The sequence below is a fragment of the Salmo trutta genome, chromosome 16, assembly GCF_901001165.1.
Source record: "Salmo trutta chromosome 16, fSalTru1.1, whole genome shotgun sequence".
Taxonomy (NCBI): domain Eukaryota; kingdom Metazoa; phylum Chordata; class Actinopteri; order Salmoniformes; family Salmonidae; genus Salmo; species Salmo trutta.
In genome coordinates this window covers 53,628,172-53,865,102 of record NC_042972.1, presented here as the reverse complement: position 1 = coordinate 53,865,102, position 236,931 = coordinate 53,628,172, and the positions used below count along the sequence as shown (strand labels likewise).

The 236,931-nt window shown below is 42.4% G+C and overlaps 5 protein-coding genes and 1 long non-coding RNA gene across 16 annotated transcripts; 3 read left to right on the top strand and 3 right to left on the bottom strand.

The window, feature by feature from the left end:
• Nucleotides 1–2,893: 2,893 nt before the first annotated feature.
• LOC115151034 (protein ILRUN) lies at nt 2,894–17,908 on the top strand. The gene is made up of 5 exons (XM_029694951.1): nt 2,894–3,480; nt 4,734–4,888; nt 5,130–5,327; nt 5,657–5,964; nt 17,495–17,908. The coding sequence occupies exons 1-5, from the start codon at nt 3,236–3,238 to the stop codon at nt 17,528–17,530; spliced, it is 942 nt and encodes a 313-aa protein (XP_029550811.1). The 5' UTR covers nt 2,894–3,235; the 3' UTR covers nt 17,531–17,908.
• A 13,352-nt stretch (nt 17,909–31,260) lies between these two features.
• On the bottom strand, nt 31,261–33,854 carry LOC115151033 (uncharacterized). Of its 3 annotated transcripts, XR_003867195.1 has the most exons (6): nt 33,644–33,854; nt 33,392–33,468; nt 33,053–33,250; nt 32,752–32,908; nt 32,461–32,572; nt 31,261–31,914 (listed from the first exon to the last, which is right to left on the bottom strand). It is a non-coding gene; the product is annotated as an uncharacterized LOC115151033 (long non-coding RNA). The 3 variants fall into 3 exon arrangements; XR_003867194.1 differs by having other exon boundaries at nt 33,392–33,854; XR_003867196.1 differs by lacking the exon at nt 32,752–32,908 and having other exon boundaries at nt 33,392–33,854.
• Nucleotides 33,855–58,854: 25,000 nt separating this feature from the next.
• LOC115151032 (SAM pointed domain-containing Ets transcription factor) lies at nt 58,855–77,112 on the top strand. Of its 2 annotated transcripts, none has more exons than XM_029694950.1 (6): nt 58,855–59,188; nt 72,490–72,967; nt 74,375–74,572; nt 74,958–75,005; nt 75,244–75,378; nt 75,513–77,112. In XM_029694950.1, the coding sequence occupies exons 2-6, from the start codon at nt 72,502–72,504 to the stop codon at nt 75,689–75,691; spliced, it is 1,026 nt and encodes a 341-aa protein (XP_029550810.1). In that variant the 5' UTR covers nt 58,855–59,188; nt 72,490–72,501; the 3' UTR covers nt 75,692–77,112. The 2 variants fall into 2 exon arrangements, with proteins under 2 accessions (XP_029550810.1, XP_029550809.1); XM_029694949.1 differs by having other exon boundaries at nt 58,890–59,301.
• A 7,086-nt stretch (nt 77,113–84,198) lies between these two features.
• Nucleotides 84,199–154,964, bottom strand: LOC115151029 (protein kinase C and casein kinase substrate in neurons protein 1-like). Of its 6 annotated transcripts, XM_029694940.1 has the most exons (11): nt 113,390–113,569; nt 112,250–112,368; nt 101,164–101,320; nt 89,234–89,469; nt 88,893–89,048; nt 87,671–87,846; nt 87,429–87,549; nt 87,128–87,258; nt 86,014–86,222; nt 85,604–85,663; nt 84,199–85,349 (listed from the first exon to the last, which is right to left on the bottom strand). In XM_029694940.1, the coding sequence occupies exons 1-10, from the start codon at nt 113,487–113,489 to the stop codon at nt 85,650–85,652; spliced, it is 1,419 nt and encodes a 472-aa protein (XP_029550800.1). In that variant the 5' UTR covers nt 113,490–113,569; the 3' UTR covers nt 84,199–85,349; nt 85,604–85,649. The 6 variants fall into 6 exon arrangements, with proteins under 6 accessions (XP_029550800.1, XP_029550799.1, XP_029550804.1 ...); XM_029694939.1 differs by lacking the exon at nt 85,604–85,663 and having other exon boundaries at nt 113,390–113,572; XM_029694944.1 differs by lacking the exons at nt 85,604–85,663; nt 113,390–113,569 and adding an exon at nt 154,918–154,964 and having other exon boundaries at nt 85,240–85,349.
• Nucleotides 154,485–159,544, top strand: LOC115151031 (40S ribosomal protein S10). Its single transcript, XM_029694948.1, has 6 exons — nt 154,485–154,584; nt 155,147–155,296; nt 157,479–157,653; nt 158,646–158,732; nt 158,991–159,046; nt 159,454–159,544. Exons 2-6 carry the CDS (start codon nt 155,147–155,149, stop codon nt 159,499–159,501), a joined length of 516 nt encoding a protein of 171 aa, XP_029550808.1. The 5' UTR covers nt 154,485–154,584; the 3' UTR covers nt 159,502–159,544.
• Nucleotides 159,545–159,786: 242 nt separating this feature from the next.
• LOC115151030 (diphosphoinositol polyphosphate phosphohydrolase 1) lies at nt 159,787–191,642 on the bottom strand. 3 transcript variants are annotated; one of them, XR_003867193.1, is made up of 6 exons: nt 191,358–191,639; nt 179,031–179,141; nt 164,175–164,219; nt 163,980–164,064; nt 161,082–163,859; nt 159,787–160,352 (listed from the first exon to the last, which is right to left on the bottom strand). XR_003867193.1 is itself a non-coding variant. In XM_029694946.1 (5 exons), exons 1-5 carry the CDS (start codon nt 191,454–191,456, stop codon nt 163,663–163,665), a joined length of 537 nt encoding a protein of 178 aa, XP_029550806.1. In that variant the 5' UTR covers nt 191,457–191,639; the 3' UTR covers nt 159,787–163,662. The 3 variants fall into 3 exon arrangements, 2 of the variants coding, with proteins under 2 accessions (XP_029550806.1, XP_029550807.1); XM_029694946.1 differs by having other exon boundaries at nt 159,787–163,859; XM_029694947.1 differs by lacking the exon at nt 164,175–164,219 and having other exon boundaries at nt 159,787–163,859; nt 191,358–191,642.
• Between the last annotated feature and the right edge of the window lie 45,289 nt (nt 191,643–236,931).

The following is a 236,931-nucleotide window of genomic DNA, read 5'->3' as shown; positions in this document are numbered from 1 at the left end:
TAATATATTTTATGGAAAAGGGGTTGGAAATAGGTGGCTCCATAATGACCAATCGAAGTAGACCACCTACAACTGGCAAAAAGATGTCACAAGTGCGCGTGTGGTGCTCTGTCCGTGACTCAGCTGCCTGCTGCAGCGCTCTCTCAACCAGTGCTCTCAACACACACATACACACCCCTCCGGCCCTCCCCATCATTCATTCACTTACTCACTCACAGCCTGATAGTCAGCATCAGCAGGTCACAGTGAGATTTTTTTAAATAAGAGAAATGCCATGGCGGCGGCGATGCAATTTAGAAATAGCCCAAACCTCGCAACCAATACATTTTAACCGGTGACATCGTTTTCAAAGTAACCAAATATTAGGAAAATGTGGACATGGCAACCCTGCCTGTGTTCCCACTCTCAATTGTTCGAAAATTCAAAGGTTGACAATACAAAGTTCCGCCTAATGATTTACATACTTTTTCTCATCACTAATTATGATTTCCCTGTGGAGAGTAGTTGATTAGTCTAATTAATTAATGCAATAAAGGACCTCTGATTATTTAATTGTGTTTTTCCTTAGAACGACCCAGATTATTGTTTTGAAACAATCATTAGCTAAAGAAAAGCCAATAAAAATAAGAATAAGAATAGCAACAGATGACCTAAGCAAAAGTCCACACCAAAGACAGTTTTAGAATTCATTTTAAGATTCTTCTATTGGTTTTAAATCAATCCACGATTGTGCACCCCAAAACATGTCTGACATGCTTCAAAGGCGCTAGCCTTTTAACACTAGCCTTTTAACTATCCCAAAGCCTAGGACCAAGAGGCACGGAGAGGCAGCCTTCAGTTAGTAATACCCAGCCTCTGGAATAGCCTGCCAGCAGAGTATGTGAGCAGAGCTGAGAGTGCCCAATTTGACTGGAGCGTTGGGCGAGATTCCCAAAGACTGGAGCATCGGCCTTCTCATCTAGTCCAGTAGAGCTCACTTGACGAGCTCAGGGCATGCATTTGTAGTCTACTTGTGTGCTGCTATAGCCCCTTGCTTTAGCTACTGTCATGGAGTTCCCTAAATATTTTCATAAAGAAGTTAGTAAAACACACAGGGGCCAAATACAAAGATGAGGACCAAGAGCAAGAAAGGCAGTGCGGTGATGTAGTGTCCACAACTAAAGAATCATTGTGGAATCTGAAAATACACTTGATGGTGTACTTACTATGTGCACATGCTATAAGAAAGGAAGTAGGTGGGTATATAACTGTGTCATTGTAACAAAGTACTTATAAATAAAAAGTCAGATCTCTTAAACGTTTAGTTCATTTTCCTTCTATTATCTATACAATAGGCCATACTTGATTTTGTCTCAATAGGCCTGGCATATTCCAACGTTCAAGGAGCTTTACGTTTTTATTGGGTTGTTTTGCCTAAAAACCTTTAAGCCTATCTATATAAATAAATAAAACAACTCTGCATCTCTGCCCAGCCTGGCAAGAGTGGCAAAAAGGGTGTTTACCATCCCCAGTGCCTCTGCAAGTGTGGAAAAGATATTTTCCGCTGCTGGCCGGCTCGCAGGCAGCATCGCATGAGCCTGTAGCCACACACTGGCCAAACTCATGTTTCTAAAAATGAATTCAAATTCACTAATAAGTATTTTTTCGTTGACTTTGTATTTAATTCAAATTAAGTCACAGCCTATACGCCACCTAATAAACCCCAGCTTACAATTGGCTCATTCATCCCCCTCCTCTCCCCTGTAACTATTCCCCAGGTTGTTGCTGTAAATGAGAATGTGTTCTCAGTCAACTTACCTGGTAAAATAACGGTAAAATAAAATAAATATGCACAATATATAGACTATAATGATATAATACAAGGAAATGTTATTTAAATGCTGAGCACTATATGTCCCTACCAGCCTATTGTGTCACATTTGCAAATGCTTCACAATGTATTTATTTGTATGCCAGCCTTGAAATAATATAGCCTATGTAGTAAATATTGCAGTTTTTATTTTCATTGTGTTGCATTCCATGTCTGAAATGTGCTGTATAAATAAAGCTTGATTTGACAGAAGAGTATGAAGATAGGCTAAAACCAAATATGTTTATAACTAAACCAAGAGACCACAGCCTGTCGTTTCTAATGGGAACACATTACTCATAATGGGCAGAACAAGCAAGGAGGTGGGCAGAGACAAACACGAGCCAGCGAGATCCTATTAGCCCGTTCTAGCACATATCTGCATATTTCCGCGTGTGCAATAACTCAATTCGCCTTTGCACTCCTTATAAACAACGCCATTTTCCACAACTTTGGCAAAGGAACAAATGAGCCTTTGCCCTCCTAAACAACGCAATTGTTTTTTTACAACTTTGGCAAAGGAACAAATGAGTCATAATGGGCAGAACAAGCAAGGAGGTGGGCAGAGCCAAACACGAGCCAGCGAGATCCTATTAGTCTGTTGTAGCATATATCTGCATATTTCCGCGTGTGCAATAACTCAATTAGCATTTGCACTCCTAAACATCGCAATTTTTTACAACTTTGGCAAAGGTTAAAGTCTACAAAACGTAGTCCACTTTGTTCATAACAGATTCTAGCTTGGGGAACAGAAAACTGTATTGCGATCCAATGTTTCATCGATTAGAAAATTTGCTGAATTTCAGCCAAAATCCATCTCCTTCCATCTTCTCCCACTGCCGGCCATATTTGGTAGTGAGTGGAAACGCCAAGCGGATGCTTCACATTTTATACATCTGGTGAAATATCTGTCTCGTTGTTCTATCTGTGCTAAAACACTTCTCCAATAGAAATCCCCGATCACGCTTGAAGGCGATGTCATGGCGACGTTGGCTAGCTAAACGCATGCGCAAAAAAACGTCATCGGTATAACGGTGGTCTCGCGACGAACTGCGCATGTGCAGGCCGTTAACTCAAAAGGCACCGCTTTCGATATAGTGTTTTTTGACGTATTTCGAGTAATAACACGTTAAACTACTTAAGACATTGTCTCGAATCTATGTTTTGCCTTTAGAAAATGAACAAATAAGGAATATTTTTTCACTTCTTTCATTTACTTCTCCATCCCCAAACCCCGGCCTGGTCTACTTAGTCTGCTTCGAACGCTTGCGCTTTTGCGTCTCTGGGTTTAGAAACTCTGTGTCCACACCTTGGCCCACACACCGCGACGCAAGGTGACGTTAAATTGCACCGACGTCAAACGTTGCCCCCCGCCATGCGTATTAAATGTATTGTTGGAGTGGTTGTTATGACTGGACAAGGCCTCGGTTTAAATTAGGAGACCCCGCCGTCGCTGCCACGGTAGACCTGCCGATGGAGGGCATGGACATAGACCTGGACCCGGAGCTCATGCAGAAATTCAACTGTATGGGCACCACTGACAAGGATGTCCTCATCTCAGAGTTCCAAAGACTGCTGGGGTTCCAACTCAACCCGGCAGGATGCGCCTTCTTCCTTGACATGACCAACTGGTGAGTTCGTGGATGTGGGGCCTAACTTGGGTAGTAGCTAGCTAAATTTTGACTAGTGCCAAATACGCGAGCTAGCTGTCATTTATTGTGGTTGTGTGTCTCTCTCATGTAGTTATAGCTATATCTAACTTGTGCCGATACTTTGCATTTGGCTATGACATTGCTGGGAATTATGCCGTGTTCATGTGCTAGTTGGAACTCGGAAATTTCTGATTGGCTGATTCGATGAACGCTACACATGTATAACTAAGCAGTTAACAAGTCAGACTTTTCCGAGTTTCCTAGTTTCGATTAGTATATGAACGCGGCAATAGCTACGTTAGTTATGTGAAACTGTAGCTAACGCTAGATATATTGGGCGGATTCGATTATGCTGTGGGGCACCGTTCTATGGACCGCGACGTGAACGGGCAAAAGCGGTGAGGGGAGGAGCGCCTTTCTCAAATGAAACAGTAATATAGGCTGCTCGGTCATGTTGTCAACAAGGCAGCATGGTGCATACAACATATCTTGTCCATTTTGTGTGTATTGGAATTTATTTCAAAACGAGTTTTCATTGGGAAGGCAGATACAGCGTTATTGTCAAAAGCAATCACTTGCATGTGTAAACACAGAATCCTACTCGAGACAACTGGGAACTCTGAAAAATACGAGGTCAAGTCATGACGTCAGTGCTCTTCAGGTCAGAAAGTCAGAACTCTAGAAAGAGGCCCGAGTTCCTGAGTTGGTATTCCGAGTTAGATGGCAGTTAAAATCGATTTTTTTGTGTGTTCAAAACAACTGGGAACTCTGAACTCTCTGACGTCATTGCGTTTAAGACAACTGGGAACTTGTGAAAAAATGAGCTCCAACTGGGAAAAATCGATTTTAACTGTTAAACTTGCTGTCGCATTTAACTTGTGTATTTTTTTATGGTCCAGCTAAACAACCATGTGCAAGCTCTAGGAGTACATTTTTGAACACCTAGCTAGCAAGTGTTTGTGATATGATGACGTAATTTGATTGGTAGTGAGCTAAGGTAGGCTAGTGATCACGACTTTATCACTGAACAGAATAAAACAACCCTGAAATTACCTTGACTCATATTTTTGCCAGGGAAAATCATTATCAGCCAGATAGTTATTTAAAAATGATATATTTTTTAAATGGTTGTTGTGAAGTAGTTTCAGGAACTAGATCATGTTGAATACTTGCTCATTTAAACATGGCATTGACTCACCCACTCTCCTCAATGTCTTTTGCCATTAAAACAGGAATCTACAGGCAGCCATCGGTGCATATTATGACGTTGAGAGTCCCAGCACCAACACACCATCCATGTCCTTTTTGGAGGATGTGACGATTGGTGAGGGAGAGTCTGTTCCCCCCGACACACCGTTCACAAAGACCTGGAGGATACAGAACACAGGTGGGGGTTACCTTTTATTCATCCAGTTCATATCACCATACGTATGATTCAGTCACAAAAGAAGAAAAACCTTCACTGCAATGTAAGACCAGGATACCACTGGCCTGTAAACGTGTGTGTGTGTGTGTGTGTGTGTGTGTGGTGCAGGTAAGGTATGAGTAACTGACTGCATGGTTGGAAAGGGAGCTTTCTGTCTTAAAAATGTGTATCAAATATCTTTGTCTGTCTGTGTGTTTCACAGGTGCAGAGTCCTGGCCACCCGGGGTATGTCTGAAGTACATCGGAGGGGACCAGTTTGGCCACATCAACATGGTGATGGTGCGCTGTCTAGACCCCCAGGAGATCTCAGACGTCAGTGTGCAGATGCACAGCCCTGCGTCACCTGGCATGTACCAGGGCCAATGGAGGATGTGCACAGCCACAGGACTGTTTTACGGAGGTAGGTCCCAAACAGCGCAGATGCACTGTTTTGTGGACCCATTTTTTTCCGTAAGGGTGTAATTCATTCCAGAAATTATCCAGACACGTTAACCTCTGCAGTGTTTTTTTTCTTCTTTTAAACCTTTTATACATTTGTGTGCAACCGTTTAGCTGTGAAGTCCTTTTTCAAGATTTTTAAGTGGTCAATCAAAGTCTTGAAATTGGTCAACTGGACTTTTTATCCTTGATTTACTGAGCATTGGGGTATTTAACTCACAGCACTCTGTCTCCTGGACAGAACACGTCACCCCTAACGCCTGGTGTGTGTCACTCTCTCTGTCCACACAGACGTGATCTGGGTGATCCTCAGTGTAGAGGTGGGGGGCCTTTTGGGCGTGACACAGCAGCTGTCCTCCTTTGAGACAGAGTTCAACACGCAGCCGCACCGCAACGTGGAGGGAGACTTCAACCCCTTCGCCTCCCCACAGAAGAGCAAACACAACGCCGGAGACCACAACAACTTGAAAGACCCTGGAGGAGCCTGGGAGGGCACGCAGGACGCCATCCAGCAAGATCAAAACGGACTGTCTCACAATGCTGTAAATAGAGCATCAAATGGGCTCCAAAGCAATCTATCAGTAGTGACTTACAGTCAGGTATGTATGAATTGATGAACCAAGTTTGGCTTGACTCGAAACAAGGTGACGTCCACTCCTTATTGTTTTCTGCTTAAACATCGGGCCTCTTGTGTGAGAAGTGAGTAGATATTACAATATTTGTATATATTTATATTTTATATAAAGGTTTTTATATATTTTTGTTTTCAGTGCCATGTTTGGATGTGGATAAAAACATCTCTCTTCATGGCTGACTTTGAAACCTCTAATTCAATATAGTGTTTTTGTCACAAAAGTACAGTGGTAGGGAAGTTTGCCGATTTTCAATGTGTTGCAACTACTGTACAGATACAGAATGTGTGTTTGGTAGTGTGGAAAACACAATCGAGCGCTGCTCTGAATTGTAGCAGACTGATTGTTCGGGAAAGCATGCAGTTTATTAGGCTACCGCCCGTTGGCTGAAAGTGGATGTTTCTGGTTTTCAGGGGTACAGTATTTAACAACCTAACATAGCATGTGTATGAAACTGAAGTTATTAGGCTACAGATGAAGTAAGTTATGATGAACTTCACAGGGTGGTGAAAGTGCACGGTGATGAGCTTGATGCTCCTTTCCAATAATTATCGAGGGTCTTCACCTGGTGACACGGCGATCGACGCTTGGCTGCCGTTTGACAAATACAAATCATTTCACTCTTTTGTCCATAATAATCTCATTATGTAGTCTATACCCGCACTGTATCTGCGAGATGTTGGCTAGAGCGCAACTAATTTTCAGTTTCCCTCTTCAGAGCACTCCCAGACAGTCCTAGCAAAATTCTTGCTTGAGAAATTGCCCTTTGCTATGAAGCTATTCTGTTTCTTTTTGACCATTTTAATGGCAAAGGTGCATAAAGATGTCAGAATTCAGAAAAATTATTTTTTAGCACTATCCACAGAGTTTTGAAACTACAGCGCACGACATGATTCAGTGCACGAATAAATCGGCACAATCAAATTCAGTTTTTTCAAATTGCCGGCGTCTTGGAGCAAAAATGTAGATAATGTATACTGTGCTAATGACGATACATCAGAAGAGTAACTGAGAGGAATTTACAATACCGCTAACTTAGCAAACAAGGTATTTGTGGTAAGTGCATGGGGGGGGCGCAATATTTATGCTTCTCTGCTATTAAAAACAATCACGGTAAGGTACACTACATTAACAAAAGTATGTGGACACCTGCTCAGCGAACATATCATAAAAAAAAATAATGTACATTAAAATGGAGTTGGTCCCCCTTTGCTGCTATATCAGCCTCCACTCTTCTGAGAAGGCTTTCCACTAGATGTTGGAACATTTTTGCGGGGACTTGCTTCCATTCAGCACAAGGGCATTGGTGAGGTCAGGCACTGATGTTGGGCGATAAGGCCTGGCTCGCAGTCGGCGTTCCAATTCATCCCAAAGGTGTTTGATGGGGTTGAGGGCAGGGCTTTGTGCAGGCCAGTCAGTTTCTTCCACACTGATCTCAACAAACTATTTCTGTATGGACCTCGCTTTGTGTATGGAGGCATTGTCATGCTGAAACAGGAAAGGGCCAAATCTGCCAAACTCAGATTAGTCCGTCGGCCTTCCAGATGGTGAAACGTGATTCATCACTCTAGAGAACGCATTTCTATTGCTCTAGAGTCCAATGGGGGAGCGCTTTACACCACTCCAGCCAAAGCTTGGCATTGCGCATGGTGATCTTAGGCTTGTGTGCGGCTGCTCGGCCATGGAAACCCATTTCACGAAGCTCCTGACAAACAGTTATTGTGCTGGTGTTGCTTCCAGAGGCAGTTTGGAACTCGGTAGTGAGTGTTGTAACTCAGGACATACTATTGTTGGAAAGGTGGCAACCTATGACAGTGCCGCGTTGAAAGTCACTGATCTCCATTCTTCTGCCAATGTTTGTCTTTAGAGATTGCATGGCTGTGTGCTCAATTTATTTTTTTATTATACACCCATCAGCAACGGGTGTGGCTGAAATATTCTAATCCACTAATTTGAAGGGGTGTCAACATACTTTTGTGTGTGTGTGTGTATATACACTACCGTTCAAAAGTTTTGGGTCACTTAGAAATGTGCTTGTTTTTGAAAGAAAAGCACACTTTTTTTCATTTTTTTCCCCCATTAAAATAACATCAACTTGATCAGAAATAGTGTAGACATTGTTAATGTTGGAAATGACTATTGTAGCTGGAAATGACTTAAAATTAAAAAAAATATAATAATATGTATAGAATATGTACAGAGGCCCATTATCAGCAACCATCACTCCTGTGTTCCAATGGCATGTTTTAGGTACCGTAAATTCCGAACTATAAGCCGCAACTTTTTTCCCAGGCTTTGAACGTCGCGGCTTAAACAATGACGCGGCTAATATATGGATTTTTCCCGCTTTCACTTAAAAAAAAAAACCACATTCTGTGACGTGCTCAGTTTTTTGGCGGCATGAAGCGTTCTTTAGACCAATGAAATTGCCGAACGGGTTAAGGTCAAACAACTCTTTTTGTTTACTGTTTAGATTAAATTGAGCGCTCTCAAACTTCCCATCATTCTGATTACGGTAGTCATTTTGTCACCCTGATTCCTGGGGGCACAACAAAGTATTTGCAGTCACTCGACATCAGTGTAAATCGTGCATTTAAGGTGGCGCTCTGTGTTCAGCGGGAGGCTTGGATGACAAGTGGGGAGAAATCCTTCACTAAAACGGGCCGCATGCGAAGAGCAACTTATGGTCAATTCTGCCAGTGGGTCCTGACAGCGTGGAGCATTGTCAAAAAATCCACTATCATCAACGGGTTTCGAAAGGCTGGACTGCTGCGTGTTGAAGAGGGCTCAGCGGGGGATTTGCCTCCGGATGAAAGTGACGAGAGCGACAATGAAAACGATCCAATATCGGATGAAGCAATTCTGAGGCTATTCAACTCCGACACTGAAGGAGATGGTTTCAGTGCACAGGAGAAGGAAGATGGTGAGCAATGACTTTCTTGGTAGGCTACTGTTTACTGCTAATTTTGTATTTTTTGTTACAAGCCGTGTTTCGTTAAAGCCTGTATAAAGTTCATTTGTTTCAATGTACCGGTCGGCACCTGCGGCTTATAGACATGTGCGGCTTATTTATGTTCAAAATAATATTTATTTTTAAATTCAGTGGGTGCGGCTTATATTCAGGTGCGCTTAATAGTCCGGAAATTACGGTAATCAAAGTTTATAATTTTAAGTCTAATTGATCATTAGAAAACCCTTTTGCAATTATGTTAGCACAACTGAAAACTGTTATGCTGATTTTAAAGAAGCAATAAAACTGTCCTTTAGACTAGTTAAGTATCTGGAGCATCAGCATTTGTGGGTTTGATTACAGGCTCAAAATGGCCAGAAACAAGGGACTTCTGAAACTCATCAGTCTGTTCTTGTTCTGAGAAATGAAGGCTATTCCATGCGAGAAATTGCCAAGAAACTGAAGATCTCGTACAACGCTGTGTACTACTCCCTTCACAGAACAGAGAAAGCTGTCTCTAACCAGAATAGAAAGAGGACAACTGAGCAAGAGGACAAGTACATTAGTGTCTAGTTTGAGAAACAGACGCCTTACAAGTCCTCAACTGGCAGCCTCATTAAATAAACTCAGCAAAAAAAGAAATGTCCTCTCACTGTCAACTGCGTTTATTTTCAACAAACTTAACATGCGTAAATATTTGTATGAACATAACAAGATTCAACAACTGAGACATGAACTGAAGAAGTTCCACAGACATGTGACTAACAGATATTGAGTAATGTGTCCCTGAACAAAGGGGGTCAAAATCAAAAGTAACAGTCAGTATCTGGTGTGGCCACCAGCTGCATTAAGTACTGCAGTGCATCTCCTCATGGACTGCACCAGATTTGCCAGTTCTTGCTGTGAGATGTTACCCCACTCTTCCACCAAGGCACCTGCAAGTTCCCAGACATTTCTAGGGGGAATGGCCCTAGCTCTCACCCTCTAATCCAACAGTCCCAGACGTGCTGAATGGGATTTGAGATCCGGGCTCTTCACTGGCCATGGCAGAACACTGACATTTCTGTCTTGCAGGAAATCATGCACAGAACGAGCGGTATGGCTGGTGGCATTGTCATACTGGAGGGTCATGTCAGGATGAGCCTGCAGGAAGGGTACCACATGAGGGAGGAGGATGTCTTCCCTGTAACGCACAGTGTTGATTACCTGCATGCAATAACAAGCTCAGTCCGATGATGCTGTGACACACCGCCCCAGACCATGACGGTCCCTCCACCTCCAAATCCATCCAGCTCCAGAGTACAGGCCTCGGTGTAATGCTCATTCCATCGACGATAAACGCGAATCCGACCGTCACCCCTGGTGAGACAAAACCGCAACTCGTCAGTGAAGAGCCCTTTTTGCCAGTCCTGTCTGGTCCAGCGACGGTGGGTTTGTGCCCGTAGGCGACGTTGTTGCTGGTGATGTCTGGTGAGGACCTGCCTTACAACAGGCCTACAAGCCCTCAGTCCAGCCTCTCTCAGCCTATTGCGGACAGTCTGAGCACTGATGGAGGGATTGTGCGTTCCTGGTGTAACTCGGGTAGTTGTTGTTGCCATCCTGTACCTGTTCCGCAGGTGTGATGTTCGGATGTACCGATCCTGTGCAGGTGTTGTTACACGTGGTCTGCCACTGCGAGGATGATCAGCTGTCTGTCCTGTCTCCCTGTTGTGCTGTCTTAGGCGTCTCACAGTACAGACATTGCTATTTATTGCCCTGGCCACATCTGCAGTTCTCATGCCTCCTTGTAGCATGCCTAAGGCACGTTCATTCAGATGAGCAGGGACCCAGGGCATCTTTCTTTTGGTGTTTTTCAGAGTCAGTAGAAAGGCCTCTTTTTAGTGTCCTTAGTTGCCTACCGTCTGTAAGCTGTTAGTGTCTTAACGTCCGTTCCACAGGTGCATGTTCATGAATTGTTTATTGAATAAGCATGGGAAACAGTGTTTATACCCTTTTACAATGAAGATCTGTTTAGTTATTTGGATTTTTAAGAATTATCTTTGAAAGACAGGGTCCTGAAAAAGGGACGTTTCTTTTTTTGCTGAGTGTAGTACCCGTGAAACACCAGTCTCAACGTCAACAGTGAAGAGGTGACTCCGGGATGCTGGCCTTCTGGGCAGAGTTCCTCTGTCCAGTGTCTGTGTTCTTTTGCCCATCTTAATTTTTTATTTTATTGGCCAGTCTGAGATATGGCTTTTTCTTTGCAACTCTGCCTAGAAGGCCAGCGTACCGGAGCCGCCTCTTTACTGTTGACGTTGAGACTGGTGTTTTGCGGGTACTATTTAATGAAGCTGCCAGTTGAGGACTTGTGAGGCGTCTGTTTCTCAAACTAGACACTCTAATGTACTTGTCCTGTTGCTCAGTTGTGCACCGGGGCCTCCCACGCCTCTTTCTATTCTGGTTAGAGCCAGGTTGCGTTCTGTGAAGGAGGTAGTACACAGCGTTGTACAAGATCTTCAGTTTCTTGTCAACTTCTCGCATTGAATAGCCTTCATTTATCAGAACAAGAATGGACTGACGAGTTTCAGAAGAAAGTTCTTTGTTTCTGGCCATTTTGAGCCTGTTATCGAACCCACAAATGCTGATTCTCTAGATACTCAACTAGTCTAAAGAAGGCCCGTTTTATTGCTTCTTTAATCAGGACAACAGTTTTCAGCTGTGCTAACATAATTGCAAAAGGGTTTTCTAATGATCAATTAGCCTTTTTAAACACAACATGCCATTGGAACACAGGAGTGGTGGTTGCTGATAATAGGTGTACAGAGGCCCATGTAAATGACTATTGTAGCTGGAAACAGTTGATTTCTTTTTATTTTTATGGAATATCTACAACTTTAACAATGTCTATACTGTATTTCTATACTGTATTTCAAGTTGATGTTATTTTGATGGACAAAAAATGCGCTTTTCTTTAAAAAACAAGGACATTTCTAAGTGACCCAACTTTTGAATGGTTATGTGTGTGTGTGTGTGTACTTAATAGGTATTAACACCAGTAACCTGGATCTCATAACCACTCTTCACATTTCCTGAATTATTATTATTTTTTTAAATGATGACAAGACCTGGGAAATTACAACATTTCCCCCCCAATGTGGCACTAATGCAATTCCACAAAATACACAACATGCGCCGCAGCAGATTGGCAAAAAATGTAGTGGCACATTATCTAAACAGGTTGTCACATGGAAGCCTTTAGCCTAGCGGATTTACTTCACACAAAGTCGCCATAAATTCAAAGCACATGCATAATTGAAACTGCCGGACTGCACACAAGACCCAAATGCAGTTTAGAGTTCTAATTAGAACTGATAATTTGATTCTGATCCAAGCCCGGTGAGCAGAAGCCCGAGCCCAGGCCTGTTCGGCCATCACAGAAATTAAATGAGTACGAAAAAAAAAAAGAAAAAGCCAGACATCTAGTAAACAGTAGGCTATATTGATTTAAACTAGTGTTGAGAACAACACGGTGGAGGCGGCCGGCAATGGAGTGAGGAAACGGCCATTGGGCCTAGAAAAAGCACAGAGAAAGGAAAACTCACCTTAGATATGAGCAACTGAATGATGAAAATATTGGAATAAAGTAGACTAGTGCAATTGAAGGCATGTATCAAATTCTTGCTTATACTGAAACTCCTAAAGTTGTATCCAACCGTTATACTAATTTAAAGCAATCGTGTGTGTGTGTGTGTGTGTGTGTGTGTGTGTGTGTGTGTGTGTGTGTGTGTGTGTGTGTGTGGTCACCTAGATTATAATTTTAGCAATGTTTTGATTGGGAAAGTGCTGATTTGATAAGCGTGGGGGACTTATCTAGATAGATTTTTCACTGAATCTCTGTTTGGATATTTGGTAACAATTTAGGCTGGGGAAATATTAGTTAAGTACTAATGATCATATTTTATTCTTGTTTGCTCATACAGTGGCAAGGAAAAAGTATGTGAACCCTTTGGAAATACCTGGATTTCTGCATAAGTTGGTCATAAAATGTTCTGATCTTCATCTAGGTCACAATAATAGACAAACAGTCTGCTTAAACTAATAACACGCAAACAATTATACGTTTCTTTATTGAAAACACCGCGTAAACATTCACAGTGCAGGGTGGATAGAGTATGTGAACCCTTGCATTCAATAACGGGTTGATCCTCCTTTGGCAGCAATAACCTCAACCAAATGTTTTCTGTAGTTGCGGATCAGACCTGCACAAGTCACAACATTCCTCTTTACGAAACTGTTTCAGTTCAGCAATATTCTTGGGTTGTCTGGTGTGAGCTGCTCTCTTGAGCTCATGCCACAGCATCTCAATTGGGTTGAGGTCAGGACTGGGCCACTCCAGAAGGCCTATTTTATTCTTTTGAAGCCATTCTGTTGTTGATTTTACTTCTGTGTTTTGGGTCGTTGTCCTGTTGCGTCACCCAACTTCTGTTGAGCTTCAATTGGCAGACAGACAGCCTAACGTTCTCCTGCAAAATGTCTTGATAAACTTGAATAGATTTTTCCGTTGACGATTAGCAAGCTGTCCAGGCCCTGAGGCAGCAAAGCAGCTCCAAACCATGATGCTCACTCCACCATACTTTACAGTTGGGATGAGGTTTTGATGTTGGTGTGCTGTGCCTTTTTTTCTCCTTTTTTTTTGTCTCCACACAGTGTTTGTGTGTGTGTGTGTGTGCCTTCCAAACAACTCAATTGTAGTGTCATCTGTCCACAGAATATTTTGCCAGTAGCGCTGTGGAACATCCAGGTGCACTTTTGCAAACTTCAGACGTGCAGCAATGTTTTTTTTGGACAGCAGTGGCTTCTTCTGTGCTGTCCTCCCATGAACACCATTCTTGTTTAGTGTTTTCCATGTCGTAGACTCGTCAACAGAGATGTTAGCATGTTCCAGAGATGTCTGTAAGTCTTTAGCTGACACTCTAGGATTCTTCTTAACCTCATTGAGCATTCTGCGCTGTGCTCTTGCAGTCATCTTTGCAGGACGGCCACTCCTAGGGAGAGTAGCAATAGTGCTGAACTTTCTCCATTTCTAGACAATTTGTGGAATGATGAACATCAAGGCTTTAAGAGATACTTTTGTAATCCTTTCCAGCTTTATGCAAGTCAACAATTCTTAGGTCTTCTGAGATCTCTTTTGTTCGATGCATGGTTCACATCAGGCAATGCTTGTGAATAGCAAACTCCCCAAAAAATAAAAAGATAGATAGATAGATATCTTTCTATCTTTCTATCTTTCTATCTTTCTATCTTTCTATCTTTCTATCTTTCTATCTTTCTTTCTTTCTTTCTTTCTTTCTTTCTTTCTTTCTTTCTTTCTTTCTTTCTTTCTTTCTTTCTTTCTTTCTTTCTTTCTTTCTTTCTTTCTTTCTTTCTTTCTCTTTCTTTCTTTCTTTCTTTCTTTCTTTCTTTCTTTCTTTCTTTCTTTCTTTCTTTCTTTCTTTCTTTCTTTCTTTCTTTCTTTCTTTCTTTCTTTCTTTCTTTCTTTCTTTCTTTCTTTCTTTCTTTCTTTCTTTCTTTCTTTCTTTCTTTCTTTCTTTCTTTCTTTCTTTCTTTCTTTCTTTCTTTCTTTCTTTCTTTCTTTCTTTCTTTCTTTCTTTCTTTCTTTCTTTCTTTCTTTCTTTCTTTCTTTCTTTCTTTCTTTCTTTCTTTCTTTCTTTCTTTCTTTCTTTCTTTCTTTCTTTCTTTCTTTCTTTCTTTCTTTCTTTCTTTCTTTCTTCTTTCTTTCTTTCTTTCTTTCTTTCTTTCTTTCTTTCTTTCTTTCTTTCTTTCTTTCTTTCTTTCTTTCTTTCTTTCTTTCTTTCTTTCTTTCTTTCTTTCTTTCTTTCTTTCTTTCTTTCTTTCTTTCTTTCTTTCTTTCTTTCTTTCTTTCTTTCTTTCTTTCTTTCTTTCTTTCTTTCTTTCTTTCTTTCTTTCTTTCTTTTTTTCTTTCTTTCTTTCTTTCTTTCTTTCTTTCTTTCTTTCTTTCTTTCTTACTTATAGGGCAAGGCAGCTCTAACCAACATCTCCAATCTCATCTCATTGATTGGACTCCAGGTTAGCTGACTCCTGACTCCAATTAGCTTTTGGAGAAGTCTTTAGCCTAGGGGTTCACATACGTTTTCCAACCTACACTGTGAATTTTTAAATGATGTATTCAATATAGACAATGAGAAATTCATTAATTTGTGTGTTATTACTTTATGCACACTATGTTTGTCTAATTGTTGTGACTTAGATAAAGATCAGATCGAATTTGATGACCAATTTAAACAGAAATCCAGGTAATTCCAAAGGGTTCACATACTTTTTCTTGCCACTGTATATTAGCTGATAACATTTTGAACAAGTCTGCTTGATCTTCGCTTGTGTAGTAGCCTGTCCTACTTCCAACCAAAAGCCTTTGACTTGTCTGATAATCAATCAATGTGATTTTGTGTCACTGAATCTCTATTTGTTTGGTTATTTGATCTCTGGCAGGACATGTGGTGGATGAGCAAAAAAAAAAAAAGAGCCATCACTGATCAGAAACATTTAGTGTACAATAATGTAGCCTAAATCCAGTGTATATTTATATATTGACTACGTTGTAGTCTTTTTATTTTTTATATGGAGCCTAGGCTATTTTCCTATTGTGCCAATCCCAGTGAAACCCAAAATCCTGACTCCTGTCTCGCATTAAAATTCCTAACTTTATTCTGTAATCCATAGGTTGCATTATTAAAGCACGTCTCGCCTATGCATGTCAAAATACCGCTGTAACATTTATCCTGCTTCTCTGCGCTCTCTCATTGCTGCCCATATGAGCGCTTAGGTCGATTTTAGTTATTTATTTTTTTAAGCAGAGTTGGTGCCTGTTAAAATACCTTGATATTTAAACAATTACCTCTCTTCGTCTCCCTGTTATTCATGAGCTGATTTGTATTATAATAATAATATCGATTTTTGCCAAATAGGAGATATTCTGTCAACTTTGATCATTTTGACTTTTGTTTGACCGCCGTTACAAAGTTTGTATGATTCGACAACGCTATAGCCTATTCGGGGTTTATGAACGCCCTCTTTCGCAATTCACAACAATGTCACTGGCGATCAAAGTTACTGTATCATTACTAAATATCAGTTTTACTTTCGGTGAAATCTTTATATATTTTGGGAGAACCCTGGCATAGTAACCATATCTTATTTTTTTTTTTTATTATTTTTTAAAGATTTCTGTGGTATTTCCTGGGACTCTCTGTCACGTATACTCCCTCTCCGGCCTCTAGGTCATCAGGCTGCTGATTATCCCGCTCACCTGTCACCATCGTCTCGCGCACCTGCGCCTCATGACACTCACCTGAACTCCATCACCTCCTTGATTATCTTCCCTGTATCTCTCACTCCCCTTGGTTCCTTCCTCGGGTGTTATTGACTCTGTTTTCATGTCGGTGCGTTGTTTGTGTTTCGTGTTCATTGTTTCTTTTATTTATAAAAACACTCACTCCCTGAACTTGCTTGCCGACTCTCAGCGCACACTTGTTACGCTCTCGGTATAAATGTGAATTATTCTTGGTATTGAAATACATTTTTGGGGAAAATATTCATCCATAGTACTTAATTGTTACCGAGAAATGATTTGATATTGAGATAAACACGGCTGCATTGGACCTTTTTTTTAAAGTCTTGGACTAAAGCATTCTCAACGGAGGTTCTTCTTGTAGTCATAATCAGTATCTGGAAAACCAGCCCTATATGTCAGTTCGTGGTTACAATATCGCAAGTTATTTTATTGTTTTTATGGATTTACCTGTATATATGATAACTCTCGTCAGTTTGCCACCATATAGCCCTCAGAGATGCTTGGATATGTGTGTGTCCGTGCCTGCTCTAAATCACTTCATACTTCTGTTTTATAGCTAGCCTTTTTTTATTCCAGACTGTAAATGTACTGCCACTCCTGGCTGGGTACACCTGACTGTTTAGAAACCCATGCCTCTGTTGCTCATTCACAGTGTTTATTGACTCAATAATGGACTACGGTACTGCTGAACTTATCTTTCTGAGGGATACAGATGTGCTTTATGTAAGGGCCTGCCCTGTTCAGGAGGGTGCTGCTACCTTACTGGCCTGCGACACCGGACACGTAACTTTTGCAAACTTTGAGAAACTCCTATGAAATTCAATGAAAACCTGGGCGTAAGCACGCCGACTCCGCAAGAGGCATGCGCCGTTCAGCGTAGACTTGTGCACTGGTTCTAATTTCAAGATTGCCACACTCCGCTCCCACCCGAGAACAACGGGATGGAGCGGCCCACGCTCTGCTCATGCCGGGAAAAAGTTACACGTCCAGTGTAGCAGTACTGTTGTCTCAATGCCCCAGTGTAAGAGAATTTTCTGATCGAAATGTAATGAACGGCGCTTATACGATTCCCTATTCTAAGCGACAGGCAATCTCATATTTGTTCTACACAATGCATTTCTATCTACCACGTTCTTAGCATTTCCCTTTACTGATCTCATACCATGCATTTGACTGTGTTCTGTGTCTCTCCCCAGGGTATTCATGGCCCCTATCCGTTTGGCCAGAGTTAGAAAGATGGAGATCCAGGCGGTGCTGAACTGACCTGGGTATGTTGAGGCAGGGGCACCGGAGAGGGGAGTGACATATTTCATACAGACTCCAAACAACCCTCTTCCTTGCCCCAATCCACCAAAACACAAGCTACAGAGAGAACAAGGACGCACCTACCCCAGCGAATAACCCCCTACCAACATCATCAGCACCCTCCTGAGATCTGCATGTGTAAATGCTACATAATGAGTGCTATAAATCCTAAAAAAGAAATCATACTACTACACAGCTGTTTTTAGTTTTCTTTCTTATTTTTAGCTGTCAACAAACCTCAGTGAGTAAGGACTGCTGGATGAGTTTAGCTTGAGCAAATGACATGTGTGAGTGACTGAAAAAAACCCATCAAGCTATTTTGCCTGTTGAGCAATTGTACAGTTGAAGTCGGAAGTTTACATACACGTTGGTTGGAGTCATTAAAACTCGTTTTTCAACCACTCCACAAATTTCTTGTTAACTAACTATAGTTTTGGCAAGTCAGTTAGGACATCTACTTTGCATGACACAAGTCATTATTCCAAAAATGGTTTACTGAAAGATTATTTCACTTACAATTCACTGTATCACAATTCCAGTGGGTCAGAAGTTTACATACACAAAGTTGACTGCGTTTAAACAGCTTGGAAAATTCCAGAAAATGATGTCATGGCTTTAGAAGTTTCTGATTGCTAATTGACATAATTTGAGTCAATTGGAGGTGTATCTCTGGATGTATTTCAAGGCCTACCTTCAAACTCAGTGCCTCTTTGCTGGACATCATTGAAAAATCAAAAGAAATCAGCCAAGACCTGGTTCATCCTTGGGAGCAATTTCCAAACGCCTGAAGGTACCACGTTCATCTATACAAAGAAGAGTACGCAAGTATAAACACCATGGGACCACGCAGCTGTCATACTGCTCAGGAAGGAGACGCGTTTTGTCTCCTCGAGATTAATGTACTTTGGTGCGAAAAGTGCAAATCAATCCCAGAACAACAGCAAAGGACCTTGGTAAGATGCTGGAGGAAACGGGTACAAAAGTATCTATATCCACAGGAAACGAGTCCTATGTCGACATAACCTGAAAGGCCGCTCAGCAAGGAAGAAGCCACTGCTCAAAAAACGGCATTAAAAAAAGCCAGACTGTTTGCAACTGCACATGGGGACAAAGATCGTACTTTTTGGAGAAATGTACTCTGGTCTGATGAGACAAAAATAGAACTGTTTGGCCATAATGACCATTGTTATGTTTGGAGGAAAAAGGGGAAGGCTTGCAAGCTGAAGAACACCATCCCAACCGTGACGCACGGGGGTGGCAGCATCATGTTGTGGGGGTGCTTTGCTGCAGGAGGGACTGGTGCACTTCACAAAATAGATGGCATCTTGAGGAAGGAAAATGTATGTGGATATATTGAAGCGACAACTCAAGACATCAATCAGGAAGTTAAAGCTTGGTCGCAAATGGGTCTTCCAAATGGACAATGACCCCAAGCATACTTCCAAAGTTGTGGCAAAATGGCTTAAGGACAACAAAGTCAAGGTATTGGAGTGGCCATCACAAAGCCTTGACTTCAATCCTATAGAAAATCTGTGGGCAGAACTGAAAAAGCGTGTGCAAGTAAGGAGGCCTACAATCCTGACTCAGTTACACCAGCTCTGTCGGGAGGAATGGTCCAAAATTCACCCAACTTATTGTGGGAAGCTTGTGAAAGGCTACATGAAACATTTGACCCAAGTTAAACAATTTAAAGGCAAGGCTACCAAATACTAATTGAGTGTATGTAAACTTCTGACCCACTGGGAATGTGATGAAAGAAATAAAAGCTGAAATCATTCTCTCTACTATTATTCTGACATTTCACATTCTTAAAATTAAAGTGGTGATCCTAACTGACCTAAAACAGGGAATTTGTACTAGGATTAAGTGTCTGGAATTGAGAAATGTAGGTTAAATGCATTTGGCTAAGGTGTATGTAAACTTCCGACTTCCAACTGTAGGTTTTAAATCAATGTCTGCATATGTACAGTATCAGTCAAAAGTTCCAATGTTTTTCTTAATTTTTTCCTATTCTCTACATTGTAGAATAATCGTAAAGACATCAAAACTATGAAATAACACATGGAAGGAATCATGTACTAACCAAAAAAGTGTTAAACAAATCAAAATATATTTTAGATTATTCAATGTAGCCACCCTTTACCTTGACAACAGCTTTGCACACTCTTGGCATTCTCTCAACCAGCTTAATGGGGTAGTCACCTGGAATACATTTCAATTAACAGGTGTGCCTTGTTAATTTGTGGAATTTCTGTACTCAATGCATATGAGCCAATCAGTTGTGTAGACAAGGTAGGGTTGGTATACAGAAGATGGTATTTTACCAAATAGATCTAAGTCCATATTATGGCAAGAACAGCTCAAATACGAAAAGAGAAACGACAGTCCATTACTTTAAGACAATCTGGAAAATGTAAAGAACTTTGAAAGTTTATTCAAGTGCAGTCGTGAAAACTAAGCGCTATGATGAAACTGGCTCTCATGAGGACCGCCACAGGAAAGGAAGACCCAGAGTTACCTCTGCTGTTCATTAGGGTTACCAGCCTCAGAAATTGCAGCCCAAATAAATTATTTACCAAGTTCAAGTAACAGACACATCTCAACATCAACTTTTCAGAGGAGACTGCATGAATCAGACCTTCGTGGTCAAATTGCTCCAAAGAAACCACTACTAAAGGACACCAATAAGAAGAGACTTGCTTGGGCCAAGAAACACGAGCAATGGACATTAGACCGGTGGAAATCTGTCCATTGGTCTGATGAGTCCAAATTTGAGATTTTTGGTTCTTTTGTGAGACGCAGAGTAGGTGAACGGATGATCTCCGCATGTGTGGCTCCCACCGTGAAGCATGGAGGTGTGATGGTGTGGGGGTGCTTTGCTGGTGACCTTGTCTGTGATTTATTTTGAATTCAAGGCACACTTAACCTGCTTGGCTACCACAGTATTCTACAGCGATACCCCATCCCATCTGGTTTGCACTTAGTCCCACTATCATTTGTTTTTCAACAGGACAATGACCCAAAGCACACCTCCAGGCTGTGTAAGGGCTATTTGACCAAGGAGATTTATTGAGTAATGCATCAGATGACCTGGCCTCCACAATCACACGACCTCATCCCAATTGAGATGGTTTGGGATGAGTTGGTCCGCAGAGTGAAGGCGAAGCAGCCATCAAGCTCAGCATTTCAAATTGTATTTGTCACATGCGCTGAATACAACAGGTGTAGACCTTACCGTGAAATGCTTACTTACAAGCCCTTAACCAACAATGCAGTTCAAGAAATGGTGTTAATGAAATATTTACCAAATGAACAAGTAAAAAAATGGAATCAATCAAAAAGTAACACAATAACGAGGCTATTTGCAGGGGGTACCAGTACCGAGTCAATTTGTGGGGGTACATGTTAATCGAGGTCATTTGTAAAGTGACTATGCATAGATAATAAACAGCGAGTAGCAGCAGTGTAAAGACAAAGGGAGGGGGAGGTGGACCCATGCCAAATCTTTTCAGTCTCCTGAGGGGGAAAATGTGTTGCTGTGCCCTCTTCACAACTGCCTTGGTGTGTTTGGACCATGATAGTTTGATGTGGACACCAAGGAACTTAACTCTCGACCCGCTCCACTTCAGTCCCGTCGATGTTAATGGGGGCCTGTTTGGCCTTCCTATAGTCCACGATCAGCTCCTTTGTCTTGCTCACATTGAAAGGTTGTTGTCCTGGCACCAAACTGCCAGGTCTCTGACCACCTCCCTATAGGCTGTCTCATCATTGTTGGTGATCAGGCCTACCACTGTTGTCATCAGCAAACTTAATGATGGTGTTGGAGTCGTGCTGGCCACGCAGTCGGGGGTGAACAGGGAGTACAAGAGGGGACTAAGCACGCACCCTTGAGGGGCCCCAGTGTTGAGGATCAGCGTGGCAGATGTGTTGTTGCCTACCCTTACCACCTGGGGGCGGCCTACCCTTACCACATGTGGGAACTCCTTCAAGACTGTTGAAGAAGCATTCTACGCAAAGATGGTTGAGAGAATGCCAAGAGTGTGCAAAGCTGTCATCAAAACAAAGGTTGGCTACTTTGACGATTCTCAAATATAAAATATATTTTGATTTGTTTAACACTTTCTTGGTTGCTACATGATTCCATATGTGTTATTTCATAGTTTGGATTTCTTCACTATTATTCTACAATGTAGGAAATAGTACAAATAGAGAACCTTGAATGAGTAAGTGTGTCCAAACGTTGGACTGTTACTATATGTGTAGGGTTTCCTTTTGGATTTTACTAAGCATGAAATGGTGGTTACTACTTCGTTAAGGAAGTGGTGACCTATGTACACACAAATATAATACATTCTAAAACAATTCCACCACTGATGTTTCAGAATTTAGGATACAGGCCTGTGAATGAGTAGCCCAGTAAATAAGGCTTTGCTGTACTGTTCTAACACAGAGATGCATAGTTCAGTGGTAAAGCTTGTTCTTTAGAGCAAGCAGATGGTGCTATTAATTAAACTACCAAACCAAATTGGCTCTGACACGTCACGACAGACAACATCATAGAAAATAGACTTCTGGGTTTGTGACTTCTCAAGCCAGCAGCGATATCAACACCATTGTGTTGATATTGTTTCAGCAGTTTGCACGATGCCACTTCAGATGTTTGCAAGTGATGATTCGATTTACTATCTGGATCTAGAGCGTATTTTGTTTTTATATATATATACTCCCTTGTTTTATATTTTTCTTCCAAACTTGTACACAACATTGAGTCCCATTTTGATTGTCAAATTAAGTAAATTTGGTACTACTTATATTCAAAAAAGGTTCAACCCTGGAATTCATTGTACTCTGCATAAAGTGCTGTATGAGATTTAGTTATGTTAATCATTGTTTACAAATATCAACCAAACTAAGTTAACATCATGTTCTGCAATTTGTTTACCATTTGGAATGTTGTCGTTTTTAACTCTTTCTATCGCACCCTTGAAGCAATCCGGATTTGTCTGCTTCCCATGTTCCACCAGGTTGAGTAAAAAAAAAAAAAAGAAGGAAATTAGTGACAATTGTTATTCATCGACTAAAGCTGTTGTAGATGCCCGTACAATAGTATTTTATGGTTTATTCTGATGGACGGTATCTGTTTTGTTGTGGGCATGGTGTTTTCACACAAGCCTTTCATATTTCTGTGTTTCTCAAGGTCGTACTGTTAGTCCTCCCAAACGTTTTTTTTTAATTATTTTTTTATCATCGAAGTCCCTTTTGTCTGCTTTGCTTGTTTTTGTGTGTTCGATGGGGAGAGTTTTTAATTATTTGCTTCTTTGTTTTTAAGCAGTGTGGCGTGGATGAGTGGAGAGTTTGCATAGTCTTATGATAGAACATTTATGAGAAGAGAAAATGTACATTTCAAGCATTTTTCCTGTATGTATAAATTAAGATTTGTATGATTAAATTAACACTGACACAAATAATGTGGCACCATGGTTGTTAGTTGTTTTCGTTGATTGACTCACTGACTCATGTAATACACTGTGTTGGCAGGGAGACCACAGCACAGTTTTATGTCCTATTTTGCCAGGATGAGGCTGTGGTCCCCAAATGACAAAAATAGGCATTGAGTCCAAGAGAAACTGCAAGTCTATTTGTGAGAGGTAAGCGGTACTTGAGACAGAGGTGCTGCTTCCCACATTAATGGTGTGGATGTTGGTTTATGGTACAAGCTATAAGGTATGATGTTTCCTCACAGTGGGCTCTTCAGTCCAGGGTAACGGTTTAGTTATAGGAAATCTCACTTCATCTTACTGTACACTGACTTACTGTAAGTGGTGTCATCATGATTAAAGTTAAGACATGCTGAAAAGCAATTAAAAAGGAAAAAGTATAATCCAACGGCACGTTTTACAGTAGGAAAACGGTTTTAAATGTTTCATTCTCATTAAACAACCCATCTCTTGTTGCAGACTGACAATATAATGTACATTTCATCATTATTATTATTATTAAGCGTTATTCATAATTCAAGATGTAGTACCTCAAAAGGAGACTACTTATTTATTCTTAAATAATCCCAATTCATGTTGGAGAGTATGGATGATGAAAAAAAAACAACAACTAAAGATTATTCTAAAATGACCATACCTGAGTGTGTAGGAAAGGAGTGAACTCTGTCCTCATTGACACCTGGATAGGTGATGCCTTTGAGATTATGGATCCAGTAGCACAGCAGTGTTTTCTAGAAAGATAATCTATTATATTGACAAAGTAGCCGAGTGACCACTCTAACAATGGAAATACATGTCCTCAAAGATTGAAGGCAGATGAGATCCGGTGGGGCCTTTCTAGCCAATGAGAGGGCATATGTGTGTGAACAACCAAGTAGTTCTTCTCAATATTGCTGGAATGATACGTGCGTTCACATATACTACCGTTCAAAAGTTTGGGGTCACTTAGAAATGTCCTTGTTTTTGAAAGAAAAGCAACTTTTATGTCCATTATAAAAACATAAAATTGATCAGAAATATAGTGTAGACATTGATCATGTAAATGACTATTGTAGCTGGAAACGGCTGATTATTAATGGAATATCTATATACAGTTGAAGTCGGAAGTTTACATACACCTTCGCCAAATCCATTTAAACTCTGTTTTTCACAAGTCCTGACATTTAATCCTAGTAAAAAACTGTTTTAGGTCAGTTAGGATCACCACTTTATTTTAAGAATGTGAAATGTCAGAATAATAGTAGAGAGAATTATTTATTTCAGCTTTTATTTCTTTCATCACATTCCCAGTGGGTCAGAAGTTTGCTCACAAATTTTCTATAGGATTGAGGTCAGGGCTTTGTGATGGCCACTCCAATACCTTGACTTTGTTGTCCTTAAGCCATTTTGCCATAACTTTGGAAGTATGCTTGGGGTCATTGTCCATTTGGAAGACCCATTTGCGACCAAGCTTTAACTTCCTGACTGATGTCTTGAGATGTTGCTTCAATATTTCCACATAGTTTTCCTTCTATTGATGCCATCTATTTTGTGAAGTGCACCTGTCCCTCCTGCAGCAAAGCACCCCCACAACATGATTCTGCCACCCCCGTGCTTCACGGTTGAGATGGTGTTCCCTACAGCTTCCCTGTAGCTCAGTTGGTAGAGCATGGTGTTTGCAACACCAGGGTTGTGGGTTCGATTCCCACGGGGGGCCAGCACAGGAAAAAAAAAAAAAAAAATGTATGAAATGTATGCATTCACTACTGTAAGTCGCTCTGGATAAGAGCGTCTGCTAAATGACTAAAATGTAAAAATGTAAATGTGTTCTTCGGCTTGCAAGCGTCCCCCTTTTTCCTCCAAACATAACGATGGTCATTATGGCCAAGCAGTTCTATTTTTGTTTCATCAGACCAGAGGACATTTCTCCAAAAAGTACGATCTTTGTCGCCATGTGCAGGTTCAAACTGTAGTCTGGCTTTTTTTATGGCGGTTTTGGAGCAGTGGCTTCTTCCTTGCTGAGCGGCCTTTCAGGTTATGTCAATATAGGACTCGTTTCCTGTGGATATAGATACTTTTGTACCTGTTTCCTCCAGCATCTTCACAAGGTCCTTTGCTGTTGTTCTGGGATTGATTTGCACTTTTTGCACTAAAGTTCGTTCATCTCTAGGAGACAGAATGCGTCTCCTTCCTGAACGGTATGATGGCTGCGTGGTTCAATGGTGTTTATACTTGCGTACTATTGTTTGTACAGATGAACGTGGTACCTTCAGGCATTTTGAAATTGCTCCCAAGGATGAACCAGACTTGTGGAGGCCTACAATTTTTTCTGAGGTCTTGGCTGATTTCTTTTGACTTTCCCATGATGTCAAGCAAAGAGGCACTGAGTTTGAAGGTAGGCCTTAAAATACATCCACAGGTACACCTCCAATTGACTCAAATTATGTCAATTAGTCTATCAGAAGCTTCTAAAGCCATGACATTATTTTCTGGAATTTTCCAAGCTGTTTAAAGGCACAGTCAATTTATTGTATGTAAACCTCTGTCCCACTGGAATTGTGATACAGTGAATTATGAGTGAAATAATCTGTCTGTAAACAATTGTTGGAAATATTATGTCATGCACAAAGTAGATGTCCTAACCGACTTGCCAAAACTATAGTTTGTTAACAAGAAATGTGTGGAGTGGTTGAAAAACGGGTTTTAATGACTCCCAACATAAGTGTATGTAAACTTCCAACTTCAACTGTAGGCGTACAGAGGCCCATTATCAGCAAACGTCACTCCTGTGTTCCAATGGCACGTTGTGTTAGCTAATCCAAGTTTGTCATTTTAAAAGGCTTATTGATCATTAGGAAAGCCTTTTTCAATTATGTTAGCACAGCTGAAAACTGTCGTGCTGATAAAGAAACAATAAAACTGGCCTTTAGACTTGAGGATCTGGAGCATCAGCATTTGTGGGTTCAATTACAGGCTCAAAATGGCCAGAAACAAAGAACTTTCTTCTGAAACTCATCAGTCTGTTCATGGTCTGAGAAAGGAAGGCTATTCCATGCGAGAAATTGCCAAGAAACTGAAGATCTCGTACAACGATGTGTACTACTTCCTTCATAGAACAGTGCAAACTGGCTCTAACCAGAATAGAAAGAGGAGTGGGAGGCCCCGGTGCACAACTGAGTAAGAGGACATTAGTGTCTAGTTTGAGAAACAGATGCCTCAAGCCCTCAACTGGCAGCTTCATTAAATAGTACCTGCAAAACACCAGTCTGAACGTCAACAGTAAAGAGGTGACTCCGGGATGCTGGCCTTCTAGGCAGAGTTGCAAAGAAAATGCCATATCTCAGACTGCCCAATAAAAAGAAAAGATTAAGATGAGCAAAAGAACACAGACACTGGACAGAGGAACTCTGCCTAGAAGGCTAGCATCCCGGAGTCGCCTCTTCCCTGTTGACGTTGAGACGGGTGTTTTGCGGGTATTATTTAATGAAGCTTCTCCAGATACCCATCTAGTCTAAAGAGGGCCAGTTTTATTGCTTCTTTAATCAGAACAACAGATTTCAGCTTTGATAACATAATTGCAAAAGGGTTTTCTAATAATCAATTAGCCTTTTAAAATGATAAACTTGGATTAGCTAACACAACGTGCCATTGGAACACAGGAGTGATGGTTGCTGATAATGGACCTCTGTATGCCTGTGTAGATAGTCGTTTCCAGCTACAGTAGTCATTTACAATATTAACAATGTCTATACTGTATTTCTGATCAATTTGATGATATTTTAATGGACAAAAAATGTGGTTTTCTTTCAAAAACACTGACATTTCTAAGTGACTCCAAACTTTTGAATTGTAGTGTATATCAGTACATTGGTAATAGCCAAAACATGACCAAACTTGTATTTGATCAAATAAGCCTCCTGCAATTCGACACTCTCTCATAGACCTCCGTACAAAAAGGACTTATCTCACGTGGACAGATTTTGGGTGGAGTAAATCCTCTCGCTTCACATTTTCCTCTCCGATAACTTCTTCTGTGTGACATTTTGACATTTTAGTCATTTGGCAGACGCTCTTATCCAGTGCGACGTACAGTTAGTGCATTTATCTTCAGATAGCTAGGTGGGAGAACCACATGTCACAGGCATAGTAAGTACACTTTTCCTAAATAAAGTAGCAATCAGCAAAGTCGGAGCTAGAAGGGGGGGGGGGGGGGGGGGGTTAAGTGCCAGTGTTGGTTTAGGATGTGTGGGGGGTCTAGGTGAGGTGAGGAGGGGGATTATTTCATATGCTCTTTTAAGAGGTAGGGTTTCAGGTGCTTTCGGAAGATGGGCAGTGACTCTGCTGTCCTAGCCTCAGGGGAAAGCTGGTTCCACCATTGGGGTGCCAGGACAGAAAAAGCTTGGACTGGGCTAAGCGGGAGCTGCCCTCCCATAGGGGTGGGAGGGCCAAGAGATGAGTGGTGGCAGAACGGAGTGCTCGGGTTGGGGTGTAGGGTTTGAGCATAGTCTGAAGGTAGGAAAAGGTAGTTCCTCTTGCTGCTCCGTAGGCAAGTACCATGGTCTTGTAGTGGATGCGAGCTTCAACTGGAAACCCGTGGAGTGTGTGGAGGAGCGGGGTGACATGGGAGAACTTGGAACTTGACAACTAGGCAAGCTGCAGCGTTCTGGATAAGTTGCAGGTGTTTGATGGCACAACCGTGAAGCCGAGCCAAGAGCAAGTTTCAGTAGTCCAGACGGGAGATGACAAGTGTCTGGATTAGGACCTGCGCCACTTCCTGTGTGAGGTAGGGCCATACTCTACGTATGTTGTAGAGTCACTGCTTTGATGTTTGCAGAGAACAACAGGGTGTTGTCCAGGGTCACACCATGGTTCTTTACACTCTGGTAGGGTGGCACTGTGGAGTTGTCAACCGTAATGGAGACCGTAATGGAGCGGGCAGGCCTTCACCAGGAGGAAGAGCAGCTCCATCTTGTCGAGGTTGAGCTTGAGGTGGTGGGCCGACATCCAAGCTTATATATTTGCCAGGCACGCAGAGAAGCGTGCCGCTAGTTGGGTGTTAAAAGGCGGGAAGGAGAAAAGTATTTGAGTGTAATCCACATAGCAATGATAGGAGAGACCATGTGAGGATATGACGGAGCCGAGTGACTTGGTGTATATAGAGAAGAGGGCCTAGAACCGAGCCCTGGGGGACACCAGTAGTGAGAGTATGTGGTGCAGACACAGATCCTCTCCTCACCACCTGATAGGAACGGGTTGCCAGGTAGGATGCAATCCAAGAGTGTGCAGAGCCTGAGACTCCAAGCCCTGAGAGGGAGGAGAGGAGTATCTGATGGTTCACTGTGTCGAAGGCAGCTGAAAGATCTAGGAGGATGAGAACAGAGGAGAGAGACAGCCAACTTTGGCAGTGCGGAGAGGCTCCCTGACACAGGGTAAAGCAGTCTCGGTTGAGTGACACGTATTGAAGCCAGACTGGTTAGGGTCAAGAAGGTTGTTCTGAGAGAAATAACGAGAAAGTGGATCAGAGACCTGTATCCCTTTTTTATTTTCTTTCCAAAACATGTGAGCGTGCTGTCTCTGATCAACTTTCTCATTATCTCTCAGGACAATCTTCTTGACCCTAACCATACTAGTAGTTCCTCTGGATTGACTGACCTTCATGTCTTACAGTAAGAATGGACTGTCATTTCTCTTTGCTTGTTTGGTTACTACATGATTCCATATGTGCTATTTCATAGTTTTGATGTCTTCACTATTATTCTACAATATAGAAATTAATAAAAATAAAGAAAAACCCTTGAATGAGTAGGTGTGTCCAAACTTTTGACTGGTACTGTACATAAAACAACTTATTTTTAGATGTTTAATGTAAAAAGTTAGAGGTACAATTTATTAATAATGATATATAAAATATGATATACAATAACACAGACCTTACTACACAAAATAATTGAAAGGGTCTCTCTGACTACATGATGGACAGGTGCCATAATAATATGTAATAATTATTAAATAAATAATATGTGATTATTTGAGTGGGACTGTGCAGATATGGTGTGAACAGAACAAATGAGGACAAATATTGACTTTAACTCTGCTGTACATTGAGCAACTTGAATAAGAAAGACACGGCAAACTGCTTATCATATCTGGGATCTGCAAGTACATTTAAGTCAACAGAATGATTGATTAGATATGAAGGAAAATACATTGTGTGGTTATGGCGGAATAGAAAAATACCCACCACGGTCGCCAGAGGGAGTTTTTTGAGATGCGTTTATGGCCCCAAACTGTATTTTTTAAAATCTTTTTACATTTTTATTTCACCTTTATTTAACCAGGTAGGCTAGTTGAGAACACGTTCTCATTTGCAACTGCGACCTGGCCAAGATAAAGCATAGCAGTTTGACTCATACAACAACATAGTTACACGTGGAATAAACAAAACATACAATAATACAGTAGAAAAAAAGAAAACAAAGATGGAAAGTGATATTAAAATATATACAAAAAAAACAAGGAAAAACTATGTTTACAAGGGACAGGAAGGAACAAGACAAAAACACATCTGACTACTACGCCATTTTGGAACACTGATAAGTGTACCAAGTTTTATGCTTTTATGAAAACGTGAACATTATTTTCACATATCTTGCTTACCTTGACTTAAGACCTTGGCTCCAATAAGGAGCACATTAATGAATGTCCTACATTTTCACATATTGCCTGGACTATATTATTTTGTTTGACTTAAATATGTCCATCATTTTCATTTGATGTAAAGGTCCAGCACGAGAACACTGAATATGAACTTGATTGATCTGGAAAAAACAACCATGTTGCCGGTCCTGGTCGTTCTGCCGCCCTAATCGAGACAGAAAAATTGCTGCCCTCCTCCCCTGCAAAACTACAATAGTGTAGCCTACAGTTTCGGCTCGCAATTACATTTTATAAATGTTCATCCATGTGGTAGGCCTAACGTTTGTAAAACAGCCAGTTGCATTGGCTTCTTTAGTCCTGATTCCTATGACTAATCATTTTGGATATTTAATCTCTAAATATCAGCTACCCAATTTAATCAGGAGTAATCTTGAGCCTATTTGCAGTGAGAATCCATGTGTACATAACAGGAAATGCAGAAGTATTTTCTTTTTCACTATGATGCAGCTCATCAAAAATGTACTAATACAAACTTTAAATCACTGATTATGATAATTTAGCCCACAGGGTTAAACTCCTAGACAGAAGTTATAACTAGCCAGATTTCCCCTTCTAGATATTGTCCATTTTACTTTGACCTGTCCTGTTTTTAGCACAGCATTGTTGAATACTCATTTCTGATTGGTTAGAAGAGAATTTTAGAATGGAAATTAAAACCAGATGGGTCAGTTGGAAGAGATATCAGGGCAGTTGCAAAAGATATTTGGACACCTTGCAATCATGACGCAATATGCGCCTACACATACTGACCGAAGTTACAGAAAGCTAAACCAAAATTGGATACATTGGAAATGCAGGTCCAACGAGGAAAAACTTAGCTAGCTAACTATCTGATTGGTTTTTGCAGAAACATATTTTTTTTGAGCATCTGATGACCTAATGTGGTGAGTGATGAACATGAATTTCTCTGGTCCCTATGTTGCAGTCACGACCCAGCACTATGATGTCAAATCCTCCCACATGTTTCTACCCAGGTAGCAAAAATAAGTTTTATAAACCTTTTTAGGTGTTGGATTGGTTGTCTAAACACTCTGAATGCATTCAGATAAATGTTCGGTGTTGGTTAAAGTGTAGGGGACAGATTAAATTTTGTAAACATTTGTCAACATTTGTAAACGTTGGTATTAGTGTAATTTACGTTGGTCATTAGTTCCTTTTTAAACGTTAATGAACATCCAACAACGTTTAACAAAATGTTGGCAAACGTTGGTAATAGGTGTATTTTACAACATTGGTTTGGTTTCAAACGTCCATCCAAGTTCGCCAATGTTTAACAAATGTTGGTAATAGGTGTTATATGTGATGATGGCTTCAACTAATAAAGACAGGAAATTCCAACTATATATTTAGATTTTTTTAAACCAAGGAAATACAATATAAAACTGTTACTTACTAACGCTTGATTAATTATAATTGGATTAGCTGTAATGGTCGTCGTAGGATAGGGACCAAAATGCAGCGGGTTGAGTGCTCATCTTAACTTTTATTTGTGAACACTTAATTCAACAAAACAATAACCGATCGAAACAGTCTTGTATGCTCACAAAGCAGTACAAAGAACCAACCTCCCAGAATTCCCAAAACAAACACACTCCTAAATAAAGGACCTTCAATCAGAGGCAACGATAGACAGCTGCCTCCAATTGAAGGCCCCAATCCCCATCAACTAAACATAGGAATACAATACCCTAGCACAGACATAGAACTAACAACATAGAACTAACCAAAAAAAAACCCGGACTAATAAATCAAATACCCCTCTACATGAACACATACTCAAAACCATACAAAACAAATACCCCCTGCCACGTCCTGACCAAACTATAATAACAAATAACCCCTTTACTGGTCAGGACGTGACATTAGCAACTAATTACTAACTAATTATTTCCCTAGTATTTCCTTTTTTTTTTTACAACTGGACATATTTAATAAAACACTGGAGTTACAAAATGTCCTCTTTAGTCAAAAAGCTTTAGAGTCGACTCTGTGCTTGTGCTCCTCCTCTCTCTTGGGCTTCTGTCTCTTGGGCTTCTGTCTCTTGGGCTTCTGTCTCTTGGGCTTCTGTCTCTTGGTCTCGTGCTTCCGTCACTCTCCATTATTTCAAGTGTTGTAGTCTGAAACAAAGTAACTGAGTGTTAAAACTCATCATTGGACTAGCATTTATTTGAGGGGCACAGTCAGCTCGTGCTCTCTCACACCATTTGGGCACACAGAGCTCTTTCTGTTAATCTGCGACTCTCTTCTCTGGAGACAGATGTGTCAATTTTGACAAGTAACGTTACAGAATAAGAACGTTACCTAGCATTATGGGATAGTGGTGAATTACAAACATGGCTGTACCCATGAAGTAGACCTGTCGACAGCTTAATATATTGTATAGTTACTAATGTATAGTTAGGCATAACTTGCATGTGGTAAGTCGTAGCTACTGCTGTTACTTCGCTAATGTTTTGCTTCGTGGATTACTACGGTATTTAGCTAGACTAGGCTAAACATCCAGCTATTGTGTTAGCGAGCTACGAGGTAGTCGATCATACAACTGAATTATTCAGATAAATTACAATGAAGAACAACAGTTTCATGTAAGTAAAACACTTGTGCTGATGTTGCGTACTGTTAATGAACACAAAATATCTGATGTGGAACTCCACCTGTCCTACCTTCAATCTGTATTGTTGCCCCCCTCCTTAAATGGCGCATGCTTCAGGTATTCACCTATTTCGGTCTCACACTCAGTGATTTTGGCCTCTTTGTGGCATCTGCTGCAGGCCTCTGAATGAGATTGAAACACATCATAATTAATTTTAATTAGTAGTAACGCAGCTCAATATGGGATTTTATTGTAGATCTAGGACAAGGCCAATGGATTCTAGGTAAATAGATGCTGGTTGTCTTCTGAGCTATAAATAATAAAGGTTCTACTAGGGTATCCGGTATAAATGTGCACCTACTTGTCATTACTCTTAAAAGAGGCAGGTCTTCGAATGCCAACTTTTTTCTCCCTTTCATACTGAACTGGGACCACAGTCTGTTGGTCCCAATGCGCCCTATCATCCTTCTCACAGTCTTCCCTACTGTGTTGGACCCATGCATACTGAGATAGGATGTCTAGTCGAGTAATTGAGAATTTGATTACTAGTATGTCTGACAGAAACAGTGAAAAAGATGTGACCTACAGTAGTAGCCCTATAATACTTTATTGGCCGGTGTTTATCTTTCTGTGTTGAAGAAGTACTTGCAGTGAGAACATACCAATTGTTTGTGAAAATTCTCCTCTGTTGAGATCCGCTTAAACAGTAGCTTCAGGTCAGCCACAGAGTCTTAACGGTGATGGCAGAATGTCGAGGTCCTCAGCTGTGGTCGATGGCCTTGTAGCAATAAGGAGCCTCAGTTGCTCTTGCTGGTTCTCAATTATAATGTCTAGCTTCATCAGTACCTTTGTCTGGAAGGCTTAACAAGACAACATCATTGATTAGAACGGAGACATATAATTGAGTCCTAGACAAGCTGTTTTAGCAGAAAGGATTTAAGGGGAGTTGCTATTTTGACCAAAGCACTGTTAAATCACAGATGAACAAATACAGTACTAACCAGACATCATTGCAATTATCCCCTTAGACTGCACAGCACTTGTGAATGCAGATTCTTTTTGTTGGAGACCTATGAGGCTGGGTAGGAGGTTTAGCGTAAAGCAATTCATTCATTCTTAACAGTGCATTGTGACATTTCAGAAAAACACAACGGTTTTGGTTGAGGGGAAAAATAGAGAGGGATATGTTGATACTGTTGGGCACTACTAAGGGAGGTCGACTATGTACTGTAACAGATATGCACAATTCTTACTGGATGCTGCAGGTAGCGCTATTCCGCCAGTTGTTGTTTTGGCTGGTAGGCCTGTAGGAAGTTCAGATTAAACTCAGGTATGTGAATTCAATAGGCTATTACAGTCAACATCAAAGATAAATGGACAGTAACACAGCATTGGGCACTTTGGAGGCCTTTCCTTTTTGCGGGATATCTTTGGGTAATTACAAATCATAAGAAGCATGATTGATTTGGCATTGCATTGGGCCAAAATTCTGTTAGTTGTGAAATCACAAATCATATCTCCATATAAGACACCTTCATTTGTGTCCTGAAAAAAGAAAAAGATGGCGCTGAAGAACATGGCTGACGTTTTACATTCTCCCAACCAATTGTGCTATTTTGTACATTTTTTGGGCATTTTGTGTAATTACTTTTTTTACTTATTGTGTACATAATGTTGCTGCTACTGTCTCTTATGACCGAAAATAACTTCTGGACATCAGAAAAGCGATTACTCACCGTGGACTGGAAGAAACTTTATTAAGGATATCCTGCTTTCACTGGAACAGGCCCAGATCCACGCCTTTTGTGTGAAGAAAAGGGGTCGGAAAAGGGGCCGCAGATCGGGCAGCCTTCTGAGAATCCGTAGGCGAGCGAGTAATCTCCCACTGCCATCCGTTCTTCTTGCTAACGTGCAATCATTGGAAAAGAAAATGTTTGACCTACTATTAAGATTATCCTACCAACGGGACATTAAAGACTGTAACCTCTTATGTTTCACCGAGATGTGGCTGAACGACGATACGGACAATATAGAGCTAGCGGGATTATCCATACACCGGCAGAACAGAGACGCTACCTCTGGTAAGACGAGGGGCGGGGGTGTGTGTCTATTTGTCAATAACAGCTGGTGCGCGATGTCTAATATTAAAATAAGTCTCGAGGTATTGCTCACCTGAGGTAGAGTACCTTATGATAAGCTGTAGACCACACTATCTACCAAGAGAGTTCTCATCTATATTATTCGTAGCCGTCTATTTACCACCACAGAATGAACCTGGCACTAAGACCGCTCTCAACCAACTCTATAAGGCCATAAGCAAAGAAGAAAATGCTCACCCAGAAGTGGCGCTCCTAGTGGCCGGGGACTTTAATGCAGGCAAACTTAAATCAGTTTTACCAAATTTTTACCAGCATGTCAAATGTGCACCCAAAGACAGAACAATCCTAGACCACCTTTACTCCACACACAGAGATGCATACAAAGCTCTCCCCCACCCTCCATTTGGCAAATCTGACCATAATTCTATCCTCCTGATTCCTGCTAACAAGCAAAAACTAAAGCAGGAAGTACCAGTGACTCGCTCAATACGGAGGTGGTCAGATGATGCGGATGCTACACTACAGGACTGTTTTGCTAGCACAGACTGGAATATGTTCCGGGATTCATCCAATGACATTGAGGAGTATACCACCTCAGTCATCGGCTTCATCAATAAGTGCATTGACGACGTCATCACCACAGTGACTGTACGAACACATCCCGACAAGAAGCCATGGATTACAGGCAACATCCACATCGAGCTAAAGGCTAGAGCTGCCGCTTTAAAGGAGCGGGACACTAATCCGGACAATTATAAAAAATCCCGCTATGCCCTCTGATGAACAATCAAACAAGAAAAGCGTCAATACAGGATTAAGATTGAATCCTACTATACCGGTTCTGACGCTCGTCATTGTGGCTGGGCTTGAAAACTATTACGGACTACAAAGGGAAACCCAGACGCGAGCTGCCCAGTGACGCGAGCCTACCAGACGAGCTAAATGCCTTTTATGCTCACTTCGAGGCAAGCAACACTGAAGCATGTACGAGAGCACCAGCTGTTCTGGATGACTGTGTGATAACCTTTAAGCAGGTCAACATTCACAAAGCCGCTGGACCAGATGGATTACCAAGACGTGTACACCCCCCCCCCCCCCCCCCCCCCACCCTTTTGTATACTGCTGCTTCTCGCTGTTTGTTATCTATGCATAGTCACTTCGACCCCACCTACATGTACAGATTACCTCAACTAGACTGTATCCCCGCACACTGACTCGGTACTGGTGCCCCCTGTATATAGCCTCGTTATTGTTATTCTTTTTGTGTTACTTTTTATTTTAGTCTACTTGGTAAATATTTTCTTAACTCTTCTTGAACTGCACTGTTGGTTAAGGGCTTATAAGTAAGCATTTCACGGTAAAGTCTAAACTTGTTGTATTCGGTGCATGTGACAAATAAAGTTTGATTTGATTTGATATCTGGGCGGTAGAGGTAAACGTAAAGTTTTCTCTGGAAAGCAGGGTTCCATAAAAAACTCATCTATATCAGTTGCTAGATACAAAAACTAAACAGAAGACGTCTCAGAGAGACGTTTGACAATCTGGGCCAAGGGATGGTGTCCAGAGCGAACCATCTTCTTTCATTTCTGATTGTAGTTTTCAAATGGAAAGCCAGAACAGTTGTCCTCTCCACGAAATTGCATTGCATCATCTGCAATGTGGAGCATGCTATGCACATTGTAACAGCAAACTCTGGGCCGTACAGCTCCCTGGCCTTCTTGACAAAATAGGCCAGCAGTTCTTTTGCATAGTCATAGTGCTGCTCAATGAGGTCTGGACAGACAAGTATACACATAGCCACTGAGAAGCAATTTTTTTTATATATAGGTTGTAGGATACCCTTAAGTACAAGTTTACCCATGTACAGCATGAATTGGTGGAATTCAGTGGCTTTCCACCTTTCAATTTCATCTAGACTCCTAGGCTTACGAGCTAAGATATTGGGCACTGCCGGTTTCAGCTCCAACATGCGGGCACTGATATTTGCAATATGACTCCTAGACATTCTTGTTTCCCTCTTTCCATGCATCCAAGTCAGAATCAACTTCGTTGTGACACCCAGACAAGCCTGATGCATATAGTCTACTGGAAAGGCCTTCACCATGTCAATGTCAAACTCTATGAATAGAGACATCTGTTGGTGATGTTCTTGTTGAGTGTGCTGTCAGTGCATGCCTTTAGGTCTTATACAGCCTGATATGTAACTCGCCCAAGCCAGACTCCCTTCTGGGTGCATCTCTCACATCTGTAGTATCCTGAGAATTGTTTGAACCCTCCTTCTGACATGATCACATGTCAGAAGTATTTTTACTTGCCTGCCTCTATACACCATTCCCTCATCTTGGAGCTTCTTCATCTCTTGTATGGTATCATTAAGAAAGTTGAGGTCATTCGGTTTAGAATTTCCACATGACAGTGCAACTGGGAAAACTATCGGTGGGGTGTTGAGACCACACAACACAGACCAGGTAACGTTTTTTGAGCTTTTGAATAGGGGTAGTCCATCAACATTCAGACACATTCAAATACTCAGTCTCATCTGTGAAGCAACTGGGAGACTTGTCTAAGATCTTCTTCAGCATGTTCTCTATTCCCAAAAACACATAGTCAATGCCAGACTTCATTTCGACCTGCACATGTTTATCAGTTTTTAACAGTGTACGTGCACTACATGGCAGATCATGAACTCCATGTTTTTTCAGTATCTTGAGATACTTCGGTGTGCTTTATATTATTTACAACAAGCCAAGAGGCTAAGTCTTCTCTTAGAGTGGATTCCATCACTGTGTCATTGTCTGAGTCCCCATAAATATCCCTTTGACTGATTTCCCCATCATCATCATCATCGGCTCCATGAATGTCCCCTTCACTGATTTCCCCATCATCATCATCATTGTTGGCTCCATGATTGTCAATTTCTCTGATTTCGTTTGATGTGTCTAAGTCATAAGGACTTGGTGTGCATTCCATAGCAATTTCTGACTCCGCAGGATCAATATGCCTTTCTTGGCCTGGCCTATTTAAGCTACAGTCCTTTAGTAGTTTTCTCCTTGAGGCAATCCATTTCCTGTAATAGCAGCATTCTCTCGCTCTATCCATTATATCCTGAAATAAATGTATTGATCGTGTCATTGAGATATATACACAGTGGCTAGTGGGGTGCTTAGTTGAGTAATTGGGTGGGTTAATTAATTTCAATAATTCAGATAATCACCTTATGTTAGGTGGCTGGAGGAGGAAGACTCTTACAAAGAGTAAGTTACCAAGGGCTGCAGCTGGTTCGTTGACTGACTTGTTGGCAGGCTGTAGCTGTAAACAGAAAACAGCAGTAACTTACTTGGCAAAAGGAGAATGATGATCCGAAGAACTCAAGGCAAGGGGGTAACGTAACGTTACGGCTGGTCAGCTGGCTGGTTAACTAGCAGAACGGTTAAGTTAGAGAGTGTTAATAAGCCTAGTTTCCTCTAACGTTAGTCAACTTAGCGAACGTTAACGTTAAGTGAGTCAACTGAGTTAGGTAAGCTAACATTATCTAACGTCACCTTGTACTAAAACGTTAACTTACTTAACTTAGCTTCCTAACTCCAGGCATTCAGTTGTTTAATAATCTAACATCAACACTGATTACATAATTAAAAGCTAATGTTACCGCATATAAAAATGACAAAGTGAACCGACGATGTTACTGCAGTAATTCACTTAAGTGACAGAAAAGAGGGTCTTGTCTGCACTCAAGTGGTCGCGCATTCCGCAAACAAGTTGATGGAACTGTGCGTTTCTATGCGTTTCGTTCTTTGAAACCTAGTGACAACGTTTATAAACGTTGGCAAAGAGTTCCCTTTTGTACATGTGAAACAGTAACACCTATTGACTACGTTGGAATAAGTTTCAAATACATTTATTTTGAAACCTACTGATAATGTTTATAAATGTTGGCCAATAGTTCCTTCCCGTACGTGTCAAACAGTACCAAATCCCAAACTATTGGCTACGTTGGAATAGGTTTCAAAAACATTTATTTTTAAACGTTTATTCATGAATGTTAAGAGAACGTTGTTACAACATTTGTTTTTGCAACACCAATATACAACCTTTCCCATCCTAAGTCCAACGCTGGTTTAGGTTCCAGAAACGTTTTGTGCTACCTGGGTAGTTTGACCAGCTGTTTTCAGAAACAGGTATTTTTCAATTCAGTTGTCATATTGGCAGGTTTGCTAGCAACAGACTTTTTAGCTAGCTTCTAGCGTAGTGTGTTTGATATGCAATGCAATCTTCTCGTAATTAACAGTGTTGCGCGTCCTGACGAGAAGGCAAACTGTTCTAGCTATGTCAGGCAAAATCAGGCATAATCAGTTCATTATTATGGATGTATCAAGACCGTTGCCAGGGAGCGAGCTATGGAACATATACAACAAACAACTGGGTCGCGTCCATAAATATCAAAGTAATCAAACAAACGACTGTTTTGCGTCTCTACCAACCAAAAGATGATAAAGGATGAATTCTCTTATAAAATTGAAAATATCAACGATTTTATACTTTTTTTCGACCGGTATATGTGTGCTTTAGTATTGTTTTCTTTGGCAACTGTGGTATAAACCGAATAAATGCTTACGTTCTGTACATTACCATAGAAAAATGTACTCTGCCTCGTCCCACTGCGTCGTCCATTATTTCCAAGGTAATGTACAGAACATCGGCGTGTATCCCTTATGTCATATTCACATCGAAGCATATTTTTCTATTTGATTGGGTGCCATTTAGGTTAGGCTATTTGATCGGAGTAACTTGCATGGTGTAAAAAGTGTCTGTCTCATGACACTAGCTGGGTTTCCATCCAATTTGCGACAGATTTTCATGCAAATATTCAAAAATCTGCATAAAAGCACATTTTCCCACCAGCAATGTTTCCATCAAATTGATAAAAGGCTGTGCGTGATGACATAGTACACATAAAATTAACGTTTGCGGTAAATTCAATTCTACTGATGATTTTGTCACAAAAATGTGTTATATAGCAAATGTGCCCATTCAAGGTATTAGCATGTGCTCTCTAGCCAACAGCTCGCAGACACAGTGGGGCTTGCCTACATGATGAGATTATTATGGACAAAAGACAAGATCATTTTTATTTGTCAAACAGCAGCCAAGCATCAATCATCATATCACCAGAATAAGACCCTCAATATTTATAGGAAAGGAGCATCAAACTCATCACCGTGCACTTTCACCACATTGTGAAGTTCATCATAATTTATTTCTTATGTAGCCTAATAAACTGCTTACTTTTCTGAGTCATAGTGGGAGGACCACACAACATATCACCGAGCGACTCCAAGTTTACTTCAATGTGATGGCTATTATATAAATATTTGTGCATAAATGTGTTTCCACCGAATTTTCTCACATAATTACTTTTACAGACACAAAAAGATCCCACCTTGTCTAGCATATTTTGTTTCGTCCACATTTGGAAAGTTTACCGACTTATTTTTTGTTTTACATAAGGCCTGTCACGACATCTTTATCCAACGTACTTTACTTGCATATAAAAGTTGAATGGAAATCTGGTTACTGTCATACATTTGATCTCCAGCCAGTAGGATACAGAAAACGACACTCGTTTTACCTTAGGCTATTAGGCTACATGATTTATGTAATTTCTTTTTGACGGAACATTGGGGGAGTGCCGCTATTTTGCGCCCCTGCCTTGGACAAAATGGGTGCTACTTATCATGGGGCGGCATCAGTGCTCACCTAAATGTCCAATATGCCACTGAGTGAGAGAAATTGTCTTTGGGAAGAATTATGTAAGGTATATAGTGCATTCGAAAGTATTCAGACACCTTTACTTTTTCTACATTTTGTTACCTTACAGCCTTATTCTAAAATTGATTAAATCGTTTTTCCCCCTCATAAATGTACACACAATACCCCATAATGACAGCAAAAACAGGTTTTCACATTTACATAAGCATTTAGACCCTTTACTCAGTACTTTGTTGAATCACCTTTGGCAGCGACTACAGCCTTGAGTCTTCTTGGGTATGACGCTACAAGCTTGGCATACCTGTATTTGGGGACTTTCTCCAATTCTTCTCTTCAGATCCTCTCAAGAACTATCAGGTTGGATGTGGAGCGTTGCTGCACAGCTATTTTCAGGTCTCTCCAGAAATGTTCGATCGGGTTCAAGTCCGGGCTCTGGCTGGGCCACTCAAGGACATTCAGAGACTTGTCCCGAAGCCACTCCTGCGTTGTCTTGGCTGTGTGCTTAGGGTCGTTGTCCTGGACAGTGAACCTTCACCCCAGTCTGAGGTCCTGAGCTCTCTGGAGAAGGTTTTCATCAAGGATCTCTGTACTTTGCACCGTTTATCTTGCCCTCAATCCTGACTAGTCTCCCAGTCCCTGCTGATGAACCCCCCCTCCCCCAAGCATGATGCTGCCACCACCATGCTTCAACGTAGGGACGGTAGCAAGTTTCCTCCAGACGTGATGCTTGGCATTCAGGCTAAAGAGTTCAATCTTGGTTTCATCAGACCAGAGAATCTTGTTTCTGATGGTCTGGGAATCTTTTAGGTGCCTTTTGCCAAACTCCAAGCGGGCTGTAATTAGGGTTGCACATTTTGGGGAATATTCAGAGATGGAAACTTTCCGTTGGAATTAACGGGAATATATGGGAATTAACGAGAATATATGGCAATTAACAGAAATATATGCAAATTAATATTAATACCATTTAAATGTCGTTGTTTTTTTGCATTGGATATATTTACCATATCATATGGAGACAGAAACATAAACCTTTTACCTTATCATAAGTAGACATAATTGCAAATTATTAAATCCTTCCAATAGAAAAAATATATATAATTTAGTTACGAATTTAACTTTAATTAAATGAGTTGACTCTTCACATGGGATGATTTCACTGAACAACAAAATAAAGGAATATTGAATGATCCCCAATGATCCATCGCATCTCCCAAAAACGTTTTCAACATTCATCTGTAAAATTATCGTCTAGAAACTAAAGCTTTGGTTGTCTTCCTCTCAGGCTTCCATGTCTTCTCCCTGGACCTCCTCAATGTCCACATCTTGAACATCAGTCTCTGAGGCCTCATCTTCACTGTCACTTTCCAACCTTGTTGAGGATGGCTCGTTGTCAGGCTCAAAAAGCATCAATTTTTCAACTCTTGTATTGGTCAGCCTGTTGCGTGCTTTGGTGTGTGTGTTCGCAAACAAGGACCAGTTGCGCTCTGAGGTGGCTGATGTTGGTGGGATTTGGAGGATGATGGAGGCAACAGGAGAAAGAGCCTTAGATCCACAAAGTCCCTTCCACCAGGTGGCTGATGAGATATGTTGGCACGACTGCCATATTGCAACTCCATCCCAAAGCCCTTGCTTGGAAGTGTACTTTGTCAGACTGCCAAGAACCTTGCCCTCATCCAGGCCAAGGTGGAGAGATGGTAGTGATGACACCATAGGCCTTGTTGATTTCTGCACTAGACAGGATGCTCTTGCCATCATACTTGAGGTCCAACATGTACGCTGCGGCGTGTATGGGCTTCAGGCAGAAGTCTCTACGCTTTTTGATGTATTTCAGAACTGCAGTTTCCTTTGCTTGGAGCAACAGTGAAGTGGGCAGTGCAGTGCGGATTTATTCACTTGCATCTACAAGCAGAGTCTGAACATCAGACAGGATGGCATTGTCTCCATCAATCCGTGCAATGTCTACTGCTATAGGTTTCAGGAGTTTCAGGCTGCTTACCACTCTCTCCCAAAATACATCATCGAGGAGGATCCTCTTGATGGGGCTGTCCGTAGCGGCAGACTGTGATATGGTCATTTTTTGGAGACTCCTCCCCCTCCAGGAGACTGTCAAACATGATGACAACACTACCCCAATGGGTTTTGCAAGGGCAGCTTCAATGTGGTGCTCTTATTCTTCTCCCTTTGCTTGGTGAAGTAGATTGCTGCTATAACTTGATGACCCTTCACATACCTAACCATTTCCTTGGCTCTCTTGTAGAGTGTATCCATTGTTTTCAGTGCCATGATATCCTTGAGGAGAAGATTCAATGCATGAGCAGCACAGCCAATGGGTGTGATGTGAGGGTAGGACTTCTTCACTTTAGACCAAGCAGCCTTCATGTTCGCAGCATTGTCTGTCACCAGTGCAAATACCTTATGTGGTCCAAGGTCTTTGATGACTACATTCAGCTCATCTGCAATGTCGAGACCGGTGTGTCTGTTGTCCCTTTTGTCTGTGCTCTTGTAGAATACTGGTTGAGGGGTGGAGATGATGTAGTTAATTATTCCTTGCCCACAAACATTCGACCACCCATCAGAGATGATTGCAATACAGTCTGCTTTCTCTATGATTTGCTAAACCTTCACTTGAACTCTGTATCCAGCAAATGAGTAGATAAAGCATGTCTGGTTGGAGGGGTCTATGCTGCGTGAAGAACATTCAGAAATCTCATCCAATACACATTGCCTGTGAGCATCAGAGGTGAACTAGTTCAATACACAGCTCAAGAAAGTCATTTATCAGCATTTCCCTGACTACATTCCTCTATTGAGTAAAAAAAAAACAGGATTCCAGGAGCACCATGAGCTGTTGCTATCGATAAGGTGTCTGATTAATCATTTTCACCTCGAATAGAAGTAGAGGGACTTTTGTCAGAGGTTGCTTGTGTGAGCTCTGAGGGAGCTTTATGCATTTGGCCAGATGATTCTGCATCCTTGTAGCATTTACATTTACATTTGACTCATTTAGCAGACGCTCTTATCCAGAGCGACTTACAGTAGTAAATGCATACATTTCATGCATATTTATTTATTTATTTATTTGTACATATGATTTGGCACAGTATTTGCAAATGTACACAGCTTTTCCTTCTACATTAGCTGCAGTGAAATGTCTCCACACATCAGATAGTGCCTGTGGCATTTTGCTGTAAAGATGAGAAGAAAATGAGTACATTTTTTTTTTTTACATGTACAGATAAATAGTTAAAAGCAGTTAGATTAAACAACTCCTTTGTAAGATAAATGTTTTAAAATGAAATATGTATGGAAACAGGTGAATTAACACTTCTCAGTTAGCAGGCTCAAACAAGCTAAAACCCACATGGTAGCAAAAACTAACTAGCAGAAATTGTTGGCAAGTTAGAAATTATTTAAACACACTTTGCTGTAGGCTACTATTTACTAGTTAACAAAAAATCATGCATGTCATATAAAATATATTCACGTCACCAAGTATTGTAATCAAAACTTTCCAGAAATCATGTAGTCCTTGGCTCAGACAGTGTAGTAGTGTGGGCTCAATAGCATCTCATTAGTGTGCAAGATCTTGAGAATCAGCTGTACATGTGATGGAAGAGTACACTGCACATGTGATGAAAGAATGCACTGTGCATGCAGAGGGTTGCAATTCCATTGAATTGGGGATAGTTTAACCAAAATATGCCACAAGACCTAGAATTGCCTTTTGTGTATTCCACATAAAAGGTTCACTGTTATAAGCTATATTTATTAATGAATTTAAGCAACATTTCCAAAAATCCCGGGCTTAACTTCCCATGGAAAATGTACATAAAATGTACGGAAATTTACCGGTAAGTTTCCGAACCTTTGCAACCTTAGCTGTAATGTGCCTTTTACTGAGGAGTGGCTTCCGTCTGGCCACTCTACCATAAAGGCCTGCCGAGGTGGTTGTCCTTCTGGAAGGTTCTCCCACCCCGATTGCTCAGTTTGGCCGGTTGGCCAGCTCTAGGAGGAGTCTTGGTGGTTCCAAACTTGTTCCATTTAAGAATGATCAAGGCCACTGTGTTCTTGGGGACCTTCAATGCTGCACAATTGTTTGTTTTGGTACCCTTCCCCAGATCTGTGCCTCGACACAATCCTGTCTCGGAGCTCTACAGACAATTCCTTCGACCTCATGGCTTGGTTTTTGCTCTGACATGCACTGTCAACTGTGGGACCTTATATAGACACATGTGTGCCTTGCCAAGTCATGTCCAAATAATTTAATTAGTAAAAATTTCTACAAACCCGTTTTCGCTTGGTCATTATGGGGTATTGTCTGTAGAATGATGAGGATTTTTTATTTATTGAATCCATTTTAGAATAATGCTGTTACGTAACAAAATAAGACACTGTATGTGTTGTTGGAGGAGCATTTTGGTCAGTTTAGCTCGGGAAATTCCGCCCTTGTCAATCTGTTGCCCTAGGCGGCTGCCTATTCCTGCCTAAAGGGTGGGCTGGCCCCGCATGTTGCAACATGGTCTTTGTGTGTGTGGGAATGATAGGACCTCCCGAGTGGTTCAGTGGTCTAAGGCACTGCATAGCATTGCTAGAGTCTTTATTACAGACCCGGGTTCATTCCTGGGCTGTGCCACAACCGGCTGGGAGACCCATAGGACGACGCACAACTGACCCAGCGTCGTCCTGGTTACGTGAGGGTTTGGCCGGGGAGGGGGGCTTTACTTGGCTCATCGTTCTCTAGCAACTCCTTGTGTCGGACCGGGTGCCTCCTTGTGGTGGACTGGGTCGGCAGTTGAACGGTGTTTCCCCCGAGACATTGGTGCGGCTGGCTGCCGGGTTAAGGTGCAATGTTAGATGGGTCATGATTCAGAGGACGGATGACTCCACCTTCATCTCTCCCGAGCCCGTTGGGGAGTTGCAGCAATGAGACAAGATCAAAATTGGGGAGAAAAAGGGGGGTGAAAAATAAGAGGAGAACGATTAAATTGTTTCACCAAAAACAATAGTTCAGCTCGGGAAATTCCGCCCTTGTCAATCTGTTGCCCTAGGTGGCTATTGCTGCCTAAAGGGTGGGCTGGCCCTGCATGTTGCAACTTGGTCTTTTTATTTATTTATCTCAAGTCAGTTAAGAACAAATTCTTATTTTCACAGCCTAGGAACAGGGGCAGAACAACAGATTTTACCTTGTCAGCTCGGGGATTCGAACTTGCAACCTTTCGGTTACTAGCCCAACGCTCTAACAACTAGGCTACCCTGCTGCCCCAATGTGTGTGTATATGTGTGTGTGTTAAAGTAAAGGTATTCTTTCTAAATCATCTATAAAGAGGTGAATGATTATGTCACAGTTCACCTAAAACAAAAGCAATATGAATTGAAATCTCAGAAAAGCCTTGATTTTGTTTATGACCCTGAAGCCCTATAGTCCTGTGAAAAGTGGTGCCAGTCAGTTAGTGTCTGTTCTGGGTTCTGCATACCGAACGCCGATGTAGGCCTACAGGTCCCTCATTGACACAACAGGGACACGATGAAACAAGGCAGCGGGCATGTATTACCATATAGCATATGGTTGGTAGAGAGCTCAGTAAGCCTCAGTGATAACAGCTCAAGAGGCAACATCATTCTGGGCGTGGGTCCCACTGAAGACCTCATAAAGGACAAGCTAACAACTTGCACTGAATTTCATTCAACTTATCACCAACCACTCTTAGTGTATTTACACTTCAGTAAATTTATTGGCCTCCGTGCTTCTGAATTGCTACGTCATGTCTAAACAACTGGTTGATGGCCTTGCTTCCGTCCGCAAGTGCGTGCACACTTTGGTCGTATGTTTGCAGGATAGGGCTTGTCCATGTAATGCAATGTCCATTTCCAGGCTGACGGCTTGACACACTTCACAGCTGCTGTTCCAAAACTTAGGAAATGGCTCAAGAGCAAATATCAGATCAAAGATATAGGCAGTGGTTCAACAAGGAGGTCAAGGCAGTGAAGTGGGTGGTTGCTTTTATTATTTGGAAGAAAGTGCATTGTGTTGTATGGAAGTCAGAGGTTAAACATGGATGATGTTTGGCCTTGAAGAAAGCATGCTTGTACAATGTAAAACAATATATTTTTTTTACTTTAACACAAAGATAAACACATGTTCTTTGTGGTCATTTCATCTTGCGTCCTCTGTGTACAGAAACCCGAAAAATAATATTTCATAAGAAAAACATTTCTTGGGAGTGTTTTTCCACCTTTATGCCTTCAGAGCTGCCAACTCTCACACATTGGCTGTGAGACATGCGCATATGACCCACTTCCCACAGTACACCTCTTATATCTCACACATTGAAAAGTACTGCTTTTATTTTTCTAATTAGCCCATTGTGTAGTCAGCGCGTTCACTTTTCAACTGTGCTACAAATTGTTTTTGAATCGAAGTATCTGCACCTGCAATTTAACATCACGAGCGGAACCTCTATCATTGTCCTGTCAAGCAGCACGTTAACGCAGTTTTATGTACAATGTTGTCAACAAAATTAGGTTGCTGTTACTCCCATCCAAACTTCAGAATGCAGTCTTTTGACAACATATACTAAAATGTATTTTCATTAGTCCCCTTGTTTGGTTTTTGTAATTTCTGCTGTGACAACGAAAAGGCAGCAGACAGACTTACAGTATGTCTTAGCAGGGAAGTTTGGTAGGGTGACCTGATTTGTAACTGTGAAAATGATTTTGTCAAACAGATTGTGAACCAAAAAGTGTACATTTGATTCTAGAGATGGGACAATGCATATACTTTTTTTGTATATATTTGATTGTATATTTACTTTATTTAGTCTGATCAGTGGGACACTTATCATTCTTAACAATGGGATAAAATATAGGGTAATTACTGTGTTTGTTAGCAAGAACACTACTGTTTTTCCCCACTCTTATTTTATTATTAGTGTAATCACAAATTTGAAAATCTGATATGTCTTTTGAAAATGAACTGTATGAGGTTATGAGTTTTTGCAGCCATTCATGGACAGTTTTGAAAAAGTCATACAAATATACATTTTTAAATGTTTATATTGTGCACATGCTAGGCAGAAGTCATAGGGGGACTTACTCATAAACCCATAATCACATCCTATTTTGTCTACATTACCAATCAAAAGTTTGGACACATCGACTCATTCAAGGGTTTTTCTCGATTTTTACTATGTTCTACATTGTAGAATAATAGTGAAGACATCAAAACTATGAAATAACACATATGGAATCATGTAGTAACTAAATTAGTGTTAAACAAATTTAAATATATTTATTATTTTCTATTTTCGATCCTTCAAAGTAGAAACCCTTTGCCTTGATGACAGCTTTGCACACTCTTGGCATTCTCTCAACCAGCTTCACCTGGAATGCTTTTCCAACAGTCTTGAAGGAGTTCCCAGATATGCTGAGCACGTGTTGGCTGCATTTCCTTCACTCTGTGGTACAACTCATCCCAAACCATCTCAATTGGGTTGAGGTTGGGTGATTCTGGAGGCCAGGTCATCCGATGCAGCACTCCATCACTCTCCATCACTCTCCTTCTTGGTCAAATAGCTCTTACACAGCCTGGAGGTGTTTTTTGGCCATTGTCCTGTTGAAAAACAAATGATAGTCCCACTAAGCGCAACCCGATGGGATGGCGTATTGCTGCAGAATGCTGTGGTAGCCATGCTGGTTTAGTGTGCCTTGAATTCAAAATCAATCACTGACAGTGTTACCAGCAACGGCATCCCCACACCATCACACCTCCTCCTCCATGCTTCATGGTGGGAGCCACACATGCAGAGATTATCCGTTCACCTACTCTGTGTCTCACAAAGACACAGCAGTTGGAACCAAAAATCTCACATTTGGACTCATCAGACAAAAGGACAGATTTCCACAGGTCTAATGTCCATTGCTCGTGTTACTTGGCCCAAGTAAGTCTCTTCTTCTTATTGGTGTCCTTTAGTAGTGTTTTTTGTTGTTGCAGCAATTCGATCACGACGGCCTGATTCACACAGCCTCCTCTGAACAGTTGATGTTGAGATGTGTCTGTTACTTGAACTCTGTGAAGCATTTATTTGGGCTGCAATTTCTGAGGCTGGTAACTCTAATGAACATGTATCCTCTGCAGCATAGGTAACTCTGGGTCTTCCTTTCCTGTGGCTGTCCTCATGAGAGCCAGTTTCATCATAGCGCTTGATGGTTTTTGCGACTGCCCTTGAAGAAATGTTCAAAATTCTTGAAATGTTCTGGATTGACTGACCTTCATGTCTTAAAGTAATGATGGACTGTTGTTTCTCTTTGCTTATTTGAGCTGTTCTTTCCATATTATGGACTTGGTCTTTTACCAAAGTAGGGCTATCTTCTGTATACCACCCCTTCCTTGTCACAACACAACTGATTGGCTCAAACTTATAAAGAAGGAAAGAAATTCTACAAATTACTTTTAACAAGGCACACCTGTTAATTGAAATGCATTCCAGATGACAGATGAAAGAATGCCAAGAGTGTGTAAAGCTGTCATCAAGGCAAAGGTTGGCTACTTTGAAGAATCTCAAATATAAAATATATTTTGATTTGTTTAAAACTTTTGGTTACTACTGTACATGATTCCACATGTGTTATTTCATAGTTTTGATGTCTTGACTATTATTCTACAACATAGAAAATAGTAAAAAATAAAGAAAAACCCTTGAATGAGTAGGTGTGTCCAAACGTTGGACTGGTACTGTATGTAGAGTAAAATTATGGCAAGGATCTTCAACTAGTAGGCATAAACTACCTGCATTTTAATATTCTTTACATATTTTGGGAAGTTCGGTTGATTTTACGAAATTAGCCCTATTTTAAAGTGACAGTTCACCCAAAATACAACATGTTTGGGTTCTTATCTTGAAAGCAGTCTATGGACAAGGAGACTGCAATCTATGATTTTGTTGCCCACTGTCATCAACCATTAATATTAAATTGTGAAATTGAGCTTGAGGTGGTGGGTTGACATCCAAGCTGAGATATCTGCCAGGCATGCAAAGATGCGTGTCCTGACTTGGGTGTCAAAATGGGGGAAGGAGAAAAGTATTTGAGTGTCATCCGCATAGCAATAATAGGTGAGACCATGTGAGGATATGACGGAGCCGAGTCACTTGGTGTATAGAGAGAAGAGGAGAGGGCCTAGAACCGAGCCCTGGGGGACACCAGTAATGAGAGTACTGTTGCAGACACAGACAATTTGACAGGAGGGAGAAGGATTTAGAAGAAGGGAAAGTTGATAGGATAGAAGATGAGAGAGTAGTGGGAGAGAGAGAGTGAAGATTGCAATGGTGCATGACTATCTGGGTAGGGCTAGGGTGGCTAGGGTTGGAGGAAAGGGAGACTAAAATGGAAGCAAAGTAATAACCAGAAACCTGGATGGGGTTGCAGTGAGATTAGTAGGCAAACAGCCTCTAGTAAAGATGAGGTCAAGTGTATTGCCTGCCTTGTGAGTTGGAGGGGATTTGGAATGGGTGAGGTACAATTTATTAATAATGATATATACAAATATGATATACAATAACACAGACCTGACTGTACACAGAAAAACAGAAAGGGTCTCTCTGACTTTATGATGGACAGGTACCATAATGGTTTGTGAATAAAATAATATGTGATTATTTGAGTGGGACTGTGCAGACATGGTGTGAACAGAACAAATGAGGACAAATATTGACTTTAACTCTCTACTGTACATTGAGCAACTTAAATAAGAAAGACACGGCAAACTGCTGCTTATCATATCTGGGATCTGCAAGTGCATATAAGTCAACAGAATTATTAGATATGAAGGAAAATACATTGTCTGGTTATGGCGGAATAGAAAAATGCCCACCACAGCCGCCAGAGGGCGTTTTTGCGATGTGTCCATCTCTAAACATGTTCATGGCCCCAAACTGTATAAGTATACCAAGTTTCATGGTTTTATGAAAGTGTGAACATTATTTTTACCTATCTTACTTGACTTACTTGACTTAAGACCTGGGCTCCCATTAATGAATGTCCTCCATTTTCACATATTGCCTAGACTATATTATTTTGTTTGACTTTAATATGTCCATCATTTTCATTTGATGTAAATGTCTAACAGATGAGAACATTGATCATGAACTTGATTGATCTGGAAAAACAACCATGTTGCCAGGCACGCTCCTGGCTGTTCTGCCATCCTAGTAGAGACAAAGAAATTGCTACCCTCCTCACCTGCAAAACTACAATAGTGTATTGCATCACAGTCCCGTGTGGCTCAGTTGGTAGAGCATGGTGTTTGCAACACCAGGGTTATGGGTTCGATTCCCACGGGGGACCAGTACGGGAAAAAAATAATGTATGAAATGTATGCGTTCACTACTGTAAGTCGCTCTGGATGAGAGTGTCTGCTAAATGACTAAAATGTAAAATGTGTAGCCTACAGTGTCGGCTCGCAATGGATGCTTATCCACGTGGTAGGCCTACCTATTTGCAATGAGAATCCATATGTGTACACAGCAGGAAATGCAGAAGTCTTTTATTTTTTGCTATGATGCAGCTCATCAAAAAAGTACGAATACAAACTTGAAATCACTGATTATTATGACAATTTAGCCCACAGGGTGAAACTCCCATACAGAATTTGTGAGTAGCCTGATTTTCCATATTGTCCATTTCACTTTGACCTGTCCTGTTTTTAGTATTATTGTTTGTTATTCAATAGCATTGTTGAATCCTCATTTCTGATTGGTTACAAGGGTATTCTAGAATGAAAATTGAAACCAGATAATGGGGCAGTTGAAAAAAATATCGGGACACCTTGCAATCATGATGCAATACAGTATGTGCCTACACATGCTGACCGAAGTTACAGAAAGCTAAACCAACAACCACACAAACAGAAATTGGATACATTGTAAATACAGGTCCAATGAGGAAAAACATAGCTAGCTAACTACCTGATTTGCTTTTACAGACACATATTTGTTTGGAGCATCTGATGACCTAATGCGGGGATTGATGAACATGAATGTCTTCGGCCCCTATGTTGCAGTCATGACACAAGTGGCAGTATGATGTCAAATCCTCCCACGTGTTTCTAGTTTGACCAGCTGTTTTCAGCAACTGGTATTTTTGAATTCAGTTGCCATATTGGCAGGTTTGCTAGCAACAAACTATTTAGCTAGCTTCTAGCGTAGTGTGTTTGATATGCAATGCAATCTCCTGTGTTGAGTGTCTTGATGAGAAGGCAAACTTTTCTAGCTATGCCAGGCAAAACTAATGCAAATGCAACTTCTTTGCTGTTATTTTGGCTGCAGAGATCATGTGTTAGCCGTAGCTAACTAGCAAGAAGGGACAAGAACGTTACCAGCGAGCAAGGCTATGGAACATATAGGACGAACAACAAGGTCGCATCCATAAATATCGAACTAATCAAACAAATGACTGGGTTGCGTCTCTAGCAATCAAAAGATGATAAAGTATGAATTCTCTTATATATAAATGAAAATATCAAAGATTATCTGTCGAAAATTATACTGGTAAATATGTGCTTTAGTGTTGTTTTCTTTAGCATCTGTGGTATAAGTGGAATAAACGCCTCTGTTCTGTACATTACCTTCGAAAAATGTACTCTGTCCTCATCCCGCTGCATCGCACATTATTTCCAAGGTAATGTTCGGAATGTCGACGGTTATTCCTTACTGAACATGTCATATTCACATCGAAGCTCATTTTTTTATTTGATTGGGCGCCATTTAGGTTAGGCTATTTGATCAGGGAAAGGTTTATGGTGTAAAAAGTGTCTGTCTCATGACACCAGCTGGGTTTCCTTCCCATTGACGACAGATTTTCATGCAAATATTCTAAAATCCACATAGAAACAATATGCACATTTTCCCACCAGCAATGTGTTTCCATGTTGCGGATTAAAGGCTGTGCGTGATGACGTAGTGCACAAACAAATAACCTTTGAGGTTAAATCCAACTCTACTGATGTTTTCTTTCACAAACAAATGTGGTGTTATATAGCGAATGTGCTCATTCTGGTTTTAGCAAGTGCTCTGTAGCCAACAGCTCGCAGACACAGTGGGGTTTGCCTACATGAGATTATTATGGACAAAAGTGAGAAAATGTTTATTTGTCAAACGGCAGTCAAGCATCGATCTTCATGTCTCCCGAATAAGACCTTCAATATTTATTGGAAAGGAGCATCAAGCTCATCGGTGTGCACTTTCAACACCTTGTGAAGTTCATCATAGCTTATTTCATCTGTAGCCTAATAAACTGCTTGCTTTTCTGAGGCTACAGAAAACGCCACTATTTCTACCGTAGGCTATAGGCTACATGATTTAAGTTAGGTAATGTTTTGACGGAACATTGGTGGAGCGCCGCAGCAGTTCGTCTCTCCAACAGGACCGTGGAGAGGTGCGCTGGGCATGGACCTTATTTTGCACCCCGCCTTTAACAAAGTGGGTGCTACTTATCACGGGGCAGCATCAGTGCTCACCTAAATAGCCCATATGCCACTGAGTGAGAGTGAAATTGTCTTTGGGCAGAATTATGTAAGGTATATGTGTTATTGGAGGAGCGTTGTGGTCAGTTTAGCTCGGGAAATTCCATCCTTGTCAATCTGTTGCCCTAGGCGGCTGCCTATTCCTGCCTAAAGGGTGGGCTGGCCCTGCATGTTGCAACATGGTCTTTGTGTGTGTGTGTGTGTGTGTGTGTGTGTGTGTGTGTGTGTGTGTGTGTTAAAGTAAAGGTATTCTTTCTAAATCATCTATAAAGAGGTGAATGATTATATCACAGTTCACCTAAAACAAAAGCAATATGAATTGAAATCTCAGAAAAGCCTTGATTTTGTTTATGACCCTGAAGCCCTATAGTCCTGTTATAAGTGGTGCCAGTCAGTCAGTGTGTGTTCTGGGTTCTGCATACTAGATGCCGATGTAGTCCTACAGGTCCCTCATTGACACAACAGGGACACAATGAAACAAGGCAGCGGGCATGTATTACCATATAGCATATGGTTGGTAGAGAGCTCAGTAAGCCTCAGTGATAACAGCTCAAGAGACAACATCAGTCTGGGCGTGGGTCCCACTGAAGACCTCATAAAGGACAAGCTAACAACTTGCATTGAATTTCATTCTACTTATCACCAACCACTCTTAGTGTATTTACACTTCAGTAAATTTATTGGCCTCCGTGCTTCTGAATTGCTACATCATGATATTTCCTCTTGTCTAACAACTGGTTGATGACCTTGCATCCGCCAGCGCGCGCACGCTTGGGTCGTATGTTGGCAGGATAGGGCTTGTCTATGCAATGCAATGTCCATTTCCAGGCTAACACCTTAACACATTTCACAGCTATTGTTCCAAAACTTAGGAAATGGCTCAAGAGCAAATATCAGATCAAAGAGATAGGCAGTGGTTCAACAAGGAGGTCACGGCAGTGAAGTGGGTGGTTGCTTTTATTATTTGGAAGAAAGTGCATTGTGTTGTATGGAAGTCAGAGGATAAACATGGATGATGTTTGTCCTTGCGTACTGGCGGCAGAGAAGTCAGACACAGGAGAGCAAAAACTGTGTTTCCAACAGCGCAGTTTATTAATAAAAACCCATCGGAAAACAGAACAATCAATAAATGTGTACAAAACCCGACGCACACCAGACATAACATGCACAAGCACTTACAATAAACAATACCGGAGAAGGACATGGGGGGAACAGAGGGTTAAATACACAACATGTAATTGATGGAATTATAACCAGGTGTGTGGGAAGACAAAACAAAACAAATGGAAAATTAAAGGTGCATCGGCGATGGCTAGAAGACCGGTGACGTCGACCGCCGAACGTCACCCGAACAAGGAGAGGGACCGACTTCGGAAGAAGTCGTGACACTTTCTACCTGAGAACAAGGATCAATCCCTCCTTCCAACTGTTTCTAACATCTAACATCTCCTGTGTGTCAAAATCACCTAAAAAAAAAAATTCTTTACATACTTTAAATTAACAAAGTCATCTAATTTAGAGTGTTCATTTAATGTTCAAAGCATATACACCTGAAATGTTTTACTTTCCACCCTGGTCAATGGCTTAAGCCGTTCCAAAATATGTAGAATTGCAGGAAATTCGATTTAAAACAGTAAAATGTTCCTGGAGGAGGACCCCTAATCCTCCGTCCAGCGGTTGTGCCAGGGGGCAATGAAATTCACATATCAAATCTCACTCCAAGCTTTCTTCAAAAGTTGGCAGCCGTGTGCCTGACTGACAACCACATCAATTAAAGATGGATTACATGGATTTACTGGTAGGGTTTTATCCATAACATAGCAGTATATATTGTTGAAATGTTATTAAGTCCTCTGGGAAATGTGGGACGCTAGCGTCACCAACAGCCAGTGAAATAGCAGAGCTCCAAATTCAAAACAACAAAAATCTCATTATTCAAATTTCTCACACATACAAGTATTATACAACATTTTAAAGATAGACTTCTCATTAATCCAACCACAGTGTCCGATTTCAAAAAGGCTTCACGGCGAAAGCATAGCATTAGATTATGTTAGGACAGCACCTAGACAAGATAAACCACACAGCCATTTTCCAAGCAAGGAGAGGCGTCACAAAAACCAGAAATACAGCTAAAATTAATCACTAACCTTTGATGATCTTCATCAGATGGCACTCATAGGACTTCATGTTACACAATACATTTATGTTTTGCTCGATAAAGTTCATATTTATATCCAAAAACCCCATTTTACATTGGCGTGTAATGTTCAGAAATGTTTTGCCTCCAAAACTTTCGGTGAATGAGCACATCAATTTACAAAAATACTCATCATAAACTTTGATGAAAGATACAAGTGCAGAAGTATAGAAAAACTTCTCCTTAATGCAACCGCTGTGTCAGATTTCAAAAAAGCTTTGCGGCGATAGCAAACTTTGCAATAATCTGAGTACAGCGCTCAGACACCAAAACAAGCCATACAGATACCCGCCATGTTGTGGAGTCAACAGAAGTCAGAAATAGCATTATAAATATTCACTTACCTTTGATGATCTTCATCGGAATGCACTCCCAGGAATCCCAGTTCATTCAAACAGTTTTAGAAACTTCAGTGTTTTCTATCCCAATCTACTGATTATATGCATATTCTAGCTTTTGGGCCTGAGTAGCAGGCATTTTACTTTGGGCACGCTTTTCATCCAAGCTACTCAATACTGCCCCCTTTTCTAGAGAAGATAATAACCCCAACAATGTATTTACCATAAACATTCCCCAAATTATGTTTTCATTCTTGTCAACACAGTTTAGTTGGCTAATTTGTTGCACCACATTTAGTCAAAGTGATTTGAGGACATAATCCCATTAATTTCACTCTATCAACTGATAGAAGATTGCCAATACCTATGCATATAAAAAAAGTCAAGGAGCCAGAACAGTCCATTAACCCATAACTGAATGTATTATTCATGCCAAAAACACCTGCTCCAACCCTGAAAGTCACAGAGGGAGGTTACAGTGTGGTAAATAACATCATGGTACACGTTTGTCAATTGGAACTGTGACAACTTGATAAATTCTTATCTCTCCAAAATACTTGCCTCAACCATGAGAATGTTATTCTAAAGCAAAGTTTTCTAAATGCTTTAAGAGCAACATCTTTTCTTCCCATGGTTCAAGTAACTGCCATGCAAATTTTTTCATATGGGATGTCGGCAAATCCAAAAACAAACAGAAGAGAGTGAGGCCTGTGCCACTCAGCTTAACTGAGATTCTTTTTTTTTATGGCATTTGACTCATTGTGGTAACGTTGAATGAATGTGGTTAGGATTATTTGCCAATTTAAAGTGTAGCTCCAAAGCATTATATTTCATAATTTTTGCAGGCAAGTTCAGTCTGGAAATAATGTATCGTATTCCAATACTATTCATTCACACACTTAACTGCTTCATGATTCAATAAGCCACACACACACACACACACACACACACGCACACACACGCGCACACACACACACACACTCACACTCACCAGCCTTGGGTCCATTATAACAGGTCCAGAGAGAGGAGGCCGTCTTTCATGATTCCTGTGATTATTGCAGATGTAAAATAGCAGGGTTAGTGTGGGTTTGTATTGGTGTGTCTGTTTAACAGTAAACACACGCCAGGATCAGTTTCTTTAAAGTCCCTGTGTCTATCCTGTGACTCAGCTAGCAGCACTCCCTCTCCCAATCGCACAATTACTCCATTCAAACACTGCATGCGTAATGATATCTAACTCACGCTCTTGTTATTTCAAAAACTGAAAATGAACTCTTACGGATTAAAAGGCCCAGTTGATTAGAGATCAATCACTAGATTTTTTTCTTTTGAGCTGTTTATCATCTGTGTCGATATGCGTAGTGTATATAGAATGGATGCAAGCTTCATATACCAAACCCTTTCCCACAGGTTTTTTTCACACATGAAACCAAATTATGTCCGGTTACCTTATTGTTCCTTAAACACAAAACCCCCCATAGCTAAGGGAGCAGCATTGTGGCATTTTTTAACGTCCGGTAATCCTGATAACTATTAATTAATGGCTTACAGCGCAAATACAACATTATGAATGGGGGAAAAAGCTATACTCTACTGTCATTTGGGGGGAGCATGCATCATTTATTGCCAAAACTGAAAACGTCTACATTAGTCCACCTGTCGTCATTCACTTTCTTTAAATTATAATTGGCGGGATTAGGGCCACCTCTTTTTTTCTGATCAGGCACCGTATTCATAAAGCGTCTCAGAGTAGGAGTGATGTTCTAGAATCAGGTCGCCCCTTGTCCTTGTTATCTTATTAATTATGATTTAAAAGGTGAAACCAATACTAGAGCAGCACTCCTACTCTGAGACACTTTATGAATACGGGTCCAGGTCCCAAGAGAAGAAGAAGAAAAAGCAGAAGAAGAATTTGTCTTTTGCTTTTTTCCCCCAACACCTCCAATATACACAGTAGGCAGTAGGTGGCACTTAAGATGTTGATGCCAGCAAGTGAAGTGAAGGGAAGTAATAATTCATGTAGTGAAAATGACACACTGTCACACATTCCTCAGTGGTTTTGTAAGTGAAAGGAAACAGGATGCTTCCTCAGTATCAGCACAAACAGCTTAATCCATTGAAGATTGAACAGTCATTAGTGATGCTCCAGAACTTTTGTATAATTTCAGACAGTGGTTTTGAAAGTGGTGCTCACGAGCCAAAACGGTTCCCCGTTTTTTGTGTATTACGTCATCCAATTGTGTACTACGTCATCCATTTTGTATGATATGTTACTACCTACTTTTTTTGTTGCAATTCGTATGATATGATACTAATCCAATTCATTCAATATGTTACACATTTTTTGTGCTTAAGATCCCAGACTGCATCTTTAAGGTATAGTGTTGCCTTTTCTCAGCGACACAGATCATTGCAACATGGAGCCGTGCATTATCATGCTGAAACATGGTGGCGGATGAATGGCACGACAATGGGCCTCAGGATCTCATCAAGGTATCTTCGTGCATTTAAATTGCCAATGATAAAAGCCAATTGTGTTCGTTGTCCGTAGTTATGCCTGCCCATACCATAACTCATGTCACGATGGGCGTACTGCCAAATTCTCTAAAATGACTTTGGACGCGGCTTATGGTAGAGAAATTTACATTCAATTCTCTGGCAACAGCTCTGTTGGACATTCCTGCAGTCAGCTTGCCAATTGCACACTCCCTCAAAACTTGAGACATCTGTGGCATTTGTGTTGTGTGACAAAACTGCACATTTTAGAGTGGACTTTTATTGTCACAGCCCAAGGTGCACCTGTGTAATGATCATGCTGTTTAATCAGCTTCTTGATATGCCACACCTGTCAGGTGGATGGATTATCTTGGCAAAGGAGAAATGCTCACTAACAGGGGTAAAACACATATTAAAAGATCCCAGAAATGTTCCATACTCACAAAAACTTTATTTCTCCCAAAACAATTGCACACATTTTATTGTGTGAAATTTTTGGCACAGATGTTGTTGTGTTACAAAGTGGGATAAAACATTTTTGAACAAATGTTGCGGCAATTTTTTTGGGAGAAATAAGCTTTTTGTAAGTTTGGAAAATTTCTGGGATATTTTATTTTGGCTAATGAAACATGGGCCTTTACATGTTGCGTTTATAGTTTTGTTCAGTGTAATATCTATGTTGAATTCATTTCCTAAGATGGTTGGACATGTGAAGTAGAGTAAAGTACTAACTACATTCAAGATTTTTTTTACATCAGAATAACTATTTTCAAGTGTCCTTTTCTAACCACCTGAATAATTTTTCAAACTGACGTACAGTCTATTTCCCCATGAAATTTCACTTAATCTGTACAGAATCTTCCAGATTAAACAGGAAGCTGTCATGGACACTCAGACACCCATATACATTGAACTAAGATCAGATGCCGTTGTACTAACAGGGTTGAGAAATTACTTTGTGTTATGTGTGTTACACACACACACACATACACACAGAATGTGTGTGCTTAGGTAAACAAGGCTGCCCTAGTATAAATATGACCTGCAGTCAATGGAACTGGAATTCCTTCACACACTCTCACTCTCCCTCTGTCACACCCACAGCAGGTACATTGTCACTGATAGCATTAGTTAGCCTTAGTGTGCTTTTGGGCTGCGCCTTTTAAGTCTGCTGAGTGATCCAGCAGAGTCTAGTAGGCAGCCTCAGGCCCCCAGGTAGAGGATTCTTCATCAGTCTTCTGGGTTACTTATAGGCCTGCTTTTCCTACCTGCTGTCTGCCTGCTTGCCTGCCTGGCGCATCTCCTGGCCCATCATAAAACACCAGACACCTGCAGACTGACAGAAGAGACTGGAATCTGAGCTAACTGGACTAGAGGTAATCATCACCACTAGTCTACCTTACACCTGTTGGGGTCCTGTATTGTCTACACTCAGCACCAGTCTCAGCCCTGCCTGAGACCACCCAGAGGCCAGCACACCTTGGCCCAGGTAAGGAGTCGGACAGGTAGTCAGGATGTACTTTTTGTGGAGTCTGTGTGTATGGGCAAAAAAGCCACAGAATTGTCTCCAAGTTGTGTTCTTATCAGTAATTTATCAGGTGCTGTTCGCTCTGCATTGGTCTTAATTGAACGTTTCTGAAAGAAAATTACATTGAAGTTATCTTATGGGGTAAAGGTATATGGGGTTACATCTTATGCAGATGCAGCTCTTATGCTGATAAAATATTCCAATTTCCTGTCATACAGCACGATGTGGTATTTCATTTTATTGTATTTTATTCAACATCAAGGTATTAGAGAATCTGTATGCCCCAACTGTGCAACTTTGCACCTGTCTGAGGACTTCTGATGTTTGTCAATCAATTTCAAATCAAATCAAATTGTATTAGTCACATGCCCCGAATACAACAGGTATTCGGGTAATTTCACCTTACAGTGAAATGCTTACTTACGAAAAAAATTCAGATATAAGAATAAGAAATAAAAGTAACAAGTAATTAAAGAGCAGCAGTAAAATAACAATAGCGAGACTATATACAGGCGGGTACAGGTACAGAGTCAATGTGCGGGGGCACCGGTTAGTTGAGGTAATATGTACATATAGGTAGAGTTATTAAAGTGACTATGCATAGATGATAACAACAGAGAGTAGCAGCGGTGTAAAAGAGGGCGGGGGGGGGGGGCAATGCAAATAGTCTGGGTAGCCATTTGATTAGGTGTCCAGGAGTCTTATGGCTTGGGGGTAGAAGCTGTTTAGAAGCCTCTTGGACCTAGACTTGGCGCTCCGGTACCGCTTGCCGTGCGGTAGCAGAGAGGACAGTCTATGACTAGGGTGGCTGGTGTCTTTGACAATTTTTAGGGCCTTCCTCTGACACCGCCTGGTATAGAGGTCCTGGGTGGCAGGAATCTTGGCCCCAGTGATGTACTGGGCCGTTCGCACTACCCTCTGTAGTGCCTTGCGGTCGGAGGCCGTGCAGTTGCCATAGAGGTTGTTGTCCTGGCACCACATGGCCAGGTCTCTGACCTCCTCCATACAGGCTATCTCGTCGTTGTCGGTGATCAGGCCTACCACTGTTGTGTCATCGGCAAATTTAATGATGGTGTTGGAGTCGTGCCTGGCCGTGCAGTCATGAGTGAACAGGGAGTACAGGGAATAAAGGAGGGGACTGATCACAAATGTGACCACAGACCAATTTATCTGCCATTACATGAAAGGTATCTTGCCAATTATAGATAGTGAAGGAATCCCTGAGGTAATAAAAACGAGAAATATGGCATTATCCAAAATTCTCCCCTGGTGGATGACCAGAATGGCATAGGTGCCTGATGGATTTACAGTGCCTTCAGAATGTATTCACACCCCTTGACTCTTTCCACATTTTGTTGTGTTACAAAGTGGGATTAAAATTGATTATATTTTGATTTTTTTGTCAACGATCTACACAAAATACTTTAACTTCCAAGTGGAAGAAACATTCTAACATTTATAAAAAATACAGGAAAAATAAAACACCAGTGTATCTTGATTAGATAAGTATTCAACCCCCTGAGTCAATACATGTTAGAGTCACCTTTGGCAGCGATGACAGCTGTGAGTCTTTCTGGGTAAATCTAAGAGCTTTCCACACCTGGAATGCGCAATATTTGCCCGTTATTCTTTTCAAAATTCTTTAAGCTCTGTCAAATTGGTTGTTGATCATTACTAGACAACCATTTTCAGGTCTTGCCATAGAGTTTCAAGCAGATTTAAGTCCAAACTGTAACTCGGCCACCCAGGAACAATCACTGTCTCCAGTGTAGATTTGGCCTTGTGTTTTAGGCTATTGTCCTGCTGAAAGGTGAATTAATCTACCAGCAGACTGAACCAGGTTTTCCTCTGGGATTTTGCCTGTGCTTAGCTCCATTCCGTTTATTTTTTATCTTGAGAAACTCCCCAGTCCTTAACGATTTCAAGCATCCCCATAACATGATGCAGCCACCACTATGCTTGAAGATATGGAGAGTGGTACTCAGTAATCTGTTGTATTGGATTTGCACCAAATTTAAGACTTTGTATTCAGGACAAAAAGTGAATTGCTTTACCACATTGTTTGCAGTACTACTTTAGTGCCTTGTTGCAAACAGGTATGGGAATATTTTGATTCTGTACAGACTTCCTTCTTTTCACTCTGTCAATTAGGTTAGTATTGTGAAGTAACTACATCCTCAGTTTTCCCCTATCACAGCCATTACACCCTGCAACTGTTTTAAAGTCACAATTTGCGTCTTGGTGAAATCCCTGAGCAGTTTCCTTCCTCTCCGGCAACTGAGTTAGGAAGGACGCTTGAATCTTTGACGTGACTGGGTGTATTGATACACGAACCAAAGTGTAGTTAATGACTTCACTATGCTCAAAGGGATATTCAATGTTTGTTTTTTTTTACCCATTTTTTACCCATCTTCTTTGCGAGGTATTGAAAAAAACCTCCCTGGTATTTGTGGTTGAATCTGTGTTTGAAATTCACTGCTCGACCGAGGGACCTTACAGATAATTGTATGTGTGGGGTACAGAGATGGGGTAATCATTAAAAAATCATGTTAAACACCATTATTGCACACAGAGTGAGTCCATGCCACTTATTATGTGACTTCTTAGAACTTCTTCGGGATCAGTGTCCCTTCCACGGGACGGTTGAGCTAACGTAGGCTAATGCGATTAGCATGAGGTTGTAAGTAATACTTATTGACTCAAGATATTTCAGATTAAATATTTTTATAAACTTGTAAAAAATGTAGACAAAAGCATAATTCCACTTTGATATTATGTGGTAGTGTGTGTAGGCCAGTGACAAAAAAAATCTCAATTTAATCCATTTTAAATTCAGGCTGTAACACAACAAAATGTGGAAATGGTCAAGGGGTGTGAATACTTTCTGAAGGCACTGTACATTTTACAGAAAAGTAACAATGGTTTGGTTTGGCTGCTACCCAAACCATAACACCACAGCACTTGAGTATGTAGCAACGGCCTCTTCATAGATAGGAAATATTAAGGGTACAGGTGTTCAATAGCACTAGACACTCAAAATGTGCGTGTGTAGTGCTGTAAGGATAATATTCTGTCAAGATTGAGTGTTATGTGAGCATTTGGAAAAGGTAAAAAGTATGGTGTGCCGAGTAGCCTAATCGGACAAAACAAGTATCTTAACAGATATGGGCAATGATCTGAGTATTTTTTGTTATTAGCCTATCCGTGATCGGAAAAAGTAAGTTTCGGTTGCCAGACCCGGCGCGGATCTTTCAATGAAATGCAAGGTGCTACGTGGTCTAAATAACTCAACTGGTTAGTTTGGCTGTCTGTAAATAGAAGGGCGGGCTGTATGTTGATTTAGCTGCTCTGATTGGATAGAGCAAAGCTGTATTTCTAAATCCACTCGATTCGCTTCATATTTTCACCTAACCACTTCTCCTTGCATGTTTCGGTCAGATAATTTCTTGACGCTTCCTGCTACTATGATAAATCAAATGGGTAGGACGTTTGCTCAAGCTATCAATGTGCATTGTACTGTATCTAACGAAAGCGGGGCGAGGGTACGGAGAAAAGATTAAACGTGGATGCGCATTCTGAATGAGTGACATCAAACTGCTTGCTGAAAATTGAGGACACAAATACACACACCCCTCCACGCGCTGCTCATAATCTGCAGTTTATTTCGCAGAGAGATTGGTATTTTGCCAACATATATTTTAGGCATATTAAAACACTTTTGTTTTCTGATCACAAGTATCATCCGATCTGACTATTAACTGTCAATTACTAATAGTCCTACGATTATGAATACCAGTATTTTCAGGTTATCACACCCCTATAGGTAACTGTAGTCACCCACTCAAAAGGGTGTTCCTCTCTGAAGAACCTGGCCTGATGCCAATGCACCTGCATTACAGGTGAAAATGGTCCCATGTTACAACAACTGCAAAATAGCGTGGCACACAAAGAAACCGTTCACTAAGGTCATGTCTACACTTGACACTTACACACGGCTTCCGCTATCAGAATACAAAGAACGCATTGAAAAGACGGGTCTAGACGCACAAAAGTCACTTTGTGGTCTGATTGTGTTCAGAGCTGGCTGACCACTTCATGAGGCTGTCAGGTATGCATTGTGTGCGTTTTTCTTCTCAGTCTGGACACAATCGGGAAGCACATACAGTGGATGACGTCATCAGCACTCTTCCCACTAGGCTGCAGAAAACGGTGTTTTGGGACCGAAAGGCACCTTTTTCATTACAACAATGGAGGAAATACGTTCCTAGAATTGTTTGGCTAGAGTTATGCTAACCCGTTTGCAATCCCTTTAGCATTGCTTGTTAGCTTGCTACAGAGGTCAGCTGGCTAGTTTACATGTTTTAAATGTTTTTATTTAACCTTTAACTAGGCAAGTCAGTTAAGAACAAATTCTTACTTATAATGACAGCCTACACCGGCCAAACCCTACATGGCTCTGACCTCTATTGGACTTCCTGGTTAAATAACAAATGAGAGGTCTGAGAGTTTAAAGGGGCTGTAATATTTTTCTCAGTAAGGCTACATCCTTGTGAGAACAGTAGGCGTTGCTGGGTATTATTGATCTTCCCAGCACTCTCATATTAAGCTAGTATCCTCATCCTCTTTTCTTCCACTTGTTGATTCCAGGGACATTACCAAGACCTGTCTTTCGGGGCTTTAGCCCAAATGATTTTTGTGTCAGCCACTAATCTTTTGCACTGCTGCGATGGTGTAAAGTTGTGGTTATGTGAAACTCCCAAAGTCATATAACTGTTATAGTGCTGTCGGTAAACCGCAGAGGGATGTTCCACCACTTCTCAGAATGGTGTGATGTCTCACAAGATCACTTAATGATTACTTACATTTAAATTTTAGTCATTTAGCAGACACTCTTATCCAGAGCAACTTACAGTAGTGAATGCATACATTTTTTTCTCCGTACTGGTCACCCGTGGGAATTGAACCCACGACCCTGGCGTTGCAAACACCATGCTCTAGCAACTGAGCCACACGGGAGTCACCCATGAATGCTTAGTATTCTAAATCACGAACCGAATGTAATAGCATAGATAATGTTAGGCCACAGTTAGACCAAAAACACCACATAATTTCTCGTGACAATTTAGGACGATTGTGCTGAAATGTCTGAAAAATAAAACGACGTGAACTCAACAGCACCCACCATAGGCTTAATACGCCTTGATTGAAACCAAATACAGGTGTCTGTGTTTAACTCCATGTGATCTAAAATTATATTAAACAGTAGTTAGACCACTTAGCCTACGTCATTCATTACAACAATGGAGGAAATACTGTTCCTAGAATTGTTTGACTAGAGTTACGCTAACCTAACTGTGGCTCAGTTGCTAGAGCATGGTGTTTGCAACACCAGGGTTGTGGGTTCGATTCCCACGGGGGACCAGTACACAGATGAAATGTATGCATTCACTTTTGTAAGTTGCTCTGGATAAGAGCGTCTGCTAAGTGACTAAAATGTAATTCAAGAAGATCGAAATGCATATTCCCATAAGACTGATTGGGATCAAATGGTTGGCATGCATGCAGAATGGACGTTTCACCCGTAAAACATGAATAACTATCGTTCACGATTGACAGTGATTTAATAAGACATTTTTATTTCAAATGAATTGAGCCGCTTATGTGTATGCATAGGCAATCTTAGAATTTGGATGATATGCAATAGGCTACATGTTCCTACAAACTTTCATTCAGAAATGATGGCGAAATATTAATAGAAAATTGAGCTATGGCACTACACCACTGGTTATAATAAATGTAAAGCAATTGCCATGTGTGGTCAACTGATCATTTCAGCGCTGTTTTGATTGGGACAGCGTCATTGCTCAACTTTGAGACAAGCATGGGAACTGGTCTTGATAAATCAATCATTGTCCAATTTTCTTTTTTTCACTGAATTTGACATCTTTCTTATTAGCCTTATGGACATTGAAACTGTGCTACAGTGGTCAAACAAGTCATAAGGTCTACATCATTTCTATAACAATATAGCTGAAACTACTATAAGCTTCATTGACTTAGCCTACTGAATTTATTATCTTGTAATTGTAGGCTCCTCGCTGATCAGATTATTTTAATATTATTGTAACAGTAGGCCTACCTATGCAATAACCTCACATGGGGTTACTGGCCACCATCCATGGAAGAACACATAGCTGCAGGAAGAGGTGCTGGAAGTGCTGCAGATCCATTGAAATACATTTGCCAATTTATATAATTACTCCTGTCTGTACAGAAATACATGAAATCATTCAAAATATTACACCAGAGAGCATAATTTATCCACAGAGGATCAATAGCTTATTTTAAAAAATTGCTGTGAATTGTATTTTGTCACATCATGAGCTCATAGGCCTACAGTCAGGAATCCGGCAATTAGACAGTCCATGTGACAAATATCAGCTGATTGTTGAGTTGTGGCTGCCAATATGGCTGTCAATGAACAGCAGGCAGCAGCTAGAATGTATTTTGCAATATTTCGTAATACAATTGCGGGGAAAATCTACTTGGATAAGATAGTGCCACTGGAAAGTTGGTGGACTGTAATTTCTACCGCATATTGTAGGCCTACAATCTGTGTATCCATTATTTTCATTGGCCTATGCTATTGGTTGCAATTAAGACATGGGTTGTTCATTTTATTTATCTCAGTATGTCAATGTCAGAGTTTCTTGTCATTTTGGTCAATTGTGTGGTATACAAAAAATATACCTGTAATGTCTCCAGTCATGTAAAATGGCGTAGAATTGCAGGAAATGTAAGCCCCTGGTCTTCAGGGCTGTGCCCCGAATGTTATGAAACTCTGGTGTATTACCTGGATGGTTCTAAGTTTCCCATGAAAAATAATAACTAAGAATCCCTGAGGCTTGTCTAAGGCATAGATTCTATCAGATCATGTGTTAACCGGCGATAGCTGACACCCGCATAGTTGATGTTTTGTAGATGTAACTACATTGGAGCTGTCAAATCGGTGTCACCAGTCGCACCTGTGTTTGAAGTTCAGAACGAGAAAGTGTAGGCTATATAGAAATAATTACACTCAGGGCCTCCCGAGTGGTGGAGCGATCCAAGGCACTGCATCACAGTGTTGCAGCGTCACTACAGCCTGGGGTTCGATCCCAGGCTCTGTTACAACCGGCTGTGACCCAGAGTCCCATAGGGTGGTGCACAATTGGCCCAGCGTCGTCTGGGTTTGGGGAGGGTTTGGTCGGGGGGGGCTTTATTTGGCTCATTGTGCTCTAGTGACTCCTTGTGGCAGGCTGGGAGCCTGCAGGCTGACAGCGGTCGTCAGTTGAATGGTGTTTCCTCCGACACATTGGTGCAGCTGGTTTCCGGCTCAAGCGGGCGGGCGTTAAGAAGCGCGGCTTGGCGGGTCATGTTTTGGAGGATGCATTACTCGACCTTCGCCATCTCCCGAGCCCGTTGGGGAGTTGCAGCGATGAGACAAGATCGCAATTGGATATCACGAAAAAGGGGATACAAAAGAAATATTTCCAACAGCCTAATGGAGGTGTAGATAATCCTACATCTCAGTTTAGTGTCGTGTTCAAACTTTGAACTTGTAAACAAGGCTGCATGGGATTTCTCATAATGCGAGTCCTTGCAGCCAATGGCAATGCCCACTTTAGGTTTAATGCCAGGAGCCTCTTGTGGATTTGACAGCTGTCGCATCCGCATTGCGGATGTCGACTAAAGCGGATCTGATTGAATAGAGCCCCAAAATCTCTCTTTAAACCATACACACACAGCAAACAGTCACACCTGACTATATACACTTCTTTAACTCCAAAATCAAACAAGGGAGCCCTTTCTTTGGAAGTGCACAGGGAGAGGACTCAACAAGTGAAATCTGGTGACTGTTGTGTCTCCCTATATCCATTACTGATGCACTCTTTTGTTTCAAGAGTTGTTTTAAAGAAGATATAGCAGTCAGGGTATTCAACTCCTGTTCCTGAAAAATTCTGTAGCACCTATGTTACCCCTTGGCAGTGTTATCAGAAAGCACAGCATTGATTTTCACTGCTACGCAGACGATACACAACTTTCCATTTCTTTGTCACCATAGGATTTTAGCTCCACGGATCAATTATTAGACTGTATTAGTGATTTAAATACGTGGATGGCTCACAACTTCCTCCAGCTAAATCAAGACAAGACCGATGTACTTATTGTTGGAGCCAAAGCACAGAGAGGGAATATAGCCGCACATTTCAATTCACGGGCAATAAAAATAAAAGACCAGGTAAAAAAACCTAGGTGTTATTTTAGATTCTGACCACAAATTTGAATCACACATTAGGAATGTGACCAAAAAAGCATTTTACCACCTGAGGAACATTGGCATGGTGCTGCCGTTTCATTTCTCAGTCTGATACAGAGAGACTCATCCATGCTTTTATTACAAGCAGGCTTGATACAGAGAATGTCAAAAAATATAAGAAAGTGGTTAAATGTTTACCAGGGAGGATGGCTGCCTTCATGGCTATAGTTCATCTGACTGTGTGTCTATGTCAAGTGTGTGCGTACTGGTAGCGAAGTCAGGTGCAGGAGAACAGAGATTTGTGAACAGGCGCACACTTTATTGAGGCAAAAGAAAGAGCCAGAGCCAGACTTTCCACCATGGTAGCACCAACAGAAACCCCACCACACCTCCCCGAGCACTCTCGCGACCACCCCGTGAGAGCCCTCTGTTGCCAGGAAATGGTGGGGTTATGACGAGCCAACCAGGGAAGGCCTAGTACCACGGGAAATGCAGGAGAGTCAATGAGAAAGAGACTGATTCTCTCCTCGTGACCCTTCTGCGTCTCCATGGCCAGGGAGATGGTGGCTTCCCTGATTAGCCCGGACCCTAATGGTCGACTATTCAGAGCGTGAACCGGGAAAGGTCTATCCACAGGAAGAATGGGGATCCCTAAACTAAGAGCTAACGCTCTGTTGATAAAATTCCCAGCTGCGTCTGAATCGACTTGCGCCTTATGCTGGGAATGCGGGGAGAACTCAGGGAAACAAACAGGTACAAACAGGTGGACAACAGAGGACTCTGGATGAGAGTGGTGCAGACTCACCTGGGGTGACGTCAGAGTGCCCTGCCTGCTGCCTCGACTCCCAGAGGGACCAACCCGGCACCAACCGGCAGTGTGTCCTCTGCGGCCACAGATGGTGCACGTGAAGGCCCCTCCTCTAGCCTCCCTATGCGCAGCCACTCCCAACTCCATGGGCACCAGAGCAGGAGTGCTGGGAGATGGAACTGACAGAGCCCCCTCAGGACGTCCACGGATGACCAGCAGCTTATCCAACCGGATGGACAGATCCACCAGTTGGTCAAAGGTGATGGTGGCATCCCTGCAGGCCAACTCCCATCGGACGTCCTCACGCAGGCTGCATCGATAGTGGTCGATGAGGGCCCTGTCATTCCATCCTGCTCCGGCGGCCAAGGTCCGGAACTCCAGCGCGAAATCCTATGTGCTCCTCGTCCCCTCCCTCAAATGGAATAGTCGTTCCCCCTGAACTCCTCGAAGTGGTCCAACGCCGCGTCTTCCTCTTCTCCCCACACGGCGTTTGCACACTCCAGAGCTTTCCCCGAGAGGCATGAGACAAGGGCGGATACTCTCTCCCTTCCTGAGGGAGCTGGGTGAACGGTGGTCAGGTATAGGTCCAGTTGTAAAAGGAACTCCTGGCACTGTGCGGCCGTCCCATCATTCTCCCTGGGAAGGGAGAGACGCATCCCACTGGCGCTGGATCCGGGCGGAACGGGTAGAGGTAACCCCGGTTGCACTGGTCGAGGCGCTGGAGAGACTTCCTGTCTCTCCCAGCGGTCCATGGTCTGGACAACGCAATCCATCATGGCACCGAGATGATGTAGCATTGCCGCGTGTAGCTGGACGCGCTCCTCGACTCCTCTGACCGGGGTACCTGCTCCTGCTGACTCCATGGTAGGCGAAAGATTCTGTCAAGTGTGTGCGTACTGGTAGCGAAGTTAGGTGCAGGAGAGCAGAGATTTGTGAACAGGCGCACACTTTATTGAGGCAAAAGTGCAAAACGCGCAAAACAGTCACAAGAATTATGTTTAACAATAAACATCTTCGTGAAATACCACGGAAAAAACAAACCAGTCTGGCGCGTCAACAAATAACACGTAACACAAACAATCTTTCACAAAGACATGATGGGGAACAGAGGAATAAATATATGGAGATTGATTGGGGAATGAAAAGCAGGTGTGCATGGAACAAGACAAAACAAATGGATACATGAAAAATGGAGCGGAGATGGCTAGAAAGCCAGTGACATCGACTGACGAACGCCGCCCGAACAAGGAGAGGAGCCGACTTCGGCGGAAGTCGTGACAGTCTAAGGCCTGGCTAGCAAATGGAGCGAAGCCTAATTCTCCTGAAACGAATATCACCGTCTTGACCAAACTCATTTAGAGATCAGTCAGGCCCTTAATCCTTCCCCTGGGGAGCATGTTTGTGCCTCTTTCTCCCGTCCCCTCCGCTTTTGGAAAAAGCTAATATGGCTAAATTTGCCGGGCTAATGGGCTTAGCGCAAGCTGTTACAGAGGAGAGTGGACACACAGCAGGCTGGCCGGTACACCGCCTGGCGCTTTTTAATCTGACTCCTGATGAAGAGAAGAGACATTGGGTTATCCCCAGACCCTTAGCGGGAAATTGAGAGATAAAAGGAGGAATGGGGAGGGGGATAGACTGGGGGTTTGGAGACGTGGAGAATAGAGAGAGAGAGAGAGAGGAGAGCTCTTTTGGAGAGGATAACTTAATTTCCTTTAGGGTTAATAGGACTGGTACAGTCTGTCAACTGTGTTCCCGCAAGGATCATTGTGGTAATGCTAAAGTAGCCTTATCCTCACCCCAAGGAATATTCAATGTCTGATCAGTTCAATCAGTTTCTTAGTTTCTTTGAAAAACAACCATATAACAAGTGGAACAATTGATCAACATAAATATAGATGGTTTGGATTGCGGTTGCTGGGTGTGGTACAATAGTGTTATAGCTGTTTTATGAATACAGTGGCTTACAGTCTCTCTGGGCAAACAAACCATGTCTCTCCTTGAACATGTGCTGTGCGAAAGCAGGCGTCTTTTACCACGGCACAACTACTGATAACCCCTGTCTCTATGACAGCTAAGTTTCTTCCCATCTACCACCTGTGGCAGCAGGTAGCCAGGTACACTGTGAGCCATAAGTGAGGTCATCCTGAGATTACACCGGTCAGTGGTACAGCTGACAACCTCTGATGTTGACTTAGGATGCCACTCTGATGCCAGTTGTATTGCAGCTGTGTGGAAAGTTTCTAAGGCAAGGCGTTTTTCCTGTTCAGGTCACATGGTGAGGAATAACTTTGGGCTGCTTTACATGAGGCAGGACAAAACCATTGAAACCAGAGCGTACGTAAACAGAGTGATGTGACACAAGAAGTACAACTTCCTCCAAATTCTTATGGAACTGTTCCTTAGCAGACAACAACACTGGCCCACCGTCATACTACATTTGAGGTGTCTTCTCCTCCACATGAACTTTCTTTCATTTGATTAAAAATTCCAGCTGACAGTGGAGCCAGAGGGCTGCGGAGACGGCACCTTGAAAGGAAAAGGCAGGCGGTCGTACCGCTTTAGGCCTCAATACAAGTCACCTACCCCCAAGTCACCACCCATTCTGGGCCACTGACCCACAAGTAAGAGACTCAGTGCAATCCATTTTGCCCCATGCCTGCCCTGCTGGTTCTGTGCACTCTCTAAAGGGTCATTCCCCCTGTATCTTCACTTGACTCGGGACACATTTAAAGAGCCTCTGCAAACATGCTCTCACCTCAGTTTCTGTTCTGTTCACCGTGCATCACTCTGGAGGAGTCACACCCGCAGTCCCTCTGATGGACTTTCTTAACATTCTGAAACTGTTGCACGTTTAGCAGCCGGAGCTTTGGGCGCGAAGGTATAGTTTCTTGAAGGTACTGTGATTTTGATTTACTGCAAGAACATAATCTACTGTATAATCATTTTTTTTAAAATAATACTTCAAAGTCGAATTTCAGTAATTCCAAGAGGTTATTACGATTTGGCTATCTGGATGTTCATGTAGGTCACTGGTTACACTTTCTTTACAGGGTTTTCAGTGAAATAATGATTCATGTTTTCCAGTCTTACATCAAACTGAATTGGATGTGAAAGAGAACTAGAGCGTGATTCTGCTCGTTCCCACACAAATGAAGAAACACTTGTTTACTCTGGGTCAACAAGTTGGCTATGGGAAGTTGTCAGATGATTATCCACATAGCACACAGGTGTTGCAGGATCATACCAAGTTTGATGACAAACTGATGGTTTTCATTATTCCGTCATGAACTGTATGAATGTGGTCAATGCCCTGTGTCTGCACTAGTGGTGGAAAAAGTACTCAATTGTCATACTTGAGTATAGGTAAAGATAACTTGATATAAAATGACTCAAGTAAAAGTGAAAGTCATCCAGTAAAATACTACTTGAGTAAAAGTAAAGAAGTATTTGGTTTAAATATATTTAAGTATCAACAGTAAATGGAATTGCTAAAATGTACTTAAGTATCAAAAGTAAAAGTACAAATAATTACAAGTTCCTTATATTAAGCAAACCAGACGGCACAATTTTTTACAATTATTTTTATTGACGGATAGCCAGGGGCACACTCTATCACTCAGACATAATTTACAAACAAAGCATTTGTGTTTACCTAGTCTGCCAGATCAGAGGCAGTAGAGATTACCAGGGATGTTCTCTTGATAAGTGTGTGAATTGGACCATTTCCTGTCAAAATGTAACGAGTACTTTTGGGTGTATCGGAAAATGTATGGACTAAAAAGTCATTTTCTTTAGGAATGTAGTGAAGTAAAAGTAAAAGTTGCTAAAAATATGAATAGTAAAGTGAAGTACAGATACCCCAAAACACTACTTAAGTAGTACTTTAAAGTATTTTTACTTAAGTACTTTACACCACTGATCTCCACACACACAATATATTAACATATCAAATAGGAGATACTGTTGGTACTATCACATTCTTGACATTGGTAAATCTTTATGACTATTGTAAACTAAATATCCATTCTTCTTCCCTCACAAGGAGGCATCAGCCATGTCGAGTCCAGGGGAGAGTCTATCATCAGAGGGCAGCAGCCCATTGTTTCCGTCCCGCCTAGGTCTGCCTGAAAGCCCCTTGGGAGACAGGACAGTTGCAGAGGCTGATATGGCCTGGGAGATGGAGGACACCAAGCCCTGCATGGAGGCTCTTGAGCATCGCGGTCTTCCGGGCCTCCACTTGTCCTGCTTCGACATGCTCTTCACCGAGGACTCCACCTGGCTGGTGAAGGTGACCGAGGCCTCCTCGGGTCAGACTTGTCCCGTGCCTCTCCCCATAACCAAGACCGAGCACCGTGAGGAGCCTGAGCAGTGCCCCGTCATCGACAGCCAGGCCCTGGGGCTCTCCCCGGGGCTGGATGGCCAGGAGGAGGAGCGGTCCCTGGAACAGGTCCAAAGCATGGTGGTCGGGGAGGTGCTGAAGGACATCGAGACGGCCTGCAAGCTGCTCAACATCATCCCAGGTAGGTACTGTTACAGTAGTAAATGGCCACTCTCGTGCTAGAATTAGTAGTTAGTAGAATAGACATTCCTGTTTAAAGATATGTTTTGTGGTGGGTACCGATTCCATGTAGGATTAATTGATCCTTGTCACATCAGCGTTCTGTGCCTTTCATATTTTGGAAAGGGAAAGGGGGATACCTAGTCAACTGAATGCGTTCAACTGAAACGTGTCTTCCTCTGAATCAGATAGGTGCGGGGGGGGGGGGGGGGCTGCCGTAATTGGCATCCATGTCTTCGTCGCCCGGGGAACAGTGGGTTAACTGCCTTGCTCAGGGGCAGAACGACAGATTTTTACCTTGTCACCTTTCGGTTACTGGCCCAATGCTCTAACCACTAGGCTTGATGAGCCATAGTCAGTGGACTGAGGAACTTTACACTTTTTCCTAATTCTTCATCTATGGCTGCCACTACTGCGTGATCCTGTCTCCCTTCCACGAGCATGAAAAACACCAGAGCCATTCATTCTAGCCTATTCATGCATACTGTCCAATCAGGTGTTGACACAAGGTATTGATATACTGATTCAGAGCAGACACATCTGCAGAATCCGCCTGCCGCTAGACGATAATGAGATGGATGACAGCTCTTAATGATGAACTATGTCTCGCTGACGCAAGTCATGCTTGTTTGCTCCAGGATCTGTATAATCCCAACCTTTGCATGTGTTTAACAAATACCCAACAGGACTTAGTGGGAACAACGGTACTGCTTGCCTGCCAACAGCCGTGTACACAGTGCATGGGTGAGGTCTGTTCAACTGGCAAAGCAAACAGCAGGTCAAGGGCATACAGTACTGTGTGTACTGTAAGATGTCTTCTGTCAGTCACACCCTTTCATCACAGAGACCCTACTTCTTCTCCTCTTGCTGCTACCGCTGTATCCAAAATGTGGTCTCGTGGTGCGTTTCAACTGATGAAAATGATTGTAGAGTACACAACAGAACAGTACACCACCTTAGGCAAACCACCATTTCGCCCTAGGCCACGCCTGCGATTAGAGTTCACCCAGAGCGAAGCTCGCAGAGAAAAGACTAGGCAAATAAACACTTTATGGTGAAGACAGTAATTGGCCTCTGATTGACAGCATTTGATTGCACTCTATGTGTGTGTGTGTGTGTGAGACCAGAGATAAACTGATTCTGCAGTATGGGGACCACACATATCTAGGGTCTCCACTGTGTTCATGGTTGTTTTGGTAACCCTCTATCCTGAATAGATCCCTCCCTATTGCAGGCCAACAGACATGCAGTAGACATTTACCGTAAATGTTACTGCTAGTTTGCTAATAATTTGTTCAACATCAATAGATGTATAGGGGACTATCCAAAATAAAGTGTTATTGCTACCATTCTTATCTGTTATCCCCAGACCCCATAGAGTGGAGCTCGGGGAACGTCCAGAAGTGGTTGCTGTGGACAGAGCACCTGTATAGACTGCCTCAGGCCGGCAAGGCCTTCCAGGAGCTCACTGGGAAAGACCTGTGTGCCATGAGTGAAGAGGACTTCAGGCAAAGGTCCCCTCAGTGTGGAGACACCCTGCACGCCCACCTGGACATCTGGAAGTCAGGTGTGTTATAATAGCTGTATGACTGGCAGGGCCCTAGCCTTTTGGGGGCCCTAAGGTTATACCCATGTTAATATGATATATGAGTGAGAATGACTAACAAAATCAATTGGGGACCCCTGAAGGTCAGGTCCCCTAAACACATGCTCTGCGTTCCTGGTCGGTATTCAGCCATGATTATTACAAATGTTTTTTGCGGGGTCCCTAAGCGACCACTTTTGTTGCTTATGCCTGGGGCTGGCCCTGATGACAGGTTTAGACAGACATTCTGCACATACTGTAGTTTACTACTGTTTTCTCCTCAGGATAATGAAGCTTTTATCATTCCGTTCAAACAATACAACAATACATCTTTCTCTCTTTCTCTCCCTTCTTTCCCTCTCTACAGCTGCCTGGATGAAAGAGAGGTGTTCCGTGGGAGACAGCAAAATCACAGGTACGTTTAGCCTCCTCTTTATTAGCTTTGTTAGGAAAGAAAGTGACATGAATCTCATTTCTCGAGGGCCAGAGTGCTCTTGGCCCTTGTGAAGGAGTAGTGGCAGTTGTGTGGGTAATAGCTCCTAAGAAGAAGACCAGAGGGTCATGTATAGTGCAGCTTTGTTAGAAAATATGTGTGTGTGGGGGGGGGGCAGTGTGCGCGCACGCGCGTGTTCATAGCTCATCCCTCTGTGCAGGCGGAGAGGAGCTGTGGTTGGAGGCAGACTCGTCATGCTCAGGCCAGCCCATCCACCTGTGGCAGTTCCTCAGAGAGCTGCTCCTCAAACCCCACAACTACGGACGCTGTATCCGCTGGCTCAACAAGGAGAAAGGTGAGCAGGACAGGCTGTGTGACTTCTAAGAACTGATGGGTTGAGTTCAGAAGCATTTAAAAAAAAGACAGAGAATGACAATTTAATGCAGTGATAAAGTAATCCATATCTAATCTCACTCTGCTGTCTGTCAGGTATTTTCAAAATCGAGGACTCTGCTCACGTGGCGAGACTCTGGGGACTGAGGAAGAACCGTCCAGCGATGAACTACGACAAGCTGAGCCGCTCCATACGGCAGTACTACAAGAAGGGCATCATCCGCAAGCCTGATGTCTCCCAGAGACTGGTCTATCAGTTTGTCCACCCAGTATGAGGGGACGGAGGAGGACAGAGGTCTCCAAAGAAAGGGCCACACGATCACACCTTGCACTTGTACATTACACCAACACCAAGCTGAAAAGGGGTGAAACTAACAAGCATGCACTGACCAACCCCTGTAAGTACACATAGCCTTTGCCAGCCTTTGCCAGTAAGTGTCAGCAGTCAAAGCTGGCAAAATAATTTTTCGCTTTTTTTAATGCAGAGAAGAAACTTGAGACTAAAATGAAAGTGCTTTTTCTCTGGGCTGATTCCTCTTAAAAACCACAAAACAACAAAGAAAGAAAAAAAAACCTTTGAACTGCCTTTTTCATTTGCACGATCTGCCTGTCCTTTTTTCCTATTATATCATTTAATCAATAACCCGTATCTTAAAAGACAGCATTTGATTGGCGTCAAACATAAGGAAGAGAAATTCCCATTGCCCACAGTTATACCTTTAACATTATGTACCTGCTGTGTCCCTGTGTGTAGGACGAAGAACAGTCTGCGTGTGCTTGATTATCAGAGCCTGTTCTACTCATTCCTCTGGGAATGTGGTTAGGAGTTTTGCTTCAGCTAGGGCTCAGCTCTGGCTCTGGCTGTCATCCAGAGAGGAAAACAGCTCACTCTTTTTTTTAATTATTCACATGGCACACTTCGGAACTCTCCCGAAAGGCTTTTACAATAGAGCATTTCGCTGAACCTGAATGGGAGTGCAGCAACAACCCCCTCATAATAAACTCATATAGTTAAAGTCTGTAACTGCCTGGTAAAAGCCGTTGGTTTTCCACCCTGCCATAGAAAACATCTAGAAAGCACCAGACCACTGTATATTACCATGTTATGTGTCATATGTTCTGCACCTTTTGCTTGCGTCTAATTGTAATATCTATATCAAAAACTGTATCCTCCACCATCTTCCCTATTGCAATACAGGTTCAATTCTTGAAAACAAGCAGCATTACTAATTACTAACTAATTGATCATTACCAATTCTGTTGAATTCTATGAAGTATACAATAAAAAAATGAGGGTTCCTCGAGGGGTTTTTGGTAAGGGTCCTGGTTCTATGTGGAACCATAATGACCCAAAGAACCCATTGAGCCCTTCAATGGTTCTTTGAGGTTCAAAACATTTAAATGTAGCAGCAGCAGCTCATTCAAAAATGTTGGGACTTGGCTTGCTCACAGCTCCTTCTGTGCAACCGTGAGTGAGTGTCCTTCCAGTTGATCTAATCTGTTGTGTTACGCTATTACATGTTATGTATGACTATGGCCAGTGACAGTGTCTTGTGAAAGACTCACGTATGGTCTTGTGTCAATTGAGAACGGTTGACTAAGTCAATAGGTCTCAATTCTCTCCTCAGGGACCCCCAGCTGTTCCAGAGCTACCACACCTGATTTAACTTGTTAATAAACACAATAATAAAAACGATTGCATTTTAACAGTATATTATGGCTTTTAAACCAGAATAAAAACCCATGAATGGTTCTACAAAGAACCATTGAGATTGAGAAAGGTTCTTTATAGAACCAGTCTCCATGAAGGTTCTATATCGAAACCATAAAAAAGGGTTCTATATTGCCCAAAAAAGGGATGTGACCATAGCGTAACCCTTTTTTGGTGCTATATAGAACCTTTTTTTTATGCTTCTTTATAAAACATTAGGAACGGGTTATTTATAGCACCAGACAGGCTCCATTTAGAACCTTATGAGCATGGTTCTTTATAAAAAAAAGTTCCAGATAAATGGGTTGGCTGACAACTTCACGAAAATGATGAGCACGCATCGATGAGGTCAGCTACCAGCAATGACAAGAAGCTGCCATGTGGGGAATCGTAGTTGGCTGACTTCAGCTCGTGTCTTGTTGACCCCATGCATTATTACGATCCCAAGTGAACTCTTATCAAGTTACAGTATCTGCTTTACCTTGGTGCCTTGTATAGTTCCAGCTAACTGGATATATTCGTCTGAGCATACAATCCAGTCTAAACTAAAGCCTCATTCACACCTTGTGCTATCTAACATGAGGCCTTCATAATCTGATCAAGATGATTCAATCACTATCTGATTAAGGTCTGTTAAGTCTGCAAATGGTAATACAATGTATCTCTTATACAGGGGCACAACTTTGGTTTTAGAAGTGGGGGGGACATAACCTGGTGGGGGGTCTGGAGGTCCTCCCTCAGAATTTATGGGCATCTAAAGCTCATTTCCTGCATTTCCACAAAATCTAATGTGACCCTTTTGGGGTCACTTATATTGAAAATAAGAATAGAATATGTTTCTAAATACTTCTACATGAATGTGGATACTACCATGATTATGGATAATCCTGAATAAATAGTGAATAAAGTTATAGAAACACAACCAAAACAAACAGAAAATGTATCCAACAAATGTGTAGAGTAACAACCTTGATGTAGTCATTGTGTGCTATAAATGTGGGACCAAATACTTAACTTTTTACTACTTTACAAGCAAATTTGTCACTAATACTGGGATAAAAATAACATTTAGCCAGCCTTCACAAGAGCATAACATATTGAAGTATGTCCCCTTTTATGTTTTACACCTCCAGCAGAGGAAAGACATTTCTGAGTGCATGTTATTTAGTTACACTGGCATAGGGTACGTTCTATGTAGTGTCAGTAGTGTCTCCCAGGTCTTCCTCACATTTTTGTTTGACATGTTTTGTGTCATCGGGAAAAGCCTCTATCAACCCTTGATGCAGTTTGGAAATCAACTTTAGAGGTTTGTCGGACTGCCTTAAAATAGTTTCCATCTGTGAAGCTTCTGGCTTGTCCGGTGTTTGTTGCACAGAGACAATAAAGTGTTGCATCTGCAAAAGTTCACCTCAGCGCCGTTACAGACTGGTCTCCCCTGGTTGCCTGACCCTGCTGAGAGCCATGTCACCATCTGATCCTGCACAGATAAGGCATGACAAATATTTATCTAGGCCTACCCATCAACTCAAGATGGAACCTTGTATCCATTCACTGATTGTTATAATACACTGCAAAATTCACCTGAGCTCTGTAGGCTGGTCTTCCCTGGCTGTCTGACCCTGATCCGACAGCTGTCACCATCTAATCCTGCTAAGAGATGATGAGCATAGTGTTGTGTGCTGACCGTGCACCATCACTGTGAAGCCTGTAGAGCTGTTTATACCGTGTCAGTGTGAAAAGTAGGGAGTCAGCTAGGGAAACTGACAGATCAATAAGGCTACATTGCTATACTGACTGTGATTGGGGCCAAAATTATATCTAACTTTAGCCAACTTTTGACTAGCTCCAATGGTACATCAACTGGCATAAATGAACCAAGTCAATTAACTTCTGTTGACAAAACAAAGGCTACAAAACATGTCCATACACACAACATCTGTTAGATACTGCTACCTGACAGATAGCTAGAGGCTAGAGCTGAACTGACTGTGGTACACTAGCTAGCTAGCTAGTTCATTCATTTCAAACAGAACTAGATGGGATGAAACATTATCTAACATTGCATGTCAGTTGCACTACTAGCTCAGCACTGGGAATATTTTTTTCTTCTGTTGAGTCAAACAGCTATATCAGTCAAATAAAGAGAAGCCAGTTTCTGCTGTGCTTGCTTTTGCAACTTGAAGAAAAAGCACAGTACATACAGGCAACAGCTACCTCAGTTCACACTCTCTGTGGTGTTTGCACGGTCCTAAATCCTGAAACCACTGAAACCACCTACCCGACCGCACTGAGGCATCCGCATGGTCCTAAAGCACACCTATGCTGCTTTTTGTAGCACAATGCAGTGATAAAACTGGGGAAGGGGGGCAAAAATGCAATTTCAGAATGTGGGAGGGGTCATGTCCGTCCGTCCGTCCAGTGAAAGTTGCACCCCTGCTCTTATCTGTCAACCTAATCTAAACTGTCATCAGATTTTCTGGTCCCTCCCTGTATGCAAATTATTTGGCAGATATAAGACAGTTATTGATGCCATTAGTCAATGGTGTTACCTGTTCATGATTTTACAGGGCAGAATAATTATGATTTAAATCCAGGTCTGTTTACAGAGACAATGGGTCCCTGACTACCTCTGGAGATGGTCAGGAAGATTGGATCACAATCAGAACACAGTGTCTTAGTAATCTACACCTGTCTAAAAATGTGGGCACAATCAGAACGTGGACAAGATCAGAACACAGGACACATTTTAGCACCAGGTATAAACAGGACTTATAAATGTGAAACATTAAAACACTGATTGCGACCAAAGATTCACTTTGCACATAATATTTGTAAGATGATGTAAAGTGCCTTCAGAAAGTATTCATACAACTTGACTTACTCCAAAAATCTATTTAACATTGACAATACCCCATATTTACAAAGTGAAAACATGTTTTCAGAATTTCTTGCAAATTTCTTGAGAATGAAATACAGAAATATCTCATTTACGTAAGTATTCACACCTTTGAGTCAATACAGTGCCTTCGGAAAAGTAGTCAGACCCTTTGACATTTTCCACATTTTGTTACTTTACAGCCTCATTCTATAATGGACTGAATAGTTTTCCGCTCATCAACCTACACACAATAATAATGATAAAGCAAAAACAGTTTTTTAGCATTTTTTTAAATGTATAAAAACAATTAACTGAAATATCACATTTACATAAGTATTTAGACCCTTTACTCAGTACTTTGTTGAATCACCTTTGGCGGCGATTACAGCAGAGTCTTCTGGGTATGACGCTACAAGCCTGGCACACCTGCATTTGGGGAGTTTCTCCCATTCGTCTCCGCAGATCCTCTCAAGCTCTGTAAGGTTGGATGGGGAGCGTCGCTGCACAGCTATCTTCAGGTCTCTCCAGAGATGTTCGATCGGGTTCAAGTCCGGGCTCTGGCTGGGCCACTCAAGGACATTCAGAGACTTGTCCCGAAGTCACTTCTGCGTTGTCTTGGCTGGGCCAGAGCCCAATCAAGTTGTAGAAACATCTCAAGGATGATCAATGGAAACAGGATGCACCTCGGCTTAATTTCGAGTCTCATAACAAAGGGTATGAATACATTTAAATAAGCTATCTGTTTTTTATTTTTAATAAATGTGCAAAAACTTCTAAAAATCAGTTTTCCTTTTGTCCTTATATTGATGAGAAAAAATGTATAATTGAATCCATTTTAGAATAAGGCTGTCACGTAACAAAATGTAGAAAAAGTCAAGGGTTCTGAATATTTTCCAAATGCACTGTGCATATTAGAATCCCCTTTACTGCTGTGAGTATTTCTGGGTAAGTCCCTAAGAGCTTTGCATACTTGGATTGTGCAGTATTTGCACATTATTCTTTTAAAAATTCTTCAAGCTCTATCAAGTTGGTTGTTGAGCATCGCTAGACAGCCATTTTCAATTCTTGCCATAGATTCTCAATCCGATTTAAGTCAAAACTGAAACTAGGCCACTCAGGAACATTCAATGTCATCTTGGTAAGCAACCACAGTGTATATTTGGCCTTGTGTCTTAGGTTATTGTCCTGCTGAAAGGTGAATTTATCTCCCAGTGTGTTGGAAAGCAGATCTTCTAGGATTTTGACTCTGCTTAGCTGAGTTATGAAGGATGTCTGTGTCTTTGTAGTGACTGGGTGTATTGATACATCATCCAAAGTGTAATCAATAACTTCACCATGCTCAAACGGATATTCAGTGTCTGCTTCTTGTTATTTTTACCCATCTACCAATTGGTGGCCTTCTTTGTGAGGCATTGAAAAACCTCCCTGGTCTTTGTGGTTGAATCTGTGTTTGAAATTCACTGCTAAACTGTGGGACCGTACAGATTATTGTATGTGTAGGGTACAGAGATGAGGTAGTCATTAAGAAATCATGTTAAACACTAGTCCATGCAACTTAATATGTGACTTGTTAAGCACACTTACTCCTGAAGGCTTGTCATAACAAAGGTGTTGAATACTTACTGACGCAAGACATTTCAGGTTTTCATTTTTAATTAATTTCAAAAAAATTCTAAAAACATAATTCCACTTATGGGGAACTGTGTGAAGGCCAGTGACACAAAATCTAAATTGAATCCATTTTAAAATCAGGCTGTAACACAACAAAATGTGGAAAAGTCAAGGGATGTGATACTTTCTGAGATCACTGTATGGTGATGTCAGATTTCACCAGTCAGTCAGGGCCTGGACAAGGGTCATCTCTTCACAAATATTCCACTTCCAGCCTCTATACTGGTGTCTACCCTGCCTGTTCATACCTATTTTATCATGCTATCCTCAAATATTTTATCTTTATGTTAAACATGCACTGGTGTATTGTTTGTTACATTTTATTTGTTGGCTTTAGTTGGTCTTTTATTACCATGAACTGTAAAAACATAATATTTTTTATATTTTCTACACGATTCATCATTGGTCTTTGTTATGAATGCAGCTGCCAAAAAAAGTTCCTGTAAAAAAAGACACCGTAAGATCTACACTATTTAAATACTGGTTGAAATGATATTCATCTACAAGGTCATAACAAGTTCAACATATATCACCTCAAGGTGAATATGGCGGCTTGATAAAAAGGTCAGAGGGAATGTCTCGCTCAGGGAATAAATAAAAAAAAGTAACAGTGCCATAAAATATAATATTTACTTTTTATCTGCAACCATAATTTCATTCATACATAAAAAGTCATAGCACTGTATTTGTAGATGTCCCTCCCCCATTAGATGTCAACCCAAATAGTGATTGTTAGGGGCATTTGATTCAGAAAGAGTAGGAGCTGAAGATCTTTGTGTTTACTGATGACCTCTAGTGGTGTGTTAGGTAAGGCTTTATTTACAGCTTGCAGGTTAATTCATTATTATAAGACTTGCCAAAATACATTATAAAGTCTCATACATGCTTATGACCAACGTTTTTGGTCATCAGGAATTTAGCGGCAACAAAAAAAGTGATCGTGCCTCAATGTAATCAAATGGTCAATTTGCAGTGTACAAAAAAAACATATATATATTTTTTTATGGACGTGTGTATATCACCCCTCTATCCACAGAATGCACATACCTATCATCACAATAGTCGTTCCAATGTTCTGATAAAGCCTTTTATTTTGTTGTATGCAGATGAACAGGCACCACAGTTTGAAGATTCCAGAACTATTACTCTAAACAGACAGACTTCTGGACCACTAGGGCTTTCTCACAACCACCGGTTCCCCTACATACTGTATGCAAAACAAGGTCAAATAAAAGGTTAAAACATCTTTACATATTCACCATCCTTTCACGGCTTCACGTGAATTTCTGTGTGAACACCATAGTCATTATGTAAATGACTGTACTTTACGTCATAATCATATACAAATTAGATTACATGTGTACAACAGTATTGTAAACAATCTCATTCTGATTTAGATACAATGCATTGTGTTTGCTGGGTACATGGACAGTAGTGTACTATCTGCACTTTATTGGTGTGTTGAACTGGCTAAAGGAGTCTACAATAGTTTAAAAGAGCATGTACACTAGTTGTGTCTTTTCATGGTGGTAATTGAACTGGGTCTTTCCAGATGCACTGAGCCAGTGTCTGGATCTCCAAAATGAACTTCTAGCAGCAGAAAATACAGTTTCCACGTCAATATTTGACACTTTCTGCCTTTCTTTACAGTGTACTTTGTACTGTAGCTTTCTCTCCCCATGTCATTGTCATTAAGAGTACATCACTGGTATTTAAAGGGTTAACACTGTTTCATATATACATACACACACATATATATACACATATATGTGTGTGTATGTATATATGAAACAGTATATATATATATATATATATATATATATATATATATATATATATATATAAAAAAAATAACAGTCACACATTTTATAGGTATTATCTCCGCTGCAGATTCTCTTTGATTCACTAGTTCAGTAGACAAGGATTAAGGATTGTGTGTTGTATAGATTCAAGTTATCCCCATTATTTGGATAAGTCTCAATTTTGCCAGTTAAGAGACATAAATCATTGGCATCAGTTTCTAAAATGATGTTAAGGATTCAACTGACAGGATAAAAACATAAACTAAAAAGAAGGAATAATTTGGTCAACATGTACAGGAAGCTCACTTTCAGTAGTATTTAACAGCTTATTGTGATCTAGTATGCAATGACCGTTAGATCAGGAACAGCAAGGTGGAGCGAGACAGAGACTGAGCTGGGATACAGTTAGGGTGACTCCTTTTCATTCATAAAAAAATGCATGTGTTTTATATCTATGGATAGAATCTAGTATCTCGCATGGGGCAGTGGGGCTCTCGTTAGTTTGTTACTATAAATGTGTCATCGATACAGTGAATTCCCAGGATTCTCTCATATTCCTAAATGTCTTTGTCTCCTTTAATTTGGTCGGCGACAGTTCATTTCTGATGACAAACCGTTGAACCCATTAGTGGAGTTGGGTCAATGTTATAATTGCGCTGAACACTTGTGGAGGCTCACATAGGCTGAGGAATGCACTACCTAAACCCAATACATGCTAAATAAAAAAAAAGACAAAATAAGTCAAAACAATAAAGCATAATTTTCATATTTCTCAATGAACACAGCTTGCACTTTAAGACAAAAGAAAATAACATAAAGTGATGAGTGCAGAAAGCAGTGGGGTCAGGAAATTACAACACATGATCAACATGGTATGATCGGAGGTACTACAAGTACATTAACTCAATGCTGCTTTAGGGAAAGAATATGTCCAGTGTTTCTTCAACCCTCGGTCCATGGTCTGGCACCGGCCCCTGAGACGTTACTGAGTGGTCCCTCATCTGTCTGACACCAACATCGTCTGATCTTGAGAGAAGCTTTTCAACTAAACAGTCATCCAAAGAGGAGAACCATAGCTTGCCAGTCTCTGGTACAACGAGGGTAGAGAAACACTGTTCTATGCCATTACACTGAACAAAGCTCAACAGCGTAGTACTGCTGTGCTCTGCTCAACAGTGATTTGTCAGTGTTCCTGCAGCTAAATGTCATTAACGTCATACAGTAGTACATGCTGCTGCTGCTGCTATTTCACAGGGGGACTTTTAGAACCTTACATGGAATGACAGACCCGTCAGCACATATTTACAATGCACAGCGCGTAGCTCATTCTGGCTATGCAAGCATTATGGACTAAACCATATCCTATGTTATGAGGGAACGTACTTTCTGCCATGTAAATGTCATCATAACCACTGCACAACATTGGAATAGAACACAGCTACACAAAAATGCTGAATTATTTTCCTGCACTTCTCGGTTGTGGTGTTTGTTGTTGGTACACATATACTGACATGGTTTGACCGTGGTCCCAAGCCCAGTGTTGTGGTTGATATGTGTTGGTCGTGTTGGTACTGTCTTTGTCTGATGTGGGTCCCAGGGGAGTGTTTAAATAAAGACTGCTCAGTCTGTGTGTTGGTTGCTCAGGTAGAGAGGAGGGATGGGGAAGCATTGCTTTGAAGTCTCTGGTAATGTGCAGTATGATCAGACGGTTCAGTCTGGGTGACTAACCAATGGGGCAGTGTCCTCCACGTACACAAGCAGCTAGACAGGCTCCACGTAATTAGCAGGATACAAGCCCAGCTGGCCACTGTCCAACCGGCCTTTACACCAACCCTGCTCATCCTCGTCTTCTAGTTTAGTCAGCTCATCTCCTGTGAGACAGGAAAGAGAGAGAGAGAGAAAGAGAGAGAGAGAAGGAAGGAGAGGAAGGGAAGGTAGAAAAATACATCATATTGACATACTGTACAATTTTGGATTGATATTTGATTGAGTTATCAACAAAAACATGAATTCAATTACAATTCTATTTGAAATCAACCAAACCTTGAAACTCTGTTGTTGATTTTTGGTTGAAATCTGGGTTAAATCTGAGATGTGTATGTTGATGACTTTTTGCAAACTGTACCTCAAACTGGTGCCAGTTCATATGCATGCCAGGGCCGTGGGTGTTGCTATTGTTTGTTGTCTTTTTGGGATGAAAAAATGTAATGAGACAAAAAAATAACGTCCTTTTTATCTCTGGAAACCTTGTACCTGTGTGTTAGTTAGATTATTTGGTTTATGTCATATATAAAATAAATAACAAAACAAATATAATATTGAAATGTTCAGGGCACAATTTAGTGTCTTTCTTACAGTAACCACCCAACAGACTCTGTTTCTAAAATGTAGTCGTAGTAGTAACTTTACTGTCCCAAATGGGAAATTGGTTTGTGGCGTCACATTTGAAAAAGATAGACATGACAACATCACAATAAACACAGAATTACAACCAAACAACCAAATAGAGTTGTTAGTTCTCGTTGGGATTCTCACCTGCTTCAAAGGTGAGTTCGTCCTGTTCCTGCCCGTCGTAGTCGTACAGCGCCCTCACCCGCACACCCTTCGCTGACTCCTCCTCAAAGGGGTTGGCCCCACCCCCGTTGGTGTCTGAGCCGGAGTTTGGCGCGGCCTGCTCATCGTCTGACCACTCTGCCGACTGGTCCTGGGAAGAGTAGGCCTGGTTCTTATCGGAGCTGCTCACACTGTGGAGGAGGAGACGTTTCAACGTCATGGGCCATCATCATCATCATCGTCTAGTTGCAGAACCGTTGACCACAAGTTTCCACAAGTTTCCTCCAGTAACTAGGATCACTATCCATCATCATGGTCATCATGCGACCAGCACAGAGGAGAAAGGGCTGTTGCTACCTTCCAGTCGAACCAAAGTGAGTGAACTGGAGACACAAACTGGATGTTTCACTTCCATTGTCCTTTAAGAGCTGACCTCTCGTACGTTCATGTTGACCCAGCACGAGAAAACATGCAACAGAATACACCCCCGCTTCTCTGTTCTGCTATGATCACACTGACAATGCAAAAACAACTGGGGTGACATCATCTTCTGGCCACTAAACAGCCCTCGTGGGAGATATTACCAAACTCAACTGTGACATTTCACATCGAGTTAATGATACTATAGCTTGCGATGACATTGCGTGCTTTGTATTTATGAACCGTTAACTTTACATCCACATGAATCATTGCTGCTATCGCAAGGACATCCGATAAGACAAGACAAGATAAATGTTATAGCCCCCATCCAATACGTGGGGAAATGGTCTTGAGCAAACAACAGATATAACATCTCATTCACAGAATTCATACATTGCCTATTGCACAATTCCCTATTGCACCTATGGGCCATTCTGGCTCGGACAAAGCTTACTTGTCCAAGACTTACTTGCTTGCTATTGCAAAGTGCCAATTACATCACTGACATACTACACATTGTAAAAAGAGATGTTTTGAGATATATTCTGCAGTTAGTATTGGTAAAGAATTAAAATGGTCTCTGTGATGACACTCACAGTTATTCTACATGTTAGAGAGGCATGTCTGTTCTACTACAGAAGGTAACCGTGGTGGTGGAGGTGTCTGTGAGATCTACCTGCCCCTGTCTCTAGCCGGTGCAGCCACATAGTCCGGTGCCGCTGTCACGTTGGTCAGCATGATACCGTCTGCCCCTTTCTTTGACTTCTCTCGTTTGTTGATCACATGAGTGATCTCTGGGTTGTACTCCTGGAAGGAAGGACGGAAGACAGGGAGCAAGCCATAGTTACCAGTCAAAGCCTGGTTGTTCCTATTCAGTCAATGGGGGAAGTGAATTCAAATGAATTCATACCATGAGTTAAAAACGATCAATTAAACACATGTATTGTGAGGCTAACTGGGAAGCGGTGGTTGTGCACCTCAAACTGGGGCCAGTTCATATGCATGCCAGGGCCGTGGTTGTTGCTGAACCATTTCAGGTCCTCCTGTGCGTTGGCAGAGGTGATGGTGCGCTCCAGGTCCCTGTACACTGTGGCGTAGCTGAAGACAGACAGAGATAGACAGCGGTTACACCTCTGTTCTGACACATTCATCTTGACTCAGTGTACTATTATGGTGGTGCCCAGGTGGTGGGCCAAGGTGTGTGTAAGTATGGCCCTACCTTTGGTTCTCGGTGAGGTTGAGGTGTCGTTTGATGTCCAACAGCACCTCCTTGAGGAACCGCAGTCTCTTATCCTCAAACTGCTGACACGTGTCAAACACTGTCTCCATGTTCTCCATGTACTGGGGCGTACAGTTCCTCAGCTCATCCAGAGTCTTCTCATACTTCTCCTTAGCCTGCATGGGGAAGATCACACAGTATGCTAATAACGTGTAAGGGATAAACAACTACACTGGCTGTACAGTTCAGAGCTGAGGGGCCGTTGACCCATACAAAGTGGGCTTAATATTTGTTGTATTTTAATGTGCCAGGGACCTTTCATAAGGGGCATTTTAATGTCAATATTCTACACATCGCAGTGCCTTTTTTTTCTATTCAGTTAGATCGTTCTAGCCTCTGCATAGCAAGGTCTTTAGAGGCTTGAGGTTACTGAGAAGTGGTGGTGATTGATGTTGACCAAGGTTGAATGAAAGTTAGTGGTCCTCTAGTTCTAAGACAGTATTATTGAACATGTGTAATGGTTTGAGTGGGTCAAGGGGTAGCAAGGCTGTGACATCATCACAGTGGCCTCAGCAGAGTAAAGTCCACTATACTACTAAATAGGTCCTCTCTGGGCTGTAGATCTTTAACTGGTCAAGAAATACTCCTGGAACTAGTCATGGCAATGAGATGAGAGGCCTCACTAACATTGACTGTACTTTTGTTTATCCCATGTGTTGTTGTTTTTTGTCACACTGCTTTGCTTTATCTTGGTCCAGGTCGCAGTTGTAAATGAGAACTTGTTCTCAACTGGCCTACCTGGTTATATAAAGGTGAAATAAAAATACAAAAATGAATAAAAAATAAGGAGGAGGGAGAGGAGGATTGAGCAGTGGAGGGTGGCAACTGCAGGAATAAGCTCTGCGGTATGTGACCCAGATGAGTCAATTTGTAAGTCGCTCTGGATAAGAGCGTCTGCTAAACGACTTAAATGTAAATGTTATAAAAGCTGGAGTTGATTTGATTCACTCTCTCCTCTCCACTCGCCTTGATTGCAGCTCTCAGTGTGAATACTGATTAGCAGAAAGGACTCTTCACTGTGATGATAGCTGATGTGTGGTAATCAGTGTTCCGGCATAAAATGGCTGTCGTGTCTCAGCCAGGTGGGTGCTACTGCTATGCCTTGGTGATGGATGTAAGCTCTTACGCCCTGATCTGGGTAGTAGGGGTCTGGGTAGCTCACCTTCTGAGAATCCTGCTTGCACCTGTCCACCTTGTCCAGGAGCTTCTTCTGCTGGTCGGCCGTGACTGAGGCGTCTGCCTTGCTGTTGGCCTCTCTGATCGATGCCACCTTCTCCTCCTTACAAGCCAGGTGGTACGTCTTCTTGGCAGTCTCAAGCTGAGGAGAGAAGAAATTGTATATTTTAGAAGGACATGAACCCTTTGGGGACATCATTTCAATGCAAACGACTTCAAGGTTACAGCAGAGCGTGGTGCGTGTTCTGATCCGGTACTCGACGTCAAAACTAAATTTGGGGAAAACGTTGTATCATTCTAAGTGTAGTTCAGGTGGTTGCCCCTCACCTCCTTGAGCTTCTTGGCCCATGGTTTCTGGGCCTTCTTGAAGCCCTCCTCTGCCTCTTTGGTTTCCTTGAAGCCTCCCATCATCTGCTTGTGGTAAGAGTCCTTCTGCCAGTTCTTCACCTTCTCAAAGTCATTGTTGACCAGGCTGTTCTTCACATCCTGGTGCAGTTCACTCACCTTCTCAGCCTCTGTCATCACTGCCACCCAGGCCCTCTCCACACTGCCGTACTGGGGTCCTGAGGGAGAGGGAGAATGGGGAGGTCCATTAACAATTTTTGAAACAGATTACTCCAGTATTACTTCATGACTAATAGCAGTTTTATTCCATGGCAAAACTGTCTAGAGAAAAGAAGATCCCGCACATTGCGTTTACGGTACTGACAAAATTAGAAAGAGTTTATTATGAATTCTAAAATGGGTGGTTCGAGCGTTGAATGCTGATTGGCTGATAGCCGTGGTACAGTATATCAGATCGTATACCCCGGGTATGACACAACATTTATTTGTTTTTACTGCTCTAATTACGATTGGTAACCAGTTTATAATAGCAATAAGGCACCTCGGAGGTTTGTGACATATGTGCCTAAGAACAGCCCTTATCTGTGTTATATTGGCCATATACCACACTCCCCCAGACCTTATTGCTTAAAAATAGTCTGCACCCACTAAGCACAGACTAATGCCGACGTTGTTTCGATGTCTTTTTTTTGGTCCTGTCCGGACATCTTTTTTTGGTCTGTTTTTGTTGTGGTCCGGACCGGCCTTGATTTCTGAACCAATCATAGACATCTTTGTTTGGTCCAGATTTGGTCCGGTCTGGAGTGGCCTTGATTTCAACATCCACAGACGTCCGGTCTGGACTGGCCTATATTTAGCCCAAACATAGACGTCTATGATTGGTTCAGCTTTGGTCGGTCCGGACCAAATCTGAACCAATCATAGAAATCTATGTTTCCCAAGTTTGGAAAGCACAGTACAGCACACTACAGTACAGTAGAGGAGAGAGGAGTATGTGGCTGATAGTGTCATGTGACAGTGGGTGATGGTGTTGGTAGGTAAAGTTAAATTCATGGAAGATGGGTGTGGTATATTGCATATCTTTAATGTATGCCTACATTCAGATATAGATCCCTCTTTTCAATATTAATTACCCTTCGATTTGCCAATTCGTAGGCAAGTTCTCTGCATTTGAAGCTACTAAGCCCATGAAAACTGGTCTGCGGGGTTCTTGATATGTTTAGCAAGCTCAGACTCCATGTCATCAGCTAAGACCTTGTGTGCCTCCGCTACTCTATCATGCATTCTTCAAAGAAAAGTGTTCCAAAACGGTACTCCGGCAGTTACGAGTCAAGACCCCTTGAGGTTCTTGAAAGAACAGCCAAGGAAGTGAGAGAAGGGAATAAGTCAATTTAAGCAGCAGCAAGGGATGAAAAATAGACTGAATGACACTGAAGAGGTACACTGACAAAAACAAAGAAAACAAACATGTTCCTGTGAGAAAGAGAAGCTACAACAAGGTGCTATCTAGAACCTAAAATGGTTCTTCAGCTGTCCCCATAGGAGAACATTTTGAATAACCCTTTTTTGGTTCCACATAGAACACTTTTGGGTTCCATGTAGAGCCTTCTGTCTCTCACTTCCTTGGCTGCTCTCTTAAGAACCTTTAGTCGGGCTAGACCTCTGCTTGTTTTACGTTTGCATACACTGGACATGATGTCTGCTCTGTAACAATAAAAATACACTATCTTGAGATCATATGCATGACACATTGCAAAAACATGATGCATGTGAATAAAACTGACAAAATATAATAATATTTGTATGGAGTATGGTGGCCATTGGCTCATCTTACCCCAAGGTTAACATTTTGATTATATTAGCCCACACAAATACAAGGACGCACGTCCATTGTTGGTTCTAAACCTAGCACAAAACAATCTTAAAACGATCTACTTTGGTTTAGATACAAGCATCGTAAAACCTATAACATAATACATTAATTCGACTTTGTGAAAATACTTTTTGTGGACCTAACTTGCTTACCACTTGTTTCTTCCTTCACAGACTCCATGAAGTGATGACCTCTTCCTAAACATTTGGGCACATTATTCATTTTGTGTATGGTTTCCGAGAAACAAGGGGTGGCTCAATTAACCTTTTGGCTCAACTTACCCCACTTTCCCCCTACAGTAAAACATATAGTATAGTACAATACAGTACAGCACAGCAGAGTACAGTAAACAAAGAAAAGTAAAGTAAAGTTCAGTACAGCTCAGTACAGAAGAGCATAGTACAGTATAATGTACTGTATTGTACTATACTTTAAAGTACTGTATTGTACTCGACTGTACACTACTGTACTCTACTGAAATACACTGTACTGTACCGTACTCTACTGAAATACACTGTACTGTGCCGTACTGTACTCTATCGAATTAAACTCTACTGTACCGTACTGTACTCAACTGAATAAAATGTACCGTACCATGCTGTACTCTACTGTGCTCTACTGTACTGAACTGTGCCATGCTGTACTGTGCTGTTCAAACTTGTGAAACATAGCGTAGACGTCTGTGTCTCGTTCAGATTTGGTCTGGTCCGGGCTGACCAGATTTGTACTTGTTTGGGGGCGGAGCTCATTAATTAATAATAATAGTTAGTACAGTCAGTGCATTCAATTACAGAAGATGAACAACAACATTAACAGTCATAGTAAGACAAATATATGTCTGTAGCCGTTACTGAGAATGTTACTGCAGTTGAAGTGGGCTGTTGGTTTATTCTGTAGGTTGGACCAGTAAAAGCCGATTTTAGCCTACTGTAGATGATTCGGGAAGGAGTGGGTAAAGAGGCGGTAGGACTGCTGACAGCAGGGTATGAAAAGTCACAATACCCCGCCTCAACACACATTCTCAGCAGCCTTCATTTATCCCATAGAGCTCACCAAGAAAAAAAGACTAACAAATAACCTTTGGTATTCACCTCTGAACTCATTGGCCTGTATCGTAGCCCTAACCTGGATAGAAGAGAGTAGATCACCAAGCACACTCATCTGTACAGACTCTACCTCAGGCCTACAAACGCTGGACGAAGGTCACATTTTATTTTGTCACGTGACGAATACAACAGGTGTAGACTTTACCGTGAAAGGCTTGCTTACGTGCCTGTCCCAGTGAGTCAGAGTTAACAAGTAATAATACAAAGAAAAATAGTAACATAAGATGAATAAAATACCCAAGAATGGAGCTATATACAGGAAGTACCAGTACCAGATCAATGTGGAGCTATATACAGGGAGTATCAGTACCAGATCAATGTGGAGCTATATACAGGGAGTACCAGTACCAGATCAATGTGAAGCTATATACAGGGAGTACCAGTACCAGATCAATGTGGAGCTATATACAGGGAGTACCAGTACCAGATCAATGTGGAGCTATATACAGGGAGTACCAGTACCAGATCAATGTGGAGATATATACAGGAAGTACCAGATCAATGTGGAGCTATATACAGGGAGTACCAGTACCAGATCAATGTGAAGCTATATACAGGGAGTACCAGTACCAGATCAATGTGGAGCTATATACAGGGAGTACCAGTACCAGATCAATGTGGAGATATATACAGGAAGTACCAGTACCAGATCAATGTGGAGCTATATACAGGGAGTATCAGTACCAGATCAATGTGGAGCTATATACAGGGAGTACCAGTACCAGATCAATGTGGAGCTATATACAGGGAGTACCAGTACCAGATCAATGTGGAGCTATATACAGGGAGTACCAGTACCAGATCAATGTGGAGCTATATACAGGGAGTATCAGTACCAGATCAATGTGGAGCTATATGTAGGGAGTATCAGTACCAGATCAATGTGGAGCTATATACAGGGAGTATCAGTACCAGATCAATGTGGAGCTATATACAGGGAGTACCAGTACCAGATCAATGTGGAGCTATATACAGGGAGTACCAGTACCAGATCAATGTGGAGCTATATACAGGGAGTATCAGTACCAGATCAATGTGGAGCTATATACAGAGAGTATCAGTACCACATCAATGTGGAGCTATATACAGGGAGTACCAGTACCAGATCAATGTGGAGCTATATACAGGGAGTATCAGTACCAGATCAATGTGGAGCTATATACAGGGAGTACCAGTACCAGATCAATGTGCAGCTATATACAGAGAGTATCAGTACCACATCAATGTGGAGCTATATACAGGGAGTACCAGTACCAGATCAATGTGCAAGGGAATGAGGTATTTGAGGTAGATACTGTATGTACATGAAGGCAAGGTAAAGTGACGAGGCATCAGGATAGATAATAATAAGAGTAAAATAAAGAACAGAGTAGCAGCAGCATATTATGAGTGTAAACGTGTGGGCGCGTGTAGTTGTCTCTGTTCGTTTGTGTTGTGTCGGTATCCGTGTGTGTGTTTGTGGTGTGTTGGTATGAGAGTTTGTGTTATGTGTGTGTGTGTGTGTACACATGTAGTGTATGTGAATGTGTGTGGGTTTTGCATGAGAGTGTTTTATTAGTCGTATGTATGGGATACACATGGTACTCCCGTTCAACAAAGTGATTATTTACAGGTTCCTTCTCGACAAAGCAACAACAATAACAAATAATAAAATATAAGAATACAAACATAAAGTAAATGTACATTTCTCAGTAGAATAAAATAAACATGTTAACATAAGCATAATACAGGACGGCACAATTTATAGTCCATTATTTACACGTTTTGGGGAAGGGAGGATTGGGGGACAAGTCTGGTAGCAGCAGTTGTGATGTGTGTGTAGTGTGTGTGTGTGTGTGTCTGTGTGTGTCTGTGTGTGTCTGTGTGTGTCTGTGTGTGTCTGTGTGTGTCTGTGTGTGTCTGTGTGTGTCTGTGTGTGTCTGTGTGTGTCTGTGTGTGTCTGTGTGTGTCTGTGTGTCTGTGTGTCTGTGTGTCTGTGTGTCTGTGTGTCTGTGTGTCTGTGTGTCTGTGTGTCTGTGTGTCTGTGTGTCTGTGTGGGTATGTGCTAAAGTGTGGAGATTCAGAGCAGGTGGTCAGTCCAGTTCAAGTGTTCAGCAGTCTCATGGCTTGTAGATAAAAACTGTCTCTGAGTCTGTTGGCATCAGAACTCATGCTCCGATACAATTTCCCTGACGGTAAGGAATTGAACAGCTTGTGGCTGGGGTGTGTGGGGTCCTTGATGATGCTGCGGGCCTTCCTCAGGCACTGTTTCGAGTAGATGTCCTGGATGGGTGGGAACATGGTTCCAGTGATGTACTGGGCCATCTTCACCAGCCACTGGAGGGCCTTGAGGTCGTGGACAGAGCAATTCCTGTACCAGGCCGTGAGGCAACCTACCAGGATGCTCTCGGTGGTGCAGCTGTAGTATTTGGAGGACCCGGGGTGGCATGGCCAATTTCTTCAACTGCCTTAGGAGTTAGAGATGCTGTTGCGCCCTCTTGACAAGAGTGGTGGTGTTGTTGGTCCATGTCAAGTTCTCGGTGATGTGCCGAGGAACTTATGAAAACTGCTGACTCTCTCTACTACAGTCCCATTGATGCGGAGCTGGGAATGTTCTATCCTCTGCGTCTTGAATTCAAGAATTAACTCCTTTGCTTAATTTGATGTTGAGGGAGAAGTTGTTGACCTAGCACCACATTGCCAGTTCACTTACTTCCTTCCTATTGGCTGACTCGTTGTTGTTGGTTATCTGGCCTTCAACCGTGGTGTCGTCAGCAAACTTGATGATGGAGTTGGTGTTGTGCAAAGCCATGCAGTCATGGGTGAACAGAGAGTACAGTAGAGGGCTGAGGACACCACTGGGGGTCCATGTGTTAAGAGTCAGTGTGGAGGAGGTGCTGTTGCCAATCCTCACAGCCTGTGGTCTGCCGTTCAGGAAGTCCAGGTTCCAGTTGCAGAGGGTGGTGTCCAGACCCAGGGCTGTGAGCTTGGTGTCGAGCTTGGAGGAAATGCTGAAAGGTGGTCAATGAACAGCATTCTCACATAGGTGTTAATTTTGTCCAGATGTGTTATGGCTGTGTAAATAGTGTTGGAAATGTCATGTTCCATGGATCTGTTGGAGCGGTAGGCAAATTGGAGTGGGTCCAGTGTGTGGACTATGACCAGCCTCTCAAAGCACTTCATGTTGACCGGGGTGAGTGTGACAGGGGGATAGTCATTTGGGCATGTCATCTTTTCTTGGGCTCTGGGATGGTGTTCTCCTTGAAGGCCGGTTGGGGATTTCAGCCTGGGACAGGTTGAAGATGTCAGAGAAGATGCCCGCCAGCTGGTCAGCACACACTGGACGCGGCCAGTATTCACTCTTTTGAGAGTTTTCCTCACATCAGCCTCAGAGCGAAAGCACTTGATAGCTCGGAGCAGAGACAGTCTTCCAACATGCCTCTGTATTGTCTGCCTCGAAATGAGCATAGATGTGTTAAGCTCATTTGGGAGGGAGGCTTCGGTGGGCACCACAAAACTGGATTTACCTTTGTAGTCTGTGATAGTCTGTGGTCCTTGCCACATGCATCGCGAGTCTGAGTTGTCGAACATCAATTCAAGTTTGAGTCTGTATTGTCTTTTTGTGTCCCTAATGGATTTACCTGCTTGCCTTGTACACGTTGCGCACCACAGAGTCATCGGGGTTCATTCTGCTGACATTGAATGCTGCAGTACGGGCTCTCAGCATGGAATGGATATCGCCGTTTGTCCAGGGTTTTTGGTTGGGGTATGTCTGGACTGTTATTGTGGGTACAACATCATCAACACATTTCCTAATGAAGCCTGTGACTGAAAATGTATAGTCCTGAATGTTGATGGATGAGTCCTGGGTGGAGGAATCTTTGAACATATTCCAAACAGTATTCTCAAAACAGTCCTGCAACATTGAGTCTGCATCCTTTGTCCAGCGCCATACTATTCTCTGTGTTGGTGGCTCCCTCTTGAGTTGCTGCTTGTAGGAGGAGAGTAGGGACAGAGAGACGTGATCTGATTGGCCGAAGTTGGGGCGGGGGATGGCTTTGTACGTGTCACAGATGTTTGCATATACAGTACGTGGTCCAGCACGTTTTTTTTTCTTGTGGGGCAGAATAAGTGTTGATATATTGGAGAATTCTTTTTTTAACGGTGCTTGGTTAAAGTCACCCACGACAATAAAGACTGCTTCCAGGTGAGAGGATTCTTGCTGACTAATGATCTTGTACAATTTGCCAAGTGCTGTGTTTGCTTGTGGCAGTATGTACACAGCTGTGATAATAGCACATGTGAATTCCTTTGGCATATGGTGGGGTCTGCATTTTAGCATCAGAAACTCCAGGTCGGGTGAACAGGAGCTTGAGATGTTTTCAACTTCAGCACACCAGGAATTGTTGATGACGAAACATACACCTCCCCCTAGTTTATTATATATTTTAAATTGTCTAGTAATTTTTAACATTTCTATTATTGTTTTGCCTTTACTTAACTAGTCAGTTAAGAACAAATTCTTATTTACAATGACGGCCTACACCGGCCAAACCCGGACGACACTGGGCCAATTGTGCGCCGCCCTATGGGACTCCCAATCACGGCCGGTTGTGATACAGCCTGGATTCGAACCAGGGTGTCTGTAGGGACGCCTCTAGCACTGAGATGCAGTGCCTTAGGCCGCTGCGCCACTCGGGAGCCCTTACCTGAAGCTGCCGTTTGATCCATATGGAAAATGGAAACGGCGTCTGGTTGATTAGCAGAGTCAAGTGTATCGTCTATAACCCATGTCTCTGTAAAAACAAGCATTCCCTGATGTCCCTCTGCGATTGAAGCCTTGCTCTGAGTTCACAACTTTTATTTTCCAGTGATTGGACATTGGCCATCAGGATACTAGGAAGAGGAGACCGTGTAGCACGTCTTTTACACTGGCCCCTGAGTGTATAGCCTTGTTAGTGTGCAAAGAGTCACTACAGATAGTCCGGGTAGCCATTAAATTAATAATTTTGGCATATAGCTTGGGGGTAGAAGCTGTTGCTTCTATGCTCTGCTACTGTTTTCCGGACAGGAGCAGAGTGAACAGTCTATGGCTTGGGTGGCAGGAGTTGGGCCTTCCTCAGACACCGCCTGACATAGAGGTCTTGGATGGCAGGGAGCTCGGCCCCAGGGATGTACAGGGCTCTCCGCACCACCCTCTGTACAGTTTTGCAGTTAACTGAGGTGCATTTGCCATACCAAGCGGTGATGCAGCCACTCAAGATGCTCTCGATGGTGCAGCTGTAGACATTTTTGAGGATCCGAGGGCCCATGCCAAATCTTTTCAGCCTCCTGAGGGGGAAGAGCCGCTGCCGTGCCCTCTTCCTGACTGTGTGGACCATGTTAATTTAAGTCCTTAGTGATGTGGACGTCAAGGAACTTGTAGTTCTCTACCCACTCCACTGCAGGCCCATCAATGTGGATGGGGGCATGATCTCACACACCCGCAGCAGGCCACCTGCAGTAGGCCAGACCTATTATTCGACTAACGGCAAAAGGAATGGACAGCAGGGGAAAAGGAAGACATTTACACTCCTTTCACCTGCTGGTTTCAATCAGCAATAACTACAAATTCATTTCAAGATGATCAGAAACCATCATCACCCATCTGTGAATAGGTCACAACGGCCTCAACCACTGTCTCCATAAGACAGGAAAAAACAAAACAGGTTCATGTCTCAACTGTCCTGCAGCAGAAACTACAGACCACGTCCTCTTTCGCTGTCAAACCTACCAACATCAGAGGCAAACAATCAGAAGAACGATCACATCCCTGGGCATAAGTTTCACCCTCCCCAACTTACTAAAAACATGTCCAGAATAAGGCTGTTACGGTGACCGTATTACCGCCAAACTGGCGGTCACAAGTCATGAAGGCAGTCAAATTCCATGTAACCATTTAGTCATACTAATTAGGCTTCTTCAAGCTATGATGCTGCTGATGGTTAGTAGCCTACCAAACTAACTGCCTGGTACTCAGCACTTTATTGTCCCTCTAATCACCCTGACATCAATGCAAATGTGATCGAAAATATAATCAAACACTTCATGAGATCCCATGAGCTCATGTTGTGCAACATTTCTATAGGCTATGCAATTGCGGGAGAAAACAGAGTGATGGCCTCTATTAAAAAGAGGAAGATCCCATGAGCTTTCTATAGGCTCGGCCTACTATATTTATTTCTCAACATTCCTAATATTAAGTACTTTGCTTATTTTTACAACAGGAATACAGCCTACCTGGCTGTCATGAAAATGAATCACGGGAAAAGCATCCTCCTTTCGCTATTTAAGTGCATAGATGTCATGTATTTTTTTCCGCTGCCCCTGTTTTGAGACAGGTCCATGATAATGGTGCATTCTAAATCAAAACAAATTTCACACATATATTATTTAGTATATGTAAAGACAAGATTAAATCGAGAATAGTTTGATGGGCGACAATATTAGCTTGTGAATTATATATCATCACTTGTGAATTATGCCCAGCATAAGGCAAGAAACAATGCCTTTCTTTGTTGACTTTTTCTAATCATAATCGCACACCTCAAGTAGTCTAGCCCATAGGCCTATATGTTCTGATGAGATTTGTATCACAACTAAAGTGGCCAAATAACTTCTTAAAATTAAGCACATTAATCCGCTTTACAAGGAGTGTAGAGCCTAACTGGCATATATAAGCAGTGCACGAGTTTCAAGTTTGGGGAAGATCTTTTTCACATAAAAAATGCACCTTTATAATAAAAGCATAATGGTGTTGATAATGGTGTTTTCCCACTAATGGAACATTAATATAGCATACTGCCGTGTGTGCATTGCTGCGTTTATAATGTGAAGAAATAGCCTAATACTTTATCAACATTTTAGGCTAAACATTCTGATCTGTTGTGTCAGCCTCATTGCATACATTTTTATTTGTTATTCTAGTGGTTGTATTAATTTGGGATCTATCATATCCCACAACTGTCCCAGACTATGTTTGGAATATTTACTTCATGCACAGAATAGGTCAACTTTTGTACTATGGGGGATAGTAGATTGACATAGGCTAGAGCTTTTTGTTCATTAGGTCTACTCATCTTGTTGGCTGACAAAAAGTAAATGTGGACAGTTCTTCCAATATCTTCAATATGCACCTCGGAATTGGATAAGTACTCGTGCAGTTGTGTCCCCGATGTGTCTGTCTTCCCTTGTAGCCTGTGAGAAAGACCCGATCATGTGAGGGAGAGCCATGTGAGTGAGAGGTGATTCAGAGCAAGCAGCACTCAGGGAGAAGGGCACAATGGCTACTGGCAGCAAAAGGCATGGATTTTTTTAGGGGGCCACACAAAGGGGATGCCTCCGGGAAAATTGAGGCCTTATCAAGTGCTTGTCAAATTGTAAATGAGAGACTGATGAAGTGTGTACAGCCTGCGCAAAAAACAAAGCTGAGCTCATGCATATCATGCAACTTTTTTCAAATCATCATTAGTGTCGCATCATGCAGCCTTACAACGTATTAAAAATCGAAACATATAGCCCAACGTTTGTAGAACAACTGAAGTTACATTAATAACTCTTAATTAAGAATATAGGAGTACCTATTTCTTTGTTAACCGCTCAACACAGAAGAGCCGCATGTGCACACTCCCTTAAATTGTTTGGACAAAATATCCTTTGTATTTTATTCAGCTTTGTTCAATTGTATTCTTCATACTATAAAATAATGCCATGGAATTCTAAGCAAATATTGTCTGCTAAATGAACTAGTGTAGCCCATAGCCATATGGCATAGCCAGATGAGGACTTAACATCAGGACAACTCAGAGTATGCTATTCTGTCCTTCTGAAATAGACTACTTTTTCCTCATATCATGCTTTTTTAGACCTGTCTAAAAAGAATTAATGGATTTATTGTGAAGGTGTAGGCTATATTACATGGATTTATTATACTTTTTAAAATGTAGATGTTCCAAAGGTCTGCATCAGTGGCTTGTAGGCTATGTGTGAAAGCCAGGAGATGCTAAGTGTGTTTATGTTAATTAACGGTCAATTACCTTGAGACCAGCAGTTATTTGCTTGACAGTCACCAGCTGCTGAAATTTTGTGACCGCCATAGCCCTAGTCCAGAACAAACTGTAATTCACTCAGCAATCATTTCCTTCCTCCATTCCCATAGGGCGGCACACATTTGGCCCAGCGTCGTCCGGGTTAGGGGAGGGTTTGGCCAGGGTAGGCCGTCATTGTAAAATAAGAATTTGTTCTTAATTAACTGACTTGCCTAGTTAAATAAAGGTTAAATCAAGCATTTTTAGATTACAGTGCAAAGTGTAGAACACCTACATAGTCTCCATCATACGCCAGCCCAGTAGGTGGCGGTACTGCACCTAATATTGGTACACACCACCATAAAATCCCAACGAAGAAGAAAGGTAGGTTGGACTACTTTAAACATCATTGCTGCCAGTTTGAAAACTTTTAAAAAAGCTAACATAAGTGCATGTGACAGAAGGGAGCAATAATAAATATTATATGTTGCAATCTTTGGTTGGCTCCTCTTTCCAAGATTAAATGGATTAGAAAATTCTTATTGTGATATAATGCTTACTTCATTGAGCATGTACAATATGTGCAGTTGAAATTTGACATAGAACCAATGACCAAAAAATATGTATTTTCAATGTGTGTAAATTATGTTTTTTCAACTTTCATTCAGAACTGAAAATTTCAACGTCCGGAAAATAAGTATTTTCAACATCCAGAAAATGTGTCTTTTTTTTACCTTTTATTCTGAACCTAAAATGAACATAACTTCAACGTCTGGAAAATACGCCTTTTAGACATCTTTTTTTTGCTAACTGGGCACCAACAGGTGGCAGTAACTCTCCAAAGCACTGTGAGCTGCTGGGTTTGTGTCTCCCCTCCTCCCCTCGTACCTTTATCCACCAGCTGTCTCCATCTCTTGGACCAGTCGGTCAGCTGCTGGCTGTAGGCCTTCTCAATTTTGGCACGCTCTTGTATACAGTTCATCAGGTCATTGCAGAGCCTGTGTCCGTCATCAATCCGCTTCACAGCACGCTTGTAGTTCCCCACCTTTCATAGGCACCAGAATGAGAGGCATTTCAATTACATTCAACACATTCCACCTTAAAAGCCGATTTATGGTAATTCCGGTATCTACATTGGCTGTGCAGTATTTACTGTGATGCGGCCTCTGCAGAAGTTAGGGCATTCATACTTGCACTTCGCGGAACAGAGCTGTTTTGATGGAAGCCTCCGGATGTTCTGAAATTGCGGCACACCCTCCGTACTGAGCGCATTGCCGAATCAAGCATAAATCGTCTTTAAGAATGTGGCGTGCCACCTTAAAGCTAGAATCCTTATTCCAGTGGGCATACAATATGTTAAATATGTATTTTTCTGGTTGGAATCTGGTCGGGACGTCTTATAACCAGATCACAAACAGATTAAGATGTCTTTTACATGATGCCTTTTTTTTGTATCTGTTTTTTGGTTTAAATCCGATTGAACTACTGACCAGTTATCTAAATACTACTAAATATAATCGACTCCAATCTATATAAACATGTGCTTAGTGTTTGTGGGCCATGCACCCATTGGATATAAGATACTAGAACCATTACAATGATTAAAATTGGAGTAATGTTCTTTTTCTGTAGGGTTTGCGTTATTCAGCTTAGCACAGTTAGCAAACAACAGCTGTCAGAGCGCACCAAAGTGGGTTAAGGTCTCGCGGCAACATGCTGGGCTCGGGCCTATTCCATTTGAGACTCGGGGTACTTGGCATGGACTCGGACTCGGAGGGCTTCATGCGGGCAGAGCTCTTCCCGAGTCCGGCAGAATCATATTACTCTGGGCTCTGGCTAATGGTACTCGGGCCGAGTGCACTTCAGCTCATCCGGCCCGATTAACTTTTTCAGGGTTAGGGCCATTTCAGTTTTTTATTCAGCAGGTGATGAAATACAAATAAAAAAAACTAAGAAATGTGATATATTTAACCTCTATCGAATTTGCTAGGTCATTAAAAGCTAAACTGTGTGACAGTCTCAGCGATCCTAAAGCTATCAGAGATGGTCCCTAATTTAGAGAATCTCTGATGGTATGAATGCTTTTGCTTTTATTACAGGCCATTGTAGGGTTTTTCGTAGTTGCTGTCCACCTAATTGAAAAGTGCACATTCAATTCCATAACGTTTGTTCTAGGCTACCAGCATGTAAGATAAAAATGAACAATAATACAGGATACCCTTACAAAAATGCACTGCCATTAAAATGCAGTAAAACTGTGGTACAATGAAATAATGGTTGTTTTATTAATGGCATCTGGTAGCTTACTGTGTTGTGTTGGCTTCTAATGGTAAGATTTTGTCTGTGTTAGCCAATTACACTGTTTATTGTGCTGCACATTTTCTTCTGTTCAACTGAATGCAATTTTGATGTTCAATTATGACTAACTACATTTCTTTTCAGAATTTAACAAAATAACACATAGGCATATGTATTTTATTTCAATATCCTACTACAATTTACAAGGGTTTACAAAACCCTTTTTTTTATCAATAATTAGTCAAATATTATTGCACCTGAATTTGATCTTGAAAATATGACTATTATATTTTCCCTTAAAGCTTTTAAGCAATTAACATAATGTGTGCAGTAACTGTATTTTCATTTTAGTAGCTAAATAAGAAGGTAGGCATATTTCAGTAGCTAAATAAGGAGGTAGGCATAAAACTTGGATTGGAATCTGTGCCTTGCGTGCAGCAATAGATCTCTAATCTGCTAAATGGTAGTCCCTGTTCTCCTGCATTCTTGTTTTACTTTTGTAAGTAAAGCAGTGGTTTGTTGGGGAGAAGAACATCAAGGAAACTGCTGACAGATTGAATAGCTAGCAAACGTTAACTAACTAAGCTGGCCAATTTTAGCTAGCTAACATTAGCTTCTCTGGCTAATCCTGATGTCTACCTGTTTTGGCCATTGGTTGTACCTAGCTAGCTTTTTGATATCTGTTTAGTTAGTGACAGTAATTGTATGTGTGTGTGTGAATATTGTCATGTTAACATCTTGTCATGCTAGCTGTGTGTGTGTGGGAGAGAGATGGTTAATGAATACACATAAAGGAAACATTGATTGTGTGTGTGAGACATTGTAAGCTGACCTAATTCTTGAAACGTATACCCCCAATGTGGATGTGAAGCTTTTCTTGATTCATCAGGTATTTTTGTGAATTTTGCATTTGTATTTGACAATACATTTTGCCTATCCCTGATCCCCCTCAACACTAATTCTAACAATACACCTCTCAACTGCCTACTTCAATTCCTGATACAATCTTTTAAACAGGAATCTTCTAGCTTGGAAGGAAGGATGGAGGAGGGAACAAAGGAAGGAGTACATTAGTTATCCAGCCTGCTGACTGAGAAATGTAAACAGTCTATGTTTTCCTGTCTATCTCTCTACGTCTGTCTGTCTGACTGCAAGATTGCTGAGGGGCAACATAGTCAATGTACTTGCTATTCTAAGTCTAACTTAGTGAAGACCTTGGGTAATGGTTAATTATGATTAGTCTCAGTCTTTATAGCTCCTGAAACATGTCAATGACCTGATGCGAGGGGAGAATCTCAATTGCATACACCTCGCGCCTCTGTCCTCTCTCCTCGCCTCATTCTCAAAACCCTTTGGAGGAAAATGTCTGAGGGGAGGAACCTCTGGCTTTCTCATCCAATGGGTTTTGAGAAGGAAGTGAGGAGAGAGGACACAAAGAGTATGAAATTGAGATTCTCCCATGGCCTCTACAGCAGTGCTTGGCCACCCACTCAGTTAGTAGTGACCTATTCTGCCACATCCCATGGAAAGGAGTGAGCAGAACCACCCCTCCTTACATCCATTTTTTCTTTGCATCAGGTCTCACTGAGACTGGATTCCCCAAGAGACATGCTATTCAGCTGATGAAGCGCAAGAAGAATGTTATGGCGGGTGTAGCGAAATGCTTGTGTTCCTAGCTCCAACAGTACAGTAATATCTAACAATACACACATCTAAAAGTAAAATAATGGAATTAAGAAATATATAAATATTAGGATGAGCGATGTCGGAGTGGCATTGACTAAAACACTGTAGAATAGAATACAGTATATACATATGAAATTAATAAAGCAATTCGCAAACAAGTGTGCAGAATGCAGATAAGAGGAATAGCTTTGCCAATTACACCCATTTCTAACAATGTTTGTGGCAGGAATGATATGAAAAACACAGCTTTTGAAATATATAGTATTGGATTGTCTCTTTATTGTCTCTTTACAAATACTTCAATTTTTTGCATTTACCTTTCTTTTTTTAAGACTGCCAAGCTGTTCTCAAATGGGGGAACCTCTGTCTGGGACAATGTCCACAGGATTATGGGACGGTGTGTTTATAAAAAGTTATTTTATCAAGCATAACTTTACCATTTTGAGATGAGTAAAATACTGTCATAATCCAACTACTGTCTAATTTTGATATTCTCTTTTATAAAATGTTTCAGATTGATGACCAATGAATTAATGTCCCACTTCAATATGAAGGGACAGAGGAGCAAACATGCCTTTGTTACCACTCATGTGTGTTCCATTGTAGTTGGTAAGTAAATGTGAGCTGTTAAAACATTTGACACAGACAATTACATTTTTTTGTAGATTCTTTTAAAGATATTTTACTGTGCGTTCCTGTTCTGTTGTGTCGTGTACTGCATGCCCACATTATGCCAATCGTTAATTTATTTTTTCTCTTTTTATGCTTAGAGAAAGTGTCATGAAAAGCCAGAAAACTCAGGAGCTTGATGTGTTGCAGGCCCTCTGGAAAGTCCTAAAATATGCCCCTGATCGCCATGTTGGAGGAAGATGCAAAGTATGTGTATGAGCAAATTGCTCTTTTTTGAAGCCATCTCTAACCTATAACTGCCACAAACTTTTTCAACTAGTACCATGGAAATATACTGCCCAAAACAATAAAGGGAACACTTAAACAACACATCCTAGATCTGAATGAAAGAAATAATGTTATTAAATACTTTTTTCTTTACATAGTTGAATGTGCTGACAACAAAATCACACAAAAATAATCAATGGAAATCCAATTTATCAACCCATGGAGGTCTGGATTTGGAGTCACACTCAAAATTAAAGTGGAAAACCACACTACAGGCTGATCCAACTTTGATGTAATGTCCTTAAAACAAGTCAAAATGAGGCTCAGTAGTGTGTGTGGCCTCCACGTGTCTGTATGACCTCCCTACAATGCCTGGGCATGCTCCTGATGAGGTGGCGGATTGTCTCCTGAGGGATCTCCTCCCAGACCTGGACGAAAGCACCCGCCAACTCCTGGACAGTCTGTGGTGCAACGTGGCGTTGGTGGATGGAGCGAGACATGATGTCCCAGATGTGCTCAATTGGATTCAGGTCTGGGGAACGGGCGGGCCAGTCCATAGCATCAATGCTTTCCTCTTGCAAGAACTGCTGACACACTCCAGCCACATGAGGTCTAGCATTGTCTTGCATTAGGAGGAACCCAGGGCCAACCGCACCAGCATATGGTCTCACAAGGGGTCTGAGGATCTCATCTCGGTACCTAATGGCAGTCAGGCTACCTCTGGCGAGCACATGGAGGGCTGTGCGACCCCCCCAAAGAAATGCCACCCCACACCATGACTGACCCACCGCCAAACCGGTCATGCTGGAGGATGTTGCAGGCAGCAGAACGTTGTCCACGGCGTCTCCAGACTCTGTCACGTCTGTCACGTGCTCAGTGTGAACCTGCTTTCATCTGTGAAGAGCACAGGGCGCCAGTGGCGAATTTGCCAATCTTGGTGTTCTCTGGCAAATGCCAAACGTCCTGCACGGTGTTGGGCTGTAAGCACAACCCCCACCTTTGGACGTCGGGCCCTCATACCACCCTCATGGAGTCTGTTTCTGACCGTTTGAGCAGACACATGCACATTTGTGGCCTGCTGGAGGTCATTTTGCAGGGCTCTGGCAGTGCTTCTCCTGCTCCTCCTTGCACAAAGGCGGAGGTAGCGGTCCTGCTGCTGGGTTGTTGCCCTCCTACGGCCTCCTCCACGTCTCCTGATGTACTGGCCTGGACACTACGCTGACAGACACAGCAAACCTTCTTGCCACAGCTCGCATTGATGTGCCATCCTGGATGAACTGCACTACCTGAGCCACTTGTGTGGGTTGTAGACTCCGTCTCATGCTACCACTAGAGTGAAAGCACCGCCAGCATTCAAAAGTGACCAAAACATCAGCCAGGAAGCATAGGAACTGGTGGTCTGTGGTCCCCACCTGCAGAACCACTCCTTTATTGGGGGTGTCTTGCTAATTGCCTATAATTTCCACCTGTTGTCTATTCTATTTGCACAACAGCATGTGAAATTTATTGTCAATCAGTGTTGCTTCCTAAGTGGACAGTTTGATTTCACAGAAGTGTGATTGACTTGGAGTTACATTGTGTTGTTTAAGTGTTCCCTTTATTTTTTTGAGCAGTGTACTTTAAGCCAGCTGAGTCCACAAAGTTTCTTCAAGTTTCTTCAAAATTCTTCAAATTTCAAATTGATAAAGTTTTAATGCACCGATTCTCTTTACCATGACCCATCACACCACTCTTCAAGAGGGCCACTACGCTCCAGATCACCTTCTATGCTCAGAGGTCTTTGATGAGGATCTACCCCATCACACTGCTTTTATTAATCATTAATACAATAAAAAAATGTGTCTTCATATAGTCTTTCTATGCATGTGCTTTCTTTGGGTGAAATTTGAAACAATTTGGGACAGATCAAAATGTATTGGGGGGAGGGTTGATCCAAAATAGGGGAGGGTTGTGTGGTTTAGGGGTAGGGTTCTGTGATTTTTTTCTTTTTTGGGGGGGGGTCGTTTTTTTCCCCTGGTTGACATCTTCTCTTCTGTTCATATTTTCCCTATAAACAATGGCTTGACTTACTTTTGACATCAACTTTTGTGAAGGTTTGGTATGGTGTCGCTATAATTAAGCTTTAGCTACTGCCGGCGTATGATATGAAGGCAGTGCACCCCAGTGCTCCAGCTGACTCCAACAGTTGAACTTGAGGTGAGGAATAATGTTTCAAGCCTATCAGAGTTACTCCTATAATCTAACATTGTAGTGCTTATCTTTATACAAATTATTTGGATCGAAAATTAACAAATGACCCTCCTTCTGTACGTCTATATCTGTATAGCAGACGCAGTAGCCATCTGGCAAAAATAAATGAATGTCGGTGTCATAGCATGCCACCGGTATATCTCTCTCTATGGGGTTATGCCTAAACTTCTCTTCCTTTATATAGGTTATATGTATTTATTAAAATATGAATATCATACAGTGGCCTTTGCATGCAATGCCCTGATACATGACAGGGAAGATTTTAATTGACCGGACATTTGAGAAATGCGTGATTTGCCTCCCTGTGGCTCAGTTGGTAGAGCATGGTGTTTGCAATGGTGTTTGCAACGCCAGGGTTGTGGGTTCGATTCCCACGGGGGGCCAGTACGGGGAGAAAAGAAAATGTATGAATTGAAATGTATGTAATGTATGCATTCACTACTGTAAGTCGCTCTGGATAAGATCGTCTGCTAAATGACTAAAATGTAATGTAAACATTTAGTGCTCAAATCTTTGACAGCTGAACTCTGAGGTGGACAATTATTGTTTTAGGAAAGTACCCTAAAACTCCCCCCAAAAAATGTGGTTATTAAGTTTTGCGTATGCTACACATCGAAACACAAGGAATAGTGTTTTTGTAATTTGTTATAAGGTGTTTTTAAGGACACGTATATGTGATTCATTTGGCCAACATCCCTCGTTTATTGATGGCGCTGGCAGGTTGGATCAAATCAAATCAAATCACGCATTTCTCAAATGTCCGGTCAATTAAAATCTTCCCTGTCATGTTGTCCAGCGCAAAATTTTCCTGAAGGAAACTGAAATGGCATATTGTTTTTCTGAAGATTTTAGAATCTTCACATGAAAATCTGTCGCCAATTGGATGGAAACCTAGCTATAGACACCCTAAAGACTCTAGTATGTTGTCACGTCCTGACCAGCAGAGGGAGCAATTGTAGTAGTTTTGGTCAGGACGTGGCAGAGATTTTTATGTTACGTGTGAGTTGGGTGTTGGACTCCCAATTGAAGGCAGGTGTGTTGAGTTGCCTTTGATTGGGAGTCCTATATAGTAGTGTGTGTTTTTCCTTGTGGTTGTGGGTAATTGTTTCTGTTCAGTGTGTTATGCTGTCAGTACTGTTGAGCTGTCGGTGTTTTCTTGTTTTGTAGTGTTCCAGTGTTCTTTTTTTGAATTAAATCATGAACACTAACTCCGCTGCATTTTGGTCTTCTCTCAATGACGACAGCCCTTACAGAATTACCCACCACAACAGGACCAAGCAGCGGAGGAATTCTGGCGAGGACTGGGGAACACAGCGGGTAAGGGAACCCGAGAGACAGCCCCAAGAACATTTTGGGGGGGGGCACAAGGGCTGTTTGACGGGGCGAGGATGGAGCCCCAGGCCAGCTCCCCGTACCCTGTTTAGGCTGAAACAGACTGAACAGGTCCCGTGCTTTGGGGTTGGGGCTGTGGTGAGGCCTGGGATTTTCAGGCCGGTAGGCACAGTACCAGTGCCCCGCATGTGCCAGGGCGAAGTGAGCATCGAGCCTGAAGGGGTGATGCCAACCCTGCGCTCAAGACCGCCAGTGCGCCTCTACGGTCCGGTGTTTCCTGCTATACGCACTAGCATGGAGGTGCGTGTCTCCAGGCTGGCACGTCCAGTACCAGCCCCACGCATCAGGCATCTAATGCGTCAGCCCAGCCTCGCCAGTCAGGAGCTGCCAGAGCTGCCCGCCAGTCAAGAGTCGCCAGAGCTGCCCACCAGTCAAGAGTCGCCAGAGCTGCCCACCAGTCAAGAGTCGCCAAAGCTGCCCGCCAGTCAAGAGTCGCCAGAGCTGCCCGCCAGTCAAGAGTCGCCAGAGCTGCCCGCCAGTCAAGAGTCGCCAGAGCTGCCCGCCAGTCAAGAGTAGCCAGAGCTGCCCGCCAGTCAAGAGTCGCCAGAGCTGCCCGCCAGTCAGGAGTCGCCAGAGCTGTCCGCCAGTCAGGAGTCGCCAGAGCTGTCCGCCAGTCAGGAGTCGCCAGAGCTGCCCGCCAGTCAGGAGTCGCCAGAGCTGCCCGCCAGTCAGGAGTCGCCAGAGCTGCCCGCCAGTCAGGAGTCGCCAGAGCTGCCCGCCAGTCAGGAGTCGCCAGAGCTGCCCGCCAGTCAGGAGTCGCCAGAGCTGCCCGCCAGTCAGGAGTCGCCAGAGCCGCCCGCCAGTCAGGAGTCGCCAGAGCCGCCCGCCAGTCAGGAGTCGCCAGAGCCGCCCGCCAGTCAGGAGTCGCCAGAGCCGCCCGCCAGTCAGGAGTCGCCAGAGCCGCCCGCCAGTCAGGAGCTGCCAGAGCCGCCCGCCAGTCAGGAGCTGCCAGAGCCGCCCGCTAGTCAGGAGCTGCCAGAGCGGCCCGACTGCCCGGAGCTGCCAGAGCGGCCCGACTGCCCGGAGCTGCCAGGGTGCCCCGACTGCCCGGAGCTGCCAGAGTGGCCCGACTGCCCGGAGCTGCCAGATTGTCCCGCCTGCCCGGATCTGCCAGGGTGCCCCGACTGCCCGGAGCTGCCAGAGTGGCCCGACTGCCCGGAGCTGCCAGAGTGGCCCGACTGCCCGGAGCTGCCAGAGTGGCCCGACTGCCCGGAGCTGCCAGAGTGGCCGACTGCCCGGAGCTGCCAGAGTGGCCCGACTGTCCTCCGGCCCAGCCCGAGTGGCCCTCCTCTCCTCCGGCCCAGCCCGAGTGGCCCGCCTGTCCTCCGGCCCAGCCCGAGTGGCCCGCCTGTCCTCCGGCCCAGCCCGAGTGGCCCGCCTGTCCTCCGGCCCAGCCCGAGTGGTCCGTCTGCCAGGGTCAGCCCGAGTGGCCCGTCTGCCGGCGCAGCTATCGGCGCCACCGAAGTGGACGACGCCGAAGGTGGAGCGAGGTTCACGTCCCGCACCTGAGCCACCTCCAGGATAGGTGGGTTGGGGAGGGAGGGTGTAGCACAGTGCCGTTGTTGACGGCAGCCACCCTCCCTTCCATCCCTTATTGTTTAGGGGGTATTGTTTATTGGTTTTCTTGGGGTATTGGGGATTTTTTTGTGTTTTCTTTTTTAAAGGTGCATTCCGGGGTCTGCACCTTGAGGGGGGGGGGGTACTGTCACGTCCTGACCAGCAGAGGGAGCAATTGTAGTAGTTTTGGTCAGGACGTGGCAGAGATTTTTATGTTACGTGTGAGTTGGGTGTTGGACTCCCAATTGAAGGCAGGTGTGTTGAGTTGCCTTTGATTGGGAGTCCTATATAGTAGTGTGTGTTTTTCCTTGTGGTTGTGGGTAATTGTTTCTGTTCAGTGTGTTATGCTGTCAGTACTGTTGAGCTGTCGGTGTTTTCTTGTTTTGTAGTGTTCCAGTGTTCTTTTTTTGAATTAAATCATGAACACTAACTCCGCTGCATTTTGGTCTTCTCTCCATGACGACAGCCCTTACATACGTACGCTAGTTTAGTGTCGCTTTGATTATGCCTGCACATCATGGTTCACCAGCAGCCCTAAACATCTAAAGAATAAGCTACCAGCCAAACAAGTTTATAAGAATTGTACTTAAACTCCACCCTCAGATGAGTATCTGGAGGTGGAACATTTTTTCATCTCTATCTATGTAATGTGTCTGTATCTATGTAATTGGGACCACAACGGAAATAAGTCCCAGACTTTATTGTGCAATCCCGGTGACTTAAAAAAATCTTTATGTATATATGTATTTATTAACTGACAAATAAAATCAATCAATCAATCAATTCAAATTGCGCAGCGGCCAATTGATGAATGGAAAGAGACATCTGTAGAAAACATTTAATGACATTCGGAAAATATGGCATCAAAATGTTGACAATCCAATTTCCCCCTAGCTGATCATTGTCTGCAGCCGGCTCTGATCATAGTGTAACGAAACAGGCAGGAAGAGTGAGCTTGTCTGTGGTGGTCGGCGAACCCTCAACCTTCTGGCCTGTAGCCCTGCGTAGCATCGACTGTGCCACAAAAGCATGCTGAAGTGACAAAGTTGATATCCACGTTTATAAACACAGGGTCACTACAGTTATTGTTATTTGTGGTCGTAAACATTATTTTGAATGAATTCTATGAAGGGGAGGGTGTTACAATCATGTGAAAATATTTGTAACTTTGAGGAGGGGGGTGCATTTTTTTTAATGACACCTTGAGTTGGACCAGCCCCTCCCCAACAGTAGATTCTGATCTGTCCCTTAAAAAAATTGTTGTAGATTTGTTTTTGCCATTGTTTGAACGATTTTAAAAGTAAGAATATGTTGTAGATTTAAACTTTATTGGTGCCTATGGAAACAAATATAAATGTAATGAACAATGTTTTCAATATCCACATTTATGATTTATGACCAGCTAGTCAGATAGAGATTACAATTATGACCAACTGGTTGCATGGCGGTCAAAAAAATATGTAATTCTGGTCAGTAAAAATACTTCCTTTTTCAACTAGTTTGCTACCAGAATAAGACGTCATATAAAGACGTCATACAGACGTTCCTGTCACCTGTCAAACGTGTAATCTACAGCAGCAGTAGCCCCTAGAGTGGGATACTGTATCATATATACACACACACACACACACACACACACACACACACACACACACACACACACACACACACACACACACACACACAAAGACACACAATCCCTCTACAACCGCAGCCCTAGTCAGCGGCCTGTCACGCTGCCAGCTCTGCCGCAAAGCCATAGGAGGGTGATGCAGTGATTGCAGAGTGTGGACACCTTGGTTACTGGTTCAAATCCCAGTTCCACTTAAAGGGATGCCTGTTTGACTTTAAATGAATGTATCTCTGTAGGCAAACAGTTGTGGTCTGTTCTCACCTCCCAGAAGCTGTCTGTGCCATCCTCCTGGCTGGCCGACTCATCGTAGACGCCCGACATGATCCTAGAGGGCTTGAGGAGGTTGCGGGAGTCTGCAGCAGAGTCACGGTCGTCATGCACTGAGGGGAGGAGAGAGAGGATCGTCAATAATAGCAATACAATGTGATCAGTTGCTTTTATCCAAACTACAAAAAATATGCAAAGAGGCCATTTCAGAGACTGCGTGTGGGAATTGAAAACCAACTATTTAAGTGGTCCATGTGAATATAATGTTCCCTTTGTTTCATAATATCATGAAATGTTATTCAGATGTAGAAGATGTGAAAGAACTAATGACAGAAGAGCAACAGAAAACTTGTAAGTTTTATTCAGTTACTGTCCTCCCTCAGTCCCTTCAAATTCAGATATACAGTAGGCAAGCTACCAGTTTCAAATACAGGAGGTAGTATTAAGTAAGTGATCAAGTTGCTCATCCTGAGAATGGACACAGACACTGTGCCAAGACAAGGTTGAGTTATCTATTAATAAAGCACTGTTTCTCTGTTAACTAAAGGAATCACTGATGTAGCGCTTTGCATTATGGAGGAGTCGACTCTACGCAGCTAGCACATTTAGTTCCTTGGAAGTTGTGGGAACATATGTTTTTGGTTTCCCATTGGTTCAGGAAACGAAGCCATACGTTTCCTGACAGGTGAAACTGAATTTTTTTTAAATGTTCTGAAAACGGAAGTGAAAATGTTGCCTGTTCTGGGAACTAAAATGTTTAGGTTGCAGGGAGGTTCTGAGAACATTTTACTATGGTTCCTTGAAAGTTTTCCTGTGAGGTGTTATTAACGTTCTGAAAAAGAAAATGATAGGTTATCTGAAGGTATTAAATAAGGTTCTGAGAACATTTCCTAAGTGTTATGATTGTTTTAAGCAGAATTTAAAGGTCATTTGGAGGTTTTTGAATAACTTCCTTGAAACTTGGCGCCGGAGAGGAAGGCAGACGTTTTACGTGCCCCCAACCGATAGTGTTTTTTTATTCGTTTATTTGCATTGTTTGTAAGTCATTTTTGTACTTATTTTGTACATAATGTTGCCGCTTCCGTCTCTTATGACTGAAAATAACTTCTGGACATAAGGACTGCGATTACTCACCAGGACCTGGCAGAATCCTTTTCCTGAACGAGTCAGAAGAGCCCGACGCGAACGATATACTGCTTCCTCGGGAACATGCCCAGATTCCCGGAATTTGCATGAAGAAGAGTCAGAGAAAATGGGGCCGGAGGGCGGGCTTCCTTCTGAGAATTTGTAGGCGATCGAATAAAACCCACTCCTTTCCATTCTGCTAGCTAACTTGCAATGTTTGGAGAATAAAATAGATGACCTACGCGGAAGATTAAACTACCAACAGGACATTCAAAACTGTAATATCTTATGCTTCACAGAGTCGTGGATGAACGACGACACTGTCAACATACAGTTAGCTGGTTATAGGTCTCACACTATTGCTCGCCTGAGGTAGAGTATCTCATGATAAGCTAAAGACCACACTATCTACCTAAAGAATTTTCATCTGTATTTTTAGTAGCTGTTTACATACAACCACAGTAAGAGGCTGGCACTGAGACAGCTTTGAATGAGCTGTATTCCGCCATAAGCAAACAAGAAAATGCTCACCCAGAGGCAGTGGTCCTAGTAGCTGAGGACTTTAATGCAGGGAAACTTAAATCCATTTTACCAAATTTCTATCAGCATGTTAAATGTGCAACCAGAGGAAAAATAACTCTGGACCACCTATACTCCACACACAGAGATGCATACAAATCTGACCATAATTATATCCTCCTGATTCCTGCATACAAGCAAAAATTCAAGCAGGAAGCACCAGTGACTCGATTAATAAAAAAGTGGTCAGATGAAACAGATGCTAAGCTAAAGGACTGTTTTGCTAGCACAGACTGGAATATATTCCGGGATTCCTCCGAAGGCATTGAGGAGTACATCCCATCAGTCATTGGCTTCATCAATAAGTGCATTGATGACGTTGACGTCGTCCCCACTGTGACCGTACGTACATACCCCAACCAGAAGCCATGGATTACAGGCAATATCTGCACTGAGCTAAAGGCTAGAGCTGCTGCTTTCAAGGAGCGGGACTCTAACCCGGAAGCTTATAAGAAATCCCACTATGCCCTTCGACGAACAATCAAACAGGCAAGCGTCAATACAGGACTAAGATCGAATTGTACTACACTGGCTCTGAAGCTCGTCGGATGTTGCAGGGCTTGCAAACCATTACAGACTACAAAGGGAAGCACAGCCGAGAGCTGACGGTGACACGAGCCTACAAGACGAGCTAAACTACTTCTATGCTCACTTCAAGGCAAATAACACTGAAACATGCATGAGAGCATAAACTATTCCAGAAGAATGTGTGATCAAGCTCTCTGCAGCGAATGTGAGTAAGACCTTTAAACAGGTCAACATTCACAAGGCCGCTGGGCCAGATGGATTACCAGGACGTGTACTGCGACCATGCGCTGACCAACTGGCATGTGTCTTCACTGACATTTTCAACCTCTCCCTGCCCGAGTCTGTAATACCAACCTGTTTTAAGCAGACCACCATAATGCCTGTGCCCAACAACACTAAGATAACCTGCCTAAATGACTATCGACCCATAGAACTCACGTCTGTAGCCATGAAGTGCTTTGAAAGGCTGGTCATGGCTCACATCAACACCATCATCCCAGAAACCCTAGACCCACTCCAATTTGTATACCACCCCAACAGATTCACAGATGATGAAATCTCTATTGCACTCCACACTGCCCTTTCCCACCTGGACAAAAGGAACACCTATGTGAGAATGCTATTCATTGACTACAGCTCAGCGTTCAACACCATAGTGACCTCAAAGCTCATCAATAAGCTAAGGACCATGGGACTAAACACCTCCCTCCGCAACTGGATCCTGGACTTCCTGACGGGCCGCCCCCAGGTGGTAAGGGTAGGTAACAACACATTCGCCACGCTGATCCTCAACACAGAGGCCCCTCAGGGGTGCGTGCTCAGTCCCCTCCTGTACTCCCTGTTCACTCATGACTCACGGCCAAGCACGACTCCAGCACCATCATTAAGTTTGCCGATGACACATCAGTGGTAGGCCTGATCACCGAAAATGACGGGACAGCCTATAGGGAGGAGGTCAGAGACCTGGCCGTGTGGTGCCAGGACAACAACCTCTCCCACAACGTGATCAAAACGAAGGAGAGGATTCTGGACTACAGAAAAAAGAGGACCGAGCACGCCCCCATTCTCATCGACGGGGCTGCAGTGGAGCAGGTTGAGAGCTTCAAGTTCCTTGGTGTCCACATCACCAACAAACTAACATGGTCCAAGCACACCAAGACAGTCGTGAAAAGAGCACAACAAAACCTATTCCCCCTCAGGAGACTGAAAAGATTTGGCATGGGTCCTCAGATCCTCAAAAGTTTCTACATCTACAATATTGAGAGCATCACCGCCTGGTATGGCAACTGCTCGGCCACCGACTGCAAGGCACTACAGAGGGTAGTGTGTACGGCCCAGTACATCACTGGGGCCAAGCTTCCTGCCATCCAGGACCTCTATACCAGGCGGTGACAGAGGAAGGCCCTAAAAATTGTCAAGGACTCCAGCCACCCTACTCATAGACTGTTCTCTCTGCTACCGCACGGCAAGCGGTACCGGAGCGCCAAGTCTAGGTCCAAGAGACTTCTAAACAGCTTCTTCCCCCAAGCCATAAGACTCCTAGACACCTATCCAAATGGCTACCCAGATTATTTGCATTGCTTCCCCCCCCCCACACACACTCTTTTACATCGCTGCTACTCTCTGTTGTTATCAGCTATGCATTGACACTTTAATAACTCTACCTACATGTGCATTTTACCTCAACTAACCGGTACCCCCGCACATTGACTCTGTAATGGTACCCCCCTGTATATAGTCTCGCTATTGTTATTTTACTGCTGCTCTTTAATTACTTCTTACTTTTATTTCTTATTCTAATCTGTATTTTTTTAAACTGCATTGTTGGTTAGGGGAGCGTAAGTAAGTATTTCACTGTAAGGTCTACACCTGTTGTATTTGGCGCATGTGACTAATACAATTTGATTTGATTTTAATGTTTCAATAACACTTTTAATAATACTGCCAGCTTAGTTTGGGTTAACTGTTTAAATGAATTTAAATAGAACCATGGGGAAACTTTACGCTGAAGTATTGAAATTCCCACAGAAGAACATCTAACATCTTAAAATTCTCGTTAATATTAGAGAACATTTCCAATGTCAAATCAGTTAGAGAACATTCCTGCAACATGATCAACATTTTAATTAAATGTAACCATGTTTGAACTTTTAGGAAACGTTCTTTTAAAGTAATGAAATACCATGAAAATAACATTGTCAAGTTCCTTAAATGTGCTAAGATTGTTCCAAATCTAAGCAACTATCCTGCACCATTCCCAGACAGTTGTGGGAAGGTGTAACGGTCGTCGTAGTGGATGGACCAAGGCGCAGCGGGTTGAGTGCTCATATTAACTTTATTAGAACACCTATAAACAAAACAAGAAAAACAAACAGACAACAACCAGTCTTGCATGCAACACACATCTATGCTAAGAACAACCTCCCACAAATCCCATGACAAACACATTCCTATTTATAGGACCTTCAATCAGAGGCAATGAAAGACAGCTGCTTCCAATTGAAGGCCCCAACTACCTACACATAGAAATAGAAATGACTAGACAGAACATAGAAATACACTAACATAGAACAATGACAAAAACCCCGGAATACATAAACCAAACACCCCTCTACATACACACACACCCCGAACCATATAAAACAAATACCCCCTGCCACATCCTGACCAAACTATAATAAAAAATAACCCCTTTACTGGTCAGGACGTGACAGAAGGTTGTATGTAAAATAACCATAGGACAACCACGCTCCCACCAAGCTATAAGAAACCTATCGTTCTCAGAACATTATGTGCTAACTCGGTAATTAATAACATAATTGCATGCTGTCCGCTCAATTTTTATCAGATAAAGGAGTCTGTTACTTAGAAACTGTATGTCTGTCTGTATCCCTCTCTGTCTGTCTGCCTGCCTGCCTGTCTGTGTCCGTCCGTCTGTCTCCCTGCCTATCTGTCCACCAGCCGCGTCGTCAGAGTTTTATGGGTCGCTGTCTGTCTGTCTGCATGTCTGATTTTAAACACTCTCATTCTGTCTGCCAGGCAGATAGCCTAGTGGTTAAGAGTGTTGGGCCAGTAACCAAAAGGTTGCTGGTTCAAAGCCAGCTAGATATGGTTCCTGTTTCTCAAAACCTTAATAAAACACCTCAGAACAAAATAGTTATTATTGAACAGCTGTGTCTCTACTATTAACTTAGTGGAAAGGCTAACGTGCTAGTAGGGAAAATGTTTTCCACTATTGAGAGACATTGCTGTTGAGGTCTAGAGGCCACAGGGTTGCTGGTTGGTTCAAGTCCTTAATCAAGGCAAAGCTCATGTTCTGTAATGTCTATGGCAGCAGAGCCTACAATTTACAGATTGTACTCCAAGAGCAACTGGATGTTTCTTTCACAACCGATACTGCAACCCCCCATCAGCCCTGCAATCTCACCGGGGAAGGCCTTGTGTGCGCACACACGCACACACACACCCCTAGTCTCGTTCCCAGTCGTGTGTCTTCACTACTATCGCAGTGTAACCCTTGCAGGCGAGGTTAATACACAACAGAATCTGTTCAGTCCCACCGGAGAGCGCTGAGACTTGGTTGAGTTAGACAGACAGTGCGCGACAAGCGCCTACTTCTGTTCTGTGGAAAACAGAGCTGCCTGCCATACGGCATCACATTAGATGGGAAACAAGCCCACGCTCAAGGGAGAAGGGAGCACACTGAGAGTGAGTTGAGAGTCAGAGGGTCTATGAAGTGGGGTTGGAGACAAGACGGTGAGTCACTGTGGATTGGAACAAAGATCTGTAGCTCCGTATGGCTTCCAACACTTAATAGTTTCATGCTGTCACACCCTGATCTGTTTCACCTGTCTTGTGATTGTCTCCAACCCCCACCAGGTGTCTCCCATTACCTCATGTGTATTTCTACCTGCGTTTTCTGTTTGTCTGTTGCCAGTTTGTCTTGTCCCGTCAAGTCCTACCAGCGTGTTTCCGTGTTACCTGTGCTCGAGTTTGTGCTTTTCCTAGTCTTTCCATTTCTGGCCTTTCTGCCTGTCCTGATCCTGCCTGCCGTCCTGTACCTGCCTGACTCTGATTTGGATTTGGACTCTTTGCCTGCCTTGACCTACCTTTTGCCTGCCCCTTGTACTGTAATAAACTCTGAGACTCGTACTATCTGCCTCCTCTGTCTGCATCTGGTCTTAGCCTGAGCTGTGATACATACCTCCATCAGACTTCACAAGCCTTCCTTTCTGTCAATGGATCTTTGTTGATTTCTGATACATTGGATTAGACCGTTATCTTTCTCAGGCAGGTCCCTCCTATCCAAGAGCCTCACAGCGCTAACACCAATCCTAGCTAGGAGAGTGTCCATGAGAGACAGTCAGGCGTACAGTAAAGCAGCCACAGCATTGTCTCTCTATTGTCTGGCAGTGGGCAATAACACATCTTCAGCCCTGTATATATAGAAACTATTCCATTCCTGAGGACTGAGGCCCAGCAACGCTGAGAGAGACATGTTGAAAACAATAGAGGGCTCCACTTTTGTGTGGGGGTCAGGGGAAGGAGGAGGAGAGGGCACTGCATGTGTATTTGGGTCACTCAGCAGTCCTAAACCAATGGGTAGAAGAATACTTTTGGTAATGGGACAAGGAAAGAAGGAAAATGAGTGAGAGAAAGAGAGCGATAAATACTCCAAAAATCTGTTTCTCCCCAGACAAAACATGAGCAGAATGGCTTTGTTTGAAAAAGGGGCTTTGACTGCATGGGAAAGTGTGAGAGCTGGATGTGCACTACAGTTGGTTAATCCATCAAACCACAAGAGGAGGATTTTGTTCTAATGTAGGAACAAGGCTAGATGGTAGGATATATACACACACACCTAGCTTTTTAACAGACATATTTCTAAATTCTGTCTGTCATAAACCATTGTAATATGTACAGAAATCAATATTTGAAATCGACTAATATTTGTAACGTTCGTCGTGAGGAATGGACCAAGGCGCAGCGGGTTGAGTGCTCATAATTAACTTTTAATGTGAACACTTATTAACAAACAAAAACAACAAAACGATGACCGACGAAAAAACTGTCTTGAAGGCAACATACAGCAAAACAAGAACAACCTCCCACAAACTACAACCACAAACACATACCTATTTATAGGACTCTCAATCAGAGGCAACTAGAAAACACCTGCCTCCAATTGAGAGTCCACACACCAATTACCTACACATAGAAATAGACTAAACTAGATAGAACATAGAAATACATAAACATAGAACAGTGACCAAAAACCCCGGAACACATAAATCAACTACCCCTCTACATAGACACACACCAAATACCCCCTGCCACGTCCTGACCAAACTACAATAACAAATAACCCCTATACTGGTCAGGACGTGACAATATTGAAATACATTAGGGCCTACTAGTCTTTGGCACAAAATAACACGTAGTCCACCTATTCTGTTACGCACAAAAAGAAAAGCAGTAAAAACCCATTCATTCTGATTCATCAAATTCACCATCGAAAGGAACATGAAGTGCTCTCCTTCTCCTCTACATCCCCCTGCAACACTATGAAGAAGATCACAACACATATTTCATTAATACTCGTAAACTAAGCACACCATGCACCTCCATCTCTCCATCTCCACACACACACAACCAAATATACACACACGGACATCTCAACCTCAAACACACGAGCACATCAACCGACTGCATTAACCAGTGAGAAACCAATCTAGGCTGTAGCCAAGACAAATTAATGCACCCAAAAAGATGGAGAATGCAGGCAGCCTCCCTCCCTCCACTTCGTCATAGCAACAAAAGCCTTACCCCCATTCCTCCATTAGCAAGGTGAGATGCGACGGCTAGCTACAGATACAGCTCTGAGGCACGTGGGCTCCACTCCTCTCTCTCCTCTCTCCTCCCGCCCCTTTGTTTTTGTTCAGCTCAGAGCCCCATTTTTTCAGAGAGCTGAGCAAGCATCATCACATCACAAACAGGCAACCGATGTAGACACTGTCTTATCCAAGAGCACAGACACTTCTGGCCAGGCAATGTGTTGAGTGGAAGTGTGTGAGTGTTTCAGGGTATGGTTGTATGAATGTGTGTGAGTGATAATCAGCAGCCAGGAATAGCTATCAGGACATTCCAGAAAGAAAGAAAGGGTTCCATGACGATGCTGTTATAACAGCTGATAGGCCTGTGTAATATGTCATTCCTGTGAATGTGACCAGTTGTGCTTTCCTGTGTAGACCCAGTGGCCAGAGAGTAGAAGAGGAGAGGGGATCATGAGACTCACCCTGGCATGATGCTTGATCATCACTGGGTAGAGCGCCAGACAGAGTGATGCTGAGCAGGGCGGGGCAGGATAGGGGAAGGAGTGTGAAGAAAGGGGGACGGAGGAAGAGGGTAAGGACATCGGAGGATAGAGGAGAGAGGGGGAAGAAGAGGGGGAGGATGGGGGAGAACGAGGGCAGTGTGGGAATATCAGGGGTCCACAGCAACAGCTCCCAGCCAGCCACAGTAAAATCCCACTGCAGGACAGGTCCTTTGCACCTCAGAACCCACAGCAGAGCAGCAGCTATTCCTCATAAACACTTAATGTGCTGCCTAAACATCTCTCTGACTGCAGCGCTGAGACACCAGAGGACAGGTAGAGGAAATATTCAGGAAACAACACTTCCCAATACTGATAACTGCAAATTGATATCAATAAAGGTATCTTGGGGGTTTTGAAAGTCAAAATGTTATCCTATTCTGTTCAAAAAGCTATTTTCCAAACAACAAGCAGGATCAACACTACTCAGATTCTTCAGGCCAGTGGTTAGTGCGTTGTATCTCACCTCCTGAAGAGCTTCTCTGAATGGCTGTAAGCTGTCATCTGTAGAAAAGGCTTTAGTCCATTCCTGACACATTGGACTAGTTCATATAGCGACTGCATTAACCAGTTCATATAGCGTTATAACAACTTATGACATAACATTAACAGCTATACATTCCAAGGTAATGGAAAAACAAAAAGGCATCATAATATAAAACGTTTCTCCTCAGGGTAAGAAATGAGAGAGACACATGCCCTCATTCATTTATGTCACTCTGTCAACAAAATCGAAAGACAAAACCCCCTAAAAAAAATCCACTGTGCTAGCTTTGTCAGTACCTGATGACTTCGTCCAAATCTGTAACAGGACACAGTACTCAAAGACCAAAGCATATGTGTGAAAGGTTGCTGCCAGCTTCTAAAACAGTGTTCAGCGAAGCGGCACTACAAGGGAAGTCTGACACATAGAATATTATTACACTGACAACCACAATAGGTTTTCAGTCTGACAGAGGAGGCAAGGAAGCTATTGCAAATAGGCCTACCTAATGCACCCAATGGGAGAGCAAGTGTAGGTCTAGTGGGCTCAATTACCCTCAGCCAAAGAAAAGGCATGCACACACACACTTTCCTCACTTTTTGTGTGTTCCTCAAGTCCCCAACTATTGCTGCCCATGTTGCATTGCAAATCCCACTACACTAGGATCTTGGCAATGTTGGTCATATGCAGGAAATAAAAAGTTTACGTTTTAAAGCAGATTTTTTGCAGTTCTACACATTTTGCAATGGGACGGAGAGAAAATGTTGCAATTTTATAACAAATGTCATGCAATTCTACTAATTTTGCCATTGGGCAAAAGTCTTTTTTCTCCAGTTTTACAGCAAATGTCGTGCAATTCTATACATTTTGTCAAGGGGTTGAGAGACAATTTTTTTCAATTTTGAAGCTAACTTTCTGAAATTGTACATATTTTTCCATGACTTAGGCCATGTTAATGATATCTGAATGAGAGTGACTAACAAAATCAATGGGGGCCCCCTGGAGGTCAGGGCCCCTTGGCACGTGCCCTTTGTGACCGGTTAGTATTTGGCCATGATGACTCCTAGTTTAGATAACTGGCTAGACTAATTTATCAAACAAAACATTGTGAGCTGACATGGCTAATTGAGTGACTGTTAGTGACTGTCATAACAAGAGAAAAATTGCTGATGCCCAACCAGATGTCTAACTTGCACCTTGTATATTCTACTATTCTAACTCTCCATAATAAGTTGAGACTGAGTTCCTGGGGCCCTAAGCGACCACTTATGTCGCTTATACCTGGAGCCGGCCCTGCAGGAGACGCTGCGTCCTGCTGCTCTCATCAGATTCCTGCTAATTATATAGAGACAGAAGATATCATCAATTATTCAGCCATACTGTGTAAACAGATAGGAGCGATGACCAACCCTACGTACCTGGAGGCCTCAGCCAGGGCCTTTCAATTCCAACTCATCCCATATAATTTACCATACAGTACACACACACTGACAGACTGAATAATTACCCATAGGCTACACACACTGAATCATTACCCATAGGCTGCACACACTGCCAGACTGAATCATTACCCATAGGCTACACACACTGAATCATTACCTATAGGCTCCACACACTGCCAGACTCAATCATTACCCATAGGCTGCACACACTGCCAGACTGAATCATTACCTATAGGCTCCACACACTGCCACACTGAATCATTACCCATAGGCTACACACACTGCCAGACTCAATCATTACCCATAGGCTACACACACTGCCAGACTGAATCATTACCCATAGGCTGCACACACTGCCACACTGAATCATTACCCATAGGCTACACACACTGCCACACTGAATCATTACCCATAGGCTACACATACTGCCAGACTCAATCATTACCCATAGGCTACACACACTGCCAGACTGAATCATTACCTATAGGCTACACACACTGCCAGACTGAATCATTACCTATAGGCTACACACACTGCCAGACTGAATCATTACCCATAGGCTACACACACTGCCAGACTGAATCATTACCCATAGGCTACACACACTGCCAGACTCAATCATTACCCATAGGCTACACACACTGCCAGACTCAATCAGGAGGGATGCTATCTATTCAAATCATTTCTAGGGTTCTGAGGATATTCTAAACCGACATATTTGCTCGCAGATGGCCCTACCCATGATACTAGACTATAAACACAGATAGAATGGTAAAGTCTATCACTATGAGCCAGCTGAGTATATGGGCTAGTCTTTATCAGCTTGAGTTCCATTGTTCCACTCACTTTTCTATGCAACGTCTTCCACTCTGAAGACTGTAGCAGAGAGACATCCAAGGAGACAACAAAACTTCTGATGCAGTGTGTGAAGACAATACCCAGCATATTTCACTACCTCTAAAAACCTAAACACTTAATCTACACTGAGTATACCAAACATTAGGAACACCTTCCTAACACCGAGTTGCCTACTCACCCTCTGAATCTATGTCTCAATTGTCTCAAGGCTTAAAAATCATTATTTAGCCTGTCTCCTCCCCTAAAACTACACTGAATGAAGTGGATTTAACAAGTTATATCAATAAGGGATCATAGGTTTCACTTAGATTCACCTGGTCTGTCTATGTCATGGAAAGGCACAGGTGTTCTTAATGTTTTGTATACCCAATGTATAATCATCATCTTACCTCTGACTCCTCCTTGTGGCATACACCGCCTCCCTCTCTCTCTGTATCTTAATATCAAGTCCAGCCTGCCCTCAGAAACCGATCAGACACTAACTAACCGGACCACACCTTCTTACAACAAAACACGGCCATTAAAATGTCTCTACCAACAATGACAGGATACCCTAACCCGTCCCTCCCTGGGAGACTATGGTGATGCTCTGCACACCCCACTTCACTCCCCAGCTGAACAGAGCTGAAGGGAGCTGTAATGGCCTAGCTCTCTCTGGCCACACAATCAATGTCCAATAGAGGTGCATGAAGATGGCGGCCCCCATGCACTTAACACAAATTCTTTGTTGTGCTAATTTCGCCTTCCGTTACTCTTTTTTTCTATGGTCATTAGCAGGGTATACATTATCCGGTGACTCCGGGATGCTGGCCTTCTTGGCAGAGTTGCAAAGAAAAAGCCATATCTCAGACTGGCCAATAAAAATTAAAGATTAAGATGGGCAAAAGAACACAGACACTGGACAGAGGAACTCCGCCTAGAAGGCCAGCATCCCAGAGTCTGGTGTTTTGCAGGTTGAGACTGGTGTTTGTGGGTACTATTTAATGAAGCTGCCAGTTGAGGACTTGTGAGGCGTCTGTGTCTCAAACTAGACACTCTAATGTACTTGTCCTCTTGCTCAGTTGTGCACCGGGGCCTCCCACTCCTCTTTCGTTTCTGGTGAGAGACAGTTTGCGCTGTTCTGTGAAGGGAGTAGTACACAGCGTTGTACGAGATCTTCAGTTTCTTGGCAATTTCTCGCATGGAAAAGCTTTAATTTCTCAGAACAAGAATGAACTAATGAGTTTCAGAAGAAATGTCTTTGTTTCTGGCCATTTTGAGCCTGTAATCGAACCCACAAATGCTGATGCTCCAGATACTCAACTAGTCTAAAGAAGGCCAGTTTTATTGCTTCTTTAATCAGCACGACAGTTTTCAAGTGTGCTAACATAATTGCAAAAGGGTTTACTAATGATCAATTAGCCTTTTAAAATGATAAACTTGGATTAGCTAACACAACGTGCCATTGGAACACAGGAGTGATGGTTGCTGATAATGGGCCTCTGTACGCCTATGTAGATATTCCATTAAAAATCTGCCATTTCCAGCTGCAATAGTCATTTACAACATTAACAATGTCTACACTATTTCTGATCAATTTTATGTTATTTTAATGGACAAAAAAATCGCTTTTCTTTCAAAAACAAGGACATTTCTCAGTGACCCCAAACTTTTGAACGGTAGTGTACGTGGTAGTTAGACTATTAACATAATGCAAGAGAACAATGTAGATTGTAGAAAGAGAAGAGAGCACCAAAAAAGCACAAAATGTCAGATAGGTCCTAATGTGTTTTTTTTCCCTCCAATGTCGGTTGATCATGGGCCTTTTGCAGCGGACACTCCGTTGTCTGTCTTATTGTTTTAAAATCTTAATTTCCTTTTTTTCTCCCCAATCCCCATTCCATTTGAATGTGACTTCTTGGCCTAGCTATAGCCTACTCTTTCATGATCATCCATCGAATGAATCTATAGGCCTAACGGATTTCTATCTCAGAAAGTTGTTTGAATCTAAATCTATATTTCAGTAAACTTCTGCAATAAAGCAGATCACATTCTTAATTTCACCTGTCACATTATTTTACATTAGGAAGCTTACCTTAGTTTCACAGAAAAGTTGAGCCAGTCAAGTGTTTGTTTGTAAATAGCTCAATGGAAGAAAGTAGGTAGGTCAATGGAAGAGAGGTGAGTCCAGCTGTGTATTGACAAGGGTCGCATTTTTCATTGAAAGTCAACCGTGTTTTTTTGCTTCAATAGAGTGATCAAGGGTGTGCAACTATAGTTTTCCTTCACAGAAAAAAATATTAGTGCAACACATTCGGCAGAAAATTGCTTAATTTTCATCAGATGACAAAAGAAAAGCAATGCTATTTGGCTGGCAGCCACACAAGTAAATGAAAAAGCAAGTCTTTTTTGCAAAAAAGATGCATGGCCATTCTATTTATAATGTTTATTATAGAAAGAATATAGACAGCTACATTTCCTAATGTTTTGCTTAACATGAATCTTGCATTTTACCGGAGGAAAGTAGGCTGGCTACACCAAGAAAAGGATTGGAGAAAAGTAGCTACACATCAGTCAGAGCGCTGTCTGTTGATAGAATGCCCGTTCGTGAATTTTCATCTGATTGGAATGCAATTGAAGCAAAAAATGTGTCTGATGCCGAGCAGAAATTACAATAAGATGCATTTTAGATCTGAGTTTACAAAATGCAACAAGATATTTCTTATGCGTTTTATCTTTTTTTCCTGCGTGAAAAATGCAGAATTCTGTGTTTACGCGACCCCTAAGTTTAACTGGCTAGTTAACTAAGTAAGAGGTTGAATTACAATGGTGACAGCTCATCATATTGTGTGAGCTTTCTGCCATGTTTGAGAAGTCAAAGCCCATTGGATGAGTTATCTGTACAGCTTCCACTGATATCTTGATTTCCTTGCGTTTTTTCCTCTTCTCTTCTCTGTTCTCGTTGTCTGCTCCTCCCCCCTCTTCTCCGAGCAGAGCAGGCAGGCACGTTGCCTTGGCCACTCCAGACTCCACACAGACACATCATGTATACATGCTGCTTCAGAGCCAGTTCTGTTCTTTCTTCAGACAAGCATGCATCAAAATTTTGTTCATTTGCACAATGTCTCTCATTCTCATTCCCTTGTAAATGTCCAAACTCACCAAAAATGACATTCGGTAGCTCCTACCAACATATGTATAACTTTATGAGCATGATTTCCTTCCTTTGTAATTCTTTAAAAAAAATGGTTTTGCGCTCGTTAGCATATTTAGCTAGCAGCCACCATGATGGATTTGTAAATGTTGACGGACATTTGTAGTCTGTCTGTCCTTTGCCCTGATATTTACAAATATATTTTCTGCAAGTGTACTTCAAGATAACGTTTTCTACAGGTTTCCTTATGGTTCTAGTTAAAGTAATGTTCTCAGAACATTTAGAGAATGTTAAGAAACAATGTTCTTCTATGGGAATTGCAGTACTTCAGCATAACGTTTTCTGCAGGTTTCCTCATGGTTCTATTCAAAATCATGTTCTCAGAATATAAGATGGAGCCGATAGACATGGTCACCCTGTTCATGGCTCCTAAGAAACTTTGCAGTATTTAATTTCTTTGTGTGTTATTTCTCACATTATTAGCTCAGAACGTCTTTTGCATTATTACATAGAGCCAGTAAGAACTTTTGGATGTTAGAGCGGCGGTAAATCCCCAGCATTTCAACCAGAAATACAACTTTCCTGAATTGAATCCTTCGTTCGTACCCCCCAAGGCAATTCTACTTATTCCAGAGACTGCTCCAAGACACCGCCAGTGGAGAAGAGGGATTCGGAGTGGACTTTTAATCTGACTCAGGAGGCGTGCATACCATCTACCACTTCTGAGTATATTACTTGCTAATGTTCAGTATCTGGACAATAAAGTAGAAGAGCTCAGTGTGAGGATCTCCTTCCAGAGAGACATCAGGGACTGTGATATACTCTCTTTCATGGAATCATGACTTGTCCATACAGCCAGCTGGGTTCTCTGGGAAAAAGAAAGGCTCAGGTGAATGTTTCATGATTAACTACTCATGGTGTGATTGTGGTAATGTACAGGAACTCAAATCCTTTTGTTCAACTGACCTAGAATATCTCACAATCAGATGCTGACGGCATTATCTCCTAAGAGAATTATCTTCGGTCATCGTGACAGCGTCTCAGGGATCTACACTGTACTTTGTGCTAACTGGAAATCGCACATCCTGAGGCCGCATTTATTTTAGCTGGGGACTTTAATTAGTCAAATCTGAGGAAAACACTACCAAAGTTTTATTAACACATTTCCTGCGCCACGTGCGCATCAAAAACTATCAACCATTGCAACTCTCCCTTCCGGGACGGCTACAAGGCCCTCCCTCTCCCTCCCTCCCTTTGGCAAATCAGATCATACCTTCATCCTGTTCGCGCTTTCCTGTACTCCATGTTCACCCATGACTGCGTGGCCATGCACATCTCCAACTCAATCATCAAGTTTGCAGATGACACAACAGTGGTAGGCCTGATTACCAACGATGATGAGACAGCCTACAGGAAGGAGGTGAGGGCTCTGGTGTAGTGGTGCAATGGAAATAACCTCTCCTTCAATGTCAACAAAACAAAGGAGCTGATCGTGGACTTCACGAGACAGCAGAGGGAGCACACCCCCATTCACATCAACGGGGCCGCAGCGGAAAAGGTGAAGAGCTTCAAGTTCCTTGGCATACACATCACTGACAAACTGAAACAGTCCACCCACCCAGACAGTAAGGTGAAGAAGGTGCAACAGTGCCTCCTCAACCTCAGGAGGCTGAAGAAATGTATCTTGGCCCCTAAGACCATCACAAACTTTTACAGATGCACCATTGAGAGCATCCTGTCGGGTTGTATCACCACCTGGTATGGCAACATCACTGTCTGTAACCGCATGCCTATCCAGAGAGTGGTGCGGTCTGCCCAAAGCATCACCTGGGGGAAAAACACTGCCTGCCCTCCAGGACATCTACAGCCCCCGGTGTCACAGAAAGGCCAAGAAGATCATCAAGGACCTCAGCCACAGCCTGTTCACCCCACTACCATCTAGAAGATGAGGTCAAGGTGTATGTAAACTTCTGACAACAATATTTATGCTCTGAACTTCGACATTGCTCGTCCTAATATTTCTATATTTCTTAATTACATTATTTAACTTTTTAGATTTGTATGTATTGTTGTATATTGTTAGATATTACTGCACTGTTGGAGCTTGGAACACAAGCATTTCGCTACACCCACAATAACATCTGCCAAAAATGTGTATGTAACCAATCAAATTGTATTTGATTTGAGAACATTAAGAAAACTTTCCAGAAAAACCACAAGAAAACATTAGTAACGTATAAAGAATGCCCGTGCGTGTCACGTCCTGACCAGTAGAGGGAGTATTTGTATTGTAGTTCGGTCAGGACGTGGCAGAAGGGTATTTGTTTCATATGGTTCGGGTTGTGTGTGTAGTATTAAAGGGGTGTTTGGTTTATGTATTCCGGGGTTTTAGTGTATGTTCTGGTTTTGGTTTTCTAGGGTTTTCTGGTTTGTCTATTTCTTTGTTGTTTGTGTGGCTCTCGAACAGGAACAGCTGTACGTCGTTGTTCCTGATTGGGAGTCATATATTAGGAGCTTGTTTTCACCTGGGGTTTTTGTGGGTAGTTGTCTTTTGCACTGCTGTTAATTTAGCCTGCGAAACTGTCATCTGTCGTTCTTTGTTTTGTTATTTTTTCCGCGTTCTCTTTAATTATTAAATACAAGATGAGCATCCATATTCCCGCTGCGTTTTGGTCATCAATACACAACGACACCCGTGACAGTGCTCAATCGTATACCATATACAATCGTATATCAGCGATGGGACGATGAGTCATTCCAGACATCGCCCAATCCTCGTGGATAGTGCTAAAACAACGACGTCATATCAGAATTTTGCCATCTTTATGCACGTTCACCATTGACCAGTCACACTCCAGGTGACTTCACAGGTGACTAACAGGGAAGGAAACCACAAACAGAGCTGCTCCTAACAGTTCCTCCTCGGGATGGGTATGCTTTAGCCTCGTACCAACCATCCTGATCTCGCAGGCTTACATTCTGTTTTGCTACATAGATACAGTCTGGCCACGACCAGATTCGATCACTGAGGTGTAATATTAACTGGAGACTGCGTCCGATATGTCCGACCGTTGTTTTCAAGGTTATCTACTCACATTTGCATACGCCGATTAATGGACCGTCTATATCCGGGTTGCATCCGGTTTAAATGGATCAACATCACATGCGCACTAGCCCTCAGTGCACACAGGGAGCAGCGTGAGCAGCGACGACGTCATGACATCATCCAAAAACATGGCAGACTTTGGATGAATATAAAATGTTAATATTTTCTGCTGTGATTGATGGAAAAACAATCAGCCTCAGCGACAATTATTTGAATAATTCAATGGATGTTTTGTGCACAAAGGTGATGACTAAAGTGTCTATTAGGATTTTTTTTATCTGACTTCTCTATGTGGCCGTCTACGGAAATTGTCGTTCTGGGCCGGGTGTCAGTTAAACTGCAGTACCGAAGCAAAACAATGGGAGCCGTGCTTCTAGACTGGATCCCTGGTCCCTTGGATTCAAACCATTTGAGCCACTCCCTTTGAAACAGAATGTAAGCAAAACAGATTGTGAGATCAGGATGTTTAGTACGAGGCTAGTGCTTGGCCAACACCCAAAAACTAAAGATGGGCACTGTAAGTAATACTGGAAATAATGAAAGAGAGAGAGAGAGAGAGAGAGAGAGAGAGAGGAGACAGCTGGTGTCATGAAAGGGCAGAGGGGCTCAATGATTCAATAAGGCCATGAGAGAAAAGGATGAGAGCATAACAAAGTGCAGTAAATCCATAAAACAACCATACACACTTCGCTATTGTGGTGACATCATAGGTACATAAATTACGACATCTATTTGCTTAGCAACAGGTGTATATCCAAGGTATCAGAGAACAACACCCTCTACCACCCATACATTCATGAGGATTTCAAGAGCGCGAGCAGTTCAAGTTAAACAAGTGTACCCTTTTTAGAGAAAATAAAACATTTTTGATAGAAGGATTGATAAATCAACATGTTATCCAAAGGCCCAACGTCCTGTTTGAATGTCTGCAGTGATCTTAATACATAATTCAGTGGAGGAGTAGATGCAAGCTAGCTAATCAGGTTCGAGAAAAACTAAACAACATTGTTCACATTATCAACAAATCATAACACAGGAGGTTGGTGGCACCTTAATTGGGGTGGACAGGCTTGTGGTAACGGCTAGAGTGGAATCAGTGGAAAGGTATGAAATACATCAAACGCATGGTTCCAGTCATTATTATGAGCCGTTCTCCCCTCAGCAGCCCCCACTGAATCATAAGTACAGGAGTTCTCTAAAGAACCCAGATTTTTCTAACATTCTACATGATGTGTATGTAGACTAGGTTATTAAAACTGTAAATATTTCAGAAAGTATATATTGATTTGCATTGTGTATTTTAAAGTAACATAACAACAGTACTGTACCTGGTCGCTCTTGTCTGTGTGTGCTGGCTAAGTCCTTGTGAGCAACACTCGGAACGATCTGTGTCCAAACTTGCGAGATGTGTCACTCGAGACGGACAGTGTTAGAGGCTCGAGGCAACTAGCGCGGCTACGCACCTGAAGGAGACGACACACCCTGTTGTCTAAGCACCCCCGCCACACACACACACACACACACACACACACACACACACACACACACACACACACACACACACACTGAACTTTGACACATCCTCATGAAGACCGGCAAGGCCATCAATAATTAGCCAGATGCCAGTGAGGGCACTCCCTCCCTGTCTGTCTGACACATTCCTAGGGAGTCTCAAGGAGAACCGTTGTCATGGAGAGGAAAAAGACAGGAGAGAAAATGGACAGGAGAAAAAGAGGCAGGAGGGAGAAAGGGGCAGCAGAGAAAAAGGGAGGCAGGAATGTAAGGAAGGTCATAGAGAGAGAGGATGGCAGGAGAGAGGGGCCAGGAGAGAGAGGGGGGCAAGGGAGAGAGGTAGGCTGGAGAGATTGAGGGCATGAGAGAAAGAGGTAAACAGAAAAGAGAGGAAGGAAATAAGGGGCTGAAGGAAGGAAATAGGCAATAAACCTTTTTTAAGACAAAATCCGGATGTGCGTGTAGGTACAGAAGAGTCCTATTAGGTGTGTTGTCTGGCAGGAAACAGCAGCGGATCAGATCAAAGCTGACGTGGCGTTCTAAGGACACATTGCAACTGGCAGGAGGGTTGTGTGTGTTTATCGAATGGGGGGTGCGGAATCACTCCAACCCTGTGGTCTTCCCTGTGGCTCAGTTGGTAGAGCATGGTGTTTGCAATGCCAGGGTTGTGGGTTTGATTCCCACGGGGGGCCAGTACAAAAAAATAAAAATGCTTGAAATGAAATGTATGCATTCACTACTGTAAGTTGCTCTGGATAAGAGCGTCTGCTAAATGACTAAAATGTAAATCAAAAGCTTGCCGCAGAGCATATATAAGCAGCAGCCTTTATTTCATAGACTCAGTCTGCTTTCAACACACACCTCCCTCCCTTTCTGGCAGCACCTTAGGGAATGATAGAGAGAATGTGTAGATGGACTGACTCAGATTGAGGAGGGGATCAAACTAATTCTCCTACACTTCAAACACAAAGGCTTCTCTTGCCTGCTGGCTACTACACAAGGCTGACCCCAATCTTTTCTTTCTGTTGGGTGTGGAAATGATATGCACATCCCAAATTCCCACACTGGGTGCTGGGCCAAGAGTAAATACTGATGAATAAAGAAATGAATAAAGAAAGAAAGCTTGCACACGGTAAATGCTGCTCATATGAAGAAAGACTTAAAAAATGAAGGCTATTCGAGCAGAAACATCGTCAGTGTATTGTGGTGCAGTTGAATCAAAGCACCTGGGAGCAGCATATAATATACCATACCACCTGCAGGCTTTTTATTTATTTATTTTTGTTTTTAATTCTCGATACATGACCTCCCCATCAGCTCGCATGTATCCAGACTGTTGGTGCTACTCCCTCAGGAATTACAGACACGAGGGCAGGTCTGGTGAGGTGTCTGCCGCAAAATAATTCTGTGTTAATTGCTTCTGTTTCCCTCTGATGCTCTAATCAAATCTTATTTTGTCACATGCTTTGTAAAAAAAACAGGTGTAGACTAACAGGGAAATGCTTACTTGCCGGCCCTTCTCAACAATGCAGAGAGAAATAAAATAGAGAAATAATCAAATGTAGTATAATAATAAAATAAAAGGTCATAATAAATACACAATTGCGTAACGCTAACTTGGCTATATACACGGGGTACCAGTACCGAGTTGATGTGCAGGGGTACGAGGTAATTGAGGTAGATATGTACATATACGTATATATCTAGTATATATTAAATGCAGCTCGGACATCCTATTATCTCAACTGATCAGCAGTGGTAACTCCCGGGTGCTGTTCTTTACTGTGAGCAATCTCCTCCAACCTTTGAACAATTCTGCTACCTCAGCTTCCCCAGAACGGTGCAATCAATACCTGTGCTTCTTCCAAAGCAAAATTTAAAACATCAATAGCATCATCCTATCTTCTCTAGGCCTGGTAGTTGAGATAGCCAGTCCTATGCTCCCTGAGTCCAGGTTCTCCACCTTCACCACAGTAACTGCAGCTGATGTAACCAAGCTGGTTAAAACAATGAAGCCCACCACTTGCACACTTGACACTATCCCCACCTGCTTACCTGCTCTGGAGCCTTTCTTCACAGAAATTATCAACAAGTCAATTCATCACTGGATGTGTTCCTCTTCAACTCAAACTGGCCGCTGTCACACCAGTACTTAAAAAGCCTGGATCTGACCCTGACAACCTCTAGAACTAAACTCAGCAAAAAAATAAATGTCCCTTTTTCAGGACCCTGTGTCTTTCAAAGATTATTCGTAAAAATCCAAATAACTTCACAGATCTTCATTGTAAAGGGTTTAAACACTGTTTCCAATGCTTGTTCAAGGAATCATAAATAATTAATGAACATGCACCTGTGGAACGGTCGTTAAGACACTAACAGCTTACAGACGGTAGGCAATTAAGGTCACAGTTATGAAAACTTAGGACACTAAAGAGGCCTTTCTATTGACTCTGAAAAACAACAAAAGAAAGATGCCCAGGGTCCCTGCTCATCTGCGTGAACGTGCCTTTGGCATGCTGCAAGGAGGCATGAGGACTGCTGATGTGCAAAGGCAATAAATTGCAATGTCCGTACTGTGAGACGCCTAAGACAGCATTACAGGGAGACAGGACGGACAGCTGATCGTCCTCGCAGTGGCAGACCACGTGTAACAACACCTGCACAGGATCGGTACATCTGAACATCACACCTGCGGGACAAGTACAGGATGGCAACAACAACTGCCCGAGTTACACGAGGAACGCACAATCCCTCCATCAGCGCTCAGACTGTCCTCAATAGTGTGAGAGAGGCTGGACTGAGGGCTTGTAGGCCTGTTGTAAGGCAGGTCCTCACCAGACATCACCGGCAACATGTCGCCTATGGGCACAAACCCACCGTTGCTGGACCAGACAGGACTGGCGAAAGTGCTCTTCACTGACGAGTCTCGGTTTTGTCTCACCAGGGGTGAAGGTCAGATTCGCGTTTATCGTCGAGGGAATGAGCATTACACCGAGGCCTGTACTCTGGATTTGGAGGTGGAGGGACCGTCATGGTCTGGGGCGATGTGTCACAGCGGTGTGTCACAGCATCATCGGACTGTCACATGTCTGTGGAACTTGTTCAGTTTATGTCTCCGTCGTTGAATCTTGTTATGTTCATATAAATATTTACACATGTTAAGTTTGCTGAAAATAAATACAGTTGACAGTGAGAGGATGTTTCTTTTTTTGCTGAGTTCCTCGAATGTGCTGTTTCTAACCAGCTCCAAAACCATTTGGTCACTCACAACCTACTTGAACCCTTCCAGTCGGGTTTCGGAGCTAGACACAGCACCGAGACTGCCCAGGTAAGGGCCACCAATGACCTCCTGATGAATGCTGACTCTGGGGCTGCAAGCACCCTCATACTGCTGGACCTCAATGCAGCATTCGACACGATCAGCCATACCATCCTGCTAGACCGCATGGAGAAGCTCCTGGGCCTGTCAGATACTGGACTGGTTCAGGTCCCATCTCACAGATTGCTACCAGTTTATAGCTATTGGTCCTAGTAAGTCAGACACGGTTGTGGTCCGACATGGAGTTGCCTCAAGGCTCGGTCCCGGGGCCACTACTGTTTTGTATCTACATGCTGCCACTTGGAACTATCTTGAGAAAACAGGGACTGGGCTTTCACTTTCATGCTGATGACACTCAGCTGTATGTCTCCACAAATACTGCCACTGCACTTTTGGTCAGCTGCCTGCAGGACATAAAAGCGTGGATGTAGTTGAGTTTCCTGCAGTTAACCTGCAAAAAGACGGAGGTCGTCCTGATTAGCACTCGCACCATCATAAACAACATCAGCAGGTGCAGCCTCAATATTGATAGTGTCAAGGTCCTCCCTTCCAGTGAGGTTTACAACCTGGGTTGATATTTGACAGTCAGCTCTCATTTAAGGCCCACATCAAGAGTATGACCAAAGTCACATTTTTCCATTTACAGAACGTTGCCAGGTTACGACTTATGCTATCACAACCTGCAGCTGAGCAACTCATCCACACCTTTATTTAATCCTGTCTGGACTATTATAATGCCCATTTTGTTGGCGCATCTGCCAAGTGCCTAAACAGGCTACAGGATTTCCAGAAGTCTTCTGCAAGTATCCTGATCACTCCAGTACTGTTCAACCGTCACTGCTCACGCATCGACAACAAAATCCTGTTTAACACCTACCAAGTTATCCACAGCTCTGAACCCAAGTACCTGTCAGACCTCATTCTACCCTCCTGCCCCACACGCACCCTTCACTCCTCCAGGTCAGTGTCCCTTCAGCAGACTATAAACTATGGGTGACAGGGCTTTCAGTTGCGCAGCTCTGCAGCTGTGGAACACACTTCCAGACACTATTAGGGCTGTCTTCCTTTAAGGCACAGCTCAAGACCGTGGTGTTCAGAAAAGCTTTCCAGGACCTCTGCTAATTCTATTCTCATGTCCTCTGGATCTGATGACACCTGTATATAGCTTTGATTGTTGTCTGTGTTCTATGTTGTAACGCCCTGGCCATAGAGAGGGTTTTTTTGTTCTCTATTTTGGTTAGGCTAGGGTGTTACATGGGTGGGCGTTCTATGTTTATTTTTCTATGTTGGTTTGTTTCTTTGGTTTGGCCGTGTGTGGCTCTCAATCAGGAACAGCTGTAGATCGTTGTTGCTGATTGAGAGTCATACATAGGCAGCCTGTTTTTCCTTTGGGGTTTGTGGGTGATTATTTTCTGTCTAGGTTTGTGTTAATCCTGACAGGACTGTTTGGCTGTTGTTTCTTTTCGTGTTTTGTTTGTAGTGTTCATTCATTTATCAAAATTCCTAATGATGAACACATCCTCCGCTGCACCTTGGTCTCATTGCGACGACGGCCGTTACATATGTTCTGTGTTTTGGGTTGTTTTGTTATTTATTATTATTATTATAACTAGGAATAATGTGACAGTTAATAAACAGTAGCAGTAATGTGATGAGTCAAAAAGGGGCAACGCAGATAGTCCAGGTAGCTATTTGGTTAACTATTTAATTAACTACTTAGCAGTCTTATCGCTTGGGGGTCTGGTGAAATCCTGCACGGAGCCTTCACCGTGCCTTGCCACTTTAAGAGCACAGCAGCAGTCAGGAAGGAGGAAACAAAGATGGCTCTTCTGGCTCTGTGTAAGGGCTCTCGGTTAGCGCGGCAGTTTTGACGGCGTGTGGAACTCTGCAGAAGTCTTGTGTAGTTTCAACTTGCTTAGTTTCGAAAAGGTTAAAGTTTGATCGCCTCGTTATCGCGCTACTGCTGATGCATTAGAACCGTTCCATCCTCTGATCACATGGATTACTAGCAACACTGTTGCAAGCTTTTGTCAAACATACAACCAAGGATTGTGTCGGACGGACGAGTGCACGTTCAAGCCTGGATGCAACAGCTGAGCCCATCTCTCTTTCTATCTCCTTCAGTGCTTTACACTGAAATAATGTCTCTCTTTGTGCTGTGCTCCCTTTTATGTTCAGTGCCTTCGGTGCCTTTGGTGAACTAATAATGCACTGTAGGATTGTTTGACATTTTAGTTAAAAAGCCCTATTTGGGCCGCGCTCTTTTGGCAGTTACTCTTCTGTTGACGCCTTCTTGTGTGATCAGCTGATTTGAGGATAGCTTTGGAGAGTTTGTTTATTATTGTTTGAACTGTATTCATTTTCTGTGGGATTATTGACATTTGGCCAAGAAGATTTTTGGCCTTCTTTGTTTTATCTATGAACACGCCCACACACACACACCCATTCATACCCCCTTCTTTCCTCCACCGGGGAGGTAATACAGAATATTGCAAATTCTCTAAGGTTTATGACTGGGATCTTTCTTGTCAATTGTTTCTAAGAAGTTTACCTTTGCAGCTCTGCCATTATTCTTGTATGAGGTATTATTCGTTTGGTTACTGGCTCACCTATAACTTTTCACCATTACCATCCCCTCAACCTCTTCCTGTTACCCTGCCCAGACAGACTGGGAGAGGTGTCCCTGTCTTCTCACTGGACAAATGGAACAATAATGGTCACACACCAACCATAGTTTGACAATGCAGATGAATCCCATGAATCCCACTCAGTGAAAGTGTGGAGGCTCATCAGAAAGATGTGCAGCTGAGGTTGGCTCACGTTCCCTGTCAAATGGAGGAAAACCAACAACAAACTGTTCAGAGACAGAAATATTTGCAAGATTCTCTGAAGCAGGTTGTTCCAGGGAAAATGCTAAGTTTCAAAACACTCATAGAAACTAACCATTATCTAGTCATATCCTTTCTTGAGGAGGAACACAAACAGAGAGCAGAGGAGTCCGCCTCGTTTGTGAAGCAATTGTGTTCTCATCTGAAAGATGTTATGGAGGACAGGGGACATACGAGTTTGGATTGAACAGTCTCAAAAGGAGACCTCTATTGAGATGGAAAAAGCATAGAAGGCCACAGACCTTCAACTGGAGGAGCTGCACAAGGAGGTAATGCAGTGCTTTTCCGTTCAGGACAAATCCTCTGCACCTCCCTCAGGGTTTACCTCTGCCACTGCCTCTGCCATTAACCTCTACGGGCTAGGGGGCAGCATTGAGAATTTTGGAAAAAATATGTGCCCATTTTTAACTGCCTCCTACACCAACTCAGAAGCTAGAATATGCATATTACTGTTCACGTTTGGATAGAAAACACCCTAAAGTTTCTAAAACTGTTTGAATGGTGTCTGTGAGTATAACAGAACTCATATGGCAGGCAAAAACCTGAGAAGGTTTCATGCAGGAAGTACCCTGTCTGACAAGGTGTTGTTGTTCTTGCTTCTGTTTATTGAAGAGTCAGGATCTTAGCTGTAACGTGACAATTCCTAGGGCTCCAATAGGCTCTCAGAACCCGGGAAAAACCTGAACGATGACGAGGCAGCCTCAGGCTGAAACACATTATCTCCTTTTCCAAGTGTCCCATCAGTGGACAATAGAATTAGGCGCGTGCGCGATTCGCCCCCGTGGAGTATTTTCATTCGGCTGTTTAGCTAATTGCAGATTCCTGTTCGGAATATTATCGCTTTTCTACGAGATAAATTGCATAAAAATTGATTTTAAACAGCGGTTGACATGCTTCGAAGTACAGTAATGGAATATTTAGAATTTTTTTGTCACGTTCTGCGCCATGCGCACGACCGTGATTTACCATTCTGATAGTGTCTAGAACGCACGAACAAAACGCCGCTGTTTGGATATAACGATGGATTATTTGGGACCAAACCTACATTTGTTATTGAAGTAGAAGTCCTGGGAGTGCATTCTGACGAAGAACAGGAAAGGTAAGACAATTTTTCTTATAGGAAATATGATTTTGATGAAGGCTAAACTGGTTGGGTGTCTAAATAGCTAGCCCGTGATGGCTGGGCTATGTACTTAGAATATTGCAAAATGTGCTTCATCCGAAAAGCTATTTTAAAATCGGACATATCGAGTGCATAGAGGAGTAATGTATCTATAATTCTTAAAATAATTGTTATGCTTTTTGTGAACGTTTATCGTGAGTAATTTAGCAAATTGTTAGTAAATTCCCCGGAAGTTTGCGGGGGGTATGCTTTTTCTGAACGTCACATGCTAATGTAAAAAGCTGGTTTTTGATATAAATATGAACTTGATTGAACAGACATGCATGTATTGTATAACATAATGTCCTAGGTGTGTCATCTGATGAAGATCATAAAAGGTTAGTGCTGCATTTAGCTGTGGTTTAGGTTTTTGGGACATTATATGCTAGCTTGAAAAATGGGTGTCTGATTATTTCTGGCTGGGTACTCTGCTGACATAATCTAATGTTTTGCTTTCGTTGTAAAGCCTTTTTGAAATCGGACAGTGTGGTTAGATTAACGAGAGTCTTGTCTTTAAATAGCTGTAAAATAGTCATATGTTTGAGAAATTGAAGTAATAGCATTTCAAACGTTTTAAAAATCGCGCCACAGGATTACACTAGCTGTTACGTAGGTGGGACGAATTCGTCCCGCCGGTCCCATAGAGGTTAAAGGAATAGGATCAGGTAGCACTAGAAAAATCCCTCTGACGATACTGTTAAACAACAGAACTCCTGTTTCACCAAGACACCTTGCCACCGTCATGCCTCCTCTAGTAGCTCCCTCCCTATCAAGCTACTTTTGGCAGCCCAGAAGATGTTGATCCATTGCTTTTCCTATCTAAGTGTAATGATTTCCTTTCTATCCGGCCTCTTACTGACTTGGAGGTTTTTGCCACCCTCTGCAGTGTTCTCCATGGTACAGAAAGAGACTGGTGGGAGACAGCCCGTGAACATGTGTCAACCTGGGAGGAGTTTCAGAAACTATTCCTCTCAGCCTTCCTCTCAGAGTACTAGGAGGCTGAACTGATGGAACGGGTTCGTAACAGAGTCCAGGGTAAAGCAGAGCCAATACGGGAATTTGCCTTCTCCTATCGAGTTCTTTGTAGGAGATGGAAGGCTGACACTACATAACTGAGCAGGAGATGGTCAAACTCATTCTTAAGAACATTGTTCCCCACCTTGCCAGTGAACTTCGTGAACGTGTGCAGAATGTGGATGATCTGGTGCGTCTTGGGACTCAGTTGTATAAGGACTGGAAGCACCACCTCTAAACTCAAAACCCTGTTCCCTCATCCCGGTATCCCAAACAGTCTCAGCCCAACAACCAAGACAAAAGTCCAGTTATGTGCTGGAGGCGTAAGATCCAATATCCTCCAGGTTCATGCCCTCTCTATGGCCAGTGTCAGGATTCATAAAAAGGTCAGAAGACCGACAGTCTAGACGGGCGTGGTGGCTTGCATACAATTGTGTCAGCATCAAGAACATTTTTGGACATTTTAAGGCCTTCTTTGTTTTGTCTATAAACACACCCATTCATACCCCGTCTTTCCTCCACTGGGAGGTAATAAAGAATATTGCAAATTCTCTACGGTTTATGACTGGGTTCTTTCTTGTCAATTGTTTCAATGAAGTTGCTTTTGAATTGCTCTGCCATTATTCTTGTATGAGGTATTATTGGTTGGGTTACCCCTATGGGGTAACGTGTGTTTTAGATAACCCTAGGAAGCTCTTTGCCACCTTCTCCTCACTCCTGAATCCTCCTCCCCCTCCCCCCTCCTCCCTCTCTGCGGATGACTTCGTCAACCATTTTGAAAGGAAGGTTGACGACATCCGATCCTCGTTTGTTAAGTCAAACGACACCGCTGGTCCTGCTCACATTGCCCTACCCTATGCTTTGACCTCTTTCTCCCCTCTCTCTCCAGATGAAATCGTGCAACTTGTGACGGCCGGCTGCCCAACAACCTGCCCGCTTGACCCTATCCCCTCCTCTCTTCTCCAGACCATTTCCGGAGACCTTCTCCCTTACCTCACCTCACTCATCAACTCATCCTTGACCACTGGCTACGTCCCTTCCGTCTTCAAGAGAGCGAGAGTTGCACCCCTTCTCAAACAACCTACACTCGATCCCTCCGATGTCAACAACTACAGACCAGTATCCCTTCTTTCTTTTCTCTCCAAAACTCTCGAGCGTGCCGTCCTTGGCCAGCTCTCTTGCTATCTCTCTCAGAATGACCTTCTTGATCCAAATCAGTCAGGTTTCAAGACTGGTCATTCAACTGAGACTGCTCTTCTCTGTGTCACGGAGGCTCTCCGCACTGCTAAAGCTAACTCTCTCTCCTCTGCTCTCATCCTTCTAGACCTATCTGCTGCCTTTGATACTGTGAACCATCAGATGCTCCTCTCCACACTCTCCGAGTTGGGCATCTCCGGCGCGGCTCACTCTTGGATTGCGTCCTACCTGACAGGTCGCTCCTACCAGGTAGCGTGGCGAGAAACCGTCTCCGCACCACATGCTCTCACCACTGGTGTCCCCCAGGGCTCAGTTCTAGGCCCTCTCCTATTCTCGCTATACACCAAGTACTTTGGCTCTGTCATATCCTCACATGTTCTCTCCTATCATTGCTACGCAGACGACACACAATTCATCTTCTCCTTTCCCCCTTCTGATAACCAGGTGGCAAATCGCATCTCTGCATGTCTGGCAGACATATCAGTGTGGATGACGGATCACCACCACCTCGGCAAGACGGAGCTGCTCTTCCTCCCGGGGAAGGACTGCCTGTTCCATGATCTCGCCATCACGGTTGACAACTCCATTGTGTCCTCCTCCCAGAGTGCTAAGAGCCTTGGCGTGACCCTGGACAACACCCTGTCATTCTCCACTAACATCAAGACGGTGACCCGATCCTGTAGGTTCATGCTCTACAACATTCGCAGAGTACGACCCTGCCTTACACAGAAAGCGCCGCAGGTCCTAATCCAGGCACTTGTCATCTCCCGTCTGGATTACTGCAACTCCCTGTTGGCGGGGCTCCCTGCCTGTGCCATTAAACCCCTACAACTCATCCAGAACGCCGCAGCCCGTCTGGTGTTCAACCTTCCCAAGTTCTCTCACGTCACCCCGCTCCTCCGCACACTCCACTGGCTTCCAGTTGAAGCTCGCATCTGCTACAAGACTATGGTGCTTGCCTACGGAGCTGTGAGGGGAACGGCACCTCCGTACCTTCAGGCTCTGATCAGTCCCTACACCCAAAGAAGGGCACTACGTTCATCCACCTCTGGCCTGCTCGCCTCCCTACCTCTGCGGAAGCACAGTTCCCGCTCAGCCCAGTCAAAACTGTTCACTGCTCTGGCACCCCAATGGTGGAACAAGCTCCCTCACAACGCCAGGACAGCGGAGTCAATCACCACCTTCCGGAGACACCTGAAACCCCACCTCTTTAAGGAATACCTGGGATAGGATAAAGTAATCCTTCTAACCCTCCCCCCTACCCTCCCCCCCCAAAAAAAGATATAGATGTACTATTGTAAAGTGGTTGTTCCACTGGATATCATAAGGTGAATGCACCAATTTGTAAGTCGCTCTGGATAAGAGCGTCTGCTAAATTACGTAAATGTAATGTAAATGTAGATGGAGTCTTATATTTTCTCTACACTGGCTATCTGGCAAACAGGTTACACTCTAGGCAGTCTCTTCTGCTGATGTGTGTGTGTCTGGTAGCAGTACCCTATCTATCCTACAATTTATCTTTCAGCAGGGTTAATACCTGCCTGGCGTCCAAACAAAAATCGTTATCTTTACCCCTCTCTACCAATACCGCTATAGGAGTAGAAGCTGTTCAGGGTCCTGTTGGTTCCAGACTTGGTGCATCGGTACTGCTTGCCATGCAGTAGTAGAGAGAACAGTCTTTAAGTTGGGTGGCTGGAGTCTTTTTTAGGGCCATCCTCTGACACCGCCTGGTGTAGAGGTCCTGGATGGCAGGGCGTTCGGCCCCAGGGATGTACTGGACCATACCAAGCGGTGATGCAGCCAGTCAAGATGCTCTCAATGGTGCAGTTGTATAACTTTTTGAGGATCTGAGGGCCCATGACAAATCTTTTCAGCCTCCTGAGGGGGAAGAGGCGTTGTCATGCCCTCTTTAAAACTGTGTTGGTGTGTGTGGACCATGACAGATCCTTAGTGATGTGGACACCGAAGAACTTGCTGCTCTCGACATGCTCCACTACAGCCCTGTCGATGTGAATTGTGGCGTGCTCGGCCCTCTGTTTCTTGTAGTCCACAATCAGATCCTTTGTCTTGCTGACATTTAGGGTGAGGTTGTTGTCCTGGCACGAGCCTTCGCTTCATCGGACCACTTCCGTATTTAAGCGTCACTGGTACTACCTGTTAGAGGTTTTGCTTGTAAGCAGGAATCAGGAGGATAGAGTTATGATCAGATTTGCCAAATGGAGGGCAAAGAATAGCTTTGTATGCGTTTTTTGTTTGTGGAGTAAAGGTGATCTAGAGGTTTTTTTTCGCCTCTAGTTAAACAGGTGACATGCTGGTAGAAATTAGGTAAGACGGATTTCAGTTTCCCTGTATTCAAATCAATGGCCACTAGGAGTGCCACCTCTCCATTAGCATGTTGTTGTTTGCTTATGGCCCCATACAGGTCGTTTAGTGCGGTCTTAGTGCCAGCATTGGTTTGAGGTGATAAATAGACAGCTAAAAAATATATATATGAAAACCTTCTAGGTAAATAGTATGGTCTACAGCAGGAACTGGAGCCACTGGTAGCCATTCATCTGCTGCCATCACCTCATGTTTTAGCATGATATAATAACACCATGGTGGATAAAATAACGCTATGGCGGATATAATAATGCCATGTTGGATATTTGTAGTTCTACACAGTCCTAACTGCCTTAATTGACCAGATGAACACTTAATTGATTCATATAACATTTTACATAGGCTACTGATAAAATATGACTCCCCCTACCATACCTCCTTGCCCTTCCAAATTAAATATTAAAATATTGATAATTTCTTTGACCAAGACGCGTGCTGACAGAAAGATGCATCAATCTGAATTAAAGCATCTGAGCGAGTGAAACATGGCCTCTGTTTCAGTATGTGTAGCCCATGTATCTGATGTTGTCTGCCAAAAATAGTATGGCATGTCATACTTTTTGTCCAGACAGCATCAGACACATGGGCTACATAGTAAGACAAAGGGCCCTGTTTCATATACAAACCCAATATGTAAAGTGCTGCTCCCATGTTTCATGAGCTGAAATAAAAGATCCCAGAAATGTTCCATATGCACAAAAAGCTTATTTCTCTCAAATGTGGTGCACAAATCTGTCCGCCAATTGAAGCTCAACAGAAGTTGGGTGATGCAACAGGACAACAACCAAAAACACAGAAGTAAATCAACAACAGAATGTCTTCAACAGATTTCCCAAAAAATATGCCTTCTGGAGTGGCCCAGTCAGAGTCCTGACCTCAACCCAATTGTGATGCTGTGGCATGGCATCAAGAGAGCAGTTCACACCAGACATCCTAAGAATATTGCTGAACTGAAATAGTTTTGTAAAGAGGAATGGTCCAAAATTCCTCCTGACCGTTGTGCAGGTCTGATCCTCAACTACAGAAAACGTTTGGTTGAGGTTATTGCTGCCAAAGGAGGATCAACCAGTTATTGAATGCAAGGGTTCACATACTTTTTCCACCCTGCACTGTGAATGTTTACACGGTGTGTTCAATAAAGTCATGAAAACGTATAATTGTTTATGTGTTATTAGTTTAAGCAGACTATGTTAGTCTGTAGTTGTGACCTAGATGAAGATCAGATCAAATTTTATGACCAATTTATGCAGAAATCCAGGTATTTCCAAAGAGTTCACATACTTTTTCTTGCCACTGTACAGTGGGGCAAAAAAGTATTTAGTCAGCCACCAATTGTGCAAGTTCTCCCACTTAAAAAGATGAAAGAGGCCTGTAATTTTAATCATAGGTACACTTCAACTATGACAGACAAAATGAGAAAAAAATCCAGAAAATCACATTGTAGGATTTTTTATGAATTTATTTGCAAATTATGGTGGAAAATAAGTATTTGGTCAATAACAAAAGTTTATCTCAATACTTTGTTATATACCCTTTGTTGGCAATGACAAAGGTCAAACGTTTTTGGTAAGTCTTCACAAGGTTTTCACACACTGTTGCTGGTATTTTGGCCTATTCCTCCATGCAGATGTCCTCTAGAGCAGTGATTTTTTTGGGCCTGTCGCTGGGCAACACGGACTTTCAACTCCCTCCAAAGATTTTCTATGGGGTTGAGATCTGGAGACTGGCTAGGCCACTCCAGGACCTTGAAATGCTTCTTACGAAGCCACTCCTTCATTGCCCGGGCGGTGTGTTTGGGATCATTGTCATGCTGAAAGACCCAGCCACGTTTCATCTTCAATGCCCTTGCTGATGGAAGGAGGTTTTCACTCAAAATCTCACGATACATGGCCCCATTCATTCTTTCCTTTACACGGATCAGTCGTCCTGGTCCCTTTGCAGAAAAACAGCCCCAAAGCATGATGTTTCCACCCCCATGCTTCACAGTAGGTATGGTGTTCTTTGGATGCAACTCAGCATTCTTTGTCCTCCAAACACGACGAGTTGAGTTTTTACCAAAAAGTTATATTTTGGTTTCATCTGACCATATGACATTCTCCCAATCCTCTTCTGGATCATCCAAATGCTCTCTAGCAAACTTCAGATGGGCCTGGACATGTACTGGCTTAAGCAGGGGGACACGTCTGGCACTGCAGAATTTGAGTCCTTGGCGGCGTAGTGTGTTACTGATGGTAGGCTTTGTTACTTTGGTCCCAGCTCTCTGCAGGTCATTCACTAGGTCCCCCCGTGTGGTTCTGGGATTTTTGCTCACCGTTCTTGTGATCATTTTGACCCCACGGGGTGAGATCTTGCGTGGAGCCCCAGATCGAGGGAGATTATCAGTGGTCTTGTATGTCTTCCATTCTTTTGGAGCGAGGCGTTGTCAAGCGGAGGCACCGCTTCCGGTCGAAACGTACTGTAACACATTGCGGCAGTGCTTCACCCTGGCCTACAGCAACCATTGGAGCAACCATACTCAGGAATGCTACAGAGCTCTGCAGAGAGGCAGCCAATCGTTTCAGAGATTACAGTGCCAACTTGGTGAAATTAGTCACTCAAATACACACTGCAGCTGCTCACAGTGACTATCCACATAGAGAGAGATTATCTGATGGTGTTTTCATGAATGAACTCTCTTGGCTGCACAGTGAGAGGGAAAACCATTCAAGGATGCAGGTAATCAAATACCATCTACATTATCAGAGATGCTGGAGTCAAAGCACAATTAAGGCACAGATTTTAGCACATTAACACTGAGACTGGCCCTTGTAAAAGTGACAAACCCTCACAATGAGACTATAGGGTCTGTCTGCCAGCTCGACATGCTAACATGGGTTCAGAGGATTAAACGGGGCCTTGGAGCAGTCTACAATCAAACAAGTTCTCTCTGCTACAGGCTATTTCATTCTTTGTCTCTCTCTCTCTCTCCCTCTCTCTCACACGATCAAATGCATGCACACAAGCATATGCACGCGCACACACACACACACACCAAGGAAATACCTTAGCTCTGTCTACTGCACCAAACTTTAATAAATCCAGTTGCCGTGGCAACATAAAGCCATTCCCTCCCCCTCCGCCCCTCCCTGCCCTCTCCCTGGCTCTAGGTGACACTAAATCAATAGTATAGATGAACAGTTAAAACCTGCAGCCAACACCCACAGGGGTTCTTCTTTGTTTGAATCCCAAAATGGCTTCCTGTTCAGTGCACTACTTTTGACCAGGCCCATAAGGCTCTATCAGAGCCTTTATTAGGCCCTTTGCTCAATTACTGCCAAGCCTGGTTGGTTTGGGTGTCCAGGCCTGCCTGATCTGGGCCTTCCTGCTGCCCTCACCGCCACTCAGCCAGATACCAATAATACAGTGGCCGTGTTTGCATAGTCCAGAAATCCATTCTTCCTCCCTTTCTTGGACTAACTATAGATCTTGCTTTCTCCCTATCGAACTGTGCCTGACCAGTGATTTGTTTGAGAAAGGAGGGATGCGTTAAAGAAGCTCAAGGCCAGCATCTATAGAGGAAGTGTAACCAGTAGAATACAGAGGGCTTTATGCTCATAGTGTAGCACGTTTATGTGGAATGCACTGAGCGAATAATCTAGGGCTGACACAATTATTGTATAATCGTGTAACCGACAATTATGGAATAACCGTGAACTGAAAAAAATCATCATCATAATTTGCCTAAATACATTCATTTTAGGAGAAGGGTGGATTCAACTTTATATTCAAATAAATATAGTTAACCCATTAGCAGTTTTACATTTTTACATGAAATGGGTAAAGTTCATTATAATAGCAGAACAGCACGGTTGGGAGGAGAAGCTTAATTTCCAATACTTCCAAGCGGTCAAAACCATACATTTCTTAGACAGGGGTGTCACCAAAGCTGTGTTGCGTTTATTAGGTATGTCTTCAGGTATATTTTCAAAGATGGATTATGATGCATTACAAGCTAAAAAAAAAAAGATCTACAAAAATGACAATAACTGTGGCTATTTGCATGACAATTAATCATTAACCCAAATTCTATCATTGTCACAACCCTAGCTTAATCAGAAATCAGTGAAAACCTTTACCTTCTCAATTGGCTCAATCAGGTTTCCATATAACCTGCCAAACAATGCTGCCAAGCATACCCTCGTAAAACTGACCATCCTACCGATCCTCGACTTCGGCGATGTCATTTACAAAATAGCCATCCAATACCCTATTCAATAAATTGGATGCAGTCTATCACAGTGCCATCCGTTTTGTCACCAAAGCCCCATATACTACCCACCACTGCGACCTGTACGCTCTCGTTGGCTGGCCCTCGCTTCATACTCGTCGCCAAACCCACCGGCCTCCAGATCATCTACAAGACCCTGCTAGGTAAAGTTCCCCCTTATCTCAGCTCGCTGGTCACCATAGCAGCACCCACCTGTAGCACGCGCTCCAGCAGGTATATCTCTCTGGTCACCCCCAAAGCCAATTCCTCCTTCAGCCGCCTCTCCTTCCAGTTCTCTGGTGCCAATGACTGGAACGAACTACAAAAATCTCTAAAACTGGAAACACTTATCTCCCTTATTAGCTTTAAGCACCAGCTGTCAGAGCAGCTCACAGATTACAGCACCTGTACATAGCCCATCTATAATTTAGCCCAAACAACTACCTCTTCCCCTACTGTATTTATTTATTTAGCTTTTTTGCACCACATTATTTCTATTTCTACTTTGCCCTTTCTTCCACTGCAAATCTACCATTCCAGTGTTTTACTTGCTATATTGTATTTACTTCGGCACCATGGCCTTTTTTGCCTTTACCTCCCCTATCTCACCTCATTTGCTCACTTTGTATATAGACTTATAGTAGAAAAATATTATTGACTGTATGTTTGTTTTACTCCATGTGTAACTCTGTGTTGTTGTATGTGTCAAACTGCTTGCTTTATCTTGGCCAGGTCGCAATTGTAAATGAGAACCTGGTGTAACGCCCTGGCCATAGAGAGGGGTTTTTGTTCTTTATTTTGGTTAGGCCAGGGTGTTAAAATTCTAATGATGAACACATCCTCTGCTGCACCTTGGTCTAATTCTGACGACGGCCGTTACAGAATTACCCACCAAAAACGGACCAAGCAGCGGAGGAAGGAGAGGCACCAGGAGAAGGACTCATGGACTTTGGAGAAAATGAAGAGGAACGTTCAGGATTCCTGGAGATGGGAGGAATTACTGGACGAAGATGGACCATGGGCTCAAGCTGGGGATTATCGCCGCCCGCAGTGGGAGATCGAGGCGTCGAGAGCTAAGAGGCGCTGGTATGAGGAGAGGGAGCGCAACAGGCACGAGAGGCAGCCCCCCCCAAACAATTGGGGGGGGCACACGGGGAGTGTGGCAGAACCAGGAAGGAATCTGGGCCAACTCCCCGTGCTTACGGCAGGCAGCGCAGTACTGGTCAGACACCGTGTTACGCGGTAAAGCACACGGTGTCCCCAGTACGCGTTCATAGCCCGGTGCGCTATAGGCCAGCCCCCCGCAAGTGCCATGTGAGTGCAGGCATCGAGCCAGGACGGGTTGTGCCAGCTCAGTGCGTCTGGTCTCCAGTGAGCCTTTTCGGGCCAGGGTATCCTGCACCGGCTCTGCGCACTGTGTCTCCAGGGCGCTGGGAGGGTCCAGTTCTCCCAATGCCTGCTCTCCGCCCGTGCGGGGCCAAAGTGGGCACTCAGCCTGGAGTGTGGGTAAAGAGCGTCCGTACCAGAACTCCAGTGCTCCCCCACAGCCCGGTTTATCCTGTGCCTCCTCCTCGGACCAGGCCTCCAGTGGGTCTCCCCATCCTGGTTAAGCCTGTGCCTCCTCCACGGACCAGGCCTCCAGTGGGTCTCCCCATCCTGGTCTCTCCTGTGCCGCTTCCACGGACCAGGCCTCCAGTGGGTCTCCCCATCCTGGTCTCTCCTGTGCCGCCTCCTTGGACTAGGCCTCCAGTGGGTCTTGCCAGTCCAGAGCCTCCAGAGCCGCCCGCCAGTCCGGAGCCGCCAGAGCCGCCCACCAGTCCGGAGACGCCAGAGCCGCCCGCCTGTCCGGAGCCTCCAGAGCCGCCCGCCAGTCCGGAGCCGCCAGAGCCGCCCGCCTGTCCGGAGCCGCCAGAGCCGCCCGCCTGTCCGGAGCCGCCAGAGCCGCCCGCCTGTCCGGAGCCGCCAGAGCCGCCCGCTTGTCCGGAGCAGCCCGCCAGCCCGGTGAGTCCTGTGCCTGCGCCTAGGGCCAGGTCTCTTACATGTCTCCTCAGCCTGGTGAATCCTGGGTCAGTGCCGCCGGAGCCGCCAGGGACGCCCGCCAGCAGAGCGCAACCAGGGACGCCCGCCAGCCGGGCGCAGCCATCGCCGCCCGCCAGCCGGGCGCAACCAGGGTCGCCCGCCAGCCGGGCGCAACCATCACCGCCCGCCAGCCGGGCGCAACTAGGGTCGCCCGCCAGCCAGGCGCAGTCAGGGTCGCCCACCAGACCTTCGGCGCGGCCAGGTGCGCCACCTAAGAGGGTGACGCCGAGGGTGGAGCAGAGGCCACGTCCCGCACCTGAGCCGCCGCCGTAAGAAGGCCCACCCGGACCCTCCCCTTCAGAGTCAGGTTTTGCGGTCGGAGTCCGCACCTTGGGGGGGTACTGTAACGCCCTGGCCATAGAGAGGGGTTTTTGTTCTTTATTTTGGTTAGGCCAGGGTGTTACAGCGTTCTATGTTCCTTTTTCTATTTTTTTGTATTTCTTTGTTTTGGGCCGTGTGTGGCTCCCAATCAGGCACAGCTGAAGTTCGTTGTTGCTGATTGGGAGTCACGCATAAGGAGCATGTTTTTCCTTTGGGTTTTGTGGGTAATTGTTTCTGTTCAGTGTGTTTCCTGACAGGACTGTTTCTGGTCGTTTTTGTTTCGTTTTTGTAAAGTGTTCTCTTTTTTAATTAAAATTCTAATGATGAACACATCCTCTGCTGCACCTTGGTCTAATTCTGACGACGGCCGTTACACCTGGTTAAATAAAGGTGAAATAAATAAATAAATAACCCCAGGTTAGGACTGAGCCCTATAGAATCCCTTCCCCTGAAGGAGCACACCTAAGGAGACAAGAGAGAGAGGATGACGAATTTCATAATAAAACAAAATGACAGACAGACAAACAAACAGATAGAACTGACGTCTCCGTCTCAGAGATTCATCTATCTCCTCTAATCTCTTCCTCTTCCTCAATATCAACCCGGATCTTTACAAAGATTAATCTGATCTCCTCTCTTCTAATGTCGCTCTCCATCGTTGTCTGTCTGTCCCTCAGACAGGAGATAACAGCAGAAAAGATAGTCAGAAGGATCAATGCAGATTCTCAGTCTGCCAACAGCTTGTCTGCCCTCTCCTCATCCACGAGAAAGAGGCACGGTTTTGGCTGTGATGTCAGATGAGACTGACCTATGTTTACTGGACATTTTGCAAAGGTCGTTCTGTTGTATATAGGAGAAATGAACAAAGAATGAGAAGCACTCAACCAAATTCATGAAAGCACATGATGTGCTTTACTTGGAACAACCTATATAACATTTCCTAAGTACTTATTTTAGGGGCCTCCACAAAACATTATACCTGAAGTAAGCGAGTCCCCAGTCACATTCTGTGATCCAAAACAACAATAATAATAATAAACTAACACTCTTGCCTTTCTTGCACTAACACTTGCACTTGTCTTTTCTAACTAGCACTGACTTTGCTAATAGCTGCTTAATTGAGAGAAGAAATTGCTTACTATGACTAGTCACTTTACCCCTACCTACATGTACATATTACCTCGATTATCTCGACTAACCTGTACCCCCGCACATTGACACGGTGCCAGTACCCCCTGTATAGCCTCGTTATTGTCATTTTGTTGTTACTTTTATTTTTTTACTTTAGTTTATTTAGTAAATATTTTCTTACTCTTATTTTTCATAACTGCATTGTGGTAAGATCTACACCTGTTGTATTTGGTGCAGGTGACAAATACAATTTGATTTGATAGGCTTTGTGGTTGTCTCACCTAACTACCTTCAGATTAATCCACTGTAACTCCCTCTGAATAAGAGAGTCTGCTAAATGTCTTAAATGTAAAATGTAAAGAAAAAATAACACAGTCGATGGGAAATATTGGGCCTGGGCCTTTAAGGACACCGGATGCAGCCTCTCTCTCTGTCCACTCCAGTTGTCCTGTGTGAGTATCCTATCACTATCTCCAATTACCAAACAGCTCAATCCTAAACTTTGCACTCAGCCTCCACCACCAGGCAGACCATAGAACTAGACTAGAATAACAAAGAATAAATTGCCATGGTCTGAGGGGCTTTGTCTGGTCTAGTAATTTGATTTCTATGGTTCAGATCAAGCACTGAGAGCCCTACAGGAGAACGTGTTAGGAGCAACCTTTAATTTAGTGGTGTAGTTTGTTGAGGGCGAAAATCCCCTTGAGCTTCAGTACTCAGAGAGGAGAGGATGTGGGAAGTTGGGGCATGGTAGTATAACGCAGTATGTTGCAAAAAGTTTAACCAAGTAAGACATGACAGCTACTAGTCAATTTCATCTAAGCCATTTTGATGCCAAAAAAGTCAATGGATATCACAGAAAATATTGTTGTTTATATTATTAAGATGGATGTGGTTAACTATATAGTAATAGGAAGCCATGTAAAAAGGCATCTTGTAGATGAATAACATGCATGTGAAATTCACACACATAATTCTGAAAGTAGCATATTCTGTTTTTGCCACCCAAATATGTTTAATATAGATCCAAATAATCTATTTCCATCTAGGCCTACTACAAAGCTGGAAACTCTGTATACAGCATTGCTGAACCTGCCACAATGAATAGTGCCAACTGTAAAGTTTGGTGGAGGAGGAATAATGGTCTGGGGCTGTTTTTCATGGATCCGGCCCCTTAGCTTCAGTGAAGGGAAATCTTCACGCTACAGCATACAATGACATTCTAGACGATCCTGTGCTTCCAACATTGTGATAACAGTTTGGGGTATTACAATGCCCCCGTGCACAAAACGAGGTCCATACAGAAATGGTTTGCCAAGATTGGTGTGGAAGAACTTGACTGGCCTGCACAGAGCCCTGACCTCAACCCCATCGAATACCTTTGGGATGAATTGGAACGCCGACTGTGAGCCAGGCCTAATCGCCTAACATTAGTGCCCGACTCCACTAACGCACTTGTGGCTGAATCGAAGCAAGTTCCAGCAGCAATGTTACAACATCTAGTGGAAAGCCTTCCCAGAAGAGTGGAGGCTGTTATAACAGCAAAGGGGGGACCAACTCCATATTAATGCACATGATTTTGGAATGAGATGTTTAACGAGCAGGTGTCCACATACTTTTGGTCTTGTAGTGCATATTGTAATAAAATGTAGGCTACTAAAGAATAAAGCAACAAAAAAAACTGTAGGGTTCAAAAGTCTCGTTGTCCCTGGTAGCAGAATATGATGGGTTGGTAGCCTACCAGTCAAAGATGCAATTCTAAGCCTATTCTTTCCGTTTCTACTAAAACAAACTGGAAATGGTGCATGCGTATATACTGTAAATGCATAACATACCAGAGAACACAATGCGATGTGTCCGACTCCCCTGTTGGCCTAAATATAAAAATAGTTCCCGTTATAGCAACTAGAAAAAAAGGTAGACCCTGCTCCGTCAATTGACAGCGTGAAGGCTTGCCTTCTGCTGCACAAAAAGCGGCAGGACAAGAGGCGACATATGGGGGATGGTCCCAGGGCCGGCTCTAGCTTTTTGGGGACACTAAGCAAGATTTGGTTGGGGACCCCCCCACCAAGCGGATCAAAAAAAGTGTGGCCCCCCTCTTGATGGCGGATAGAAAAATGTATGTTTGAAAGTTAATTTCCTGCAATTCTACACATTTTGCCATGTGGAGGAGAGAAAATGTTGCAATTTTTTAACACATTTCATGCAATTCTACTATTTTGTAATTGGGCAGAGATATATTTTTGCTGTTTCAAAGCATGTTTCTGCAGTTCTACTGATTTTTCCATGGTGTGGAGAGAAAGTTTTGCAGTTTTAAAGCAAATATCCTGAAATTTTACACATTTTGCCATGTTAATGATATCCGAGTAAGAGTGACGACAAAAATCAATGAGGACCACCTGGAGGTCAGGGCCCCTGGGCATGTGCACTGCGTGCCCAGTCAGTATTCGGCCATGATTGCTATAAATTTAGATTACTGGCTAGACTAATTTAACAATGTAAAAAATGTTAGCTGACATGGCTAATTGAGTGACTGTCAGTGTTAGATACTACTGCACTGTTGGAGCTAGGAACACAAGCATTTCGATAACATCTGCTAAATATGTGTATATCAATGGAGGCTGCTCATGGGAGGACGGCTCATAATAATGGCTGGAACGGCGCAAATGGAATGGCATCAAACACATGGTAACCATTACACCAATTCTGCTCCAGCCATTACCACAAGCCTGTCCTCCCCAATTAAGGTAGCACCAGCCTCCTGTGGTGTATGTGACCAATAAAATTTGATTTGAAAACAGGAGAAACTGCTGAAGCACAACCAAATGTTGAACTTACACCTTGTGTATTCTACTATTCTAACTCTATATTCTATTCTAAGTTGAGAACCAGACAGTTCTTAAAAACTTTTTTGGGGGGTGGGCCCCCTAGCAGCCTGGGGCCCTAAGCAACTACTTATGTCGCTTATGCCTGGAGCCGGCCCTGGATGGTCCAATGGAAGAATAATGTTATGGTCTTTAAATGAACACCCCAGTACAAATACCGCTGGCTGAATCCCCACACAAGACCGGAAAATGTATCTGAAGCTTCCTGTAACGTAAAAAAAAACAAAAAAACTCGTATTTCCAAAAAAGGACGAGTGGTGGTTCAGGTTGAAAAGCACTTTGATAAGTGGTGTAAGCTTAGACAGTGTATACCTATTGCAGATATGTGTCAATTCATTTATTTGATTAACAAAAGTGCATGGCTATTTTACCCATAGCCTAATTTGCAAAAATGACGATGCGGAATAATAATTCCCTGTCTATCGGCAATTCCATTTAGTCTACTGCACTTTTCCCGCCAGTTCAGTAGATGACGCTAAAGCTGATAGGTCCAACGTCTGGACATAAACGCTCTTGAACGCCTTCCGTCGTTCCTTCCGGTTCCGGTCCCCTAGCAAGTGGCAAGGTAGGCAAATGCCTAGCAAACATAATCTGAATAAATCTAAGACATCTTACATTGTATGAAGCTGTTAGTCGCAATTTTAGATAGATGTGTATGTCATTGTTGTAAACGTCCACACATTTCTCCAAAAAGCTTTATATTATTCGAGATGTAGGTTAAAATACACAGGGTAGTCTAGCTACCTACACGGACTTCCCTGCTATGTCCTCGTATCAATTAATTTTTTAATTTTCTTCCAAAGCCAGTGTGATAGGTAGTAACCACTGCCGGATGCAACTCATTCAAAATGTGGTTTTATCATTAGACTAGAAGCATGGCAAAGTGTTCGTTACTTACCTCATTTGGGAAATTAGCCCATAGTTGTCCGAAGAAGCTAGCTAGCTTAACGTACCTACCGGCTGGGGTAATGTTAGTTGACATCACAGTTAGGACACCCAATCTTGTGACGTTAGTGACCTTACAATCTTGTAGTAGGCTGTTTGCCAGCCAGTATGTGGGTAGGTGGACATCCCTGTTATATTGCATTTTACGCTAACGCTTGTCTCATTGTCGGTTGTGTGAATAGATGCTGATGCCTAAGAAGAACCGTATTGCCATCTATGAGCTCCTCTTCAAAGAGGGCGTCATGGTGGCAAAGAAAGATGTGCATCTGCCCAAGCACCCTGAATTGGCCGACAAGAACGTGCCCAACCTTCATGTGATGAAAGCAATGCTGGTGAGAGGCATTTGAACTTTAGGAGATATTGGTTCTACTGCACCCCTGCCCAGTCATGTGAAATCCATAGATTAGGGCCTAATGAATTGATTTCAATTTACTTATTTCCTTATATGAACTGTAACTCAGTGAAATCTTTGAAATTGTTGCATGTTGCATTCATTTTTGTTCAGTATATTAACCTCCTGCAAGTGTCCCACCCTAGTCAACAGCCAGTGGAATCGCGTGGCGCGAAATACAAATACCTCAAATGCTATAACTTCAATTTCTCAAACATATGACTATTTTACACCATTTTAAGACGAGACTCTCGTTAATCTAACCACATTGTACGATTTCAAAAAGGCTTTACAGCGAAAGCAAAACATTAGATTATGTCAGAGTACCCTGCCAAAAATAATCACACAGCCATTTTCAAAGCAAGCATATATGTCACAAAAACCAAAACCACAGCTAAATGCAGCACTAACCTTTGATGATCTTCATCAGATGACACTCCTAGGACATTATGTTATACAATACATGCATGTTTTGTTCAATCAAGTTCATATTTATATCAAAAACCAGCTTTTTACATTAGCATGTGATGTTCAGAACTAGCATACCCACCGCAAACTTCCGGCGAATTTACTAAATTACTCATGATAAACGTTCACAAAATACATAATTATTTTAAGAATTATAGATACAGAACTCCTTTATGCAATTGCGGTGTCAGATTTTAAAATAGCTTTTCGGCGAAAGCACATTTTGCAATATTCTGAGTACATAGCTCGGCCATCACGGCTAGCTATTTTGACACCCACCAAGTTTGGGACTCACTAAACTCAGAATTACTATTAGAAAAATTGTATTACCTTTGCTGTTCTTTGTCAGAATGCACTCCCAGGATTTCTACTTCAACAACAAATATTGTTTTGGTTCCAAATAATCCATAGTTATATTCAAATAGCTCCGTTTTGTTTGTTCGTTCAGGTCACTATCCGAAGGGTGACGCGCGAGTGCATTTCGTGACAAAAATTCACAATATTCCATTACCGTACTTAGAAGCATGTCAAACGCTGTTTAAAATCTATTTTTATGCTACTTTTCTCGTAATATAGCGATAATATTCCAACCGGGCAACGTTGTATTCATTCAAAGGCTGAAAGAAAAAAATGGAGAATTCTCGTGAACGCGCATCTCAGTCTCACTGTCCCCAAGCTGACCACTCACAAACTCTCCAGTTGTTCTTCGCACAGAGACGGTAGACACCCCATTCCACTTTCTGGCGGCTTTAGAGAGCCAATGGGAGCCTTAGAAAGTGTCACGTTACAGCACAGATGCTGTATTTTCGATAGATGCAACAGAAGGACAACAAATTGACAGGGCACTTCCTGTATGGAATCTTCTCAGGTGTTGGCCTGCCATATGAGTTCTGTTAGTGTTTTCTATCCAAATCTACTAATTATATGCATATTCTCGTTTCTGGGCGAGAGTAGTAACCAGTTTAAATCGGGTAAGTTTTTTTTTTTTTTTTTTTTTTTATCCGGCCGTGCAAATACTGCCCCCTAGCCCCAACAGGTTAAGTGAGTGGACAGAGATACAGCTTCATCCTATCCAATCAGAGCACCAGGATCAACGTACAGCCTGCCCTTCTCTTTACAGACAGGCAAGCTTGCCAGTTGAGTTTAGACCACGCACATGACTGACTCAAAGACGGTACAGTAGGGTTTAGACACTCCGTGACTGAGAGATGAGAAACATACTTGCATGCACCTGAAAAATTAAATAAAAAAAAGTTTTGTATCACGGGTAATTACAAAAGAATACTCTATGATTGCATCCAGAAAATTGCCCATATCAGTTACGATACTAATTTTGTCAGATGACTCGCCACACCCCTAGTGTATTCATTAACAGAAACTGTTTACTTCAATCTGAAAACACTTTTCAATTACGAGAGTTTCTATTGGACACATTTTATCTAGGTACCTCCCCGTTTGTTTCCTTTAGTGAACAGTTTGTTGCTAAACGTTTTTCAACAGATTCCGACTAATGAATACACCACTGATGTGGATTTTCAGACTTGCACACAGTTGGGTTACGGGAAGTGTTTCCCTAGCATGTCATGTCTGTTGGATTTTGGGGCTTTGTCTTTATATAAAAAAAACTAATATTTTTTTCATGTTCGCTTTTTCAGTCCTTGAAGTCACTTGGGTATGTCAAGGAGCAATTTGCCTGGCGCCATTTTTACTGGTACCTCACCAATGAAGGTATCCAGTACCTGAGAGACTTCCTGCACCTTCCACCTGAGATTGTTCCCGCCACCCTGCGCCGCCAGATGCGTCCTGAGACCGCGAGGCCCCGGCCCAAGGGTACGTCCACTTATAGGCTAACCATTTTCACACTAATGAGCTGCACTGTCCTGGACTGGTTACACATTAGGTTTGGGAATTGCCAGGGACCTCACGATACTTAGTTGCCGATACAATATGTATTGCGGTTCTCACTTCCTATATGTAATACATTTCGATACTGTTATTTGATGTTTCAAACATATTGCTGCCCATGTCTGCTTCAGAAAGACAAGGGCTTGATCGTTTTTGATCAGTCATGGCAATAAAAGTGATGGGGTGGGGGGGTGGGAATGGTTTACTATTTAAAAACAAGCTATAGGATGAAAAATACAGGCGTTTTGGCGCGTATACAGCTGACTAGCGTTAGCTAACGCTACCTGGCGCTGTGTTCCAACCCTGGTCCTGGAGTACCGCCACCAGTACACATGTTTATTGTAACCCTAGATAAGCACACCTGATTCAGCTAATCATCAAGCCCTCAATGAGTTGAATGAGGTGTGTTTGTCACGGGCTACAGCGATGAGATGATTAAAGTATCGATATGTAAAAATAAAACTGAATCTGACTAATCATACATATATATATTTTTTTATACCCCCATCACTATTAGATATCCACCTCGTTACTGGAAAGGACAATATGAAAATAAAGTAACCAGCATAGTATGTGAATGGGGTATTACTGCTCCTAATGAGCCCCTACTTCTACAACCGGTCTGGGTGACTCCAGTCCTGGGGGGCTGCAGTGTGCTGGCTTTAGTACCAGCCCTGTACTAACAACTGATTCAACTAATCGTGGTCTTTGATTTAGACCTTGATTGTTTGACTAAGGTGGGTTAGAGCAGGGCTGGAACAAGTCTGCATACACTGCATCCCTCGAGCTGGACAGTGAGGACTATTGGATTTTGTACTGTATAGTCATAGGTGCTGATTGGACCCAAACCTGATGTTCCTTCCTGTGTTTTTGAGTCTGACATCCCACCCAGCTGAGCGTTGTCTTTTCTTTTCCAGGTATGGAGGGAGAGAGGGGAGAGAGGCCTGCCCGCTTCAACCGTGATGGGGGTGATCGAGACAATTACAGAAGATCTGCTGCACCACGTATGTATAGTTTTACAGAATCCCTCTAATCCTAACCATCGCTTTCAACCAACTGGGAATTTCACGATCTGCTGACTAGTGTGCTTTGTAGCTCCAAATATCTGCCTTGAGATCCAGTAGTTGGTGAGCACATTTGTTATTGGTAATGACTTGTTTCCTCAGCCTTTGACTAGTATGAATGGTGATGAATGAAGGAAAATGGCGATAACTTTAAAACGTTTTGGAATAGGTTTTGATTACAAGCTGTTTTCTTTACAGCTGGTGGAGACAAGAAAGCAGAGGCAGGTGCTGGTTCAGCCACAGAGTTCCAATTTGTAAGTACTGTATTGCCTAATGGTAATGTAGCCTGAAGCAGGTGCTCAACTCTGTTCCTGGGGACCCACTCAGTATGCTGGTTACCATGACAAGTCTGAATAATAAATGGTTGTTTATTGTATAGCCTACCGTTGAAAGGTTGTATACTGTACATCTATGGTACTAGAATAGGCAATTCAAAGCCTTATTTGTTTGCATTTAAGTTGACTCAACAAGATGACATTGCCACGAGCAATTGATTATACGCTATTATGAAAAACAACATACATTGGGCAGCCAGACGCACTGAGTAAAGTTATTTGGGTTGACAAATTTTGGACAAGAATTGGAAACATAACCGTATGACACTTGTTTTGCTGACCAACTATCTTGTGACGTGGAAGCTTATCCTTTTCTTTGTTTTCAGAGGGGTGGATTTGGACGTGGCCGAGGACAGCAGCCTCCTCAGGAGTAAATGTCTATCAATTACTTTACAATAAACAGAAAACACAACTTTGCCCTTTTTATTTGTCAGTACTTTAAATATGTAGCATTCTTTCCAATGTTTGTGTGGACTGGGGAGTTATTATTTTGCACACTACAGTAATTATCCTAGCTAAAGCGTGGCAGAGGTTATTCAAAGTACAGTCCTTTAGTCAGGGGTTTATCAACAACCTATAGTAAATACAGGTATTAAAAGTGGAATACTAAGTAGCTAGACACTGTTACAATGGTCAAAAAAAGGCAAATGGAATCCAGATCTGAAATACTGGTGTTTATTTGTTGGCACATTTATATTACAATCTTCAGTCTTCTCACTGGTTTTTCACAGTCCCAAATGACAATGGTAAATATTCCAGTGACGTACACCTTGGAGAAAACAATTACTACAAATATGTAGGGAAGGTCAAGGGCTTGTGCTTAGGGAAAAGCACACTTATATTTTAGGTAGCCCAAATAGCTTTCTTCACTGAATCCCATCTGATTGTGATTTTGTATATAGCAGGGGAGTATCACCCCTACTACAGGGTGATCAATAGAAAAATAATCAAGCTGTCAGAGTAGTCACTATCCAAATGCAATGCCATGAAACAAATACTGCTGAGAATGCAAGAATCCTCAACTGGACATTCACTGACTGAGGCAAAACTGTTTCACATGCGTTGCAGAATACTGCCTGACCACTAGGTGGTGTGATATAGGCAAGTTTTACATCACTCCGGTGAAGGGCCAAGGAGGCCTATCTGAGCAGAGGCTGCGTTTGAGCCTTTTAAAATGCCTACATCCACTCCTTCCGGCTTTCACTGCGTGCTGTGTGAAATCATCCTAAGGAAGAGAGAAATGCATTTCTAAAGGACTCGAGCAGGGTATATTTATACAGTACTTATCCCTTTCTTAATAAGTATTGAATTCTTAAACCCCTCCACTTCCAACTTTCATTGTATTAACAAAAGGAGTTGTATGTATTAGATGGAAGGAAAGGAGAAAAATACTTATTGACTAAAGCATAAGGTTTATCTAGCTAGTATGTACAAGATCTGTCAGGAACACAAGAAAAATCGACAAAGTACAAACAGGTTAAAGAACAAGTGGTCATTCATTGGCTGTTACATATGGATATCCACATTCATTGCCCTTGCTTGTGCCCATTTTGAATAGAACCCCTTCACTTTAGAGATTTTCCAATTCCATCTAATTTGATTGATAGCTCATTATCATATAAAGAAAATGGTGGACTTTAGGGAGGCTGACCACAAAATTCAATAATAGGCCTAAATGTATTCTGCTCTGTGGGGCTAAGGTGGTATACAGTTCCAAGACTTAGCCCCCCACACCTTTCGATGCAGCTCATTTAATGAAGCAGTAAGGCCAGAGGGATGTGGTATATGGCCAATATACCACGGCTAAGGGCTGTTCTTAAGCACGACGCAACGCGGAGTGACTGGACACAGACCTTAGCCGTAGTATATTGGCCATATATCACAAACCGCAAATTACCTTATTGCTTTATAAACTGGTTACCAATGTAATTAGAGCAGTTAAAATGTTTTGTACCTGTGGAATACAATCTGGTATAACACAGCTGTCAGCTAATCCGCATGCAGGTCTTGAACCACCTAGTTTATAAAAAGCAATAAATGGTTCAAAGTAGAATTTCTATTGATATCAGTAATCCACTCACCAATTTAGTTCAACCCTTACATTATAGAATAGACCTTGAGTCTGGGATTGGGGATAACATACACTCGGTTGCCAGTTATTAGGTGCCTCCAGAACAACCTGAATTCTTCAGTGCATGGAAACGTTGCTCAATTGGTATCAAGGCACCTCACGTGTGCAAGGATAACATCCCCCACACCATTGCCCCATACTGCTTATGTCAAATCCTGACTGCCATCAGCATGACTCAACAGGAATCGTGATTTGTTTGACCAGGTGATGTTGGTGATTGCGTGCACACTGGAGACGCTTCTTGTTTTTAGCTGATAGGAGTGGAACCCGGTGTGGTCGTCTGCTGCATTAGCCCATCTGTGCCCATCCGGTAACTGGATGCCTCCTTTTTATAGCAAGCCACGGCCACGTGACACACTGGAGGAGCGAACTATTTTCGGGAATGGGGTGGTGTACCTAATAAACTGACCACTGAGTATATAATGCTCATTTTGGAGGGTGAATGATGAGCTACTGAAACAACGACAGGGCAGAAGAGATAATAGGGAGATGTTACATATGTTGGTTCTGTCAGAAGACTAGGATAATGACAAAGCTTATGGTAGTGGTCTGGAAACAGCATTCAATCCAGTGGAAACCCTCCATTTTGTATGTTAACAATTCAACTATGGACTTCACTTTATTTACACCTCAGCCTCAAGAGGTCTTTGTAGAACATCTGAGTCATCTCTGCTGCTTATATCATCCATGATAAATGGGGTCTTCTCTTCACCCCCCCAATACAAAGCTAGCAACATTTACTTGTTCTTTAGCCTTAACATATACTGTGTATCAAAGCAACTCGTCAACAAACCTTACAAAGCCAACCCTACAGCCATGGCTGAGCAAAATATAGCCCTCACAAATGCATCAGAGGAACTGTTTTGTCATTTGTACTCACCTTTGATCTATACAGAAATAAACAATTTACAATAAAACGTCTTACATGCTATCTACAGGGCCTCCAGTTTCACAGTATTGAGCCAGCTGCTCCATGCCACATCTAAAGGCAAGTATAGCAGGTTGGCTAAAGATTTGCCAGACGTTTATGAAAATAAAATAGTATTCAAAGCATTTTTACATGTTAAAAACAAGGTCTCAAACTGTACAAGGCTTGTTTGTTTGTTCTGCAAAGACAGCATTTTAGATTAAATTACTTTCAATATCAAGCAGGTGTTTGTTTTGGGGATGCAGATTCAATACTAAAAAGGGTAAAACATTTTTACTGAAAAGCCCCCCCAAAAAATAATCTACATTATTCAAATATACATGTCTAGTAGTGCTTGTTTAAGTGAAAAATAAATGTTATGAACGCAATGTAAACATCTGATATAAAACAGAGGTTAAAGTAAGGGGTGAGAATCTGAAAATTTGATAAAAAAGGTGGTGTGTGTGCTGGGTGAAGGCAATTGTCAGTCCATGGATGGCACAAAATAAATGGAGGAAGACTGCAGTTGTTCACACCATGGAATTCTAAATTATAAACTGATACATTTTGGTCGGTGGGGGGGGGGGGATCTGCTTACTGTTACGGTGTCTGTAGTGAACCACTACGAACAGACTACTAGACTGTTAAGTAGGTAAAGACACTGGAGAACAAAAGGGTCTCAGTCTATTGGGTAAAACACCAGGGTAAACTCTCAATGCTAACTCACCAAAATGGGGACTGTGCTACATATTTAGTTGAGTAGACATTCTTTCTATATTTTTTTTCTGCCTAAAAGTCAATATTGAAATGGCTAGCTAGCTTCCAGACTAAGGGAAAATGTATAGGTTACTTGACGATCGGGTCAAATGGGGAAAAGGGCCTCGTCTTTCTGATGAAACCTGCAAGATATTAATACCAAGAACCACAATGCGGAGCTAAATGAGAATTCAAAGAACTTAGTTACCAAAGACTATCTGCTGCACAATCTGTATCAGGTGACCCCAATGTGCAAAACATAGCCAGCGATCATGCAAAACAAGTCACTTCCTACAACTGTCTATTCAGATGCACAGAACATTTCCTATCCTTAAAAGAGGGAAAACACGCTCTTGGGCACAATCATACACAGACAATAACCAAAAGAGGAGACATTAAAAAGACCACTGACAGCATTGTGCTTAAGCACTAAGTATACACTTTTACATCACAACAGTAAAAAGTAGTTCTTGCATTCAGTAAACACCACACTAAGGGTGTGTTCAAGGTAGGAGAATGAGGGAGTGAGGGATGCTTCATGAAATTTTCAATAAAATGAAACGAACAAGGGGGTCAAAAATTACATTTCCAAATTGTTTCAGAATCTTCACTCAACACTTGTCAAGTCTGCACCACAATTCTGGCACAAATGAGTTGGCAAGGCAAACCATGTTATTTTGAGACAACAAAAAGTAAGTAAGAGGGAGAGTGGTGGCAAGAGCTCCTGGGGTTGTGTTTTAGTTATCTGATACCCGACACGGAGCTCTGGCTGATGTTGTAGGTGGGGGAGAGGTCTCCGCCTATCGTGGCCACCAGGGGCGTCCCGTTGCTGGTCAGGCAACCATCCTTGAGAGGCTCGAAGTATGTGGCCTGCACAGGCTTGTGACACTGCAACACTTGTATTGCATCGTCTATTTTAAACCAATCCCTTTTTCTCCCTGTTAAAAGGAACAAGAACAGACACCATTGTGGCACAAGTTTAGAAAGACAGACATGAGAGGCATCTATAACCAGAATTCAAACTGTAGTATAATCAGATTGAAATGAAAGCCACTTACCAATGTTCACTGAGTCCTCCCAATCCTCCAGGACCTCAGTTACGATAAGAATGTAGACGTAGGTTCTGTGTTTCCTCTCTCGGTTCTGTAAGATAGACAGTTTTGACATTTCTTTTTTTCAGAACAAAGTCCATATTTTCTCTCCACTCCCAAACAAGCTTTAGCATGCCTAAGCATGTCATAACATAAACTCACCTCAAATATTCCAACTAGGCGACCTAAAGTCCCCTTCACACCTGCCTGTGGAACAACAACAAAAACAAGGAAGCGAATCAAAACCCTATCTACGGATTAAAAACATAACTCTTTCAATCTTAAGAGTCCGTGTCACTGTGGCAATCGAGTCATTAGGTGTGTGTAGCCTGTGTGTTACAATATGTCCTGAAGATGCCATTAGAGAAAACATCCTTCACACAACTGTCCTGCTATAAAATGTAATAAAGTGTACACACCTGTGCCTCTACCCGTCATGGTTCACACCAAATGGTGTTTTATATACAGTACCGGTCAACCGTTGACACCTCATTCCAGGGTTTTTCTTTATTTGTACTGTGTTGTAGAATAATAGTGAAGACATCAAAACTATGAAATTGCACATATGGAATCATGTAGTGAACATAAGTGTTAAACACATATCTTATATTTGAGATTCTTCAAAGTAGCCACCCTTTGCCTTGACAGTTTTGCGCATTCTCTCAACCAGCTTCATGAGGTAGTCACCTGGAATACATTTCAATTAACAGCTGTGACAAATAAGTTAATTTGTGGACATTCTTTCTTAGTGAGTTGGGGCCAATCAATTGTGTTGTGACAAGGTAGGGGTAGTATACAGAAGATAGCCCTATTTGGTTAAAGCCTTTAAGACATGGTCAGTCAATCCAGAAAGTTTCAAGAACTTTAAAAGATATTCAAGTGAAGTCGCAATAACCATCAAGCGTTATGAAACTGGCTCTCATGAGAACCGCCACAGGAAAGGAAGACCAAAAGTTACCTCTGCTGCAGAGGATAAGTTAAGAGTTACCAGCCTCAGAAATTGCAGCTGAAATAAATGCTTCAGAGTTCAAGTAACAGACACATCTCAACAACTGTTCAGAATAGACTGCATGAATCATGCCTTCATGGTCGAATTGCTGCAAAGAAATCACTACTAAAGGACACCAATAAGAAGAAGAGACTTGCTTCGGCCAAGAAACACAAGCAATGGACATTAGACCGGTGGAAATCTGTCCTTTGGTCTGATGAGTACAAATTTGAGATTTTTGGTTCCAACTGCTGTATCTTTGTGAGAGGCAGAGTACGTTAACGGATGAATTTCGCATGTGTGGTTCCCACTGTGAAGCATGGAGGATGAAGTGGGATGGTGCTTTGCTGGTGACACTGATTTATTTAGAATTCAAGGCACACTTAACCAGCATGGCTACCACAGCATTCTGCAGCGATACGTCATCCCATCTGGTTTGCGCTTAGTGGGATTATTTGTTTTTCCAACAGGACAATGACCCAACACACCTCCAGGCTGTGTAAGGGCTATTTGACCAAGAAGGAGAGTGATGGAGTGCTGCATCAGATGACCTGGCCTCCACAATCACCCGACCTCAACCCAATTGAGATGGTTTGGGATGAGATGGACTGCAGAGTGAAGGAAAAGCAGCCAACAAGTGCTCAGCATATGTGGGAACTCCTTCAAGATTGTTGAAAAAGCATTCCAGGTGAAGCTGGTTGACAGAATGCCAAGATTGTGCAAAGCTGTCATCAAGGCAAAGAGTGGCTACTTTGAAGAATCTCAAATATATTTTGATTAACACTTTTTTGGTTACTACATGATTCAATGTGTTATTTCATAGTTTTGATGTCTTCACTAATATTCAGCAATGTAGAAAAATAGTAAAAATAAAGAAAAACCTTTGAATGAGTAGGTGTGTGCAAACTTTTGACTGACACTGTACAACAAAGTGTGAAAATGCCATATCTTGTTTGTGTCCCCCAGAGATGGTGAGGGGTAATGGGCCAGTTTGATACATTTTCCTTAGCCAGGATAGTCCACTAACAACTGCCACTGTTTTCTAGAAAGTCCTAGGTTCCATTTAATTAATAAAAACATACACATCACATAAAAGTTGACTAGATAAAAACAGCATACACAGAAGCACACACATTATACGCAGTAGCATAAATACAAAATGACGCTCACATATCCTACTAGATTTGTGTACAGCTCTTTTGAAGGCAGACATGCTAGCTAGCTGCCGTGTGGATAAGTCCAGCTTATTCCAGAGCAGTGGTCCAAAGAACTGCAGACTGCCTTGGAAGGCCATGTTTTCCCTGATGGTTGTGCCAGCAGGTGCGGGTCCCATTGGTCATAGGCTTTGGCTGCTGGTGCGTACTGCTGGCATCCTCTAGTTTCAGTCTATTAATAAACTTGGACTCCATAGTGAATAATACCAGTATATACCCCAGTATCAATCCCACGCCCTTCATGCCTTCAACCAGATCATATGGGGAAGACCAGCACTAGGGTGACTGGAGAATAGGCAGGGTTTGGATAGCATAGGCAAACCTCAACCACATCTACTCAAAATGGCCACCAGCTCCATATCAACCACCTCTACTCAAAATGGCCACCCTGTCCATATCATAATGAGAACATGAGTGAAGAACATGAGCCGTAGAGCTGCATTCGAGTCTAGTTAGCCTCCAACGGGTCAGGTCATTTAACTGGATGAGTGGCTGTGAACACTAATACAAAGGTACTATGCATAACCCTTAACCTGCTCCTATGTCTTTCAGCTCGGACCTCACAAACTTCTACAGATGCACCAGAGAGCATCCTGTCAGGCTGGATTACTGCATGGTACGGCAACTGCACCGCCTGAAACCGCAGGGCTCTCTCTCCAGAGGGTAGTGCATCGAGCTGTTGTGGTGACCGGCAGTTATGACCGCAGTCAAATTCCATGTGACCGTTGGGTCACAGTAATATCCTCCTATGCGCTCTGTACATGAATGGGGCTGATGTGTTGCTAGTACCCAACTCGCTAACTACCGTCAGGTCATGAATGGCCTGCTACTCAGCGCTCCATTGTCCTTCAATCACTCTGACATCAATGCAAATGTAATCGAAAATCACAAACACATCATGAAAACAGTATCATGCTTTAGGCTACAATGTTTGACCTCACTGCGATGATAAAGTTGAAACAAGAAGTTCAACAAAAGGTTGAAACTGTGGAAAACACAGTGGATCTTGTTAAAAACCATTTCAAATCAAATTGTGTCACATGCGCCAAATACAACAGGTAAAGTAGACTTTACCGTGAAATGCTTACTTACGAGCCTTTAACCAACAACGCAGATTTAAAATGAAAAAGTAAAACATTTGCTAAATAAACTAAAGGATTTTGTATTTTTTTTAAATAACAATAATGAGGCTACATACAATGTGTACCGGTACCTTGTCAATGTGGAGGGGTACGGCTGAAGTGACATTACATAGATAACAAACAGTGTAGCAGGAGAGTATGTAAAGAGTGTGAAGGAAGGTGAATGGCGTCAATATGCATGTGTGTTTTGTGTGTGTGTGTGTCCGTGTGTGTTGCAGTGTCAGTGTAGTATGTCAGCGTGTGGTTAGAGTCCAGTGAGTGTGCACAGAGCCTGTGCAAGAGAATCAGTGCAAAAAAGTATAAATAACAATACAAATAAGAGGGTCAACGCAAATAGTCTGGGTAGCCATTTGATTAACCGTTCAGCAGTCTTTTGGTCCCAGACTTGGAGCTCAGGTACTGGATGGCCTTCCTCTGACACCACCTGGTATGGTCCTGGATGACAGGAAGCTCGGCCCCAGAGATGTACTAGGCTGTATGCATTACCATCTGTAGTGCCTTGCGATCGGATGCCAAGCAGTTGCAATACCAAGTGGTGATGCAACAAGTCAGGATGCTCTCTGCAGCTGTATAAATTTGAGGATATGAGGTACCATGCCAAATCTTTTCACCCCCCCTCTGGAGGTTGGTATATAAACTTGGTATTGCAATTTTTTTTTTTTAAAGCCGTTACGCAGCAACTCACTGCCTTCCTGAAGACAAACAATGTATACGAAACGCTTCAGTCTGGTTTTAGACCCCATCATAGCACTCAGACTGCACTCGTGAAGGTGGTAAATTATCTTTTAGTGGCGTCAGACCAAGGCTCTGCATCTGTCCTTGTGCTCCTAGACCTTAGTGCTGCTTTTGACACCATCGCTTATGACATTCTTTTGGAGAGATTGGAAACCCAAATTGGTTTACACGGACAAGTTCTGGCCTGGTTTAGATATTATCTGTCAGAAAGATATCAGTTTGTCTCTGTGGATGGTTTGCTCTCTGAAAAATCAACTGTACATTTCAGTGTTCCTCAAGGTTCCATTTTAGGACCACCATTGTTTTCACTATATATATTTTACCTCTTGGTGATGTAATTCGGAAACAATGTTAACTTTCACTGCTATGCGGACAATACACAACTGTACATTTCGATGAAACATGGTGAAGCCCCAAAACTTCCCTTACTGGAAGCATGTGTTTCAGACATAAGGAAGTGGATGGCGGCAAATGTTTTACTTTTCAACAAAAACAGAGATGCTAGTTCTATGTCCCAAGAAACAAAGAGATCTTCTGTTGGATCTGACAATTAATCTTGATGGTTGTACAGTCGTCTCAAATAAAACTGAAGGACATCGGCGTTACTCTGAAATCTGATCTCTTTTGACGAACATATCAAGACTATTTCAAGGACAGCTTTTTTCCATCTTCGTAACATTGCAAAAATCTGAAACTTTGTCCAAAAATGAGGCAGAAAAGTTAATCCATGCTTTTGCCACTTCTAGATTAGACTACCGCAATGCACTACTTTCCGTCTACCCGGATTAAGCACTAAATAAACTTCAGTTAGTGCTAAACACGGCTGCTAGAATCTTGACTAGAACCAAAACATTTAATCATATTACTCCAGTGCTAGCCTCTCTACACATGCTTCCTGTAAAGGCTAGGGTTGATTTCATGGTTTTACTGCTAACCTACAAAGCATTACATGAGCTTGCTCCTACCCATCTCTCCGATTTGGTCCTGCCGTACATACCAACACGTATGCTACGGTCACAAGATGTAGTCCTCCTTATCGTCCCTTGAATTTCTATGCAAACAGCTGGAGGCAGGGCTTTCTCCTATAGAGCTACATTTTTATGGAATGGTTTGCCCATCCATGTGAGAGATGCAGACTCGGTCTCGACCTGTAAGTTTTTATTGAAGACTCATCTCTTCAGTAGGTCCCATGATTGAGTGTAGTCTGGCCCAGGGTTGTGAAGGTGAACGGAAAGGCACTGGAGCAACGAACCGCCCTTGCTGTCTCTGCCTGGCCGGTTCCCCTCTCCACCGGGATTCTCTGCCTCTAACCCTATTACGGGGGCCGAGTCACTGGCTTACTGGTGCTCTTCCATCCCGTCCCTAGGAGGAGTGCGTCGAGTCACTAACGTGATCTTCCTGTCCGGGTTTGGCGCCCCTGCCGAGTTTGTGCCGTGTAGGAGATCTTTTTGGGCTATACTCAGACTTGTTTCAGGGTAGTAAATTGCTGGTTTTAAGATATCCCTCTAGTAGTGTGGGGGCTGTGCTTTGGCAAAGTGGGTGGGATTATATCCTGCCTGGTTGGCCCTGTCCGAGGGTAACGTCGGATGGGGCCACAGTGTCTCCCGACCCCTCCTGTCTCAGCCTCCAGTATTTATGCTGCAATAGTTTGTGTGTCGGGGGGCTAGGGTCAGTCTTACGTCTGGAGTATTTCTCCTGTCTTATTTGGTGTCCTGTGTTAATAATAATAATACAATTATTATTATTATTATTATTATTATTATTATTATTATTATTATTATTATTATTATTATTCTTATTATACCCTGCTGGTCATCTAAGAACGTTTGAACGTCTTGGCCATGTACTGTTATAATCTCCACCGGCACAGCCAGAAGAGGACTCCTACCCCTCAGAGCCTGGTTCCCCTCTAGGTTTCTTCCTAGGTTCCTGCCTTTCTAGGGAGTTTTTCCTAGCCACCATGCTTCTACATCTGCATTGCTTGCTGTCTGGGGTTTTAGGCTGGGTTTCTGTATAGCACTTTGTGACGTCGGCTGATGTAAAAAGGGCTTTATGAATAAATTTGATTGAAATTTGATTGATAACATGTTATGGCACTGGGTGTCAAATAAAGTGCTACCTTTTCCCTTTGTAATCCGTGATAGTTTACAAGCCCTGCTACATCAGACGAGCGTGATAGACGATGAAGTGGGATTCTTAGTCCTGCATTGACGCTTTGCCTGTTTAATGGTTTTTCAGAGGGCGTAGCGGGATTTCCTATTAACAACTGGATTAGTGTCCCACTCCTTGAAAGCGGCAGCCCTAGCCTATAGCTCAATGCGAATGTTGCCTGTAATCCAAGGCTTCCGGTTGGTATATGTATACTGAACAAAAATATAAAGCAAAAATGCAACAATTTCAACGATTTTACTGAGTTACATATAAGAAATCAGTGAATTTTAATAAATTCATTAGGCCCTAATCTATGGATTTCACATGACTGGGCAGGGGTGCAACCATGGGTGGGCCTGGGAGGGCATAGGCCCATCCACTGGGGAGCCAGGAACAGCCAATCAGAATGAGTTTTCCCCACAAAAGAGCATTATTACAGACATAAATATTCCTCAGTTTCATCAGCTGTCCGGATGGCTGGTCTCAGATGATGTTGCAGGTGAAGAAGCCAGATGTGAATATCCTGGGCTGGCGTTGTTACACATGGTCTGCGGTTGTGAGGCCGGTTGGACGTACTGCCAAATTCTCTAAAATGACATTGATGGTGGCTTATGGTAGAGAAATGAACATTCAATTATCTGGCAACCGCTCTGGTGGACATTCCTGCAGTCAGACATCTGTGGCATTGTGTTGTGTGACAAAACTGCACATTTTAGTGGCCTTTTGTCCCCAGCACAAGGTGCACCTGCATAATGATCATGCTGTTTACTTAGCTTCTTGATATGCCACACCTGTCAAGTGGTTGGTTTATCTTGGGAATGGAGAAATGCTCACCAACAGTTTAATGGCGCCGGAAGAGATGGCTGCTGTGCTATTGTGTGTACATAATGTTTCTGCCACCGTCTCTTATGACCGAAAAGAGCTTCTGGATATTAGGACAGCGATTACTCACCTCGTGCTGCACAAAGATTTTTTCCTTTAAAAAGTCGGACACAAAGGATTTACTTCAGACACCTGACAATGCCCAAATCCCCATTTGCATGAAGAAGAGAGAGATATCGGGGACATAGGTCGGGGTGCCTTGTAAGGATCCGACGGCGAGTGAGTAAATCCCCTCTACCATCAATCTTAAAACTGCCGGGGTTTTTGAAACCATTGGCAAGATAGAACAGCTGCCTCCAGTAAGACAAGCGGTGGCGATCTGTGTCTATATGTAAATAACAGCTGGTGCACAAAAACTAATATTAAGGAAGTCTCAAGGTATTGCTCGCTTGAGGAAGAGTATCTCATGATAAGCTGTAGACCACACTATTTACATAGAGAGCTTTCATCTATATTCTTCGTAGCCATCTATTTACCACCATAAACCGATGCTGGCACTAAGATGACACTCAACGAGCTGTTAAAGGCCATAGCAAAAAAGAAAATATTAATCCAGAGGCAGCGTTCCTAGTGGCCGGGGACTTTAATGCAGGGAAAATTAAATCCGTTTTACCTCATTTCTACCAGTATGTTAAATGTGCAACCTGAGGGTTAAAAAAAAACAAAAAAACTCTAGACTACCTTTACTCCACACACAGACATGTACAAAGCTCTCCCTCGCCCTCCATTTGGCAAATCTGACCATAACTCTATCCTTCTGATTCCTGCTTACAAGCAAAAACTGAAGCAGGAAGCACCAGTGTCTCGCTCACTCAGAAAGTGGTCAGATAACGCAAATGCTAAGCTACTGGACTGTTTTGCTAGCACAGACTGGAGTATGTTCCGGGCATTCAGGAGTATACCACATCAGTCACTGGCTTCATCAATAAGTGCATTGATGACGTCGTCCCCACAGTGACCATATGTACACATCCCAACCAGAACCCATGTATTACAGGCAACATCCGCACTGAGCTAAAGGGTAGAGCTGCTGCTTTCAAGGAGCAGGACTCTAACCCGGACGCTAATAAAAATCCCGCTATACCCGCCGAAGAACCATCAAACAGGCAAAGCGTCAATACAGGACTAAGACTGAATCGTACTACACCGGCTCCAAAACTCGTTGGATGTGGCAAGGCTTGCAAACTATTACGGACTACAAAGGGAAGCACAGCCACAAGCTGCCCAGTGACACGAGTCAACCAGATGAGCTACAAAACGTCTATGCTCGCATCGAGGCAAGCAACACTGAACCATGCATGATAGCATCAGCTGTTCCGGACAACTGTGTGATCACGCTCTCCATAGCCGATGTAAGACCTTTAAACAGGTCAACATTCAGAAGGCCACAGGGCCAGACCGATCTCCAGGACGCATACTGCGAGCATGTGCTGACCAACTGGCAAGTGCCTTCACTGACATTTTCAACCTCTCCCTGTCCGACTCTGTAATACCAACATGTTTTAAGCAGACCACCATAGTCCCTGTGCCCAAGAACACTAAGGTAACCTGCCTAAAAGACTACCGACCCGTAGCACTCATGTCTGTAGCCATGAGGTGCTTTGAAAGGCTGGTCATGGCTCACATCAACACCATCATCCCATAAAACCTAGACCCACTCCAATTTGCATACCGCCCCAACAGATCCACAGATGATGCAATCTCTATTGCACTCCACACTGCCCATTTCCACCTGGACAAAAGGAACACCTATGTGAGAATGCTATTCATTGACTACATCTCAGCGTTCAACACCATAGTGCCCTCAAAGCTCATCAATAAGCTAGACTTGGCGCTCCAGTATCGCTTGCCGTGCGGTAGTTGAGAGAACAGTCTATGACTGGAGTGGCTGGAGTCTTTGGCAATTTTTGGGGCCTTCCTCTGACTCCGCCTGGAAGAGAGGTCCTGGATGGCAGGAAGCTTGCCTCCAGTGAAGTACTGGGCCGTACGCACTACCCTCTGTAGTGCCTTGCGGTCAGAGGCCGAGCAGTTGCCATACCAGGTGGTGATGCAACCAGTCAGGATGCTCTCGATGGTGAAGCTGTAGAACTGAGGATCTGAGGACCCATGCCAAATCTTTTGTCTCATGGGGGGAAAGGCGTGCCCTCATTCACAACTGTCTTGGTGTGTGTGGACCATGATAGTTTGTTGGTGATGTGGACACCAAGAAACTTGAAGTCTGCATCGCCTGTTTGATGGTTCGTCAGAAGACATAGCAGGATTTCTTATAAGCTTCCGGGTTAGAGTCCCACTCCTTGAAAGCGGCAGCTCTAGCCTTTAGCTCAGTGAGGATGCTGCCTGTAATCCATGGCCTCTGGTTGGGATGGATTGTCACCTTGTTAATGCAGAAATACTGGTTAATGCCAAAAAGTGGCATTTACCATTTACCCTGAAAACTTGACGCACCCATCAAATCCATCCCCGCCAAGGGTGTGCTCACTTTACCCACTGAGGCATCGCAACCAGAACCACCATAAAGTTTATTTCTGAGTACAGCGAGTAATCTTTATTCTCTATCCAATGACCCACTAAAGGCGGTCTGTCAAGAGGTGTTCAAATCCAACGCCCTTTCCCGGTCTGGGTCTTGAACCATTTTCTGAGATGCTCTTCAATTCCCCAACCAGTCTTGATGTCCCTTATGTGGCTAGTAGATTGTGTGTCGAGAATGGTCTCATAGCAACGTAAAATGTCATAACAGAAAACTTGATGAACATCATGACAAAGCAACACTGACAAGGGATATCTCACTAAAGAATGAGTCTGCTTTCCCTAAAAGTACATATTTTACAGTATAAGAATACATTGAACATGATCTAAAACCTCAAATGTAATTATCTGAGGGCATACAAGCCTCAGTAGGGCTAAGAATTGCCATGGACCTTACGATATCAGGATACTTATGTGCTTATACGATATGTATGGCACTTCTCAATGTATTGCTATTCGATTCTGCGATTTTACGTTCCAAACATATTGCTCACTATATGTCTTCTGCAGAGAGACAAGACAGAGCATGAGAAATACTGTAGGTAGCTAGCCAAGATATTTAGTAGTGTTGGGGGGGTTAAAAAATAACGAAAAAAATAAAAACAAATGGATAGTTTCAAGTCGGGATACTATTTTTACAAATCGATACTTTGAGTCAAATATTGATATAATACTGTCCAAAAATAATATTGTGATACATAACTGTATTGATTTCACCCATCACTACTAAATAGCTGCAATAAAGGAGATTTAGGAAATGATTAAATCAACAATCTGGAGCTATTTTCCATTCAAAACAGCCTTCCCAGAAATGGACTACATAGCAGGGCCCCAGACTGCGACCATATAGTCACAGTTTACGTTCATTTGACTTGGCTGAGCAAGTAGAAATTGTAATTGGTCGTATCGGTGCGAGCCGCTCATTCTAAATAGTCACCTTACACTAAACTTCCTATTTTTTTGTAGGCTAAAACCATGATTTGGTCAAACAGTAATGTGCATTTATCCTTATGATTCCTGTAATGAAAGTCTCTGACCTACGCTGTGCCTGTTTTGCTGGGGCCTGCTACTCTGATAAGCTAGCCCCTGTTCTTCTCTCCTGCGCTCCAGGAGAAAGAAAAAGCCTTCTGATTGTAGACTATAACATTTAAAAATCCAATTGCGGGAAGAATACAGCTTTTGGAATCAACTGTCATCACTGTTGAAGATAGGAGGTCCTCTGCTTTCTGTGGGTATTATTCTTATTTCTGAACTCAACATTTAACTCTATAGCAATTATTTTAAAAACAAGATATTTGATATGGTTTTGAGATATGGAGTGCGCAAAATGCGCAACAGCCATTGTGAGTGCATAGGACTCATTGGGCAGTAGGCTAGGCTACAACTGTAAAGTTGTTTTGGGATATTGAATACATGTTAGATTAATACATGACTAGAAGCAGTGTGTTTTATTTTTAATTAAGGATCGGACCCTTTTTTTCAATTTTGCCTAAAATGACATACCCAAATCTAACTGCTTGCAGCAAGGATATGCATATTTTTGATACCATTTGAAAGGAAACACTGACATTTGTGGAAATATGAAATTAATGTAGGAGAGTTTAACACATTAGATCTGGTAAAAGATAATACAAAGAAAAAACACGTGTTTTCCTTTTTTTTTTTTTTCATCTTTGAAATGCAAGAGAAAGGCCATTATATGACTTGAGTCTAGGCTCAATTTAGATTTTGGCCTCTAGATGGCAGCAGTGTATGTGGAAAGTTTTAGGCTGATCCAATGAACCACTGTATTGCTGTTGAAAATGATGTATCAAGTCTGCCCAAATGTCCCCAATTGGTATACTGATACATTTAAGTACATAATTGTGCACACCCCTCAAACAATAGCATGGTATTCACTGTAAATCAGACAGTGCAGTTAGATTAACAAGAATTTAAGCTTTCTGCACATATAAGACATGTCTGTGTCCTGGGAAATTCTCGTTACTTACAACGTCATGCTAATCACATTAGCGCACGTTAGCTCACCCGTCCCGCGGGGTGGACACATACACCGATCCCGTAGAGGTTAAGGTTAGCGATTTAGAAAATGTCTTTTGAGTTTCCACTTACTCAGTGGTAAATGATCCAACAGAATTAGCCTAGGATACCTGTTAGTGCACATATGGATTTGCCTACATCTTTCTCTATTGACCAAAAGAAAATTCTGGAGCCGTATGTTAACAGTAAAATATAAGTGGTCGAGGAGTGTGTCAAATCGTTAGAAGGCAAATGGATGACTGTCCTGCCCTCCTTGATAGCCACCTTTCATCGAGGATACCCATGTTTATCTTACCGCAAAAGAGTTTAGAAATCTGCCACACCCCCTTCGAATCAGCTTTTGTTTTCTCAGAGAAAAACATGCACACATTTAAAATCAATATGCTACTTATTGTTTTATCTATAAAAATGTATTGCACAACTAGCTTAATTTGTTTTGAGCACTTTACAAATTTATTTTGGGATCCATCCCTGTAACGTCACTTGCCTAACAACACCCGAGTGGAGGACAGTCTCATTTCAAGCAAGAGCATTTCCACTCTCCTCGCCAACTCTGATTAACTTTGACCTTTTTCAAAAGGAGGCGAGAGAGGACGGAGGAGAGACAGGACACAGGTGGTGGCTAAATCTAACTGATAAAAAGGCCTCAAAGTTAAAATCCTTAGATACATTTTTGGACTTATAAATTAACTATTACATACCCATTGAGTCTTGGATATAAAAACTTACCAATGACTCATGATCTTAGTTCAACTGTCATACCCAATCAGAAGCCAAAATATAAACTTGTTTTACTCCAATGTAAACAAACACTGTATAGCCTTAAAACATAGTTTTAACTATCATTTTGATATCATGGATGGTTAGTACTTGCATCCATAGCTCTCTATGAATTTGAGAGTGGTTACATTTTTCAAGCCCCATCCCTCAGCTTTTTACCAAAACAGAGGTGGGGTGACATTGTTTCAAAGACAGAGTCTAGCTTTAATAAAGCACTGTGAATTACTTTAGAACATGATTACTTATTTTTTCTATTGCTTGACACTGCAACTTTTTGGGGGGTGCGACCAAATCCTAGGCTGGTGCCACCAACTGAAAAAGTTAGTGTCACCAGGGGAAAATATTAGTCTGGAGCCCTGCATATAGTTACAGGCTTTCAAAGTGTCCATGCAATCTTGTAAGTAGACGTAAATGTAAATGTAGGCTATGATTTCTGGAACGCTTATCTCAGAAAGCTAAGTTATCATATTATTTTCTGGAACCTAAGCCTTAGTTGAAGAGACACTACTTGGCAACAGAGAAACCCTCTTTACCCCGTAAATTAGTTAAATTAGTGATTAGTACAGAATAGGCTACATTATGTAAACAAACAAAAATGATCTCCATAGAAAAAGGAAACATGTTTCTTCCTTCTGAGCATGAGTTGGGCCTGTGGCTTGGTTGTCTGGCCTGCAGCCACAGCATTGTGTAAAGGGCAGTGTTTAATCTCAGTATAACGCCCTTTGGAACTTTTAACACTCCTGTGTAACATGAATCTGGGATACGAGTCTTGGCTGCGTGCTTACTGTGGATGTGCTTTCTCAGTACACATAAACAGAGTAAGATCAAGACCAACTGCTCTGCCCAGAAGGGCTCGAGATAAGTGCTAACAGTGAATGTGCTTTGACCAACATCAAAAGAATAATGTGTTGAGCAGGGCTGGGCAATATATCAATTTAATTCAAATGTATGTTTTTGTGTGATATTTCAAATGCCTGTATTGCAAGAATCAGGGTTTTGTTATTTTCTGTTTTTATGATGGCTTATGTCCGCTTAATCTCAGGTTGTCTTTTTGGGCTTGTCTCCTTCGCTCCTTCTGTGCTGTGTGCACCTTCCCATTTACACCAGAGATGTGTATATAATGACGAGATGCTCATGTCTCCACCCTATAACAAATGGGAGTCGTTGTCCCAAAGCCGGAAAGGCAGGCGACAAGCTTAGGTCCAAAATAAACCCATAGAAACGTAATGATTTTGGCGAGAGTGAAACCTCTCATGTCGCCTTTTCCTCTCCGTTTACATACACACACGCCCCTCCCCCTGCCACTCACTACAAAGATGAGCAATCACTTCTTCCTTTCTGACAAGCAGTTTCAATTCGCTATTTGCATTTGAGGTTTGGTCCAACATAGTTGGTCATATGGACACAAACACATTGAGACATTTTTACTGTGATGGGTTCTGAGTCAAACTTGAAATATTGTTAATTATCAAGTATTCTAAGGCAATGAGGATTGCCAGAGTCTGGTTTCTACACCAGAAGTGAATGGTTATCTGTAGGAGGAATGTATATGGTGGACTCAATTAAGCGTGGAATGTAATGAGTAAAGGAAAGGCCATCACATGGTTGCAGTCACTGATAAGGTTGGAGAGATGTGGTTTAGTGAGGAATGGGGGCCGAGGTCAGGTCAGATTAAGGGAGAAGGAAAGGGTTCATTGCCTGCATCACTTAATATCCTGCCTAGCAATAAAGATGTAATGTTTAGAGGGAAGGAGGATGCTCCACCCAAATTGGGATATACATTTATACTACCACTGGTGGAAACATGTCTTTGTCTGAATAAACTTGGTTTGAGCTTTTATAGTTGTCCGTCAGGTTCTAAATAACAGGGTAAAAACTAACATTTAGAACCTATTACAGGTTCTGTTATTTAGAACCTGTAGTAGAGACGTTAACCTTCCTAACGATACCCTTTTTACAGTACGTCTCAACTGCTCAAATCGCGCACAGAGCAGATAACAAACGGGAGTATCAATGAACATTGAGTCTCGAAAATGATTGCTCAGTTTGTCAAGCGCGGCATTGGCGTAAAACGTAAAGCCCTGAAATCGCTACATTATTGCTGACTGTTTGAAATGCAGTATATTTGACCTTTAACTCCACAACAAAAGGTTATTTAGAGATTCTTTGGCCATATCGCCCATCCCTATGTTGAGCTCAATAGCCATGTTTCCACAAGCTTTATCAAGGTAATCAGCATGGGACCAGTAATGGCAGGCCAAATGTGTTCTTTTTCAAAGTATGACATAGCCTAGTCACAAAGGCAAATCTCAGTTTAATATCTGGTTGCCATTCCGGCAAATACCATATTGTAATTGAGGGGTGTGATTGCAAGAAAAAACATTTGAGGTTGTCTACCCAAAAAGCCACACCTAAAACAAAGAGACCATCATCTCTAATATCCATAACCAATTATGAAAAACACCACAAGTTCCCTGAAATGCGGGGATAGAGAACCGTGTGGGAATGGAGTTTGAATAATTAAGCTAAGGTCAATGAAATGAGAGGGAAAGAAACAAACCTCTTCACAGACTTCTCGTGCTGCTGCTACATTGGGCTCCTCTTCTGGCTCCATCCCCCCACCAGGGACAATCCACTTGTCTGGATGACGACTACTACTCACCAACAGCACCTGCAGAAAAAGACGATACAGCATTGAGCACCCTCAATCAAATCCAGAGTTTCAGGTTGCTTGAGACAACTTCTCTACTCAGTTAAAGACAACATCTCAATCCTATTCAAATTACAGGTGACATATTCTCAATAACACATCAAATAAAATTGTATTCTTCACATGCTTCATAAACAATAGGTGTAGAGTAACAGTGAAATGCTTACTTACGGGCCCGTCCCAACAACGCAGAGAATAATAGAAAAGTAATAACACATACAAGTAATAATAAATACACAATAAGTAACGATAACTTGGCTATAGTGCCTTCGGAAAGTATTTAGACTAGGGATGCATGATATATAAAAAAAAAAATATTTATTTATATATATATATATATATATATATTAAAAAAATATACAAAAAAAAAAAAAAATAATTAAAAAAAAAATTAAAAAAAAAAGATGAACATCACGGAATCGGCCGATATTAGCTAAAAATGCCAACATCGTTATCAGCCGATGTCTAGTTTAACGCCGATGTGCAAAACTGATGTCAAAGCTGATGTTCCTACGTTATATAGGTATGCACATGACGCAATGACGCCACGTAAAATGTTGCGCTACACGTGCAACACAGCGTTCCTAACTTAGCCTACAATGACTGTGTGGATCGAGCAGTCAAGTCAAGCAGTCATTTGAAAGAGTAAGAACATTTCAGTGAGACAACTCAAAGGCGAAATCCATTAAAGCCAAGATAATGGAATTCATTCCCCTTGACAATCAACCGTTCTCTGTCGTGGGTGATGTTGGCTTTCGCGACTGGTCGAGCACCAGTACACACTACCAAGTGTGCTATTTTTTAGGTGTTGCCCTACCGCAGTTACACAGTAATAGCATCACTGCTATTAGCATCACTACATACATACACACACACACACACACACCTTAATTACAACGGCAGCCAAACATGGACGACGCTGGGCAAATTGTGAGCCGCCCTATGGGACTCTCAATCACGGCCGGATGTGATACTGCCTGGATTCGAACCAGTGACTGTAGTGACGCCTCTTGCACTGAGATGCAGTGCCTTAGACCGTTGTGTCCATGTTAACTATTTAACTGTACTAGAATGTTTAAAAGGCCGATTTTTTTTTTTAACATCGGTTATCTGTATATTTTTTTGGGGAAAGGAAAATATTGGATATCGGTATCAGCCAAAAATGTCATATCGGTGCATCACTAATTTAGACCCCTTGACTTTTCCACATTGTTAAATTCTACACACAATACCACATAATGACAAAGCAAAAAGAGGTTTTTAGAAATATTTGCAATTTTATTACAAATAAAAAAACAGAAATCACATTTACATAAGTATTCAGACCCGTTACTCACTACTTTGTTGAAGCACCGTTGGCAACGATTACAGCAGAGTCTTCTTGGATGACGCTACAAGCTTGGCACACCTGTATTTGGGGAGTTTCTCCCAATCTTCTCTGCAGATCATCTCAAGCTCTGTCAGGTTGGATGCGGAGCATTGCTGAAGAGCTATTTTCAGGTCTCTCCAGAGATGTTAGATCGGGTTCAAGTCCGGGCTCTGGCTGGGCCACTCAAGGACATTGAGACTTGTCCCGAAGCCACTCCATTGTCTTGGCTGTGTGCTCAGGGTCTTTGTCCTGTTGGAAAGTGAACCTTCGCCCCAGTCTGAGATCCTGAGCACTCTAGAGCAGGTTTTCATCAAGGATCTCTTTGTACTTTGCCTCGCTCCTGACTAGTCTCCCAGTCCCTGCCGATGAAAAACATCCCCACAGCATGATGCTGCCACCACGCTTCTCCAGACATGATGCTTGGCCTTTAGGCCAAAGAGTTCAATCTTGGTTTCATCAGACCAGATAATCTTGTTTCTCATGGTCTGAGAGTTTTTAGGTGCCTTTTGGCAAACTCCAAGCGGGCTGTCATGTGCCTTTTACTGAGGAGTGACTTTATGGTAGAGTGGCCAGACAAGGCCTGATTGCTTGAGTGATGCAGTGATGGGGGAACCTTCCAGAAGGACAACCATCAAACACAGAGGACCTCTGGAGCTCTGTCAGAGCCTTGGTCACCTCCCTGACCAAGGCCCTTCTCCCCCGATTACTCAGTTTGGCAAGGCGGCCAGCTCTAAGATGAGTCTTGGTGGTTCCAAACTTCTTCCATTTAAGAATGATGGAGGCCACTGTGTTCTTGGGGACCTTCAATACTGCAGAAATGTTTTGGTACCCTTCCCCAGATCTGTGCCTCGACACAAGTCCGTCTCAGAGCTCTACGCACAATTCATTCGACCTCATGGCTTGGATTTTGCTCTGACATGCACTGTCAACTGTGAGACCTTATATAGACAGATGTGTGCCTTTACAAATCATGTCCAATCAATTGAATTTACCACAGCTGGAACCCAATCAAGTTGTAGAAACATCAAGAATTATCCATGGAAACAGGATGCAACTCAGCACAATTTCAGTCTCAAAGCAAAGGGTCTGAATACTTATGTAAATAAGGTACTTCTGTTTAATAAGTTTACACATTTGCAAAAAACTGTTTTCGCTTTGTCATTATAGGGTGTTATTATTTTTTTTTAATCCATTTTAGAATAAGGCTGTAATGTAACAAAATGTGGAAAAAGTCAATGGGTCTGAATACTTTGAAGGCACTGTATATACACGGGGTACAAGGTAATGGAGCTTGATATGTACATACAGTGCCTTCATAAAGTATTCACACCCTTGACTTTTTCAACTTTGTTGTGTTTCAAAGTGGGATTAAAATAGATTTCATTTTTTTTGTAATCAATCTACACAAAATACTATGTCAAAGTCAAACATTTACATACATACATACATATATAGTAATGGAAAATAAAACATTTGATTAGATAAGTATTCAACCCCATAAGTAACATTTTATCACTTTTAGTTTCTGGGTCTCGAAAAGCTTTGCACACCTGGATTGTACAATATTTGCCCATTATTCTTTCAAAAATTCTTCAAGCTCAGTCAAGTTGGTTGTTGATCATTGCTAGAAAGCCATTTTCAAATCTTGCCATAGATTTTCAAACAAATTTAAGTCAAAACTGTAACTCTACCACTCAGGAATATTCAGTGTCGTCTTGGTAAGTAACTCCAGTGTATATTTTGCCTTGCGTTTTAGGTTATTGTCCTGCTGAAAGTTGTCTCCCAGTGTTTTGTAAAGACTGAACCAGGTTTTCCTCTAGGACTTTGCCTGTGCTAAGCGCTATTTCTTTTTATCCTAAAAGACATCTTAGTCCTTGCCAATGACAAGCATACCTATAACATGATGCAGCCACAACCATGCTTGAAAATATGAAGCGTGTGTCACGGTTGTTGTAAGAGACAGACCAAGGTGCAGCGTTTGTTGAGTTCCACATATTTATTTAAAGTGAAACTTCTTTAACCAAAACAATAAACAAGCAACACAACGTGACTACGTGGTGGCACAAGCACCAACACAGATAATATCCCACAAACACAGGTGGGAAAAATGGCTACCTAAATATGATCCCCAATTAGAGGCAATGATTACCAGCTGCCTCTAATTGGGAACCATACAGAACACCAACACAGAAATATTGAACTAGAACACCCCCTAGTCACGCCCTGACCTACTACACCATAGAGAACCAAGGGCTCTCTATGGTCAGGGTGTGACAGCGTGGTACTAGATGTGTTACATTTGCCCCAAAAATAATGCTTTGAATTCAGGACAAAAATTGTATTTCTTTGCCACATTTTTTACAGTACTATTTAGTGCCAAACAGGATGCATGTTTTGGAATATTTTTATTCTGTACAGTCTTCCTTCTTTTCACTCCTTGTCATTTAGGTTAGAATTGTGGAGTAACTACAATGTTGTTGATCCATCCTCAATTGTCTTCTCCTATACCTCTTATAAAAATCACCATTGCCTCATGGTGAAATCCCTGAGCGTTTTCCTTCCTCTCCGTCAACTGAGTTAGGAAGGACGTCTGTATCTTTGTATTGACTGGGTGTATTGAGACACCATCAAAAGTGTAATTATGCTCAAAGGGATATTAATTGTCCGATTTTTTCTCTCCCATCTACCAATAGGTGCCCTTCTTTGCGAGGCATTGGAAAACCTCCCTGGTCTTCGTCGTTGAATCTGTGTTTGAAATTCACTGCTGACTGAGGGACCTTCCATATAATTGTATATGTAGAGTACAGAAATGGGGTAGTAATTCAAAAATCATGTTAAACACCATTATTGCACACAGAGTGAGTCCATGCAACTTCAGCAAGTTTACACACCTAAAGTTATTTAGGCTTGCCATAAACATGGTGTAGAATACTTATTTACTCAAGACTTTAATAAATTAACATTTAAAAATTCTAAAAACATAATTCCACTTTTTTTAATTTTACCTTTAACCAGGTAGGCCAGTTGAGAACAAGTTCTCATTTACAACTGCGACCTGGACAAAATAAAGCAAAGCAGTGCGACACAAACAACAACACAGAGTTACACATGGAATAAACAAATGCACAGTCAATAACACATAAAAAAAATCTATATACAGTGTGTGCAAATGAGGTAAGATTAGGGAGGTAAGGCAATAAATAGGCCATAGTGATGAAGTAATTACAATTTAGCAATTAAACACTGGAGTGATAGATGTGTAGAAGATGAATGTGCAAGTAGAGATACTGGGGTGCAAAGAAGAAAGAAAAAAAAAATATGGGGATGAGGTAGTTGGATGGGCTATTTACAGATGGGCTATGTACCGGTGCAATGATCTGTGAGCTGCTCTGACAGCTGATGCTTAAAGTTAGTGAGGGAGATATGAGTTTCCAGCTTCAGTGATTTTTGCAATTCGTTCCAGTCATTGGCAGCAGAGAACTGGAAGGAAAGGCGGCCAAAAGGAGGAATTGGCTTTGGGGGTGACCAGTGAAATATACCTGCTGGAGCGTGTGCTATGGGTGGGTGTTGCTATAGTGACCAGTGAGCTGAGATAAGGCGGAGCTTTACCTAGCAAAGACTTATAGATGACCTGGAGCCAGTGGGTTTGGCGACGAATATGAAGCGAGGGCCAGCCAACGAGAGCATACAGGTCGCAGTGGAGGGTATTATATGGGGCTTTGGTGACAAAACAGATGGCACTGTGATGGACTGCATCCAATTTCCTGAGTAGAGTGTCGGAGGCCATTTTGTAAATAACGTCGCCGAAGTCAAGGATCGGTTGGATAGTCAGTTTTACGAGGGTATGTTTGGCAGCATGAGTGAAGGATGCTTTGTTGCGAAATAGGAAGCCGATTCTAGATTTAATTTTGGATTGGAGATGCTTAATGTGAGTCTGGTAGGAGAGTTTACAGTCTAACCAGACACCTAGGTATTTGTAGTTGTCCACATATTCTAAGTCAGAACCATCCAGAGTAGTGATGCTGGGCGGGCGGGCAGGTGCGGGCAGCGATCGGTTGAAGAGCATGCATTTAGTTTTCCTTGCATTTGGAGGCCACGGAAGGAGAGTTCGTTGGACACTGAACACAGTGTCCAAAGAAGGGCCAGAAGTATACAGAATGGTGTCGTTTGCGTAGAGGTGGATCAGAGAATCACCAGCAGCATAAGTGACATCATTGATGTATACAGAGAAAAGAGTCGGCCCAAGAATTGAACCCTGTGGCACCCCCATAGAGACTGCCAGAGGTCCGGACAACAGGCCCTCCGATTTGACACACTGAACTTTGTCTGAGAAGTAGTTGGTGTACCAGACGAGGCAGTCATTTGAGAAACCCAAGGCTGTTGAGTCCGCCGATAAGAATGTGGTGATTGACAGAGTCGAAAGCCTTGGCCAGGTCGATGAATACGGCTGCACAGTATTGTCTTTTATCGATTTACATTTTTTGTCTTGCCCATTAACCGTCTGAATCGCACACATACACAATCCATGTCTCAATTGTCTCAAGGCTTAAAAGTCCTTGTCTCCTCCATCTACTGATTGAAGTGGATTTAACAAGAGACATCAATAAGGGGTCATTGCTTTCATCTGGTCAGTCTGTCATGAAAAGAGCCGGTGTTCTTAATGCTTTGAATACTCAGTGTATATTATCAATGTCCCCCTTCAGCCATAAATCTGAGAAACAGGATATTCCAGTTCTTCCGGTCCGGTTGATAGTGTAAGAGAGACTATCCTGTCTTTTTTTTCCTTTTCTGAGTCTCGGGGATTAGGGCCTGGTCCGGGGTTAGCAGTAAGTCCTACGCAGCCAACTCGTTGAAGTAGAAATCTTCATCCAAATATAGGTTAGTTATCGCTGTTCTGAAGTCCAGAAACTATTTTCAGGCATAGGAAACGATGGCGGAAACATTATGCACAAAAAAGTTAAGATCAATGCAAAAGCAAAAGAAACACTAAATAGCAGACTTGGTCAGGAGCCCATAAAACGGCAGCTATCTAGTGCAGCACCATTCTTTTTCAAGAACGCATAGAGTTAGCTATTATGCATGCATAGACATAGCTACCGGGCATAACCAAGAGACACATATTGACTAACCTTACAGACCGTCCCGGTGATGATGGTTTTGGTGACACTGACTTGTCTCTAGCCCGGTTGGCGCACATAATATGGGCCATATGAGTGATGCTATGGGTTAGGTTATCTGGCCATACAGATTAGCTAGCTAGATCTTTAGATGTGATCCATATCAGACTAGAAGTCAACCGATTATGATTTTTCAATGCCGATACTGATTATTGGAGGACCAGAAAAAGCTGATACCGATTAATTGGCCGATTTTTGTTTATATATATTTGTAATAATGATAATTACAACAATACTGAATGAATAATGAACACTTATTTTAATGTAATACATGAATAAAATCTATTTAGTCTCAAATAAATTTCCAGGTCGCAATTGTAAATGAGAACTTGTTCTCAACTTGCCTACCTGGTTAAATAAAGGTGAAATAAATAAATAAAATAAAATAATGAAACGTTCAATTTGGTTTAAATAATGCAAAAACAGTGTTGGAGAAGTAAGTAAAAGCGCAATATGTACCATGTAAAAAAGCTAACGTTTAAGTTCCTTGCTCAGAACATATGAAAGCTGGTGGTTTCTTTTAAAACTTGTTAGGGCTAGGGTCCTTTTTTCTCAATTTCCACCTGACTGACGTACCTAAAGTAAACTGCCTGTTGCTCAGGCCCTGAAGCCAGGATATGCATATAATTGGTACCATTGGAATGAAGACACTTTGAAGTTTGTAGAAATGTTAAAAAATAATGTAGGAGACTATAACACAATAGATATGGTAGGAGAGCCCATGCTCTTCCAATGGAACGTACAGGGAAATAATTAAATATAGTTCCCAGTATGCAATTCCCATGGCTTCCACTGGGTGTCAGTAGTCTTTGTTCAAGGTTTCAGGCTGGTTTCTTCCAAAACAGGTAAGAAATATGAGTTTTACTACAGGGACACAGACTTGGAAATTCATGTATGCGGGCGTGATGAAGACAAGACGCACCTGCTAATATCGTTTTCCTATTGAACATAATTGTTTCCGTATGAAATGTTATAGTTTAATTACATTTTAGGGTATCTGAGGATTAAATAGAAACGGATTTTGACATGTTGAAAAAGTTTACGTGTAGATTTCGGGATTCCTATCTTGGCATGTTGAACGTGTGGATTACTCAAATCGATGGCAGACTTTTTGGGATATAAAGGATTTTATCTAACAAAACGACACTGTTATTGCTGGGACCCTTTGATGACAAATCAGAAAAAGATTTTCAAAGTGAATATTTAACCACTATTTGTGAATTTATGAAACCTATTTTGATGTGGGGCGCCGAAACAATCGAATGGCATGCTTTCGCTGTAAAGCCTACTGTAAATTGGACAGTGCAGTTAGATTAACAAGAATGTAAGCTTTCAACCGATATAAGACACTTGTATGTACCTAAATGTTTAACCTCTTATGGCTAGGGGGCAGTATTTTCACGGCTGGATAAAAAAACGTACCCGATTTAATCTGATTATTAGCCCTGCCCAGAAACTAGAATATGCATATAATTATTAGCTTTGGAGAGAAAACACTCCAAAGTTTCTAAAACTGTTTGAATGGTGTCTGTGAGTATAACAGAACTCCTATGGCAGGCAAAAACCTGAGATGGTTCTGTTCAGGAAGTACCCTCTCTGACCATTTATTTTTCTTTCTTTGACATCTCTTCCAAAAACTAAGGATCTCTGCTGTTACGTGACAATACCCACGTCTCCAATGGGGTCTCAGAGCCCGGGAAAAACAGGAATGACGTAATTCAAAGCCCTGGCTGAAACAAAGGAGAGCAAAAGCTAAGTGGTCTCTCAGTGGAGTAAGCCTTACGCTCGCGACCCGCCCCGCCCTTCGGTTTTTCCCTCAGTTTACAGGCATGCACCTTCCCGGTCGGAATATTATCGCTTTTCTACGAGATAAATTGCATAAAAATTGGTTTTAAACAGCGGTTGACATGCTTCAAAGTACGGTAATGGAATATTTAGAAATTTTTTGTCACATTCTGCGCCATGCTCGTGACCGAGATTTAGCGTTGGGATAGTGTCTAGAACGCACGAACAAAACGTCGTTGATGGAACATAACGATGGATTATTTGGGACCAAACCTACATTTGTTATTGAAGTAGAAGTCCTGGGACTGCATTCTGACGAAGAACAGGAAAGGTAGGAACATTTTTCTTATAGGAAATGTGATTTTGGTGAAGGCTAAACTGTGTGGGTGTCTAAATAGCTAGCCCTGTGATGCCGGGCTATGTACTTAGATTATTGCAAAATGTGCTTCATCCGAAAAGCTATTTTAAAATCGGACATATCGAGTGCATAGAGGAGTTCTGTATCTATAATTCTTAAAATAATTGTTATGCTTTTTGTGAACGTTTATCGTGAGTAATTTAGTAAAATCACCGGAAGTGTTCGGTGGGAATGCTAGTTCTGAACGTCACATGCTAATGTAAAAAGCTGGTTTTTGATATAAATATGAACTTGATTGAACAAAACATGCATGTATTGTATAACATAATGTCCTAGGTGTGTCATCTGATGAAGATCATAAAAGGTTAGTGCTGCATTTAGCTGTGGTTTGGGTTTATGTGACATTATATGCTAGCTTAAAAAATGGGTGTCTGATTATTTCTGGCTGGGTACTCTGCTGACATAATCTAATGTTTTGCTTTCGCTGTAAAGCCTTTTTGAAATCGGACAGTGTGGTTAGATAAAGGAGAGTCTTGTCTTTAAATAGCTGTAAAATAGCCTTTCCTGGGTTCTGAGAGCCTATTGGAGCCCTAGGAATTGTCACGTTACAGCTAAGATCCTGACTCTTCAATAAACAGAAGCAAGAACAACAACACCTTGTCAGACAGGGTACTTCCTGCATGAAACCTTCTCAGGTTTTTGCCTGCCATAGGAGTTCTGTTATACTCACCGACACCATTCAAACAGTTTTAGAAACGTTAGGGTGGTTTCTATCCAAACCTGAACAATAATATGCATATTCTAGCTTCTGAGTTAGTGTAGGAGGCAGTTAAAAATGGGCACATATTTTTTCCAAAATTCTCAATACTGCCCCCTAGCCCGTAGAGGTTAATATGGTCAAATCCGGAAACTATCATTTTGAAAACAAAAAGTTTATTTCAGTGAAATACGGAACCGTTCCATATTTTATCGAACGGGTGGCAAATAGTCTAAATATTGCTGTTACATTGCACAACCTTCAATGTTATGTCATAATTATGTAAAATTCTGGGAAATTTATTACGGCCTTTTTTTTAGGAAGAAACGGTCTTCACACAGTTCGCAATGAGCCAAGCGACCCAAACTGCTGCATATACCCTGACTCTGCTTACACAAGAGAAGTGACATAGTTGCAGGCACCACATTGATTATATGCAACACAGGACAAGCTAGTTAAACTAGTAATATCATCAACCATGTGGAGTTAACTAGTGATTATGCTAAGATTGATTGCTTTTTATGAGATAAGTTTAATGCTAGCTAGCAACTTACCATGGCTCCTTGCTGCCTGCACTCACGTAACAGGTGGTCAGCCTGCCACGCGGTCTCCTCGTGGATTGCAATACAGTCGGCCATAATAGGCGTCCAAAAATGCAGATGACAGATTATGAAAACTTGAAATCGGTCGACCTCTACATCAGATTATTTTCTAGCTAACGTTATATTGAAGGGGTAGGTAGCTAGCTAGTTTGAGCACAAGCACGGTTAGCTAGTGGTCGGTCCAGTAAAGTTACTCGTTGCTAGTCCAACTTCTAGGCAATCTAAGCAAGGCCCATATCTAGCTAGCTATCTAGTTAGATATCTATCTCGTAAATGTGGCTAACTAACTAGCGCTAGCTCTTATGTCACGAGTTGACATGAGATTTGAGCCATTGACAATGCTGCTAAACATTGATTGTCAGTGTTTTATGTTACCCTTATCACCAGAACGATACTAACTAGCAGTAGCAATACACACACACAAAAAAGTATGTAGACAAACCTTCAAATTGGTGGATTTGGCTATTTCAGCCACACCCACTGCTGACAGGTGTATAAAATCAAGCACACAGCCATGCAATCTCCATATCAGAAATGTTGGCAGTAGGCTGGCCTTACTAAAGAGCTTAGTGACTCAATGTGACATCATCATAGGCCACCACCTTTCCTACAAGCCAGTTCATCAAATATCTGCCTTGCTAGAGCTGCCCCGGTCAACTGCAAGTGTTGTTATTTTGAAGTGGAAACTTCTAGGAGCAACAACGGCTCAGCTGCAAAGTGGTAGGCTACACATGCGCACAGAACGGGACCACCGAGTGCTGAAGCACGTAAAAATAGTCTGTCCTCAGTTGAAACACTCACTACAGAGTTCCAAACTGCCTCTGGAAGCAACGTCAGCACAATAACTGTTTGTCGGGAGCTTCACGAAATGAGTTTCCATGGCCGAGCAGCCGCACAACAAGCCTACGACCACCATGTGCAATGCCAAGAGTCGGCTGGAGTGGCGCAAAGCTCGCCGCCATTGGACTCTGGTGCAGTGGAAACGCGTTCTCTGGAGTAATGAATCATGCTTCCCCATGTCAGTCCGAGGGACAAATCTGGGTATGGCTGATGCCAGGATAACGCTACCTGCCTGAATGCATAGTGCCAACTGTAAGGTTTTGTGGAGGAGGAATAATGGTCTGGGGCTGTTTTTCGTGGTTCGGGCTAGGCCCCTTAGTTCCAGTGAAGGGAAATCTTAACGCTACAGCATACAATGATATTCTAGACGATTCTGTGCTTCCAACTTTGTGGCAACAGTTTGGGGTTCCTGTTTCAGCATGACAATTCCCCCTTGCACAAAGCAAGGTCCATACAGAAATGGGATGGAAAACAAACTGCGAGCCACTCAACATCAGTAATGCTCTACTGGAAAGAGGGGCGGCAGGTAGCCTAGTGGTTAGAGCGAAAAGGTTGCACGATCGAATCCCCGAGCTGACAAGGTAAAAATCTGTCGTTCTGCCCTTGAACATGGCAGTTAACCCACTGTTCCTAGGCCGTCATTGAAAATAAGAATTTGTTCTTAACTGACTTGCCTAGTTAAATAAAGGTAAAAAAAAGGCTTAGTAGCAAAGGCAGAACCAAATCCATACTAATGCCTGTGATTTAGGAATGAGACGTTCGACGTCCACATACTTTTGTCATGTAGCGCTTGTTAGCTCTCAAGCTAGCTAGCAAGACGATAACGTCTCACTAGCTAGTAGCCGGTTACCAATATATGTTGTTGCAGTAATGTTTGCTGGCTACGCGTTCGCTAGCTTGCTACCGAACTTAGGTGACTGTGTCCAGCAGTTACCTAACGATCTAACAAAAGAATCTAACAAAAGACGTTAGCTATAATCTTTCTAACGTCAATGTTTGGTTAGCTGCAACGCTACTAAGTTAGCTAGCTAGAATAAATAGCCTACTCAGTATAGCTGCTACCGTTAGCTAACTCAACGTTAATTATCCCTGGGTGGTCGCTGATTCAACAAAGCAAACCAAAACCAGTAACAACCAGTTAGATAGCTAGTTAACGTTAGCTAACTATCTAATTCACCTTCGTAATTTGCAAATTAATAAAAATGTACTGCGACAAACATCTATCTACCATGTTATCTGTGCTTTCCTGAACTGCGGCCCACCCTACACCCCAGCATCCTTGGCCTCACCTCCTCTTCACTTTCACTCCTGAAGCACAGACAGGCGGCCCGCTTCTTGTAGCCATCCCCATCGTATGTCCGGGTTTGGTTTGACTTGAGCTTCATCATTTCGGGTACCAAGGGACCAAAAATGTAATTCAAACACTGGGAAAGACGCTGTCTTCGACGCAAAGTCCTCCTATGAGGAACCCCGGCGTTTTCTTATAAGAAATAACTTCTTCTTCGCTTCATTTTCATAAGCATAAGCACATCTCCAGCACGGTCGCCATTATGAAGATAACTGCGTAAACAACGTAACATGGCATATCTTAACGATGGTGGCATTAGGATATTACGTATCTTGTTTTGAGGAATACAGCATTGAATGCCAAAAAAAACGAAACGAAGTAGAGAATTTACGCTAATGACGCTCGTTTCTGTTGATATCTTTCACGGGGATGCTGGAAGAATTCATCGCCTTGGTTATCAACAGACCAAGATCCAATCTTTGGTTGTAATTCATACCAATGACTAAATGGCACGTTAACGCCGAGCTTGTAAAATTAACCACAATAACATGTAAAACGTGTGTTCACGCGAAACTTCAATTTATGCATATCTAATAATATACTTCAATGTTGCAATAAATTGATTAGCCTAAAGTATTTTTTAAAATGCTTTACATTATTTGTTTCATTTATGTTTTATGCATCCTTTTCATAGTGACGTTATGGACAGCCTGAACAGTATGTGACCACGACCACAATAAAATAGGTTAGATAGATGTAATAAAAATCAATTCAAATGTTTTGCAGTGTCTTGCATGAGTTCTGAAAGACAGTGTGAAATATTAACCGGTTTAAACACAAAACTCTGGAAGTATTTTGTTCCTTGTGCATAGATGCAGAGAACAGGAGATGAAGAAACGTCTCCAAGGTGAGGACATTCCCCAAATATTACCCTTTAATTTGAAATTAAAGAAATTACGAGAGCCTAATTTTCTATTGTGGATTAGAATTCTAAGGAGTTCTAGTTGCTAAAGTTATTCTATTTACATACTACTGACTATGTTAAATATCGTTTAAGTATTTATTTCCAGAGCAGTTGTAAATAGAAGATACATTTCCCCACCCCTCTGTAACGGGCACCATGGTGAATATATGAGTGTAAATCAGGCTGTGGTTGGAAGGCAAGCCCATTACATTGAATGATGAGGTAGTGTTGATTGTGAAAAGCAGTTGCAGCTAATCTTCCTCATCCTCTTCCTCAGAGGACTCTTGGGATCCCTGCTCATTCTTCTCTTGAAAGCAACAGGAGGACAATATTACAGTTTTCTGCATGCTACAGGGATGTGCACAGTCCATTTCAGTGTCATACCTACCACACCCATGGCAGCAACATACTTTTTCACAAGCAGACCTCAACAATACAGGCAGTGTCTAAAACCCATGCAATAAGCAATCTTAAGAGGAACCACGATAATGTACAGTAATCAACAAAAGGACACCAGAATAGTGTTACCACCTTTTTGGGTGGCCGTCTGTGCTTTCCCTCTGCAGTAAAAGTATCTTTATGTTCAAGGTGGAATTCAACAAAACAGGAGCAAACATTATATAGTAAACATACAGTATTATATAATTGTCTATCATGCCAACACCTTTGGCCAAGCAGAATGTGTTGTGTAGCACTCCATGTGTTATTGGCACCAGTAGGGAGAGGCAGATTGTTCAGCCCAGGGCAAGCAGGGGGTTCAGAGGCTGTTACTGCAGGTGCTGCTGACAGTGCTTGGCCCAGAGGGATAAGAGTACAGTCAGCACGCCGCCTGGTGCACTTGAGGATCTAGCACTTACTACTGTATATGGACATGAGTGTTGTAGTGTACTGTACTGGTATCTTGAGGATAGGCATTTACACAGGGCACAGGTGTTCTAATCCATACATATTCATAAAAACATTCAGCAGTGAAGTATAACAAAGGATGTTCTCCCACCTATCCTCACATGGAGTAACTTTGCCTGAGGCCTGAAAACCAATGTTAGCTCAGTGGGCTAATGTTGTCTTGAGATGCGCAGACGATGCAAGTTCAATACTCGGTCTATTACACATGACATATCGCCACTTTTTATTTATTATTTTATTTTTATTTTACTAGGCAAGTCAGTTAAGAACAAATACTTATTTACAATGACGGCCTACACCGGCCAAACCAGAAGACACTGGGCCAATTGTGCACCGCCCTATGAGTGTCACACGGAGAGGAATAGGTGAACCCAAGAGTAGACTCAGACGAGAAGACTGGGATGAGGTAACCAAGGTATTTATTGAAACACAGGGGGAAGATGGGGTGCAGGCCAGGGGAAGCTCAGGTGGGTTGTAGGAAGCCCGGTGCGGAGGTTGAGGCTGGAGTGAGGGGAGTTGGGACTGGGTAAGCGGATCTGGAGAGGAATCCAAGGATGCAGTGCAGTGGGGGGGGGGGTCCAGGACAGAGTAGCAGGACTGACGAGACATGGGACTGTAGACGGGCCAAAGTCAGAGCGGGCAGCGGAGAAGTAAGCAGTGTCAGGCAAGGGAAACCAGGATCTAAGCAGGAACAAACGGCTAAAACCGCAGACTTATGGAGCGGAGGTTACGATCTGGCAGCGTGGAAGTGTTTGTAGAGGTCTTGATTATGGAACAGGTTGCATGCAGCTGGTGGGGATCTGCTTTGCCTCCAGCACACCTCTCCACACACAGAGAGGAAGAGGGAGAGAGGACTGGGGGAGTGGCGGTGGGTTAGGCAGACAGGATGAGAAGTAGAGGGCTTGGCAGGAGCAGATGTAACAATGGGACTCCCAATCACAGCCATTTGTGATACAGCCTGGATTCAAACCAGGGTGTCTGTAGTGACGCCTCAAGCACTGAGATGCAGTGCCTTAGACCGCTGCTCCACTCGGGAGCCCTGAGTCAATTTTTGTAAACCTAAAGTCAGGGAAAGCTATGTAATTATTTACTGTTTGTTGAATTATACCTGGCTATGTAATTATTTACTGTTTGTTGAAGCATAAAGAACTGGAACTGTGTTATTGATGAAGGGGTGGGGTTTGGGTGCATTACAGTGACTTTTGTTTTCCAAAAACTGACATTGGGGTCCATGACTGGTCTTTCTTCTAGCCAGGCTCAGAGTTAAATATCTAATAGCAATGAATGAAAAGGTCTGTGAACGCTCCTCTGGAGAACAGTGGAGAAAATGGAATCAATAATTCACTATAATAAACACAGTCTGAATAACCTCTTAGTCTCCAAGGACAGGCTTGATCAAAGGTGTAAAGTACTTAAGTAAAAATAGTGCTACTTAAGTAGTTTTTTTGGGTGTCTTTACTTTACTACTTATATTTTTGACAACTTTTACTTTTACTTCACTACATTCCTAAAGAAAATAATGTACAATTTACTCCATACATTTTCCCTGACACCCAAAAGTACGTCTTACTTTTTGAATGTTTAGCAGGACAGGAAAATTGGCCAAGTCACGCACTTTTCAATAGACCATCCCTGGTCATACCTACTGCCTCTGATCTGGAGGACTCACGAAACACAAATGCTTTGTTTGTAAATGAGGTCTGAGTGTTGGAGTGTGCCCCTGGCTCTCCGTAAATAAAAAAAAACAAGAAAATGGTGCCATCTGGCTTGATTTTTACTTTTACTTTTGATATTTAAGTATACTGCTCCAAAAAATAAAGGGAACACTAAAATAACACATCCTAGATCTGAATGAATGAAATAATCTTATTAAATACTTTTTTCTTTACATAGTTGAATGTGCTGACAACAAAATCACACAAAAATAATCAATGGAAATCCAATTTATCAACCCATGGAGGTCTGGATTTGGAGTCACACTCAAAATTAAAGTGGAAAACCACACTACAGGCTGATCCAACTTTGATGTAATGTCCTTAAAACAAGTCAAAATGAGGCTCAGTAGTGTGTGTGGCCTCCACGTGCCTGTATGACCTCCCTACAACGCCTGGGCATGCTCCTGATGAGGTGGCGGATGGTCTCCTGAGGGATCTCCTCCCAGACCTAGACTAAAGCATCCGCCAACTCCTGGACAGTCTGTGGTGCAACGTGGCGTTGGTGGATGGAGCGAGACATGATGTCCCAGATGTGCTCAATTGGATTCAGGTCTGGGAACGGGCGGGCCAGTCCATAGCATCAATGCCTTCCTCTTGCAAGAACTGCTGACACACTCCAGCCACATGAGGTCTAGCATTGTCTTGCATTAGGAGGAACCCAGGGCCAACCGCACCAGCATATGGTCTCACAAGGGGTCTGAGGATCTCATCTCGGTACCTAATGGCAGTCAGGCTACCTCTGGCGAGCACATGGAGGGCTGTGCGGCCCCCCAAAGAAATGCCACCCCACACCATGACTGACCCACCGCCAAACTGGTCATGCTGGAGGATGTTGCAGGCAGCAGAACGTTCTCCACGGCGTCTCCAGACTCTGTCACGTCTGTCACATGTGCTCAGTGTGAACCTGCTTTCATCTGTGAAGGGCACAGGGCGCCAGTGGCGAATTTGCCAATCTTGGTGTTCTCTGGCAAATGCCAAACATCCTGCACGGTGTTGGGCTGTAAGCACAACCCCCACCTGTGGACGTCGGGCCCTCATACCACCCTCATGGAGTCTGTTTCTGACCATTTGAGCAGACACATGCACATATCTTCTTGACCCTAACCAGTCAGGCTTCAAGACGGGTCACTCAACCGAGACTGCTCTTCTCTGTGTCAGGGAGCCTCTCCGCACTGCCAAAGCTGACTGTCTCCTCTGTTCTCATCCTCTTAGATCTATCTGCTGTTATCGACACCGTGAACCATCAGATCCTCCTCTCCACCCTCTCAGGGCTGGGCGTCTCAGGCGCTGCACACTATTGGATTGCATCCTACCTGGCAGATCTCTCCTACCGGGTGATGTAGAGAGGATCTGTGTATGCGCCACATACTCTCACTACTGGTGTCCCCCAAGGCTGGGTTCTAGGCCCTCTCCTCTTCTCTATATACATCAAGTCACTCGGTTCCGTCATATCCTCACATGGTCTCTCCTATCATTGCTATGTGGATGACACTTAACTACTACCCCCCCCCCCCCCCCCCCCCCCCCCCCCCCCCCCCCCCCCCCCCCCCCCCCCCCCGACACGCCTGGCAGATAGCTCAACTTTGAAGTCGGCCCACAACCTCAAGCTCAATCTCGACAAGACGGAACTGCACTTCCTCCCAGGCAAGGCCTGCCTGCTCAAAGACCTCTCCATCACGGTTGACAACTCCACAGTGTTGCCCTCCCAGAGTGCAAAGAACCTTGGCATGACCCTGGACAACACCCTGTCATTCTCTGTAAACATCAAAGCAGTGACCCGCTCCTGCAGGTACATTCTCTACAACATCTGTAAAGTACAACCCTACCTCACACAGGAAACGGCGCAGGTAATAATCCAGGCACTTGTCCTCTCCGTCTGGTCTACTGCAACTCGCTGTTGGCTGGTCTACCTGCTTGTGCCATCCAACCCCTGCAACTTATCCAGAAGGCTACAGCCTGCCTGGTTTTCAACCTGCCCAAGTCCTCTCATGTCACCCCGGTCCTCCGGACACACGCCACTGGCTTCCAGTCGAAGCTTGCATCCACTACAATACCATGGTGCATACCTACGGTACTGCAAGAGGAACAGCAAGAGGAACTGCCCATCCCTACCTTCAGGCTATGCTCATTTCGCTACACTCGCATTAACATCTGCTAACCATGTGTATGTGACCAATAAAATCTGATTTGATTTGAAACCCTACACCTCAACCCGAGCACTCCGTTCTGCCACCTCAGGTCTCTTTGTCCTCCTTATACAGAAATAACAAAACATGCCAAAAAGATGCTGTATTGTTCAATGTGCATGTAACCATGTCAAAAATCTGGACCTACGGTTCGCAACGCTCTCACGTAGGGAAATAGAACCTGCGAGAAGAACCCTGTGGCTTCAGGGTGGGAGAGTGGGAAATGTGTCCAAGAAGCTAGACGAAGCTATGTGTGTGGAAAACATTTAATCACAGATAAGACAATTAATTTGTTTAGTATAGTCCATTTGAAACTCCACTCACTACTTGTAGCTGTATAGTCCTTTTTTTGTGTTGTTGGTCTAGCTTAATGTTCCGGTCGGTAGCACTCACATGTGGCTGCTAGCACCGTCATGAAAAGGGGCATGCGGAAAGCCCTACAATATTAAATTTTTCTAAGTAGTGAGAATGCTCGGGAGCAGACAATGTTGAAAAGTAATCTTTAGACTTGTACCTTTCTTAAATGTAGTTTTGTAATTGACTAAAACAAGAAAAACAGCTTCTATCTCAAGGCCATCAGACTGTTAAACAGCCATCACTAACATTGAGTGGCTGCTGCCAACATACTGACTCATCTCTAGCCACTTTAATAATGAAAAAATTGATGTAATAAATGTATCACTAGCCACTTTAAACAATGCCACTTTATATCATGTTTACATACCCTACATTACTCATATAATATGGATATACTGTACTCTATACCATCTACTGCATCTTGCCTATGCCGTTCGGCCATCGCTCATTCATATATTTTTATGTACATATTCTTTGTATAAGGTAGTTGTGGTGAAATTGTTAGGTTAGATTACTTGTTAGATATTACTGCATGGAAGGAAATAGAAGCACAAGCATTTTGCTACACTCACATTAACATCTGCTGTATGTGACAAATAACATTTGATTTGAACATAACAAAACAATTGCGTTTGTAAAAGGTCACGTTTTTTCTGTGAGCCAATGGGCTAACCAAGGTAACCTCAGGTTGTTTTCACCACTGGTGGACAGGGCCACAACACTCTATCTAATACCGACTGGGACTTTTTGAAACTGAAGATATACTGCTCTAACCCATCTGCAGTTGGTAATGATTTAAGGGCCTCTGGAGAGCAACTCATTATGAGCACCACTTCAGGTCTTATTCCCTCCAGCAGAGGGTGCTCAACTCATATCACCAAAGCCATAGAAATAGATTTACAGATGTCGGATCTTAATTTGACCCCTTTATCACAGAAGTATTATGATCCTGCAGCAGGAGGATTTGAATGTCTAAAGAAATATTTAGAATCACCACTCTGGGGCAGCTGGAAGCGATGTTTGTATAAGCCTAAAATACAGTACTGTACCTACATTGTAGGATACCTTTAGACTGCAGGTAAACTGGGCGCCAGTTCAAGTAGCCTTCTGTAGCATTTGGTGTGAATTCCAGTGGCGTGTATTAACGAAGGCCAAGGAAAGCCAGGCTTCCCTAAAGAATTGGACCACGATAAAAAGAAATAGAACATAAAATAATGTCTCTTTCGTTTCGTGTTTCAAAATTGTCCTTCAAATCTCAAGTGCCTGAATGTATTTCACCGGAAAACGCATCCGAGGGAGTGAAACAGCGCCCCTCTGTTTCAATATGGGATTGTTCGACGTTGCAGCCGACAGTGCAGGCGACTGCCGACCTACTGATCAACAAATCACCTTGCATCATAAATAATTACTAATGAGTATTTGTAGATCAGTCAGTCAGTCACAATTTACCCATGATACATCCCGGTTTTGATGCTCTCGAACACGGCCATTGTGTAGCCCATCTATCTGACGCTATCTGGCCAAAAGGAGTATGGGTGTGTTTGAGTGGTAAGGCAAAAGCAATCGACTAGACAAAAGTCGAGGAGTGAAGTCGGGGGAAGTGCATCTGCCACAGCCGAAAATCAGACAACGGTTTTCAACATGGCAGTGTCAACATAGCTGCTGTTGTTTATAAAAGTTGTAAATGTCTAAATAAACTTTACCCCCCATAGCACACACTCACACACTGAAAACATAACATGTGAACAGTTACTTTGTAATTCATTGGTCTCAAATCATCATTTATTTTGTATCCCCTGTAGCTTTAGAATCGCAGAAAAGTTGATTACTGTTTCACTCACGTCTTTGGCCACGTTGACGTGGGTCAATCACAAACACCCTAACGATTTGACAAATAGTGCCTCCCACAATGCAGTGACGGCTGCCTGGTGCAGTTGGTGAGAGGCAACTGCAGCAACTTGAAGGCGACTTCATCAAAAGCAGGTGTGCCTCGTTAAAAGTTAATTTGTGGAAGTTCTTTCCTTCTTAATGTGTTTAAGCCAATAAGTTGTGTTGTGACAAGGTAGGGATGGTATACAGAAGATAGCCCTATTTGGTAAAAGACCAAGTCCATATTATGGAAAGAACAGCTCAAATAAGCAAAGAATGGCCCAAGCCCTCATCCTCCGATCCAACAGGTCCCAGACGTTCTCAATGGGATTGAGATCCGGGCTCTTCGCTGGCCATGGCAAACACTGACATCCCTGTCTTGCATGAAATCACGCACAGAACGAGCAGTATGGCTGGTGGCATTGTCATGCTGGAGGGTCATGTCAGGATGAGCCTGCAGGAAGGGTACCACATGAGGGAGGAGGATATCTTTCCTGTAACGCACAGCGTTGAGATTGCCTGCAATGACCACAAGCTCAGTCCGATGATGCTGTGACACACCTCCCCATACCATGACGGACCCTCCACCTCCAAATCGATCCCGCTCCAGAGTACAGGCCTCGCTGTAACGCTCATTCCTTTGACGATAAATGCAAACCCGACCATCACCCCTGGTGAGACAAAACCGCGACTCGTCAGTGAAGAGCACTTTTTGCCAGCCCTGTCTTGTCCAGCGACGGTGGGTTTGTGCCCATAGGCGACGTTGTTGCCGGTGATGTCTGGTGAGGACCAGCTCTCAGTCCAGCCTCTCTCAGCCTATTGTGGACAATCTGAGCACTGATGGATTGTGCCTTCCTGGTGTAACTCGAGCAGTTGTTGTTGCCATCCTGTACCTGTCCCGCAGGTGTGATGTTCGGATGTACCGATCCTGTGCAGGTGTTGTTACACGTGGTCTGCCACTGCGAGGACGATCAGCTGACCGTCCTGTCTTCCTGTAGTGCTGTCTTAGGTGTCTCACAGTACGGACATTGCAATTTATTGCCCTGGCCACATGTGCAGTCCTCATGCCTCCTTGCAGCATGCCTAAGGCACGTTCACGCAGATGAGCAGGGACCCTGGGCATCTTTCTTTTGGTGTTTTTCAGAGTCAGTAGAAAGGCCTCTTTAGTGTCGTAAGTTTTCATAACTGTAACCTTAATTGCCTACCATCTCTAAGCTGTTAGTGTCTTAACGACCATTCCACAGGTGCATGTTCATTAATTGTTTATGGTTCATTGAACAAGCATGGGAAACAGTGTTTAAACCCTTCACAATGGAGATCTGTGAAATTATTTGGATTTTGACGAATTATCTTTGAAAGACAGGGTTCTGAAAAAGTGCCGTTTCTTTTTTGCTGAGTTTACATATGAGATGAGTAATGCGAGATATGTAAACATTATTATGTGAATGAGATACCGTAGAATAGTATAGAAAACAGTTTATACATGAGATGAGTAATGCCAGATATGTAAACATTAAGTGACTACGATACTGTAGAATAGTATACTATACAGTATATACATATGAGTAATGAGTAATGCAAGATATGTAAACTATATTAAGTGACTAAGATACTGTGGTATAGAATACAGTATATACATATGAGATGAGTAATGCCAGATATGTAAACCTTATTAAAGTGACTAGTGTTCCATTCCTTAAAGTGGCCAGTGATTCTAGTCTATGCCTATAGGCAGCAGCCTCTAATGTGCTAGTGATGGCTGTTTAACAGTCTGATGGTAATGCGTTGGGCAGACCGCACCACCCTTTGGAGAGCCTTGCGGTTTAGGGCGGTGCAGTTGCCGTACCAGGCGGTGATACAGCCCGACACGATGCTTTCAGTTGTGCAGCTGTAAAGGTTTGTGAGGGTATTAGGTGACAAGCCAAATTTCTTTAGCCTCCTGAGGTTGAAGAGGCTCTGTTGCGCCTTCTTCACCACACTGTCTGTATGGGTGGTCCATTTCAGTTTGTCAGTGATATGTACACCAAGGAACTTGAAGCTTTCCACCTTCTCCACTGCGGTCCCATCAATGTAGATGTGCACCCCCTTCTGTTTCCTGAAATCCATGATCATCTCCTTTGTTTTGTTGATGTTGAGTGAGAGGTTGTTTTCCTGACACCACACTCAGAGCCCTCACCTCCTCCCTGTAGGCTGTCTCATCATCATTGGTAATCAAGCCTACTACTGTTGTGTTGTCTGAACTTGTTGATTGAGTTACTATATGATTCCATATGTGTCATTTCATTGTTTTGATGTCTTCACTAAAACCCTTGAATGAGTAAGTGTGTCCAAACTTTTGACTGGTACTGTATATAAAACGACAGTTGTGTATTGCTGCATTTCAGATACATTTTTGTACATTTAAATGTTGCTGTAATGACGTAGGCCTACAGTAGACCTAGCAGTAGGACATTTATTAATATTCTGGCTGGTGTTTTATCTTTTGAGCGATCGAGAGTGAGGATGGTTTTGATAGCAGGCCCTGATCCCAATGACTCGACTGCTCGTTTTAAGGGAATTTATCTAAATCACGAGGCTCATTTTAATTTCCTGATGCAGCAGGGAAATTACTCAGCGACAAAAGAGTGATCAAGTTAAGATCCGCCATCTGTAGTATTACAGTCATTCTAGTGCTGGGACCAATTCACTATACAAAATGTTAAATGAGATAAACTTGTAAATAGAAACTGGGCCGGAACACTTGTTTAATCAGACACTCAGAAGCTGTTGGTAACATCAACTGTTAAAATGTTATTCTCTCTCCCTAGTAACTAAACAAATTAAAGACATTGCTGTAACGCTTCAGGTCACTATGCATTGTGCTTGGCTTTGCACGTAAAGGCCACTGATTTAATTAGCTGTAATTTGCTGTGCTTTGATGTACAATGCCCTCTCTCAGTGCAAGTGCCCTTTGCTAAATGAGGATATGTTAAAGTAATAGAGGAATTGCCTGAAATAGAGGAATTGCCTGAAATTGTTACCTGCTATGGACCACAATACAGTAATTCTCACGCACTCTATAGCCTGTCACTACTGATAGACATAGAAAAGCTACCCTTTTCACATACAACAATACTCTCTGAGCAGCATTCTACTCACATACGCTTTTCCCTACTTAGAAGAAAGAGACCAGCAGATGCTGCTGTTGCCTCATAATTGTAAATGGAAAAGGACGTGCCAGTCCATAAGAACCATAGGATGTATGACATGCAGTGTTCATTCGTGTAGAAATCCTGTAACAAGAATGGCTGAATAAACTTGATATGACTTCCTTTAATCTTGTTTAGTGCTATTTTTCAATGTGGTATACTGTAGTACTGGGTACTATCAGACTGGTGATTGAGGACATATCACTCCATACAACTATATTGATTTAAAAACACAAACTGTGCATGAACTCCAGGCTCAGAGGTACAGAGAAGCTAGACTTCTCTTTAGTCTGAAGGTAGCCTAGTAGCCTAGTGGTTAGGGAGTTGGGCTAGTAACTGAAAGGTTGCTGGATTGAATCCCTGAGCTGACATGGTAAAAATCTGTTGTTCTGCTCCTGAACAAGGCAGTTAACCCACTGTTCCCCGGTAGGCCATTATTGTAAATAAGAATTTGTTCTTAACTGACTTGCCTAGTTAAATAAAGGTAAAAAAAAAGACACCTATGAACCTAGACAGGCAGATTCTTGCTGCTCAGTTCACACGCCCTCAAAAGTTACTCGTCCAAGTGATTAATACATGGACAGAAGAACTTTTCGTGCCAGCACAGCCCCCATCAAAATTCGTCATCTTAAACCAAGTTTCCTGACCTCAAGTATATTCTGTCCAAAGCCCTCCAGGGTGTGAACTTTCTCATTAGGTTCAACATTTCATGGATTGGATAATCAGTTGCATTATAGTCACAGCACAAGGAAAAACCTCAAGGTTTCATCCATTTATATTGTTAGTATACACTGAGTGTACAAAACATTAGGAACACCTTCTAAATATTGAGTTTCACCCCCTTTTGCCCTTAGAGCAGCGTCAATTTGTTGGTTCATGCACTCTACAAGGTGTTCAACAGGGATGCTGGCCCATGTTGACTCCAATGCTTCCCACAGTTGTGTCAAGTTGGCTGGATGTCCTTTGGGTGGTGGACCATTCTTCATACACACAGGAGACTGTTGAGCATGAAAAACCCAGCAGTGTTGCAATTCTTGACACCCTTAAACAATTGCGCCTGGGACATACTAACATACCTCGTTTAAAAGGCACTTACATCTTTTGTCTTGCCCATTCACCTTCTGAAGGGCATACATCCACAATCCATGTCTCAATTGTCTCAAGGCTTAAGAATCCTTCTTTAACCTGTCTCCTCCCCTTCATCTACACTGATTGAAATGGGTTTAACAAGTGACATCAATAAGGGATCATAGACTAACCAGGTGAATCCAGGTGAAAGCTATGTCATGGAAAGAGCAGGTGTTCTTAATGTTTTGTGTACAATCAGTGTACATACTAAACTGCACTGATCAGAGTTAATTAAGTTATGTACTAAGTAGCAATACATTTGAATTAATTGTGTAATGTTTCCATAAAATGAGCGCTGTCTGGGGCAGGCGATTATGCCTCAGTGGTTAGCCTTTTCACTGGGATTTTTCATTGGGGACTGGAATTAGCATGGCTTAAATTTCCTCAGCCTCTCGGCTAATTGAAACATGTAATCTCCCATGTCGGCACACGACAGAGGGACTTGGAGGACCGCTCTGGCACAGTGTCTCAACATGATGTCGGCAAAGCATTAAACAAGAGTAAAAAGTAGGGCTGTGGCGGTCATGAAATGTTGTCAGCCGGTTATTGTCTTGCAAAAGACTGCTGATCTCACGGTAATTGACCGTTAATGAACATAAACACCTTTAGCATCTCCAGGCCTCCACACATGCAAGCCGCTGATGCACGCCGTTGGAACATCTACATTTTAAAAAGTCTAATAAAATTTTTGTAATGTACACCATCACAAGATATGCTTGTAAGTCCCATACCATTATTTTATTTTCTATGATTATATAGTAAGAAGAATATAATTGAACTTAGCTGAATAAAAAATAAAGTATATTTTTCCCATTACGGCAAAAGTGCACGTGTTAAGTGGCTATGTTGAGCGTAAAAGTGATCTCCTGAGGTGAATTTTAAAAGTAAGATAGGTCTACTGTTTTGATTATGTGCTTGATGTGATTTTCAATTGCATTTGCATTGATGTCAGAAGAGTTAGAGGGACAATAGAGCCCTAAGTACCAGCCATTAGGACCTGATGGTAGTTAATAGGTTGGGTACTACCAAAGCATGTCAAGATTGCAAAGAAGGAGATTACTGTGACTCAACGGTCACGTGGAATTTTACTGCGGTCATGACTCACGACTGTCGGTGTGTCGGTAATATGGTCACCGCAACAGCCCTAGTAAAAAGGCTCCAGCTCCTCCAAACATCCTAAATGGCTCTTTCAATTAAGCTTTGACTTTAAGCAAAACAAAAACAGGGTGAGATTTGTGGTTTTAAATGCACTCTCAACACAATCTTATTCCCCCTCAGAATTGGTTTGAGGGGATGAGATAGGAACTGTGAATAGTAAAAGGCTGGGATGTGAATAAGATGATGTGAGCTGTGCGGTTTGTACTCAGGTCGCCTTCGACCGCACACCATTCTGATGTAGTACACAACGGCCCCCTTAGATGTCAAAGTAGAAAACCAGCAGACACTCAGGCCCCAGAGGATCAGAGTTTCCCATCACTGCTGAGGTGCACTGCATGCAGAGTTGAATTTGCTCCAACAGAGTTCTGCAGGAATATCTTTTTAAGCCTAGCAAGATGCTTCCTCATATAAAGCATCTTCCCCTGGTTGGAGGGTTGAGATGGAATCTGTCCAGCACTTCACAGATGTGACCTGCAAAGCCTGCCTGCCCTTTGCGGCCGGCGCATACTGCAGTTCCCTTACCAGAGGGCAGCAAAGGGCCATCACCAACTCCACACCAGCAGCTTTACTCACAGTCTAGTCTCGGATACCCAACCCTAGGCAAAAGCAATGACTAGGGTCTAGAAGATATGGCATCCTGACTTGGTTTCTTCGCATTGGGGGGGGGGGGAACGTTGGGTGGATCCTCTTTTGACAGACAACTCTCCCAACAAATCACGATTTTGGGTAGGCAGGGCTTAAAATGCAAACCGGAGTTGTGCTCGTGCAAAATAAATACTAATATCTAATATTGGTCACTACCAATGATGTGTATATATACAGTAAATCATTGGTCATTACTCTATATAGACTATACATTTACTAAATACATTTAAGCTAGTCATGATGAAGCTAATAACTAGCTATCTAGCTAGGTAGCTAAATGGTTGGTTACCTAGCCCAATAATGGACTAAAGGAGCCTAATGTTACTCCTTATAGTCCAAGGACCTAACATGTTCTGTTTACAGGCGAATTGGCTCTGGAAGCCAAAACAGCCAAACAGTTAAACATTAATTGATTCTCAATTACGGTACGGTTCTACAAACATATATCCCTCTACTTTCATATGGCATCAAAAATAATTTCACAATTAGAAAATACACATTTACTGTACACTGTTTTAACCAGTTTTGTCCTCAAGCCTGGAGGGAAGCCAAAGTAATTCCGCTACCCAAGAGTGGTGAAGCGGAATTTACTGGTTATAACAGCAGACCTATCAGATTGCTGCCAGCTCTTACCAAACTGTTGGAAAAAATAGTGTTTAACCAAATGCAATGCTACTTATCTTTAAACAAATTAACAACAGACTTTCAGCATGCTTGTAGAGAAGGGCACTAAACATTTAGTGCACTGACACAAATGACTGAAGATTGGTTGAAAGAAATTGATAATAAAAAGATTGTGGGAACTGTATTGTTAGATTTCAGTGCAGCCTTTGATATGATTGACCATAACCTGTTGTTGAGAAAACTTATGTGTTATGGCTTTTCAACCTCTATCGTGGATTCACATTTATCTATCTAATATAACTCAGAGGGTTTTCTTTAATTGAAGCTTCTCTAATGTCAAACATGTAAAGTGTGGTGTACTGCAGGGCAGCTCTCTAGGCCCTCTACTGTTTTCTATTTTTTTACCAATGACCTGCAACTGTTATTAAACAAAGCATATGTGTCCATGTATGCTGATGATTCAACAATATATACGCATCAGCAACAACAGCTAATGAAGTCACCGAAACCCTTAAAAAGTTGCAGTCTGTTTTGGAATGGATGGCCAGTAATAAACTGGTCCTGAACATCTCTAAAACTAAGAGCATTGTATTTGGTACAAATCATTCCCTAGGTTCTAGACCTCAGCTGAATCTGGTAATGAATGTGTGGCTGTTGAACAAGTTGAGGAGACTAAATTACTTGGTGTTACCTTAGATTGTAAACTCTGATTGTCAAAACATGTAGATTCAATGGTTGTAAAGTTGGGGAGAGGTCATTCCGTAAAAAAGAGATGCTCCGCTTTTTTGACACCACACTCCACAAAGCAGGTCCTGCAGGCTCTAGTTTTATCTTATCTTGATTATTATCCAGTCATATGGTCAAGTAATGTAAAGAAAGACTTAGTTAAGCTGCTGCTGGCCCAGAACAGAGTGGCACATCTTGCTCTTCACTGTAATAAGAGGGCTAATATTAATACTATGCATGCCAGTCTCTCTTGGCTAAGAGTTGAGAAAAGACTAGCTATGTTACTTATTTTTTTTTATAAGGAACAATAATGTGTTGGAAATTCCAAATTGTTTGCATCGTCAACTTACACACAGCACTGGCACACACACTTACCCCACCAGACATGCCACCAGGGGTCTTTTCACAGTCCCCAGGTCCAGAACAAATTCAAGGAAGCGTACAGTATTATACAGAGCCATAAGTTCAAGGAACTCCCTTCTATCTTATATAGCGCAGGTGAACAGCAAAACTGGTTTAAAAAAATCTAATAAAGCAACACCTCAATGCACAACAGCTTTCCCCCATGTGACCTACTTGTTGTGTGTATGTACTGAAATGTATGTGTAACTGATGGATCCAAACAAAATGTACTTTTTCGCTTACGTTTTTATGTACTGAATAAAAATCTAATGATCAATGTATTTCCAACGCATTTTCAACCCTACCAATAGTTTTGTCACAAAACTGTTGCGTTAAATAGTAAATGTAGCTAGGTTGGTCTTGGCACATGTGCTCTAGCCAACAGTTTGCATCTATAGTCCGGATAGGTTAGTCTACATGACGAGATTATTATGGATTATCGAGAATATTTGTCAAACATCAGTCAAGCATCAATCATCATGTCACCAGAATAAGACCCTCTCATGAAGCTCATACCGTGAACTTTCACAACCCATGAAGTTCATCACAATTTATTTCATGTGCAGCTGGTCATGGCTAGAAGGGATCCAGCTTTTGTCAAACTAAAGTCAGATAGCAGGTTATAAGAGTTTACACAACAGGTTAAGATAATTAACGTAGCAGGTTAGGATAATTAGGTTAAGGTTAGGAAAATTGTTAGGGTTAGCTAAAAAGCAAAAAAACCAACATTTTTTACTTTAATTTCACAAAATCTGGATGCCTTCTAGCCAATAACTCTGTTGCCTATAAACTGCATGGTTTCCACAGTCTTAGTGGGAAGAGCACACACCATGTCATCACGTGACTCCAAGTTTACTTTGATATGATGGTTATTATATCAATATTTGCGCATAAAGGCATTTCCACAACCATTTCTCACATAATTAATTTTACCAACACACAAAGATCCCATCATGTCGAATGAACAAATGATCTGTCGGCTGTAACGCCTGCGTCCAACTCACCCTCCCAAACACTTAGATCCCCAGAACGCAGCTCACTCTCCAGATCCCAATCACCGAAATTCTAATCAACTGTTCACACACCTGCATGTCAGCATCCCACACTATTTAGTTCAGTTCCTTGCACCCCATCACTGTGAGGTATCGTTTGTTTTGAGACACACTTCTTTCAGAGCACTGTTTTTTTCCATCCTTCACTCCTCCCGTGTATGATAGTTTTTGCCTGCCTCGCTCATGACATCTTTTGTCTATTCCCTGCCTGTACTGACTGTTGCCATTTTGGACCTACCGTGTATGACCTTCTGCCTGCCCCTGGACCCAGCCACCTACCCCCTCCTATGGTCCCTTCCAATAAACCCCTGCTGCGCTCTGCACTTGAAACCAGCTCTCTGTCTCCTATCATGTTCATTACATCGGCATTTATAACATTTTACTGAAACGTCCAATTTCCATCATAGCTTTCGTGATTTAAAAAAATATATACGGTACGACTTTACTCGCATCAAAACTGTGGATGGAAACGTGGTTAATATATACTGAACAAAAATATGTGTTGGTCCCAGAAAATTTCCAGAAATGTACAAATTTGTTTACATCCCTGTCAGTGAGCATTTATCCTTTGCCAAGATAACCCATCAACCTGAAAGGTGTGGAAAATCAAGAAGCTGATTAAACAGCATGAACATTACACAGGTGCACCTTGAGCTGGGGATAATAAAAGGCCCCTCTAAAATGTGCAGTTTTGTCACAAAACATAATGCCACAGCTGTCTCAAGTTTTGAGGGAGCATGCAATTGGCATGCTGACTGCAGGAATGTCCACCAGAGCTGTTGCCAAAGAATGTAAGGTTAATTTTTCTACCATAAGCTGCCTCCAATGTCATTTTAGAGAATTTGGCAGTACGTCCAACCGGACTCACAACCACAGATCACCTGTAACCACGCCAGCCCAGGACCTCCACATCCGGCTTCTTCACCTATGGGATGGTCTGAGACGAGCCACCCGGACAGCTGATTAAACTGTTGGTTTGCGTAACAAAATAATTTCTGCACAAACTGTCAGAAACCATCTCAGGGAAGCTCATCTGCGTGCTCGTCATACTCATCAGGGTCTTGACCTGACTGCAGTTTGGCATCATAACCGACTTCAGTGGGAAAATGCTCACCTTCAATGGCCACTGGCACGCTGGAGAAGTGTGCTCTTCATGGATGAATCCCAGTTTCACCTGTACCAGGCAGATGGCGTCGTGTGGGCAAGCGCTTTGCTGATCTCAACATTGTGAACAGAGTGCCCCATGGTGGAGGTGGGGTAATGGTATGGGCAGGCATAAACTACGGACAACAAACACAATTGCATTTTATCGATGGCAATTTGAATGCACAGAGATACCATGACGAGATCCTGAGGCCCATTGTTGTGCCATTCATCGCGCCATCACTTCATGTTTCAGCATGTTGCAAGGATCTGTACACAATTCCTGGAAGCTGAAAATGTCCCAGTTCTTCCATGGCCTCGCCAGACATATCACCTCCCATTGAGCAGGCTTGGGATGCTCTGGATCGATGTGTACGACAGCATGTTCCAACTCCCGTCAATATTCAGCAACTTCGCACAGCCCTTGAAGATGAGTGGGACAACATTCCACAGGCCACAATCAACAGCCTGATCAACTCTATACGAAAGAGATGTCGCGCAGCATGAGGCAAATAGTAGTCACACGAGATACTGACTGGTTTTCTGATCCACGCCCCTACTTTTTTTAAAGGTATCTGTGATCAACAGATGCATATCTGCATTCCCAGTCATGTGAAACCCATAGATTAGGGCCTAATGAATGTATTTCAATTGACTGATTTCCTTATATGAACTGTAACTCTGTAAATTATTTGAATGTTTGCATGTTGCATTTATATTTTTGTTCAGTGTATTTTATTTGTGTCATAGCTAGTTCCATGACTTAATATCACATGCCAGGGTGATTTATCAGCACGCTAACTTACATATTACGTGTATATGGCCTTACAATAGTACTTAACAGTCCAAGTGCAGATCTGTACAAGAAAAATACATTTTTAAGGTTATGATACGGACCATGAAGGTCAGACTGCAGATTTTTGTGTATCTGGATTTAGCAGTCAATCCTTCAAAAATATGCTTAGCATACACATGGTTAGGTTAAAGGTCTGAGACTGTATGTGTAAATAATGTCAGCATGCATGGAATATGGCAGCTGTGTTGTTATGAAAACACTACCTCTATTTTTCTCCTGTCCACATTGTAGGGAGCAGTTGGCAGACTTGGGGACAAACCAAAAGATGTTCCTGTCACAGCAGCAGCAACTACAACATCAGCAGCGCATGCAAGAGCAACTTCCTAGACGTCAGTTAATATTCAACGGGGAAAGGAAGTGAGTGTGATACACAAATCAATGGCATGAGAAATTACAGCCATTGTCTTTTTCACTTTTGTATGCTCTGTCTCTGTATGGAAAATCTGCAACTACAATAACATTTTTCTTTTGGCCCTTTATTTTAGTGTAGGTCAGTTTCCATGTCGGTCCATTGATCGGACAAGAATACTTGCAGACAATTTAGTACAGGGTCGCTTCACATCTATTCCCAGAAATCTAATGGCAATCCCAAAGGAAGTCCTGAAGTTGGTAAATAAATAATGCACCACCTTATCAACTCTTCACTTGAACTCAGTCCTGCGTAAGACTAGTCCCCTCTCACTTTCGATGAGTTGAAGACTACAGTGCCAACCCTCCTCAGTTGTCTATCTGCTAGCTCAGCTACTGCATCCAACCAATCCAGCAAAAAAAAAACATTTTCTATGTTTGGTGCCACATTACTTAGATTTCACTCAAACAATATGTGTAAACCCATGTACAGAAAACGCATTGGTCCTATGGCAAGAAGTAGCCAAGAAAATATGCCATGACAGGCTTGCCAGACTGAAAGTTTGTGTTAGAAGTGACAGTAGCTTAATAAAAATGAAACAAATGGCACTATCCTATGGAAAAGACTTAATCTGCATCTGCTGCCCAGACTGATAGTGATAAGCTACCAACCAGCCCTCCTCATTCTGTACTAGTAGTACTATTAGAGAGCTATTTGACCAGTGAAGAGTGTAATGAGCGAAGAGCGTAGGTAATGACTGTGTTTAAGTGGGACTCAAAGAGACATCTGATTTCCTCTTATGGGAGTGAAACAGCATGATAGGCTACTTACTTCAGCCACTCCAGATGTTCTAAAGATAGATGTCCATTATTGCCACAGGTATTTAATTACCCTAATCACTCTCTCATGGTTGATTGATGTTTCATGGCTTCAGGCCAGAGCCATATATTTAGATGTATATCCCCTTGAGCATGGTGAAGTTATTAATTGCACTTTAAAACAGTTACAGAGTTCAATGGCTGTGATAGGAGAAAACTGAGGATGGATCAACAACATTGTAATTACTTCAGAATACTAATGTAATTGACAGAGTGAAAAGAAGGATGCTTGTATAGAATAAAAATATTCCAAAACATGCATCCTGTTTGCAACAAGGCACTAAAATAATTCTGCAAAAAATGTGGCAAAGCAATTCACTTTGTTGTCCTGAATACAACGTGTTATGTTTGGGGCAAATCCAATTCAACACATACTTTGAAGCATAGAGGTGGCTGCATCATGTTATGGGTACGCTTGTAATTCTTAAGGACTGGGGAGTTTTTCAGGATAACAAACAGAATGAAGCTAAACACAGGCTAAATCCTAGAGGAAAATCTTCTTCCGTCTGCTTTCCAATAGACACTGGGAGATGAATTCACCTTTCTGCAGGACAATAATCTAAAACACAAGGCCAAATTGACACTGGAGTTGCGTACCAAGAAGACAGTGAATGCTCCTGAGTGGCCTAGACAGTTTTGATTTAAATCTACTTGAAAATCTATGGCAAGACCTGAAAATGGTTGTCGAGCAATGATTAAGAACCAATTTGACAGAGCTTGAAGAATTTTAAAAATATTAATGAGGTAAATGTTGCACAATCCAGAAGTGTAAAGCTTTTAGAGACTTATCCAGAAAGACTCTCAGCTGTAATCGCTGCCAAAGGTGATTCTAACATGTATTGACTCAGGGGTGTGAATACTTATGTCATATTTCATTTTCAATAAATGTGCAAAAAAAATCTACATTTTTTTTCACTTTGTCACTATGGGGTGAGTATTGTGTTTGGATGGGTGAGAGAAAAAATAAATTGAATCTATTTTGAATTCAGGCTGTAACACAACAAAATGTGGAATAAGTAAAGGGGTAGGGCGGCAGGTAGCCTAGTGGTTAAGACTGTTGGGCCAATAACCGAAAGGTTGCTGGTTTGAATCCCCGAGCCGACTAGGTGAAAAATCTGTTGATGTGCCCTTGAGCAAGGCACTTATCCAGAGTAACTTACAGGAGCAATTAGGGTTAATAAGAGCTTCTGCTAAATGACTGAAATGTGTGAATAGTTTGTGAAATGGTGTGCATGATGAGTCAGTGCAGTCTGAAGGGGAAGGTGTGATAACAGAGAGAATCGTTTCTAACTGGAGTTCTTGGTGATCGTACGGGCCTTCTACTGCCTAGCCAGACAGAATGCTGTCTATGGTACATCTGTAGAATCCAACAAGGAACTGAGGGGACTACGTTTAACAAACAGTTATACAGGTAGGCTCATCATCAAGAAATAGTTTGTTTACTATCTACATATTACTTCAGAAATAGAAAAAACACACGTGTGTCTTTAATGTTTGTTTGCTAAGGTAGCTGAAATACCAGAGAGGAAAGAAAATAGAAGATTAGGCTGACAAAACTAAAATAATTGGGTTAGGAGAGCAATTTGAAAAGTGAGTTCAGGCTGTACCGGTGGGCCAGGTCTAGCTTTGTGATGATGCTTCGCCCAGCCTTCAGATTGCTCTTCTCATCCTTCAGTACCAGAGCGGCCTCTGCACCACCAGGGCCACATTGATCATCGGCACTGTGTCACTGGGGCCACGTGATGAGCCTGGGGAAACAGTCACAGTACAGTGAGTAACAATACAGTCACGTAAGGGTCACACTCCCTTCAGTTTAACGAGCTCAGCCAAAAGCCAGCCATAAGGTTACTGAAAGGAATACAAAAAAAATGCTTCATTTCACACCAGCATCACCTTCAGCAAAGTCTGAATGCACTCCTGCAGTTTCCCTTAATTTGAACACTGCCTGAATAAGGTAAAGCAGCACCCTGTCTAATGCTTGGAGAATTTTTCAAGAGAGTTGTTGTACTATCCGGTGGGTCATAAAAACCTGCCGTATGATTTACAGATAATGACCAAGCCAGCTAGCTAACTAACTAACAGCTCTTCGCATTTGTTTACCATCACAAATGATATTTTTTATGGCAACTACAGGTAATAATGCTACTGTATGCATTGGTTAGTGTGCGGGATGTTTGTAATTAATCTTTATTATATACAAACCACATGAGACTGCTAACTTACCACTGAACAACTGTGTGAACTTTGTCCATAGGGCCGGGACGATGCCAGTATCTCGATACTCGTTAGTATCGTGGCAAGGAAACAAAACACGAAGCGGATTTGACTTCTTTAGAAACAAACGTCATTATGTTGTCATCATTTATTTATTTTCCAAGCTAAAGCACACAACATTTTACATACGGCAGGTTTTTAAAGGACCTAAGTGTTTGGGCTGCTTCATGTTTACATTTTTGCCATGGAAATATTATCGCCATACTGGTATCGTCCTTGGCCCTTTTAGTCCACAGCCATCCCAACCAGAAGGCTCCTGAACAAGGGTTCCTGGAGTGCTGTCCTCCATTTTTCAATCGAGACAAAGGTCTCTGTCGACGCATAGACAATAGAATACTCCCCGTTTGTAAATCTTACATTCATCTCCTCATTTTGGCCGGCAAAGGGTGGCGCTGATGCCATTCTCGTTGAGGATTCTCATTTGCTTCTCCATTATGAACACAAGTGGGCAAATGACCAAAACGATGCAGTCATCTGGACATCTCTCATTATATTTGCCAAGCACTGAACATAACGCCAGCCAAGCCTGAAAAATGTGAGCCTGTAGGCAGACATGCCAGAACTTTGTTATTCAAAACCAAACCCACTGAGCACAGACGTCAGTTCAACATCTAGTTTTGATTTACATTTGGTTGACTAACGTGAATTCAATGTGAAATCAACATAACATTTCACCATGTCATTCGATTTAGGTTAAAAGTTGGGTGAAAATAAGATGAAATTCCCTTTCGTTGATGATATTTTTCAAATCCAATCAGTTTTCCACGTTGATGCAACGTCATTACATAGAATTTTGGGGTTGAAATGACATGGAAACAATGTTGATTCATCCATTTTTTCCCCAGTGGGATGTAGCTATAGGGACATTCTCTGGGAGAATCTCAATTCTCGCATACTCCTCACCTTTGCAGTGGTTTTAGTTAAGGTATTTGAAGCAGAGTAGCCACTTGTGAAATGCACTCATTAAAACAGCCTCAGTGATCTCCATCAGCAATGTTTAACAAGGAACAAATGGCAAAAAGTGGATGTAGGAATAGTGGGTATAGAAAGTCACCACCCCCTTTCAAAATGTTCACCTTTTGTTGCCTTACAGCCTGAAATGAAAACACATCAAATCAGACATTTTTCTGCTTTATTTACACACGGTAACCCACAGTATCCAAGTGGGTCCCAACTCTCCTCCTCTTTCTAATTTGCAGACTCGTATGCCATAGCACTGATACATTGTGGGAGGCAACAAGTCTGCCATGTTACCAGTTAATGAACACACAGGGTTAAAATATAGGCCCAATGTATGAAGCTTTTTCATGAGAAACGCAGAGCTAATGTATTATGTTATGTCTTTCTCTAAGACAGCAGTGGCACAAACATACAGAAAGACAACGGTATATTCAGTTATAATGCAGACGGCCACATTTATTTATTGGATCTCTTGGGCTTCAATTTGAGGAACAGATGGTTTCAAGTACTGTATCTTGAGGGTATCTCCTTATTTAGACTAAGAGTCTGCAGGGACTTCAGGAATGGCAAGATGGAAAATCCCATGACAGGATTATTATACCGTATGTGTAAAGGGGAGAGAAAGAAAGGGTTAAAAAACATGGCAATGCAATTAAGGCATTATATTACCCTTGTCTTTGTTACTGGAACACGTGTGGCAGGTGTGCTCTCTCTCTATCTTTGTGGTCTCTGGAGGAGCGAGGTCATCCGTGGCAGGTGTGCAATGCCCTTTAGCCATCTCTTTGGTGGATTATGATGCTGTGTTCATAACCAAGTGGGATTTACCACATACGACTGTGAAACATCCAGTTGAATGGTCCTCCATCATCCCTGAGCTCCGACTCTTTCCACATGCTGAACTTTGACGTTACACAATGACCTCGACAGCAACATTTTCAGCAGTTAAATGCAACAGCAAAACATTATTTAATAATATGAAAAGTAATCTATTTATATTGTTTTTGAACACCATAATTAGTTTACTGTACTTTCAGTTTGTGGTTGATGCAGCTTGTTTGCCATTAGCCAATCAGCATTTCGCAACGAGTTTAAAGCACGTGAATGCACCCAACTTGTATTTACAACTTCACAACTGTAGTTTCTACCTTCCCACTTGGTTATGAGCGCAGCATAAAACCAGGCAAGTGTGAGGGTGGCAGGGCGCCTGCCTTCTAAAGGTGCCCGCATACAAGGTTCGGTTAGCTCCTAGCAGAACTCGGCAAGGTGAAGAAAATGTCTTTGCCTCACATACACCCTTAAAAGAACTTTGATTGAAAAATAAGAAAAAAGCGGCAATATTACTGTTTGTCCCTCTTGTGACAACAACATAGTCATCAAAATGGTCAGAATTAAACTAAGATAAATCAAGAAATCTGTCATTAATTTTGACGTTTTTGCCCGATGAAGTCTTATATGCGCAATGTTATATCTAAGATGTTTGGTGCAGTATTTCTTATGTAAAAAAATGTGCATGAAAACTAGTCATCTTTCGTTGTTTGACAACAAACACTTTATTGAAGAATCCCGTCCAGAGTTCCCACTCCTACTAGGAGTAGTACTGTTGACCAGTCACAGACAAATGACTTCGGCTACCAAACTTTGACTTGCCTCAAGAAAAAGGGTCTGTTCGAGTGGAAAGGCTAAAGCAAATGACTGTAGACAAAATTCGAGGAGTGAAGTTAGGGGAGGTGTATCAGCGACAGCCAAAAGTCAGACACAAATGTGGTTTTACAACAGCAAGACTCAGATCAACATGACAGTGTTGCCATTGTTTATAAAATACTATCTTTATAATGTCGAAATAAGCATGTCTCCAACACCCCTATCACACACACACAAACTGAAATTATATTTACATTTTACAATCAATTAGTGAGAGAGAACCTCAAATATCACATTTATTTGTATATATTTGCGGTACACATGAATCGAAGCAAATTGGTTACCATTTTAGTAATGTCTTTGGTCACATTTGTGTGGGTTAAACAAAACCCCCATAAATAATTGGTTGACCATATAGCCTAGCACAATGCAGTCAACTGCAGTCAAAACTACACGACCTTTGCTCACATTATTTTTGTAAAGTTCATGCAGTCGACATGTAGGCGCAAGTCTGAGATTTTTTTCTTCCCAGAATGCAACACACCTTGAAAGGCAGTGACTTGACAAAAGTGATCCGCTCAAACGTGCCCAAAATGTTGTGTGTGCGAACAGCTGATAAAAAATGGCTGAAGTCCAAAATTAACAAAAATGTCACAAAATGTCATAATATATGCGGAAACTGTTTGGACTGGGAAGCATGCCACAGGCTTAATCAGGTCCATCTTACAAGGTTTTGTCTAGAAGGGATAAATCTTTTGTCAAAATTGACTTTTTCTAGCAGGTTCAGGAGAACTTATGCAGCAGGGTGGGATAATTAACTTAGCAGGTTAGGATAATTAGGTTAAGGTTAGGAAAGAGTTAGCTAAAATGCGAAAACAAAGTATACTTTTGACCTCAATTTGACCAAAGCTGTATCCCATCTAGATGACCATCTTACAAGCCCTGAGGTGAGCACACCATCAAGCTAGCTAGCACAAGGTGTCACCCCAGCTGTGCTACCGACACTGTTTTCCCCCAGTTCTGTTAACAAAGGTGAGAGTAGGCGGGAGCGAAACACACTGTCTACCAGTGTCCAGTGCTTAATTTGAGCTGGATCCTGCCGGAAGCTAGCTAATGTGAAAACGTGCCTGATATTTTAAGAATTAATTCATGTTGGACCGGCAGCCTATAGGCTACAATGTTGCACAAACCCTGCCGGCCCAACATGAATCAATTCTTAAAATATAGACCAACGCGTTAGCCATTGCGTGGTGCGAGAGAGAGAAGCACGCCTGTATCTCTCACAGAACTAAAATGAGATTCACTTTCTATGATCTCTCTACCTCTCTGTGTTGTTATAGACATACGCCTGCAACTCTCATCTCTCCAGCATTGCACTTCATTTATTTCCTTATAGAATAATAGCTGCTGGAAGTGTGCTGGAGGTGCTGCAGCTCTCTGCTGCCTGTTCAGAAAGAAATGAAATAATTCAGAATACTGAACCAGGAGTAAGCCAATAATTTAGCCACAGAGGATCAATAGCTAATTTAAAAAAAATAGCCTAGCTGTGGATTGTGTGTAGCCAAATCACAAGGCATGCCTCGGGAACGTGCGGCAAATCTGTCAGTAAACAACATGCAGCCAAAACAGGCCTTTCGCAATATTTCACATACAATCGTGGGAAAACACAGTTTGGAATGCAAATGGATCATGCTGAAAATAAAATTTGAATCTGTCTGTATGTTACCAAGTTGTCAACTTCCAAATAGGCCTATTGAGCGAACAGCATTGTTTTACAAAGTAAAGCAAAAGAGAGATAAGCTTTTGGCTGGTGAGTGAGCTGCGCATCATTGGGTGAGACAGTGAAACTGGAAAACTTTTTGGACTATAATTTTCTCCTCATATTGAACAATGTGTTTCTACGCACACCTAGGCCTAGCCTAAAGACATCTCAGATTCTCAGTTTGTCAGACTCAAAACAGCCTGTCATTTTGATCATTTGTGAGGTATTAAAAGAGATTGTGCGAAAGTCTACAGTCATCAAAAATGATGTAGAATTGCATGAAATCCATTTATAAAAGGCCACATTTTTCCCAGACTCCAGGCTACAAAAAAATGTCTCCATGTGTGCAACTTCTGCAAACAGCTCCACACCACTGGTCTATGCCAGTATGCCAAATCAATGATAATGCATGCAATGCTTTAATATAAAGGTGATTTTTTTACCCCCCATGCACTCCAGTACCTCAGAACTCCCCAGGTCACCCACCTCTTGGGCTCACTTTTTGTTCTGGTACCTCCCAATTGACAAATTAAGCTCTGCCGGTGTTGCTCCCGCTAGCTAGCAAGGAGGACTCTGCTACACAGCAGGCGGGGGCGACACCATGTGCTAGCTAGCTAACTATCGAAGCTAGCTAACACATGGTGTCACTAACTATCAAGCTAGCTAGTACACAGTTCAGCCGAAGCCTCCCGTCTGCTGTACTAGTGGGAGGCGGGACGACCGGTAGACAGTGTCCTTCGCCCCTATCTGTCGGGCACGGTTTTCTCCAGTACACATTAGGTGGGGGGCGGGGGTGACACCCTGTGCTAGCTAGCTAACTAATTAGCAAGCTAGCACACGGTGTCACTAATTAGCAAGCTAGTTAGCTAACACGTGGGAGGTGGGACGACCGGTAGACAGTGTCCTTCGCCCTGCCTGTCGGGCACTGTTTTCCCGCAGTTTTGTTAAAAATGATGAGGGTAGGCAGGAGCGAAGGACACCGTCTACTGGTGCCGCTCCCTCTAGCTAGCAAGGATTACTCTGGTAGGCAGGGGTGAAAAAACTCAGATAATAGTTCTATTTCCCTTTTAACCCATATTCAAAAGTGTCACACAAGCATGAAGAGGTCTGCTCAGGCAGGGTTGTAGCGCTCATTCACAAAGCACAAATATACACTGGGTGTACAAAACACCCCCCTTTCCCTCAGAACAGCCTCAGTTCGTCGGGGCATGGAATCTACAAGGTGTCAAAAGCGTTCCACAGGGATGCTGGCCAAAGTAGACACCAATGCTTCCCACAGTTGTGTTAAGTTGGCTGGATATCCTTTGGGTGGTGGACCATTCTTGATACTGTTGAGCAGGAAAAACACAGCAGCATTGCAGTTCTTGACACACTCAAACCGGTGCGCCTGGCACCTACTGCCATTCCCCATTTAAAGGCACTTAAATATGTTGTCTTATCCATATACCCTCTGAATGGCACACATACACAATCCATGTCTAGTCAAATGGCTACCAAGACTATTCACATTGCCCCCCCCGCCACACCACTGCACTCTCTGTTGTCATCTATGCATAATCACTTTAATTAACTCTACCTTCATGTACATACTACCTCAATTAACGGCACATTGACTCTGTACCGGCACCCCGCTGTATATATTGTTATTTTTTACTGCTCCTCTTTAATTACTTGTTACTTTTATCCCTTATTCTTATCCGTATTTTTTTAAACTGCACTGTCGGTTAGGGGCACATAAGTAAGCATTTCACTGTAAGTCCACACCTGTTGTATTCGGCGCATGTGACTAATACAATTTTATTTGATTCGATTTGATGTCCCAATTGTCTCAAGGCTTGAGAATCCTTCTTTAACCTGTCTCCTCCCCTTCATCTACACTGATTGAAGTGGATTTAACAAGTGACATCAACACGGGATCATAGCTTTCACCTGGATTCACCTGGTCAGTCTATGTCATGGACAGAGCAGGTGTATTATGGCTCTTATGTATCATTGGAAACATGTATATGTGTTGCATGCGACAGTTTGATCAATCCCAATAATTTGTGGCGCACGCAAATTCTAGAATCTCCATTGCCGACAGAATTTAGTAAGACATTTATGCACGGTTGATAAATGAGGACGCAAGCCTAAATATAATGTGCATGTCAAAAACATGGTGATTAATTGTCTATTTACGTTTTCAAAAAGGATAATCTAACATATGCATTGAGGCAGGCGAAGCAACTGTGTCTCACGTGTTTATTGTAAAGCTTCCTGGCCGTGACGATGCGCTGCGTCTGCTACACCGCTTTTGAGTAATATCCTTATACATATTCAACGTTTGCAGGATTTGGGCATAACTCCAAAACAATTAAATTCAGTGAACGTCAAGTCTGAAATGAAGTGAAGGCTAATGTAGCAGGTGGTCGAATCGACGTAGCCTAAATCAAAAAGAATATCAGCACCATTAAGTGCATGGCGCACTCTTTCTCGGCATGTGGTGTAACTGGTGTGTGATTGTTAAATATTTGTGATTTTTATCCCGTTCTCAGCAGCGGCATTGAAACAGAATTGATAGCAATGATTTTACCACAATGATATGTGCATTTTGCTCCTTTACGTTATGATCAAATTAATTCAGTGGGCGCTGAGTGCATTCCATCGATTCGAGGGTGCTGTCTCCATTCCGCGGGCGTGCAATGTTTGCTTCTCAGTCATCTTTATTATTAGGACATGTCAGTATACGTTCTTTAAAGTTAATAAGTGACTGTAGCATAACGTCTACTAAGTCCACTGGTCAATTCGATTTATCGGCAATTAGCAGCAGGCAACGAAAGTTAGGCGAGTCCAGACTTTCAGCACCACTTTCCACTGGACAGCGCTCGAGCGGCTTTGGAATCGAGACAGCAAACGCATGGATTTCTTTGGGATATTTCAAACGATGGAAGGAGTTTTTTGGAAGTGAGGTGGAGGACATTCTTCAAGTGGCCTAATCTACACCATATTACCAACAGGAACAAAATTTTTCTTTATTCTCATATCAACATGTTTGTGAATTGGATATGGGTCAGTTCACACCGAGAAGATTCTACCAGAGAAGGATAAAGGGGTGAGTAGCCATAAAATGGGTCAACTTTGAAATGCAAAGATAACGTAGATGATAGACAACGGAATTGATACGAATTAATGTAAATGTACTTATTTATTGTACGCCCACACTCAATATGTGGTTGTATTAAATTAAATGAACTGAACACAATCATTTCGACAAACGGAAGTGTTGTAGCGAGTTTCTGTAATGATTTTTACTATAATGACAAAATTGCTAAATATAGGCACATAAAAGCATATAAACGTCGAAATATTATTATGTGGTGTATATGTATCCCTAGAAGTGCAACGCCTCGAACATTGTAGGCAGACATTGATTGTTTTATGCGTAAAGGCGCAGTATGTGTGTGCAGGTCTGTGTCCTCACCCGTAGCCTACCACATGGAAATTATCTAGACTGCAGAGCCAACGATAAAAAATGTTGACGATGTGAGAGAAAAAAACTGACATTGCTTTATGCATGCCTTGGTGGGATAAAGAATAACAAATCAGTGTATACTTTTGACCCACTATGAAATTGTATGAGCAGCTGACTCCTCTATTCAGTCGAGTTTGAATAGCACAGTAGGCTATGTGAGGTGCCTTCTAAAGAGCACTATACCCCGATCATATGCGTCCAGGATCCCACAGGAGAAAGATCCCGCGGGGACGCAAACAGTGTTAGAATGATTTTCCAGTGTAGATGTTATACAGCTGTGCTGTACGGCATCCTCTTGGCAATACGAAAAGTATGTGGACACCCCTTCAAATTTGTGGATTCGGCAATTTCACCCACACCGGTTTTTGACAAGTGTACAAAATCGAGCATACAGCCATGCGATCTCCATAGACAAACATTGGAAGTAGAATGGCCTTACTGAAGAGCTCAGTGACTTTCAATGTGGCACCATCATAGGATGCCACCTTTCCAACAAGTCAGTTCATCAAATGTATGCCCAGCTAGAGCTGCCACGGTCAACTGTAAGTGCTGTTATTGTGAAGTGGAAATGTCTAGGAGCAACAATGGCTCAGCTGCAAAGTGGTAGGCCACACAAGCTCACAGAACAGGACACCCAAGTGCTGAAGCCTGTCCTCGGTTGCAACACTCACTATCGAGTTCCAAACTGCCTCTGGAAGCAACGTCAGCACAATAACTGTCCGTTGGGAGCTTAATGAAATGGGTTTCTATGGCCGAGCAGCTGCACACAAGCCTAAGATCACCATGCGCAAATTCCAAGCGTCGACTGGAGTAGTGTAAAGCCCGCCCCCATTGGACTCTGGAGCAGTGCAAACGTGTTCTCTGGAGTGATAAATTATGCTTCACCATCTGGCAGTCCGAAGGACGAATCCTGGTTTGGCGGATGCCAGTAGAACTCTACCTGTCCCAATGCATAGTGCTAGCTGTAAAGTTTGGGGGAGGAGGAATAATGGTCTGGGGCTGTTTTTTATGGTTCGGGCTAGGCCCATTGGAAAATGGCCACCCCCACCCATTTTGTGTTAAGACTACTCTGGTCAATGTGTTGATATTATTTTGGGAGTTAAAACAACACTAATTTGAGTAAATATTAAACTTTCCTAGAGTTGCTTAAATTTAACTTCAATTCACAATGTATTCGTTTGTGTCGTTTTTAATCAACTCCGTTGTCATTTTACACTTTTCTGTTTTTGAATTAACAATCAACTACAGCAGAGGACATTTCTCTTTCAGTGTACTTCTTTTGAGTTATAAGGTTGCAAAGACTTATTTGAATATTTCTTAGTGTGTCACATTATGGTGGTTTGCAATGTGATATCAAACTTCTGTTGGAAGCTAATTTACAGGATGATATCCAGCACTTTTACATCACTCATATTTTACATTTACTTTGCCTGTCAGAGTAGGGAAGAAAATACAGTAGATGAAGACTACCTACACTATATACAGTGCCTTCGGAAAGTATTCAGACCCCTTGACTTTTTCCACATTTTGTTAAGTTACAGCCTTATTCTAAAATGGATAAATAAATAAAAATCCTCAGGAATATACACACAATACCCTATAGTGACAAAGCAAAAACAGGTTTTTGTACATTTTTTGAAAAGTTATTAAAAACAGAAAAAATGTATTTACATAAGTATTTAGACCCTTTGCTATGAGACACGAAATTGTGCTCAGGTGCATCCTGTTTCCATTGATCATCCTTGAGATGTTTCAACAACTTGATTGGAGTCCACCTGTGGTAAATTCAATTGATTGGGCATGATTTGGAAAGGCACACACCTGTCCATATAAGGTCCCACATTTGACAGAGCATGTCAAAGCAAAAACCAAGCCATGAGGTTGAAGGAATTGTCCATAGAGCTCTGAGACAGGATTGTGTCGAGGCACAGATTTGGGGAAGGGTAACAAAAAATGTTTGCAACATTTAAGGCCCCCAAGAACACAGTGGCCTCCATCAGTCTTAAATGGAAGAAGTTTGGAACCACTAAGGCTCTTCCTAGAGTTGGCCGCCCGGCCAAACTGAGCAATTGGGGGAGAAAGGCCTTGGTCAGTGAGGTGACCAAGAACCCAATGGTCACTTTGACAGAGCTCCAGAGTTCCTCTGAGGAGATGGGAGAACTTTCCAGAAGGACAACCATCTCTGCAGCACTCCATCAATCAGGCCTTTATTGTAGAGTGGCCAGACAGAAGACTCCTCAGTAAAAGAGAGATGACAGCCTGTTTGGAGTTTGCCAAAAGGCACCTAAAGGACTCACAGACCATGAGAAACAAGATTATCTGGTTTGATGAAACCAAGATTGAACTCTTTGGCCTGAATGCTAAGCGTCACGTCTGGAGGAACCAGGCACTGCTTATCACCTGGCCAATACCATCCCTACGGTGAAGCATGGTGGTGGCAGCATCATGCTGTGGGGATGTTTTTCAGAAAGATGAATGGAGCAAAGTAAAACCTGATGAAAACCTGCTGCAGAGCGCTCAGGACCTCAGACTGGTGCGACGGTTCACTTCCCAAGAGCGCAACGACCTTAAGCACACAGCCAAGACCACGCAGGAGTGGCTTCGGGACAAGTCTCTGAATGACCTTGAGTGGCCCAGCCAGAGCCCGGACTTGAACCCGATCGAACATCTCTGGAGATACTTTATAATAGCTGTGCAGCGACGCTCCCCATCCAACCTGACAGAGCTTGTGAGGATCAGCGGAGAAGAATGGGAGAAACTCCCCTAATACAGGTGGGCCAAGCTTGTGTCATACCCAAGAATGACGCTACAAGCAATTACTTGAGGCTGTAATTGCTGCCAAAGGTGCTTCAACAAGTACTGAGTAAAGGGTCTGAATACTTATGGAAAAAAATGTTGGGTTGCTAAAATGTCTATTGTGTGTAGACTGATGAGGGGAAAAAACAATTTAATACATTTTAGAATAAGGCTGTAACGTAATTTTTTGGGGAAAAAGTGAAGGGGTCTGAATATTTTCAGAATGCACTGTAAACTTGATCAACTATCTCACTAACGGGTTGATATAAATTAAAACACTTACATATTAGATTAGTTTAGAAAAATGTATGTTTATTATCTTTGTGTAGCATAAAATAAAAAACAATCAATGCAAATGCGAAAACACATATTGAAACAAACAACAGAACATTCAGGAAAATATGACAATGAGGCCCCTCGCACATTTGTGGATAACTCTATAGATTTAACTCCCTGGGTGTTTCTCAAAATGCATACTACTGTGCTCCGAGCACGCAAATTGGAGCACGGGAGGGTCGTAGTAGGAGTCCAAATCAAAGGAGCACGGAGGGCACTTCTCAAATGCGTACTCCGTTTGTTCATATTGTGAAGCATGCATCGATGCAAGCTTCAATGGACAGTATGCAAAGAATTATGACTCAACCACGTACAGCGACTATTATTTTAGCTTAAGCGAGAGAAAATGCACTCCTACCTCGGAATGAAATGTTGCCTGTTCACATCTCATCTGTTGCCTGACTACGATATTTTAACTGGTTAATAAATACATGCTATGCTAATTTTGCCATGGTTACCTGCCTACAATACCCACTCTAGTGTGCGTAGGTCGCAAGCCCATAGTAAGTCAATAGAGCTAACTGGCTAGCTACAGTGGGGGAAAAAAGTATTTGATCCCCTGCTGATTTTGTACGTCTGCCCACTTACAAAGAAATGATCAGTCTATAATTTTAATAGTAGGTTTATTTGAACAGTGAGAGACAGAATAACAACAAAAAAATCCAGAAAAACGCATGTCAAAAATGTTATAAAATGATTTGCATTTTAATGAGGGAAATAAGTATTTGACCCCTCTGCAAAACATGACTTGGTACTTGGTGGCAAAACCCTTGTTGGCAATCACAGAGGTCAGACATTTCTTGTAGTTGGCCACCAGGTTTGCGCACATCTCAGGAGGGATTTTGTCCCACTCCTCTTTGCAGATCTTCTCCAAGTCATTAAGGTTTCGAGGCTGACGTTTGGCAACTCGAACCTTCAGCTCCCTCCACAGATTTTCTATGGGATTAAGGTCTGGAGACTGGCTAGGCCACTCCAGGACCTTAATGTGCTTCGTCTTGAGCCACTTCTTTGTTGCCTTGGCCGTGTGTTTTGGGTTATTGTCATGCTGGAATACCCATCCACGACCCATTTTCAATGCCCTGGCTGAGGGAAGGAGGTTCTCACCCAAGATTTGATGGTACATGGCCCCGTCCATCGTCCCTTTGATGCGGTGAAGTTGTCCTGTCCCCTTAGCAGAAAAACACCCCCAAAGCATAATGTTTCCACCTCCATGTTTGACGGTGGAGATGATGTTCTTGGGGTCATAGGCAGCATTCCTCCTCCTCCAAACACGGCAAGTTGAGTTGATGTCAAAGAGCTCCATTTTGGTCTCATCTGACCACAACACTTTCACCAGTTGTCCTCTGAGTCATTCAGATGTTCATTGGCAAACTTCAGACGGGCATGTATATGTATTCTTGAGCAGGGGGACCTTGCGGGCGCTGCAGGATTTCAGTCCTTCACGACGTAGTGTGTTACCAATTGTTTTCTTGGTGACTATGGTCCCAGCTGCCTTGAGATCAAGTTCGAGTTCTTTTAAGTTTCTTCCATTTGCGAATAATCGCACCAAATGTTGTCACCTTCTCACCAAGCTGCTTGGCGATGGTATTGTAGCCCATTCCAGCCTTGTGTAGGTCTACAATCTTGTCCCTGACATCCTTGGAGAGCTCTTTGGTCTTGGCCATGGTGGAGAGTTTGGAATCTGATTGATTGCTTCTGTGGGCAGGTGTCTTTTTTACAGGTAACAAGCTGTGGTTAGGAGCACTCCCTTTAAGAGTGTGCTCCTAATCTCAGCTTGTTACCTGTATAAAAGACACCTGGGAGCCAGAAATCTCTCTGATTGAGAGGGGGTCAAATACTTATTTCCCTCATTAAAATGCAAATCAATTTATAACATTTCTAACATGTGTTTTTCTGGATATTTTTGTTGTTATTCTGTCTCTCACTGTTCAAATAAACCTACCATTAAAATTATAGACTGATCCTTTCTTTGTCAGTGGGCAAACGTACAAAATCAGCAGGGAATCAAATACTTTTTTCCCCCACTGTAATGCTAATACTATAGATAGCCACAAAGAATTGTTAGCTAGCTACCCACAAAGAATTGACATCTACCTTGGATAACATTGGTTTTAGGTCATTTTTGCCTTTTATACTATCTGGTTAGCTACATTATTCCGATTCACATACAGCTAGCTAATAGTTATGAAGTAACATGTTTGCTTTGTGTTTCGTCTCTATTGACATTGTCCTGGCAAGAAGAAGGAAGGTTCAGTGAATGGGTAAGTCCATTGTCAATAGGGCTAACTGGCTAGTAACTAGCCACAAAAAATTGTTAGCTGAATTGAAATCTATTGTACCTTGCATAACATTAGTTTTAGGTAATCTTTTGCCTGTTTAACGATTACAACGATTCACATATATCTAAATGATATTTATGAAGTAAAACGTTTGCTTGGTGTATATCTTGTTTCGTCTCTATTGTTGCCGTTGTCCTGGCTGGAAGAAGGTTCAGTGAATGGGGAGATGCAGCGTGAGGTAATACAGTAGGGGGAGTGGGAGTGCTTCTCAAATGTAATGTTTTATGAATTCTCCACACTCTCATCCTCACAAGAACTCAAGAGAACGTCCTCTGAGAATGCACTTGGAGCATGAGAGTGTGGAGCACAGTAGTATGCATATTGAGAAACACCCTGTCTCTGGTTACTCTAAATGGAGTTTATTTCATTTTTATTTAACCTTTATTTAACTAGGCAAGTCAGTTAAAATTTCTTCAGGATCGGTGTCCCTTCAATGGGATGGTTGAGCTAACGTAGGCTAATGCAATTAGCGTGAGGTTGTAATTAACAAGAAAATGCAATGGTTCATTGGATCAGTCTAAAACGTTGCACATACACTGCTGTTATCTATTTGCCAAATTCTAAATTGCAGCTGGGCTGTAATAATACATTATGGCCTCTCTCTTGCATTTCAAAGATGATGGTACTAAAAAAATACAAAAGAACAGTTGTTTTTTTCTTTGTATTATTTTTTACAGATCTATTGTGCTATATTCTCCTACATTCCTTTAACATTTACACAAACTTCAAAGTGTTTCCTTTGAAATGGTACCAAGAATATGCATGTCCTTGCTTCAGGGCCTGAGTTACAGGCAGTTAGATTTGGGTATGTAATTTTAGGCAAAAATTGAAAAAAAGGAGCGGATCCTCAAGAACAAATTCTTATTTACAATGACGGCCTACCCCGGTCAAACCCTAACCCGGACAACGCTGGGCCAATTGTGCGCCATCCTATGGGACTCCCAATCAGAGCCTGCTCTAGGCATAAGCAGTCACTTAGGACCCCCTTTTTATTTTTATTTTAGGAACTCAGTGGGGGTCTCAAGTTACTGTTGAGAGTTAGAATAGTAGAATACACAAGGTGCAAGTTAGAAATTTGATTGTGCATCAGCAGTTTTCCGCTTGATTTGTCAGTCACTGACAGTCACTCAATTAGTCATGTCAGTTTTAACAATTTTTAGATTGGTAAATTAGTCTAGCCAGTTATCTAAACTTGTAGTAATTATGGCCGAATACCGTCCTGGTGAAATTGGTAGAATTGAAGGAAATTCTCTCTGCCCCATGGCAAAATTAGTAGAATTGGGGGGCCTCCCAACCAAACCTCACCTAGGACCCACAAAAGGCTAAAGCCGGCCCTGCCAGTTATCAACACTAACTCCAGGAAGAGTATCACTCTCTTGACGGTTAAGATAACTCCCAGTAGAGTCAATTTAACCCATATTTCTTTCAACACTGTGATTTCAACTACCGTTGTTATACTGTGTAGTCATAAAAAAACACACAATCTGAAAGTCTCGTCTGCTGCACCATGCAAAAGCATTTAGAAGTTTAGTTATTTTGTTATAGAACATTTTTGCACATTTGGATTTGCACGTTAATTTGCTTACCAACATCATCCAATGATAATGCCAATGTTCAGTGGAAATCAGCCTTTTTAAAACGAAGTATTCGTAAAGGTTCACTGCAGCTGTTTTTATGTCAATATCAAATATTTTCTCTGTAACAATGAAGTACCTTACTTAGATTGTTTTCAATTAAAATAGTCAAAAAGGAACAAAAATAGATTTTCATCAAAAAGACATTTCTCAACCAATAATTTTGCTAGGAATGTCTGGGAGCGGTCTGAGTGAGGGGCCTAATTGGAGGGATATGCAAGCTGAAAACTAGCTGTTACTGGCAGAGAGATTCACTTATCCCGCCTTGCGGTCCAAAACCCTTACCATGCTAAATTAGCTGAAATTTCACTAAAAGGATATTATCATAATTTTCACAATTTCACAGTATTATTCTAACCAGTTTATTAGATACACCACCCCGTTCACAAAAATGGTTTGCTCCTACAGACAGTGAGTCACGTGGCCGTGGCCTACTATATAAAGCAGGCATTGAGGCATTCAGTTACTGTTTGATTGAACGTTAAAATGGGCAAAACGATCTGTGCCAGTCACGCCGGTTCCAGAAACTCAGAAACGGCCAGCCTCCTGGGGTTTTCACGCACGACAGTGTCTAGGGTTATCCCGAGAATGTTGCGAATGGTGCAAAAAACATCCAGTCAGCGGCCGTCCTGTGGGCGAAAACAGCTCGTTGATGAGAGCTGGAAAGAGAATGGCAAGAATCGTGCAAGCTAACAGGCGAGCCACAAAAAAAAAATTACGGCGCAGTACAACAGTGGTGTGCAGAACAACGTCTTGGAACTCACAACTTGTCGGTCCTTGCCACGGATGGGCTATTGCAGCAGACGACCACACCGAGTTTCACTCCTTTTAGCGAAAAACAAGAAGAAGCCGCTCCAGTGGGCACGCAATCACCAACACTGGACAATTGAGGAGTGGAAAAACATTGCCTGGTCCCACAAATCCTTGTTCCTGTTGCTTCATGCTGATGGCAGAGTCAGGATTTGGCATAAGCAACATGAATCCATGGCCCCACCCTTCCCGGTGTCAATGGTACAGGCTGGTGGCGGTGTTGTAATGGTGTGGGAAATGTTTTTCTGGCATGCGTTAGGTCCCTTTATACCAATTGAGCAACATTTCCATGCCCCAAATAATTCAGGCTGTTCTGTAGGCAAAGGGGGTCTGACCCAGTACTAGATGGGTGTACCTAATAAACTGGGAAATTGTGTTGTTGGTTGCACTGCCCCTTTAATCAAATTTTTCTAAATAAGATAGTGACAGGGCTACACTTGAAAATGAATGGCCATGTCTTACGGAAGATATAGTAAACGCTACAACACACATTTTTGCAGAGGTGTCACTGGAGTATGATCTCTGGAGAAATGAACCCTGCCTTAAAAGTCAGATTACAGTAATGACGTACACACACCATGATATTAATAATGCTGCTTCCATTTGCAGGATATCTATACCCCAGGCCTTCCTCTGTCTAAGGGCATAAGATAAGCTATGTTGTATCCTCATCTCAACTTGCCTTCAAACTGAAGAGCTGACATGATGGCTGCCAAATGTGCACTTTTCTGCAAAAACGATTTTTTTCCCCTTTTTGACAAATGTACAGCCGAGAAGGAAAAGTACTCTGCGTATCACTGGGTTAATTATCTAAAGAGACTTACTAAGCACAAAAAATATTTAGATTAAATTTATTCCAGTCTCTGAGGTTCCCATGGATAGATTTTATGTCTGCCATTATTGGGTTATTCCTTCTGGCATGTTCTTAATGAACACAGCCACTGGTATGGTGCTCGATAGATACAGAGCACATGTGGTGTGAGCAGGTCCCAGTAGGAGACAGCTTGTGTAGGCTACTGTATCAAGCAACACGCTGCATGAAAAATAGGTGCAAGGCTCAATCAAACAGCCTTAGATGTACTTTCTCTCCCTCCCTCTCTCCCTCTCTGTTGGTTTAACAACACTGTAAAAAAAAGTTATTTCAAATAATAATTATTTTAAGTAACTAGTTCCACAGCCTTTTTTTCTTTCTTTACTCAACTTTTGGGTCCAAGTATTACCTGAAAAAAAATAAACAATTGTTGGCTCCAACTTGAGAAAACACTAGTTACACACACAGTAGTTTTAACATACAATATTTTCAACTTAAATATTTGACACACGTTGACATACAGTACATGATTACAGTGTGCATGTTAATTTATACAGTAATTACTATTCAACATGTCCTCACCTGGAATTTGCATCTCAAAGTAAATCTCAGCTCTGATAAAAGTACACTCGAGAAAAACGATTTTATTAAGGAGTAACATTAAAATAGAAAAACAAAAATTTCTGAAATAAATACATCAAATCAAGGATGAGAGAATACTCAGATTAACTGACAATTGACACAGACATAGTGGTGTAGCAGGAAGATTGGAATACCATGAACCAAGCAGTTGTGAATTCAAATCTCAGGGGAGGATATGTTGAATAATATTTCTGTATAAATGAACATGCACAATGTAATCATGTATGTCAACGTGTGTCAAATATGTAAGTTGAAAACATCGTATGTTAAAACCACTGTTTGTGTAATCAGTTGCACAGCCTTTTAGTTAAGATGCCAAAATAATAATATATAGTTGAATGAACGTAAGTTGAGAAAACACATCATTTTAAATTGACAGAATTTTTGCCTAAGTTTTCTCAAGTTGGAGCTCAGTTTGGGCCAACAATTTTTTGGTTTGTTCATGTAACACTTGGACTGAAAAGTTGGGTAAAAAAATATATACTAAACAAAACTATAAAACGAACATGTAAAGTGCTGGTTCCACGTTTCATGAGCTGAAATAAAAGATCCAAGAAATGCTTATTTCTCTAAAATGTTGTGCACACATTTGTTTACATCCCTGTTAGTGAGCATTTCTCCTTTGCCAAAATAATCCATCCAGCTGACAGGTGTGGCATAACAAGAAGCTGATTAAACAGCATGATCATTACACAGGTACATCTTTTGCTGGGGACAATAAAAGGCCATTCTAAAATATCCAGTTTTGTCTCACAACACAATGCCACAGATGTCTCAAGTTTTGAGGGAGCATGCAATTGGCATGCTGATTGCAGGAATGTTCACCAGAGCTGTAGCCCGAGAATTGAATGTTAATTTTTCTACCATAATCCGCCTCCAACGTCAACAATTTTTTTTGGGCAGTACGTTCAACCTGCCTCACAGCCGCAGAACATGTGTAACTACGCCAGCCCAGGACCTCCACATCCGGCTTGTTCGACTGCGGGATCATCTGAGAGTAGCCACCTGGACAGCTGATGAAACTGTGGCTTTGCACAACCAAAGAATTTCTTCACAAACTGTCAGAAACCATCTCAGGGAATCTCATCTGTGTGCTTGTCGTCTTCACCAGGGTATTGACCTGATTGCTGTTCGGCATCGTAACAGACTTCAATGGGTAAATGCTCACCTTCGATGGTCACTTGCATGCTGGAGAAGTGTGCTCTTCACAGATTAATCCAGGTTTCAACTGTACCGGGCAGATGGCAGACATGGTGTCGTGTGGGCGAGCGGATTGCTGATGTCAACGTTGTGAACAGAGTGCCTCATGGTGGAGGTGGGGTTATGGTATGGGCTGGCATAAGCTACGTACAACAAACACAATTGCATTTTATCGATGGAAATTTGAATGCACAGAGATACTGTAACGAGATCCTGAGGCCCATTGCTGTGTCATTCATCCCCCGCCATCACCTCATGTTTCAGCATGATAATGCACGGCCCTATGTCACAAGGATTTCTACACAATTTCTGGAAGCTGAAAATGTCCCAGTTCTTCCATGGCCTGAATACTCACCAGACATGTCACCCATTGAGCACGTTTGGGATGCTCTGGATCGATGTGTACGACAGCGTGTTCCAGTTCCCGCCAATATCCAGCAACTTCGAACAGCCATTGAAGAGGAGTGGGACACCATTCCACAGGCCACAATCAACAGCCTGATCAACTGTATGCGAAGGGGATGTGTCGCACTCACGAGGCAAATGGTGATCACACCAGATACTGACTGGTTTTCTGATCCATGCATGCCCCTACTTTTTTTTAAAGGTATCTGACTGTGACCAACATTCATTTATTTCAATTGACTGATTTCCTTATATGGTCTGTAACTCAGTCAATCTTTGAAATTGTTGCATGTTATGTTTATCAGTGTATATTTCCACATAAGGCTAGAATAATATTGTGAAATTGTGAAAATTATGATAATGCCCTTTTATTGTAAGAGTTGTTTGAAAACACCACCTGAAATTTCAGCCTGTTTTGGTGGGATGGACTTTTGGCCTGTGTGTTGACATCACCACGCGGTAAAATCGTTAACAGACCAATAAGAAAGAAAGTTCCAAAACTCTCTGCCAATAACAGCTAGTTTTCAGTTTCCTCTTTTCCACTCAGATCACTCCCAGACAGTCTTAGCAACAGTTTTGATTGAGAAATGTATTTTCGCTAAGAAGCTATTGTTGTTTCTTTTTCTTTTAATTTTTTTTACCTTTTTCATTTAAAACAATCACAGTAAGGTACTTAATTGTTACCCAAAAATGATCTGATATTGACATAAAAATGGCTGCATTGGACCTATAATAATAATTAGTTGCACACTCAGCAAGAGCCCTCTGGTAAACCCGCTGTTCTTAAGTTACATTAATATACCATGCGGCAGAATGTAAGCAGCTATGGAGTACTTTTTTACCCAGTTAATAATTGCTAAATGCATAACATATTATACTGGCTCTTAATAGAGGGTGTTATTTCTTTTTGACATTTCAATCTGGTTCGGAGTGGTCATGTGTCGAAGACATCCATTTATTTGAAGTGAATAAATTGCATTAATCAACATTTACCATATTAATAAAATGCCAAGTAGAAACAATGGTAGCTCATTTCTCAACGGATACTCTAGGTTTTCTTGTTGCCTACGCTTTGGATTTTAATAAAAGATACAATATATTGTCCTTGTGTTTTCATGGGGCTCATAAATTCTGCCTAAGCTAGCTTGTGAGTATCTCAAAGAAGAAAAAAACAGGCCCCTGGACTTCCCCTTGAGCGACGTTGTTCCGTCCATAAAGAGTTGGGCTGGGAAGGAAGGATTTCCATTGCCTATCACGATCCCAGGTTCCACCTTCACTCTCCTCCCGGCAGATACCATCTGCTCCTTGGAGGCCCCGTGGTTGTGAGTGAGTGAGTGAGTGAGAGAGAGAGAGAGACACTGAGACACTCATAACCCGCAGTCCCTGCTGTCGTATCCGCATAAAAAACACTATAAATGTATAATTCTTGTGCAATTTATGTGGGCTACATTGATGTTTTTCTTTCATTATTGTAAGGCTATCTGTTATTAGTGCATAAGCCTAAACTTTGGCTTAACTGTACGCGAGCCAAATATCCTACACAGCCAAATGCCAAATAATGCTTTTGAGAACTGGCAGAAAAAGTGAACGTCAATCCACGGAGACATTGGATTGAAAAGGACATTGTTGAAGATTAATTCAATAAGACAAAAGCTGCGAAAGGAGAGTTGAAAACAAAGAGAAGGGAGGGCCAGAAAAGTAATGTTTGGAAAAGATTTGGTGAAGTGGTAAAAGATGATGATAGCAGAGATGGCTATGTTATGTGTGATGATTGTGAGGCATTATACAAATTAGAGAGTCACAAGACGGGACTTCCAATAGGCCTATGGCATGTCAAGGCCTACTGTTTAGATGGGTTAAATGGAAACTGAAATCCTCACACTGACTGTAGGTCTAGAACCTCTCACATAGCCTTAATAATAACTCCTGTAAAATAAAGCATTTCTTGCAGTAAAAGTAAAACATTTTGACTCGGGAACAGGAGTGGAGAAATATGATCTCTTTCTTTCTGCATCTTGAGAGAATGCAATGCTCAGATACCATCTGTAGAGGGGTTGTCTTCATCATAAAAGCTGGTAGTATTTCAACCACATAAAATGTGCATCGAATGTCACGTCCGTCGTTCAATGAAGACCAAGGTGCAGCGTGGTAGGCTACATTTCGTTAATATGGAATGTACCACCAAAAAACAATACAACGAACGTAAAGCTAGGAGTGCAAACACATGCAACACAAAAGACAAGATCCCACAACTGAAGGTGGGAAAAAGGGCTGCCTAAGTATGATCCCCAATCAGAGACAATGATAGACAGCTGCCTCTGATTGGGAACCATACTCGGCCAACAAAGAAATATAAACATAGATTTCCCACCCTAGTCACACCCTGACCTACCAAATAGAGAATTTAAAGGATCTCTAAGGTCAGGGTGTGACATCGAAGCCGAACTGAAATCTTATCAGAAACATGTTGGGTCGTTTCACGTTTTCCTTACAACTGACGTTATTTGGACATTTTACAAAAAAAATTGCGTTATTGTATTTTCTCCCCATTCCCTAAATGTCTTTTCTCCATGAAAGATGACAGAGAGAACTTTACTGATGTCAACTAGAAGCATTCATTCTATCTATCTATTACATTATTCTGTTGAGCAAGGGTTTATTTAGTCTTCAAGGGCAACATATAATGACAAAAGAGAACCTACGTGTATCTAATTATAGACAAGCTGACTGACAAATAGGCTACCAAAATGTCGGAAATTTTAAGCAGAAACATACTGTATCAAAAAACAGTTCTGCCTTGGTTGACTGTAGCCTTTAGCTCATATTCTATATTATCAGGTTCGGGTTGGGTGCGGGCCTTTAGATTTTCACTTTATCACATATAGTCGGGTGGTTGCGTATGGGTTATAGCAGGCTGGTGCCGGTGAACAAACAGCTGACCCACGCACCACTAGTCTGTATGTGTCCCTTGTAAGTTCCGTGACCATGCCATTCATTTCAAAGTGAGTTGGAGTTGGGTTTTCTGTGGGCATCTACTACTAAAAACACTTTGACCATGCCATATTGCCACCCAAGTGAGGTTTGTAGAATTCAACCCGCCTAAGTGCAGTCTTGCTCTCTGTCTACACCATCTGTGATGTAGAGTGACTTGCCCCTTCACTATAAACTGTCCTGACTCCTGAGAGGATTCATTCATACTAACAGTGGCTAAAGAAACAGGTCCTAAAACATCAGCAGGAAGGCCCTCAAGAATGTTAAGAGTATTTCCTGAGTCATTGTACATGAAGCATTCTCTTAGGACTGACAGGTGTGAAATGGACTGTGAAATGAGTGCACTTAACGTCCCCTAACTCGCTGGATTATACACATCGCACAAGAATAAGTCATCACCTTGCATCTGACTCTCAACACTTCCCCAAGTCCCATTCACCTTTAATACCATCAAATTAACATTCAGAGCACGTCGGCGCCAAGCGAAAGACATTTCCTCTGATAACCCAGCTCAAACATCTAAATGATGAATGGAGATTTGTTTTTGTTGTTGTCGAATGAACTATAACCCTAACATCAGGTCACAGCACATTAACACACACACTGACAATGGTTGGGTGTAAAAAGATAGTATGTATTCATCAGTTGCTCTGGCAATTGAAAAATACGACTTTCCCGATAACAACAAAGGGTGTCTTCTCAATCTCAAAGGAACAGACGTCCTGAAATGGAGTGGCTGAAATTTCATCGCTTTATCACAGGAAAAAAAATGATTATGCCAAAGAATAGGAGCTAAAATGAGAGCCGTGGCTAAGGCACTGATCGTATCAGACCAGTTCTGGATATTCCCTGCGTGTCACACTGTCCTTTATGAATTCTCTATCTATTCATTGTAACACACTGTCTGTGACATGGATTCAAATTGGCTTGTTTCTTCTGCAATGCATGAAGTTCATACTATGAAAATGCTTGTTAGCCATCAGAAACCTTGTTATAATTCTGTCCTTGCAGTACTGGAATTACATGCAATAACTCAATAAATAACCCACACAGGAGTCTTATTCATGGCCACTAAGAATAATAACTCAATCTAATATTTTCGGATTCGTTTTTTATTTCTGCTCTCTATAGAGTAATTCATGAAATTCCAACCAGAGTTAAATGGCAATCCGCAGTTAAAACAATAGCAAAGAGGACACCCTGCCACTGTTTCAGTAAACAACTGAGGGATGTGGCTGGTAAAATTGAACCATCTCAAATTAATAGACAGAGCTATGAATGACAAGACTGGCCATCCATGATATCAAAATAATAGTT

What these genes read in the sequence shown, in the direction of transcription:
- LOC115151034 (XM_029694951.1), top strand. Translation starts at nt 3,236, where the DNA reads ATGTATTGTTGGAGTGGTTGTTATGACTGGACAAGGCCTCGGTTTAAA. An exon ending in CTGGAGGATACAGAACACAG is followed by an intron (nt 4,889 to 5,129) that starts GTGGGGGTTACC and finishes TGTGTTTCACAG; the next exon opens with GTGCAGAGTCCTGGCCACCC. An exon ending in CACAGGACTGTTTTACGGAG is followed by an intron (nt 5,328 to 5,656) that starts GTAGGTCCCAAA and finishes CTGTCCACACAG; the next exon opens with ACGTGATCTGGGTGATCCTC.
- LOC115151032 (XM_029694950.1), top strand. Translation starts at nt 72,502, where the DNA reads ATGTCGAGTCCAGGGGAGAGTCTATCATCAGAGGGCAGCAGCCCATTG. An exon ending in GCTGCTCAACATCATCCCAG is followed by an intron (nt 72,968 to 74,374) that starts GTAGGTACTGTT and finishes TGTTATCCCCAG; the next exon opens with ACCCCATAGAGTGGAGCTCG. An exon ending in GGGAGACAGCAAAATCACAG is followed by an intron (nt 75,006 to 75,243) that starts GTACGTTTAGCC and finishes CCCTCTGTGCAG; the next exon opens with GCGGAGAGGAGCTGTGGTTG.
- LOC115151029 (XM_029694939.1), bottom strand. Translation starts at nt 113,489, where the DNA reads ATGCAAATTCCGGGAATCTGGGCATGTTCCCGAGGAAGCAGTATATCG. An exon ending in GCACAGACAGCTTCTGGGAG is followed by an intron (nt 101,321 to 112,249) that starts GTGAGAACAGAC and finishes TGCCTATGAAAG; the next exon opens with GTGGGGAACTACAAGCGTGC. An exon ending in AACCTCACCGAGAACCAAAG is followed by an intron (nt 87,550 to 87,670) that starts GTAGGGCCATAC and finishes GTCTGTCTTCAG; the next exon opens with CTACGCCACAGTGTACAGGG.
- LOC115151031 (XM_029694948.1), top strand. Translation starts at nt 155,147, where the DNA reads ATGCTGATGCCTAAGAAGAACCGTATTGCCATCTATGAGCTCCTCTTC. An exon ending in ATGTGATGAAAGCAATGCTG is followed by an intron (nt 155,297 to 157,478) that starts GTGAGAGGCATT and finishes TCGCTTTTTCAG; the next exon opens with TCCTTGAAGTCACTTGGGTA. An exon ending in CAGCCACAGAGTTCCAATTT is followed by an intron (nt 159,047 to 159,453) that starts GTAAGTACTGTA and finishes CTTTGTTTTCAG; the next exon opens with AGGGGTGGATTTGGACGTGG.
- LOC115151030 (XM_029694946.1), bottom strand. Translation starts at nt 191,456, where the DNA reads ATGATGAAGCTCAAGTCAAACCAAACCCGGACATACGATGGGGATGGC. An exon ending in CACGAGAAGTCTGTGAAGAG is followed by an intron (nt 164,220 to 179,030) that starts GTTTGTTTCTTT and finishes GTTGTTCCACAG; the next exon opens with GCAGGTGTGAAGGGGACTTT. An exon ending in GCCTAGTTGGAATATTTGAG is followed by an intron (nt 164,065 to 164,174) that starts GTGAGTTTATGT and finishes TCTATCTTACAG; the next exon opens with AACCGAGAGAGGAAACACAG.